Genomic DNA, 244,025 nt, shown 5'->3' with positions numbered 1-244,025 from the left:
CCTCGCTTCGGGGGAAGCTGGTTCCACCATTGGGGTGCCAGGACAGAGGAGAGCTTGGACTGGGCTGAGTGGGAGCCAAGAGACCAGAGGGTTTGAGCATAGCCTGAAGGCAGTGAGGGGCAGTTCCTCTTGCTGCGCCGTAGACCAGCACCATAATCTTGTAGTGGATGTGAGCGTCGACTGGAAGGCCGTGGATTGTGCGGAGGAGCTGGGTGACTTTTTTTTGTTTTATTTAACCTTTATTTAACTAGGCAAGTCAGTTAAGAACAAATTCTTATTTACAATGATGGCTCGAGAGAAGTTGCAAATACAGATCCAACCTAACAAAACTGAGTCACATGTTTCTTGAAAGTTTACCATAGTCTGAACTGCCCACACTATCTCAGCTACTTTCACCCTGATCTAGGTATGTGTAAAGTTCAATTTAACTTCCCTATATTATGCACAGTTAGCTGTCCTCCCTCTCCTACGAGTTATCCCATGTAACAATATACCTAGTCTCTGTGAATGATACCCATCTATCACCACGACCTTAACCTATAAACCCCCACAGATCTCCACTGCAGTCATGTTCCATCCCACTTAACAGCCCTATGTAAACATTCCTTCTCAAACACAGGCCTCTTGTGTACCTCGCCTCCTGCTACAGATACATTTGCACATATATCATTCCATCTAACACAACACACTTGTCACTATTCCCAATGCACTTCTACAGTTATAAACATACTGAAACATTCTCAAATCAGTTAATATACATCAGTCCCTCCTCTGGGACTGATCACTTATGTTCCACAAAACCTAAAAACATATTGACTTGAAAAGGAAAGAGAAAAAAAGTACATGTTTAATAACTTCACACCATCCTTGATGCGACTAAAACTGGGGAAAGAACCGTCCGTCCGTTACATTCTATACCCATGTAATGCTGATCTCCATGCCCTTTCCATTTTCATCCTTGGGTGTTAACGCAAAACAGACTGAGCCTTGTATGCAGTTAATTGTACCGTATCATCCAGCAATCTCTATGTATCGATGCGATTTAACATTCTTGACACTGTAAAACAAAAGAGAACAATAAAAAAACTTCATGGTTGACCAAGCGCTCATCCAGTGAGTTATCTAACAACCTCCCTGTCGGAGCATACGTAAAGATAAGGTTTCTAGAGCCTCCCTAGGCCTAATACATTTGAGCAGTGACCCCACCCCTAGCCAACCATTGGAACTATTGTATCTCTTGCAAGTTTGTAAAGCTGTGTATGCATGGGCTTGGTCTGATGTGTAGTAGGTAATGACATATGCAGTGACATCACTTGGGCTGGACTTCGCGCTTAATAAAATAACTTGGGACTTTTCCTATTTTGCAGAACTTACTCAGAAACATGCGTGCTATGTTCCTGTTGTCAACTTCAGTCTGCAATTGCATTTAATAAAGGTTTTTGAGTTATTTAATTAAAGATATTTTCAGAATGCTAATTTCACCAATGATTAACAAGGAACGAACCCCAACACCTGGAACTCAAGCCTCACCTAGTCCTGACAGGCAGCGCAGACATAAGAATACAATGATGGTATGGTTATCATACAGGACTAGTGGAACCATTGTGGGCAGTCACAACCAATCTGAAATGTATGATGAATTTTAAAAATATATTTAAAAAAAAATACATTTTCTTGAGTTACAATTATTTATCAGACAAAACCATGATACTACTACCTCTAGATATTACTGCTTATACAAATTCGTACTGCTAAAAATGTGCCTTTTTAGAAGTGAACAAGCAATTACCCAGTTAGTGTCTTCCTCATTATTGTCCACCTCCCCACAGAAGTGGCACAGTTAGCTCAGGTCATCTAGCAAAACATAAATGGCAAGTAGTCTATACATCTTTACATGAATTTTTCTGAACAAACAGGGAACGAGAATAGTATAGGTTTCTTGTAACAGAATTATTTAAATACATATGTTTTAGTGGCAATCTAGTCAGAAGTTGGATCGAGGAGAATTTTGGCATGCAAGAAAATAGCCTTGCCGAAATCCTCACCCCCTTTCTAATTTCCTTAATTTCGTGCTTAGTCAACTTTCTGTGGCACACAGAGTCAAACACTTTCTATAGAACAATCTTCACGTCAGGATAGGCAACCGAAATGAATAATTAATGTATGTGTGTTATATTAAACAGAGGGAGTAAAACTTAGGCAAGCAATAAACATTTCAGAACAACTACTGTCGAATAAGACATGAGATGACAAATTTCGGCAAAGATATTTATTTATAGACTAATACACTTGAAACAAATAGCCAAACTGAAAACTGCAGACATTACTAGTGCCTTTCCCACAATCAAACCGACATAAAAATGTTTGAAACACAGCCTAACGTGATCAGAAATCTCAACTAGCAAGCAAGTTGCAGCAATGAAGAATTGAGTGCGTGTGCGTTCACGCGAAAGGGGGGGGGGTGGATGGATGGATTCTGGCAGATTGAGATTTTCAGCACAGCACCGGCTCCTGTTTCACTGATTTCTAGTTCGACTGCAAATCGTGGTGAAACCTGTTAGGTTATAATTCTAAGAATAAAAAAACTCAACGGACACCATAAAAGCTTAACCAAGTTTATTCTTCCCAGAGGGTCCAGACAGCTGCATTCAGACAAAAACATTTTTACACAAGCACTGATATTTAACCCTTCCCCCTAGGCTGAGTCTCCTCCTACACATCTGTACAAACATTGCATCTTTACTGCTAGGCAGGACACTTAAGTGATTCGGGCCATAAATGTATTTTTCTCCCTTAACATGACCTGATCTCGACCCCCCCCCTTCATCACTTATCCATGGCTTTCTCCCCTTATCAATGCCTGCCACATGTGATTGCTTCCCTGCACTCAATATCTCAATAGGATACCTGATATAATGTAAACGTTACACATTACCCTCTCTCCCTCAGTGAAATAAGAATATTTCATATTCTCAGAACCCAACAGTAGTAACGTGTGTCTTCAGTTTAGCATCATCTCTGAGAAATAACAGTGTGTCTGATACACACGAGCTTGGTAGCAAGTTCTCAAAGTACAAACAAGTTCACTGTCCTTTTAACCAAATTCATGCAAAAAATGTTTGAAGGTAACAAAATACACCCTAGGGAAATGTAAAATAAGTGAATTGTCCCTTTAAGCTTGGCCCTGGAAAGGTCATAGAGATATAACCATCCATCTAAGGCACTATAGCCTTTCCTGAAAATATAGATAGTGACGCTATAGACTGATGCTTTTGACCTCATGCTTGTTGACAGAGCTGGCAGGAGGTAGAATAGATACAAAATAGTTAGGTAAAGAGAGTAAAAAAACCAACGCCCTAATTACCTCTATCTCCACAAAAAAAAGGAAGAACTCCGGTGGACCATGCCCTTGTCAGTAAGTTAGTCCTACCTGTTACAATATACTGTATTAAAAAAAAGGTTGCTTGGCTTAAGTGGCTCTCCTGTTAGCAACTAGCCTATTCACAACGTGATGGTGGGGTTTGTCTTGACTATGCCAGTGAACTGGGGACATGCATGTCCGTGTGTCTGTCTGCCATCTGTGTCTGTCTGTTTCAGTGTATTGGAGTGGAGGGGAAGCAGGCCCAACAACGGGCCCATTATCTCAGTATTTGTACATGTGATAGGTGGAGACCCAGGAAGAGGGGAACGCCCACTTGGGGAACCTCTGTAGCATGTCGTCTAGCTGAACAGTCCTCTGGTCCTCTCCAAAGTAGTAGTGAGATGAGATGGCTACTGATATAATCCCCTCTGGGCCCTCCTCGCTGGGAGGCTGGAGAGGGGAAATACAGAAACATCAAACACACAATCATAAATGGACAATATATAAATAAACACACAAATATAAATGTACACTGTGCACACATTTGTGTGAAGTTTTTGAAAATACAGTACTAGTCAAAAGTTTGGACACCTACTCATTCCAGGGTTTTTCTTTTTGTTCTATTTTCTACATTTTAGAATAATAGTGAATACATCAATACTATGAACATATGAAAGGAATCATGCAGTAACCAAAAAAAGTGTTAAACAAATCAAAATATATTTTAGATTTTTCTTCAATGTAGCCAAAGTAGTTGCCTTTGACAGCTTCGCACACTCTTGGCATTCTCCCAACCAGCTTCATGAGGTAGTCACCTGAGATTAATTTCAATTAACAGGTGTGCCTTGTTAATTTGTGGAATTTCTTAACTTCTTAATGCATTTGAGCCAATCAGTGATCAGGCCTACCACTGTTGTTTTCGTCAGCAAACTTAATGACGGTGTTGGAGTCGTGTTTGGCCAAGCAGTCGTGGGTGAACAGGGAGTATAGGAAGGGACTAAGTACACACCCCTGAGGGGCCCCAGTGTTGAGGATCAGCATGGCAGACATGTTGTTGCCTACCCTTACCACCTGGGGGCAGCCCGTCAGGAAGTCCAGGAGCAATGGACATTAGACCGGTGGAAATCTGTCCTTTGGTCTGAGGAGTCCAAATTTGAGATTTTTGGCTCCAACTGCCGTGTCTTTGTGAGACGCAGAGTAGGTGAACGGATGATATCCGCATGCGTGGTTCCCACTGTGAAGCATGGAGGAGGAGATGGTGTGGGCTGCTTTGCTGGTGACACTTGTGAATTATTTAGAATTCAAGGCACACTTAACCAGCATGGCTACCACAGGATTCTGCAGCGACACGCCATCCCATCTGGTTTGCACTTAGTGGGACTATCATCATCTGTGTAAGGGCTATTTGACCAAGAAGGAGAGTGATGGAGTCATCAAGGCAAAGGGTGGCTACTTTGAAGAATCTCAAATATAAAATAAAAATATATATATATATTTTGATTTGTTTAACACTTTTTTGGTTACCTCATGATTCCATATTTGTTATTCCATAGTTTTGATGTCTTCACTATTATTCTACAATGTACAAAATTGTAAAAAAAAAAAACTTTAAAAAAACTTGAATAAGTAGGTGTATCAAAACTTTTGACTGGTACTGTACATTGTGTGTGAAAAAAAGCAATGTATGAAATTAAGCGCTAACCCAGCAGGCAAAACTGGTCCAAATTATGTCATTTACAATCAGATAACACACAGTTTTGATTGTCACCAACTTTGCCTGCTTGGAACCATAAATCCCTAATATTCAATACCTGTATTTCGAACCAGAAGTTCCAGGCGGGGGCATCCAGGCCATGGGTGTAGAATATGAAATACTTTCTAGCCAGGTATAACTGGGGGGTGCCGTCCCCAAACCACCAGCTAGACAGAGAGGCTCCTCGGTGGGGCATGAGGTAGAGGGACATGTGGCTGGGACCTGGAGGACACACACACACACACACACACACACACACACACACACACACACACACACACACACACACACACACACACATACACACATACACACATACACACACATACATACATACATACATAGTCACACACACACAGTTACACACACAACGCATAGGGTCGGGAGTTAATCCTGAACACGATGTAACAAACTATGGGTTCTAGTCACACGATGGTAGTGCCATTTTTAGAAAATATTTGGAAAGAGCTGGGAGGGGTATTGGATCTTACAGAAGGTAGGAGGAGAGGATGTAGACACGGTGCAGAGGATTCGAGGATGAAAGGAACATCTCACCTTTGACTTCAAAAGTCAACCTAACTGTTCCCCATTTTGTCTCCTCTTTAGAAAGGAGCTGAAATTCCACAGGAGACTTGGGAAAGACCTCAGGGGCTGGGAGGTACCAGTTATTCCTGAAAACAAGAAAAGTTTTTTTTTTATTCAATGTTGTTGTTGTTTTTTTGCTGAACCAGTCAACTTGCCAGGAAGTGTTCAAAAATAAATATATGGTATATGCATGATATAGTAACATTTTTTTTAAATCTTTCTTTTTAAGTATACAGTGCCAGTCAAAAGTTTGGACACACCGACTAGAATAATAGTGAAGACATCTAAACTATGAAATAACACAAATGGAGTCATGCAGTAACCAAAAAAGTGTTAAACAAATCAAAATATAGATTCAGATTCTTCAAAGTGGCCACCCTTTGCCTTGATGACAGCTTTGTACACTCTTGGCATTCTCTCAACGAGCTTCATGAGGTAGTCACATGGAATGCAATTTAATTAACTGGTGTGCCTTGTTAAATTAATTTGTGGAATTTCTTTCCTTCTTAATGCGTTTGAGCCAATCAGTTGTATGGGACAAGGTAGGGGTGGTATAGAGAAGATATCCCTATTTGGTAAAAGACCAAGTCCATATTATGGCAATAACAGCTCAAATAGGCAAAGAGAAATGACAGTCCATCATTACTTTCATTCAATCCGGAAAAGTTCAAGGACTTTGAAAGTTTCTTCAAATGCAGTTGCAAAAACCATGAAGGGCTATGATGAAACTGGCTCTCATGAGGCCCGCCACAGGAAAGGAAGACCCAGAGTTACCTCTGCTGCAAAGGACTGCACCTCAGATTGTGAAGCATTTATTTGGGCTGCAGAGTTCAAGTTCTAGACACATCTCAACATCAACTGTTCAGAGGAGACTGCATGAATCAGTCATTCATGGTCTAATTGCTACAAAGAAACCACTACTCAAGGACACCAATAAGAAGAAGAGACTTGCTTGGGCCAAGAAACATGAGCAATGTACATTAGACCAATGGAAAACTGTCCTTTGGTCTGATGAGTACAAATGTGTCTTTGTGAGATGCAGAGTAGGTGAATGGATGATCTCTGCATGTGTAGTTCCCACAGTGAAGCAAGGAGGTGTGATGTTGTGATAGCTTTGCTGGTGACACTGTCTGTGAATTATTTAGAATTCAAGGCACACTTAACCAGCATGGCTACACAGCATTGTGCAGCGATACACCATCCCATCAGCTTTGCTCTTAGTCCCACTAACTTTTGTTTTTCAACAGGACAATGACCCAACACACCTCCAGGCTGTGTAAGAGCTATTTGACCAAGGAGAGTGATGGAGTGCTGCATCAGATGACCTGGCCTCCACAATCACCTGAACTCAACCCAATTGAGATGGTTTGGGATGAGTAGGACTGCAGAGTGAAGGAAAAGCAGCCAACAAGTGCTCAGCATATGTGGGAACTTGTTCAAGACTTGGAAATGCATTCCTCACGAAGGTGGTTGAGAGAATGCCAAGAGTGTACAAAGTTGTCATTAACACAAAGGGTGGCTACTTTGAAGAATCTCAAATATATTTCGACATGTTTAACAATTGTTTGGTTAAATGGTTCCATGTGTGTTATTTCATAGTTTTGATGTCTTCACTATTACTCTACAATGTAGAAAATAGTAAAAAAGAAAGACAAACCCTTGAATTTGTAGGCAGTCATTGTAAATAAGAATTTGTTCTAAACTGACTTGCCAAGTTAAATATGGGTTAAATAAAAAAATGAGTAGGTGTGTCCAAACTGTTGACTGATACTGTGCGTTCTACGAGGTTTAGGTTAAGTTTAAGTTTATTTGAACATCTTGGTATATATGCAGAAACATACATACAATGTTATAAAACAAGTCAAAGAAAGATATGATCCGCCTAACTACATGGACAGAGCACCATCAAGTCGTAAGACAATCAAAATCCATCACGGGCAACAGAACGTTAAACAACAGAGCAGAGTAGTCACGGAGATACAACACATCAAATGTATTATAATTATAATAACGTTCCACTTAAGTCTGTGGGTGTGACTTACTTATCAGATCCAAACCAGGGGAAGCCACAGAAAGGCCTGTCCTCCTGACAATTGGTCTTGATGGTATCATTGATCTCTGGTATGATAGGCGTGATGTGCTGCATGCCAGTGTAGTCACAGCTGTTGATCCACAGACCTGAGTCTCTACTCTCCACCTGGCCGTCCAGACCGTGGAAGATACGAGTGGTGTGCTTTTGGGGGGGGTCCCCGCATCAGATTATAAAAGTTTATTCAATGTGTCAACGTGTTTGCATCTGTTTCTAACTAAATAAACCATTAATGAATTTCATTAAAATAATAGATGTGTTATTAACTGACTTGCCTGGATAAATAAATGGTGAAATAAAAAGCTGTCAGGTGTGTGTGTGTGTGTGTGTGTGTGTGTGTGTGTGTGTGTGTGTGTGTGTGTGTGTGTGTGTGTGTGTGTGTGTGTGTGTGTGTGTGTGTGTGTGTGTGTGTGTGTGTGTGTGTGTGTGTGTGTGTGTGTGTGTGTGTGTGTGTGTGTGTGTGTGTGTGTAAGCAGAAAGAGCCTCAGATGTCCCACCTGGATGGAGACCCGTTTGGGGCGTGGGCCGGAGGGGTCTGCTGTGTAGGGAAAGAACATACCGCAGGATACAAGCAACAGAAACACAGTAAACACTGTTCCCAGACCTGCCAACAGCCACTTAGTAGACCTGGCCAGGTAGATAAAGTGGAGCTGGAAGAGAGAAGAAAACAGACAGAAAAGGAGAACGAGAGAGGCTTAAAAAAACAGTGGTTTTACCTGCCATCACATTTTTGCTCCTAAGAGACACTTGAAACAAGACAGTTGAGTTTCTAATCTTTCGCTAAAGAGGTACAGTAACTACTGACAAAGAAGGAGGAGAAGAAGAGTGTGGTGAGGGTGACGATGGTGGCCAGGACCACATCAGGAGGGCATGTGTTGATCCTCCCCAGGGTGGGCGTGAAGATCTCAAACACCAACCAGATCAGGGACATGAAGTGGACATAGGGCAAAGCCAGACCCAGCTGGTAGAGCACAGAGTACTTCACCGAAGCACCTGGAGATATAGACAGGAGAGATACATTTACATGAACTAACCCTAACCCAGCTGGTAGAGCACAGCGTTATCCACAGCTACACCTGGACCAAAGCAGGACAGGAGGGACATATTAACAGCCAGAATAATAACAATTCCTGCCTTTCCATTTAAAGAAACAATAATGGTTAGACACATCAATGCATCAGTGTTGCTGCTGAGCTGAAATGAACTGAAAAAGACTTTCTAATTAAACATCACACGTAATAATAACAACAATGGGACCAATGAACAGTATCCAGTAGGGTTGGGTTGATATATGATTGAAATAGAATATCGTGATATTGACGATATATCGTGAAGTGGAAGAAAGACTATGCTCCATTTGAACTTCACAAATAAAAACAGCCTTTTTTATCAGTTAGGCTATATCGATATGTTGAAAATGAAGTCCAAATGAATTAACTCAGGCCTCGTTTTTTTTGCCACACAAAGATTCTTTAATGAGGATGTGACTATAATATTGGTAATCAGTACAACATCAAACAAAAAAAGGATTTGGTCAAACGATTATATTGGTTATCGAGATATTTGGAGTAGCATACCGTAGAAGAGGTCACCGCAAAATATCACCCAACCCTAGTATCCAACACTAACCCGTATCCATTTATTCTCCATGAAAAGGAACTTCCTCATGGGAGAGAAATTCGAAGAAAAGTTAGAAATCTGTAACACAGACCCAGGTACAGTGTGGCACAATGTTTTGACCACTCTCGTCTCTTTACCTCGGAGTTTGAACTCCTTGGCAAGGAGCAGCTTGGTGGCCAGAGGGAAGGCCACCATGAGCATGGGGACGTAGGCAGAGCAAAGGCCGTGAGCTGTGAAGTAAACCAGCGCGCAACACCACAGCAGCAGGCTCACATCAAAGTAGAGCTCCCCCACCTCCAGGCGATGCACACCCTGCAGGAGGAACAGACAGACACACGGAGTGAGAGGGGTCAACAAGGGCATGGAAGAACCCTGGGTGACATTTATAGCAGGAGAAAACCCATAGAGAGGCAGGTCACTAAAGGGCAAATACATTATCATCACTTAACAGCTGCAATCAGATTATTACTCTGCCAAAAAAAAGGCCTGTCAATTTCAGTTCATATCAATACAATGTTCCTTGATTCTCAGGGGTAGCTGCACCTCTTAGTTACATAAAATCAACAACATTTGGTTAGATGCATGTTTTGAGCTGTGTTCTCCCTGGAGCCCAACCATGGCCTGGGAGGGAGAGGGAGAGGGAGAGGGAGAGGGAGAGGGAGAGGGAGAGGGAGAGGGAGAGGGAGAGGGAGAGAGAGAGAGAGGGAGAGAGAGAGAGTGTGTGTGTGTGAGTCTCTCTCTCTCTCTCTCTCTCTCTCTCTCCCTAATAAACAAAAGTGAAATAAACAAAAATTCTAAATTTACACTCACTGAAGTTCCAAAAGAATAAAGACATTTCAAATGTCCTTATGTCTATATACAAAGTATTGTATAAAAACATAAATATGGGCTGTATTTACATTGGTGTTTGTTCTTCACTGGTTGCCCTTTTCTTGTGGCAACAGGCCACAAATGTTGCTGCTGTGATGGCAAACTGTGGTAATACACCCAGTAGATATGGGAATTGGGTTTATTTTCTAATTCTTTGTGGATCTGTATCTCTAATAAGGTCCTCATTCTCTAACTCACCAAAATATATTTTAGATTCTTCAAAGTAGCCCCCCTTTGCTTTGATGACAGCTTTGCACACTTGGCATTCTCTCAACCAGCTTCACCTGGAATACTTTTCCAACAGTCTTGAAGGAGTTCCCACATATGCTTTTCCTTCACTCTGCGGTCCAACTCATCCCAAACCATCTCAATTGGGTTGAGGTCAGGTGATTGTGGAGGCCAGGTCATCAGATGCAGCACTCCATCACTCATTCTTGGTCATATAGCCCTTACAGCCTGGAGGTGTGTTGGGTCATTGTCCTGTTGAAAAATATATGAAGAATGCTGTGGGAACCACACAGGCAGAGATCATCCATTCACCTACTCTGCATCTTACAAAGACACAGCGGTGAGAACCAAAAATCACAAATTTGGACTCATCAGACCAAAGGACATATTTCCACCAGTCTAACGTCCATTGCTCATGTTTCTTGGCACAAGCAAGTCTCTTCTTATTGGTGTCCTTTATTAGTGGTTTCTTTGCAGCAATTCGACAATGAAGGCCTGATTCACACAGTCTCCTCTGAACAATTGATGTTCAGAGGACTTATCCTCTGCAGCAGAGGTAACACTGGGTCTTCCTTTCCTGTGCTTCCCCTGCTCGCACTCTCTTTCCCCCTGCTTGCGCTCTCTTTCCTCCTGTTCGCACTCTCGTTTCCCCTGCTCGCACTCTCTTTCCCCCTGCTTGCGCTCTCTTTCCTCCTGTTCGCACTCTCGTTTCCCCTGCTCACTCTCTCTTTCCCCCTGCCTGTGCTCTCTTTCCCCCTGCTCGCTCTCTTTCCCCCTGCTCGCTCTCTCTTGTTTCCCCTGCTCACGCTCTCTTTTCCCCTGCTCGCTCTCTTGTTTCCCCTTGCTCGCGCTCTCTTGTTTCCCCTGCTCGCGCTCTCTTGTTTCCCCTGCTCGCGCTCTCTTGTTTCCCCTGCTCGCACTCTCTTTCCCCCTGCTTGCGCTCTCTTTCCTCCTGTTCGCACTCTCTTGTTTCCCCTGCTCGCTCTCTCTTTCCCCCTGCCTGTGCTCTCTTTCCCCCTGCTCGCTCTCTTTCCCCCTGCTCGCTCTCTCTTGTTTCCCCTGCTCACGCTCTCTTTTCCCCTGCTCGCTCTCTTGTTTCCCCCTGTTCGCGCTCTCTTTCCCCCTGTCCGCGCTCTCTTTCCCCCTGTTTACATTCTCTCCCAGCTCCACTTATGGATGTTTGAGCTGAGCACCAACAGAGGCCTAATTCACAGGCTGTTCAGAGTTCAAAACCACTTCATTATTACTAGCCACTGTGCATGTCTGCACACTCTAAATATCCTCCTGAGAATACCTTTCTCTCACACACACACACACACACACACACACACACACACACACACACACACACACACACACACACACACACACACACACACACACACACACACACCACCCCATAGAGGTTATTGGAAAGTGTGTGGAAGATGACCATCATCCCAGTGGCAGCAGAACCGTACATAAACATGCAGGTGTAGAAGTGGTTGTACCTAAAGAGAGGACAATTGAAAATACAATATTTATGCAAAAATGACTTGACGTCTTGTCTTGAAATGTAATGTCAATATTCAACATTATTTAAAATAAATTATAGAATTGTCCTCCAAAGTGGGTGGTAGGGACAAGCCAAAATATACATACAGAACAAACATCGATTTGATAAGTTTACTTCCATATATATTTTCTTGTTATACTCAATATTATATCTCAATGTTTTGAAACAAAAACAGAATAAACTAGAAAAGGTACATTTCCTGAAGAGAATGTGTGTTTCAAGTGGTACTACCAGAACATGGATCGTCCCATCAGTGACACCACAAAGGCTACAAAGATCACGGTCAGAAGAGTGACCAACCAGCTGAGGATGACCACCACCGTGGCACACGCCAACTCCTTCACGTAACAACCTCCTGGTAGAGAGACAGGGGATAGACAGACGTCATCAGCTTTAACCTACCTCAGAAGAAAATAACTAGCCTGTAAATGGAGTCTAGCCTCCATAGGAGTTGGCTATTCCACACTAGAAAAGACCCTGTGCCCAGGTTACATAACCAGACCAACCTGCTCTGCACCACATTAACATCCTTCACAAACAAACAACACCCATTAGAGGGCAGAGTGTCATGTGCTTCGTGCCGCTGAACCTGGAACACGTCGGCGTGGGTTCGAATCAGAACCATTGACCTTCTGACTCGCACTCCTCCTATCTCTCCTTTCCACGGGTCCTATCCATTTAATAAAAACACAAACAAATGAACGAATAAAATATCAAAATATGCTCTTGAGAACCCTTACCCATGTTGCTGGGATGGAAGCACTTCTTAAACAGGTAGAGGAAGGTTGCTATGGCAGTCATGTAGTTGATGATGGTGCCAACATGGGCCGGGTACGCCACCACCACCATGCCAAGCAGGTCAAAGAACACCATGTTGCCATGACGATACTCGGACGAGTCCGCCAGCTCCTCAGACATGACCAGGTGCTTCAGCACTGCCAGGATGTTGTCACCTGGGGATACAATGAGGTGATACATCTAACACATTTGATTTATTTGTGTGAGGGCAAGCAGTTTAATAAATTAACAATGGATCAGAGGGTTTTGTCTGTTCAAATCCCATCTGGATTATACTGCCCATGTGCCCTTTAGAATGCAACAGGCCGAATGGCTGTAGGGATTCACTGGTATAATTAGTCGGGCAATTGCTTTCAATAAAAGCATTTGCTAAGCAAACACAACGCAATATATCAATCATTAAGCAAACAGCAACACAACGCAATAGATCAATCATTAAACAGACAGCAACACAACGCAATATATCAATCATTAAACAAACAGCAACACAGCACAATATATCAATCATTAAACAAACAGCAACACAGCGCAATATATCAATCATTAAACAGACAGAGGGATCAGTGGGAGGATGAGATACATGTATGTGTTGCATTCTATGCAAAGACAACATCATCCTTAAACAAATAGGCCAACAATACAAAGGCAGAGATACACTATATATATATATATACAAAAGTATGTGAACACCCCTTCAAATTAGTGGATTTGGCTATTTAAGCCATACCCGTTGCTGACAGGTGTCTAAAATCAAGCACACAGCCATGCAATGTCTATAGACAAACATTGGCAGTAGAATGGCCTTACTGAAGAGTAAGGCCAGTGACTTCCGATGTAGCACAATCATTGGATGCTACCTTTCCAACAAGTCAGTTCGTCAAATTGCTTTCCTGCTAGGGCTGCCCAAGTCAACTGTAAGTGCTGTTATTGTGAAGTAGAAACGTCTAGGAGCAACAGTGGCCCAGCCGTGAAGTGGTAGGCCACACAAGCTCACAGAACGGGCCCTCCGATTGCTGAAGTGCGTAAAAATCATCTGTCCATGGTTGCAACACTCACTACCGAGTTCCAAACTGCCTCGGGAAGCAATGTCATGACAATAATTGTTGAGAGGAGCTTCATGAAATGGGTTTCCATGGCTGAGCAGTCGCACACAAGCCTAAGATCACCAAACGCAATGCAAAACTTCAGCTGGAGTGGTGTAAAGCTTAGACTCTGGAACAGTGGAAACACATTCTCTGGAGTGATGAATTGCGCTTCACCATCTGGCAGTCCGACGGACGAATCTGGGTTTGGCAGATGCCAGGAGGACGCTACTTGCCCGAATGCATAGTGTCAAGACTGTCCTGTGAGGACAATAATTCTAACATAAAAATGTGGAGAACGGTCAGTAAAGAGCTATGGAAAACAAATGTAATATTGCTTTTCATTTTGTGATTACATTAAAAACTGTATGGACGAAATACTGTAACTTGGAAAGTATATCCCCTTTGTCAAGTTTCCATCCAATACGTTGCACATATAATATGAAAAATTTAAGTATTTTGTTAAGATATGAATGTGATTTTAGGAGGTATAAGAGTATCTCACAGATTACTACACCTGTTACATAGCCCATCTATAATTTAGCCCAAACAACAACCTCTTCCCCTACTGTATTTATTTAGTTATTTTGCTCCTTTGCACCCCATTATTTCTATTTCTACTTCGCACATTCTTCCACTGCAAATCTACCATTCCAGAGTTTTACTTGCTATATTGTATTTACTTCGCCACCATGGCCTTTTTTTGCCTTTACCTCCCTTATCTCACCTCATTTGCATATATAGACTTGTTTATACTGTATTATTGACTGTATGTTTGCTTTACTCCATGTGTAACTCTGTGTCGTTGTATGTGTCGAACTGCTTTGCTTTATCTTGGCCAGGTCGCAATTGTAAATGAGAACTTGTTCTCAACTTGCCTACCTGGTGAAATAAAGGTGAAATAAAATAAAATAAAATAATTCACCTCTAAAGGTAAATAATGTACTTACATTCAGTAATCTTGCTCTGAATGGTCATCCTGAGGGTCCCAGAGATAAAGATGTAGCATAGGTAAAAAAAATTATATTCAAATGTAGGAAATGGCTTCTACAGTTTGAACCCCTGCTCTCTTTTTTTTTTTAGATTTGCGTATGTCATCTTAGGCGAAAATTGGGAAAAAAAGGGTCAGATCCTTAAGAGGTTGGTGCTACTCTGTCCCTTGGTACAGCTTTAGAATAAGTAGCTTTATCAAAGATACCATCTTGAACCTGGTTAAAGTCTCCCGCCACCACTATTTCCACCAATGATTTCGCCCATAACCTTAACCTCATGGAAAAACCCAGGATCCTCCTTGTTTGGTGCATAAATATTACACTTAACCTTATTACCATTTACCAGAGCCTCAACACAAATCATTCTTTCTTCCTCATCCTTGTGTTGCTTTAACATGACAAAATTCAACTTATGTACCAAAATTGCAAGACCATGTTTTTGCTTGAAAATAAGATATACCTGCCAACCCAATCGCTTTTCAATTTAGCAGCCTCTGAATCAACCAATTGAGTTAATTGAATAAAAGCTATATCCACTTGTTGGAATTTGAGATAACATACACATTTCTTCCTCTTAATAGGATTCTGTGAACCGTTGATATTCCATAAAATTATATTTGTATATGTTTTAGACATTTATCAAACCTTATTGGGTGATAGAATTATATTGAAAATCAATCATTTTTGGTGCTGTCATATATTACAACCTCAACATTGGTTGGGCTAAAAATACTTGATTGAGCCATGAGCCATGAAAAAACAGTAACAACCACCCCACACAACACAAAACACAGTAACAACCATCCAGTGCCTTTGGAAAGTATTCAGACCCCTTGACTTTTTCCACATTTTGTTACGTTACAGCCTTATTCTAAAACGTATTAAATAAAACTATCCTCAGCAATCTACACACAATACTCCATAGTGACAAACCAAGAACAGGTTTTTAGACATTTTTGCAAATGTATACAATTAAAAAACTAATTTACATAAGTATTCAACCCCTTTGCCATGAGACTCAGAATTAAGCTCAGGTGCATCCTGTTTCCATTAATCATTCTTGAGATGTTTCTAAAACTTGGGAGTCCAGTGTGGTAAATTCAATTGCTTGGACATGATTTGGTAAGGGACACACCTGTCTATATAAGGTGCCACAGTTGACAGTGCATGTCAGAGAAAAAACCAAGCCATGAGGTCGAAGGAATTGTCCGTAGAGCTCCAAGACAGGATTGTGTTGAGAATCTGGGGAACGGTACTAAAACATTTATGCAGAATTGAAGGTCCCCAAGAACATAGTGGCCTCAATCATCTTAAATGGAAGGAGTTTGGAGCTACCAAGACTTTTCCAAGAGCTGGATGCCCGGCCAATCTTACCAATTCAGGCTAAAGGGCCTTGGTCAGGGAGGTGTTCAAGAACCTGATGGTCACTCTGACAGAGCTCTGGAGTTCCTCTGTGGAGATGGGAGAACCTTCCAGAAGGACAACCATCTCTGCAGCACTCCACCAATTAGGCATTTATGGTAGAATACATGAAGGTCAGTCAATCCAGAAAGGAAACTACTCTGCTCAAAAAAATAAAGGGAACACTTAAACAACACTATGTAACTCCAAGTCAATCACACTTCTGTGAAATCAAACTGTCCACTTAGGAAGCAACACTGATTGACAATAAATTTCACATGCTGTTGTGCAAATGGAATAGACAACAGGTGGAAATTATAGGCAATTAGCAAGACACCCCCAATAAAGGAGTGGTTCTGCAGGTGGCGACCACAGACCACTTCTCAGTTCCTATGCTTCCTGGCTGATGTTTTGGTCACTTTTGAATGCTGGCGGTGCTTTCACTCTAGTGGTAGCATGAGACGGAGTCTACAACCCACACAAGTGGCTCAGGTAGTGCAGCTCATCCAGTATGGCACATCAATGCGAGCTGTGGCAAGAAGGTTTACTGTGTCTGTTAGCGTATTGTCCAGAGCATGGAGGCGCTACCAGGAGACAGGCCAGTACATCAGGAGACGTGGAGGAGGCCGTAGAAGGGCAACAACCCAGCAGCAGGACCGCTACCTCTGCCTTTGTGCAAGGAGGAGCAGGAGGAGCACTGCCAGAGCCCTGCAAAATGACCTCCAGCAGGCCACAAATGTGCATGTGTCTGCTCAAACAGTCAGAAACAGACTCCATGAGGGTGGTATGAGGGCCCGACATCCACAGGTGGGGGTTGTGCTTACAGCCCAACACCGTGCAGGACGTTTGGTATTTGCCAGAGAACACTAAGATTGGCAAATTCGCCACTGGCGCCCTGTGCTCTTCACAGATGAAAGCAGGTTCACACTGAGCACATGTGACAGACGTGATAGAGTCTGGAGACGCCGTGGAGAACGTTCTGCTGCCTGCAACATCCTCCAGCATGACCGGTTTGGCGGTGGGTCAGTCATGGTGTGGGGTGGCATTTCTTTGGGGGGCCGCACAGCCCTCCATGTGCTCGCCAGAGGTAGCCTGACTGCCATTAGGTACCGAGATGAGATCCTCAGAGCCCTTGTGAGACCATATGCTGGTGCGGTTGGCCCTGGGTTCCTCCTAATGCAAGACAATGCTAGACCTCATGTGGCTGGAGTGTGTCAGCAGTTCCTGCAAGAGGAAGGCATTGATGCTATGGACTGGCCCGCCCGTTCCCCAGACCTGAATCCAATTGAGCACATCTGGGACATCATGTCTCGCTCCATCCACCAACGCCACGTTGCACCACAGACTGTCCAGGAGTTGGCGGATGCTTTAGTCCAGGTCTGGGAGAAGATCCCTCAGGAGACCATCCGCCACCTCATCAGGAGCATGCCCAGGCGTTGTAGGGAGGTCAATACAGGCACGTGGAGGCCACACACACTACTGAGCCTCATTTTGACTTGTTTTAAGGACATTACATCAAAGTTGGATTAGCCTGTAGTGTGGTTTTCGACTTTAATTTTGAGTGTGACTCCAAATCCAGACCTCCATGGGTTGATAAATTTGATTTCCATTGATCATTTTTGTGTGATTTTGTTGTCAGCACATTCTACTATGTAAAGAAAAAAGTATTTAATAAGAATATTTCATTCAGATCTAGGATGTGTTATTTTAGTGTTCCCTTTATTTTTTTGAGCAGTGTATATTTTGATTTGTTGAACACCTCTTTGGTTACTACATGATTCCATATGTGTTATTTCATTGTGTTGATGTCTTCACTATTATTCTACAATGTAGAAAATCATAAAAATATAGTAGGCGTGTTCAAACGTTTGACTGGTACTGTATGTAAATGTGTTATCAGTTTTTTTTTCTAAAAACAAGTTTTTGCTTTGTCATTATGTGGTGTTGTGTGTAGATTGATGTGGGTGAAAACATGATTCAAATCAATTTTAGAATAAGGCTGTAGCCTAAAAAAATGTGGAAACAGTCAATGGGTCCGAATACATTCCGAAGGCACTGAATGAACCAAATATTCGGAATAACTTCACAGTACAGTTTGTAAAGGAAAACAAACCTTCGTTTTCAAAACCTGACCACAACGACACTCCCCATGTCAAATCCATTTAACGCCACAGTCAATTTCTGTCTCAAAGCCATGAACGGGCTTGTGGCAGTGACGTTGAGTCTCCTTCTAAAGCTGTTCTGAAAACTGGCTGTCTATTTTTTCATTTTCAGTGTAAACTATAACCTGGGTGTCGTCTTCAGCATGATCTACAATGCTTACTGCCACCAAACACACCTTGGTTCGGGCATGTTCAAAAACTTTTTCTGTGGGCTCTTTGTTTTTTTTATGTCAGAGGCAGAGGATGTTACTGTACATTTGTCATCAAACTCAATTATCTTTTCTTATCTCTTCCTTATTTGACTTTCCCACGTTTCAAATTCAGTAGGGAGACAACTAGCCTAGGCTATGTGACGTGATTACATAGGGACATTTACATTTACATTTACATTTAAGTCATTTAGCAGACGCTCTTATCCAGAGCGACTTACAAATTGGTGAATTCACCTTCTGACATCCAGTGGAACAGCCACTTTACAATAGTGCATCTAAGTCATTAAGGGGGGGGGGGGGACCTCTTCACTAGTTGACCACCACAACCAAGACCTGTGTTAAGATCAGTTACTTACCCCACTGGCCCTCCCCATAACCTCTATGTATAAATAAGAGAGCAGGACTGGAATCAGTGTGTTTCAGGAGAGAATGATTGATACAGAAGGATGATCGCGTTTTTTAATGGTCTTTCTGGGGTAGCGAGAGAAATAACGAGGCAACTTGATATAACACTCATCGCTTTTATTAGAATGTTTACAGTGTGAACAGTGAAACAATAAATCATCTAAATAGGTGCCGAAACAATCAGTCAAATCTGAGAGGTGCAGGATCCTGTTCCGGCAGGATCCGTCTCAAATGAAGCACTTGCAAACAGGTGTTGCCCACTATCCCTTGCTTAAACCCCACCAAAGCGGAGCTAAGCTGAACCAGCCATGCAGCTGAGCAGTCCAAACACCACGGTACCGGTCTTCTTCGACTCCCTGCAGCTTCCGATTGATGACGGAGAAACTGCCCTCCACCCACACAATCTTTGTTCTTATTTGAGAAGCACCGCTATGTGGCCCAAAGTACTCACCCGCCCTCTGGATGGAGTCTGTCAGTATCCTGTCGGGTGTGTCGTACTTGGTGTGGTAGATGAAGCCGTTCTCAATGAAGGCTAAATCAATGCCTACAGACAGAGGGACATGAGTCACACTGGAGGAAAGACTCCAGGAAGAGTATAGTTGATGGAATTTCCTAATTAGAGGCCGACCAATATAGTTTTTTGGGGTCCGATACCAATTTTGGGGAGGACAACTTACCGATCGATATACAGTTGAAGTTGGAAGTTTACATACACTTAGATTGGAGTCATTAAAACTTGTTTTCAACCACTCCACAAATTTCTTGTTAACAAACTATAGCTTTGGCAAGTCGGTTAGGACATCTACTTTGTGCATGACACAAGTCATTTTTCCAACAATTGTTTACAGACAGATTATTTCACTGTATCACAATTCCAGTGGGTCAGAAGTTAACATATACTAATTTGACTGTGCCTTTAAACGGCTTGGAAAATTCCAGAAAATAATGTCATGGCTTTAGAAGCTTCTGATAGGCTAATTGACATAATTTGAGTCAATTGGAGGTGTACCTGTGGATGTATTTCAAGGCCTACCTTCAAACTCAGTGCCTCTTTGCTTGACATCATGGGAAAATCTAAAGAAATCAGCCAAGACCTCAGAAAAAGGATTGTAGACCTCCACAAGTCTGGTTCATCCTTGGGAGCAATTTCCAAACCCCTGAAGGTACCATGTTCATATGTACAAACAATAGTATGCAAGTATAAACACCATGGGACCACGCAACCGTCATACCGCTCAGGAAGGAGACGCGTTCAGTCTCCTAGAGATGAAGGCACTCTGGTGCGAAAAGTGCAAATCAATCCCAAAGCAACAGTAAAGGACCTTGTGAAGATGCTGGAGGAAACAAAAGTATCTATATCGACAGTAAAACGAGTCCTATATCCACATAAAATCGACATTTGGGGTGGCAGGTAGTTTAGCAGTTAGAGCGTTGGACTTGTAACCAAAAGGTTGCAAGATCGAATCCCCAAGGTAAAAATCTGCCGTTTTGTCCCTGAACAAGGCAAGTAACCCACTGTTTCTAGGCCGTCATTGAAAGTAAGAATTTGTTCTTAACTGACTTGCCTGGTAAAATAAAAAATAAAAATAAAATAACCTGAAAGGCCACTCAGCAAGGAAGAAGCCACTGCTCCAAAACTGCCATAAAAAGCCAGACTACGGTTTGCATCTGCACATGGGGGCAAAGTACTTTTTGGAGAAATGTCCTCTGGTCTGATGAAACAAAAGTAGAACTGTTTGGCCATTCCTCCAATCATCGTTATGTTTGGAGGAAAACGGAGGAGGCTTGCAAGCCGAAGAACACCATCCCAACCGTGAAGCACGGGGGTGGCAGCATCATGTTGTGGGGGTGCTTTGCTGCAGGAGGGACTGGTGCACTTCACAAAATAGATGGCATCATGAGGGTGGAAGATTATGTGAATAAATTGAAGCAACATCTCAAGACATTAGTCAGGAAGTTAAAGCTTGGTCGCAAATGGGTCTTCCAAATGGGCAATGACCCCAAGCATACTTCCAAAGTTGTGGCAAAATGGCTTAGGGACAACAAATGTATTGGAGTGGCCATCACAAAGCCCTGACCTCAATCCCATAGAAAGTTTGTGGGCAGATCTGAAAAAGCATGTGCGAGCAAGGAGGTCTACAAACCTGACTCAGTTACACCAGCTCTGTCAGGAGGAATGGGCCAAAATTCAACCAACTTATTGTGGGAAGCTTGTGGAAGGCTACCCAAAACGTTTGACCCAAGTTAAACAATTTAAAGGCAATGCTACCAAATACTAATTGAGTGTATGTAATCTTCTGACCCTTCTGACTGGGAATGTGATGAAAGAAATAAAAGCATAAATAAATCCCTCTACTATTATTCTGTCAATTCTCATTCTTAAAATAAAGTGGTGATCCTAACTGACCTAAAACAGGGCATTTTTACTAGGATTACTAGGATTAAATGTCAGGAATTGAGTTAAATGTATTTGTCTAAGGCGTATGTAAACTTCAGACTTCAACTGTTTCTGCCAATATACTGTTTTACAGTGGGGAAATTAAAGTGTAATTTTCCCACACTGATAATTTTCATAAATTGCCATTCAAAATATCAATTGTTCAAGAAATATGATTCAAATGTGGACTTCTTACATTACAACAATAATAACATCATGAGAATGGGTGCAAATGATCAGATGAGCATGAAATTCCCTTTTTTCATCCTATTTATGAATATCTGTTGTAGGTGGAATATCATCCGATATTGATATAACGGTAAGGCAAATATCGGACGATACTAAAATCGGGAGAAAATATAAGCAATATTTTGTCATCTATCTACATAAAATACTCCATAAGGTCAAAGGGAAAAGAACATCAACAATTGTTTACAAAAAAAATGATAACTAGTTGTATTTACCCCCTTTGATTAGGCAAGCCTAAATTAGGTCAGAAGTCAAACACTTCGCTTAACAAATCACATAATAGACTCCAGCCACCCTGGTCATAGCCTGTTCTCTCTGCTATCGCATGGAAAGCGGTACCGGAGCGCCAAGTCTCGGTCCAAAAGGCTTCTTAACAGCTTCTTCCCCCAAGCCATAAGACTCCTGAACAGCTAATCAAATAGCTACCACTCCTCCCATTTTTACGCTGCTGCTCCTCTGTTTATCATCTATGCAGTCACTTTATCTCAAATACCTCGACTAACCTGTGCCCCCGCACATTGACTCTGTACCGGTACCCCCCTGTATATCGCCTCGTTAATGTTATTTTATTGTTGCTCTTTAATTATTTGTTATTTTTCTTTTTTACTTCAGTTTATTTTAGTAAAAACTTTTAACACTTATTTTTCTTCAAACTGCATTGTTGGTTAAGGGCCTGTAAGTAAACATTTCACTGTAAGTTCTACACGTGTTGTATCCGGTGCATGTGACAAAGAACATTTGATTTGATAATAAGTTACATGGGCTCAGTGTGTGAAATAATAGGGGTTGACATGAGTTTTTTCAATGACTACTCCTTCCGCTGTCCCCCATATATACAACATCTGTAAGGTCCCTCAGTTAAGTATTGCATTTCCAGCACAGATTCAACTACAAAGACCAGGGAGCTTTTAAAAAGCCTCATAGAAGAGCAGTGATTGGTAGATGAGAAACAATAACAAATCAGACACTGAATATATCTTTAAGCATGTCCGAGTTAATAATTATGCTGTGGATGATGTATTAAACCACCCAGACACAAAGATAGTCATCCTTCTGAACTGAGGAAACCGCTCTGGGATTTCACCATGAGGCCATTGGTGATTTTAAAACAGCTACAGAGTTTAATGGCTGTGATAGGAAAAAGCTGAGGATGGATCAACAACATTGTAGTGACTCCACAATAAAAATATTCAAAAAACATGCATCCTGTAAATCAACAAGGCACTAAAGTAATACTGCAAAATAAAACACACAAAAGGAATACACTTTTTGGCCTAAATGTACATCCTTATGTCTGGGGCAAATCCAACACAACACATCAATGAGTAACTGCCTCCTTATTTTCAAACATGGTGGTGCCTGCAACATGGTATGGGTATGCTTGACATCAGCAAAGACTGGGGAGTTTTTCAGGATAAAAAGAAATGTGATGAGCTAAGCACAGGCAAAATGCTAGAGAAAAATCTGCTTCAGTCTGCTTTACACCAGACACTGTAAGAGGTATTAACCCTTCAGCAGAACAATAACCTATAACACAAGGCAAAATAAATCTACATTGGAGTTGCTTACCAAGACAGTGAATGTCCCAGAGTGACCAAGCTACAGTTAGGAGTCAAATCTGCTTGAAAATCTATGGCAAGACTTGAAAATGGCTGTCTAGCCATGATCCCCAACACCTTGAAACAACTTGAATTTAAATTTTTAAAAAGATATTAAAAAAAGGCAAATAATGCACAATGCAGGTGTGCAAAGCTGTTAGATTTACCCAGGAGGACTCACAGCTGTAACCACTGCAAAAAAAGTAGATTAATTCCACTTTGTACCACAAAATGTGAAAAAATCCTAGGCGGGTGGTTCAACACTAACTCATACAGTAATGTTGAACTACAATACAGCAAAGCTTCAAATAAAGTGAATACAAACTGCAGTCGCCTGAAAACAAGACGGCAGAGGGGAGATCTAAAGTCAGGAGAGTTGATAACTTTACTTGAAGACTTGATACTGAAGCTTTACCCTACCTGGAATGTTTCCAAAGTCCCTGTAGATGCGGAAATCTGTGTCGGATGGGATCCACCTGCACTGGAAGATTTCCTGTCCCACCACAGATGCAAAGGGATGTTTGGCAGCATGGTTATAGGCCTGGATCAACCAGGGGTTCTCGGGACCTGTGTGTATCAATGAAGGTGAGATGAGAGAAGACAGACTTGTAAAAGATGTGAAGATTTCACTTTTAAACTTGTATACAGAATTGACCCTTTAAAGCAGGGGAAGGCAACTAGATTTAGCAATGGTTGGGGGTCCAGAACGCAATTATAAGCATTTCTACACTGCAAAATGATCACAAATAGGTCCACAAATAGATTGTATTTGAAAATAACAATTACATATCTTGATTACATTGAGACACAATCATATAAGTCTATTTTATTTTACTTGTGGGAATACTTGGGAACAGATTTCTTAAATGAAACAAATGTTTAGCTTAATTCCTGGTGATTTTACCAAAAACTAAAATCCCTGCAGGCCACCTGTTGCGGACCCCTGCTTTAAAGGATACAAAACCAATAGCAAGCAAGGTAAGGTATTCAAATGTACAACAGCAGGCCAGTTGTTTCTAAAACACCTCTCCTCAAGTTGACATTTATGGGGATATTTGCATTTTTGCCAGGAAGTATAGTGCAACACAGCTCTACTCCGTCCCGAGGGGCAAGAAGGCTTGTTCAGTTGCTGATTCAGAGACACAGACACCTATATAAATGTGTTCCAATTGGCCCAGTTCCTGAGCCGTGTTCATTAGGCACCAAACTGAAGAAAACTGACTGAATCACCTGAACTGGGTTAACTGAATTTGTCCCAACGTTCTTGATTTAGTTTTTTATGTACTTATAATAATTTTTTTACTTTACCCCCTTTTTATACCCAATTTTGTGGTATCCAATTGGTAGTTACGATGTACTCCTTTACGGACTCGGTGAAGGTCAAGAGCTATGCGTCCTCCGAAACACAACCCTGCCAAGCCGCACTGCTTCGTGACACATTGCTCGCTTAGCCCGGAAGCCAGCCACACCAATGTGTCAGAGGCAGTTTGCAGGCGCCCAGCTCGCCCAAAGGAGTTGCTAGAGAATGATGAGACAAGGAAATCCTGGCGACCAAACCCTCCCGTGTGCCGTCACATGGGGCTCCCGGTCACGGCCGGCTTTGACACAGCCTGGGATTGAACCCGAGGTTGTAGTGACGCCTCAGCACTGCGATGGAGTGCTTTAGACAGCTGCGCCCCCTATTTGTGTACTTGTTTGACATTTTACTGCATTATTAGAAGCTACTAACATAAGCATTTCACTGTGCCCATTATAACATCTGCTAAACTGTGTATGCGACCAATAAACATTGATTTTAACTGAACCACCTGAATCCCTTTTTTGTTAAAAATAAATATGGGTCCACAAACCTGTCTGGAACACCAACTCTTTGCCCCCCACCCCCACTGCCTCCAGGTTGATGAAGGCTCGGACCTGCTTGGCCCAGGGATGCTGAGTGATGAAGCCATGACTCGCCTAACATAGATAAGAGTATAAAATATTTCACATTCCATATTACATCATTGAATAGAATTATACAAAGAACAAAAGGTGTCCTTGCACAAAAGAGGAATAGTATTTATGATTCTGGCTGAAACAAATCAAAATGTGATTGTGAAATTCCTCTTAGTTGACCTGACCAGTGTTCACTTACTGTCCCCAGTTTCTCTCTCACCTGCTGCATGGTCTCCTCTGCCCCGTTGAAGAGGAACACTACCCCGTGTCGTAAAGGAGTGGAGAGTTTGGCCAGGGAGTGGAGCACCTCCAACATCACTGCACAGCTCACCGCATCATCACTCGCACCTGTCACATGCACAGGTGACATGGGGTCATAAAAGAAAAAATGTCAGAATAGCATTGCGTGTGCGTGCGTATATAGTCTCGTAGAATCACACAGGTGTGTTTGTGAATATTGGTGAGCGAGATGAGTGTGTGTTTGTGTGTGCACACTTGTGCCAGTGCTGCTGAAATTCCTACCTGGGGAGGGATGAATGCCTAATCACACAGTGGGAGCGACAGTGATCTCTTAATGCCGAACTGTTACTGCCTAAACATCAGACAAGCTACAGTGGGAGCAACAGTAGCCTGAGTCTACTTAGAACTGTTCATCAGAAAAGCTATTCAGCACTGCACGCCCAATGCATTGCCTGCCCTGTAGGTAAAATGCACATCTGGTTCAGCAGTTGGTGCTGAATACAAACCACCCCCGGAAATGCAAGGTCGAGTCCCGGTCCGGCCGCTCACCCGTGTTGCCTTCTACTCTAAAGCTATTCCCATCTAATAAAACTTTAAAAATACAAAATACACTACAAGTAAAACAGAAGGAGGGTGGAATTCCACACTTTGGCCCTTTGTCCCGCAACCAAAAAAATCATGTCCCGCATTTTAAATCAACAAATTCAAACACAGCTAATTTACAAAAAAGGCTAATTTGTCCTGGATTTCAGTCAGACATTCCAACCGGTCTCTTTTGCTGTCAGGTTTTGCTATTGACGAGATATACACACAGTTTGGCCAGTTTATTAGGCACTGGGTTGGACTGCTCTTTGCCTCCAGGACAGCCCAGATTCCTCGGGGCATGGAAACATTGCTCACTTGGAATCAAGGGACCTAACGTGTGCCAGGAAAACACACTCCACGCCATTACACCACCATCCGGTACTGTTGACACCAGGCAGGATGGGGCCATGGCTGTTTACGCCAAATCCTGACTCTGCAACAGGAACTGGGATTCATCTGAACAGGCAATGCTTTTCCACTCCTCAAATTGTCCATTATTGGTGATCGTGGGCCCACTGGAGCCGCTTATTATTGTTTTTAGCTGATAAGAGTAGAACCTGGTGTGTTATTCTGCTGCAATAACCCATCCGTGAAAAGGACCAACAACCTGTGCATTCCTTGATGCCTTAACAGTGGTACTCAACCGTTATTTTCCTGTTTGTGGACCGCCTGTTAGCTTCCACAATTCTTGCCATTCTCCTTCGACCTCTCAATGAGCAGTTTTCGCCCACAGGACTGCCTCTGACAATGTTTTTTTGTTGGTCGCACCATTTTCGGTAAACCCTAGACATGGTTGTGAAAAGCTCAGGAGGCCGGCCATTTCTCAGTTTTTGGAACTGGCGTGCCTGACACCAACGTTCATACCACGTTCAAAGTCGCTTAGGTCACTCATTTTGCCCATTCTAACGTTCAATCTAACAGTAACTGGATGCCTCGATGCCGGTCTGCCTGCTTTATATAGCAAGCCATGGCCACGTGACTCACTGTCTATAGGAGCGAACCATTTCTGTGAACGGGGTGGTGTACCTAATAAACTGGCCACTGAGTGTATAGTACCAGTCAAAAGTTGACACCTACTGATTCAAGAGTTTCTCTTTATTTGTACTATTTTCTACATTGTAGAATAATAATGAAGACATCAAAACTATAAAATAAACACATATGGATTCCTTTAGTAACCAAAAAAATAGTGTTAAATCATTCAAATATATTTTATATTTGAGATTCTTCAAAGTAGCAAGCCTTGATGACAGCATTGCATTCGCACCCCTTGATGTTTTCTACATTGTTACGTTACAGCCTCATTCTAAATGGATTAAATGTATATTTTTCTCCCTCAATCTACACACAATACCGCATAATGACAAAGCAAAAACATTTTTTTCTAAATTTTTGCAAATGTATTAAAAATAAAATATCACATTTACACAAGTATTCAGATCCTTTACTCAGTACTTTGTTGATGCACCTTTGGCAGCGATTACAGCCTCGAGTCTTCTTGGGTATGACGCTACAAACTTGGCACACCTGTATTTGAGGAGTTTCTCCCATTCTTCAAAGCAGATCCTCTCAAACTCTGTCAGGTTGGATGGGGAGCTTCGCTGCACAGCTATTTTCAGTTCTCTCCAGAGATGTTCGATCGGGTTCAAGTCCGGGCTCCGGCTGGGCCACTGAAGGACATTCAGAGACGTGTCCCGAAGCCACTCATGTGTTGTCTTGGCTGTCTGCTTAGAGTTGTTGTCCTATTGGAAGGTGAACCGTCACTCCAGTCGGAGGTCCTGAGAGCTCTAGAGCAGGTTTTCATCAAGGATCTCTCTGTACTTTGCTCCATTCATCCTTCCCTTGATCATGACTAGTCTCCCAGTCCCTGCAGCTGAAAAACATCCCTACAGCATGATGCTGCCTCTACCATGCTTCACCAGGGATGGTGCCTGGTTTCCTCCAGACGTGACGCTTGGCATTCAGGTCAAAGAGTTCCACGCGGTCTGTCATGTGCCTTTTACTGAGGAGTGGCTCCGTCTGGCCGCTCTACCATAACTTCTTATGGCTTGGGGGCGCTATTTTCACGTCCGGTTGAAAAGTGTGCCCAAAGTAAACTGCCTGCTACTCAGGCCCAGAAGCTAAGATGTGCATATTATTAGTGGATTTGGATAGAAAACACTCTGAAGTTTCTAAAACTGTTTGAATGATGTCTGTGAGTATAACAGAACTCATATGGCAGGCGAAAACCTGAGAAAAATCCAACCAGGAAGTGTAAAATCTGAGGTTTATAGTTTTTCAAGTGGTTGCCTATCCAAGATACAGTGAAAATTTGGTCCGATTGCACTTCCTAAGGCTTCCACTAGATGTCAAGTCTTTAGAATGTTGTTTCAGGCTTCTACTGTGAAGGGGGAACGAATAAAAGCTGTTTGAATCAGGGGTCTGAAGTCATAGAATTGTCCGGTTGGAATATTATTGAAGATTTATGATAAAAACATCCTAAAGATCGATTCTAAACATCGTTTGACATGTTTCTACGAACTGTAATATAATTTTTTTTAAACTTTTCATCTGGACTTAGTGCTCGCGCCTTGTGCATTTGGATTACTGGACTAAACACGAACAAAAAGGAGGTATTTGGACATAAATTATGGACTTTATCGAACAAAACAAACATTTATTGTGGAACTGGGATTCCTGAGAGTGCATTCCAATGGAGGTCAAAGGTAAGTGAAAATGTATTATGCTATTTCTGACTTTTGTTGACTCCACAACATGTTGGGTATCTGTTTGGTGGCTGAGCACTGTACTCAGATTATTGCATGGTGTGCTTTTGCCATAAAGCAGGAGAAGTATATATTTAATTCTATGCATAACACTTGTATCTTTTATCAACATTTATGATAAGTATTCCTGTAATTTGATGTGGCTCTCTGCAAAATCACAGGATGTTTCGGAGGCAAAACATTACTGAACATAATGCGCCAATGTAAACTGAGATTTTTGGATATAAATATGAACTTTATCGAACAAAACATATATGTATTGTGTAACATGAAGTCCTATGAGTGCCATCTGATGAAGATGATCAAAGGTTAGTGATTAATTTTATCTCTATTTCTGCTTTTTGTGACTCCTCTCTTTGGCTGGAAAATGGCTGTGTTTTTTGTGACTCGGCACTGACCTAACATAATCGCATGGTATGCTTCCGTCATAAAGCCTTTTTGAAATCGGACACTGTGGTGGGATTAACAACAAGTTTATCTTTAAAATGGTGTATAATATGTTTGAGGAATTTTAATTATGGAATTTGTTGTTTGAATTTGGCGCCCTGCATTTTCACTGGCTGTTGTCAAATCGATCCCGTTAACGGGATTTCAGCCGTAAGAAGATAAAGGCCTGATCGGTGAAGTGCTGCAGAGATGGCTTTCCTTCTTGAAGGTTCTCCCATCTCCGCAGAGGAACTCTGGAGCTCTGTCAGAGTGACCATCAGGTTCTGGGTCACCTCCTTGAACAAGGCCCTTCTCCCCCGATTGCTCAGTTTGGCCAAACGGCCAGCTCTGGGAAGAATCTTGGTGTTCCAAACTTCTATGTTCTTGGGGACCTTCAATGCTGCAGAAATGAATGTTTTAGTACTTTTTCCCAGATCGGTGTCTCGACACAATCTTGTTGTTTCAGAGCTCTACTGAAAATTACTTTTAACCACATGGCTTGTTTTTTGCTCTGGCATGCACGGTCAACTGTGGGACCTTATATAGACAGGTGTGTGCCTTTCCAAATCATGTCTAATCAATTGAATTTAACACAGGTGGACTACAATCAAGTTGTATAAACATTAAGGATGATCAATGAAAAACAGGATGCACCTGAGCTCAATTGACACTTATAGAAAAGGGCCTGAATGTAAATAAGGTATGTTTTTTAATTTTAATACATTTGCTAATATTTCTAAAAACCTGTTTCACTTTGTCATGGGGTATTGTGTGTAGCTTGATGAGGAAAGCTTAGCCTAATGGTTAGAGCATTGGACTAGTAACCAAAAGGTTGCAAGAACGGATTCCAGAGCTGACAAGGTACAAATCTGTCGTTCTGCCCCTGAACAAAGCAGTTAACCCACTGTTCCTAGACAGTCATTGAAAATAACAATTTGTTCTAAACTGACTTGCCTAGTAAAATAAAATACAAATATATATTTTTTAATCAATTTTAGAATAAGGCTGTGGCGTAACAAAATGTGGAAAATGTCAAGTGGTCTGAATACTTTCCGAATGCACTGCATAGGCCGCAACAGTAAATCTTCACCTGACTGAAGCCAGGCAACAGGTGTAAAGGCATGGGGAGGTCAACTCAAGAGTGTTGGTGGTTACTATGTGTCAGTATCTAGAGCAGTGACAAAAAAACATGCAGATTTGTATGCTGACGAGAAATACAAGTAGGGCCTACATCAAGATCATCTGATCTAAGCTGTCAAGTCAGCAGATAGAGCACATCAAGGCCATAGAACTGTTTGGCCATAATGATCATCATTATGTGTGGAGGAATAAGGGGGAGGCTTGCAAGCCGAACAACACCATCCCAACCGTGAAGCACGGGGGTGGCAGCATCATGTTGCGGGGGTGCTTTGCTGCAGGAGGGTCTGTTGCACGTCACAAAATAGATGGCATCATGAGGTAAAAAATTATGTGGATATTTTGAAGCAACATCTCAGTCAGGAAGATAAAGCTTGGTCACAAATGGGTCTTCCAAATGGACAATGAAACCCAAGCATACTTACAAAGTTGTGGCAAAATGGCTTAAGGACAACAAAGTCAAGGTATTGGAGCGGCCATCGCAAAACCCCGACCTCAATCCTATAGAAAATCTGTGGGCAAAACTGAAAAAGCGTGTGCGGTCAAAGAGGCCAACAAACCTGACTCAGTTACACCAGCTCTGTCGGGAGGAATGGGCTAAAATTCACCCACCTTATTGTGGGAAGCTTGTGGAAGGTTACATGAAACATTTGGCCCAAGTTAAACAATTTAAAGGCAATGCTACCAAATACTAATTGAGTGTATGTAATCTTCTGACCCATTGAGAATATGATGAAATAAATAAAAGCTGAAAGAAATTATTCTCTCTCTATTATTCTTACATTTCACATTCTTAAAATAAAGTGGTGTTCCTAACTGACCAAAGACACAGACTTTTTACTAGGATTAAATGTCAGGAATTGTGAAAAACTGAGTTTAAATGTATTTGGCTAAGGTGTATGTAAACTTACAACTTCAACTATAGATAGATAGATGGATAGATACAGTGGGGCAAAAAAAGTATTTAGTCAGTCACCAATTGTGCAAGTTCTCCCACTTAAAAAGATGAGAGAGGCCTGTAATTTTCATCATAGGTACACTTCAACTATGACAGACAAAATGAGAAGAAAAAAAATCCAGAAAATCACTTTGTAGGATTTTTTATGAATTTAATTGCAAATAATGGTGGAAAATAAGTATTTGGTCACCTACAAACAAGCAAGATTTCTGGCTCTCACAGACCTGTAACTTCTTCTTTAAGAGGCTCCTCTGTCCTCCACTCGTTGCCTGTATTAATGGCACCTGTTTGAACTTGTTATCGGTATAAAAGACACCTGTCCTCAACCTCAAACAGTCACACTCCAAACTCCACTATGGCCAAGACCAAAGAGCTGTCAAAGGACACCAGAAATAAAATTGTAGACCTGCACCAGGCTGGGAAGACTGAATCTGCAATAGGTAAGCAGCTTGGTTTGAAGAAATCAACTGTGGGAGCAATTATTAGGAAATGGAAGACATACAAGAACACTGATAATCTCCCTCGATCTGGGGCTCCACGCAAGATCTCACCCTGTGGGGTCAAAATGATCACAAGAACGGTGAGCGAAAATCCCAGAACCACATGGGGAGACCGAGTGAATGACCTGCAGAGAGCTGGGACCAAAGTAACAAAGCCTACCATCAGTAACACACTACGCCGCCAGGGACTCAAATCCTGCAGTGCCAGACGTGTCCCCCTGCTTAAGCCAGTACATGTCCAGGCCCGTCTGAAGTTTGCTAGAGAGCATGTGGATGATCCAGAAGAAGATTGGGAGAATGTCATATGGTCAGATGAAACCAAAATACAACTTTTTGGTAAAAACTCAACTCGTCGTGTTTGGAGGACAAAGAATGCTGAGTTGCATCAAAAGAACACCATACCTACTGTGAAGCATGGGGGTGGTAACACCATGCTTTGGGGCTGTTTTTCTGAGACCAGGACGACTGATCCGTGTAAAGGAAAGAATGAATGGGGTCATGTATCGTGAGATTTTGAGTGAAAACCTCCTTCCATCAGCAAGGGCATTGAAGATGAAACGTGGCTGGGTCTTTCAGCATGACAATGATCCCAAACACACCGCCCGGGCAACGAAGGAGTGGCTTCGTAAGAAGCATTTCAAGGCCCTGGAGTGGCCTAGCCAGTCTCCAGATCTCAACCCCATAGAAAATCTTTGGAGGGAGTTGAAAGTCCGTGTTGCACAGCAACAGCCCCAAAACATCACTGCTCTAGAGGAGATCTGCATGGAGGAATGGGACAAAATACCAGCAACAGTGTGTGAAAACCTTGTGAAGACTTACAGAAAACGTTTGACCTCTGTCATTGCCAACAAAGGGTGTATAACAAAGTATTGAGATAAACCTTTGTTATTGACCAAATACTTATTTTCCACCATAATTTGCAAATAAATTCATTAAAAATCCTACAATGTGATTTTCTGGATTTTTTTTCTCATTTTGTCTGTCTTAGTGTACCTATGTCTGTTAAAGTGTACCTATGATGAAAATTACAGGCCTCTCATCTTTTTAAGTGGGATAACTTGCACAATTGGTGGCTGACTAAATACTTTTTTGCCCCACTGTATGTATGTGTATGTGTATGGGTGGGTGGGTGGGTGGGTGGGTAGGTAGGTAGGTAGGTAGGTAGGTAGGTAGGTAGGTAGGTGGGTGGGTGGGTGGGTGGGTAGGTGGGTGGGTGGGTAGGTAGGTAGGTAGGTAGGTAGGTAGAGTTGTGAGTAACATAACGAAAAAGACATATGTTGTATTGTACTGTACCTGGACTGTTGGCCACAGTATCAAAGTGGCAATTGGCCAGCATGAGGTGCTGAGCCCCAGCCTTGGGCTCCAGACGGACAGCAATGTTGCTGACCTTACAGTAGGATGTGATCCCTCCCAGGAACTTATAGGAGCCTGTGGGTCTCTGTACGTCCACAGTGACAGAGTTGGGTCCTGAGGCGCTAATGGTTTTGATGTGCTCTATCTGCTCCAGCAGGAAGTTTACCGTTAGGACCTCGTTCTCCCGGCTGCCCACGGGACGGGGACCGACGCTGGTGATGCGCTCCAGGTGCTTCCTGGTACCAGACAAGGCATACAGGGAGTCAGGCAAATATGCTGAGGTATGGCCATATCCATATACAAGGACCCATGAGCACCAACATGTGAAGTACATAGGAGCATGTCAAATTGGGTGTAAAATGAAAGCTAGGCAAAGGTTTTGATTTCTTTTCAAACAAATGGAAAGGAGGTCAATAAAATCATTATTATAAAACGTGTTAAAAAGGTATTAGAAAAATATCAAAACACAATAATGTTGAAGTTCCCTGCCAACTCATAAACGCAACACGTGTTGGTCCTATGTTTCATGAGCTGAAATAAAAGATCAGAGAAATTATCCATATCACAAAAAGCTTATTTCTCTCAAATTTGGTGCCATAAGCCACCTCCAATATCGTTTTAGAGAATTTGGTAGTACGTCCAAACGACCTCATAACCGCAGAAAACCTTTAACCACGCCAGGCCAGGGCCTCCACATCCGGATTTTTCACCTGCGGGATCGTCTGAGACCAGCCACCAAGACAGCTGATGAAACTGTGGGTATCTCATCTGCGTGCTTGTCATCCTCAACAGGGCCTTTACCCAAATGCAGTTTGGCATCGAACCCGACTTGATGGCCAATGGTACCATGGAGAAGTGTGCTCTTCACGAAATTAATCCCAGTTTCAACTGTACCGGGCACACGGCATGGCATTGTGTGGGCAAATGGTTTGCTGATGTCAACGTTGTTAACAGAGTGGCCCATGGTGGCAGTGGGGTTATGGTATGGGCAAGCATAAGCTGCAGGCTTATAATTTCATTATATCGATGGCAATTTGAATGCACAGAGACTGTGACGAGATCCTGAGGCCCATTGTTGTGCCATTCATCTGCCACCATCACCTCATGTTTCAGCATGCAGCATGATAATGCACGGCCCCATGTCACAAGGGTCTGTACACAATTCCTGGAAGCTGAAAACGTCCCAGTTCTTCCATGGCCTGACATGTCACCAATTGAGCATGTTCCTCTGCAAGACCCAGAGTTACCTCTGCTGCAGAGGATAAGTTAATGAGTTACCAGCCTTAGAAAATACTGCCCAAATAAATGCTTCACAGAGTTCAAGTAAGAGACATCTCAACATCAACTGTTCAGACGAGGCTGCGTGAATCAGGCCTTCATGGTCGAATTGCTGCAAAGAAACCACTATTAAAGGTCACCAATAAGATGAAGAGACTTGCTTGGGCCAAGAAACACGAGCAATGGACATTAGACCAATTAAACATTAAACTCGAAAGCCCAGGAAAATGAACAGACATAGTAGGCGACAATACTGTAAAGTAGGCCTAATAATGCTAAAAAAATAATGCTTAAATAAATCGACTGCTGGTGGAATTGGCATGCTGACTGCAGGAATTGTATTCCAAAGATTCCATTTCCAAAGAGATTATTCAAGCCGTCGACTCACTGATGAATGAAGATGAGCGATCGGCAAAGGCCATCTGTAATCGGCTGCACAAAATCAACATCGCTCTAATCACAGTCAGAAGACAGTTGAAGAAACTTGCATGGATTTATGGAAAGGCTCAGTAAGAAATGTTATGTTTTTTTATTTTTTTATTCTCTGAACATTAACCATGTGTTTGCTTGTTTTGTACTGTTCTGTAGTTTCGACCCAATGATTCGTCTGACAAACAAAGAACTTTGCGTCCTGCAGGAACAGGCATGGATCAAAGCTGGCGAGACATTCAATGATGTCATCTTCACAGACTAATCAACCGTGGCCCTTGAACAATTTGCTCAAAATTGCTACAGATAAAAAGGAAGAAGGTCAAGCAAGCAGAGTCCCAAGCATCTTGAAACGGTTACAAAAGTAACTCTAAAAGCTTTGATGTTCATCAGTCCACGGTAAGACAAATTGTGGACTGTTACTACTCTCCCCAGGAGTGGCCGTCCTCCAAAGATGACTGCAAGAGCATAGTGCAGAATGCTCAATGAGGTTAAGAAGAATCCTAGAGTGTCAGCTAAAGACTTACATAAATCTCTGGGGACGATTCTACAATACGTAAAACACCAAACAAGAATGGTGTTGTAACGAGATTTGTCTTCCTCTGACGAGGAGTATGAAGGATCGGACCAATATGCAGCGTGGTGCGTGTCCATGTTGATATTTAATAACACAAAAAAACTCAATAACAAGGAGACCGACCGAAACAGTTCTGTCTGGTGAAGACACAGAGACAGAAAACAATCACCCTCAACTAAAATGGGGAAAACAGGCTACCTAAGTATGATTTTAAATCAGAGACAACGAACGACACCTGCCTCTGATTGAGAACCATACCAGGCCAAACACATAAATACTACATAGAAAAAAGAACATAGACTACCCACCCCAACTCACGCCCTGACCACACAAAGACATAATATAGGAACTAAGGTCAGAACGTGACAGGTGTTCATGGGAGGACACAACGGAAGAAGCCATTGCTAAAATATGGACAGTTGAGTTGTTTGGAAGGAACACACAACACTATGTATGGAGAAAAAAAAGTCACAGAACACCAACATCAAAACCTCATCCCCACTGTAAAGTATGGAGGGAGTATCATGGTTTGGGGCTGCTTTGCTGCCTTGGGGCCTGGAAAGGTTGCTATCGTCAACAGAAAAATGTATTCCCAAGTTTACCAAGACATTTTGCAGGAGAATGTAAGGCTATCTGTCCGCCAATTGAAGCCCAACAGAAGTTGAGTAGAACAGGACAACGACAAAAAACAAGTAAATCAACAGAAGAAAATATGCCTTCTGGAGTGGCCCAGTCAGAGTCCTGACCTCAACCTGATTGAGATGCTGTGGCATGACCTCAACAGAGCAGTTCACACCAGACATCCCATGAATATTGCTGAACTGATCAAGTTTTGTAACAAGGAATTGTCCAAAATTCATCCTGACCGTTGTGCAGGTCTGATCCACAACTACAGAAAACGTTTGGTTGAGGTTATTGCTGCCAAAGGAGGGTCAACCAGCTTTTAAATCCAAGGGTTCACATACTTTTCCCACCCTGCACTGTGAATGTGTACAGTCTGTTCAATAAAAACAAACATAATGCAGAATTCACAGCCTGCTGAAAAACAAAATGCCTCCAGTTGTTGAAACACAGAATATCTATGGGGCTTTTATATAATAATAATAATAATAATAATAATGCCGGGTTAATAATAAATCATTTTAACCCCTTTCCACTTGTTAAAGATTCCAATATATAAAAGTGTTTTTAGCCACAATCGGCCCCAACCCCAATGAATATAATCGGGCACAGTCGATAGCGCCCTGGACTTCGGGATAGAAAGTTGAGGACGAGAAACTTGCTCCCTGCTTGTATCATTACATTGGTGTCAGAAGTGACCGGACCTTGCATCCACAAACGTACGGCCAGTGAGCGCGTTCCTATAAGACGTTGAGTAGCAAGCAAGCAATCGACTGCCGCTTGAGCATGCTTTTGGTGCACTGTCGATAGCACGCTGGACTTCGGGCTAGAAGATCGAGGGTTCCAAACCTGCTCTCTGCTTGTTTATTACATTATTAATCTAATATATATATATATATTAAATTCCAGAACATTAACCATGTGTGTCCTCTTGTTTTGTATCTCTTTGATTTATTAATGAAAACCAGTCCCCATGCCGGTCTCAGAGCAGCGCGAAACCGTGATGAAACAGTCGATCACATGTCATTCAGTAATATTTATTCCCATAGTAATTCGTTGAAATTGCCTGCAGCTGTCCATCACTACTGTAAATAAAAACACAGCATCTTGTTTACATTGTTTACTGTAACCACAATGTCACAAATCATTTGTATCTACCTTTCCAATTACTTTTAGAGTTTGGGATTTACAAATTTGCGCTTTTCATGTCATTTTTCGGTAAACCCATTTTTGGATTTAAGTATCACTTTTGCCCTCCGAATTCATAAGGGGCATTTTTCGTTTGGGCACATCTACTCTTGTGACAATATCTAATAAATAAATCGCCAAGTAAATAAGGGTGCATTAGGAAAGTAAAATGGCATCCGAAACAGACGGCGGGAACATTTTTCCTTTTAGAAACTAATAAATGGCGTCCAGGTCATTTTCGTTTCTCTTAGAATAACAACCTTAGTGTTACAACAGTTTTAGTAAGTAATATGCTACAGTCCGGTAACAGCTTCTTCTGACCAAGTAACAAAACAAAAAGTGTATTTTTTCCCATGTGTGTGTGCAGGACAGAGGAATAGCTATTCTTACACTATTGTTCTAAATTCAATCACCTTCTTCATCCTCATCATTCAGTTCATTGAAATCAAATGATGAAGTCGTGCACAGTTATCAGATTATTATTTGGTTTATATTGCCCATTCATTGTCAGTTAGTGACACCGTAGCCCATTGGGACCCAAAAGCATAACGAGTGCTCTAACTCCTCCCCCTTACGCTGGGCTGGAGCAATGAAGCGGTGTACAGAACCACACACATTACCTCTAAGTCCCGCGGCATAAACTCGCAACTTTTAAAGGAGGAACCACTGTAGTTACAATTAGGCCTTGATTTTAACGCCAATTAAAAATATATTGTATGGTAAAGCCTTGCTTTCAACGTCCACAGACGTCTGGACCAGCGTTTATTTGGCCCAAACATTGACGTCCATGATTTGTTCACAAATCTTAACCAATCAAAGACGTTTATGTTTCACAAGTTTGGACAGTACAAATCAGCAACGAAAAGTAGAGTATAGTTCAGCACAGTACAGAAGAGTACAGTAAAGATAAGTAAACTATAGTTCAACACAGTACAGTAAAGGAAAGTAAGAGTATAGTTTAGGACAGTACAGTCCTGTACAGTAGAATAGAGTTCAGTACAGAGTAGAGCACACCAGAGTTGAGTACACTATAATATACTGTACAAAACTTCACTGTTCTGTACTCTACTGAGGTCTACTTTGATGTCCAAACTTCTGAAACAGACTTGATGTCAGGCATGTAGACCCCCACTTCCAACCACTACCTATTCTGGTCCCAGATCTGTTTGAGCTGTCTTGACAACTCCTATGGTCATTTGTCATGCTTTATCACCATGAGTTGGTAAGACAGCACAAACAGATCTGGAACCAGGCTACCCCTTTCCTTTCTCCGCTCAAGAGACGGAACTGCCGTAGCGCGCTTTGCCCCCGAGCATCACGAGTTCGCGCCCAGTGCTGGGCAGTGGCTGTATAAACATTTCACTTCACCCACTATAACATCTGCTAATCTGTGTACATGACCAATACACTTTGATTTGGAAGTCCCAAAAGGGCTATATGGGTGTGGCTAAGTAAACTGTACTATCCAAATAACTTCAGATTCCTTTTCCTTTGTCTGGCAGGTTTGTCCTCAGATTAAGTAGCCGTCACATTATTTGACACCTTCATAAGGCTAATGTATGTAGACTCCCACCTCATAACTTCCTTTCCTCCACTAAAGAGTCACTAATATAGTTTGGCTAATAGAGTCCTTTCCTGTATGTTAGCCTCAGGGTTGCCCTCTGATTATATAGTCTATACAGCCTATATGTGTCACATGAACATTCATCAAGTGTATGTGTCTACTTTTGTCTCTCTATGTAATAGCGTCAAGAAGCAGGATTTCATCAAATAAGCAGCTGCTCTTTGATTAACTGAACAGCAGACATCAATCAACTGTTTATAATTGGAATGAAAATAAGCTAAGCTGCAAGCCTTCAAGTATCTATGCTGCAAAAGTCTATGTACCAGGGGGCTAGGGGTCAGTCTGTCCTATCTGATGTCATTCTCCTGTCTTATCTGGTGTCCTGTGTAATCTTAAGTATGCTCCCTCTAATTCTCACATTTCGTTCTCTCCCCTTCCGGAGGACCTGAGCCCTAGGACCATGCCTCAGGACTACCTAACCTGACGACTCCTGGCTGTTCCTGTCCCCAGTCCACGTAGTCGTGCTGCTGATCAAGTTTCTGCTGTTTTTCCTGTGGTTATGGAACCCTCACCTGTTCACCGGACATGCAGCCTTGTCCTGGACCGTCTGTTTTCGACCCTCTCTCTATCTATTTATATTATTTTTAATAAATCTATGAACATCTTGAATAATGATCTGGCTTTAATGGCCATGTACTCTTATAATCTCCCCCTGGCACAGCCAGAAGAGGACTGGCTACCCCCCTGAGCCTGATTCCTCTCTAGGTTTCTTCCTAAGTTCCTGCCTTTCTAGGGAGTTTTTCCTAGCCACCATGCATCCATATCTTCATTGCTTGCTCTTTGGGGTTTAGGCTAAGTTCTGCATAAGCAATTTGTATCAGCTGCATAAGCAATTTGTGACATCTGCTCATGTAAAAACGTCTTTATAATTACATTTTATTTGAATCAGTTAAGCCTATGTACAGGAACATTGGTCTCTCTGTCGGCTGATATGGCCTTCACTACTGACAGGTACAAACTGTCAAGAAACAACGGAGAAGCATTGTTTTCCATTTACTCCTCCAATTATCAACCGACCTTAGCAACACCCTAGTGACACCTGGGGTGTAATTAGTCGAAACAGTTTCGTTTTCCAAAGAAAACGAGAGTTTCTATTGGACACATTTAGGTAGATCCCTCCCTATTTAGTTCCGTTTCAGAAACGTTTTGCAAAAGAATGTGGGTTAACTTGCAGGACAACAACTACCGGTGGATTGGACTGTTAGTTGCTAGGTGGGACTCGCTGAGGTAAACAACTAGAGGAAAGGTTAGCTTGCGCAACGGGGACTTTAAAGATAACCTGGAAGTGATATCGTGAAATAAGTTATAATGCAACTTGTTGAGATTCGAGAATACATATTATGCAACAATATCAAGATTTACCTTGCCCTGACAGCATTGAACTCGCCAGTAGCTTTTCCAAAGACAAGTTGCTGTAATGATAAATGAACAAGTCCCCATAGCACCAGAATAAATACAGTCACCAGTGCGACTCCGACGCCTTCGTGTAGCAGGTAAAAGCTCACTTTGGGTTTCTTTTTCACGACACTGCATCCGTTGGTTCCGCATTGATCCTCAGGGTCATAATTCCTTTCGGAAACATTGTTTTGCAAGCAGGCTTTTATTCTCCTAATATTGGTGCCACTCTGCATCCTTGCCACTGGTAGACCTTCAAGCGTCGCTTCGGTGAACACCTGATGGATGACGAGAGGGGGAAACTTATTTCACTACAAGGAAGCAGACGATGGTATAAATAAAATCGAAGGTGGTCTTATCAATTCAATACCTATTGGGTATATTGGTTATGGGGAGAATACTTGTAAATAAAGGCCATACCTGTGCACACAGTCCCAGTGATATTTTCCCTTCTCAATTGTCAGTCACTTACAGCCTCCTGATTTCCACCAATCAGCGTGCCCGAATACATATTTGGACTCTGACCCCTCCCACTCCAGGTCAGAATGCGGGGGCTCGTTTAATCTGGCCCAAACGAAAGATGAATGCATTCGTTTTGGAACCGGGCTGCTTCCCAGGCACAAACCAATTTCCCCGTTCAAAACCAACGGTGAAGTCGGTTCAAGACAAAAGTGACATCATTAAGCACGTTGAGTAATGAGTAGAGTTATGTGTTTCCACGTGCAAAAGTGATTGCTTTTGATTAAACCACATTATCTGCCTTCCCAATGCAATCTAGTTTGAAATACTCAAACATGTTTTAAGGAAAAGAGATATTGTATGTTTCTGGACGATGCACCTTGTTGACAACCTGACCAAGCGGCGCAGATTACTGTTCGATTTGAGAAGGCGGCTCTTCTCTCACCGTTTTTCCCGTTTACGTCATTGGCCATAGACCGGTAATCGCAGCTCAAAATAATCTAATCCGCCCAGTGGCTATCGTTGTCGGCAGATGAAGGCGCAAATTTGACTGCCGACCAAATTTTCCGTCAAGCGAAATACAAAACGCAACATGCAACAATATCAAAGATTTTACTGAGTTACAGTTCATATAACGGAATCAGTCAATTGAAATAAATACATTAAACTTTAATCCAGGGATGCAACTTTCACTGGGGACATGTCCCCCCCACACATTCTGAAATTGTATTTTTGTCCCCTCAGTTTTGTAATTGGAATGTGATACAACAGGAGGCAACGGTATGCTTTAGGACCATGGGGATGCCTCCAAGTGGTTGGGTAGGCTGTTTGGAGTGTTTATAAAAAAGTTGCCACTCCTGCCCTAATCTATAGATTTCACATGACTGGGAATACAGATATGCCTCTGTTGGTCCCAGATACCCTTAAAAAAAACGGGCCTCACAATGGGCTTCAGGATCTAATCACAGTATCTCTGTGCATTCAAATTGCCATCAATAAAATGCAATTGTGTTCATTGTCCAAAGTTTATGCCTGCCCTTACCATAACCCCACTCACCATGGGGCACTCTGTTCACAACGTTGGCATCCGTAATACACGTTGACAAGACGCCATACATATAGTATGCGGTTGTGAGGCCGGTTGGAAGTATTGCCAAATTATCAAGAACTACATTGGTAGTTAACATGAATGAACATGAATTTATCTGGCAACAGCTCTGATGGACATTCCTGCAGTCAGCATGCCAATTGCATGCTCCCTCAACTTGAGATGTGGCATTGTGTTGTGTGACAAAACTGCACATTTTAGAGTGGCCTTTTATTATCCCCAGCACAAGGTGCACCTGTGTAATGATTATGCTTTTTAATCATCTTGATATGCCACAACTGTCAATTGAATGGATTATATTGGTAAAGAAGAAATGCTCACTAACAGGTCCGTAAACAATTTTGTGCACAACATTTGAAAGAAATACGTTGTGTGTGTAGAACATTTCTGGGATATTTTATTTCAGCTCATGAAACATGGGACCAATACTTTACATGTTGCGTTTATATTTTTTATTCAGTATAGAAGTGTTATGCTTGCATCCGCAATAAACCACAGATTATTTATGTGATGTGTGCAACTGTGTGGTGGTGACCAATAGCTAATACATCTCTGGATATAGACACATCTGCCTTGTTCTTGCCGGATAGCCTAACAATCAGCATTTAAGCCAAGGAATGTGGGCAGAGCTAGGCATGTTGGACTGGGACACGTTTTAATATGGTGAAATGACTCATTGTACAATGGTTCCACCGTGGTTCTGTGTAGCCTAGTTATACTAATAAATATGAGACCAGTGTTTTGCAGTTAACTTCGTCTTTGACTTTATATGTCAAATATCTGAGTCGTAAACAGGGAAACAACGAGTCCCAGACAGTTCGCAAAAGAATACACCAGAGGGGGGCATCGTTTACTAGGCTACTTAAATTATTAGGATCATCTGGTTAACACCAATGTTTGGAATACATGGAGTTTGTTGACAAAACAGACCATGGGACACCTTTTCACACAGATTTTTTTGTCAAAGGTCCACAGTGGATCTTTGTAAACTCTGCAATTATATTGGAGATAGATTTATAGCAGTGAATGTAATCGATTAAATTTACTGTTACAGTATTTATAAATAGCCAGGGAAAGTAATTGTTCTCACTTTATGGTAGAACATTCATATTTTTCTGCTTGACTGGTGCTTTTACCTGAACTGACAAGATTTTCTTGTGAACACAACCAAACTACTTATTTTGCTCAAATAGAGAGAACACAATTTAATTCTTTCTTTGAAAAGATGGGCCTGGCTGAGAATTTAACATTCAGTTTTCCTGAGTGTAGCACTGTTTACTGCAAGTTTCGGGAATATCTTGTAACCACACTTTTTTTTACTCAACTAGAGAATGAAATAAATTGTGTTTCTTTAAAAAGATGGGCCTGGCTGACATGGACTGTTTCCTCACCTTATTCTCCTTGTGGTTATCCATGGTCGCTGGTTTAAAAATGGAACAAGGACTGAAGCAATAAACTCCTTATTTTACTCAGATTGAATTAAAATGGTGTTTCTTTGAAAAGATGGGCCTAGCTGACATGAAAAATACATTAAGGGGAAAGGATCCACAGAGGCTGATTATCTTTCTGCACATCTGTTACGGATCCCTTTTTGGCCCGACAGTTTAAGGGGGATGGTAATGAGACCCGTAACATAACTCATGCAAATTATAATAGTGATAAAGCAAAAGTGTGAACGAAATAACCAGGACAACTGAAATCTACCATCAAACTCAAGGTTTATTTGAAAACACACGGTAATGGGGGGAGTAGGAAAAGGGGCTGAGCTGGACCCAAGGAAAGAAACAATAAGTATTTTTTTTAAACTAAGCTAGACTAGCCTACTTTAACAACAGCTAACTAACTAACCAAAAATACAGTGGGTGGTCAGCCCAGTTCTAACTAGTGTATTTAAAAGTCTACCTACGGGTAGTGTATGCTCATGGGCGACTTGTCTTGGATTCCCCTTTTCCCACCAGCAATCAAACAAACACCATAACCAAAACAATACTCACAGGTGATGACAAAGTGCTATGGAGGTGCTCAAACAAAAGAGAGGTTAATACACAACGAGAGAGTGAAACACAGAGACCTACAGACATGGCATTTACAGAGAGATTGCGCTCTAGAGCAAACAACTGACAGGGTTTTTAAACCAAGGGAAAGGAACTGTGATAGGGTAGGAAAACAGGAGGAGGTGTGTCTGATTGATGATTGATTGGTGACTGATTGGGGAGTGAGCAAACACAGGATACATACACACGCACAGGATACCTGTATCCGTAACAACATCTCTTTATTTACAATGCTGGTTGCATTGTACATTTCTTCTCATCACAGGGATTTAACAATGCTTACACCTATCCAATACTTGGATATCCATGAGCGGGATGGACAATTGGTATGCAGCCATTGATTTCAGGTAGCTTCATCAACAGATGGAATGTGTCACAAATTGCACCATATTCCCTATACAGTGCATTCAGAAAATATTCAGACCCCTTGACTTTTTCCTCATCTTGTTACGTTACAGCCTTATTCTAAAATTGATGAAACCGTTTCCCCCTTCAATTTACACACAATACCCCATAATGACAAAGCAAAAACAGTTTAGACATTTTAGCAAATTTGTTCAAAATAAAAACTTAAATATCACATTTACATAAGTATTCAGACCCTTGACTCAGTACTTTGTTGAAGAACCTTTGGCAGCGATTACAGCCTTGAGGCTTCTTGGGTATGGCGCTATAATCTTCGCACACCTGTATTTGGAGAGTTTCTCCCACTCTTCTCTGCAGATCCTCTCAAGATCTGTCAGGTTGGATGGGAGCGTCGCTGCACAGCTATTTTCAGATCTTTCCAGAAATGTTCGATCGGGTTCGAGTCCGGGCTCTGGCTGGGCCACTCAAGGCCAATCAGAGACTTGTCCCCAAGCCACTCCTGTGTTGTCTTGGCTGTGTGCTTGTGGTTGTTGTCCATAAAGTCCAGAAGTTATTTTCGGTCATAAGAGACAGTAGAGGCAACATTATGTACAAAATAAGTAAAAAAATAAGTTACAAACAACTGCGTAAAACGTCAGCCTTCTCCAGCACCATCATGATCCTGCCACTACCATGCTTCACTGTAGGGATGGTGTCAAGTTTCCTCCAGATGTGACGCTTGGCATTCAAGAATATTGTTTCTCATGATCTGATAGTCCTGGCAATCCATCTGGCCCTGCGGCCTCGTGAATGTTGACCTGTTTAAAGGTCTTACTCACATCGGCTGCGGAGAGCGTGATCACACAATCATCCGGAACAGCTGATGCTCTCATGCATGTCCCAGTGTTACTTGCCTCGAAGCGAGCATAGAAGTTATTTAGCTCATCTGGTAGGCTCGTGTCACTGGGCAGCTCTCGGCTGTGCTTCCCTTTGTAGTCTAATAGTTTGCAGGCCCTGCCACATCCGACGAGCGGCGGAGCCGGTGTAGTACGATTTGATCTTAGTTGCATATTGATGCTTTGTCTGTTTGATGATTCGTCAGAGGGCATAGCGGGATTCTTATAAGCTTCCGGGTTAGTGTCCCGCTCCTTGAAAGCGGCAGCTCTACCCTTTAGCTCAGTACGAAAGTTGCCTGTAATCCATGGCTTCTGGTTGGAGTATGTACATACAGTCACTGTGGGGATGACATCCCCAATGCACCCATTGATAAAGCCAGTGACTGATGTGGTGTACTCCACAATGTCATTGGAATAATCCCGGGAACATATTCCAGTCTGCACCAGCAAAACAGTCCTGCAGTTTAGCATCTGCTTCATCTGACCACTTTTTTTATAGACAAAGTCACTAGTGCTTCCTGATTTCATTTTTGCTTTTAAGCAAGAATCAGGTGGATATAATTGTGGTCAGATTTGCCAAATGGAGGACGAGGGAGAGCTTTGTACTCGTCTCTGTGTGGAGTGAAGGTGGTCCAGAATTATTTTCCCTCTGGTTGCACATTTAACAAGCTGATAGAAATTAGGTAAAACTGATTAAAGTTTCCTGCACTAAAGTCCCCTGCCACTAGGAGCGCCGCCCCTGGACGAGCGCCTTCCTGCCCGCTCATGGCGGTATACAGCTCATTGAGTGAGGTTTTAGTGCCAGCATCGGTTTGTGGTGGTAAATAGACAGCTACGAAAAATACAGATGAAAACTCTTGGTAGATAGTGTGGACGACAGCTAATCATGAGATACTCTTCCTCAGGCAAGCAAAGCCTAGAGACTTCCTCAGATATGCACCAGCTGTTGTTTACATAAATACATAAGCCCCCATCCCGTGTCTTACCAGATGCGGCTGTTCTGTCAGGCCGATAGTGTATAACCCGCCAGCTGTATGTTCTTAATGTTGTCATTCAGCCACGACTCGGTGAAACACAAGATATTCCCGTTTTTAATGTCCCGTTGGTAGGATAAACATGCTTTCAGTTCATCCCATTTATTTGCCTGATACTCACATGGCACCCCGATCTCCTTCCGCAAAATCTCTGTTTCCTTCTCCAGCGAATAACGGGGATCTGGGCTTGGTCGGGTGTCTGTATTATATCCCTCCCATCCGACTCATTGAAGAAGAACTCCTTGTCCAGTTTGAGGTGAGCAATCGCAGCTCTGATGTCCAGAAGCTCTTTTCAGTCATAAGAGACAGTAGCAGCAACATTATGTACAAAACAAGTTACGAACAACGCGAGAAAAAAATCAAAAATAGCAAGGATGGTTAAGAGCTGATAAGACGGCAGCCAGTGGAGCCAGCAACAGGCAGGAAGCATGTAGAGAGGGCCCAGGTGGGATTGGGCCAGGGTGTCCTCAGTCACAGCCCAAGAGCCTCAGGCTCTCTGGAAGAGGAAACAGAGAAAAGACGAGGGCTAGTGAGAGCATGGCTAAGACCATAGTACACCACATGCACTGGGGGTAGAGAATCATCAATAGTGTTGCTCTGGACATTGGATAATCTGACTAACACACACACCTCGTTTGACCTCGCTCTGATACTGTAGGCCTACTTATGTTACTTTTTGGAGTCAATTCAGGAAGCATTCAATGTCCTGCGTTTGTATAAACCACTTCTTGTTACCTGGTAAATAACCAGCAACCATGGATAACCACAAGCAGATGCGATGTTAGCATGTAACTATTGGTGGGGCAAAAAAATAGAAATGTGGCTTTGCTGGCAAGCATGCCACTATAAAACACTAAACAATACATTAATTGCAATATAACAGGGAGAAACAGTGACAAACTGTTAGGGCCTACATTAAACTGTCCCAACAGCAGTCACAACACCTTACCACTGTTACACCTGGCTATCAGCGGAGCCTTGTCTGGCAGCGAAACAGTTCATCCAGCCTCATTTACTGACTTTAAAATAAACATAGCTGATATGGCTGACTTGCTTAAAAACAAATGTAGTTTCTACTGACAATTGAGATGTACAAACTATAGCATAAGGGGATAACAAGAGAATAAGAGGCAATCTGTCATTTTGATTAAGACATTAATGAGCGAGCGACGACGGACGTAGTCAATATGTTCAGCACTTTTGAAATGTACAGCGACATGATTCAGAACATGGGCCATTCTTACAGTATTCTCTATGTATTCTAAGTCGGAACTGTAGGATAAATAAAGGGGGCATATAGAAGCAGACAATGAAATCTCTTACAATATTCGATGATTACATTTCTCCAAAACAGGTTATAGGCTTATAGGCTACATGTGCACCACCAAGTTAGAACAGCAAGCGAAATGAAGAGGTGAAAATAGGTGCAAGTTGCAAGCCATGCAGGTGCAAGTTGTAAGCCATGCAGGTGCAAGCCAAGCGCCACTATCAGTAGCACTGTCAAAGCTGTACAAAAAATGTCTGCAAACAATCACACACCGGCTACTAACAGCTTAATATACAACAAACACTTAATATTACTTTCTTAGCTACAGTACACATATCTCCATGGCATTTTACATCATTTATGCAGCAGCATACAATACATTTTTGGACTCACCTTGCTCACTTAAACAGGAAGGTGGCGCGGCGGTCCTTTGTGGGCAAATTTTGTCATCAAAGTCTGGCATTCTCTGGATTTATGGTTGGAATTCGGGGGGGAAAACACAGCTACTCCACTGAATAACAGGCTATGGATTGCTTTGCAATACTTGCAGTTAGCCACTGATTACTTCCAAACCACTCATTGTTGAATTAGCAATGTTTAACTTGTTGTGTAATGGGTATGTTCAGTGGTCGATGAGAACCGATTTTATCTATAAATTCTCTTCATTATTTCTCTTCATGTGACAAGGATAAAAAAGGGATTTGCCTTTAGATTGTAGACAATGATTCATGATGATGACTGTTAGCGAAGATTTTGAAAGTAAGATGCTGACGTAACCTGCCCTGAATGACATGTTCGCCACCTACCAGGTCAGAATCCGGCGATATAAAAGATCATGTAAAAACAGCTAGCTGGAGCTCATCTGAGTGGTCGCTGTGAATGCCCTCACCCGCTGGTACTTAAAGTAAAAATACACCCAAAACCACTCATTCCTTTAATTTACAGTGTTAAATAGCACTAATATGTGAGATTTTTTTGTGAACAAATGTTTCATTTTGGTGTTATAATAAGGTTGATAGGAACATGAAAAATCGTTGTCGAAATCTGTTCAAGTCGATTACAAAATCCACAATGCAATGCTCTCTATGGGCTGGCAAGCTAGCAAGCAAGGAAACGTAGCTACACACAATAATATCAAAGACATTATCAGCATGTAAAGTAACTAGTTAGCTGTAATAACAAACTGCACTGTCAATTTAGGAATCTACAATCTCACCAGGTTCAACCTGTAGATAGATGTCTTCTATGGTATAATGGCGTTCACAACAATTGATGTACATTCTGCCACTTACCATGCGGGTGGATAATAAGGATCCCCAAAAAGGAAATAATGTGGGTAAAAATAAATAGAATATCATACAAACTATCAAAAAAGAAATGAACTAAATCAACCTGCTTTTCTGTAAAAAACAACATTCTAATCAGGTCCCTTACACAGGCTCAGAAGACTCCTCTGAGGGCGGGTCATTTCCTAGCGACAATAATCCTTACAGTGCCTTGGTGCCCAAAAAACTTCTCCACTGCAGATATAATGCCGTCCAGCTTCTTGAACTTGTTAGACACTTGTGCTGTACAATTAATCACTGTGGTTATCAATGGCACAACATCCGCTTTCACAATGAGTGTATCCAGATCACTCGATTGACTCAAAACACTAGGAACTGGTTGCAAAGCATCCACCGCTATATCTTCAACACTGTTGCCTCTCACCCCTTCTACTCTCTTCACCGCCTCCACATTTGAGATCAGCTGCACAGTCCTAATCCTTGACACCTCGACCACCTTCACCCTAAGAGCGCACTCAAGGAAGTCCGGAGTATGGGGGGAAAAAACGGGCTCCGACTAGGAGAATATGTTTTGAACGGTCCTCCTACTCAGACTTCCAAGTCAGGAAATCTGGCCTCTTTCTTGAGCTCCGACCTGAAGATCACCGACGTCATGATTTAACCTTGTTTTTGTTCCAGAGTTCCCAGTTGTCTTGAAAGCACCATAAATCCAGAGAATGCAACAGTAAGGGTAAGCAGAGGTCAAAAATCCAGCGGGGGGCAAAGGTACCGGTCGGTAGGCAGGGTCAGGCAGGCGAGCTCAGAGTCAGGACAGGCAAGGGTCAAAACCAGGAGAGTGAGGAAAGAGAGACTGGGGAAAAGCAGGAGCTGAGAAACAAAACGCTGGTTGACTTGGCAAACTGGCAACAAACAAAGAACACAGGTATCAATACACAGGGGATAATGGGGAAGATAGGTGACACCTGGAGGGGGGTGGAGACAATCACAAGGACAGGTGAAACAGATCAGGGTGTGACAACAACAAAATGTGCCCACAAGAAGGACCGCCGAGCTTTCCTGCTCAAGTGAGCACATCACAACAAGGTGAGTCCAAAAATGTATTTTATGCTGCTGCATAAATTATGCAATATGCCAGGGAGATATGTATACTGTAGCTAATAAAGTAATACTAAGTGCATGGTGTGTAGTAAGCTGTTAGTAGGTCATGTGCCTCACCCTAATAATTTGGTCCCTTTCCCCCTCATAACTTATGTAATGGTTTTCTTCTGGGGAAAGAGATGCGGACCAAAATGCAACGTGGTTAGTTTTGTGCATCTGTAATAAAGATGAAAGTACAACAATCTACAAAACAAGAAACGTGAAAAACCAAAACAGTCCTATCTTGTGCCACAAAGACAGGAACAATCACCCACTCAAGTCCCAGGAGAAGATGAGCTGCCCTACACAACTTTCTCATCGCACAGTAGACCATCCCTACTGCAGGCCTCCTAATAGGTTACCATTGGCTCATAACACCTTATAAAAGCCAAACTACTTATTTTGCAAATTAATGCCTAGCTATAATCATTTCAAGTTTATTGGTCACACAACCAGAATACAGAATGTACATGTTGCAGTGTAATTCTTTTTTGTTCTTCAACATAGAAATGCTACCAAAAATAATTTACTGAAACTTGTTACACCGACAGAGTCACCCACGATTCACCAAACAATATTTTGAAAGAGGAAGTAAAGTACTTTAAGCAGATGTTTTTGTTTGTCTCCTCCATCTCCACTAACCGAAGCTAATTGTATGGATTTTTTTCTACTAATAATGTCAAATTAACAGCTGTACAGAATGACTCACGTGAAGGCCAAATTACAGAGGAGGAACTTCTTGATGCAAACTAAAGCTTTTAGGTCCGGGAAAACTCCAAGGCTGGATGTCATACCAGTGGAGGTATACCAAACCTTTTTTTATATATACTCAGAGGACCGTTATTAACATGTTTTAACCACTCCTATATAAATGGTTGATTATCAGACACTCAACAAGAAGATCTGATTTCATTATTACTGAAACAGGATCCAAATGCTAAATATGAAGATCCAGTCCATTACACTTCAGTGTTGTGAAGCAAAATGCTTAGCGCATAGAATTAAAAAGTTATTGTTTGAGTTTATTTTATTTTTACAGGGACAGTGCACATTAATCAACGTTTCAGTAAAAGTGTCGGTTTTTAGCCAGCCGGCTAATTTTCAACCACAGTCCCTGGGCAAGTTATTAAAAACAATTACAATATAGACAATTATTGAGCAGTGAGCACACACAGAGCAACATAGGACAAGCGAGACATAGCATACTGACAGAGCAACATAGGACAAGCAAGACATAGCATACAGACAGAGCAACATAGAACAAAAAGCAGCAAGATATTATTCATCCTAATCAGACAGTTTTTTTTACATGGACAATACATTGGAGATAATATAAGACTGGAAATAATAGAACACTAGGAAAAATCTGTGAAACCAGGCCTGGTATTCATAGCTGACTTTGAAAAGGCCTTTGATAAAGTATGACTGGAATATAAATGCCTGGAATATTTATATTTTTTAGAATCTCTTATAACATGGGTTAAAGTTATAGTAACCCTAGATGTAACATAGTAAATAATGGCTACTTCTCAAAGTTTTAAACTGTCAAGAAGAGTAAAACAAGGTTGTCCACTATCGGCATATCTATTTATTATTGACATTGAAATGTTAGCTGTTAAAATACAACAACAATATCAAGGGGTTAGAAATCCAGGGCTTAAAAACAAAGGTGTCTTTGTACACTGATGATTAATGTTTTCTTTTAAATCCACAATCTGTATCCCTCCACAGCCTCATTGAGGATCTAGATACTTTTTCTAACCTCTCTGGTTTGAAACCAAATGATGTGTGTGTTTAACCTTTATTTAACTAGGCAAGTCAGTTAAAAACATTTTTCTTTACAATGATGGCCTACCCTGGCCAAATCATCCCCGAACCCGGACTACACTGGGCCAATTGTGCACCTCCCTATGGGACTAACGACTACGGCCGGTTGTGATACAGTCCAGGATCGAACCATGGTCTGTAGTGACACCGCTAGCACTATTTATTATTGACATTGTAATGTTAGCTGTATACAGCACTGCCTTAGACCTCTGTGCCACTCGGGAGTCTGTTACATATTGGATCACTAAAAAATACAACTTTTACATTACCATGTAGGTTACCAATAAAATGGACTGACGGGGACATTTTAATTTTATTTTTTTATTTCACCTTTATTTAACCAGGTAGGCAAGTTGAGAACAAGTTCTCATTTACAATTGCGACCTGGCCAAGATAAAGCAAAGCAGTTCGACACATACAACAACACAAAGTTACACATGGAGTAAAACAAACATACAGTCAATAATACAGTAGAAAAATAAGTCTATATACAATGTGAGCAAATGAGGTGAGATAAGGGAGGCAAATACAATATAGCAAGTAAAACACTGGAATGATAGATTTGCAGTGGAAGAATGTGCAAAATAGAGAGAAATGGGGTGCAAAGGAGCAAAATAAATAAATACAGTAGGGGGAGAGGTAGTTGTTTGGCCTAAATTATAGATGGACTATGTACAGGTGCAGTAATCTGTGAGCTGCTCTGACAGCTGGTGCTTAAAGTTAGTGAGGGAGATATGAGTCTCCAGCTTCAGTGATTTTTGTAGTTAGTTCATGTCTGAAGGAGACGACACCTGCGAGGGTAAAAAAAAACACGCCCTGTTAAGAACTCTTGTTATTTATTTTTATATTTTTTATATCTATTGACTGAGAACTGGAAGGAAAGGCGGCCAAAGTATAAATTGGCTTTGGGGGTGACTAGTGAAATATACCTGCTGGAGCGCGTGCTACGGGTGGGTGCTGCTATGGTGACCAGTGAGCTGAGATAAGACGGGGCTTTACCTAGCAAAGACATAGATGACCTGGAACCAGTGGGTTTGGCGATGAATATGAAGCGAGGGCCAGTCAACGAGAGTATACAGGTTGCAGTGGTGGGTAGTATATGGGGCTTTGGTGACAAAACAGATGGCACTGTGATAGACTGCATCCAATTTGCTGAGTAGAGTGTTGGAGGCTATTTTGTAAATGACATCTCCAAAGTCAAGGATCGGTAGGATAGTCAGTTTTACGAGGGTATGTTTGGCAGCATGAGTGAAAGATGCTTTGTTGTGAAATAGGAAGCCGATTATAGATTTAATTTTGGATTGGAAATGGTTAATGTGAGTCTGGAAGGAGAGCTTACAGTCTAACCAGACACCATATTCTAAGTCAGAAACGTCCAGAGTAGTGATGCTGGACAGGGGGGCAGGTGTGGGCAGCGATCGGTTGAAGAGCATGCACTTAGTTTTACTTGCATTTAAGAGCAGTTGGAGGCCACTCATCTGGAGGTTAGTTAACACAGTCCAAAGAAGGGCCAGATGTATACAGAATGGTGTCATCTGCGTAGCGGTGGATCAGAGAATCACCAGCAGCAAGAGCGACATCATTGATGTATACAGTGAAATGTCGGCTCGAGCATTGAACCCTGTGGCACCCCCATAGAGACTGCCAGAGGTCCGGACAACAGGCCCTCCACTGAACTCTGTCTGAGAAGTAGTTGGTGAACCAGGCGAGACAGTCATTTGAGAAACCAAGGCTGTTAAGTCTGCCGATAAGAATGTGGTGATTGCCAGAGTCGAAAGCATTGGCCAGGTCGATTAATACAGCTACCCAGTACCTTAACAATCAGCATTAAGTACTAGCAGGTGAGAGCATTCACAGCCAGTTCATACAAGCTCCAGCTAGCCGTTTTTACAAAACTGTATGAAATGCAATCATTTTGACATATCCTATTCTGTAATGGTTACTCTATGGCAAACAATTATTATTGGCTTGAAATGTTTCAACATTTCTGCTTCATGTCTGTTTTTTCCAACAACAACAAAAATGTGGTTTATGACTCAAGTAGTTACCTTATTTGGTATGTGTTTGTAAACTCAACAAAAAAGAAATGTCCCTTTTTCAGGACCCTGTCTTTCAAAGATAATTCGGAAAAATCCAAATAACTTCACAGATCTTCATTGGAAAGGGTTTAATAAACACTGTTACCAATGCTTGTTCAATGAACTATAAACAATTAATGAACATGCACCTGTGGAACGGTCGTTAAGACACTAACAGCTTACAGACGGTAAGCAATTAAGGTCACAGATTTGACAACTTAGGACACTATAGAGGCCTTTCTACTGACTCTGAAAAACACCAAGGGGCGATGGTCGGATTTGAGTTTATCGTCGAAGGAACGAGCGTTACACTGAGGCCTGTACTCTGGAGCGGGGTCGATTTGGAGGTGGAGGGTCCGTCATGGTCTGAGCCGGTGTGTCACAGCATCATGGGACTGAGCTTGTTGTCATTGCAGGCAATCTCAACGCTGTGCGTTACAGGGAAGACATCCTCCTCCCTCATGCGGTACCCTTCCTACAGGCTCATCCTGACATGACCCTCCAGCATGACAATGCCACCAGCCATACTGTTCGTTCTGTTCTTGATTTCCTGCAAGACAGGAATGTCAGTGTTCTGCCATGGCCAGCAAAGAGCCCGGATCTCAATCCCATTGAGTACTTCTGGGACCTGTTGGATCGGAGGGTTCCCCCCAGAAATGTCCGGGAACTTGCAGGTGCCTTGGTGGAAGAGTGGAGTAACATCTCACAGCAAGAACAGGCAAATCTGGTGCAGTCCATGAGGAGGAGATGCACTGCAGTACTTAATGCAGCTGGTGGCCACACCAGATACTGACTGTTACCTTTGATTTTGACCCCCCTATTTCTGTTAGTCTGTGGAAGTTGTTCAATTTATGCCTCAGTTGTGGAATCTTGTTATGTTCATACAAATATTTACACATGTTAAGTTTGCTGAAAATAAACGCAGTTGACAGTGAGAGGACGTTTCTTTTTTTGCTGAGTTTATGTTCTGTTGCAGTGCTCATTGCAGTGGTTTACAACTTTATTTGACTGTTATCGGTCAGTGTGAACTGACTGTGAGGCAGAAAGTAATCATATTGTGCACCCTACAGACCATTCCTTGGTACTGCAAGATAATCTGAAAGTAGGCCTACTATAATGGCAAAGCAGGCAACAAATGAAAAGGATATTAGCCCTACACTATCAAGAGCATCATGCTACATTAACACTACAATACAATAAAACACGTGATCTTATTCACAGGAATTCTAATAGGTTAGGTTAGAATTACAAAGCAATATTTTGGTATTATTTTAGTGATTCATTTTTTGGTCATTTTTGGTGACATGTACAGGGAAATGTTCAAGATATCAATAGTGTGCAATAAAGGTAGGCTACAAGTTATTTTTATGAACTGAAATGAAATAAATGTACTCAAATGATATTGTGAATAATATTAAATATTTTAATCCTTGGTATGTTACTTATATATAAAAATAGGAATAATTGTTTATGAAGTTTCCCTTATTAATGTGAATAATGACGCGTGTTAAGCCTGAGCGCCATGTCAGACAGAAAGTCAGCAGATAAAGTTTCCATAATCGAGTCCATAATATAAATTGTGTTCTGGCTCCAGGACTGGAGGGGTTTCACGCCCATTAGTCCAGTTCAATGGCTTTAAGTATGAGCGGTGGAACTCGTGACGGTCATGAGCATTCCTTTCCTCCCCTCACAGTTCTAACCTGTTCTCAAGTCAGAGATATAAGCAAAGAAAAGTGAGACTGAGAGCTTTCGGGAAAGCGCTGAGAAGCAATTTAGAAGGACCGGACCCTTCACAATCTAATTATCTACTTTGGGTAACTTTTTCTACATAAACACAGACCATTGATGGACAGGTTTCTTTTGAACTAAGAAAAAAATATTTTAAATTATTACATTTTCAAAATGATCAATTTATTTCAATATTGATAGAAGCTTAGGCTATACAATGTTGATCAAGATTCAGATTTTATGTTAGTTATGGTACAGGCTACATTATGATGCTGCAATGAAATAACATTATTCATAGCCCTACAGAAAATATTATAGGATATAAAATGTAAATATCTTCTGATATTTTGATGTCGCTTTGGAATTTAGCCTAAATTCAAATTGTAGCTATGCATTTTTGCGGCAAAATGTTCAATATACTTGACCAGTGGATTAGCCTATATAGTTTAGCCTGTTATTGATGTTGAAATAAACCTGTAATAACGGTTTTCTACCGTTTATAACGGTAATTGCATCATGTTCCTCAGGTGTAAAAGTCTGGATGGAAAGAGATGCCTCGCGGTGACTTCAACGTTTATTTTGCAAGCAGAGGAGGACAGCATGTCAGGGCCGAAGAGTTCGTAGATTTTATTGAATCTAACTAAAATAAAAAAACAGGAATTGAATTGATGTTTTCTGATATTATTTGTAGCGTTAAACTGGTAGTTAGAACTGTGTAGAATATAGGCCTTACAGACATTCAGAAAACGTCATTCGATTTGTTATGCCATCTTATATCTTAAAATTGATCCATTGGTGAAGAAAGTATTATTAATTTATTCATAATACTAATACATAATACTACATTTTGTTTGGTGCGCCACAGGGCAGCTGGCATAGCTCTGTTGGTTGTAATTCTCGCAGCCCTTCTCATCGTCGGATGCTGGTATTTCAAGCGGAGAAGCGGGTACAAAATGATCAGGGTAAGAATTGTCCAAGCTGCACTTGCCTTGCATGACAAAGGGTGCATATCTCTATGGTATAAAATGGCTTCATCTTCTCCCCTCTCCTTCTCTTCATATGTAATGATCTGAAGAGAATGGGCCTAAAACAAGTGAAAGCAATAGGGATATACAGTATATGTATCTTTCACCTGTCCAGTTCTTTCACAGATCTAAAGGAGATGGAATAGTGGCAATAGGTAATCGGTTGCTGTCCAACAGGGTTTATTCCTCCTGTTCCCCTTACTAACGTTGCTGTTTTCTCCTGCTTTCTCCCCACAGAGCCCAAGATCAGGGTCCCCGCCAGGATTCAGTGGAGGACAGTTCAGCCAGCGAAGAGCTGCAGCCGAAAACAAGATGGGCCTCAGTGAGCTCCGACCTGTGGTAAGAGACTCGGACTGGATGTACTGGGATGTCAATGGTCGTAACTTACTTTTTTTTTTAAAGAGTATTTGATGTTTTATTGAATGGAGTTGTCCTCTATTGCTGCGTTTACACAGGCAAGCCAATTCAGATATTTTTTCCACCAATTGGGAAAAAGATCAGAATTGGGCTTCCTGTGTAAACACAGCTGCAGGTTTAAATCTGTGTACAAAGACAGAAGTGAAGAGAGAGTTTCTGTTTATGCGTAGTGGTGGAACCAGGATTCGATCACATGCTGCAGACATGGGCAGTCATGCGCTGGAAGGCAATAGTGTGACCAACCCATGGCCATGATCATAGCATACTGCATTCATTCGACTATACACACCAACACAACCATGAAGGAAGGGTCTATAGTTCCAATCTCCATGACTTTTCCTGGAATTAAAGGGTTATTTGTGGAATAAGGGGCACATGAGCTGCCTGGTGCAATATGGCTACTGGTGGTGCAGTCAGAGATTATGTCTCCAGACATCAGGAGGGGATTACGATCTGGAATTCATAGGGCCCCAAGGGGTGCATAATTGTACTTGGAAAGGGCATATTTCGACATAAGGGCTTTTCACAAGACTGAGCCGAACCAAGCTGTACTGAGCTGACCTATGCATCCATCATCATTGCAGCAATCATTCCGAAAAGGACGATGTGAAAAGAAAATATCCAAGCCAGCAGTTTGGTTTGTGTCGGTACAATACTGTGAAAAGGGAAATAGTATTTCATTTATCAGAGGGTTTTATCCTGGTTGTTTCCTAAATGGTGTGTGTATTTGTATTGATGTGTTTCAGCTTCCCAATGCCCCTCCTGCCTATGAGAAGATCTCATCAGGACCCCTACCTCCTCCCTACTCGCCCTAATAACAACAGTCCTCTGTGGGATAACCAAAAAGATGAAACTTCATGTGTTATGTCATTAAACACATGATCAAACTTGTGAAGAACAAATATTTTGCACTCTATTCACTATCACAAGTTTATAGAAGTATTCTTCAATAAATAAATAAATGTTTTGGGGGGGGGACACTGTAGTTTCATGTTAATGTTCTGACCTTTTAGCTCCACAAGCTTTTATTTCTGAATGCTGCTCAAAGAACAAGACTTTCTATCAATCCCTGTATATCTAACATAACAATGTTGTACTTTGGAAGTTGTTTGTTCATTTCAGTGATAACCTAGCTTCCGCCGAGTCCCCAACAAACCGGATGTTCTGGTTTTCAGGAGGAATGGAAAGCGAGCCTGAGACGCAACTTCCGCTTTTGGACGCTTACAAGGCGACGCTCCATCTTAACTCCTCCTCCACATTTACTGGATTGGTTGAACAGTGCAGAATAGAACCTCCCCGGACTATTCTTTTTCTTCTCGTCAAGACCAGTATGTAGGGGTCCTAGTATCAGGTGTTTATTTTATGCCTGCTACATTACATTAGTGACAACCAAATGTGTAGCAGCAATTGAGAATTCTTCTGAAGTTAATGACAACAGCTTACCGGCTTGATTGTTTGCTTATATATTTCAAAATATACTTATGAGGATTTGGAAATGATACATTTCAATAAAGAACTTAAAAACAGTTAAGTTTACCAAGTGCCTAATTCACATGAACACCACAAAACTCTTATGGAGGACAGTCGCACCATTTATTTCCATGCAGAAATGTCCACAGTTCTCCAATGACAATGTACCCGCTAAATATTTTGAGAAATCTATGATAGGAAAAATAAATAAATATAACTTCCAAAATGTTTTATATGGGTTTCGACAAATCATTTAGAAGTTGCACTTCAATCATGTAAAATGCTATTTTGTCCCAAATAGTTGCTGGAAATGGAAGAGAACCAATGTAATTACATTTGGACACTGACCTGCCTCTTGAGTAGGCAACACACATCTGAAGAACATACTACAATAGGTCTGAGGGAAAGTCCTAAGAGTCTGGTAGACAGAATAAAACAAGTGCTGTTCCAATCTAAGGAATTAAAATGGATATAATTTCAGAGTTATATTCAATGTCAATGAAAAGTATTACCATCACATTCAAATCCATTTGCTCTACCCTGCAATCCTAGCAATTTACAACATATGTATTACTGGCCTTGAAAAGGTTTTTAAAAAACTAAAAATGTCCAAATTCACATTTAAACTTTGTGAGAAGGCAACCCCAAAATGCTGTTAGCTTAAAGAAATAGAAAACCATCACAAATACATTTCCACCTACATTTCTTGAGCAAACTGAGTCAACTATAAAGTTTATCTAGCATCGCATAAAACACACTCAGATATGCAAAGTAAAAATGCAGCTCAACCAGGCAATTTCTCAACCAACCCCCCCCCCACCTTCTACCAAAAACATTCTAGAATGTTCTAAAGCAGTCCAGAACACAAAGTTATCTGGAATATGTGTCTGCTTCATCACATCACACTGGTACTGGCTTTCAAACTCTGTCTTTCATGTGATAGGTCCACTTCACTCAGCCTGTGTAGGCATTAAGGGATTGGCAGTATTTGCGCTAGGCAACGGCACTCTCCCAGTGGAGTTAGGAGTAACAATCAACGCAGCCAAAGACTTGTTAGCCATCTCTGGCAGGCCTGTGATGGTGGTAGGGCCTCTAGCCAAATTTAAAACGGCACCATCAGGACTCACTAGTAGCTTGGTGGTGGGGCTGGTTGTTTGCACTGCTGATGCAGGCGCCTGTAAAGGGCTTGCCCAGGCCCAGTATTTGCTGCTACTGAGGATTGGATAAAACAGTGGGCATGCGGATAGTCTCTGCCGACATTACCGTCCTGATAGGTTGTGCTGGTGTCATGATTATAGTGCAGTTGGATGGAGACACAGTTGCCACAGGAGACGCCTGTTTGCTACTGAAAGCACTCCCGATGGATGGTATGGTTGCCACGGGTAGAGTCTGCATCCTGGAGACAGTGCTCCCTATTGGGGGAACAGCTACCGCCGGCAGCACCTGTGTCCTGGACCTGGAGACTACTCCCATAGGTTGCATGAATGACATTAGCTGCTGTGCTTTGAGTGGTGTGTTGACTCCAAGTGCTGTGTGCAAAGGGAGCTGTTTTGATGGGCTCTGTGCAACTCCTGCCATTTGAGCTGTGCTGGGACTTCCTGGCAGGGAAGAGAGTGAGAAGCCGCCCATCTCTTCAGGTTGAGTTAAATGTGGAGCTGCAACCACATGAGTGTGTATGGTGGCCGGAGCAGGGAGCCAGTGTGAAACTTGTGCAGAACTGTTGGTGGTGGTGCTGGTGGGCGATAGTGTGGCCTGAACAGCCACCATCTGGCGAGGGACAGTGAAAGAGACAGGGATAGAGGGTCCAACTTTCACAGTGGATGGTGCTGCCAGGGTTGGGGATCTAAGTGCTGCTTGTTGAGGCTGGTATGTCCCAGGTGGTCTGGCCATTCTGGGGCTTTGTGCAGGTAGGGCTAGCCCAGGTAACATTGGCCCTTGTGGTACACCGGTGGCTGGGATCGCTCCCCTGGGACTAGGAGCTGCCACAGGCACGGCAGGGCTGGAGATTATGAGGACATGCTGGCCAGGCCCAAGGCCTTGAGGAGGAACAACAAAACGGGTGTTGTTGAGGAGAATCTGCGTGCCGCCTGCAAGAGTAGCAGTGGTGTTGATGACAATCTTTTGTTGCAAAGTGGTGATGGTGCTGGAGACAGGATTGGTATTACCAGCTGGCTGTACTGGAGAGGACTGCTGAGTGGATATAGGGGCAGTTGGAGACTGTGGAGTGCTTAGCATCTGAGCAGGTGTGGCGACACCGACAGAGTTCTGAGACTGAGAAACCTGCGCCGGTGATGTAAGGAGGGATGTTTTGACAGGGCTTAGCGGTGTAGTGACTGTCACTGGTGTGTTGCTGGAGATCAAACCTCTGATTATAGAAGACACTGGCTGCCCAGCTACCTTGATTCGATTGGGGATCACAGAGGATGAAGGGATGCCTTGTAGTTGAGATCCAGTCAGCAGTGTGGAGGACGGCAAATGTGCAGTGCTAGTGACAATATGAGACGATGGGGTTGCAAGAAGGCCCGACTTTGAGGCGGATACAAATGTTTTTTTTAAAGTAGATTGTGTGAGTGCACTAACTGGCCTGCAAAGGTTTGCCTGCTGTGGTATCCTTATCTGAGAACCTGGAAGCAGATTGATGCTCTGGACCTTATTCAAAGCTCTGAAGTTAGCGCTGCCAATAGCTTGACCGAGGTTGAGTCCGATCTTCATTGCTTCAGTTGGTATCGACATGGACGGGGATTGTGTGGTGGGTCCAGACACTGATGATGCCGGTTTTGGATTACCTGTAGATGGTGATTGGCTGATAAACATGAAACTTTGACCTGGAAGAGCAGAGGGAGCTGTGGTGGAAGTGACTTTGGTTGCAGCCACAGACGTGATGTTTGAGGAGGGAGAGACCAGGATGAACTTTGTGAATGGGGGGGACCTACCCTTTTCATCTGGACCTACCCTTTTCAGAACAGGTTTGTTGACACACTGGACCAGAGACGTCTGGGTGGCACCTGCTGGTTTACCAGGTACAGTGACAATGCTTTTAAGTAGCTGTGCGTTAACAGCAAGTGTAGATGAAACAGTGCAGCCCTGGTTTACAGCAACGTTAACATCAGAACTCGCGGTCTGACTTGTGGCCATTGGAATGACAGCAGTGATCGGAGACTGGCGTATAGTTGTTGAACTTGTGACAGTTGAAGACCGTAACAGTGAAGGTCCTGATCGCGACTGGGCTACAGGTGAGCTGGTGACCACAGGGACTGTAGTGGTAGCAGGTGGAAACGTCTTGGACACGAGGAAGGCTTTGAACTGTGGAGAGATGGTGATGACAGGGCTGGCAGGTATCGAACCAGGTCTACTCTGGTCAGATGACTGCACCTTGACAACGCCAGTGTTGCCCCCCCTAGTGGTGACTAGAATGGACTGTGAGTCCCTGATGCACACAGTCTTCAGCTCTTGTTTACGGTCCGGAGGTTTGCTTGGATCAGTAGATGCCGCACTGACGGGGATGGATCTATTTGGTAAAACATTTTGGGTAGTGCTACTTGCTTTGCAAACAGGGAGTTGGACAACCTTGTAACCTGGAGTTAGAGATGTCTGCAACCTAGGAGAGATGGTAGTTGAGGGTGTTAGGATCCGGTTGTCATGACGTTGAGGCATGGTGAACCCAGAGCTTTGTGACAGTGGAGTGGAATCTTTGAAGGCTGGGACCTGGAGAGTCCTTAGTTGCTGGGGCAGACTTTTATTCTCCGACTTTTGAATGAGCATGTTCGATGGCAGGATGACCACTCGTTGCATTATCTTATTCCCTGTTTTCTGGTCCAGGATTGGCTGTACTTCAATTTTCACAGGGCTCCCATCTTTCCTGACCAGACCCATGCCCTCAGGTATCTTGTATACAACCTGTATGGGGCTCTTTGGTATGGGCGTGGTATGGACCGTCTGTGAGTGTTTAGATGTTGGTGTTGTTGGTCGTGGTAGGTATTGAGAGCTTTGTGGTAAAGAAGGTTGAAGTTTGGTAGCTTGCATGGAAGAAGCACAGTCCTTGCTTTGTGCCTGACCAACATGGCGGATAACACCTGTACCAGGCTGATGATGAATTAAGGTCACTTTATTCCCTACACTCTTAGCCAGCAGGGTATGTAGTTGAACAGGCTTGTAGGCCCTTTGGAAACCAGCCATAGGTGTTACAACAACTGGGCTTGTCTCTCCAGCCAGCTGTGCTGCTGGATTTGTTTCCCTGGGTCGGTTTTCCATTTCTGATCCTTCAGGAGAAGTTGTTATCTCGTTACTGCCAATCCTGCCTCTCTTAATGGGACTTGGGTCCTCGTCTATACCACTGTGCAGGCGCTTCAAGCCCCGAGTGGAAGGTCTAAGCTCATCCAAGGTCAACATCTCTTGTCTGGTTACCACGGTGAAGCTGCCTCTCAATGCCCCTGCTCTAAGCTGCACCGAGTCCTCTGCAAAAAACAACAACAACAAAAAGTACAACGTATTAATTCTAAAATGGCCTGACAATTTTTATTGTCTGGTTTCAATGCATATTTAATATTTAACTATATAAAATGATTAAGAACACATTCTCTATTACAATAACGACCTAACCAAGAGGGTGCAGGTTAAACACACTACCTCCTTAGTATATGCTGCTCCTGTGATTTATTATTCAGTTGTAGCAACAAATAAAGCACAATTTACCTCCTGTCCACAGAATTCTCTGAACTGTCTGGTCCTGCTGTTGCAGTTCCTCCTCTTCAGTCAGCCTAGTGTCGTCACCTGTGCTTCTGTCCACATCCTCTGCCACCCACTCCTCTCTGACAAAGTTGTCACAGTCGGGGTGCTTTTTGAAGTCATCATAATCCTTTTTTAAACGTAGCCTGTGGGGAGAGATGACATAATAACAGGCATCGGGGAGACAGTTATGTGTTTTTGCCAGACACAGCTTTTAGGTTAATATAACTGCCTTCAGGCAAGTGCCTTACCTGTTCCTATGGAAAGCCTTGACCAGTTTGGGTTCCCATGGGGAGAGCTCGTTGAGCAGCCTTATGAGAGTGATGTGCAGGTCTTTCACGGCTTCTCTCCTGAAATACCACCTTTCCTGTTAAACCATTAAAACACATGACGTCAAGAATAAACAAACCCAATGCTTGAAAGCATTAACCACTGTAGTTCGTATTCCCACTCTTACTCTCGATGCCGTATACTCCCATAGTAGACAAGCTATAGAAATCGGTTCATCATTCATTCATTTAAAAAAAATATTTTTTAACATTGTATCGATGTAATCCACCCATACCGTGTGTAAAAGTTGTTTCTGTATATAATGTTTTTTTGACACGGTATAGTCAAACCAAAATACAATTTAAAAAAAAATATTTATTACTTTACTAACAGATCTCTTTTTGGTGCTCTCCAGCTCATCCAGCTCATCCTCTGTCCTGCTGATGAGTTCCCTCAGCTCCTCTAGACTTGTGCACACCAACTGGATTAAGAGTGTAGAGAGGCAGGTGGGGAAGAGAAGGAGAAAGACAAATCAGCATGCATGGATTCAAATAGCATATTAATTCCTATTCCGTATTTTGCATTAAAACAATACAACAACAAAAACTTGTGAAAAACTGTGGGGCTTACCCTAAATCCGTGTTCAACTGGGAGTTGAGGTTTCTTCTTTGAAGACAGCTTTTTTCCTGCTGAGAAAGAATATTATTTTACTGAGTAATTAAGACATCAATCAGCCAAAGCATTTGAATTCATTTTAAACAAACAGTCTCTTGACGGGTTTTTACATAATTTGGCCAAACAACTGCAAAAGCTTGATGTAGGAAGACAGGAGTAATGTGCAAAGCAGAAAGTTATTTTACCCACCCATTTTGCGTTTTTTTCTCTTGTCCTTTTTCTTGATGTTGGTAGCAGCTCTCTGGAGGGTGGATTTAGCTGCCTTGGCCTTGCAGAGTCGGGTCCTGTCTGGTCTGCGTTGTCCACCTGCTGCACGTATCTCCCTCTTTTTTTTCCTTTTCTTTTTCTTGGCCCGAATCCTGTCCATGTTATCCTCTGTCAAGTTCATCTTGCGGGTCTGGCCAGCCCCAGAAGCTGAGGTTGTTGATGCCTTGTTCTTGGCACAACGGCAGCGATGATTGTCCTCTGACTTTGCCCCCATTCTGGAGACACATCTTGGACATGGCCTCAGCCCCTCAGTGAGTTTGTCCCCGTCGACTTTAACATCAGTCTGTCTCATTGGTACAGCCACACTAGGCCTACCTGTTATCTCACCAGGGTGAGCAGGGAACTTGCCCGTATAGCTGTGTTCCCCCACACTGAGACGCGTCTCACATGACTCTGAGGATGACCCAGAGGAGGATGAGTCCGACCCCTCTTCCTGTTTCACCTGGAGTCTATCAGGCCTATATTCCACTTCCTGTGGCTTTTTCTTCACACACCCTCTGCCCACAAAGTCCTTGATATATGAGGAGGGAGTAAAAGAGCCAGTGTGTCTGTTCTGTTTAGGCTTATAGTCCTCCTTATGACCATCCTCTACAGAAACAGAATAGTCCTCATCCTTCTCCATTCCCCACGTGTGAAACTGCCCACCCCTGCTTGTGCCCCCATTCTCCCCTTTAATCCTACCACCACTCATTCTGTCAGAACCAGGTTTCTCCTCATAGTCCTCCGTCTCCATAGAAACTAGATGCTCAGAGTCCTTCTGCTCTTCCGAGTCCTCTGATATTCCCTCATCAGGCTCCACCCGCCTGACCCAGACAGCTGGAAAGGGGAAGTCCGGGGGTATGCTGGCACTCTGGCAGTAGATACGCAGGTCCGCCCCGCAGAAATGTGGGAAGTGGATATAGGCGTTCTCATTCCCGTCATAGCCCAGGATGGACTCGCGGCACTCGTGGATGGGCTGGCCCAGCACAGCGTCCTGCACATCCTTCTGGGTCTCATACACATTGTCACACAGGCCTTTGAGCAGCCACACACGCTGAATGAAGGGTAAGAGATGGAAGGGGTTCTCCTCCAGGGGACTAACCTCCCCAGTCGTCCTGAAGAACTGATGGGAGAGGCCGAGCTGCTCAGCCATCCAGCCCTGATCCTCCGCTGTACCCATAGCATAGTACCAGCCCTGCACCCTCCGACGCAGCTCGGACTCCCAGCGGCGGTATGTGAGGGCTGGGCGGCGGTGGAGCATCCCTCTCCTCTGGGGCTGGCAGAGAAGTGAACTCATGATCTTGGAGAGGAAGACACTGCAGCGAGGCATGAGAAGACACCGCTCCAGCTCAAAGAACACTATCTCTGGGAGGTTGAGAGCTGCCTGGGCCAGGCAGAGGAAGTGGCCGATGGCAGGGAGTTCCCACAAGGTTTTCACGGGATTCTGGGCCACCTGGGAGAGAAGACTGCGCTCCCACTCCTCTACTTCCTTGGCTGAGTTTTCCTCCGCCTCCTTCTTCTCCAGCTCCCGCTGCCTAAAATCAGAAATTAAGGATGAGTTGATGAAGCAGATATGGGTCATTCCATTTGATTTCAATCACTTTCTGACTGCACCACTTTTGATTTGAACAAAACATTCTATACAATAGTTTGACAATCCTGTTCGTAAGCTTTTAAATGATATCAAACTCAACCTTGTATTTTTTCCAGTGAAGACAGATGTTTCATAGTAGGATATGCAAAATGGGCCAACTTTGAGCACCTGTATCTCCTAAATGTTTTGGCATTCAGGTCCAAAAAGCTACTTTCTTTTTATTTATTTTTAATTTTACCCCATTTTTCTCCCCAATTTCGTGGTATCCAATTGTTTAGTAGCTACTATCTTGTCTCATCGCTACAACTCCAGTACGGGCTCGGGAGAGACGAAGGTTGAAAGTCATGCGTCCTCCGATACACAACCCAACCAAGCCGCATTGCTTCTTAACACAGCGCGCATTCAACCCGGAAGCCAGCCGCACCAATGTGTCAGAGGAAACACTGTGCACCTGGCAACCTTGGCTAGCACGCACTGCGCCCGGCCCACCACAGGAGTCGCTGGTGCGCGATGAGACAAGGATATCCCTACTGGCCAAACCCTCCCTAACCCAGACGACGCTAGGCCAATTGTGCGTTGCCCCATGGACCTCCCGGTCGCGGCCGGTTACGACTGAGCCTGGGCGCGATATAAAGCTACTTTCTGACCACTTCTACCATTTAAGTTGACATTTGATAGTGGGTGGACCGGCAGCCATCTTTGTGGTACTAATTGGACTTTAAAATGTTAATTCAATTAAAATGTAAATTATGTACCAGCTAAATTGCAGTGGTCTGAAGGGATATGCCCATTATATTTCTATGGTTGAAATGACACCCACCCTGCATTCACCAGTATGCAGTCTCAAAATAGGGTCTAAATGACAACATATGAAAATTAAAGTTCACTTTTCAAGAAATGATCAAATAATCTGGCATCCGTGTTTGTAAGCTTTTAAATTATTAAATGACACCAAACTCAACCGTTTATATTTCCCAGTGATGAAGACATGGATGTCTCAATGGTAGGATATGCCAAATAGATCCACTTTGAGCACCTCAATCTCCTAAATGTTTTGGCAGTCAGGTCCAAAAATGTACTTTCCGAACACTTCTACCAATGGCTAATATGTATGGAAGGAGTGTGCTCAAAGTTTTTGAAATCAAATGGAACTACTAAAAACTGAGTCTAACAATCACAGCCACATCTTTGATATAGTCATACACGGAATTAGAATGAAATATTATAAAACTTGTTTTTGTAATCCTGTATGTATAGTGTCATTGGATTAAGTAGTCTATGGAATTTGGTTGTTTTTATTTTGACCGTGGAGGGAATCGGGACATAGAAAACCCAACATCTGCCTGACCAGGCCTTAGCCTCGGGCACTGGAGCATTACATTTCATCCATATCTAACCTCTTCTCTTCCTTGGCTTTCTGCTGCTCCTCCAGCCTGAGTGCCTGGATCATGATGGACTCATTTCCCCCCACTGTTATAGTTGCCAGGCTGCGAGGCACGGACCTCCGTCTGGTTGAGGTGCCCACAGGCCCCCTCTCATCCTCTGTCCCGAAACGACCCTTGGAGGTCACCGCCAGAGTGGTCTTCTCTCGCAGCGTCCTGGTTGGGCAGGTTGATACAAACAGAGCATCATAGGGTTAGGGTCTCAGTAGTTTCATGGGTCATGGATCAAACAAACACTACTGATGTCAAAGGTTAAATTATGTAATAAAATAAGTGTTGTTTTTTTGTTACTACTATAGCAGCAAATCAATATCATTGAATGTGTGTTAAGTGTGAATGAATGCAGCCTCTGTACAATATGTAGGCTTTGTAATGAATGTACACCATTTTGCAAAAGTTTGGGGTCACTTTCAAATGTCCTTGTTTTTTAAAGAAAAGCACATTTTTTTGTCCATTAAAATAAAATAAAATTGATCAGAAATGCAGTGTAGACATTGTTAATGTTGTCAATGACTATTCTAGCTGGAAACTTTTTATGGAATATCTACAGTTGAAGTCAGAAGTTTACATACACATTAACCAAATACATTTAAACTCAATTTTTTACAATTCCAGACGTTTAATCAGAGAAACAAATTCCCTGATTTAGGTCAGTTAGGATCACCACTTTATTTTAAGAATGTGAAATGTCAAGAATAATAGTAGAGGGAATGATTTATTTCAGTTTTACTCATTTCATCACATTCCCAGTGGGAATGAGCCTGTAATCAAACCCACAAATGCTGATGCTCCAGATACTCAACTAGTCTAAAGAAAGCCAGTTTTATTGATTATTTAATCAGAACAAGAGTTTTCAGCTGTGCTAACATAATTGATAAAGAGTTTTCTAATGATCAATTAGCCTTTTAAAACGATAAACTTTGATGAGCTAACACAACGTGCCAGTGGAACACAGGAGTGGTTGCTGATATTTGGCCTATGTAGATTTTCCATAAGAAATCTGCTGTTTCCAGCTACAATAGCGTAGCCTAGTGGTTAGAGTGTTGGACTAGTAACTGAAATGTTGCAAGTTCAAATCCCTGAGCTGACAAGGTGCAAATCTGTCGTTCAGTCCCTGAACAGGGCACTTAACCCACTGTCACTAGGCCATCATTGAAAATAAGAATTTGTTCTTAACTGACTTGCCTAGTTAAATAAAGGTAGAATGACAATGTCTACTGTATTTCTGATCAATTTTATTTTATTTTAATGGAGAAAAAAAAGTGTTTCTTTAAAAAAACAAGGGCATTCTAAGTGACCCCAAACTTTTGAACGGTAGTGTATGTATGCAAGGCTTGCACTTTCTTACCTTGACAGCAGTGTCAACTTCTGCTCAAGCATAATTTCCAATTTCTGCGCCTGTTTAGAAATCCAGTGGTCGACCCCATGGTGCCTGTAGCAGTTCTCTAACATCAGCCTGAAGTCTGCCACAAACTCTGTGATGGTTTCATACTCCCGGCTAACAAACTTCTCCTCCATCCTTCTGAAACACATGGACTGCTTAAGTTGACCCTCGGCCCTGTCAGTGTGGTCCTTGAAGCCGATGGGGTGCAAGAATGGAGTTGTAATGCCTTTGTGCTTTTCCAGGAGAAACCCGTGAAATATCCTATAGGCCTGCTGTAACTCATAGCTAAGGTCTTCTTCAACTCTAACTGTAGTAGGTATGTAGACCTCAGGTAATGACAGGTCGTTTGAGATTTCTGGCACCCCATGTCTTAGTGCAAAATCATTGGTATAACTACCGTGGGAAAGAACATTTACATTCTCCAGGGAGGTTCCGTTGCTGAGTCCTTCGGTGAATAGCCTGCTGCATTGAGTGCTGTGCCACTTTGAGTCTGATGATGATACAAGGTGAACTTTCTGCTGCTGAGATCCTGAACACAGTTCACTCCGACAGTCTTGGTTGAGAGAAAAAAAATGACTGTGGTGGCTGTCCCTTTTGTCTGACATGTCGTTTTGTGGGACCTTTGATGGGTTGCAGGTTTCAGTTTTCACTTTCATGTTGCTGGCAGCCCTGTATTTCAATAGGGCGTAGCTAGCTAACCAACTGACTAAAACTGTCCCACTTTTATTGGGTAACCTTGCTAGCTAGCTGACCGCAGCAGTAGCATAACGTTAGTACGCTTTGTTGCCATCTTTGAAAAGCAGCTCGCACAATTGGTAGTGGATATTATCTCCTGACAATTACATTAGGGTCACATACATAACCTGGCGAGCTAGTCCTTCCTTGTTTGACTCTTAAAAACATTCGCCGGCAAGTGCAATAGAGTTGACAATACAGTATCAGTGGTAACTAACTTCAAGTCAGCTAACGTAGCTGCCAGTAAGCTAGCGACCAGCTGGATACTATATCTAGCCAACATGCCTTGGCTAGTGCTAGCTAGCTACTAGTTGGTTAACGGGACATTCTGAGAAATGTTACGTTGGCGTTAATTTGATAACTAAATGAACGAATAATGTTAGTTATGTGGGGTTTATTTAGTTAACCGATCCACCACAAACTATCTAGCAAACGATTAACAGTAGCCAAGTTCACTGGCTAACCGGTAAGGCTGACAGCAAGCAAGCAGTTAACATACTAGCTAAACAAAGTGAAGTGTATTTCAACATTTGCTAACGTTAGCTAGCTATTGGTGTTCCTTTTCTTAGTTTGGTACGTTATGATGGGACCGGTAGTCTACAGAATGGAGAAATATATCTTAACTTACAAGGCCATTACAGTAGCTACCCCAACAATCTGCGACTTCAGTTCGCCTCCAATACAAGCTACTACAGTAGTAGCCAAATTGTTAGCTAGCCGTCGTTGGCTGTCTCCTCTATCCGAGCTCATTGTTTCCAATCAAAGGCCTGCGTCTGTACTGTCCGCAGCAGCGTTAGTAGGGAAAATACTGTGATTTACAGGAAAGTTAGGCAACACAGCAATTAATCCTTGCTATGATGAGCCAACGAAACAAGCTTAGTAAGAAAGATAAGAGCGATTCGGCAAGATAAAGCTTGCTATGTAGCTGGTAGCTAGCCCACGTTAGTGGGTTAGCTAACGATTCATGTAAATGAACTTGAACATTTCTCAAACAAACTTAAACTAGCTAATGACAAAGTAGCTTAATAATTGTAGCGATTTTGCTATCTCAGTCAACTAAACGGTCTCCAAAGTTAAGTAGCTAGCGGTTCGGTTACACTAGAGTCGAGAGGCTATGCTATCAAAATATTCCCCGAACGTTGTTTCTTCGCAACCTCCTCAGTGCGGTGCACCCTGACGTAGTCGCGTCACATTTTATTTGGGTTAAAAATATATATTTTTTTATTTGGGTTTCATAACGTAGATATTACTTTTATTTGCATCGGGCAATATAAACCGATGTTAATCGAATTGTTCAGAACGACAGATTGCTACCTTATCAGCTCGGGGATTCGATCAAGCAATCTTCTGGTTACTAGCCCAACGCTCTAACCACTCGGCTACCTGCCTCCTTTTCACTGGAGAGTAATATGGTAGATAATGCTCACTACACTTCTCACCTATGCTGTTAAAATTGGTTTCTTAGTTGTTGTTTTTTTAAATCAGAGGAAAAGCATGTAAGTTTTTCCATGTGCAATTCACGTGAGGCTGATGGCAAATTGACCAATAATTTAGGAGGTTCAGTGGGGTCAGTCAAGCTTCATCAGTTCATAGCGGTTGACATATGCACCCTGGAGCCTCATTTAACAAAAGTGTGTGTGCACAAAAAATGGACTTTGCGAGGGCCAGCTTTGCCTGCAAAGCATCGTATTTATCAAATAAAACCAAGCTTTATTTATACAGCACATTTCAGACATGGAATGGAACGCAATGTGCTTTACAGGAGAAAAAAAAACTATGAAAATAAAAGCTTAAATATTTACTACACAACAAACATAAGATTAAAAAATAACTGAAAATTATCTAAGGAAAAGCTAAAAAATATGTGTTTTGAGATCTCTTTTAAATATGTCCACAAGTTTCAACCACCCTCAGGTTCTCTGGCAGGCTATTCCAGAGGCTGGGGGAAATACTAACTAAAGGCTGCCTCTCCATGCCTCTTGGTCCTAGGATTTTGGATAGTTAAAAGGCCAGTACCAGGGGACCTGAGGGACCTACCCTACTGGGTACATAACTTAAAAGCATGTCTGACATGTGTGGATGATGAAACCAATAGAATCATCTTAAAATTAATTATAAAACTCACATGCAGCCAGTGCAGAGACCTGGTGTAATGTGTGCTCTCTGTCTGGTCTTGGTCAGTATCCGTGCTGCAGCATTCTGTATGTTTAGCAGTTGACCAATGGCTTTCTTGGGAAGACCAGACAGGAGAGCATTACAGTAGCCAAGCCTGCTTCTAATAAAAGCGTGGATGAGTCTCTCTGTATCAGAGAAAACGCTGTACCTTGGAAATGTACCCTCAGGTGTTAAACTATTTTGATCACATTCCTAATGTGTGATTCGAAATTTTGTTCATAATCCAAAATAACACCAAGGTTTTTTACCTGGTGTTTTATCTTTATTGTCCGTCAATATATATATATATATATATATATATATATATATATATATATATCGCCTGACATATTTATTTTACTTTTATTATTTAGGCCAAAATCATAATCATATTTCAGGGCATGTCTCTCCTTTTCTGATATGACTGGTTTATTCCCGCTACACGACGAATATTAGACTACCGTTTATCCATCGCCCATTCAAAAGCCATAGCCAACCATGCTCGAATGTAAATAGACCGGTCGCCTACGACAGATGGGAACACTTTTTGATTGTTTTTTTTTAAAGAAGGTGCTATCTAGAACCTAAAACGGGTTTTCGGCTGTCCCCATGGGAGAACCATTTAAATAACCCTTTTTAGGTTATTTAATTTCAGTCTCTCGATGTGCAAAACTGATAGAGACATACCCCAAGCGACTTCCAGCTTTAATTGCAGCAAAAGGTGGCGCTACAAAGTATTAACTTAAGGGGCTGAATAATTTTGCACGCCCAATTTTTCAGTTTTTGATTTTAAAAAAAGTTTGAAATATCCAATAAATGTCGTTCCACTTCATGATTGTGTCCCACTTGTTGTTGATTCTTCACAAAAAAATACAGTTTTATATCTTTATGTTTGAAGCCTGAAATGTGGCAAAAGGTTGCAAAGTTCAAGGGGGCCAAATACTTTAGCAAGGCACTGTACCTGCTGGAGCGCGTGCTACGAGTGGGTGCTGCTATGGTGACCAACGAGAGCGTACAGGTCGCAATGGTGGGTAGTGTATGGGGCTTTGGTGACAAAACAGATGGCACTGTGATAGACTGCATCCAGCTTGTTGAGTAGAGTGTTGGAGGCTATTTTATAGATGACATCACCGAAGTCGAGGATCGGTAGGATGGTCAGTTTTACGAGGGTATGTTTGGCAGCATGAGTGAAGGATGCTTTGTTGCGATATAGGAAGCCGATTCTAGATTTCATTTTGGATTGGAGATGCTTAATGTGAGTCTTGAAGGAGAGTTTATAGTCTAACCAGACACCCAGGTATTTGTAGTTGTCTACGTATTCTAAGTCAGAGCCGTCCAGAGCAGGTGCGGGCAGCGATCGATTGAAAAGCATGCATTTAGTTTTACTTGCGTTTAAGAGCAGTTGGAGGCAACGGAAGGAGAGTTGTATGGCATTGAAGTTCGTCTGGAGGTTAGTTAACACAGTGTCCAAGGAGGGGCCAGAAGTATACAGAATGGTGTCGTCTGCGTAGAGGTGGATCAGAGAATCACAAGCAGCAAGAGCAACATCATTGATGTATACAGAAAAGAGAGTCGGCCCGAGAATTGAACCCTGTGGCACACCCATAGAGACTGTCAGAGGTCCAGACAACAGGCCCTCCGATTTGACACACTGAACTCTATCAGAGAAGTAGTTGGTAAACCAGGCGAGGCAATCATTTGAGAAACCAAGGCTGTCGAGTCTGCCAATAAGAATGTTGTGACTGACAGAGTCGAAAGCCTTAGCCAGGTCGATGAATACGGCTGCACAGTAATGTCTCTTATCGATGGCGGTTATGATGTCGTTTAGAACATTGAGTGTGGCTGAGGTGCACCCATGACCAGCTCTGAAACCAGATTGCATAGCGGAGAAGGTATGGTGAGATTCGAAATGGTCAGTAATCTGTTTGTTAACTTGGCTTTAGAAGACCTTAGAAAGACAGGGTAGGATAGATATAAGTCTGTAGCAGTTTGGGTCTAGAGTGTTACCCCCTTTGAAGAGGGGGATGACCGCGGCAGCTTTCCAACCTTTGGGAATCTCAGACGATACGAAAGAGAGGTTGAACAGGCTAGTAATAGGGGTTGCAACAATTTCGGCATGTATTGATAAACAAAATATTGAATAACAATGTGTCTTTTGCATAGAAGTGTGGGCTTTAGGCATCATTTACTTTTAAATTGTTCATTAGAAAATCAATCTTACAGAACATGTGGCCAGTGTTTGGCACTTCACTATAGGCAGCATGCATTTTTTGTAAAAAAAAGAATAAAGTCATTACAAAAGATGAAAACATTCTGCCCACACTTTCTTTTAGAAACTGTCATAGCCTAGTTGCAACATCTCCAAATAATTCAGCAAATGCCTGCATTTCAAGTTTTGCAATCTCATAGGCAGCGCGGTTTAATATACAGCAGTCTAATTTAACTGGTGAACCGACAGGTGATCTTTTACGTTAAAGTAAGCTACTGTATGTACTATAGGCTAATTGCATTTTTTTGTAGCCTGCCCTAAACAATGTTTCAGAATTCTCAGGCAGTCCATCATATTTAGGCTGGGGGCAAAGTCAGTGCAAAACATTGTTCAATTCAAAATTCTGCTGACAGGTCCACAACCATTTACCAGAAATGGACAAAGTCCTTTGCCAGATATGCAGCAGAAATTACAGAAAAAATATGAAAACATTCTGCCAACACTGTGGTAGCTTATTTTTATTTAATTTATTTATTTCACCTTTATTTAACCATGTAAGCAGGTTGAGAACAACGTCTCATTTACAACTGCAACCTGGCCAAGATAAAGCAAAGCAGTGCGACACAAACAACACAGAGTTACACATGGAATAAACAAGTGTACAGTCAATAACACAATAGAAAAAAAAGAAAGTCTATATGTAGTGTGTTCAAATGGCGTGAGGAGGCAATAAATAGGCCATAGCAGCGAAGTAGTTACAATTTAGCAAATTATCACTGGAGTGATAGATGAGCAGATGATGATGTGCAAGTAGAAATACTGATGTGCAAAAGAGCAGAAAAGTAAATAAAAACAATATGGGGATGAGGTAGGTAGATTGGGTGGGCTATTTACAGATGGTCTATGTACAGCTGCAGCGATCGGTTAGCTGCTCAGATAGCTTATGTTTAAAGTTAGTGAAGGAAGTATAAGTTTCCAGCTTCAGCGATTTTCGCAATTCGTTCCAGTCATTGGCAGCAGATAACTGCAAGGAAAGGCGGCCAAAGGACGGGTTGGCTTCGGGGATGGTGAAATATACCTGCTAGAGCGAGTGCTACGGGTGGGTGTTGTTATCATGACCAGTGAGCTGAGATAAGGCGGAGCTTTACCTAGCATCAACTTATAGATGACCTGGAGCCAGTGGGTCTGGCGACGAATATGTAGCGAGGGCCAGCCGACTAGAGCATATAGGTCACAGTAGTGGGTGTTATAAGGGGCTTTGGCAACAAAACGGATGGCACTGTGATAGACTGCATCCAATTTGCTGAGTAGAGTATTGGAAGTTATTTTGTAAATGACATCGCCGAAGTCGAGGATCGGTAGGATACAGTTTTATGAGGGTATGTTTGGTGGCGTGAGTGAAGGAGGCTTTGTTGCGAAATAGGAAGCCGATTCTAGATTTAATTTTGGATTGGAGATGTTTAATATGAGTCTGGAAGGAGAGTTTACAGTCTAGCCAGACACCTAGGTATTTGTAGTATGTAAAATATTTGACAGCAGGTAGGCTCAGGGGCACTGCCAGGGATTTTGGGCCCTACCAGATATCACATTGGGCCCTACCACCACAGGCCACCACAACCCTGCGCAAATGCTGTAACCACACACCTCCAGAACCCAATCAACTCATTCAAAGCTTTAAATAACTCTACCTGTGCAGGCTTGCAACTCTCTTGTAGTCCAATATTTACAGTCGGTGAGCTGTGAAAATATAACACTGTGCAGACATGCATGCAACTTTCTGCATACAGTGGAATTCACTATTTGATGCAAGACTGATACCCTCTATAAGAAATGTGCTAAAGGCCATCTTTTACAGTCTAAATGTAATTTTAATGGTCAAATTCTTGAATGGAAAATTCTTTTAACATTAATGAACAACTTAAAATAAATATAACTTAAATATACATTAACCTCAATGAAAATAAATGAAAATAAAATAACATAATCATCTATAGAATTATGTAACAAACAATTTTATTTTATTTTACCAGGCAAGTCAGTTAAGACTAGTCCAATTACTAGTCCAATGCTCTAACCACTAGGCTACACTGCCGCCCCAGCAGATTTCTGAACTAAGTATACATACCAACTAGAAAATAAGCAGCTGTGAAAGTGGAAATGGAAAACAAAGTGGAAATGAAAATGCCTGATGGTGGCGCTTGAGGAAAGGTCAAGAGGTCACCAAATCAATAGGTTTCTTACACTTGGGGTCTTGATTGTGCACAACAAATTGTATGGAAATCCAGCCATTACTTTGAGACATATCTTGTTCTCAGTCTGTTCTCAGTCTTGTTCTCAGCCTGTGGGCATCATGTGTGTAGTGATCCAATATCCATAGCCATGCTATTTAACAGTTATCACTGGCCCTTGCTCAGCCTTACTCACCAAGAGCCCAGCGCCGAGCCTTCTTGCTAGCAAAGTCCCTGATCAAGTCTTTGAAGTCCAGCTTTCTAGCTAACTGACTTTCGTGGCAAGACTGCAAAGCCTGTTCTGGGACATAGTGGACCACAAATAGTTGATCAGTTTTATCTTACTGAAAGCTCTCTCGCCACCAGCAACAGTCACAGGCAGTGTGCAAAAATATACGTAAAGCAATGCACACTTCTACAAAAATGCTTTGCAGTTGCATCTTATAAAGTGCATTCAGGAGACCAAGAGGGAACAAATTAGGGGGAAAGTGGCAGCATATAGTGTTCAGGTGTCTTACTTCATTATGAAACTCAGGTGTAAGATCTCTGGAATACGTCATGATCAGTGGTTGGCACACAGAAGGGACTTTATCCTCACAAATCTGCCCAACTTTCAGAACAGCAGAAAATTATTCTACAATTTTCTACAATTCTACAAAAGCCAGATTTTTCTACAGGAAACTGAGACATGCTGCTCCAACGGCTCTCCTCACTCACAATTCACTGCTAGCAAGCACTGTTCGCGCCTGGTTTGGGACCAGACCATTTCATGTAAATAGCGGGGGAGGGGGGGCAAAGAAACCGTTAATTTTATTAGTACACTGTTAATAAAATATTATACTAATGATGATAGGTTAATAATTTAATATGGGAAAAAAAATCCACCTAATGTTCTAATAATTTTTTAGGGCCCCTGTCAGTCACAGGCCCTTAGAATCGGCCTAACTTCTCCCCTCAAACGGCACCTCAGGGTAGGCTACAGTAGGCTAGTGCTGTGCAATAGGAGCGCGACGTCATTGTCAGTATTTAATCTCAGAGCCTTGTCAAACCTGTCAAGAGCCCCTGACTGCAGTGTGCAATTTGAGGCCAACCAAAATCTGGAGGTTTGACAGTCAGACACTGAATACAAAGCACAAACGTTTGCGCAAGGCACACGTTGAATTACAAATGCATTTCATTTTTGAAGATTGTAAGAAATATTATATAGAGTGGTACCAGCAGATGTGTTGTAACACTTTTTGCTCCATGCTATATTTGAGACAAGCTACTGATATTGTTGCAGTGAACAACATACTTGTTATGTATGTCATGTAATGTTAAAATTGTGTTGGTAAATGTTATAACTTGTTATAACTGTGATTATATTATTTCATTGAGTATATATATATATAGACATATATACATATATATATACACACACACACACACACACATATATATATATATATACAGACACACACACACACACACACACACACACACACACACACACACACACACACACACACACACACTTGCTACCTATCCTGATTTATAATGCCATTTACTTTCCTCATGAGAATGGAGACAGACTATACCATATAGACATACTGACAAGCTGAATGTGCTTTGTACATTAAGTTAGACCACCTCTAGTAAAGAGATCAGAGACTCTACATCCTCTTTACTAAACAACATAACACAATTAACAATTGAAACAATTAACACAGCAGACAAAAACAAGGTTTGACCACTCCTCAAAAATGGCTTCAACCCTGTTCCTCAAGAGGCAAAGACAGTCATTTTCTTGTTGTCAACTGCCTCCACATAGAACATCTCATAATCTCTCTGTAACATGAAGGGTTCCTTGGGGATAATATTTTCTTCTTCATCCAGGCCATCATACAACCGTAGTTCTTTAAGGGTTGTAATGCGGTCTTCCCCATCCATCCCAATTATACTAGGGAGGGAAACAGTGCCTTTAAGTGTTTGGAGTTCGCACCACTTTGCTGCCTCTAGGGTGTCCCTTAGAAGAACATCTGCTTCCTTGAAGAAAAAGGAAAAATAAATATTAAGAGGAGTATCTCATTGGGTGAGTCAAATCACACCCCACTTTCACAACTGGGCAACTGGGTACCGCCCTGTGCAACTGGGTACTGGACTTCCTGACGGGCCGCCCCCAGGTGGTGAGGGTAGGTAACAACATCTCCTCCCCGCTGATCCTCAACACTGGGGCCCCACAAGGGTGCGTTCTGAGCCCTCTCCTGTACTCCCTGTTCACCCACGACTGTGTGGCCACGCACGCCTCCAACTCAATCATCAAGTTTGCGGACGACACAACAGTGGTAGGCTTGATTACCAACAACGACGAGACGGCCTACAGGGAGGAGGTGAGGGCCCTCGGAGTGTGGTGTCAGGAAAATAACCTCACACTCAACGTCAACAAAACTAAGGAGATGATTGTGGACTTCAGGAAACAGCAGAGGGAACACCCCCTATCCACATCGATGGAACAGTAGTGGAGAGGGTAGCAAGTTTTAAGTTCCTCGGCATACACATCACAGACAAACTGAATTGGTCCACTCACACAGACAGCATCGTGAAGAAGGCGCAGCAGCGCCTCTTCAACCTCAGGAGGCTGAAGAAATTCGGCTTGTCACCAAAAGCACTCACAAACTTCTACAGATGCACAATCGAGAGCATCCTGGCGGGCTGTATCACCGCCTGGTACGGCAACTGCTCCGCCCTCAACCGTAAGGCTCTCCAGAGGGTAGTGAGGTCTGCACAACGCATCATCGGGGGCAAACTACCTGCCCTCCAGGACACCTACACCACCCGATGTTACAGGAAGGCCATAAAGATCATCAAGGACATCTACCACCCGAGCCACTGCCTGTTCACCCCGCTATCATCCAGAAGGCGAGGTCAGTACAGGTGCATCAAAGCTGGGACCGAGAGACTGAAAAACAGCTTCTATCTCAAGGCCATCAGACTGTTAAACAGCCACCACTAACATTGAGTGGCTGCTGCCAACACACTGACACTGATTCAACTCCAGCCACTTTAATAATGGGAATTGATGGGAAATGATGTAAATATATCACTAGCCACTTTAAACAATGCTACCTTATATAATGTTACTTACCCTACATTATTCATCTCATATGCACACGTATATACTGTACTCTATATCATCGACTGCATCCTTATGTAATACATGTATCACTAGCCACTTTAACTATGCCACTTTGTTTACATACTCATCTCATATGTATATACTGTACTCGATACCATCTACTGTATCTTGCCTATGCTACTCTGTACCATCAATCATTCATATATCCTTATGTACATATTCTTTATCCCCTTACACTGTGTATAAGACAGTAGATTAGGAATTGTTAGTTAGATTACTTGTTGGTTATTACTGCATTGTCGGAACTAGAAGCACAAGCATTTCGCTACACTCGCATTAACATCTGCTAACCATGTGTATGTGACAAATAAAATTTGATTTGATTTGATTTGATACCACCTTGCAAACAAAAGCCACTATTACTAAAGGGGTTTTCAGTGATATCTAGAACTACTCAAATCATCACAACTATTATAACTATTATAACTATTCACAACTACATTGGTTTAAAACTATATCACTCATCATATGAGAGAGGGGGGGTTAAGTCTTTAAACATTGGTTTAAAACTATATCACTCATCATATGAGAGAGGGGGGTTAAGTCTTTAAACATTGGTTTAAGACTATACAACTCATCATATGACACCTCCTACCTGTAGTGTTTTGTTTTCGTTCTTTCAACCTCTCTTTTTCAGACCTTTGTGAGTAAATGACATACAGTACATTCAATATGAAAATATATTCAGGTGAGTCTGGCTACAGTGAAACAAGTGATTTTAAGAATGCAAATGAAAGGTTTTTATAATGTTCAAGACTTACGGCATGGGAAAGTTCTGCAGGAGAACTAGGCACCACCATCGCCTAATTTGCTGCATGTTTTTCTTTGAAAAAGAAAATCACATAATCGGATAGGGATCCCCAAAAAACATATCCACTAGTAATGAGAATTTCATAATGTTTACATACCTCAGTGAAATCGCACTGTGCTCCATTGCAATGTACAGAGCATACTGTAAGTTAAGAAATAGTAGGTTGTTAAGTTTGATAGTTATGATAACAACAATAATGATCATAGTAAATAATAATACCCCCCCCCAAAGAAGTCACAGCATGTCACATCAGTATCCAGCTCTGCAGGGGTTTGATGTATGATGCTGAAACTTGAATGTACTGTATGTCACAATAATGGGCCTCAGGATCTTGTCACTATGTCGATAAATTGCATTTGTGTTCGTTGTCCGTAGCTTATGCTTGCCCATACCATAACCACCATGGGGGACCATAGGGGACTCTGTTCCCAACTGCTCTCCAGCACAACGCCATACACGTGGCCTGAGTTTGTGAGGCCGGTTGGACTGCCAAATTCTCTAAAACGATGTTGGAGGCGACTTATAGTAGAGAAATTAATATTAAATTATCTGGCAACAAGAATTCACAGAGGATTTGTACCAGGCCCGAGATGGGCGTTACAATAGTTTGATTCAGAAAAATCGTGTTCTCAATCAAATAAACGTGTGAACCCTTGAAACACTTGAACCTTCACATGATTTCAACGCCAATCTCAAGTTTCACTGTATCACAATTCCAGTGGGTCAGAAATGCACATACACTATGTTGACTGTGCCTTTAAACAGCTTGTACAATTCCAGAAAATGATGTCATGGCTTTAGAAGCTTCTGATAGTCTATTTGACATCATTTGAGTCAATTGGAGGTGTACCTGTGAATGTATTTCAAGGCCTACCTTCAAACTCAGTGCCTCTTTGCTTGCCATCATGGGAAAATCAAAAGACATCTGCCAAGACCTCAGAAACAAATTGTAGACCTCCACAAGTCTGGTTCATCCTTGGGAGCAATTTCCAAATACCTGAAGTTACCACGTTCATATGTTTATTATTTTTTATTTTACCTTTATTTAACTAGGCAAGTCAGTTAAGAACAAATTCTTATTTTCAATTATGGCCTAGGAACAGTGGGTTAACTGCCTGTTCAGGGGCAGAATGACAGATTTGTACCTTGTCAGCTTGGGGGTTTGAACTCTCAACCATACGATTGCTAGTCCAACGCTCTAACCACTAGGCTACGCTGCCGCCCCAAATATGTACAATATGTACAATATGTACAAGCAATAGTACGCAAGTATAAACACCATGGGACCATGCGGCCATCATACCGCTCAGGAAGGAGACATGTTCTGTTTCCTAGAGATGAACATACTCTGGTGTGAAAAGTGCAAATCAATCCCAGAACAACAGCAAAGGACCTTGTGAAGATGCTGGAGGAAACAGGTACAAAGGTATTTATATCCACAGTAAAACGGGTCCTATATCGACATAACCTGAAAGGCCGCTCAGCAAGGAAGAAGCCCTGCTCCAAAACCACCAAAAAAAAGCCAGACTACGGTTTACAACTGCACATGGGGACAAAGATCGTACTTTTTGGAGAAATGGCCTCTGGTCTGATGAAACAAAAATAGAACTGTTTGGCCATAATGACCATAATGACCGTTATGTTTGGAGGAAAAAGGGGGAGGCTTGCAAGCCGAAGACCACCATCCCAACCGTGAAGCAAGGGGGTGGCAGCATCATGTTGTGGGGGTGCTTTGCTGCAGGAGGGACTGGTGCACTTCACAAAATAGATGTCATCATGAGGTAGGACAATTATGTGGATATATTGAAGCAACATCTCAAGACATCAGTCAGGAAGTTAAAGCTTGGTCGTAAATGGGTCTTCCAAATGGACAATGACCCCAAGCATACTTCCAAAGTTGTGGCAAAATGGCTTAAGGACAACAAAGTCAAGGTATTGGAGTGGCCATCACAAAGCCCTGACCTCAATCCTATAGAACATTTTTGGGCAGAACTGAACAAGCGTGTGCAAGCAAGGAGGCCGACAAACCTGACTCAGTTACACCAACTCTGTCAGGAGGAATGGGCCAAAATTCACCCAACTTATTGTGGGAAGCTTGTGGAATGCTACCCAAAACGTTTGACCCAGGTTAAACCATTTAAAGGCAATGCTATCAAATACTAATTGAGTGTATGTTAACTTCTGACCCACCAAGAATGTGATGAAAGAAATAAAAGCTGAAATAAGACATTCTCTCTACTATTATTCTGACATTTTGTAACATTCGTCATTGGGAGACAGAGAGGAGGACCAAGATGCAGCGTGGTTTGTGTTCATCTTGTTTTAATAAGAAATACTGAACAGAACAAACAATAAATAACAAACAAACAAACAAAACAAACAAAACAAACAAAACAAACAGTCCCGTAAGGTTAAAGACAAAAAAAACACTAAACAGGAAATTAGCACCCACAACTCAAAAGTGAAACAACGATTGACAGCTGCCTTTGATTGAGAACCATACCAGGCCAAACACAGAAATAACAAATCATAGAAAAACTAACATATACAACCCACCCAACTCAGGCCCTGACCATACTAAAACATTTACATTTACATTTAAGACGCTCTTATCCAGAGCGACTTACAAATTGGTGAATTCACCTTCTGACATCCAGTGGAACAGCCACTTTACAATAGTGCATCTAAATCATTAAGGGGGGGTGGTGAGAAGGATTACTTATCCTATCCTAGGTATTCCTTGAAGAGGTGGGGTTTCAGGTGTCTCCGGAAGGTGGTGATTGACTCCGCTGTCCTTTGTGTTCATCTTATTTTAATAAGAAATCCTGAACAGAACAAACAATAAATAACAAACAAACAAACAAAACAAACAAACAAAACAAACAAAACAAACAGTCCCGTAAGGTTAAAGACAAAAAAAACACTAAACAGGAAATTAGCACCCACAACTCAAAAGTGAAACAACGATTGACAGCTGCCTTTGATTGAGAACCATACCAGGCCAAACACAGAAATAACAAATCATAGAAAAACTAACATATACAACCCACCCAACTCAGGCCCTGACCATACTAAAACAAAAACATAACGAAATAACGAAGTTCAGAACGTGACACATTTCACATTACTAAAATAAAGTGGTGATCCTAACTGAAACCAGGCTGTTGTATGGCTTCAATGCCATACAACACTCCTTCTGTGGCCTCCAACTGCTCTTAAACGCTAGTAAAACCAAATGCATGCTTTTCAACCGATCGCTGCCTGCACCCGCATGCCCGACTAGCATCACCACCCTGGATGGTTCTGACCTTGAATATGTGGATATCTATAAGTACCTAGGTGTCTGGCTAGACTGTAAACTCTCCTTCCAGACTCATATCAAACATCTCCAATTGAAAATCAAATCAAGAGTCGGCTTTCTATTCCGCAACAAAGCCTCCTTCACTCACGCCGCCAAACTTACCCTAGTAAAACTGACTATCCTACCGATCCTCGACTTCGGCGATGTCATCTACAAAATTGATTCCAACACTCTACTCAGCAAACTGGATGCAGTTTATCACAGTGCCATCCGTTTTGTCACTAAAGCACCTTATACCACCCACCACTGCGACTTGTATGCTCTAGTCGGCTGGCGCTCGCTACATATTCGTCGCCAGACCCACTGGCTCCAGGTCATCTACAAGTCCATGCTAGGTAAAGCTCCGCCTTATCTCAGTTCACTGGTCACGATGGCAACACCCATCCGTAGTACGCGCTCCAGCAGGTGTATCTCACTGATCATCCCTAAAGCCAACACCTCATTTGGCCGCCTTTCGTTCCAGTACTCTGCTGCCTGTGACTGGAACGAATTGCAAAAATCCCTGAAGTTGGAGACTTTTATCACCCTCACCAACTTCAAACATCTGCTATCTGAGCAGCTAACCGATCGCTGCAGCTGTACATAGTCTATTGGTAAATAGCCCACCCATTTTCACCTACCTCATCCCCATACTGTTTTTATTTATTTACTTTTCTGCTCTTTTGCACACCAATATCTCTACCTGTACATGACCATCGGATCATTTATCACTCCAGTGTTAAACTGCAAAATTGTAATTATTCGCCGACCTCCTCATGCCTTTTGCACACAATGTATATAGACTCCCCTTTTTTTTACTGTGTTATTGACTTGTTAATTGTTTACTCCATGTGTAACTCTGTGTTGTCTGTTCACACTGCTATGCTTTATCTTGGCCAGGTCACAGTTGCAAATGAGAACTTGTTCTCAACTAGCCTACCTGGTTAAATAAAGGTGAAATAAAACATTTTTTTTTTTAAACTGACCTAAAACAGGGATTTTTTTACTAAGATTAAATTTCAGGAATTGTGAAAAACCGAGTTTAAATGTATTTGGCTAAGGTGTATGTACACTTCTGACTTCTACTGTATGAAGCAAGCGATTGAACCCTTTTTGGTTCTTATAGGAACCTTTTTTCCTATCATTGTGGGCTAGTCTCTTGTGGACAGACTACGGATGCCTTCATCTGCCCAGGCGTTGCTGATGCATGCCAAATCTTACAATGCCCGGATAAGTATTTTAAGTATCAACTAACCAAATATGTTATAACAATCTGTCAGTTGATGACACGGTCGATGATGTGGCATGCAATTATTGGTTGATGCATGCGACATCTGCGCAGGGGAATGCTAATGCCGCGTTCAAAACAGCTGGGAACTCGGAAATCTCTGACTTCCGATTTCAGTTTGTTCAAAACCAATGTGAATTCTGTGAGCACTGACTGGGAAAAATCGTTCCCAGTTGTCTTGAATGCACCCGAAGTCCTCCTAACTTCAATGAGTCACAGCTCTCCCTGCTCTGTGAATCACGTGGGTCACGTCAGCCAGGCTACTAATTCCATACACTTGATGCCAATGATTGACCCTCCCATAAGAACATCATTCTCTTTGGAGGAAACAGTAAAGCAGCAGGAGAGAGAAGTGCAATGAAGTGAAACCATGTCGCTAAGTACAAACCTTCATACCCTGAATACATGCCAAGCAAAATGACTTTGAAATCTACTTGATCATTTCAGCATATTGAGAATGTTGGATCCCATTGGTAAGTCGACTTCAATGATTCCTCTGAAATGAAGCCTGACAGGATGAAGGCCTATTTGAGGTAGAGATTTTTAAAGTTTGCCCTGAGAATCCTACCAGAGATTATTTGGGACCTGTAGGAGTGAGGTTTTTTGAGGAAGGGGATCCATCCTTTTTGGCTGACCCATATGTTGTTTCAAGCTGGGTAAAGGACAAACTGGGAACTGTTACGTCTGTCAAAGTTTCGAGAAGTAGAATTATTTAGATTTTTTGAGGCAGCGGGCACTCCGCTTCACGCGTATCGTGCTTGACCTGTGTCGTGCTTTGCTCTCCGGAGTGATGAACGGATTGGAGTTCAGTGTAGCGGTGGATAAGAAGAGAGAGAATATTTCTGGTGTTTGTGATGCTCGCCTTTTGGTGAGATGCAGACTCTGTAGAAATGGTGAGACGGAGGATATCCTGTCTGGCTTGTTGAGCTTCGATATGGAGTTTCTACCAGATAAGGTCAGGCTAGGATGTATTAGCTATTCGGTGAGGGCCTTTGTTCCAAACCCACTATGCTGCTTTAGGTGCCAAGGATTCAGACATGTGCCAGCAGAATGTAGAAGGGAGGTCCCAAGATGTGGAAAATGTGCATGAGGGCATAATCAGAGGGAGTGTGAAGTTGGGGTTGAGAAAACAGCCTGGGATCTGAAATGCTCTGTACGAGAGAGAGAGAAGTTGAGATTGTTAGAATGGGGAAGAAAGTTTCATATGCTGAGGCAGCAAGGAGAGTAGATGATAGCCCAAGGATGTTGGATTTGACTGGGAGCCCCCCAGTGAGTAGGCCTGAAGAGAGAGATTAGTAAGGTTGGATTTCTTGTGTTTTATAGCTATGGTGATCAACTGTACTGCACTGATGGAGTGGAAATTACAGAAGAGAGGTGTGGTAGTTGCAGCAGCAAAGTATTTTGGTGAGAGATTTCAGTGCAGAAGATCTACAGGGAATTTTGGGAGATGGGGTTACAAAGCAGAGGGATGGGGGATGGGCTTTGTGGATAGTGTCTAGGTAAGTTGCAGGGTTACATGGTGGTGCAATTTAAAACATTTGCCCTTCCCCTTAACTTTCTTAACAAAAATATGAAATCCGCACACCTACCTGCGGAAGGCAACAACACAGCGTCTAGTCTGACAGAAATTCACAAGAAGAAGACCCTCCATAAATACACTGCTCAAAAAATAAAGGGAACACTTAAACAACACAATGTAACTCCAAGTCAATCACACTTCTGTGAAATCAAACTGTCCACTTAGGAAGCAACACTGATTGACAATCAATTTCACATGCTGTTGTGCAAATGCAATAGACAACAGGTGGAAATTATAGGCAATTAGCAAGACACCCCCAATAAAGGAGTGGTTCTGCAGGTGGTGACCACAGACCACTTCTCAGTTCCTATGCTTTCTGGCTGATGTTTTGGTCACTTTTGAATGCTGGTGGTGCTTTCACTCTAGTGGTAGCATGAGACGGAGTCTACAACCCACGCAAGTGGCTCAGGTAGTGCAGCTCATCCAGGATGGCACATCAATGCGAGCTGTGGCAAGAAGGTTTGCTGTGTCTGTCAGCGTAGTGTCCAGAGCATGGAGGCGCTACCAGGAGACAGGCCAGTACATCAGGAGACGTGGAGGAGGCCGTAGAAGGGCAACAACCCAGCAGCAGGACCGCTACCTCCGCCTTTGTGCAAGGAGGAGCAGGAGGAGCACTGCCAGAGCCCTGCAAATGACCTCCAGCAGGCCACAAATGTGCATGTGTCTGCTCAAACAGTCAGAAACAGACTCCATGAGGGTGGTATGAGGGCCCGACGTCCACAGGTGGGGGGTTGTGCTTACAGCCCAACACCGTGCAGGACGTTTGGCATTTGCCAGAGAACACCAAGATTAGCAAATTCGCCACTGGCGCCCTGTGCTCTTCACAGATGAAAGCAGGTTCACACTGAGCACATGTGACAGACGTGACAGTCTGGAGACGCCATGGAGAACGTTCTGCTGCCTGCAACATCCTCCAGCATGACTGGTTTGGCGGTGGGTCAGTCATGGTGTGGGGTGGCATTTCTTTGGGGGCCGCACAGCCCTCCATGTGCCCGCCAGAGGTAGCCTGACTGCCATTAGGTACCGAGATGAGATCCTCAGACCCCTTGTGAGACCATATGCTGGTGCGGTTGGCCCTGGGTTCCTCCTAATGCAAGACAATGCTAGACCTCATGTGGCTGGAGTGTGTCAGCAGTTCCTGCAAGAGGAAGGCATTGATGCTATTGACTGGCCCGCCCGTTCCCCAGACCTGAATCCAATTGAGCACATCTGGGACATCATGTCTCGCTCCATCCACCAACGCCACGTTGCATCACAGACTGTCCAGGAGTTGGCGGATGCTTTAGTCCAGGTCTGGGAGGAGATCCCTCAGGAGACCATCCGCCACCTCATCAGGAGCATGCCCAGGCGCTGTAGGGAGGTCATACAGGCACGTGGAGGCCACACACACTACTGAGCCTCATTTTGAATTGTTTAAAGGACATTACATCAAAGTTGGATCAGCCTGTAGTGTGGTTTTCCACTTTAATTTTTAGTGTGACTCCGAATCCAGACCTCCATGGGTTGATAAATTTGATTTCCATTGATCATTTTTGGTGTGATTTTGTTGTCGGCACATTCAACTATGTAAAGCAAAAAGTTTTTAAGAAGAATATTTTATTCATTCAGATCTAGGATGTGTTGTTTTAGTGTTCCCTTTAATTTTTTGAGCAGTGTATATATACACCGTTCATAGAAGTTTTGAACAGTTTTGGGAGAGCAAGTGGTATAAAGAAGCTATACATGCCATCAATGCTTGTCCATGTTCAGTATGGCCTGGACTTTTTTCCTTTTTTAATCCCATCTGTTTTGAAAGAAATATATTCTTAGATAAAAACAACAACTTTTGTCTATTTATGAACCATTAGAGCAATGGCTAGCTCTTTACAATGCAAGTCAGTAAAGGCTTTAATTTGACATTGAAGTTCTACATTTTATATAGATTTGTAGAATGTCCACTGCTTACATTGCACATTCTGGAAACGGTGAGATACTTTCTTTCATCCCTTGTATTCGTTTATTCATTGTACTGCCCACAAAAAAGGGTCCTGTGCCTTTAACTGCAAATTGTACATAATTTTATTTCGCGAGATTTGCTTGGCGCGGTGACCCATGTGAGAGACACATCCTGCAAAAATCATTCTCCCCTGCAGAGAAAAAGGCAATGGAGCGCTGAACATTTTCACTTGTATCCCCCTTCCCCCAAAGGCCCCGTATTTGTTGTGATCAGATTTCTGTAACATTTTTTGGTTGGCTATCGGGCGGTGGAACGATGTGGATTCAGATTCGGACCATAGACGGAAAGGAGACACGAACCATTGAGGATCTTTCCAGGCTGACCAAAATTGAGTATCTGAGGCTGAAAATCAAGGATATCTTCAATGTAAACCCCCAACAACAACGGTTATTCTATCGGGGCAAACAGGTAGATGCTATCTGTCACATATGGTCATCCTAACAGTCGTTTGTTGTGTGTTTACGGTGCAGGATTAGGTGCTAGGCTGTTAACGTTGTACATAGCACTGGAGCTTCCTGTTTTGAAGGGAATTCGCCAACAGTTCTTGCGCAAGAGCTGAGAGGACGGACTGTGGTGCCATATTCATATGCTGTCATTGTCCCCATGCATTCTGTGTCTACAATGTTGCAGTTTTCAGTAGGCCTGTTTTCCAAGATGCATACAACATTGTATCAATGTAGTAGCGAACATTTGAGCTAGACAGCTGAGAAAGGGCATATTCTTCGTGATCTTTTTTTCAGATTTTCCAGTGTTATCCACATGTCAGGAAGGCATCCCGTTATTACAACCTTATTCAGACCCCCATGACCAGTTCGAGATCATCTAGGTGCATTGCGAACAGGATTCTACCACTTTTCCAAAATATGTGGTCTCTTGATGACTGTCGTCGTGGCATTTTGATGTTCATGTGATTTGTATTATTCATTTGTTTAGTTCAGGATGCGTTGCTCCACGTGCCTTGACGTGAAGTGCAGTGTTTACACCCGCGCCCTGGTGGTTTGACACAAACTCAACGTCACTACATCGTGAATAGTGGTTAGGTAGGCGCTACTGTGGAAGTGCTCTTTGCACGGTGACTTTGTTTCCCCATATTCTGCATGTAGGTTACATGCAAAACATGGTTGATAGATACGAATTCTGCTGGACCGTGTTGAACAATACTAACACTTCTGGGGATTCTAGAAGCTGAACTAGTAGATTCAGAGACAATTGTCATTGAATGTGAGATTTAAATATATATATTTTTAAATCTCTCCAAGTGAGATTTGACATTACATCTTTTACAATATGACATTGATCAGTCATTACAACATTGTCTTTTCTGCGACTTCGTATAATGCCTTGTCATCATTTCGGTGTTTGAAGGTAATATGCTAGAATGCTCTGTACCTTTTTTTTTTTTAGGGCCCTCTTTCCAGTCTAGTAGTAAGGACTGGCGACCAGAGGACTGGCGACCAGAGTGTTATCAGAATATGCATACACCCACCTTGTATCCTTTCTATCCAGTGTTTGAGCCAAGTATAATGACTCAAAATGCCATCCGTTAAGAAAGACAATGGTGATTGGATTGGAGATGGAAATGCTGCCGTGCCCCTGTGACGGTCATTCAATCCTTTGTGGGTGTGTGTGGGGGTTAATTGTCTGACCACTGTGCCCCTGTGTATGTCCCAAATAGCAACCTTTTCCAAAAAGCTCTACTTTTGACCAGGGCCCATAGGCAATATGTAGGGAATAGGGTGCCATTTGGGACAGACTGTGTGTGGGGAATATTACATCTGGAATAATGACTCAACATGCACCTCATAAAGAAAATACTGCTTTTTCTATTATCATTTAATATGCTTCACACCATCCTTTTTTTAATCCAGTTATTTAACTTACCATATAAATGGATTCCTCTGAAGGCACTTTAGCCATTCTTAAACCCTAGGCCCTGTAAATAAAATAAAAAAACTAAAGGAGAATCAGGACTGCTATTGAAAATAAATGGCTTGCTCTTGTTTTGCTGGATTTCTGACACTACATTAAGGATTTAAGTGGTTTTGTGTTTACACATCCATGCTTTGGGAGGGATTCCACTTTCGGGGATGTTGTTCATTGCTGTATAATCTGCAGTACAGCATGATATGTCAGCCATTTTGAATTTTTGAATGAGGAATTCCCATGTGCTCTCTTTTGAGAGGAAACATGGGACGGAGCCATGGCAAGCTTTTTTTCCATTTTTTTTTTTTTTTTTGTGGGGATCAAGCATCTAAGCGTTTTCCATTTTAATGTGAATTTAAACAAAAGACCTGCGTTCAATTTGCTTCAGTTGGCAGCCTACCTACGTTTTCATCACCTTGTGATGTAAGGTATGCATGGCTGGCTGTTTCTAAGGAAACAATATGCTTTTCTCTTCTCTCTTTTCCATACTGAGTGTTGTTTTCCCACTCATTTGATTTTAGGCCTAGTTTATGAGATACACACTGGATTCTGTTTTTAAGGTTTGTTATACAAGAAGACCTTCGGTTTTATTGTGTAGTACTGTAGTGAAGTAGTAGTGTAGACCTAGTAGTAGAGTAATGTACTGTTGTGAGTATGTACTGTAGTAATCTTTGTATTTCCTCTGCCTCAGGATAGCAGGCAGGGTGGGTGGGGGATTTACACGTGTGAAGTAATGTGAAGAATGAACCACGCGCAGTACCGACTACCGTCACACTATTAAGACTGTTGCCAGGAGCCAGAGGAGACTCATTCAATTTCAAAATGGCGTCGTCCTAGCCCTAGTTCAAAGCACGTGTACTATGCCCTTGCGTTTGAATGACTGTCAATGTTAGAGAGCCACAGAGGTCTTGTAACAGTCTCTTAATTATGTCTGTGAACGGATCTCTACCTGCCTATAGTCGGTCACAGATTCTCCCTTTCCGAGAGCACAGTCCCTGCCTTTCTCTTTTAGATCCTGGGCATACCGTCTTGTCACACACACAAAAACGGAACACTCTACTAAGCAGACCCTCGTCCGCTAAACATCTACTCTGAGACTTGTGATTGGCTGGTTTTCGAATTGTGCTCCCTCTCTATTGGCGAGTGAGCGTCTCTCAGGGTTAATATTTCACAAAATTTGTTTCAAAGAAAGCCACTTGCACTGATGGCATGTTTAGAAATGCTCCTAAATGTGAAAAAAAAATACAGATTAAGAACTGTTTTTAATACACACACATTTTCAACATTACACTACGGGCTGATAACCCTTGACCCTTTTTTTCTTAGTTGGGGAAAACCAGGGCATTCATTCAATCGTCTTGTTATGGCTCTGTATATGAGAGGCAACATGGCTCTGTATATGAGAGGCAACATGGCTCTGTATATGAGAGGCAACATGGCTCTGTATATGAGAGGCAACATGGCTCTGTATATGAGAGGCAACATGGCTCTGTATATGAGAGGCAACATGGCTCTGTATATGAGAGGCAACATGGCTCTGTATATGAGAGGCAACATGGCTCTGTATATGAGAGGCAACATGGCTCTGTATATGAGAGCTGGTTGGTTGTGTTCCTGTGTCTTTGCTTATGTGGGACTAAGATAGTGTGTGTGCTGCAGTCAGCCATGTGTACAGGTGCCCCGCTCTCCAGTTTAGGGTTGGGCTGAAGGTTTGGAGCCTGTTGTCTGACACGGCTGAGGGCACTTGAATTCAGTTACGCTAATGGAAGTTGGTGTCCTTTCTGAGTTAAGAAAGGGACTGTGTGTTTCACGAGGTGGAAAGGTGACCGATTTTTATTTTGGATCCGTGCTGCGCAGGCAGCGTGAAGTAGAGGCAGACAACAAAGGACCAGTTTTCAAACATTTTTATTTAAGGCATGGTTTTTTTCTATAACTGAACTCAAGACTCAACCCATTCTCCATTCACATATTGTTGATTTAGTTATTTTAAGTTACTTTTAGAAAAGAAGTTACTTTTAAAAAACCATGCAAGATTAAAACGTAACAAATTAAATAAACAAAAGGGCCCAGGAAGCAGGGTGTCCCATTTTCTTCAACCGTTCATCTTACAACCTTTTAGTAGCTATTTGCTCTCACCAAACGCTTGCCACATGCACTCTGCAACAGGGATCCACCATGCTTCTGGGCTGCATCCCATCCGGTGGGATGTCCGCACCTCAAATGGAAAGAAGCAGGGATTTTCTAGAAGTCAGGTGAACATGCGTTACTCAATGAACCAGTTTGCAGAGTTAACAGTACATGACTGATTGCCAAGTTAAGCAGTGGTACTCGAGGTAGATCAATGCCACAAAGGCTACATTTACACAGAGAGCGCAATTCTGATATTTTTTTCCCCCACTAATTGGTCTTTTGACCAATTACATCAGAACTTTTCATATCAGATCTTTTTCAGAGTTGATCTGATTGGAAAAATGTCTAGTCCCAGTTTAGCAATTTTATATTCGCATCCCTGCATGTGGATTTGGATTTAGGCTAGTTATCACCGTGTCAGCTCAGTCTGGTTATTCTGTTTACGGTTCCTTCAGTGGTGATGTGTTTTACTTTCAGTGAACCCCGTGTTTTACTTGATTTGAATATCAGCTAGCTACAGGAACTGAGTGTCAGTTGTTCTTGGTAATGCGAGGAAAATGGAAGTGCTTTCTTTTTCACTCTACCAGACCGGCTTGTCAAAAAATGCAGGGTCCTGCTTTACGAACACGACGGCTAGAAAGAAACAAGGTTTGGGGGAAGAGGAGTGCAAGCCGAGTCTATTTCAGCCAACTTCTTTCTATCCATATAATTACTAGAGATGAAGAATTGAATTTGTTTTAAGGTATAAAAAAAAAATGTGTGTGTTCTGTATCGATGAATAAATATAGCAATAGAGTTTGGTATAGGCTAGACAGCGAGTTCCATGTCAGTGTTTTGGGCTGCTTGGGGGGTGTTCGCTCTTGATTAGAAACGTGACCTATTTTTTTCCTATTGGCGGTCTAGCGGGTGGGAGGCGAGGGGTGGTTTGGGTGGTGGGGGGAGGGGTAGGGAGTGGAGCTCACTGTCTGGTTGAGCAGTGTGTGTGTTGGGCGTTTCCTGCCCTATACCCAGAGTTCCCTGCTCCCTGCCAGGCTCTGACTGCAGACTAGTATCTGACCACCAGCCCCACTGACTGATTTGGTTTTGCACCTTTGTTGTGTTAGTGAAAAGAATATTCACACATACACCAGCCCTGACTTGCTTACAAAAATACACACGAACGCCACACGTACGTACACTAATGCACCAAGTGCATTTCAGAAGCACAGGTCGCGTACCGATTCTTTTTGAAAGGCTTGGCACTTACTCAGAAACACCTTTCCAAATTCTGATAGAAATCTCAGGTGGTCAAATTCACTTAATTGGCAGGCAGAGATAACCACCACAAAAGTTCAATGGTTATAATAGAAATGTTCTGTCATTTTTATTGCATATACAGAGTATTTTTCTCTGTTGCGTTAAATCATTGATAGGCTAGATGCCAAAGCATACCTGTCAGCCAGGATAGTATCGAATAGACTTTTCCAGGTTCGGCCTGGTGATGTAGTGTTGCCCTCCCCTCCACCTGGAGTAGATTAGGTTTCTATTCTGTATCGTAACGAACAGGATCCGTCCAGCAATTACCTAATTCAAATACAAAAGTAGCTGTTTTAATTATTACGTATTCAGAATGTTGTGACCTTGCCAGTGCGTAAGCAAAGCACATCTCCTGCTGTTTTTTTGTTTGTGTGTGTCAATGTCTGAGTGACGTGCTTGTAATGATTTAGCAATAAGCTTTTTAAAGACAGTCTGGCTGACTTGTCAGTCGTCACCTTGGATAAACAATGCGTACACGAACACACACACACACACACACACAAAGTGGTTGTGCCACTGCCACCACGTGGTCGATCTTTTGACCATGCTTTCAAAATATTTTTCCATTAGTGTTTCTTTTCCTCCTTAGTCTTGCAGATGAATGAGGTTTCATTTTACATTCCTAATGTTGTTATTGACGATGACATTTACATCCCACTGTGGAACTTTGATATGCCTGTAGAGTATATTAGGTTCAACAAATTATTTAAAAATGTGCCAAAATGTAATACATATGCCAACTTTGATTTATTGTTTCTCAATTATGCTTTTTGATATATATGTGTGTGTGTGTGTGTGTGTGTGTGTGTGTGTGTCAACATCCTTCCAAAGGACCATGCTATGGATTACATTTTGTGAAAATCTCAAATCATGGTCTTTTTTTTTTTTTTGGTCCGGATTTGTGAGAGGAATTGCTTTTATGATAAATGCATTTCGGGCATATATTTTCCAAGAGAATCTGAGCTAGAATCCGTTTTCTAGATTTCAACAATTGATTCAGTAAAATTCTGAAGAATACGTACGTCCCAGAGCAATCACACGTGGTGAATGCACAAGCTTCTGAAGACAAGATATGATACATCAAAATCCATCACATCCACAACTGTTATGGATGTTACGGGTATCATAAACGCTGAAAGATGATACTGACAATGAAAAGAGCGGAACCAATTCTAGACCATACAAAACCTTTAGTTTCCTAAATGTTTCAAGATAAGGAGCATGTTTTATGACCCCCCCCCCCCCCAATTTTATTTTTTTATGGATGTTACATTGCCTGTCCCAGTCCACCTCCTACATTTTACAGGACTGTAGAATACGCAAACAAAACGTAGTATTGCTTCATTAACATATCATCTTCGTAACTAATACTGGGAACAGCTGTGAGTGGAAAAACAAGCTTTGTGAGCCCTTTCTAAAATCCATGAAATATGATTGACTGAAAAGCCTTGGCCACCTACGCTGTAAATGGGCAAAATTCATGAAATTAAAATGTTCAAATAAAGCTTGAACTCCAACACATAGACCTTAAGGGTAATGGTTTCATTTGGAAATGGACACTCAGGTTGACTTTTACACAGAATCGCCCAACCATAACTTTTCAAATGGACTGGATGGAAGACATCCAATCGCCCCAAATGTTTTACCATCCCTTGACCATAGCTAAACCCCAAATTTGTAGAAGCGTCATAACATCGGATATCATGGGTACAAACTGGACCTGGGTTTTGAGTGTAATTATTGTCATTGCCTAAGCCCTAAGGAGCCTATAAAATGTCTTGTTGAAGAGGGAGATTATGCAAATCGTAATTGACTCTCCAGTTAAAGGCCAAACGTGGCTAATGTACGCTGTGTTATGGGATACCATGCATGAAATAAAATAGGCTTTTCCCGACACAATAGATTAATTCTAGTCGGTGTGCCGCAGCCTGCCTGGTGTCCCTTCTCTCCATGATGGTGTCTAGTCTACCATAGAAATATAATTACTAGAACGGACATTCCCATTTGAATTCAACGTTCTGTGATGGTAGTAATTATATTTCTGTGCTATGCAGTTTACTCCACATGGGAGGGGCAGACAGACAGACATGGACACAGACAAACGCACACAGACAGGTGACCATAGTGTTTGTGGCAATCACGGGCGGCCTGCTCTGTTCTAAATTTCATGAGATTATTAAATAAGGGAGGTTAGAGGACGGGAGATGCCAGACTGGAGCGCCTCCACTCTCGTTTCTCCTTTTCTGCCTCAATAAGTAACCAAGGAGAGGAGCGAGTGGCCATGCTTATTTCTCCAACACAATGGAGGATGGGAAATGGTCTGGTCACTGGCTACCTCGCTCGCTTCTGCTCTGATGAGACGACGCTACATAGATCCATTGGGACACAACTAGCTGTCTGCTCACCATTATACCATAACATTTTCATGGAAGTACGGTAGGCTATAACAAGAGATACAGTAACTTAAACACATGGCAAGTAACGAGGCAGCCAGAGATGCAATGTTTCTTAACGTGAGGAGTCTCTCACACTCAGAAGTGGAGCCATTTTCTGACACAAACCCATGACTGCGGAAATGCGCCACACCACCATCTGAAAGACAGACTGAGATTGTAGGGAGGGAGTTTGTCGATATGGAGGGGAGGGGGGGGGCTTCTTTATTGGTTGCCATAGCGACTTAGGTAGTGTTCCCCCCCCTCCAGATTTAATATTTTATTTACTTATTTGAGGGGGAAAAAAATGCAGTGGAAGGCAGAGATTTGTGCCGTTTTGTTCAGGAATGGATGTTTGTTTATTTCCCCGTAGCTTTTAGCTTTTATTCCGAATGGTGTTGAGCATCAACTCATTGTCCCTCCTCACCCTTCTGAAGAACTGTGGAATTCTGTCTTTTTGCCGAGCTCTTTGTTTGCTCTTGACAACCAGCTCCGGCTCGATATAGGCTTCTGACGGCGATGCTATGCTGTTCATTTTAATATTGAGCAGATGTCTGCCAGTGCCTGAGAAGAGAACCCCCCCCCCCTCCCCAAAAAGAAAAAACTAACACCAAAATGGCTGCCGAACAGATCCGTGTGTGATTTTTTTTTTTTTTTATTATTTTTTTTTTTCACATGCAAGATGGCCATACGCTGTTTGACTGTCACACAGCTGTTTTACCCACCTCAAGCAAAACACAGACTAAATGTCTGCCTTACTAACAGATCCATTTGTGTGTCAATATTTTTCAGATGGAAGATGGCCACACGCTGTATGACTACAACGTGGGACTGAACGACATCGTCCAGCTGCTAATCCGTTCTCAGGCAGGGGACGCTCCCGACAGCCCCCTCGTCCCGCCCATTGCACCCCCTGTCACCCCGAAGGACTGTGACACCATGCCCATGTCCAGTAGTACAGCTCTGCCTCCCACCTCCCCCAACACCACGGCTGGTGCAGCTACCACACCCTCCCCATCCAAGCCTACCATAGTGGCCCCCAAACCCATCCCTACCCTCACCACAGTCAACAACAACACAACCACCAGTAACAGCAGTACCAGCAGTACCAGTAACACCAGTGATCCCAATAACAACAGGGCCAAGTCTTCTACTCCACCAGCACTGCTGGAGAAGCTTGACAACCAGCCATCAACCTCTACACGTCCCTTCCTCATAGACGCCGGCATTGGGGTGTTCAAGGTGAGAGAAAGAACTTGCTGGTCTGTGGTACCATTTTCTCTCAGGTTGTGGTTTGTGTATGAGATATAATATTATGTTCATTCATTAATGGTCCTTTTGAGCCAGATATAAACCATATGAACCAGAGGATACGACCCCTAAGGATACAACTCTCCCCAGCAGTATACTTGTGTCTTGAAAGGTTTCAAACCCCTACTTTCTGTCCTCTAGTCCAGCTTGGTTCGTTTCACAATTTAGGAGATACTGACGTTTGTTTCGTCGTTCGTTTCCTTGATGGCACTGGCACACTACCTCTTATTTGCATTGTGGTTTTTGGACCCACATGCCTGTGGTAGTTTGAATTGGCATCTGCCTCTCACTCCCTCAGCATTCTGTGTTCGATTGCCATAGTGACCAGTGGATACAGACAAAGGGCTCTGGAGTGTTTCGCTACTGTAGCAGGTCCAGTGGTGTGGGTGCCATTCTGGCCTTTTCTAGCTGGCTGGCTGGCTGGCTATCTTGTTTTGTGCGTGTGTGTCTGGCACGGTCATGTTGCCCTTCACCTCTCCCCTCCCTGTCACCCTGGTTAGATCCCTCGCTGGAGGTGACATCTCCTTTTAGTGCCAGTCGTCAGGGAAACGGTTTGTGAACATGCATGACAGACCTGATCCTGTGTCTCTACTCTAGGGTGACACTAACAGACAATCAGTAGAGGTGGTTCTTCTTCTGGACCCGTATTCACAAAGCATCTCAGAGTGCTAATTTCTAGGATCAGTTTAGCCTTTTAGATCATAATGAATACGATATGGGCAGGGGGGGACTTGTTCCTACGTCAGCACTCCTACTCTGAGAAGAGTTTTGAATTTGGGCCATTTACTTAAATTTCCCTGTTGAATTATGTCTACTACTGGAGCTCTGAACGTTCACCTCATGGTAACCATGTTGCGACACGTTTAACCTCCCCAATGAATCAGACATTTGAATTGGGGAAACTTTTTATTGCCACGCAACAAACGGTTGCTAAGATTTTTCTTGGTAATTTTCTTTTTTTATACTCCGTTGCAGTAAGTGGCAAGGCTGACACGTTTTGATAAACGTCCTCTTAACAGTTAACACCGTAGCCAAGCTGCAGGGGAGCTGGGGCTAAGGATGCCAAGCAGACCCAAGCCAAGAGAAACATGCGCAGAACTTAACCCTGAGAAAAGGCATGCTGGCCTGCTGCTTGTGAACCACAGTGGCTGTAAATTATATTGGCTGGAACATGGACAGTAACAGTCTCTTGGCTCAATGAAAAGCCTGTGCTAGGTGTACCATCAAGGTGATGACTGGCCCTGTGTGACTCAGTTGTGGGTTAAATTTATGCAAGGATCACACATACACATACCAAAAATGTATGCACTCTGATATATTCTTAGCTTTGGGACACATCATTGGGAGAATGTGTACTGGTTGTCCATTGTTCTGGTGGGTGGCAACAGAAAATAACAATACCACAATATAGCTGGCTTCACCCCCAAAAAATGTTTCTTGTCAACAAAAGCATATGTATAATCTCTAGGAACTCTACTTACCAGACAGAAAGTGAAATGTGTCCCTCATTATCAAATAAATGTCTGACTCCAACATTTGTCCAAAGCGCACCATTCCTGCCAGTAGACAACGCACTTCGCGCTAGATTTCCTACCACGAAGTCTACCACTGTTTACACTGCAGGAATATGGTGCGGTTAGGACAAAAATTGGATTCAGATGTTTATTTGATAGCGAGGGACTTCACTTCACGTCTTGTAAGTAGAGTTCCTAGAGATACATATGCTTTTGTTGACAGGAAACATTTTTTGGGGGTGAAGCCGGTGTCGTGTCTTTGGCTATGCCGGATTAAATGACATGCTATTCTATAAAATAATTTCTCCGTAATTAATATTACCTGATTGAGCTAATCATGTAAATGTAATTAACTAGAGTCGGAGCACCACAAAATAATATTTATAGAGCTGTTATCTTCCGAATAAACTCTTTAAGACCTAGTAATATTTTACATAAATAGCAGTCAACATTAATCGTCACCTTAATTCGGTCTCATCTGAAAGTTGTAAATTCTTGGTCTTCACGAACCCTGGCTAACAAGTTGAATCAGCAATACAAAATTGGGTTGAATTATTTATTTACTAAATACCTAACTAATCACACAGAATTACACATACACATAATTAATCATAACTTGATTACAAATTACGTCATAAAGGAAAACGTCACTAGCGGGCGGAAGAGATATGACCGCTTTTTACACAAATGAGAAGGGCTGCGTTTGAGTGAAAGAGCGGGAAGACTGAGTAACAAAGGAAGAAGCTGTGCTATCGTAAATACAGTATCTTATGCATTCTAAATTACCGCCCATTTGGAAAAGGAAAATGCAATAAATATTTACTCTGAGCTGCGCTTCAGTAGGTTGGTGGTAGATGGAAGGCCGTATTGCCAAACCGAGTCCTTTGTCCTTTGAAGAATGTCTCTGGTCAATTGGATACGTTGTAGTAACGTCGTTGTCTGTTCCTTCCTAACCCTCGTTTGCAGCTGCTGTTGCTAACTCAATGGCTAGGAGGTATCACTTCTGTAGTGAATAAGAGTTCAAAGTTCATACCATTTGCAACCAAAGCTCACGCTGATGTTGGCTTCGTTCTGTAGTTATTATCTGAACCATTCTGACATCGGACCGTCGTCCTCACATCCTCGGAACAGGAGGTTATATTGTCATCAAGGCTTTATATAGGAAGGGAGAGGAGGGCGTGTTTGAAAAGTTTTATAACCCATGTCCCTTCACAGGGGCGGGCCACTGATTGAGCAGAGCCCTAACCTTATGAAAACCCAAATCTCTCATTTGGAAGCTAAAATTACATTTCATCCCATCACAAATAATTTCATATTCAAACATTTCAATTGAACAACAATTTCATGTGAATCCGATAACTCTGTGTGGACTTTCCACTGTAGAGTTTGTCATCTTATCATTGATAATGTCTCGGATGACAACTGAACTGACATCATATTTATTAAGTACCACTGCATATGTTCAATTGGTCAGATTACCAGAATATTGTTCATTTCCCCCCCCACCCTCTGATGTTCCCAGAATCTCTGTTAACCAAGGGGATTTCAAATGTAACATCAGTAAGGTAGAGAGAGGAAAAAGGGGGAAGAGGTACAGTGGGGCAAAAAAGTATTTAGTCAGCCACCAATTGTGCAAGTTCTCCCACTTAACTCTATTAGCTAACTATGCTATGCTACTCATCATAACATAAACTGAGGACGCATCAAGAGGCGATCTGAATCCAGACCCAAGCCTTGAATGCATGGAACACAGAATATTTCAGACGTCATTATAAAGGCCTTGAGAGAGGGGGTGGGGTGGGTGGGGGGTGTTAGTCACAAAGAAAAAGTGGGGTCTCCAAAACCCACAGTCTGGAGAAGCGTGTTTTGGTTCCTCACTTTACATCTGGATGAGAATCAGATGCTTCATTCAGACTGCTGTTTCATGTGGTTATGTCATTAGTTCCAGGGGAGACAGATAGTGAAAGCAGTGTCATCTCCACAGGCCCACAAGGACTGCTTAAAAAATAGTGGCACTCGGTATCAATAATACTCTGGACCTGCAACCATAAACTTAAATGAAGGGTATAGAGCTCACTGCATCTGCAAATCTCAATTTCTTTAGCCATGATTCACATTGTAATATCAACATTGCCAGGCCCACGCCTCAGACAGGGAGGGGCAAGGCCAAACTCAGCCTGTCTCAGTTGTGTGCTTTGCTCTTCTTCCATCATTAAAGGTCCAATGCAGCTGTGATTTGCAGAGAGGTTTGGAACTCTTTTCTTATTGGTCTATTAACTAATTTAACGCCTGATTTCACCAGGCAGGCCATAACTCCATCCCACCAAAACAGGCAGAAATTTCAGGCGGTCTTTTCAAACCGCTCTTACACTAAAAGGGCAGTATCATAATTGTTCACAATTGGAAATATATATTTGACTGCACTGGGCCTTTAAATACACAGAGGCTAGTTGGAGAATTGATAGCTAAACAACAATAACTAGGCTAACCCAATTTCACATTTTAAACGTCTTTTTCATTTCGTTGCTTCCAGTGGTCCACCGACGTTTTTTTTTTTCAGCCACTTTGTTTTCCATTGTAAACAAATGCTTGTCAACAATAGTAAACCTTTTTTTTATGGGTATTTTAGAAGTAATTGCAGAGGTCTATTTATTTTTTTCTTTTTTTTTTTAGAAATGTCCAATATGTCTCATTTTTCTTTGATACAGCATACATTTAGTTATCCAGATGCCTGCTTTCATTAATACTGAAGCCAGGTGTACTCTTAAAATGATAAAGAATAATACGTGTATTTTTATGAATGTTTAAAAGCTAAACTATTTCATTTTTTCTTATCTCTCAGATAAATGAGTTGGTGGACTGCAGAGACATAAGCATCGGTGCCTGGTTTGAAGCCTGCATCGACAAGGTGGCACGAACCCCAAAGGGTCAGAACAGCAAAGCTCCTACAGCGGGGAAGGTTGGCAGGCCTAGCAAAAGGACTAATGGCAAGCTGGAGGCCGAGCCGGGCCAAGGCCAAGGCCACCCCTCCTCCTCCACGGACAATAGTAATGGAAATAATTATTTGATGTTAAACTCGGACAGTGGGCCAGGGAGTGCGTCCTCCACCTCTCAAACAGACTCTACTGCCACAGACAAAGAGAAGGAGGATGTCACGTACCATATCAAATATGACGAGTAAGTTGGTGCACCTGAGGAAAAAGGCAGCATGACTTGTCGGGAATTCCCACTTAGGAACCCTATTTTGGATTTATTTTCCCCCTTTTTGGGGAGGGGTCATCTACACTTGATAGTTTCACCCACCCAGGTTTGATTTTCTTAATTCCCTGCCATTTGGTTTCTTTTAGGCGTGTTAGAGTAGGTCCTATTCTTTTGGGATGGGTCACCTACTTTTGGTTGGTAAGTAGGAGTACGGTATGTTGTGATGAATCCTACCAGGTACAGTGAGCTCTAAAAGAATTGTGTTTTTTACTCTGTACTCCAGCACTTTGGATTTGAAATGATACAATTACGGAGTGCAGACCGTCAGCTTTCATTTCAGGGTATTTTCATCCATATTGGGTGAACAGTTTTGAAATTACAGCCTTTTTTTGGTACCTAGCCCCCCCTCCGCCATTTTAGGAGACCAAAAGTATTGGGACACTATACTGTTTGTGTATTAATAAAGTAGTAAAAAGTGTAGTGTTTGGTCCTATATTCATAGCACACAATGACTACATCAAGCTTGTGACTACACATTTTATTGAATACATTTGCGGTTTGTTTTGGTTGTTTCAGATTATTTTGTTTCCAATAGAAATGAATGGTAAATAATGTATTGTGTCATTTTGGAGTAATTTAAATGATATATTTCTTGCACCTTTTTCTCCCCAATTTTGTGGTATCCAATTGATGTAACTTGCAGCGATGAGACAAGTTAGTCTTGTCTCATCGCTGCAATTCCCGTACGGGCTCGGGAGAGGTGACGGTCGAGAACCGTGCGTCCTCCAAAACACGACCCAACCGAGCCGCACTGCTTCTTGACACAATGCCTGCTTAACCCGGAAGCCAGTCGCACTGCAAGAAACACCATACACCTGGCGAACCGTGTCAGCGTGCACTGCGCCTGGCCTGTCACAGGAGTCGCTAGAGTGCGATGGGACAAGAACATCTCTGCTGGCCAAACCCTCCCCTAACCCGGACAGCGCTGGGCCAATTGTGCGGCGCACATAGCCTGGACGACAGAGCCTGGACTCGCACCCAGAATCTCGAGTGGCACAGCTAGACCACCGTGCTACTCAGGAGGCCCTTGGAGTCACTTTTATTGTAAATAAGAATACAATGTGTTTCGAAACACTTCTACATTAATGTGGATGCTACCATGATTATGGATAATCCTGAGAAAGTTCGAGACGCACAAATATCATACCCCCCTAAAATGCTAACCTCCCCTATTATTGTAATGGTAAAAGGTTAGCATGTCTTCTCAGTATGATATTTGTGCATCTTACTTGCTCACTCGTCATTATTCACGATTCATTCAGGACTCTCCGTAATCATGGTAGCATCCACATGAATGTAGAAGTGTTTCGAAACATTCTATTCTTATTGACAATAAAAGTGACTCAAATTAATTTCTATTGGGCACAAAATGATCTGAAACACAACCAAAACAAAACTGAAAATGTATCCAACACATTTGTAGAGTCACAAGCTTGATGTAGTCATTGCGTGCTATGAATATGGGACCAAATACTAAACTTTAGACTACTTTTAATAAACGTAAGTGAATTTGTACCAATACTTTTGGTCCCCTAAAATGGGGGGTGCTAGGTATAAAAAGTGCTGTCATTCTAAAAAGTTCACCCGATATGGATGAAAATACCCTCCAAATTAAAGCTGACAGTCTGCCCTTTAACCCAATAGTCAATGTAATCGTTTCAAATCCAAAGTGCTGGAGTACAGAGCCAAAATGACAAAATAAAAAGAGAAAGAAAGGGGGTCACTGTCCAAAAGAGTTTGTAGCTCACTGTGAGTCAGAGCTATGTAGACTGGGGTTGCTGGGGAGTTCAGGAGATACCATTACATGCCATATATTTGGCTGTAGAAGTGCTTTGATATCCCCTTACAGTATGTAGTCCCGCCCCAGTAAATACAGAGGAGGTGTGATTGCATGCAATAGAAGTGGCAATAAATCTGACATAATACCCCTTTTATGTATTGCTGCACCAAAAGTGCCAGCCACTCCCTCAGTAACCTTTGACCTGGAAAACTAAAGCTCCAAGCAGTAATGAAACGGCAGCATTAACTGTTTTCCTTACTAGGCTGGTGGGGCACTGGCCAGTAAGACAAATTGAGTTCAAAGGCAGGTCAAAAGGCAACAGAGTTATTTCCTGTCTCAGAAATCCATTCCCGAAAAATAAGTGTCTGTAGATCAGTGAGCTTTGCATGTTTTAAGACAAACCGATAACCTTCTGAAACACTGGCTAGTCACCTGGAGTAATAGCATAAGAACCAGATTTAATACAGTAGACAGGTCAGTTGGTAATCTGAGATGTTGAGTCTCATTTTCCATGTTCTCATTTTCCATTTTCCATGTTGAGTCTCAACTTCCATGGCCTCTCTGAAAACATTGTCAGTAGTTGGTGTTTATAACCACAACTTGGACGACATGTACAGTTTTGCAAAGTAGTGTCACGAACCGGCTCGTAGCCCTTAACAAAGAGGGAGACAACGTGCATAACGGACTAACAAAAATATGTTTCTTAACTGAAGTAAACTATATACAATTTAACAATGCTGTGTGTGTGTGTGGGTAGTCAGTAATCAGTGGTGTAAGAGAGTGGTTGCGTACAAAGATGGTGATAATGAAAGGTGCCGAAACAAACAAGCCACAAAACGCCACAACCAAAAATAGTATGTCTGTGTGGAGAGAAAGCTCCTCAATGAATGGGGGGGAAGGTGTATTTATCCCCAGAACACACCCGAGCCCAGGTATGTCCCATTTCGCTGACGACCCTCCCGGCTCCGCCCACCGTCATCCTATTAAGGAAAACAAGCGTAAAGAGAGAGAATTCAGCAGACAGTGGGAGGGTCGTCACAGTAGCTAACATCTGCAACGTATTAATATAACTGTTTTGTTCTTGTACTCCTTTTATGTAAATAATCAGAAATCACCCTATGTCCTGCTGGATGGTGAAAACCCACAACTCTTTGGTTCAGAGGGAAAGGAAAAAGGGGTTGGGTTGGGGCAACTAGTTTAAAACCACAGCCCCTGATTCTGCCTGCAGCTTATAAGGGAAAGGAGAACAGAGTTGGTGGGGAGAAGCTACTAGATGGAATTTGGAGTCATCTTTTTCAGGGAAATGAATTCAAAGGAGCCGTTTCCAAGGTAACCGCGGAGTTCTCGGGGAGCGTTACTCTAAACCCCATTCCAATTGCTGCCTAAAATTGAGCTGCACATCGAGCATGTTGCGAGTGAGGTGCATAAGGCTCTTCGCTTAGTGAACCACTTACATCACTTCTGTAGCTACCAATCTCTCTAGCCCATATGTATCAAACTCATTCCACAGAGGGCCGAGTGTCTGCAGGTTTTTTGCTCCTCTCTTGTGTTTGATTGAATTAAGGTGACCGATGGGTTCGGAACTCCCCTCACTTGGTTGTATCGGTCTTCATTGGACACATTGAAAGGAGAAACCAAAAAGCGGCAGACTCTCGGCTCTGCATGGAATGAGTTTGACACCCCTGTTCTACTCATTGGGCATATTTCAGTACGATGATGGGAAATAAACATTTATATTTCAAATGACCCCAAGCCAAGCAGCTTTTCTCTCTCTCTCTCTCTTTCTCTCTGTGTTGTGGTTAGGCAAAGCTTTCCAAGGCTCGCCTGCCTGCTGTAATAATTTGAGGCTGAAAAACAGCTTGTCAAAACTGAAACCACCTGTTTTACTTCAAAGTCTTCGACTAATCTGTAAGAAATCTTAATGAGGCTCAAAACCGTTGCCTCCAAGATGGAGAATCGTCTGCATTCTTTTCGCCTGTTTTTTCATTCTAACAATCGTCTCAGATCTGGCTTGTGGTGGGACTCGCTCTCGGCCCAACCAACGCTTTCAGTGTAGCATTTGGCACAACCGATGCATGTGCATCCATCCAAGCAAAGAAAAAACTCTGGAAAGTATAAATCAGGTATAAACAATGATTATATGAAAAAGACCAGAAGGAATGTACTATTGCATTGCTGCAAAGGTTGTGCTACCCTTATTGTTTGAATAGCTCATAGCTCCAGGACTGCCGACTCGCCTCCAGTAGTAGTCAGCTACTCCTCCACACACCCACTGTCTGTCCTCTCCTGCACTTCACTTACTTATCCTCCCCTCTTGTTTTCAGATTCAATTTGATTAAACAGATCTTTTAAAAGGGAAAAACCCAAGGTTTACATTTGAAATATAAAATTACAAATGAACAGGGAGATTAACGGAATGTGATCATTTCGCCCATGTGACGTCGTCATGGCGTAATTACACTCAGATAAGATCAGCCAGACTCCTCTGCGTTGGTGTGTGTGTGTGTGTGTGTGTGTGTGTGTGTCCTCATCTGAATCCCAGACACCCTATCAAACCATGCTGCTTATCTGACACCCATGGCAGTGCTTCATTTGAGCTAAGGGGAAATACTCGTTTTCGCATACCTCCTCTACATGCAGTATAGGTGCCCTGTTTGGTAATCTACATAATGATGATAATGACAAACACTTTCATAGTTTCTTCAGTTAACACTCTAAATTCCAGAGTCTAGATTCTAAATGCCAGATTCTAAATTGTGGTTTCCAGATTTTAGAGTCCAGATTCTAGAACCACTTCTAGTTTCCTGCTCTTCACAGGCGCTGTGTACAGTATGAGGGTCTGTGTGCCCATGGCCCGGGGTGGACTAATCTCCTCCACTGGGTTGTTCCCGTCTCTCCTTTGCCACAGGAACACTGTGTGCTGAGCACTGACTTTTGTTCTGTTCTCTCCTTGTGGAGCTTCTATAATCCCCTCCACCCAAAAAAGGAAATTCATGCCTCTAGCCTGCTACTCTCACACCGACATCTCGGAGCTATCAATGTGCTCAAGCTTTCGTCGCTAGTGTTCCTACTATATCGACAGTTCCAGACAAGATTGGACACACCTACTCATTCCAGGGTTTTTCTTTTCTTTTTTACTATTTTCTACATTGTAGAATAATCGTGAAGACATCAATACTATGAAATAACACATGGAATCCTGTAGTAACCAAAAAAGTGTTAAACAAATCAAAATATCGATTGAGATTCTTCAAAGTAGCCACAAATGAACTTTTAACAAGGAACACCTGTTAATTGAAATGCATTCCAGGTGACTACCTCATGAAGCTGGTTGAGAGCATGCCAAAGCTGCAAAGCTGTCATCAAGGTGAAGGGTGGCTACTTTGAAGAATCTCAAATATAAAATCCATATTTAACACTTTTTTTTTGGTTACTACATGATTCCATATGTGTTATTTCATAGTTTTGATGTCTTCACTGTTAATCTACAATGTAGAACAATGTGTTATGGTATGCACGTACACAGGCACCAAAACATGCACACACGTAGAGGATATTGCTGTGAACCGTAGGCTGGTCTTTCTCTCTCCCTCTGTGTAAAGCGTCAGCCCTGGTAGGGTGTGTGTGGAACCATGGATTAAAATTCGGAACATGAACTTGAGTGTGCACGGAGCACATTGCAGGGAGAGGAGAGGAGAATGTGAAGGACACTAGACAGGAGAAATAGGAGATACCTTCACAGTGCAGCCAGTGGCTACTAAGCCTCTTCACCATGCTAATGTCTGTGAACCCAATTTATCTTATCATCCATCAGCAAAATATTTTGTCAAAATAACCCGTCAGCCTCCTCTGGTCAGATAGGACACTACCACTGTCACATTTCTAGGATGGGTGTGTTGGGAATATTAACGGTAAATACCACAAACTACTCAGCAGTTTATTAAAGATAAATGTGTCTAGTGTGCTTGTCACTTAAATTGTGTTGACATGCTTCAATGTAGTGATGCTGGGGAAGAGCTCTGTGATTTTGTGACACTGCAGAGAGTGTGTGGGGTGGATTGTGATGAAAGCATTGCCTAATGCAGGCCATGGTATGTGAGCTAGTCTCCAGCATTCACTGTCCATTTAAAAAAAAAAATAGTCAATCACCTTTATTGTTTAACCTCTCCAGGACTGACCACATCTACACTGGTTTTATGTCGGACATTCTTTTAAAGTACAACTCTATTAACCTTAGAATCCTTATTCAGGGGCTACCTGACTTTGGAGTGGTGAGTTAGTCACACACACACATATATATATATATATATATTTTTAGAGTTGTCTTTTTTTTTTTCAGACCGGAGGATGGGATGTTTTTGCAACGTACACACAGTGTTTCATTTCCTCCTCTGTCTGTTCTTACGGAGATACAGAGCTGTTAAACCCTTTCGAAGCCTGTTGCATTAGTCCCAGTCCAAGCTGCATATTATGCTGATTTGTCTCTGAAGTTTTGTGCTTACGTGTGTGAAATTCCAATTTCTCTTGTCTGGCTGTATTAAAAAATATATAATTTTGGCCTGTCCTAGCAGTTTCTCTGCTCAGCTTGCTACATCTGACTAACAGGTATAACTAAGTGAAACTACTTCGCAGTTCTGTGTTCATTTTGAGGATAACTAGTTTTGAGTTTTACACATCTGGAGATCGTACTTTTATTACGAATTCATCAGGTGAAGTTTTTTGATATTTGATCTAATGTTGATGTTTCTAATGAGGATGGCGGTGGTGTTCTCTCCTCTCCCTAGTTACCCTGAGAACGGCGTGGTGGAGATGTGCGGTGGTAACGTGAGGCCGCGGGCTCGGACTCTGCTCCAGTGGGACCAGCTCAGTGTAGGCCTTGTTGTCATGGTGAACTACAACATTGAGATCCCAGAGGAGAGGGGGTTCTGGTTCGACGCTGAGATTACTGCGCTCAATGAGATCTCCAGAACCAACAAGGAGGTCCGCGTCAAGATCCTACTGGGGTAGGAGACTAGAGCTGTGGTGTATAAACCCCGTGTATATAGAAGGTATATTTATGTCTACAGGTATTGTTGTGAATCTTCATATTCTGGTGTGAAGTGCAGAGTCAGAGATGAGATCTGACATTGTAAAGGCAAAAGAAGAGGTTCATTTTACCAGTGTTTCATATAATCAGATGTAAGGGCTGTGGGTTACTTATTGGTTGTATTGTGAGCCACGTAGGCCTGTAATGCAATGTAGATATTTCTGCTGACTGTTGTTGAGCGAGGACTGTTCTCCCCCCCCCAGAGGGCCAGGGGACGTCATCCCAGACTGTAAGCTGTTGTTTCTGGATGAGATCTATCAGCTTGAGAAGACTGGAGCACCCTCACTGTCTGCTGCAGATGGCCAGTTCAAACGTACGCTTCAATACTACAGTCTTCAGACCAGCCAGTCAGGGCTAGGATAGGGTTAAGGGGGTAATATTGAGAATTCACTCTGAATTGTTTTCGTCAAGTAGCCTCAATGATAAAATGGCCATTGCAAAATGGCACAATTTGCAATTTCACATGGTTTATTGCCATCAGTATGTGTGTTTTGGTTTGCGTGTGTGTGTGTGCATGGGTATTTGTTTTGTGGTTTTGTTTGCCTGTGTTTGCGGCAATTGTTTGCATATGTATTTGTCTGTGTGTGGGTGTGTGCATACTGGTGCATGTGTATATTTTCACGGGTCTGTGTGTGTATGTACTCTACACACGCTGGGATTGATCCAGGGAAGAGCGGGCCCGAGTGTAAGCACTGCAAGGCGGACCCCGACTCTGAGTGCAGGTTCTGCTCGTGCTGTGTGTGTGGAGGGAAGCAGGACGCCCACATGCAGCTGCTGTGTGACGAATGTAACATGGCCTTCCACATCTACTGCCTCAACCCACCGCTCTCCACTATACCAGACGACGAGGACTGGTGAGCTTCGCTATGCACTCCCACCATTTGGGGGCGCTACACTCACTCACACATACTGTAGGCAGCATCCCAAATGTCACCCTATTCCCTATACAGTGCACTACTATGGGCCCTGGTCAAAAGTACAGAGTAGTGCTCTATGTAGGGAATAGGGTTGCATTTGGGATGTAGACAGAGACCGACCCATAGACCTGTGCACTAATGGCTGGTGGTGCATGTACAATATGTGGTCCATTGATTCTAATGATGAACAAACACGCATTGAGTGTTAGTCATTTCTGCATGTCAGTGATGACTGAGAAATGGCTTTAGCCATATGTGTGTGTGTGTGTGTGTGTGTGTGTGTGTGTTTTATTTAGTGCCATATTTTTATGGTGAGTTTCAAAGTTCCAAGAGACAATGACACCAAAAGTATAGCACCAACAGTAGTTTATCTTCTGTCCATCAAACACAACACACCCCCTATATTGACTCCCTGTATTGATCATGCTCTGAGGGGGTAGTGCACCTACTCCTTTAAGTGACTGACTTTTGGCTCTTGCCTGTTTTACTTGGCAGGTACTGTCCCACCTGTAAGAATGACACTAGCGAGGTTGTGAAGGCTGGTGAGAAGCTGAAGGCCAGTAAGAAGAAAGCAAAGATGCCATCAGCCCATACAGAGAGTCAGAGGGACTGGGGCAAGGTGAGACAGACCGGGTCTATAATACTAACTACGCTAACCACTTAGCCCCAACAGAGAGTCAGAGGGAATGGGGAAAGGTGAGACAGACCGGGTCTATAATACTAACTACGCTAACCCCTTAGCCCCAACAGAGAGTCAGAGGGACTGGGGCAAGATGAGACAGACCGGGTCTATAATACTAACTACGCTAACCCCTTAGCCCCAACAGAGAGTCAGAGGGAATGGGGAAAGGTGAGACAGACCGGGTCTATAATACTAACTACGCTAACCCCTTAGCCCCAACAGAGAGTCAGAGGGACTGGGGCAAGGTGAGACAGACCGGGTCTATAATACTAACTACGCTAACCACTTAGCCCCAACAGAGAGTCAGAGGGAATGGGGAAAGGTGAGACAGACCGGGTCTATAATACTAACCCCTTAGCCCCAACAGAGTCAGAGGGACTAACAGACCGGGTCTTAGCCCCAACAGCCCCCAACAGAGAGTCAGAGGGACTGGGGCAAGGTGAGACAGACCGGGTCTATAATACTAACTACGCTAACCCCTTAGCCCCAACAGAGAGTCAGAGGGAATGGGGAAAGGTGACGGGCTGTGTCCGAAATCTGACTTGCCTACTACCTACTTCAACTGCATGCTGTGTACTAATCAGAATACTATTTAGGAACTCCTGTTCAGTCAAAAATGAACGCAGTAAGCAACAAATATCAGCATACCGGTCTCATCCTACTGAGAATTGGTCATCTAATGTGCAATTGTGTTGATTCCTGCCGTTTGTTCATTTTGGTACAGCGTGTTCCCCTCAGCTGATTACCAGCTGTTGTCAAACACACTTTGGTCTTGAAAGACTATTCTATTTTACTTTAGAAAGAGGCGATATCTTGGCCTGGACTGGAGCAAATATGTTAATGCTGCAACTCGTGTTATGTGACACTCAGAAGGAGGACCCCCTTGGTTTTTGGCAGCTGAATGAGTGAGCGAGACACTCACCCACATGGGCAGGCAGACCGACAACACTGTCATTGTCTAGCGCCTTTTGCTGCTAACAGAAGCCCAGGCTAGTTGAGTAAACTGAGCTTTCGGCCTGTCGAGTCACAATATTGCAATACAAAGTAGATCTCTTCTTCACAGCTTTGTAGCAGAGTGACTGGGCAGATTGGATTATGCTGATGCGCGGGGCACCGGTCTATGGCCCGTAACGTGAACGGGCAAAAGCCGTAAGGGAGGAGCGTCCTTCTCCAATCGGAACAGTAATCTTCGGCACTTGGTCATGTTGCCGACAAAGCAGCATGGTGCATTGTCCAACTTCTTATCAAAAGCAACCACTTTTGCATGTGGAAACACAGAATTATTTTCATTAAATCAAATCGGGTCCTTTTCCAACAATGCAGAGTTTTAAAAAGATTTAAAAAAATAAAAATACAATCCAAATTGTAAATAGTGACACAAGGACGAAATACACAGCAAATAATGAGTAAAAAAATAACATGGCTCTATACAGGGAGTACCAGTACAGAGTCGATGTGCAGGGGTACGAGGTAATTGAGGTAGCTATGTACTACATATACAGTGCTTTCAGAAACTATTTATACCCCTTGACTAATAATTGGATGTGTTACAGCCTGAATTGAACACTTATTAAATATTGTTTTTCTCACCCCTTTTACACACAATACCCCATGATGACAAAGTGAAAACATGTTTTTATAATTTTTATAAAATGTATTGAAAATAAAATACAGATATCTCATTCATACTTGCTCCAAACATAACACTTTGTTTTCAGGATATAAAGTCTAGTTCTTTGCATTGTCTTTTTGCAGTCTCACTTCACTTATCACTCTGTCATTTAGGTTAGTATTGTGGAGTAATTACAATGTTGTGATCCATCCTCAGTTGTCTCCTACTCCCAGCCATTAAACTCTGTAACTGTTTTAAAGTCACCATTGGCCTCATGGTGAAATCCCTGAGTGGTTTCCTTCCTCTCTGGCAAGGACGCCTGCATCTTTGTAGTGACTGGGTGTATTGATACACCATCCAAAGTGTAATTAATAACTTCACCATGCTCTAAGGGATATTTAATGTCTGTTTTTTACCAATAGGTGCCCTTTGCGATGCATTGGAACTTTAAGGTTAGCTATAACAAAGGGGTTGAATACTTTTTGAATCAAGACATTTCAGCTTTTCATTTTTAATTAATTTGTAAAAATGTCTAAAAACATAATTCCACATTATGGGGTATTATTGTGTGTAGGCCAGTGACACAAAATACTTTGAATGCACTGTAGGTAGGTGTAAAGTGACTAGGCAACAGGATAGATAATAGACAGTAGCAGCAGTGTATGTGGTGAGTGTCAAAAGTGTGTGTGTCGCATCAGTATGCATGTTTGTGTGTGTGGGCGTATGTAGTGTTTGTGTGTTGCGGTGTCAATGTAAGCATGTATGAGTGTGTGGATATAGTCGGTGCAAGAGAGTTTGTGTAAAAAAGGTTCAATGCAGGTAGTCCGGGTAGCTATTTTATTAGCTATTTAGCAGTCTCGTTTAGAAGTCTTATGGCTTGGGGGTAGAAGCTGTTCAGGGTCCTCCTGTTGGTTCCAGACTATAGATGTTGGGCCTTCCTCTGACACCGCCTGGTATAGAGTTCCTGGAGAGCAGGGAGCTCGGCCCGAGCAATGTACTGGACCGTACGCGCTACCCTCTGTAGCGCCTTGCTGTCGGATGCCAATCAGGTGTCATACTAAGTGGTGACGCAGCCAATCAAGATGCTTCTTGGTGGTGCAGCTGTAGAACTTTTCAGCCTCCTGAGGGGGAAGAGGCATTGTCGTGCCTTTGAAGCTCTTGACCCGCTCTACTACAGCCCGTGTCCAAAACGAATTCAGTCAACTTTTACCCCACGCAAAACACGCCTGCCTGGGCTGTATTCATTGAATCTCCTCACTAAGTTCTCCTAAAGGAGTGCATTGGCAGGTAGCAGTAGTGACCAAATGGGAAGAAAACGGACTGAGACAGGGAGGGACTACCTGGACTTGTCCAATAAGAACCACTCAATTTCGTTTTCCATTGCAAAATGTTTTGTGACATTGTACCCTACAAATTAGGGTTGCAAAATTACACAAACTTTCAATAAATTCCCTGGTTTTTGTGAAATCCTGGTTGGAGTATTCCTGCTTATTTCCTCCTGATTCTAGGAATCCTCTAACTGGGATTTCAGGAAAATCAGGGAATTTATTGAAAGTTCCCTGAAATGTGCAACCCTGGCCCTACTGAACAAAACCCTCTACTTTTTACTCTGTTTCCTTCCGTTTGGTGCCCATTGAACATGGCCCAGGCCCACAGTGAGGCCTTTATGCTCTGACTAAGCCGTGTGTAATTCTTTGTTGGCGCTCTCCACTCAAGCTGTGAGGCGACGCTAACAATGCCATTTAAAATGACTCAGCAGAGTGAAGTTCTTTTCCTGGAACTAAACTTGAGGAAAATGAACCCCATTGTTTCCCAGTATACAACATTAATTCTTCCCAAATGACACCCTATTGCCTATTTAGTGCAGTAATTTTAACAAGGGTCCATAGGGCTCTGGTCAAAAGTAGTGCACTATAGGGAATATGGTGCCATTTAGAATGCATCCCGTGTTAATTGAAAACAGCCTATTCTGTACATTTTAACATCTATATACATGAAAGTGCTAGAGGTTTTGTTTTTCTCATTTATTTGCCTTATCATTTGGGAATGTTATGAGATAAGAATGAATCAAATTGTCCAATGCTTTAACAAGAAACATTTCCAGCCCTGAAAATGGATTATTGTTATATATACACAAAACCATTCAGGTCTGATTACGCTATTATGGTAATTAAAGCTTCTACTAGTAAGCCCTTTGTTTATGTAACGTGTGTGGTCCAGCGTGGGAATACATGCTAGCTAAAACATGCATGAATAGGTCCTTTCCTTGAATGCCATGCTCCTGTTTCAGGGTATGGCCTGTGTGGGGCGCACTAAGGAATGTACCATCGTCCCCTCCAATCACTACGGGCCCGTACCTGGTGTTCCCGTGGGAACAACATGGAAGTTCCGTGTTCAGGTGAGCCAATGGCAACACGATTTCGTACCATGGGTCATACCGGTAGGGTGATACATGTTGGATAATTCCTCACAGAGAACAGAGAGAATGTTTCGAACAATACGCTATATTTTCAAATCATGGCGATGTTAAATCCGAAAGGATTGTTACTTTAAGTGAACTTTATTGGCTTATAGTTGTCAACTCTGATCTTCTGACACAAATTTGTTTACAAAAAAAACGTGTATCGCACGTTCCTTCCCTCTTTCTCTATCCCTCCCATATCTCACATCACCCATCCTGACTCTCCCCCACTCCTGTTCATTCTCCCTATCTATATTCTCCTCCCTTCCTGTGTTCCAAGGTGAGTGAAGCTGGAGTGCACAGGCCCCACGTGGGAGGTATCCACGGCCGCAGTAACGATGGCTCCTATTCGCTGGTGCTGGCCGGAGGCTTCGAGGATGAAGTGGTGGGTTTCTTTTTGATTTTATTTTCATTTCTGCGGTTGTTGTGTTTGAACTTAGCAATCTAGGAGCGTGGGAGTGGGCTCTCTCCCTCTGTTTTCCCTCTCTATTCTCACCCATGTTTGTTCTTGCTCTGTCTTGTCTTTAGCATGGGAGGAGGGTAGGATGGAGGGAGGATGGTAGTCTGTCAACCCATCCATCTGGTCCTCACACAGCTGTTGTCTGCCTCTCTTTTTCCCACCCCCGCTCTCCTTCTCTCCCTTTAACATGTTTGACTTTCTTAAAGGATGTACATAATGTACATCCTTTTAAGAATACAGCATAGCTCTGGAGAGTGCATTTAAATCACTATGATGAATGTTTAACTAGGATTCGTCTGGAGGATGGATTTGGCTTAGCGGATAAGAAAAGACAATCAGTATTTACCTGGCTAAAAGAGAAGGAAGGTAATATCTATTGTTTACAGGAAACTCATTCAACAATTTTAGATGATGTTCTGTGGAAGAAGGATTGGGGGGGCGAAATATACTTTTACCATGGGCAAAGTAACTCAAAAGGGGTGATTATATTAATTAACAATAATTCTGATCTGAATGTGCAAATTGTCCAAACAGATCCTCAAGGTAGATGGACCATCAACAGATTTGGCTCATTAATCGATAAGGTCCAAATAATGATGATTCACGCTTCTTTAAAACTATATATAATAATTTATCTTGCCTACAAGCAATACAAAACTGTATTATTATGGTGGGAGATTATAATACGGTTTTAAATACCTCAATGGACCGTAGTGCGATTTCCATTATCACCCTAATGCATATAAGGAAATCACAGATGTCATGGATATATTGGAACGTGTGGGTGTGTCTATCCTGACCTAGTGAGTTTTACATGGCAGAGGCTCAATGAAGCTAGTCGTCTGGACTACTTTCTTATGTCATTCTCACTGGCACCAAAAGTTTAAAAAGTGTTGCTAGGGGACAGAATGCCATCAAATAATTGTCCTATCCATTATCCTTAGAATTTCCATGTTGGCGAGGATATTGGACATTTCATCAAAGCCTTTTGGATGACAACTTGTTTTAACCTGGACAGAATCATTTATAACTGCCTTTTTCCAACATAATATAGGTAGAGCAGATCCCCTTATTGTATGGGACACTTTTTGTAAATGTGCCTTTAGAGGCCATACAATTCAATACTCATCTTTAAAACAATAGCAATTTAGGTCAAAAGAATGAATATTAGCAAAGGAAATAGAGGGACTAACAGTACAGAGAGTTGTCAATAAAAACTGTACCATAGAGGCACAGAATACATTAGAGGAATGACTATAAAAGAAGAGGAGGAACTTATGCAAGAAAGATCAAGTGTACTGTAATATATTATAAAAAAATAAAATGAACTGGATGGAATATGGGGAAAACAACACAGAAATGCTTCCAAAAATAATTTACTGAAATTTGCTACAAATGACGTAGTCACCCATGATTCACCAAACTATATTTAGAAAGAGGAAGCAAAGTACTTTAAGCAGATGTTTTCATTTCAGTCTCCATTAACCAAAGTTAATTGTATTATTCTATTAATAATGTAAATTTAACATCTGTACAGAAAGACTCATGTGAAGGCCAAATTACAGAGAAGGAACTTCTTGATGCAATTAAAGCCTTTAAGTCTGGGAAAACTCCAGCGCTGGATGGCATACTAGTTGATGTGTGCCAAACCTTTTTTGATGTACTCAGAGGACAATTATTAGCATTTTTTTAACCACTTCGATAAAAATGATAGATTATCAGATACTCAACAGGGTCTGATTTCATTATTACTGAAACAGGACCCAAGTGGTAAATACAAAGATCCAACCAATTTAAGAAATTAGAGGGCCCTTACACGTTAGTATTGTGATGCAAAAATTCTAGCAAAGTGCGTAGAATTAAAAGGTATCGTCGGATATTATTCATCCTGATCAGACAGGTTTTTTACATGGACGATATATTGGAGATAATATAAGATAAGTACTGTGAACAATAGAGCACTATGAAAAAAATCTGTGAAACCAGGCCTGGTAGTCATAGCTGACTTTTGATAAAGTACGGCTGGAATTTAATATAAATGCCAGAAATATTTACATTTTGGAGAATGTCTTATACAGTGGGTTAGAGTTATGTCTAGTAACTAGGACTGTTGCGGTGACCATATTACCGCCACACCGGCGGTCACGAGTCATGACGGCAGTCAAATTCCACATGACTGTTTAATCATGGTAATTAGGCTTCTCCAAGCTCTGATGCTGCTGATGGTCATTAGTAGCCTACCAAACTAGTTAACTGCCTGGTACTCAGCACTCCATTGTCCCTCTAATCACTCTGACATCAATGCAAATGTTTTCGAAAATCTAATCAAAGACGACATGAGAGCCCATGAGCTCATGTTGCGCAACATTGCTATACAATTGAGAAAACAGGTTGATGGCCTCTACTAAAAAGAGGAGGATCAGCTTTGTATAGACTAGGCCTACTATATTTATTTCTCAACTTTCCTAATATTAAACACATTGTTTATCACAACTAAGTGTCAAATAACGTTTTAAAATTAAGCACATTAATCTGCTTTTGCAAGGGGTTTAGAGCCTAAATGGCATTCATAAGCAGCGCGTGAGTTTCAAGTTTGGGGAAGGTCAATTTCACCATAAAATGATTGTAAAAAAAAATTGATTGGAGTCCACCTGTGTTAAATTCAATTGATTGGACATGATTTGGAAAGGCACACACCTGTCTATATAAGGTCCCACAGTTGGCAGTGCATGTCAGAGCAAAAACCAAGCCATCCGGTCAAAGGGGTTGTCCGTAGAGGTTCGAGACGGACGCGATGGTCACTCTGACAGAGCTCTAGAGTTCCTCTGTGGAGCTGGGACAACCTTCCAGAACCCAATGGTCACTCTGACCGATGGAGAACCTTTCAGAAGGACAACCATCTCTGCAGCACTCCACCAATCAGACCTTTATGGTAGAGTGGCCAGACGGATGCCACACCTCAGTAAAAGGCACATGACAGCCCGCTTTGAGTTTGCCAAAAGGCACCCAAAGGACTCTGACCATGAGAAACAAGATTCTCTGGTCTGATGAAACCAAGATTGAACACTTTGGCCTGCGTACCAAGAGTCATGTTTGGGGGAAACCTGGTACCATCCCTACGGTGAAGCATGGTGGTGGCACCATCATGCTGTGGGGATGTTTTTCAGGGACTGGGAAACTAGTCAGGATGTAGGGAAAGATGAACAGAGCAAAGTACAGAAAGATCCTTGCCGCTCTGGACATCAGACTGGGGCAAAGGTTCAACTTCCACAGGACAATGACCCGAAGCACACAGCCAAAACAACGCAGGAGTGGCTTCGGGACAAGTCTCAATGGCCTTGAGTGGCCCAGCCAAAGCCTGGACTTGAACCTGATTGGACATCTCTGGAGAGACCTGAAAATAGCTGTGCAGCAATGCTCCCCATCCAACCTGACTGAGCTTGAGAGGATCTGGAGAGAAGAATGGGAGAAACTACCCAAATGTAGGTGTGCCAAGTTTGTAGTGTCATTTCCAAGAAGACTCAATGCTGTAGTCACTGACAACGGTGCTTCAACAAAGTACTGAGTAAAGGGTCTGAATTCTTAAGTAAATGTGATATTTCTGTTTTTTTTATTTTTATAAATCATGTTAGAATAAAGCTGTAATGTAACAAAATGTGAAAAAGGTCAAGGGGTATGAAGGCACTGTGTTCACATTCTATTTATAAAAAAATGGGATGAAAATGGATTTAATTGTGAAATTGGAAGATTATTATTTTTTCATTAATAGAAATTAAATAAGTAAAATATAGTTGTTGTTGAAGCATTCCGCTCCCTGAGTCAATACATGTTATAAACCCCTTTTGGCAGTGATTACAGCTGTGAGTCTTCTTGGGTAAGTCTCTAAGAGCTTTACACACCTGGATTGTGCAATATTAGCCCATTATTCTTTTCATAATTCTTCAAGTTCTGTCAAGATGTTGGGGATCATGGCTAGACAGTAATTTTCAAATCTTGCCATAGATTATTAAGCAGATTTACATTGACACTGTAACTTGGCCACTCAGGAGCAAGCAGCTCCAGTGTAGATTTGGCCTTGTGTTGTAGGTTATTGTCCTGATGAAAGTTAAATTACTCTCCAAGGTATTCCTCTATGATTTTTGCCTGTGCTTAGCTCCATCCTGTATCTTTTTATCCTGAAAAACTCTCTTGTCCTTGCTGATGACAAGCATACCCCTAACATGATGCAGCCACTACCATTTTTGAAAATACGGAGGCAGTTACTCAGTGATGTTGTGTTGGATTTGCCCAAAACATGAGGCTTTGCTTTTAGGCCAGTGTATACCTTTGGCAGTTTTTGTTTTTCAGAATTACTTTAGTACCATACAAGGCTCATGTTTTGGAATATTCTGTATATTTGTATTCTTCTTTTCACTTTGTCATTTATGTAATTATTGTGGAGTCCCTACAATGTTGTTGATCTGTCCTCAGTTTTCTCCCATCACAGCCATTGAACTCCGTAGCTGTTTTAAAATCACCAATAGTCTCATGGGAACATCCCTGAGCAATTTCATTCCTGTCATTTTTTAAAAGTTTTAATTTAACCTTTTATTTAACTAGGCAAGTCTGATAAGAACAAATTCTTATTTACAATGAAGGCCTACCCCGGCCAAACCCTAACAACTCTGGGCCAATTGTGTGCCACCCTATGGGACTCCCGATCATGGCCGGTTGTGATACAGCCTGGACTCAAACCAGGATCTGTAGTGACGCCTCTAGCACTGAGATGCAGTGACTTAGACTGCTGTGCCACTCTGGAGCCCTATCCTGCTGCTCAGTTTAGAAGGATGACTGTATTTTTGATGTGTCTAGGTGGTTCAATACATAAACCACAGCATAATTATTCACTTGACCATGCTTAGAGATATTCATCGTCTGATTTGTTATTGTTACCCATCTACCAATCACTGTCCTTCTTTGAGGCTTTCAAAAAGCTCCCTGGTCTTTGTAGTTGAATCATGTGAACCCCTATTATTTCACACAGTGAGTCCATGTAGTTTACATTATTATTTGATTTGTTAAGCCAAATTTTACTCCAGAACTAATTTAGGCTTGCCTAAACAAAGGGACTGAATACTTATGTATATAACTATTATGTAATTAGTTATACATATCACATTTTAATAAATTTAAAAAAAGTTAGAATTGTTCTTCTACTTTGACATTAGAGTAGATTGTTGATTGTTGACCACTTTGCAACACAATAAAATATGAAGATATCCAAGGGTTAAGAATAGTTTTGCAAGGCACTGTATGTTGACTTAACTGTGAGTTTCAGGCTGAGATTTCATACTTGTGATTTAGTCAGCTAAAGAAAATGCAAGATTAGTCCAGCATGTGCAGGGGCTGTGTTTATATAGATAGATAGATGTGTGTGTGTCTCCTTTTAACCCTCTGACCTCCGCTGTCAGGACAGGGGAGATGAGTTCACCTACACGGGCAGTGGGGGTCGCGACCTTTCAGGGAACAAACGCATCGGGGAGCATTCCTTTGACCAGACCCTAACCCACTATAACAGGTACAGTAAACAAACAAACACAATAAGTACCACCTGTCCTGTTTCTCTCCCTGGTTTCAACCAAGACGGCAGGCTTCATAGTGTACTTTTTTTTTTTTTTTTTTTTTTTTTTACTCAAGTCAATGTAAAACCGTTGAAAGCCAGTGTTCATCAACCTGTCCCTGGAGACGCAAAGGGTGCTGAGTCAAATGTGTTAGTGCTGAACTAGAATGAATGCTAGCTCCCTTCATCACATGACCCTTTGACCCTTGCTCTCTCAGGGCCTTGGCGCTGAACTGTGACGCCCCCATCAACGACAAGGACGGGGCGGAGTCCAGGAACTGGCGTGCGGGGAAGCCAGTGCGGGTGGTGCGGAGCTCCAAGGGACGACGCATCAGCAAGTACGCCCCGGAGGAGGGCAACCGCTACGATGGCATCTACAAGGTGCATTAGCTAGGGGACTATCTTCTGTCAGTTGAAGTCGGAAGTTTACATACACTTAGGTTGGTTGTCATTAAAACTTGTTTTTCAACCACTCCACAAATTTCTTGTTAACAAACTATAGTTTTGGCAAGTCGGTTAGGACATCTACTTTGTGCATGACACAAGTAATTTTTCCAACAATTGTTTACCGATTATTTCACTTGTAATTCACTGTATCACAATTCCAGTGGGCCAGAACTTTACATACACTAAGTTGACTGTGCCTTTAAACAGCTTGGAAAATTCCAGAAAATGTCATGGCTTTAGAAGCTTCTGATAGGCTAATTGACATCATTTGAGTCAATTTGCGGTGTACCTGTGGATGTATTTCAAGGCCTACCTTCAAACTCAGTGCCTGTTTGCTTGACATCATGGGAAAATCAAAAGAAATCAGCCAAGACCTCAGAAAAAAGATTGTAGACCTCCACAAGTCTTGGGAGCAATTTCCAAACGCCTGAAGGTACCACGTTAATCTGTACAAACAATAATACGCAAGTATAAACACCATGGGACCACGTAGTCGTTATACCGCTCGGGAAGGAGACACATTCTGTCTCCTAGAGATGAACGTACTTTGGTGCTAAATGTGCAAATCAATCCCAGAACAACAGCAAAGGACCTTAAGATGCTGGAGGAAACCGGTACAAAAGTATCTATATCCACAGTAAAATGAGTCCTATATCGACATAACCTGAAAGGCTACTCAGCAAGGAAGAAGCCACTGCTCCAAAACCACCATAAAAAAAGCCAGACTACGGTTTGTAACTGCACATGGGACTAAGATTGTACTTTTTGGAGAAATGTCCTCTGGTCTGATGAAACAATATAACTGTTTGGCCATATGATCATTGTTATGTTTGGAGGAAAAAGAGAGGAGGCTTGCAAGCCGAAGAACACCATCCCAACCATGAGGCACGGGGTGGCAGCATCATGTTATGTGCTTTGCTGCAGGAGGGACTGGTGCACTTCACAAAATAGATGGCGTCATGAGGTAGCAAAATTATGTGGATATATTGAAGCAACATCTCAAGACACCAGGTAAAGCTTGGTCACAAATGGGTCTTCCAAATGGACAATGACCCCAAGCGTACTTCCAAAGTTGTGGAAAAATGGCCTAAGGAAAACAAAGTCAAGGTATTGGAGTGGCCATCACAAAGCCCTGACCTCAATCCTATAGAAATTTGTGGGCAGAACTGAAAAAGAGTGGGTGAGCAAGGAGGCCTACAAACCTGACTCAGTTACACCAGTTCTATCAGGAGGAATGGGCCAAAATTCACCCAACTTATTGTGGGAAGCTTGTGGAAGGCTACCTGAAATGTTTGACCCAAGTTAAACAATTTAAAGGCAATGCTATCAAATACTAATTGATTGTATGTGAACTTCTGACCCACTGGGAATGTGATGAATCTTTCTCTACTATTATTCTGACATTTCACATTCTTAAAATAAAGTGGTTATTCTAACTGACCTAAGACAGGGAATTGTTACTAGGGTTAAATGTCAGGAATTGTGAAAAACTTATTTTAAATGTGTTAGGCTAAGGTGTTTGTAAACTTCTGACTTCAACTGTACTTCCATGCAATAGTATTTTGTTTGTGTTGCCATATTGGTTGATACTTAGAAGGCATGGCCATTACATTGCTTTATACTAAGTTGTATGCTGGAGTGTGGATATTGGAATTGAGCCCTGTTGGCTCCTTGCCTGTCACTCAACCTCACCATTTTGGATCCTTTATGCGTTTACCTCTCTCCTAGTCCCTTGTGACAAACTGTCAACAGCCGTTTGGGTTGTGAAATCAGAAATCCATTACAAATGTAATAGAAAATGGCATCAAAATAAATCAGATGAAGATATTGTTGGGCCTGGTCCTCATTATGAGTCATGCTTTTTGATCACATCTTGATTTCTCCAGATGGGCCATTACGGTAAACACAACACGCATGGTTTCAGGGCTGTCGCTAACAAGACAAGATTAGGAAATATTTAATCTGCTCTTTTTGCCATCCCTTTTTTGAAAGAGGAATTTTCAAAGCAATATTATTTTTAGTGCTATCCCTGTCTTACTATAAACTCCTGTTTAGTTATATCTTCACTGGATGTTGAAGCTGTGTATGTGCCCATAGAAATAGAATTTCTAGAACGAACATTCCCATTTAAGTCTGTGTTCCGTGGAGCAGCAGTAATTATTTTTCGGTGTATGTCTCAGGTGGTGAAGTACTGGCCGGAGATAGGGAAGTGTGGTTTCCTGGTGTGGCGGTACCTGTTACGGAGGGATGACCTGGAGCCTGCTCCCTGGACACCTGAGGGCCTGGAACGCATCCAGAAACTGGGCCTAGCTGTGCAGGTAAGTGAGGGTCTACTGTCCACCTGCATTTGTTTTTATAGGACATTATGATAGTATGAGAAGGATAGGACAGGCTTTTGGTTATGACTGCTGTTTCAGTGGCTAACTCTCTTTTATGTCTTAATTTCTCAAATTAAAAGTGCAATATTCTGAATTCGCTCCACCATTTCCTTGTTGGAAAAATGAGTAGTTTGCCTAATTTCAGTTTTATTGACAAAACAAGCACTAATCATTGTACCATCTAAACCGCTGTTAAATAGTATATTTTCAGTAACCACAAATATTGTATTGATCCTTTGTCATTTGTTTGTTAAAGACAGTTGATGTTTTTATCTGACGGCCTTGACTGTCTCTCGGAGTGCCCCTACTACAGTATCCGCTGTGTTTTCGTACGACTCTGTGTCTCTTTGCCTCCACAGTATCCTCCAGGCTACGTGGAGGCCATGGCCAACAAAACCAAGAAGGAGGCTAACGCTCGACCAGGGTGCACTAGGAGCAAGAAGCAACCTGGACGGGGACGGCCACGGCTACACCCCCTGGAGAAGAAGGTGGAGGATGAGAAGAAGCCCATGGAGGGTACAGAACAGCCACAGAGCAACGGCAGTCAGAAGACACCCAAGGACAAGGAGACAGGTACCTGTTGAGATATAGCTAGGAATATAAGCCAGAGACAGAAGCGACGTGTTTTGTTTTTTAAGCTTTGTGTATACAGTATACTGTATATCTTGTGCACTGCTATGTGCAATTGTTATGACAAGGCATTTCAGGGGTTGTTTTGAAGGTGTCAAATAAAATGTTACCCCATCTTTGAATAGAATCGATATGTGTACATGCATCCATAAACAACGTGTGTTGGTGTGCTTTGTCAGAGGTGTGTAAGGAGTCGGCGGAGCCCCGAGCCAAGCGTCTGAAGATGGAGGAGGCGTTCCAGCTGACAGAGCAGCAGCAGAGCCTCATCAAGGAGGACCAACCCAACAAGAAGAACTGGGACGAGGCCATGGGACACCTCAAGGAGGGGCCGGTATGTATACACCATCACCCTACCTCAGTCGCCTCACAAACTACCTCACCTCACTGACCACTAGACTAACTACAACTATACTGAACAAAAATATAAACGCACATGTAAAGTGTTGGTCAAATTTTTTTTTTATGAGCTGAAATAAAAATCCCAGAAATGTTCCATATGCACAAAAAGCGTATTTCTCTCAAATTTTCTGCACAAATTTGTGTATATCCCTGTTAGTCAGTATTTCTCCTTTGCCAAGATAATCCATCCACCTGAAAGGTGTGGCATATCAAGAACTGCAGATCACGTGCAACCACACCAGCCCAGGACCTCCACATCCAGCTTATTCACCTGCGGGGTCAACTGGGGAGGGGGAAGGGGGGGTTCTGAGGATAATTTATGTATGTAATAAAGCCCTTTTGTGGGGAAAAACTAATTCTGATTGGCTGGGCTTGGCTCCCCAGTGGGTGAACCTGGCTCCCCAGTGGGTGGGCCCCTGCCCAGTCATGTGAAATCCATAGATTAGGGCTTAGTGAATGTATTTTAATTGACTGATTTCCTTCTACACAATACTGCCTCACAATGTAGTCTCCTGACTTACTACTTCTAAACAATAGCTGAACCAACACAAGAGTCTCAGCTAGCTACACAACCTACCTACAAGGACTTGTATGCACTTCTATTAAATGAAATGAAGCAGATGATCCATGGCTAACTAAGATGTGTGATGCTGCTGTTACTATTGTGACAGCTGAGCCTTTAATTCCTGTGTTCCTGTCTTTCTCTGTAGAACTTCCTGAGGAAGGTGGAACAGACCTTCATGTGTGTCTGCTGCCAAGAGCTGGCCTACCAACCGGTCACCACTGTCTGCGCTCACAACGTCTGCAAGGTGTGTAACGTGTGTGTGCACTTGCATCCGTTGTAATGATTTGTTTGCGGTACTATAATTGATGACTAATTGTGGTGTAGTAATGGAAATGATAAACAAAAGTTGAAAAAGTATGGGGACATGACAAAAAAGGAAACAAGATATTAGATGCGTTGAAACAACAAAGGTCTAAGAAGGGATCTTTGAGGAACACCACAAGACATCATAACCTTATTAAGTTTGAAACACACCAAGCATGTCACTGCCGATAGGTACTTATCACAGTGAGAAGCCATTCCTTTTCTTGCTGGACTGTAGGCTATGGGATGGTAGCTAGCTATGTGCACAGACGCAATGCACACAACACCAACTACTTCCTTAGCTAGCTAACTAGCTATGTTGTGCTAGCTAGCAAATATGCTAACGCTAGCTAAACATTTGGCTATGGGCTGGCACTGGCCGTTTAGGATTATGGAAAGTGAATTAAATTGTTTATTCGTCCTTGCTAGGTAGTTATCTAGCTGTGGCCATATGGCTAGTATCAACAAGGGTCTTCTACAACTTAGCAAGATGGCTTTGAATCTAAACCAAAAGCAATACGCACAGATATGCATTGCCAAACATAGCTACTGTCACCTTCTGGTTTGGAGTATTTTAATAACAAGGATGAGTGGCTGACGACTTCCAAGGTGTTTGCTGTGTGAACACAAGAGATTGACTGCCGACACTGTTCAGAGGTGCTAATTACTGTTGGCAGGCGAACATTTGACAATCCTACCACTGTGTCTGAGCTTTTAGATACCTATGCTGTTTCTGTGATCTGTGGCATTCTCACTCTCTCTCCCTCCCTCCAACCCAGACCTGTTTGTTGCGGTCTTTTCGAGCGGAAGTGTACACCTGCCCTGCATGTCGCCATGACCTGGGTAAAGATTACATCATGGTCCTCAACAAGACTCTACAGCTGCTGTTGGACCAGTTCTTTCCTGGCTACAGCAAGGGCCGATGAGGCCACACACATTACATGTACACGGCGACACACATATATACACACACACATAGATACACACATTTGCACTTACACAAGTAGTTACACAAATAATATACCGATGATGCACACATACAAAACCTACGTATAGACATACATTGGTACACGCATACATGCCACCTGTTGAACTTGGACTGTCCCCATTTAACTTCACCAGCCTGAAATCATCCATGCCTCAGAAGACCTCTCCTGAGCACCACCTAACCCTGCCATGGATTCCCTTCCTGGGTACCACCACCCCTTAACCCCCCCAAAGGGTTCCCTTCTTCCCAAGCCTTCCACGTCCCCAGTCCGCAGATACTTAGGAGTTCATCACCTGTCCATGTGAGGAACAGCCAGCGAGGATGCTAATGCTAACCATAGCCATGTAGAGAATATATGGCTGTAACGCTATGTAGCCTCCAGGGGGAAGGTGCCTGAAGTCAGCACATATAGGGGTCAGGGGTTTGGGGTCACAACCTAGGGAAGTGGGGTGATGGGAAATGTAGTGTACAATGTTAGTTTCTTTTTGTGTGTTACTGGTTCATTTGAATTTCAGCCTGTTCCTCCCTTTCTTCTTCTCTCTGATCTCCGTTCCTTTTTTGTTTGTTCTCGTGGTGATGTCCTTTTCGTTCAAAGAATTCAGGATTTTTTAAAGACATGCAAATGCAAAATGTTTTAAATTATGCTATGGTCTCTAAAGCAGCAAACTGTGATGTGCATTCCTTCCTACTGCTCAAGGCGCAAATATACAGAAAAGAAAAATAATTTTTCTCTCTTCTGTATCGACTCGCAAGCTAATAGTTTCCTTCTCCTCTGTGAGCTTTGCTTCGTCCCCACCGTCCCTAGGGTTGCAAGATTCCGGTAACTGCCCAACATTCCAGGTTTTCCAGAAATCCCGGTTGAAAGATTTGTGGAATCAGGAGGTTGAAAGCAGGAAATCCAGGAATCCTTCAACTGGGATTTTTGGAAAAGTTGTGAGAATTTTGGGAACATTTGCAATCTTACCTGCCCCCAGTCGTGTACTCTACCTACCACTGCCGTGGACTACAGTAACTGTCTAGTCGTCAAGTGGACGCTTCGCTTCAGCTTTAGTGTTGTGTTCTGTTTTTTTTGCACTTATTGAGGAAAAAAAGATGTTGAAAATAAAAAAAGTAATGTCTATAATTTCCTATCATGCTACTACAACATATGGCATTTTTCTATCATTTTAGTTGTCTATTCTATTTTAGTCATTAGTTATTATTTTATGTGGCAACCTTTACCTGCTGCTGTCAGCCTGATTGAAGAGTTTCATTGCTTCATATTGTGATCTGAAATTTTATACATGGTATAATAATACTTGATATGCACCTATTAAATATTTTGATTCCAGAAAAAAACGATTTTCTGCTCAGTTTTCTTCCAGCCCAAACTGGGCTTCTGCAGGCCTCAGCAGAAACATTGGGTTCTGGCTGCCATTCATGCCAAGAGGATATATCTTCCCCTCTGCTCCCATCACTCTACCTCATATTCAGATTCCACCTAGTTTCTGCTATATTACTGTTACATAGTGCTATAACATCTGTGAAGGACTGGAGAAACTTGCATGTGTTTACACAGGCGGCCTAATTCTGATCTTCTGCCACTAATTGGTCTTTTGACCGATCAGATCCTTTGCCAATAATTGGGCAAAATATCAGAATTGGACTGCCTGTGTAAAGGCAGCTTATCTATATATAGGTTTAGTCTGAGATTGAGAATGTTAATGCGTAGAGGCCCCATGTATAGGTAGGTAGGTACCTATTACCTACTTGACAACTCAGCTGATCAGTGCAGTAGAGCCACAGCCAGGCGCTGTGCTATTGCCTGGTTACTATATGAAAAAGTTTCTACGGTGAAGTGTAAATGGTCCCGAACGCTGAGCTGAGTATACAGGAAGAAATGTTAGACTTTGTGCTACTGACTGCAACGTAATGGTTCCACTTTTAAAACCCAGACAGATAAACCCATGGAGAAGGTGATCACAGAATGAATTAGGGTAGAATAGACCCAGGTTTTCACCTCTGGACTCTGCAGGTGTTATGGCATACATACAAAGAACATGAGATGTAGTGGCTCTGCAACGTTTACATTTTAATGATCAGAGATAAACCCAAAAGGTAGTCACTGTCTAAGTTTGTCTTTGTAAAGGGACTAGGGAGAGGATTATTTCACCCTTGGATTCTGCAGGTGAAACTAAAGCAGCCAGGTAATCTTGATTGAGGATTTCTCACCTTGATTGTGCAGGTAAAACGCCATACATTCAAAATGGTGCAGGTGATAACGAGGAACATTGTTATTGACCTTGTGATGATCTGCCCCCTAGTGGAGTAACATATTACTTTTCAAGCCTCCAATATTACACTATTTCGCTTACTGCACAAACATTACTAGGGCTGTAATTCTGATTCTCTACCCTTCTCCAGAAGTGTGCACTAGTATGCATTTAAAAGCATTGAACTAGCTGGCATTTCAACCACATTCTTCACACCAGTTCATTACTTTAAAATCCATGGGGGGTGGGGGGGTCTACAAGTGCATACTTTTTGAGAAGGGTAGAGAATGGGAATGTAGCCCTAGTGTGCAGACAGGGCCTTTTCTCAATCTCTTGATTCTACACATCCTCAAAATGCATCGGAAGGCCCGAAGGGAGTGGACCTTTACCCTCTTCCTCCAAAGCAATTGATACAGCAAAGACTAATCGATTCAAGCCATGGAAACCATTTGAACTACTACAGCTGCGTTACACAGGGAGCCCAATTCTGATCTTTTTCCCAAGTATTGGCACGAACTTGGATTTGTCAAAAACACCAATTTGTGGCGTAAGATCAGAGTTGGCTTCCTTTAATTCAATCAATTGCATTTCACTCTGAATATTTACACTATCAGAGAGATGTTTGAACTGTCAAAATGTGTTATTGCAAAGAAATACTGAACAGTAACTAGCATACACTTGTGGTCAACTTCTGGAATAAGAACCACTGCCCCATGATCATGCAAATGTGTCACATCTAAATGTAAAGTGCATTAACAAAGAACAAGACTTTACAGAATAGGGAGAAGGAAAAAAAATCCATAAGATTATGTATCAGAGACAAGGAGGCAATGCTATTTTTCTTACTTTTATTATCACAGGAGCACAATAGGTACCACTATGCAAGGTGAACATCAAACTTAAACTCCACAAAGAATCAAAAAGTTAAATGGAATGCTAGTCCAAAATTGAAACAAATTGAAACATCACAGCAATTTTATCCAAACAATGGTACAAATCATTTTCAGATTTACATGAAAGAAAAGCAAAAAGGACTTGACTTTTTTTTGGGTTGCTTTGAACCAAATCAATCCATCATTTTACATGATATTTACTTGTCAAATTGAAGCACCCAAACCAGTTACACAAACTTTAGCACATGTGAATGCTGTTAAAGGGCTATTATCCAGCAATGAAATACCAATATTGGAGCTTTTTGTTGTTGTTGCTTAACAGCAATGTTTACACACATTACAACATTTGTCAGAGGACTTGAGTGCTTTATTATCAAAATGTTTGTCACAAAGGTGGGGCGGAAATGTTTTTATAGCTTAGCCAATGAAATAAAAAGCTTATCGAATATAGCTAATGAAATAAAAGCATATATCTTAGCCAATCAAATTAAAAGCTGGAGTACCCAAGTGTAAACCTGATGCTGTTTTGTTTTTTTACATTCAAGAAAAAAAAAATCCTCCTTCCGCCAATCAACACAAGAATAAAACAAGACAATCGAGTTATGAGAATTGCAATATGCTCAAAGTCCATAAAAACATGGTTCCCTCTTAAGTAATGAACAAAATACCAATAAAACCTAAATAATAAAGAACTTAAAGGGATGAAAGAGAAATGTCAGCCAAGCTGTGAAACTGGGGGATACAATATCGAAACTAATCATCCACTTCCTTTGAACAAAAGCATGGAAGGCTGTAAGCACTTGGGTCACATAGGAGAGTGAGGTTTGGTGGAGCAGTGTGTAAGGGGTAAAGCCTGGATCCCAAACTGAATTGCTCCGTTTCACACAATTGTTTCACTTCACAATTGTGGTCATCACAGCATGGCCATCAGACTTCAGTCTGGCTGAACCATCTCTTCATTAAAACAGTTTGTGAAACAATAGTGAAAACAGCACAATTCAAGTTGGGATCCATGCTAGGCAGGGGGCTGTTCCAATAAGCAGGATCAATGTGTTACTTAAATCAGCTAAATGTCTTCACTAAACATTTGGAAATTACTTCATCTTTCCTAGAATATAGAATTGAAATTGTATGACTGACTCAACCAATAAACCCGTGCTTGGGTTTAGCTTTCTGAATAAACCAGAAAAATCAAAAGATGTGCCTATATCTGGCTGTTTATCAAAGTTAGCTGGCTAAATTGATGATTCTGTTTCCTGGAACACCCCACAGGGGTCAGAGCTAATCCTCATCGGAGGAGGAGTCCTTGTCGAAGTTGTAGGCCATGAAGAAAACGTCAGGTCGGAGTGGGACAAGGGCATGGCCCGGTTTCACTATCTCGAAGCCCAGAAAGCTGAATGTGCGCACAAGTTTAGCTGTGGGGACACACAAAGACACATATTAGAAGAAATACCATCAAGGACGACCTTCCATCATAAACAGTGAACTCTAAAAGTATTGGGACAGTGACACATTTTGTTATTTGGGATAGTCCTGATTTAATTGTGAATAATGATGAGTGAGAAAGTTAGATGCACAAATATCATACCCCCAAGACATACTTGACCTCTCATTATTTCAATAACATGAGAGGTTGGCATTTTGGGAGGTAGGATGTTTATGTCTGCAATTTTCTCACTCCTCATTATTCACAATTCATTCAGGATTATCCGTAATCATGGTAGCATCCACATTAATGCAGAAGTGTTTAGAAACATTCTATTCTTATTTACAATAAAAGTGACTCCAAAATGGCACAATAGTTATTTGTCATTCATTTCTTTGGGCACAAAATAATCTGAAACACAAACATTACAAACAGCAAATGCATCCAAGTTTGTCAGGTCACAAGCTTGTTGCAGTCACTGCGTGCAAGGAATATGGGACCAAATACTAAACGTTGACTACTTTAATACAAATACAAGTGGATTTGCCCCAAAACTTTTGGTCTCCTAAAGGGTGGGGGGGGGGATATCTGGTCAGTTGTACAACGGAATTCAACTGAAATGTGTCTTCCGCATTTAACCCAACCCCTGAATCAAGTGGATACCACGAAATTGGGGAGAAGAAGGGGTAAAATAACTTTGTTTATTTCATGTTACTGTCCCAATACTTTGAGCTCACTGTGTGGTTGCTTATCTATTGAGATCCTAGGTTTGTTGGACACGCTTATCGTACCGCGATCATCTCTATTCTTGTAAAAGCAGACGAACACGCTGACAACTTCAAGATGTTCTTCCGCATACTCCAAAAGAGCCGCAAAACTGTAGAGAGAGAGAGGTAGGCAGGGCTAATTAGACAACATGAGATTATAAACACACACGCGCACTTTCACATACAGAGCACAGGCACACACCTCTCCTTGCTGCCCTCGGGGAGCGGGTCCATTGGTATCTCAACATACAGAGCGTTCCCGCTCAGCACAGCGCCCCAGTGGATCACCTTGGAAACAGTGGGGCGGCTCTGAAAGCGGAGTATCCCGGGGCGACCGTTCCCCGCCGGCTCCTCTGTCACAGTCAACTTCTGGTCCTGGAGAACCAAAATGGGAAGGAGGGAGCGTTAATCAATCATTTCACTTGAAGGGATCATTAATGAACAAACTCCCTGGGTGACTTCAGAATTGAGTTCACTAGGGCACACCAACAACATTTTTGCAATTGAAAAGTAATATCTGTTTTAATTTCAAGCAGTACTTCACTTTATATGCAAATCCTGCTAACAGCTTCTAAAAGGGCTAGGTAGAGTTTGCGGCCAACCAAATAATTATAAATGAGTAACAGCGTTTTCCATTCGCGCCGGTCCTCAGCTAATCAGCCGGTACCAGACTGATTTTCAGCTGGCTACTTTTTCCACTTCATACTAAATTAGGGTACTTTTCATTTAAAAGTTTCAATTGGCTATTTTGTCGACCCCTCTCCCGCTAGAATAGAAGATGCGTATCGTTCAGCAACCTATCGCCTGTCAGTCACAAAGCAAGCGGTGACTGGGAAACTCACGTCTGCCGCCTGATCGGCTCCCAGTACAATGTGCAGGCGCTGTGGTTGGTTTCAGTCAAATTTATTTACATGGAGGAGGGAGAGAAAGCATGATGCTTGTGAATTTGCACATCCCATGTAATGTGGTAACAATGAGTTGAAATCCACGATTTAGCCTAACTATTATAATTGACAACTGAACAGCAAGTGTTGACTAGTTCATAAAAGGTGTCGAACTGCCTGAATAAAGCCGACCTCCTATACCCCTTTGCCATTCATAAATCATGCAACGTGATTATATATATATATATATATATATCTTCTTGTGTCTGAGAAATGTTGGTGGAAACACTGCGTAAATACTTTTTACAATAACCACCATATCGAAGTAAACTTCGAGTCACATGATGACGTGTGGTCCTCTCACTACGACTCGTTGGGAAAGCAAGCAGTTTTATTAGGTGTTCAGATGAAATAAGTTATGAACGTCACAGGGTGGTGAAAGTGGAGGCCATGAGCTTGATGCTCCTTTCCAATAAATATTGATGGGTCTTATTCAGTTGACATGATCATTGATGCTTGTTTGACAAATAAAACTGATTTCGCTCTTTTGTCCATAATAATTTAATTATGTAGGCTATACCCGCACTGTATCTGCAAGGCTGTTGGCTAAAGCGCACATGCCATTACCAGAGAGGGCGCACTCGCTATGTAAAATGTTTTGTTTATATTATTTATATCCCAGGACAAATTAGCCGGCAACATCAAAATAGCTAGCTAAATGTCCATGAATGTTTCATGTGTTTCGACCTGTGCCCAAATTAACATTAGTTGGGTCAGAGTGCGCTTCGATATTTCAACCTGGGAGCCCTGATCGAGTCAGGTGCAGATGGACAAAAATCAATGCGAGCGCGTAATGGCGCTCGCATGTGCGTGCCGGTGTAGTCAGCATGTTAGAAAAATATTTATCCAGCTCGACTGCGTCACGGCATAGACATGGCAAAGCAATTGCTGAATGTCTCAAGCAAGGGTGATCTAAATTACATATGTTTCATAGCGCTATGATTTAAAAAATGCAACCAACGCACTTCCAAACCTAAAATAAGTAATTGCGTGGAAGTCAAACATTTGTTTTACGTCGGAGGCAGACATATTGCATACGCTCAGAACGTCAAAAATCGACCCCTTTACATAGTCCTTATCCCCTTGTCTATAAGAGGGATGCATGCTGTTTAAATGGCCCAAATGTTGATTTTGACAGTCACAAATTTAAAGTAATAAAGGTGAAATATTGTGTGTAGATGTTCCTAAAACAAATTATAACTACAGTACCAGTCAAAGGTTTGGACACACCTACTAATTTAGCTGTGTTGTGACAAGGTACAGGTGGTATACAGAAGATAGCCTTATTTGGTAAAAGACCAAGTCCATATTATGGCAAGAACAGCTCAAATAAGCAAAGAGAAACGTCAGTCCATCATTCATTTAAGACATGAAGGTCAGTCAATCTGGAAAGTTTCAAGAATTTTTCAAGTTTCTTCAAGTGCCGTCGCAAAAACCATCAAGCGCTATGATGAAACTGGCTCTCATGAGGACCGCCACAGGAAAGGAAGACAGAGTTACCTCTGCTGCAGAGGATAAGTTCATCTCAACATCAACTGTTCAGAGGACACTGCGTGAATCAGGCCTTCGTGGTCAAATTGCTGCAAAGAAACCACTACTAAAGCACACCAATAAGGAGAGACTTGCAGCAACTGCTCAGCCGCGAAGTGGTAGGCCACACAAGCTCACTGTCCTCAGTTGCAACACTCACTATAGAGTTCCAAACTGCCTCTGGAAGCAATGTCAGCAAAATAACTTTTTGTCAGGAGCTTCATGAAATGGGTTTCCATGGACGAGCAGCCGCACACAAGCCTAAGATCACCATTTGCAATGTCAAACGCCGGCTGGAGTGGTCTAAACCTCGCCGCCATTGGACTCTGGAGCAGTGGAAACGTGTTCTCTGTAGTGATGAAACACGCTTCACCGTCTGGCAGTCCGATAACCTAATCAATGTTTGGCAGATGGAGATGCTACCTGCCCCAATGCATAGTGCCAACTGTAAAGTTTGATGGAGGAGGAATAATGGTCTGGGACTGTTTTTCAAGGTTTGGGCCAAGCCCCTTAGTTCCAGTGAAGGGAAATCTTAACGCTACTGCATACAATGTCATTCTAGACTATTCTGTGCTTCCAACTTTGTGGCAAAAGTTTGGGGACAGCCCTTTCCAGTTTCAGCATCAAAATGCCCCAGTGCACAAAGTGAGGTCCATACAGAAATTGTTTGTCGAGATTGGCGTGGAAGAACTTGACTGGCCTGCACAGAGCCCTCAACTTAAATAACCCCATCAAACATATTTGAGATTAATTGGAGCGCCGACTGCGAGACAGGCCTAATTGCCCAACATCAGTGCCCGACCTCACTAATGCTCTTGTAGCTGAATGGAAGCAAGTCCCTGCAGCAATGTTCAAACATCTAGTGGAAAGCATTCCCAGAAGAATGGAGGCTGTTATAGCAGCAAAGGGGGGCCCAACTCCATATTTTGGAATGAGATGTTCGACGAGCACGTGTCCACATATACTTTTGGTTATGTAGTGTCTTTTCAATAGCCAAAATTATTGTATTTTAGCTGGTGTACAAAACCGAATGTAAAAGACAATCGAAACTTAACAGGAATCATAGAAATAGCGCACATAGAACATATATACCGCTTCTTAGACTTGCTTTAAATGAGAATGGCATATCTATAAGTCACATTTCTATGTGCATTTGGTAAGGACCCCCAAAAAGTTATATATGCAGCTTTAAATTGTAATATCTTAAATATATATATTTTTGCAGTATGCAATGAGTGCGTGTCATGTCCTGGTGTGTCAGAGGAGTATGCATAATATGAAAGATAATATTATGGTTGCATTTGCATGAGCGTTGTTAAATGTGTGTATGTACTCACAGAGTAGAGCGGCCGAGCTGAAGGAGTGTGATCCCGTTGACCATTCCCTCGCCCACCTGGGATCTTCAGGGGTGGGAGAGGGGCATCAGGAGCACCACAGAGGCCCCGGACCACGGGTACTACAACAGTGTAGGGACAGGCTGGACAGGGAGACACACATATTAATCTTTAATTGTTATTTTTAAGCTTTTAATTGGAATAGGACTCTGAACATGCGGGATAACGTTGCTTAAATCTTGTGTTCCCCGGTGTATTTTAATTATTTGGTGCAATACAGGCCGACGTATCAAGTGCAAGTAAAATTGGTAACCAAAATACTGATTGTGTGATTTAATTCACCCTCAAAGCACATTATAGTTGGAACTGTTGTCCAAGGAGGCAGTGGCGTGTATTCATGGGTGCCAGTGAAGCCCGGCTTCCCTCAAAAAAATGACCAAGAAAAAAACCTATACAATTGTCTCTTTCGTATCTGTTTCATAAATGTTCCTTCAATTCACAGGTAGCTTAACGTATCTCACCAGAGAAAGCATCAGAGTAAGCAAAATAGAGCCCCTCTGTCTCTGTAAGCCATCTATCTGATGCTGTCTGGTCAAAAAGAGTATGACATTGTTGCCACCTGTAGCATTGAATGCAATGGAAACCAGTGAGCATTTGGCCTCCCTTGATTAAAAAAAAGAAGTACAAAATAGCCAATCGGCGTTGAGCTAAACAGTGTGCGCTCAACTGTGAATGGTCCTGGCGCACCAAAAAAATAAAAAGTGGCAATGAAAGACAGTTTGGATTTGGCTTCACTCCAATCACATCTACAGCAAATCGGCAGAGATTTAAAAAAATAATAATGTTTCATTGTTGCCATCTGGTGTCTAGCTAGCTTGTTAAAATTGGTCCTTTCCTAAATTAGCCATGGATGGAGATCGTGATTTGGTTTTACTTCATTTTCTGTACTGACCAATGATAATAAAAGACAAGAGAATGGCATTGGTGTTTCCATACAAGTAGGGTGAGTCAACATGTTTTTTCTTGCACAAATACACAGAAATCAGAACCATAGACATCCACATCATATTTGGCTTACGTTGATTGGACCAAATTGTTTTAGGCATTTTTTAGTTGTCACTGTACTAAGCATAAGTGATTTGATAATGAAGTTGAAATGGAGCTGGAATAGTCGAGGCAGCTCCAGTTTTCTTTGCGACTTGAGGTAACTGTGGTTCTAAATCGATAGTTGTTTAATAGTCCGAAAATGTAGGTCACGTAACTGTTTGTTACATGCAATATGCTTTGTGGACTGTACCAAACAGAGGTTGCTCTCCGGTTTTGTGATGAAACAAAAAGGTGTGGTTTCATTTACTCTACCACTGGGTCTTCTTATTGTCTGGGCCTTAGGCTTATATATCACGGTCACAAATTGTATTGGTCACATAATATGGCTTTAATTGTTTTCTCTGGGTTGATTTGACCCACACACTGCATGTAGGCAATGTGAGTTCACCACCTCCCTTCATAATTGTGATACTCATCGAAAGGCGAGGTCAGTACAGGTGCATCAAAGCTGGGACCAAGAGACTGAAAAATAGCTTCTATTAAATAGCCATCATTGCCGGGTCCACCTGGTTATGCAACCCTGCACCTTAAGAGTGAATCACTTGTTAACTGTAATACTATTTACATACTGCTTTACTCATCTCATATATACTGTATTCTATTCTACTGTATTTTAGTCCGTGCCACTCCGACATTGCTCAATCTATTATTTATATATTTCTTAATTCCATTCTTTTAGATGTGTGTATTGTTAGAAACTACTGCACTGTTGGAGCTAGGAACACAATCATTTCACTAAACCAGCAATATCTGCTAAATGTGTATGTGACCAATAAAATTTGATATGGCTTCAGTGTGACATATTTTGCCCTATAACCTAAACAAATTGTATTATTCCAAGGCAAAAGTGCATCATGAATAAACATAATCCACCATGTATGTGATGGATAGCATTAAATGGCACACGACAGGCACTAGTCATTCGCGAACGAACGACTCTTTTTGAACGGGTCTTTTTTGGTGAACCGAACCGCATCGGTGAAAGAGCCATTAATTTGGCTCCCTGACTGCAACTACTGCCGTTTGATCTAAAAAAGAAGACGTTTTTCTGCAGATAAATTACAAAATAATTATCTAAAGAGGGTGAACCCTCACCGTCTAAACAATAAATAGTGGGGAGAGCGTGTCAATCTGGTCCTCGCTAATTTTCTCTTTTCTTTTTTTTGGGGGGGGGTGCAAGGTAACATTTTATTTGAACGCGCATTTCACGATCTGATAGCTTACCTTTTGGGCTATACGTTGGATATATGTACTTTTTCCAGGGTTCTAGCTTGGTCCATTTTCATGCATTTTGAACAAAGAGCCGTTTGGGAACCGGTTCACCGAAAATACTCGGAATGCACCACGATGGGGAAAACGTGCACGACGAGGAAAAACGTGCCCAATCTAAACTGCGTATCTGCCCGATGACAAATTAACTTGGTCAAAAAACTGCCAATGATCGCTACAAGTCAAACGTATAAATAGCATATACTACATGTAATAATGAATTAATCCCACTTAGATATGCACCATTATTTCATTTATTCATAGGGGTTGGCTGATTAATTCAACAAATACTTTGACAATATGACTCCAATAATGTTTTGGGTGCATAATTTTGAGGGACTAATAGTATAACGGTATAATGTAACCGTAAAAGAGTTTGTGACGTCAAAAATAGAGGAATGACGTTGCGTCACTTGGGCCTTTTGATTAATAATCAATTGTGTTTAGAGAAAAGGTAACAATGGACGTGGATTCCGCGTGTTTCTTCCGTTTCAAGTTGTTCACCCATGAAACAAGCCATTCTAATGACCGTTTCATTTCGGGGCCTTTTAACTCGTTGACCTGCGAGTCAACGGTAGCTAGCTACCTGACGATGCTCTGCTTTCAGGTGGCAAGCTAGTTACACAGCTAACGTTAACTCATCTCATCTAGCTAAACTACAAAACGACGTCATTGGCAACCATTGAAACAAATGGAAATAAAATGGTTGAGGTGTTCCGTTAAAAAAACAAAAACGTGGTGATGGATATAGCTAGGCTTCCTAGAGGACCTTGATAATGTAGCGAGGTTTTAGCCTAGGGCTAGCTAGCTAGCTTAGGATAAGCTAAGGGAGAGGACTAACCTTAAACAATAACGTTCTAATTCTTCAGTCCAAATTAAAATGTAGGATATGTTTCATAGATTACTTATCTAGCTAACCAGTTGTGGACAAATAAATATTTTACGTCATAAAAAATTAAATCCCTGTTTATATTAGTGGCTACTTCCTCGTCACTGAAAAAAAGCACCATCCCCCACTTCACTTCGTTATTTTCTCCCGTCTTCACTTACTTGCCAATCATGTCACAAATATTAACGTTACTACTTAAATCCGCCATTGTAGTACAGAACTGTGGTTTTCCTTCTTTCTCGCGAGCAAAGCAATGACTGTTTAAGATCCGCTGGAGGTTGGATTTTACCATCCGGCCTCGGAGAGAGACACGACTGGCTTCTGACTGCTCGCTGCAATGGTCGGCTGAGGAATAGAGCTTGATCACTTCTGAACTCCAGCTATGAGCTACGTAGGGGAAACAAGCGATACGTAGCTAGTTAGAGGTGAAGTTAGCTACACGGGGGCGTCTTCCGTGCAAGTGGAAAAATACCACGGCAAGTAAACTAACAAAGACAGACAGACAGCAGGGTTGATGTTTGTCATCAAGGTGAGACGAGTTGAATGTCTCCATGCAACATTATAATTAGCCTTTCAGTTACATTTCATTTGTTTGAAAGGTACAGCATCATTGATGGCTTGAACACAGTGGGTGAATAGGTGAATTATAACCTAGCTTTATTCATATTATTGTCAATTTAATGTAATACTGTAGCTACATATTTGTATAGGTTTGCATATTGTTCCTTTAGCCTTTAGTATAAAATACCACTTTGCCTCCCCTGCAGTATAAAATACTACTTTGCCATAACAAACTAGACATTTTGGCTAAAAACATTTTCTCTGTGAACCCAACAGTGGACTGGAGAGACTGCATAACTATGTTCTCGCTGAGCAGGTTAATCTCCTTGGGATGAGGATATAGCCTTGGATTGTTTATCTGGCTCTAAAAGGTGTCAATGTCAGCATGCTTGGTGGATAAGCTTTGAGGAGTAGCTATTTATCTTGGATGCTATTACCAGAGGCAAAGCAAGAATACGTCCCAAATGGCACCCTATTCCCTGGGTGTCATTCAGAACGTAACCCAAGACCAGTCTGTGCTTAAATTGACCCCAGTGACTTTTTACCTTGGAGTAAAACATAACATTCATACATAACTCTGTTGAAAGGCTGACAAAGCAACTGGCTATTACCGATTGCCTCATCCAATCTGGCCACTGCCATTATGATGTGTACCTACCGGTAGTCTTATATTGGTATGTGAAGCCTATGGAGAGAAATGCAGCAACATTCACGCTTTAGGCTGACTAATTTCCTTTCATGTCTTTAGCCAGCCCCAAATCAAAATGCCAGACTATGCTTATCATATTAACCATGGCATGAACTGGGTAATGTCCCAAATGGCACCCTATTTCCTATATAGTGCAGTACTTTTGACCAGAGCCCTATGGACAGGGTGCAATGCCTAAAGTATATCAGTTCATAATAGCCAACTTGTTGTGATGTTGAGCGGTCTGCTGCTTGCTCCAAGTAAGGGTAGCTGCAGCCCAATATGGTGACCGGAGTATGGGCGAGTGGGTGTATCGAAAGTAGTGGGTGTATGGAATGCGAATCAGCTACTCATGACAGCCCTAATTGGGCAGATTTGTTGCCACTCAAGACTGTTTGGCGTGGCTGACTAACTAATATTGATAACCGTCTAGATGTCACCTTGATACATACAGTACCATTCAAAACGTTGGACACACCTACTCATTCAAGTAGAAGACCACTGTTTTCATCAAAACTATGAAATAACACATATTGAATCATGTAGTAACCAAAAAAAGTGTTTAACCAATCAAAATATATTTTAGATTCTTCAAAGTAGCCACCCTTTGCCTTGATGACAGCTTTGCACACTCTTGGCATTCTCTCAACCAGCTTCACGTGGAATGTTTTTCCAACCGTCTTGAAGGAGTTCTTATTCTAAAAAGGATTAAAATAATTCCTCATCAATCTACACAATATACCCCATAATGACAAAGTGAAAACAGGTTTTTAGAAATGTTTACTAATTTATTAAAAATAAAAACTGAAAAACCTTATTCACATAAGGCCCTTTGCTATGTCAATTGAGCTCAGGTGCATCCTGTTTCCATTGATCATTCTTGAGATGTTTCTACAACTTGATTGGAGTCCACCTGTGGTAAATTCAATTGATTGGACATGATTTGGAATTGCACACACCTGTCGATAAAAGGTCCCACAGTTGACAGTGCATGTCAGAGCAAAAACCAAGCCATCAGGTCGAATGAATTGTCAGTAGAGCGCCGAGACATGATTGTATCGAGGCACAAACTTGGCGAAGGGTACCAAAAAATGTCTGTGAAATTGAAGGTCCCCAAGAACACAGTGTCCTCCATTCTTAAATGGAAGAAGTTTGGAACGTACAAGACTCTTCCTAGAGCCAGACTCCCGTCCAAACTGAGCAATCGGGGGATAAGGGCCTTGGTCAGGGAGGTAAACCAAGAACCCGATGGTCACTCTGACAGAGCTCCAGAGTTCCTCTGTGGAGATGGTAGAACCTTCCAGAAGGACAACCATCTCTGCAGCACTCCATCAATCAGGCCTTTTATGGCAGAGTGGCCAGACGGAAGCCACTCTTCAGTAAAAGGCTCATGACAGCCCACTTGGAGTTTGCCAAAAGGCACCTAAAGGACTCTCAGACCATGAGAAACAAGATTCCCTGATCTGATGAAACCAAGATTGAACTATTTGGCCTGAATACCAAGCGTCACGTCTGGAGAACCCTGCACCATCCCTACGGTGAAGTGTGGTGGTGGCAGTTTTTCAGCGGCGGGGACAGGGAGACTAGTCAGGATCTAAGGAAAGATGAACGTAACAAAGTACAGACAAATCCTTGATGAAAACCTGCTCCAGAGCTCTCAGGACCTCCGACTGGGGCGACGGTTCACCTTCCAGCAGGACAATGACCCGAAGCACACATCCAAGACAACACAGGAGTGGATTCGGGGCAAGTCTCTGAATGTTCTTGAGTGGCCCAGCCAGAGCCCGAAATTAAACCCGATCGAACATCTCTGGAGAGACCTGAAAATAGCTGTGCAGTGCTTTAAAACATTTATTTATTTTTACATTTATTTAATTTGATTTATTATTATTTAAAAAAAATCTCCCCCATCCAACCTGACAGCTTTTCAGAGTATCTGCAGAGAACAATGGGAGAAACTCCCCAAAATACTCCCAAAACTCAGTTAAGAACAAATTCTTATTTACAATGACGGCCTACCGCGGGCCAAACCCTCCCCTAACCCAGACGGGACAATTGGACTCCCGATCACGGCCGGTTGTGATACAGCCCAGGATAGAACCAGGGTCTGCAGTGACGCCTCTAGCACTGCGATGCAGTGCCTTATACCGCTCCGCCACAACCCAAGAAGACTCGAGGCTGTAATCCCTGCCAAAAGGTGCTTCAACAAAGTACTGAGTAAAGGGTCTGAACACTTATGTATATGTGATATTTCAGTTTTTTATTTGCTAAAATTTTTAAACCTGTTTTTGCTTTGTCATTGTGGGTATTGTGTGTGGTTTGGGGGGGGGGCTATTTAGTCCATGTTAGAATAGGCTGTAAACGTAACAATGTGGAAAAAGTGAAGGGGTCTGAATACTTTCCAAATGCACTGTACATACATTCTACTACTCAATGGGCATTAAAGGCAACATCACCGGGACACAGTGCTCTTTGCTCCCGCTTGACAAGCACTACTGTCTGGCAACGGTGTGGGAAATATCCAATATCAGGGTGAAAGTCACAGTAAGCATACAACACATGAAGCAACAGTGCACCCATCAATGCTTTTAATGAAAAACAAACAAAAGTCAGTTTTATAACTGAACACTTATTTGTGTAAAACTAACATTGCGACTCAGACTCATCCTCTGGCTTAAAAACAGAAGTCCAAACTCTTGCAGTATGGTAATTCAATGTATGATAGTTGCCTGGTAATAAACGGAAGAAAAACAACACGGCTCAATCAAAACCGTCTAACATGTAGCAGATCGCTTTCGACACACCCACTCCTTTCCACAGCTCTGCGCTGTCACCCTTTGCTGGCTGTAATTAAACTATGACCTACATGTAATGTGTCCTTTGGACCACTAGGTGTCCTCCTTGCATTATAAACACCGGTAACAGGTTTGAAGTGTTCTAGCTACATTGTCATTCATGTCAGTTATGTTCAAGGAGACGTTTGTTTTGTGTTTGAGCAATTGCATGGCTGGGTATCTGAAAGGTTTGGGGTGACAGGACAATTTCAACTTTGGATGGTTTCTCCATGAGTTCATATACTTAAAAATGTCAATTGTGAAAACATGAGTTTGATATGGTGCTGAATTGAAACATGCAAGTCTGACTAATACAGAAAATAGTAGAAAGTATGAGACACAGGTCCTGTCTCCCCTACACCTTCTGCAGCTAGGTGAAGTCTAAACATGCATTCCAAATGACACCCTATTTCCTATATAGTGCACTACTTTTGACCAGAGCCATATGAGCCCTGGTCAAAAGTAATGCACGGAATAGGGTGGCATTTCGGGTGTAGGCAGGCCGATGTGGTAAACAACTGTCTCTCGGTATGCCTTCGCTTATTGTCAAAACAGATTCAGTGGAGTGCAGATCTGGCTTGTACAGGCTTGTTGTTTACAGCTGTGGAACCACTCCAAAAATCCCTCTGTACAGCAGTGGAACATTATGATTTAAGGGTATGATGATTACCTGAACAGAGGAGGAATCGTGATAAATTAGCCTAAAAGGAGCATCTATTCTAAACGTTGTAATTATTGCCCAATCTTCTTGTGTTTGACATACATTGTGTTTCATACTCAGTAGGAACTTATACATATTCGTACATTCAGTCCTCGTGAGATCTCATAGATTTGGAAATCAAAGTGAAGTGAATTGAATCGTGACAGGGGGTTGGTTAATGTTAATCTATAGAGACCCAAAACCTCCCAACAGCTTTTCTTCCCACGTCCGACCTGAGCTCTCCCACTCCCCCAGGGTAAAAGTGGAGGACTGAAGGTTGCTGTGGTGTGTGTGTGTGTCTCTGTAGCAGTGGCAGATATGTTGGTTCAATTGAACCATAATGAAAGCATTTAATTTGCACGAAGAGTGCCTTGGTCCTTCCTGAAACAGTTTGTTAGATCTCAAATTTTTACCACATTTTTCACAATGTGACGACTGAAACCTCCACATTGTGTCATGTTGAATTACAGAGGGATTACAACCAGGAATGTTAAATTGTCGTTTCCTTGCAGAGACTTTCTGCTTGCAGTGGCAGTCAGTGCTGTTTAAGATGAGGGAGGACAATTTATTTTTTCATGAGCATGGCCTTATTTCTATTACAGCATATTGGTTGACTCTCATTCATATTCCATTCACCCAGTTCAATGTAACAGTGATCGGTTTAGGCTACCTCATGATAATCAGATTTTCCCTATACCCATTATGAGGTTGCTGGAACCTAGCCTATGAATGAAAGTTTACAATGTAGTTGCACACAGGTCGAGAGACAATTTTGAGGTGACAGACAGTGACATTCAGTACTGCTTTGCACACTCTTGCCTGCATCTAGCTGATATAGGGTGTAATCATTAGTCCAACAGTTGCAAACAATAGTTTCTATTGGACAAATTCCAGTATAATTATCCCCGTTTTGTTCCGTTTGCTTACGCGTAATAAATCTTTTCAACAGAATTGGCAGAATGAATACAGCGCTGATCAGGCGTAAAAACAGTTCACTTTCATAGCAGCCACATTGTATTCCTTCTCGCATCCATGCACTCTCATCCTCTCACTTCTTCCCTTTGCTTGTGGACTTCAATGCACAACACATCAGCTGTATGTGGCCAGGTGAAAAAAAACTTTCCTAACCAAACCGCTACACTCTGCCTACATTGTTGTCACCATGTTAGCTAAAGTAAAGTATAGCTAATATAAGTAACGCGTTTGTAAACCCGCTACAATCATGCAGTAACGTTAGTGTGCAGTCAGTAAGCAGTTACACCGGTGGGCCCCCGGTTTTAATAAATGAGTAATACCAAAAGCTTACCATGAATGAATTGGAAGAGTTCCAGCGTTGTTTTGGAAAGTCATAGCCAGCTAGCTAACATAGCATCCCTCTTTCTGAGCAGGGTGTTTCAGTAGGCTAAACTAGGTAGTTGCATTTGCTTGCTAAGTAATGAAACTGAAAAAAAAGGACATCTCTCTCTTGCTTCTCCTTCGTTTTGGAAAAAATACATTTGTTCAAAACTGTTCAACTATTGTCTTTCTCTCTCTTTGAGTCAACTACTCACCATTTTCTACACTGCAGTGCTAGCTAACTGTAGGTTATGCTTTCAGTACTAGATTCATTATCTGATCCTTTGATTGGGTGGACATGTCACTTCATGCTGCAAGAACTCTGATAGGCTGGAGTACGTTCTCCGAAAGTTCTAATTACTGTGTAAGTCTATGGAAGGGAGTGAGAACCATGAGCCTCCTAGGTTTTGTATTGATGTCAATGTACCCAGAGGAGGACGGAAGCAAGCTGTCCTCCGGCTACAACATGGCCGCTACCCTACAGAGTGCTCTTAAGGCTACTGTAGACTTTTTTGGCAGAATAGTGTTTTAATCAGTCATTTGGTGGCGTGTTTATATTTAGTATAGTTTTATTTAAAAAGGATAACTTTCTAATAATTTTACAATTGACATTTTTATGATAATCACTGAGGAGGATGGTCCTCCCCTTCCTCCTCTGAGGAGCCTCCACTGACTGCTTGGTACCACATTTGTACCATTTTGTACAAATGGGCTTTCACATTTTCCTTACAGCTCCCTGACTCAGGCATTCGAGACTTTTTTTTTTCTCCATTTCATTAGCAGGTCTTACAAAGTACCAGGCCATAATCAGCAGCACACTTATATCCATTCACAGGTTCCACCCATTGATTCAAAACAGAAAGACTGAGAAGGAGTATGGTGTGAATGTGTGAAAACATTTACAATTTATTAATAGATGCAGGTGAGGCTCACAAATTCTGTTAATAACTTGTTAGTCATCAGAGAAGTGTAAATGTTCTCGTCCCATAATGATAACCGCAGTGGAATAGAACAGTATTTGGACTGTTTCCTTTGCAGCCTCAGGCCATATTTCTCATTGGAGAAAAAGCTAAGAAGTTAAACTGTGTGTGGAAGCAGTCTGCTGCAGTGCACTGGCAAAGGAGAGGAGACACAGCAAGCACAACAGCAGAAGCATTAAAACATCAACCTCTAAAACAAACAAAGTAATAAAAAGGGAAAACCAATCACAGGTAGCTTCCCAAAATGGCACCCTATTCTCTAAATAGTGCACTACTTTGGACCAAAACCCTATATTGGTCCTAGTCAAAAGTAGTGCACCATGTAGGTAATATAGTGTTATTTTGGATGTAACCAAAACCAACAAAAGGCATTCCAGTGACAAATACAGGTTAAACAATTGGATATCATAAATACTTTCACTATGGAGCTTATCCATTGCAATTATTAAGACCTGCTTGAGTGGGGCACAACAGTTGATCTACAATCTCTGTATGTACAAGTTATATCTGTCTCCAAACTAGTCTGTGAAATTCCAGTTTCACATATCGAAGAGGGTGTATAGGGGTTACGATTTACAATGAAGTTCTCAGTCACCGTAACACATGGAGAACTAAAGGCACTGTAACAATTTTATAATATCGAAAACAACAATTGTAGATGATATTAAGGTAAGTATTGGCGTAAGTGGGGCCATAGCAGTGGTGGTTTTGGCCATCTTAACTAATGCAATACACACTGTATTGAGTGGCATTAGGCAGTACACATTTTGAGTTGGTTCAGGTCAGGCTAGTTCCATTCAGTCAAAACAGCTTTGCCTTTAAAATGGCTGCCTCTCTAAAGACCAATACCCTTACTCCCCATATGGATTGACAAGGTGAGATGCAACATCATACCTTTACACTGAATAGTAAGCATCATTCTAGAACCTGTTGACTCCGTGTCAACACTTTTACTATATGTGCCATTGTAATATAGGCAAATGTAAATAGTTGTGTGTGACCCTCTATTTACATTTTGTAATAAGCAAATAAAAGTTAAATAGCTGCACAGGCACAATCAAACATTTATGCCAAGACTTGCTGGAGTGGACAGGGATGAAATACCAGCGAGAACTCTTACTATCTCAAAGGGCAATGGGTATCAAGAAGTCCTATTAATTAAGGACAACACAAGACCATAACAGTTAGAATGTATTGGCTCGACTGTTGTTCATTAGTACTTTGCATTATAGTAAGTGTAAATCTTTGTCTGATTTGCTCCATTCTGTGCACGTCTCTTCTCACAGGGGCTGTGTTTGGGGTGGAGAGTGCAGAATGCTCAGTCTGGCCAGAGAGACCATTCCATGTTAGGCTGTTCTGTCCATCCCTGGCCTGGCTGTGCTTTTGGACAATCTCCAGTGGTCTGCCTTAGTCCATACAGTAAACAAAACAGCAGTCTGTAAACTAGAACACATACAGTAGAAGCTGAATGGTCAGTCAGTGATGCCTTGCTTTCATGCATGTCATTGTAAAGGAGGCAGGCAGCAGGTTCACATTGTATTTTCGTATATCCTCCGTGACAGATACAGGGAAACCCAAGGCATTGGTTCATTGTCTCTACACATTGTCCATAAACTCGCCCCAATCCTAAAACTATCCAATCTTTTCAGATCTCATGGAGTGCCTAGGGAGCTAAGGGTTGATTTGGGATTCAGACAGTTTGTCCAGTCAGTGTTTCAGTCATTTGAGTGAGTAGAGCAGTTCAGCTGTATGACACAGGGACAGAGGGTGAGCGGCACTGAAGTACTGACAACACAGCCAGTCCTCCAACTCTGCGTTCCTCTCCGGCTCCAGGGACCTCTCAGCAAACTTCATCATCAGCAGGGCTCTCTTCACGTCCAGCCAGTTGAGGAGGCCCTCGTGGCATGGCCCTTCTCCGTGGCCCAGCCTGTCTCGGTTCCCCCACCGCTGCTGCTCCATCAGGTCCCTCCGGGGGCCCCACAGTAGGCTCTGCAGCACCCGCTTGGCCTCCTGGATGTGGATGCGTTTCATTGGGTCTGGCTGGAGGAGCAGCCGGGTTAGTCTCTGGAGCCCAGTGGAGTAGAGGGAGACTGGAGGAATGGGGGGCAGGTCCTCACAGTTGTAGTCCTGTTCTTTCAGTTTTGGGCTCACCTCGAATGGGTTGGGCTGGTGGAGCAGCTCGTAGATCAGGATTCCCGTTTGGAACTCGTCAAATTTCCGGTACTGGGCGGCCGACACGATTTCCGGGGCCAGGCGGGCGTGGTCGCGTTTAATGCGGGGATCATTGGCAGCGGAATCCTCAGTGTTTCGCTGCTTGGCCTTGGCGAAGCTGGCGATGACCAGGCGGGGCAGGTGCTTCTGGTCGTAGGGGGCATTGGGGTTGGCCTGCAGGGGGCGACGGTGAGGGATCAGGAGAAGGTTCTCCAGACAGAGGTCGCGGTGTGTGACCCCGTGCTCCTTTAGGTGCTCCAGACCGTTGCACAGTTGCAGCAGGAGGAAGCAGACCCGCCGTTCGTACACCTAGATAAAAAAAACAATACATTTCAATAGTAGAGCGCTATTCATCAGAAATCACGAAGCTCTGTACATCAAAACAATATTTTTTTTTAAAGGCTGAAAGCTTAAAGCAAACATGAAGAAAGCTATGAGTGTCCCAAAATGGCACCATATTCCCTATATAGTGCACTACTTTTGACCAGGGGCCTAGGGTGCCATTTGAGACGCAGACAGACAACTGACCTCTGGCTGAGCCTGGTGGAAGGACGCCCACTCCTTCACGAAGTCTGCCGTACTCTGCTGTGGCACCTCCTGGGTGATAACCACCACGCGTTCCTTGTCCCCCTGCGTGGGGTTGGGCCCGAGGGGCAGTGAAGCCTCGTCAGGGGGGAGCATGCTCTGGGGGACGCAGGCGATGAAGTGACCACAGTCCTGCTGGAGGTTGAAGTGGGGCGGGAGGGTTTGCTGGACAGACAAGCCGTAGAGGTGACCCTGCTTGGCTTCAGAGGTCTGGCTCTTACAGATCTGGAGGGAGAGAGGGAAACATACTGGTTATAGTTAGGTAGAGAATGGAGGAGGGGAGAGTCAACGCCATGATGTGGAGAGAATTAGGAAATTGTCTGCCTGGCACTTTCAGAGAACAGAGTGGAGGAGGAAGAGACTGCTTAGACCACAATGTGCATAGTGGGGAAAATACTTGAATTACATTGATAGACAAGAGTTAAAGCCCTGATGTGGACAGAATGTGGAAATACTTCAGTTATATTGAAGCAGTTTTATAACTTGTATACTATCTCTGCATCCAGAATCAAATCTCGCCTGTGTGCTTTGCACGCTACTTGTCTGTCACAAGAGACTTTGCAAGAGTCTTTCCCCTTATTGTACTACTTCAAGTAGAGACATTAACACATTCTCTACTTGCACTTGGTGAGATTTAGTATTCTCACTCGCTGTCACCAAGCTTTAAATCCTGCATTCATTCTGATCTTGTTTTCAAGCAGACAAACACTGGTACACTTATGGCAGCTATGATGAATGAGTTTCATCATGTACATTACGTGCAAAGCCAAACACTGTGTGTTGCATCCCACATTGCACCTTATTCCCTATATAGTGCACTACTTTTGAACAGAGTCCTATAGACCCTAGTCAAAAGTAGTGCACTATATTGGGAATAGGGTAAGCTCTGATATGACATAGGGTACTTCCCAAATTGCACCCAATTCCCATATATAGTGCAATACTTTTGATCAGGGCCCATAGGGAAATGTAGTGGACTATATAAGGAATAGGGTGTTATTTGGGACAGTCTGATGATTAATATGAAGGCTGGATTATTTCATACACTGTGTGTGTGTGTGTGTGTGTGTGTGTGTGTGTGTGTGTGTGTGTGTGTGTGTGTGTGTGTGTGTGTGTGTGTGTGTGTGTGTGTGTGTGTGAGAGAGGGGATCTTTGATATATATATGTGTGTGTGTGTACAGGCCTTGACAACAGGCGTGTGTATAACTGTGAATCCTGGCTGGCAGGAAGGATGAATGGACACAGAGACATTAGGAAAGACTATGCAGAGCCTCTGCAGCAAATCTCCCTTAACACACAGGGCCCTGCTCTGGATTTACACGTTGCTAATGACTTTGGGACAAAGGTCAGTCAGAATGAATGCAAAGCAGCACATCCTCCTCCCTCCACGGCAGGCTACAGTACATTCCCTGGAGGAACACTAGAATGGTGGGACCTTCCTTCTCTTCCCTCAGAGAACAAACCAAATTTGTCCCAAATGGCACCCTATCTCCTATATGGTCAAAAGTAGTGCACTACGTAGGGAATAACATGCCATTTGGTACATACACAAAGTGAAGGGGCTGTGGCTCCCTCTGGTTCTCTAAACAGTCAAAAGCTTGTTAAGGGGTGGCTTACTTCATTGGACAGGTTTTATTGTTTCGCGAGCTAGTCTTTAACAAGGTAGGAAGATGACCTTGATTGATGAGTAGAACTTACACAGTCCAATCACAGAGGAGTCTGAACGTACACAATCCAATCAGAGAGGAGTTTGAGGGCCTCTGGGTTCGTGCCCAGGCTCTGACGTAACCGGCCGCGACTGGGAGGCCCGTGGGGCGATGCACAATTGGCCTAGCGTTGTCTGGGTTAGGGAGGTTTTGGCCGGTAGGGAAATCCTTGTCTCATCGCACCAGTGACTCCTGTGGCAGGCTGGGCGCAGTGCGCTCTACCAAGGTTGCCAGGTGCATGGTGTTTCCTCCGACACATTGGTGCGGCTGGCTTCCGGGTTGGATGGCGCTGTGTTAAGAAGCAGTGCTGCTTGGTTGGGTTGTGTATCGGAGGACGCGTGACTCCGAGCCCGTACGGGAGTTGTAGCGATCAGACAAGATAGTAGCTACTAAAAACAATTGGATTACCATGGAATTGGGGAGAAAAAGGGGTAAAATTTTAAAAAAGAAGAAAAAAAGAGGAGTTTGAATTTAAACTAAAGATTACAAAGAACCTCTTCTCATGGTAATTATGTCTCTCACCCACACACACACACATCCTCGCCACATACTTGTTTATAATTCCACACGTCCCCCCCCCTCTAAATGTATTCTCAGCCTTGTTGTTTTGTCTTTCAGACTTATTATAAACATTAAACACCAGAGTCCTTGATAGCAAAACATTTTGATTATCAAGCACCACATGAGAGCCTTGGCCCCCAAAACAATCCCACTTTGAAACTCAAGAACACAGATAGACATATCTCCCTAGGGAAAGCGTTCTTCTGACCTAAAAGGGGCCTAGATAAAGGTTAACTAAGAAAGTTTGTATTCAGTTACCTTGACTGTGTGTGTGTGTGTGTGTGTGTGTGTGTGTGTGTGTGTGTGTGTGTGTGTGTGTGTGTGTGTGTGTGTGTGTGTGTGTGTGTGTGTGTGTGTGTGTGTAGTGTAAAACTCGAGAACACAGAGAGCTATGGAGATGAAAGGTATCTAAGGTTGTCACCTTGACAGCGTAGGAGTTAGATGGGTCGGAGGCGCAGGCAGCAGAGTAGTACACAGCATCGCCTGCATTACAGCTGGCTTTGTTACAGGTCAGTTTGAACAGGGACCAGTTGCTCTCATCGAAGCGCAGCGTGTTCTTCTGACTGCGGGTGAAGTGATCCTCACATTTCAGAGCCAGGCGCCGCAACGACTCAGCGTACAGGCCTCCCAGCTTAGAGTAGATGCCCTCTCTACTGTCTATGTTACTGAGCAGGGTCTGCAGCTGCAGGCTAGAGCCGTGGCTGGGCCCGGAGGCTGAGAGGTGAGGGCCGCTGAGCTGGGGGGAGGAGGAGGAGGTGATGCTGCCCCTGCTGTGTCCTCCGAGTCGCCCACGTACTTTCAGGGGTTCGTCCAGGGTCCGGGAGTGCAGGGGGCGACCCGGAGGGCCTTGACAGCGCTCTAGGGATTCGGAGGAGTAGAGGGGACGGGGGTCGACAGGGGAGGACGGGAGGCTGGACAGGGATGGTACGTCTGGACGAGATGCGTTGCTCTCAGAACCACCGGTGAAGGGGAGGCGGGGGAAGGCCCAGAACAGGGGTTTCCCGGCTGCACTGTCAGGGGCGGAGACGGTGCGGTTCACCATCTTCTTCTCGGGGAGAGGCGGTGGCTGCAGCTGGTTGGAAAGGTTGTTGCTAGGGAACGGGTCAGAGTGAGGAGACACTGGAGAGGAGTCCATGGGGCTTCTGGGAAATGGGGAGGCGCACGACAGACGAGGGGCATCGTGGGAACCTGTAGAGAGCGAGAGAGAAGTCATCAGTATTCATGTTGATATTGGATATCACACAGAGACAGGCTACAGGCACAAGATAAAATATTACATTTGAAGCACATTTCCATTTTTTTTATATACTGAATTTACTTAAACACTGGAGAACTACTAGTACCAGCAGCATCAACACTTCTCTGATCAAACAGTTGCCGAATCCATATACATATAATAAAAAACATTTGATCAAAACATCACACACTAGAAAAAAACTCTGAGCTGACTTCTGAGCTGTGTGTGTGTGGTGTATGTAAGAACCCAAGCTGAGCCATAAGGGAGACTGGGCTATCACACCACTATCAGATTGGAGGCGGGGGGTTGGGTAGTGCATGTAGGCTTTTTGTCCCCCCACTTTTGATCTGAAATTGCTAGCACCCACTAACGTGTCATTTTTGCGCTAGTAATGTATCAATATTTGTCTATGAAATGACCAATGAACATATCGCACAACTTTGGATTTCACCCCTGTCTCGAAATCAAATGATGTTGATTGTTTTGAGGTCTTTACTGAGTAAGCTTCTCTTCTCCTCTTGCTTTGGCAAAGCAGTGCTGCTCGCCAAAAGGGTTTGCTGTCCTTGTTATGGAATGATAATTCGGAAAGTATTCAACCCCTTGACCTTTTCCACATTTTGTTGTGTTACAGCCTTATTCTATCCCCCTCATCAATCTACACACAATACCCTACAATGGCCAAGCTTAAACAGGTTTTTAGAGATTTTTTGGGGGGAAATATCACATAAGTATTTGTTGAAGCACCTTTTTTTTTTACCCCAATTTGTAGTTACAGTCTTGCCCCATCACTGCAACCCCCATATGGACTCGTAAGAGGCGATGGTCAAGAGCTGTGCGTCCTCCGAAACAAAACCAGCCACACTGCTTTTTGACACAATACCCAGAAGCCAGCCCACCAATGTGTCTGAGGAAACACCATACACCTGGCGACCGTGTCAGTGTGCAGTATGCCTGGCCCGCCACAGGAGTTGCTAGAACCTGATTGAACAACAACATCTCTGTCGACCAAACCTTCCCCTAATCTGGACGACACTGGGCCAATTGTGCGCCGCCCATGGGTCTCCCGGTTGCGGCCGGCTGCGACAGAGCCTGGACTCGAACCAGGATCTCTAGTGGCATAGCTAGCAGTGCGGTACAATGCCTTAGACCATCATGCCACTCAGGAGGCCCTTGTTGAAGCACCTTTGGCAGTGATTACAGCCTTGAGTCTTCTTGGGTATGATGATACAAGCTTGGCACACCTGTATTTGGGGAGTTTCTCTCATTGTTCTCTGCATATCCTCTCAAGATCTGTCAGGTTGGATGGGGAGCGTTGCTGCACAGCTATTTTCAGGTCTCTCCAGAGATGTTTGATCGGGTTCAAGTCCGGGCTCTGGTGGGCCACTCAAGGATATTCAGAGACTTGTCCTGAAACCACTCCTGCGTTGTCTTGGCTGTGTGCTTAGGGCTATTATCCTGTTGAAAGGTGAACCTTTGCCCCAGTCTGAGGTCATGAACGCTCTGGAGCAGGTTTTCATCTAGGATCTCTCTGTACTTTGCTCCGTTCATCTTTCCCTTGATCCTGACTAGTCTCCCAGCCCCTGCCGCTAAAAAACATCCCCACAGCATGATGCTACCACCACCATGTTTCACAGCAGGGATGGTGCCAGGTTTCAGGCCAAAGTGTTCAATCTTGGTTTTATCAGACCAGAGCATCTTGTTTCTCATGGTCTGAGAGTCCTTTAGGTGCCTTTTGGCAAACCAAGTGGGCTTTCATGTGTCTTTTACTGAGGAGTGGCCTCCGTGTGGCCACTCTACCATAAAAGCCTGATTGGTGGAGTGCTGCAGAGGAACTCTGGAGCTCTGTCAGAGTGACCATCGGGTTCTTGGTCACCTCCCTGGCCAAGGGCCTTCTCCCTCGATTGCTCAGTTTGCCTGGGTGGCCAGCTCTAGGGAGTCTTGGTGGTTCCAAACTTCTTCCATTTAAAAATGATGGAGGCAACTGCGTTCTTGGGGACCTTCAATGTTGCAGAAATGTTTTGGTACCCTTCCCCAGATCTATGCCTCGACACAATCCTGTCTTGGAGCTCTATGGACAATTCCTATTTTTAGCTCTAACGTGCACTGTCAACTGTGGATTCCCTTTGCAGAAAAACAGTCCCAAAGCATGATGTTTCCACCCCCATGCTTCACAGTAGGTATGGTGTTCTTTGAATGCAACTCAGCATTCTTTGTCCTCCAAACACGACGAGTTGAGTTTTTACCAAAAAGTTATATTTTGGTTTCATCTGACCATATGACATTCTCCCAATCTTCATCCAAATGCTCTCTAGCAAACTTCAGACGGGCCTGGACATGTACTGGCTTAAGCAGGGGGACACTGCAGGATTTGAGTCCCTGGCGGCGTAGTGTGTTACTGATGGTAGGCTTTGTTACTTTGGTCCCAGCTCTCTGCAGGTCATTCACTAGGTCCCCCCGTGTGGTTCTGGGATTTTTGCTCACCGTTCTTGTGATCATTTTGACCCCACGGGGTGAGATCTTGCGTGGAGCCCCAGATCGAGGGAAATTATCAGTGGTCTTGTATGTCTTCCATTTCATAATAATTGCTCCCACAGTTGATTTCTTCAAACCAAGCTGCTTACCTATTGCAGATTCAGTCTTCCCAGCCTGGTGCAGGTCTACAATTTTGTTTCTGGTGTCCTTTGACAGCTCTTTGGTCTTGGCCATAGTGGAGTTTGGAGTGTGACTGTTTTAGGTTGTGGACAGTTGTCTTCTATACTGATAACAAGTTCAACAGGTGCCATTAATACAGGTAACGAGTGAAGGACATTATGGAGTATTGTGTGCAGATTGAGTTTTTATTTTTTATTAAATCCATTTTAGAATAAGGCTAACGTAACAATGTGGAAAAAGTAAAGTGGTCTGAATACTTTCTGAATACACTGACTGTTTAAAGCAAAACTATCCAAACTATTGCTGATGGTGAACCTGAAAAATCCAAATTAAATCGAACGCAAGCCTCGATCTGCAGGTAGGCTATAGCCAGATCAGAGTTGTGTCTCTAGTAGCTCAATTCTATTCTGGTAAAACACCATTTTCAACAGCGCATTTGATAACAATAAGCTTGAAAATGATATTGGTTGTCAATCAACTAATAAAGACTAATATTGTGCAAGCCATTTTACAAGCATTTGAATGCTGAAGCTGCCCTGCAGCTACAAGATCAGAAATAGACCTCTCTTCGGGCAGTGCGCGAAGCTGGGTACAGTGTGCAGTTTCACTAGGCTACTGATATTCCCTGGGGTTGTTCGGCACGCAAAGGGACTATCAACGCATTTATAAGAGCGGTATTTTCAGAAGGTAGAAAGAAAGTTATTTGAGAAGGAAGAAAAAAAAACTAGCCGGCGATTCGTAACCTTTTGAATTGATTTTCTGACTGATGCATGCTAGATCTGGATTGGGGTCCCGATCTTAAACATTTGAACTAGGAACCAATGTGTATTAGTGAATCATTACATGCCCAGTATGAGCAATAGGGAGAGTGAGGAGAGCGACTAACTGCCGCTAGTAGTTACTGTTGAACTAGGATCCTACCGCCTCAGGCGCCTGTATTGATTCTTATAATTGGAGCTTTGTGTCCTTGTGCATCCCTCACCCAGAATGCTATAAATATATAGTACATTACCAATACAGCACATTACCCCTCACCCACAAACCTACAGTACATTAACCCTAACCCATAAACCTATAGTATGTTTTCCATAAACATACCGCACATTATCCATATGTAACAGATTGCATTCTGTTCTGCCCCGAGTGGGGATTAAACTAGCCATCTTCTGCCCAGCAACTCAAAGCCAACCATCTTAGCCAACAGAGCAAGCTACATTATCCTTCACCCATAGACCTAGAGTAAATTACCCGTCACCCATAAACCTACATTAAAGTACATTATCCACAACAGCATCTGCCTGGGTGACTTTGGCTAGCTGTACCCAATCCTATCACTGTGTCTAAGTGTCTCTCCCTTGTAACGTCTAACATCTTAGTCACATTTCATCTATTCAAAGTTCCCTGAGAGGGTGTAGTGAGGGAGTTCAATATGATGGTCAACATGTCTGCTGTGCTATACCATTAGGAAATGGTGAATTAAAGAGTACAATATAAAGAATGTGAAACTCCACAGTCTAACCCAGAGAGTTGGGTAAGTAAGTGCTTGTTGACAGTAAGGCTGCTTCTCAAATTGCACCCTATTCCCTACAAAGTGCACTACTTTTGACCAGACCTTTGGGCTCTGGTCAAAAGTAGTGAACACTGTAGGAAATAGAGTCATAGAGTCACATTTTTAACACCGACTAAATGAGTAAGTTTCCAGAGCGGAAATCTAAAGGAAAGATGGCATGTCTGCATGGAGCAGCAAAAGCCCGTATTTTCCTCCTTATCAAAGTCCCATAATTATCTCTTCAAACACTTCCCAGGAAGTGAGGCAATTACATACTGTCTGGGAGTGTCCCAAATGGCACCATATTCCTTTTGAGTGCATTACTTTTGACAGGAGACCTGTGGTCATAAGTAGTGCACTACATAGAGAACGAGGTGCCATTTGGGTTGCATCCCCTGGGCTTATATGGAGAGACGAAGACAGTGACGCCAGACAAGAGTGATGGTGCGTCAGACCTCAGCCAGCAGTGTGAAGGGTTAGACACACGCACACACTCACATGCACTCAAACACACACACACACTGATTCAATCTGTCTATCTGGGAAAAGTATATTTCAAAACAAAGGCTGGTCACACAGACAGAGAGACAGGCACACACTCAATTTGGAAGAGGACAGAGAAATGAACGCTGGACTTCTGCTACTATAACCTCATATCTGCCGTAGCCTTTTCCTCTTCTGATTGTTCTCTCAATCTCAACCAGGTTAGATTCCTCCTAGTAGAGCCATGTGACTACCACAAATGGAAAACAAGTGAAGATGTTTTTCCTTATCAGGTAACATGGCATAAAGGGCAAGATTTCCCCCAGGACCAACTCTGGGGCACAATTCTTTTACATTATTGCAAGAGGCTGCAATTTTCTCCTTCCTTTGACACTCCGTTAATAAAAAACTAGACTATGGTACCTCCTCCAATAAGATGCACTAGACCTTGTTCATTCACTCTCTACAGATGCAGGATCTTAAATGCAGGAAATGAAACATTTGTAGTGTAGTTAAGATTTCCACTTTGAAATTTCAGACTTGATTTTCCCTTACGAAAAATGTATCATCCCCTACAAAAATGTCAATTTAATTATAATCCGCATAATAATTCACATTTCCTTTTGCGGCAGGATTCATTTCCTGTTGTAGCAAACTGTAGATCCTACGTCTGCACATGCACAGAGGATGCTGACCAATCACAAGCGAACTCTCTCACTCTCTGCATGGCTTGTGCATGCTGGCCAATCACAAGCGTCCCTGCTTAAAGCGTGCAGTTAGACTCTGGTGAGGAAAGAAAGGGCTTTACCTGTGTGTGTGTGTGTGTGTGTGTGTGTGTGTGTGTGTGTGTGTGTGTGTGTGTGTGTGTGTGTGTGTGTGTGTGTGTGTGTGTGTGTGTGTGTGTGTGTGCCAAAGAAGGGCACACCTTCAGTGGTATGGCAGTATTTTGGCTGCAGGCAAACCGATGTCAACCAAATTGAAGTGTTGTGTAAAAAGTGCCTCAGAGTTGTGGCAACGACAAGAGACAACACGACAAATGTATTAAATCACTTGAAGAATAACCATCCCCTACTTTACGATGATTGCATGGTGGAAAAAAAACATCTGACAGTAGGAAAGCCCCTCAGCCACAACCAGCCACCGAAACAGGCATTGATTACAGACATAGAAATCACAGAGGCTATCCCCTATCACATAGCTTAAAGAAATGTCCCTATTTACACAGTCAGCAAAGATGGCTTCAAGAAGATGATGAACAAGCTGGACAGGAGATACAAGATTTCCATCTCGCACATATTTCTCCCAAGTCGCCATTCCCAACACTGTATAACAAAATGAAGGGAGAAGCTGAAACATTGAATGTCGCGTTGAATGACTGGACCAAACTCCAATGTTTTGGACGGAGGCTGCACCTTGCAATTGGTGACCTATGTGTTACATGTTTTTGTTAAGGCACGTTTGTCTTATCATTTCAATTATAATAATGATTTAGTCTACTTATACATAATTACACAATCAGAAGCTTCCTATTCCATCTGTAGCCTATGGGTACCTGAATAAATAATTCACTTACGTTAATTAAGAACTCATAATGGTAAAATAGAAATAAGGAACTCATTATGTTATTAATTCATTAATGAAATGCTTTGCTTATAGCATATTATTTAGATAATAAAAATGTGTTTTAATACAGTTGAAGTCGGAAGTTTACATACACCTCAGCCAAATTCATTTAAACTCAGTTTTTCACAATTCCTTGACATTTAATCCTAGTAAAAATTCCCTGTTTTAGTTCAGTTAGGATCACCACTTTATTTTTAGAATGTGGAATGACCCACATTCCCAGTGGGTCAGAAGTTTACATACACTAAATTATTATTTGGTAGCATTGCCTTTAAATAGTTTAACTTGGGTCAAATGTTTTGGGTAGCCTTCCACAAGCTTCCCACAATAAGTTGGGTGAACTTGTCCCATTCCTCCTGACAGAACTGGTGTAACTGAGTCAGGTTTGTAGGCCTCCTTGCTCGCACACGCTTTTTCAGTTCTGCCCACACATTTTCTATGGGATTGAGGTCAGGGCTTTGTGATGGCCACTCATATAACTTGACTTTGTTGTCCATTTTAATTTTTTTAAATTTATTTTACCTTTATTTAACTAGGCAAGTCAGTTAAGAACAAATTCTTATTTTCAATGACGGCCAGGGCAGAACGACAGATTTGTACCTTTGTCAGCTCGGGGGGTTTGAACTTGCAACCTTCCGGTTACTAGTCCAACACTCTAACCACTAGGCTACCTCACACGGAACCCAAACCGGCTGCGCACGTGCGCCATCGTGCGCTATCGTGCATATATTTACTTTGTCCCCCTACACCAAATGCGATCACGACATGCAGGTTAAAATATCAAAACAAACTATGATCCAATGACATTAATTTGGGGACAGGTCGAAGAGCATTAAACATGTATAGCAATTTAGCTAGTTAGCTTGCACTTGCTAGCTAATTTGTCCTATTTAGCTAGCTTGCTGTTATTAGCTCATTTGTCCTGTGATATAAACATTGAGTAGTTATTTTACCTGAAATGCACAAGGTCCTTTACTCCGACAATTAATCCACACATAAAACGGTCACCCGAATCATTTCTAGTCATCTCTCCTCCCAAGCTTTTTCATCTTTGAACTTATATGGTGATTGGCATCTACACTTTTTTTTTTTTTTTTTTTTACCTTTATTTACCAGGCAAGTCAGTTAAGAACAAATTCTTATTTTCAATGATGGCCTGGGAACAGTGGGTTAACTGCCTGTTCAGGGGCAGAACGACAGATTTGTACCTTGTCAGCTCGGGGGTTTGAACTCTCAACCTTCCGGTTACTAGGCCAACGCTCTAACCACTAGGCTACACTGCCGCACTTTCATAGTATTACCACGACAACCGGAAAAAGAGTTTGTCTTTCAATCACCCACGTGGGTATAACCAATGAGGAGATGGCACATGGGTACCTGCTTCTATAAACCAATGAGGAGATGGGAGAGGCAGGACTTGCAGCGCGATCTGTGTCAGAAATAGGAATGACCTCTATTTTAGCCCTTGGCAACGCAGACTCTCGTAGGTGCGCGCGAGCAGTGTGGGTGCAATAATTGAATAACATATTCCTACATTTATTTAGCAAAGCTCGTGCACGGGAAGTGAGTGGTGTTGTCAGGGTATTAGGACATTTTGACACAACTTTGGAAGTATGCTTGGGGTCATTGTCCATTTGGAAGACACATTTGCGACCAAGCTTTAACTTATGTCTTGAGATGTTGCTTCAATATATCCACATAATTTTAATGCTTCATGATGCCGTCTGTTTTGTGAAGTGCACCAGTCCCTCCTGCAGCAAAGCACCCCCACAACATGATGCTGCCACCCCGGTGCTTCACGGTTGGGATGGTGTTCTTTGGCTTGCAAGCCTCCCCCTTTTTCCTCCAAACATAATGATGGTCATTATCGCCAAATAGTTCCATTTTTGTTTCATCAGACCAGAGGACAATTCTCCAAAAGTACGATCTTTGACCCCATGGAGCAGTGGCTTCTTCCTTGACGAGCGGCCTTTCAGGTTATGTCTATAGAGGACTCGTTTTACTGTGGATATAGATACTTTTGTACCTGTTTCCTCCAGCATCTTCACAAGGTCATTTGCTGTTGTTCTGCGATTGATTTGCGCTTTTGCACCAAAGTACATTCATCTCTAGGAGACAGAACGTGTCTCCTTCCCGAGTGGTATGACGGCTGCATGTTCCCATGGTGTTGCATACTATTGTTTGTACAGATGAATGTGGTACCTTCAGGCGTTTAGAAATTGCTCCCAAGTATGAACCAGACTTGTGTAGGTCTACAATTTTTCTTCTGAGGTCTTGGCTGATTTATTTTGATTTTCCCATTATGTCAATCAAAGAGGCATTGAGTTTGAAGGTAGGCCTTGAAATACATCCACAGGTACACCTCCAATTGACTCAAATGATGTCAATTAGCCTATCAGAAGCCTCTAAAGCCATGACATAATTTTCTGGAATTTTGTTTAAAGGCACAGTCAACTTAGTGTATGTACACTTCTGACCCACTGGAATTGTGATACAGTGAATTATAAGTGAAATAATCTGTCTGTAAACAATTGTTGGAAAAATTACCTGTGTCACGCACAAAGTAGATGTCCTAACTGTCTTGCCAAAACTATAGTGTTAACAAGAAATTTGTGGAGTGGTTGAAAAACGAGTTTTAATGACTCCAACCTAAGTGTATGTAAACTTCCGACATCAACTGTATATAGGTGTAATAATTATATCTATTATCATATGTAGCCTATAACAATGTTGGAAAATATTTGTTTCATTTGGTTTTATATTTAGTTACCACAGTATGTATGTTTTAAAATCGCAACTCATAATCGCAATTGCAATATCTGGCCCCCAGAAAAAAATCGCACAGCCTTGTGTGTAGCGCTCACTTAATTATTTTTGCTCTTCTCTTGTACCTCTTGTCTCTAATTTTTGTGTCCCGGCGGATGGCTGTACTCACCAGAATCAGAGAGGGCTCTGTTGGAACCTCCAGGCAGGCTGTCAATCGAGGCTGAAGGCAGGCTGCTGCTCCCCAGGCCACAGAGACTGTAGGACAGGCTCTCTACGGAGCCCTGCTGGCTACTCCGGTCCAGCTCCACACTGCTCTGACTCATCTTACCAGACACCCTGCAGAGAGAGGAACATAGAGACAAACTGACTGTGTGTGTATGTGTGGGGGGGATTATTTAGTGCCTTATCTCCATAACCAGGAAGTTAAATGAATAATAACAAAACAGCTTCCCACCATTAAAAACAAATGAACACTCACTGTTATCATGTCTGATGCTTGCACTGCTTAAAAACAACTAACAAAATGTCTCTATTACACCTCTCAACAATTACAGACAGTGTTCTCTATTCTTCCAACCAGTTAAAAAGAACACAGAATCTTAGTACTCCTGTCTAATTTCAGGAAACTGGTCGAGCGTGTGTTGTTTGTGTGCGTTGTGTTGTGTGCTGCTTCCCTGTCAGTTTTGCTTCAGGGAATGAGACGGTTGTTTACGATCTACTTTTGTTTCTCTTTCATCTTATCTAGATATCGCATCCTGTCTGGATGTGAATAAGACAGTATGGCCACTCCATTAGGTAACTTGCCTCAACTCTTCACAAGAACACAGAAAATATCAGTTAGATTATTCTCACTTTCCTGGCTGACTGAGTGTTTGTTGTTGCTGTGTCTCTTCAGATAAAGAATTTTCTAGCACACAATACTTAGAACCAAAACAATGCCAATTCATGAAAGAGAGACAATACAGACTGTGGTTTGCCGAATTGACCGTTCAACAATGCTGTTTTTGAAACTGTTTGCCCCTTTCCACCTCCTAGCCCCATTTTAATAATTTACCTGTTCTCCAAATCAACCGACAAAAGCTCTACCCTAAAACGATAGATAGAAAATCAATTTTTGGTTTCCCCTGCCATGATTGCGCCTATCTGATTATATCTGAATGAATGACTTAAATGTAATGTAATGTAAAAGGAGCTCCATCCTCCTGTAGTAGTTTTTCTGACCATGGGACGCAATTAGACAGTGAAAAAGCCGGCCACTGCTATTCAGTTGCTTCATTATAGCTGGTTAATGGGATAACAGAGCTTAGGACCGGCTCCTTCATCTCAGATTGACTGGCTCTATTGCTCTATCCACTGGGCCTTTTAGCTGCAATCACCTCGTAAATCACCACAACAAAATGTGTGTGTGTGTGTGTGTGTGTGTGTGTGTGTGTGTGTGTGTGTGTGTGTGTGTGTGTGTGTGTGTGTGTGTGTGTGTGTGTGTGTGTGAACCCTACTCATTCTTGAGCATAGCAGGATCCAGTATTATTTTTCACACCAAAGGTTTACAGTGGCTTGCGAAAGTATTCACCCCCAATTGGCATTTTTGTTGCCTTTACAACCTGGAATTAAAATATATATATATATCTGGGGGGGTGTATAATTTGATTTACACAACATGCCTACCACTTTGAAGATGCTAAATAGTTTTTATTGTGAAACAAACAAGAAATAAGACGAAAAAAACTGAAAACATGAGCGTACATAACTATTCACCGCCCCAAAGTCAATGCTTTGTAGAGCCACCTTTTGCAGCAATTACAGCCGCAAGTCTCTTGGGACATGTCTCTATAAGCTTGGCACATCTAGCCACTGGGATTTTTGTCCATTCTTCAAGGCAAAACTGCTCCAGCTCCTTCAAGTTGGATGGGTTCTGCTGGTATACAGCAATCTTTAAGACATACCACAGATTCTCAATTGGATTGAGGTCTGGGCTTTGACTAGGCCATTCCAAGACATTTAGATGTTTCCCCTTAAACCACTCGAGTGTTGCTTTTGCAGTATGCTTAGGGCCATTGTCCTGCTGGAAGGTGAACCTCCGTCCCAGTCTCAAATCTCTGGAAGACTGAAACAGGTTTCCCCTCAAGAATTTCCCTGTATTTTGCTCCATCCATCATTTCTTCAATTCTGACCAGTTTCCCAGTCCCTGCCAATGAAAAACATCCCCACAGCATGGATGGTGTTCTCGGGGTGATGGAAGGTGTTGAGTTTGCGCCAAACATAGGGGTTTTCTTGATGGCCAAAAAGCTCAATTTTAGTCTCATCCCACCAGAGTACTTTCTTCCATAGGTTTGGGGAGTCTCCCACATACCTTTTGGCGAACACCAAACGTGTTTGCTTATTCATTTATTTAAGCAATTGCTGTTTTCTGGCAACTCTTCTGTAAAGCCCAGCTCCATTTTTAAATAATGGATTTAATGGTGCTCCGTGGGATGTTCAAAGTTTCTGATATTATTTTATAACCCAACCCTGATCTGTACTTCACCACAATGTTGTCGCTGACCTCTGGGGCCTTGCAGAACAGGTGTATGTATACTGAGATCATGTGACACTTAGATTGCACACAGGTGGACTTTATTGAACTAATTATGTGACTTCTGAAGGTAATTGGTTGCACCAGATCTTAGGGGCTTCATAGAAAAGGGGGTGAATACATATGCATGCACCACTTTTCCATTTAAAAAAAGTTATTTTTTTTAAATTTCACTTTTTTAATTTTTTAATGTCCATTACATTAAATCCAAATAAAAATCCATTTAAATTACAGGTTGTAATGCAACGAAATAGGAAAAACACCAAGGAGGATGAATACTTTTGCAAGGCACTGTATGATGATGGAAGATGGTGGAAATGTTGAGGTGGAGGTAAAAAGTAAAGGACAGAGTGTGTGTGTATGCGTGAGAGTGTGGTGGGGGTGGGGGTGAGTGAGAGGTTGAGGTACTCTCTCTAAGTTTCAAACTCTGAGATCATTTGTATCCTAAATATCAGATTTCCCTCATCAGATTTTCCCCCCAGCTACCATAGGAATGTAATAGTGTTAATTAGTGTCCTGAGTAAATGTAAAGACAACCTCCTCAGTGACAGTCAAGGATACATTACAGGGAAGGACCTTGAGCCTTTAAGAGAAGACATGCATGGACAGCCTCCCATCATTACGGTCTCATGAAACAGTGCCAATGTCTTATAACTGGACATTTGTTCTGAATCGTAGGGACACTTAGGATGGGATCCAAACAAACGCAGATAAATGTCCTGTGCACTGCGATAAACTTTCAAAGGCAATTTCCCAGACATTTAAAGTTATCATGTTCCCGGTAAACACTGCTATTGTAGGCTCTAGCATGAAATCACCTCACCTTCATTGCAGTGTACAGGTAATCCATCTGTGTTTGTCTGGATCTCAGTACTTATAACTTCAACTAATATGTAGAAAGTAAACAAGGCTAAGAAGCCTTGTGGATCTGTTGACACTCATGATATCATTACATGCATGTGGTATTTTTAAAGAAGCATCAGGATTGAGGGGAGGGATGAGTTATATGGGGTTGAGGAGCGGGTGAGTTATGAGCGAGCAAGTTATAAGGGGACTACAGATGGCAGTGTTGAAAGATGAGCCTCACTTGCCTGTGGGTGATGTTGTGGTAGATTATGTTCTTCAGTACTGAGTCTAACTCTCTCTTCTCTTTCTCTGTTTCTCTGAGTCACCCAGCTCTCCTTTGAGTTACAAAAGAGAATAGCTACCTAGTAGCGAGGTAACTTTAAAGTAGGCCGCAGCCTCCATCACTTCCCCTGCCTGATGGTCAGTGAACTGTGACTACATTGTCAGATGATGGTTGGATAAAAAGGTTACCAAAACAATAACAATCTCTGAAACCTTGTTTATCATGGCATGGCTTCCATTAGCTCTTCAGGTATGTGTCTTTCTGATAAATCACCAGTGTCTAAGGGGTTGAGTAATAGTGTACATTGACGCCTACCTGGTGGCCAACCTGCCTATACTGTGCCCCTCCCCTCGCTCTCCGTCCCTCGCTAGCTCGCAATGAAAGATGTGTGTTTGTGTTCTTGGAAGTACGGCAACTAATCAGTCTCCTCCGTAATCTTGACACTCAGAAATGGGAGTTGACACCGGGTATTATTTTGGAGTCGACTCTCCACCACTACATCATCGTTGTTAATAGTTGGAAACATGGCAGAGAAAGGCAAGCGAGAGCAGCAAAGTCCTGTATGGTAATACTTTGAGAAGTTAAATGAGAAGGAAATGCAAACTTTGCAAGATGGAATTTAGGTACAGTAATGGTAGTACAGGTGCAATGCAAGGATCAGACCCTTTCTTTCAATTTTTGCCTAAAATTACATACCCAAATCTAACTGCCTGTAGCTCAGAACCTGAAGCAAGGATATGCATATTCGTGATACTATTTGAAAGGAAACACTTTGAAATTTGCGGAAATGTGAAACTAATGTAGGAGAATATGACACATTAGATCTGGTAAAAGATAATACAAAGAAAAATGTTTTTTTATTTGTATTTGTCTTCATCACCTTTGAAATGCAAGAGAAAGGCCAATATATGACTTAGGAATCTAGATGCAATTTCATTTTTGGCCATTAGATGGCAGCACTGTATGTACAAAGCTTTAGACTGAGCCAATGAACCATTGCATTACTGTTCAATATGTTGTATCAAGACTGCCCAAATGTTTAACCATGTGAAAGGTACGCACAGTAAAACCCAAACATTTTGCCATTTAAACGTTAAGACATTTTTTTCATTTATCATATCCCTAACTTGAAACTCTAAAATTAGATAGAAAGTATGTATAAATAATAATAGACCTATATATTTCAAATAAGTGCCCTTTTCCTGGCCCGCAAATTGATTTTGAGGAACAAAACGGTGAAACAAAATCTCTGCGTCCCTTTGTTGAATTTTGAAATCCAGATGTGGCCCTCGTCACAAAAAGTTTGCCCACCCCTGATCTAAACTATTATGTACTACATCTGTACTATTACTATACAGTAACATATCTAAAAATTATTTCTGTTCCAGCCCGGTCATTATGAATATTTCCATTTGAAAAATGGTGGAATAGGGAATCGAGGAGGACAGCTCTGGTTGAAATAGATTACTGCGAACACGATTTCTCTTCACAGAGCCAGCGGGTGACCTTGGCAAGTCGCCTATTTAGCGATCGATACAGAGTGTTAGAGGATGATATGAGGACCATTGATGGGAGTCATGTGCTGCTATGAATAGCAATAGAGAAGCCCACTCTTATGATAATTCATCATAACATTATTATAGAGTACACATAGGGTCCCTGAATGCATTCATGCGGGTCTTACTCAGAAAATACCATCCAGATCTATAACTGCCTCATTGCTGTTGGACAATATAGAGAAAACTAAGTGAATGTTATGATATGAAGTCAAGTGACAGCATCATCATTGTGTATGCTACCCTATCACCATGGCTGGCTGTGAAAATAGCATTCCTGTAGCCTTCTTCCAGCACTGCAGCATCCGCATGCTAGCCTGTTAATTAAACATGGTGTTAGGCTAGCGAGGTTATAAATACAACATTAACACAGCCTGATGAGGACTACCTGCTGTGAAGAGGCCACACACACACACACACACACACACACACACACACACACACACACACACACACACACACACACACACACACACACACACACACACACACACACACACACACACACACAAAAGAGTGGCTGTAGCTGCTGTGATTGTAACTGGGAATGGGGATCCAAATAAACGAATAAGACACACAGGCAACACAACAGTTTGTATCAGTTCCAAGACAAAATGATCCCATCTATAATAAAGGACAGCAGCCAGTGACACACTGTGACACATACTTATAGCACTACAGACATAGAATGACTAGATTCTGTTTCAATGGCTGAACCGTTCATTTCCTTTTTAAGCATTTAGCAGACACTTCCTATCTAGAGCGACTCACTTGAAGTAAGTGTGGAAGAGTTCACACAACTCCAGGGCCATTCAGTGATTCACCAGTAACGTTGGTGTGTTGTAATGCTGTTGCAATGCTAATTTTCTTGCCTTGCAAATGCAGGCTAGTTATTATTTTGAGAAGAATAGTGACCATTGTTTCAGCAACAAGGTCATATGAAATGCAGGCCAGTCATAAACCACTGCCTTGCTGCCAGGGATATTAATGTACAGCCACAGGGCCCTCCCTCCCCCCCTCTTTGGGAAGTATATTAATGTACAGCCACAGGGCTCTCCCTCCCTCCCTCCCTCCCTCCCTCCCTCCCTCCCTCCCTCCCTCCCTCCCTCCCTCCCTCCCTCCCTCCCTCCCTCCCTCCCTCCCTCCCTCCCTCCCTCCCTCCCTCCCTCCTCTCTCTATGGGCAGCAGTCACTGTACCCATAACACGTGCAGAGCAGAACTACAAGCAGCAACAGCAGCAGCAGCAATGGGACGTGTGGTGTGGTGCAGCAACGCTTCGTTTCACAGTGCTCCGTCTGCCACCACTGAGAGCTACGCCTTAGAGAGCTTTATGTTTTATGAGTCCTCAAGGTCTCTGTCAGTCATGCTCCCAGGATGGATATAACCCATTTAACGTTCAGATATATCCTACATCCGTCTGTCGCCGACCGTCTTTTATGGAAGATGCGTTTCACCCCATCACCTCCTATCCAGATGACTGGGGCTGCATGCCAAATGGCACCGTATTCCCTTCATAGTGCACTCATTTTGACGAGAGCCCTAGTCTCTGGTCAGAAGTAGTGCATTATAAAGGGAATAAGGTGCCATTTAGAACGCAGCCTGTAACCTCCATCCACATTCCAACCCTGGAGAAATACACCTGGAAGGCATGACATGGGGAGGTTTATGTAATCAGATAGGAAATGCCCGTATCTATCTGGGCAGCAGGCAATGGATTCACACACAGGGCTGGTTTCAGCTCTCCGCTCTGACAAGCAGTGCCAACCTATGGGGGGACACCTGACAAGAGATCGCCTCTGACCTCTAACGATCTCGATCCTACTGCAATGTTATTGTTTCAGTCCATAAGTTGTATGGTTTTGGTCTGACGAAAAATAACCTTAATTTGCAGTACTTCCAAAAACACAATACAGAATCTGAATTTTACCAAGATTAGAACCATCTTATTCAACATAGGGCAACAAAGAAAGTTCACTAAATCATACCTACAAGACCATATTGTTTTTGTTCAACAGAGTTTGGCTAAAGGTATGTTTTCAGAAAAGTCTCATACAGTACCTCAGACTGAAGTATCAGCAAAGGTCCAGGCAGGATGGCCATCAGACACATTATGATTCCAGGTCCTCACTCTCGTTCAAAAAACCCCACAAACTATGAAGTGTTGCAACACTCCCTCAACAAGAGTTATGTGTGTATTTAAAGTCTCTCTCCACAGAAAAAGCAATGGCACCTTTTAAAAACACCCGTATCTCACAACCTCCACAAGCCACACAAACACACTTCTTCACTGCAGCGTTTCCCCTGTACTCTTTCAAACCCAGCAACTATGCTGTCTAGTCTATTCTCTGCCATCCAAAAGGATAAAGCTAATCTCGGGGTGAAACGGGGGGGGGGGGGTTGTCGGATCTTGGCTGGGGGTGGCACCTCATGCCATGGACAGTTTGGGAGTTGCCCCGGGCAACAATCTGCTCTTCCACTACTTTAGGCAGCCCCTCCAGGTGTCCTGCCCTGACCTAACTGACACACCCACATCCCATAATACACACACAGGACTGATGGGGGTAAGATGGTAGGCCACACACAACGGTTTGGACCAACTGTCACCAGGGTCGTTCCACCTCAAAAAGCACAATGAAGAGCATTTCAACACCCACCATCATGGCATTGTTCAAAAAAATAAAAAATGACACTGTAAGCAGTCTTAACCCATGTAACCCATGCTTTGTTTTTGTTGGTACCATTGACTTGCATTGGATTTGTGCCACAAATGCTAAAACGTTAGCATTTGAAACAGTGGCCTTGTAAACTAAACCAAAGCATGGATTGCTGTCATACCTTGTCCACAGACACTTACAGGGTAAGGAAACTAATATAACTTTGTAATTTGGGTGAAATATCCCTTTATCGTTGAGGGGGTGGGGGTATTTTTTTGTAAATCACCTAATAGCAGGAACAGCACCATCGAGTGGTCAGAACCTGGTAATATCAGGATGTTAGGTTTATGTTCCATCCTACAACTTCAATGACCAATTTCTCTGAACACAGGGACAAAAACATCACCAAATCCACTGAGAACACATGACCGAGGATGAAGATAAATGCTCAGAGCTGCAGCTCCACACTACCAGACACAGAGAACTGATACTCTATACTCATTGTTGGGATTAGTGTGGCGGGTCCGTGGGTGACTTTACACCATTTCTTTGGATTCCTCATGTCTTACTCATTGTTAGTTTGGTCCAAATTGGATGTAAGATACTATATTTACTGAATATTATGTGAACCCTAGCAATTAAAATGGCCAATTTGGGTGTAATCAATTAGCTTAATTTTCTCAAAGATCAAATAGCAACTAAAATCACGTTTCAGGAATGCTAATCTTTTATGTTTCCATCTACAGAAATGATTGCAGAGCAATCTGAGATGGTGGGTATCAAGGCTTGCAGAAATCACATGGAATGACCCACTAAGGATGAAAGGACTGCATCAAAAGTATCACCTCAGACAAGGACCTCCCAGTGAGGACGTTTGTTTGGTTCCTCACAGTGATCAAAGAACTGATGATGATGATTCCCGTCGTCAGGAGGACAGACTTCTCAACCATCTGGTTCTTTAATGATTCATCACACAAAAATGCTGCCTCATCAGGGTTTGGTTGGTTTGCCTGTTTTCCTCCTTCTCAGCCTTGTGGAAGCACCACTGCATCACTGGATGTGTCTCAAATGGCACCCTATTCCCTATGGGCTCTGGTCAAAAGTGTAGGGAATAAAGGGTCATTTGGGACACACAAACTGTCTGTCTTCCACTTTCCTGTGTTACACTCTTCTCAAAGGCTTTCTAAGACACTTTGTCTCTGTGGGATTAAAGTCTGATGTTTCCGGAGTTATATTGGGTGAACTGTGAGCTGTGAAGTTGAATCTGTTGTCATCTGGCTGTTTCTTAGCAGAAGACAGAGAGGGGAGATCTTGTGAAGCTGACAGAGCTTCATTATTTAGGGAAAGTTGACTGTAAAGTCTATGTGAGGGTTAATGTGCTGTTTTTTAAACACGGGAAGAACTGCCGTGGCAGTTCATGCCTAGTCCTACTGTGCGCTATAACAGTTAAGCTCCCGGAAAACAAATACGAAACGGAATACCCAAAAGCATAACGGTTGCTAGGGCAAGGCATGTTCCCTCATGTGTCTCTAGAAAGTGTATTTGTATCAGTAGCAGCATGCTAGCAATGTCATAATATAATGGGAGAGATGCATCAGCTTACTAGTATTACAACAAAAATAAGGGTCTGGGAAATGCAATCAGCAACAGGGGTTCTAGAGTTCCCTACAGCCAGCCAAAACAAAAGCCGCTGCTTTGACTCATTTGCTTCATATTGAAAAGTTTCAAATCTCAAACTTTAAGTTGCCAAATCATTAAGAGGTAGAAAAGTGTCTGGGATCATCCTGATACCTCAATGACCTTGCTGCCCAATAACGTAGCCTAATGCTGTATGGGTTTGACACCCTTTTAACACACGTTAATATGAATCCACAATTAACACCGCTACAGCTTCCCTGCAGTTGAAAACCTAGAAATTAGATGTCGAAATAGTCACCTACACAGAAAACCAGCAGAGAATCAGCACATTCTTGTTGACCAAACACCGAAAGCTGCTCTGTTCTGAACTCTGTAAGGACTTGAGGAATTTGTAGTTGTATTCTAAACCTACAGCATGCCCGACAAAAGCAAGGTTTATTTTAAAATGACCACTTGACGTCAACATAGCGGCAAACTATGTCTCCTTCTGCTTTGGCTAGATGAGTCAGAAACCTCAGCATGTATTAATAATCTGAGATCTAAATAGTACATGGGGAAATGTCACTAGAGTTTAACAGCTAGGTTATTTTATATCGCCATGTGACTATATTTGTTTCATAGGTAGGTCACAACTAGCTATTACCAATGATAGAAACATTGATTCGTTTCATGAACATTTGAATTGCAGCTTAGTGAAATGCATATTCCCATCTCAGACAGATGTATAATAACATATCACCATCTTAGTTAGTTGACAATGTTTTCTTTGTGTGTGCCTCTGTCAGTGTCATTGAGACAAGGGCACAAGGACCTCCCCCCAGTCACATCTATTGTGTGGTGGCCAAAACAAATGTAGAATATGACAGGGAACATTTTTACTGCCCATTTTGTTCTTGACTTTTAGAACAAAAAGTTAGGCTGCAGTTACAGGGCTCGACTTGCACGCAGTTTTAAGTTTGCAGTTGCAGGTTGCAAGTGACATCATCTCAAACAACTTTGCTGTTACATGAAGCGACTCCAATGCGGTTCAAATAGCATGCAACAGCCAAATGAAATTGAAGCTGCTTCTGTCATATTGTTTGAGAATTCTAATCTCACCCCATGCCATCTGCTGCATTAGGCCTTGTACATTGTGACAATGGGGCAGCAATGAAAATGCATGGGCCTTAAGCTTTTGTGATAGCATCAACATCCGGGAACGCTGGTGAAACAGACCAAGCAGACCAGGCTGGGGTTTGAGAAGTCAATGAGAAGTGAAAGATTCGTCCTTAGTTGTACATTTTCTTGTAATCTAAGCACAACCTAGATTTGAGCCAATGTCTTAAGTAATTGAACATGTTGTTACTCCAACCTTGTGAAAGTGACAAGCTGACTCGTTTTCATTTTTGTGAAAAACTCCTTTATATCGAAGGAGTGCCTTTTTGATTTTGACGGGCCTGCGCGTATGCAGTTCGGCACGAGATGACTGTGAGACCCGATTTATGTGTTTCTACGCATGAGCTTAACTAACTAACGTTGTCATGTCATCGTCTACAAGTGTGATCAGGGATTTCTATTGGAGAAGCAGTTTCTGCCTATCTTCATAATGTACTGTCTGTGTTGTTGACATGACAACTGGGCCGGCGTTCCAAACCTTCGAATGTGACAAAAGCATAAATTCTCATTGGCTGTTTCTTACGACTAGTTGCATAAAGTTGAAAAGCTTCAACTGGATGTAACAACCTTGCAGATGAGATGCTAATTAGTTGCAAGGGGTGTTTCACTGAGCACTCAAGAAGCAACTCAGTTGCAAGGAACTAAAATTGTGTTCCGAGTTGCGTTGTGCAACCCCAGCCTTAGACTACTACAAATGGAACAAGGAATGCATTGAGATTGGTTCCCGGAACAGTCTGAATGATCCTACGGGTTCTAGAATGAGAATGGAGGCTGATACCGGCTGAATAATCTCACAATGAAAGGCGAGATCACAGTAGGCACGGTCGCCTCGCTCGCCTTGCATCGCTGCACAAGACGAGGGAGCCACATTTAACCATCACATGCAGAGAGAGAACCAACCACATGGCTGCTACAACAGACCTCTCTAGTCAGCTGATTAGGTACACCAGAGGGGGGGGGTGAAACTATTCATCTGTTGTGTTGACATTCCCAAAATAGTCTGACAAGTGAATTGTTAATTATCAAACAGCAAAAACCTTTTAGAGTACAAGGGACATTTAAAATGTCTACACTACATAAAGCAAGTGTTAATGCCCTTGCGTTATTCAATTTATGTACTGCCTAGTGATGAATGAGTTTCATTACTGTAAAGACTTGAACTCGATTCTATGGTCTGTCTGGCATGCTGTATGTACTATACTATGCCTGAACCAGAGCAGTGCATTGGGTAATTGAGGAGCCTTTAAAAGCTATAAAAAGAATGACAGAGTGGAAATCAAACAAACACCTAACTGAACTGGTACCTTAAGAATCGCGTTTGCCTAAAATGTTGTCTCATCAACATGAAGGAAGCCATCTAATTCCAACTCGAATGACTGAAACACTGAACTCAATGACAACACTGTATATTCAACTAGTAAGCTGCAAAGACCAGCCATGGCCTTTGCTCTTTCAGACTCGCCATCGTGCATTCTACACTCTCAGGAACACCATCCGTGGCTCAATGCTCAGTGTGAGGGAAATAATCCAGGTCCGTACAGTACGAATGAGTGACCCAACAACAAAGATGCGTAAAGATACTTCACCACAGTACAATGACTGCTCTTCATTCTACCCTCTCAGGAATGCCATCCACAGGCCATACAGTGTGTAAAAACAAAAGGCTCAGGTCCAGTTTCTTACCTGTGGTGCTTCTTAGGCGGAGGTGGTGGAGGAGTAGGGCCCTGGCTTGAACTCTTCCCCTCTGCTGAGAGCTGCACCGGGTTGGAGACGGACGACGGAGTCAATGGCTGCATTTTGGCCAACATGCCCCTGCTATGTTTGCCCTCCTCCACGCTGCCGCCGCTGCAGCCTGCCTGCTTCCGTTTCTGACTGGCACCATTGTTGGCCACGGTGCCTGGCAGGGTCTGGGTGCTGCCCTGCAACCCCCCAGCGGGTCTCCAATCCCTGGCCTCCCTCCAGACAGCCGCCCCATTGATGAGCCCCATCACCCTGTTCCGAGAGGAACTCTCCTGGGCATGGCCCTCATCCCCCTCCTCCTCCTCCTCGATCCGGCCCTCCCAGTTCCAGGCGGTGGTGTGGAGCTTGTGCCTCCGGGCCTCCGATGATGCTGAGTTGTGGGGCTCCATCTGGGGCTTCACCTGCACCTGGACGTCGCTCTCCCTGGGGGATAGAGACAGAGCCTGGATTCCCTGGATGCTGAGCTCAGGGAGAGGGACTGGGGAGAGACTAGAGGTCCCGAGGAGTGGTTTGGGGGAACGGTTGTTCCTCTTGGGGGGGATAGGGGGGCTGTTCTGGGGCTTGGGCTGGAGGGAGGCAGGGGAGGCTGGGGATGGTGTGGAGGATGTTTCTGTGACAGAGGAGCTAGAGGGCCACTTGAAGGCTGGACTCCCAGGGTTGCTGAGGGCCGTGGGGCTGAAATGTGACCACTGGGTGCTGACAGCTGAGTCCGGGCTGCTCAGGTAGAAGGTCCGGTTGTTCTCCTCAGTATGGGCGGCCATGACAGTTATCTTTGCCCTATGGTTCTGACCCTCTCCTGTGAGCTCCAGCTCTGAGCATTGCTTTTGGGCCTGAGGGGGGTTGGGCTTCCCGTTCTCCCCAGCGCTCTGAGGCCTCCTCTTCCTCTTGGTGCTCTCAGCATAGATGGGCTCGGAAGACATTGTCTGTCCCTCTGAGGGAGGGCTGGCTGAGGAGGCTGAGAGGTTCTGAGGAGTGGGACTATCTGTCCCCAGCAGTCTGAAGCCATCGGGTCCCGTGAGGGAGTCTGTGCTGCTGCGATAGGAGCAGGAGTCTGACAGAGACAGGCTGGAGACAGGCTCAGAGAGAAAGGAGTTGGTTCTGCCACCTCCACAGGGTTGAAAGTTGGACACTAGTAGGCCCGTAGAGGCCCCTGAACCCATGGTGGTTAAGGCTGGGACGAAATAAGTGCTGGACGAGTCTGTGGTACCAGACGTGAGCCCGTTACTTGGGGCGGCTGTGGCGGTGATCAGACCGTTACAGGCTGTTGTGGTTGCCGTGGCGATGATGTTGATAGCAATACCCAAAGGTGCTTGTACATCCTGGACGACCTGGACTTTGGAAGACGCCCTAGTGTCGACACCATTCCCATTGTAAGTGCTCTTGGTGGTTTTCGTGATTTGTTGCCTGTAGGAGAACTCCCCGTTGCTATTCCCATTCCCCTTCAGACTGTGGGCACTATGAGGCCCCCGGCCGTGGCCATCCTCCTGGGTCACAAAGATACTGCTGATGATCATACTAGAGTCCTTCTGCAGGGCAGACGGGGACAGAGGGGACAGGGGGCTTAGAGGTCCAGGGGAGAAGCGGCTGCACGGGTAGTCCATCTTCCCAGGGGTTGTAGTACTGTGCAGTACTGCTTCTCTCAGGGTCTTGTTACAGCCGTTACTGTCTATGTAGATAGGGGACAGGTCCAACATTTTAAGACCCAGTCTGTCCCCTGGACTCTTCTGATTTTCCTGGTGACACATGGAGGGGAAACACAATTCATGGTTATGGAAAACATAGTCATTTATTGAATCACTTTAATTAAGTGACTCTAAAACCTATGGGTTTCTATTGGGTATTTATTATATATTGACATGGTTATTACATAGGAAGGTAAAATGCAAAGGCGTGCATTGTCACAAATCTGTATTTGAGTTGACGAGATCTCACCTGCTCTATGTTCATGTTGACATTTGCCAGCATGTCGCTGGTGTCAGGGTGCATCATGGTAGGGCGGACAGCGATGGTGGGTTTCGAATAGAGCAAGGGCACGGTTACCCCCTGGCCATCCTCCTCCGCTCCACCCAGACTGGCCCTCAGGGCACCACAGGACACGATGCTGCCCCCGCTGGCACAGTGGGCGCTACGCGGGTGGAAGCAGTTCTTACACGATCCGGGTTTCCACACGTGTTCTGCAAACTCGCCGCAGGCTGACATGTTTGTCCGAAAACAAACGTTTAGCGGTCGTCACTGATGGGTTGTGGAGGCAATGGAAAGATCCGACATGGTTGACTGGTACACAGAAGCCTGGTGTCACGAGATTGTACAGAAGATCTGCAGAGAGGAAAGCAGAAATCAGAAATGGATAGTGAACAGATTTGGATTTTACTGTGGCGATTCTCAGTACTGTTTCTTGTCTGAACTTCAAGAGTTAATCAATAACCATTTTAACCCAAAGGAATGCTATTGGACGCATACATACAGTGCTTGAGCAGAGGTTCAGGGAGCTGAGCATAACAGTGGAGGTTATGAAGATAAGGCGTTGTTGAAAGCATTTCCTACAGCATACTTATTTCAACACCAACTGAATTAAGAAATACAACTTCATTCATATCAACGCAATGAATTACACTTTTTAGGAACAGGCATTTGATAGTGGATTGTGGTGTTGCTCAATGATCATTGAGTCAGGATGAAAATACTTCACACCCACTGGTGAAAACCAAAAGGTGCAATCCTCTCCTCTCCTTTCCTCTCCTCTAACTAACAGAGTTGGCATTATGTCTGGTTCGGGAATCACCAAACTGTCTGTCTGCAGAATGAACTCGGATAGAAAGACGACAGTAAACACCTCATGATCATGTTGTTCAAGAGTTAATAGGATATATTCCATCCCGTCTATGACACTGTGGGAAGCTACAAGTGTTCCCATCGATTCTAACCCATTACTTAGCAAGACCAGTCTCTGACTGTATGTCAGAGGCCAGTCTCTAACTGTATGTGTGGTACCAGGGCCGGAATGGCAAAATGTGTAGAATAGCAGGAACATGTTATCTTAGCCTCTCTTAGCCTCATGGCAAAATATAAACAATAGCATGAGAGGAGCTATAAAACAGCATCATTTTCTCTCTGACCCACGGCAAAAAGTGTGTGGACCCAGAAAAGGCTTAAGCAATGACAGTGATCATCCTATGTCCCATTGGTTCCACACTAATGCACCATTGATTCCAATCGATTCTAACCCATTCATTTAGGTTAAATCCATCAAGTGTTTGACTGTGTGAGGTGCCAGTAAAAGTTGAAACTATGACAGGCTTCAAGCTCTTAGTGGTAAACTCAACAAGCCCCATCCCTATCACTCCACTCCAGTGTTGTCTGTAACTTAAGACGCTCTCAGCTTTGTCCTCGTTCCCAGGGCTCCTAAATTAGAGGATCCTACTTTCTGTTCAGCCCACACGACCCCCAGGAACATAAAGGCGTTTAGAATGCAGTCTCATGTTCTAGAACGTCTGAAACATCACAGAGGTCGGAATGCCTTGAATGTAGAGAGGCGCAAGTCGCACCAGGGTGAATCTCACACCACCACCCCAGCACCACTAACACCTCTCCCGTGTAAGTCCTGTTGAAGACTGAAGGACGATGAGAAAATCCACATGACTAGGAGGTTCATTTGTCTTGTTCCTCCTGGGTGTCCTGCTGTCTCTTCACACAGAGCTAAATACCTAGAGACGAACCTTGGAAATGGTTCACAGTAGTACAAACACATATCCCCACCCCCTGAATGAATTAGGAAAGCAATACGTAGCGTAATAATATAAGAGGTTACTCATCCAATATCAAACACCAGAAACTGGACGATTTATGGTATTGATATTATAGCTTGTGTTTCCCACGTAAATAATACCTAGGAACCAACTAATAGGCTAGACACAGGCTGCAGGAGGAGAGTTTGTTGAGATGTGTGTTTACATATACAGTACAAACTGAATTCATTCAATGTTGTTTTTTTTTACACAAGAACTGTCTGGAAAGCACCGGAAAGAGCACTGATTTTTGTTCCAACTCTTGTTCCAATAGCATGAGTTACAAATGTAGTCTATATTCAAATGTGTGACCAATAGAGCGAATTGGCAATACACACAGACAGTGTGGTACATGGTCTACTTCTGAATCATCAACTAGCTCTCAGTCTCATGTCAGAATTAGACGTTCATCCTGGTTTCTCAAACGTCAAATTTCAAAGTTGTTGCAAACGTTGTTGTTGCAAAAGTGTCTACGGTTAAGTTTAGGCATTAGCCCCAAAATCTTAAGGTTAGGTATTAATTGTGAATGGATAAGGTTTGAGAGGCTTAAAACTAAAATCTCAAAGACAACTTTCTATCGCTAGATTCGAACTTGCAGCCTTTGGAATCAGAGGGAAATGCTTACGCCCATCCACCATCCCCCTAGCAAAAACGAAACCTACTGGAAGGTAACAGTGCTCACTGTTTCCCATAGAGGCCGGTTTTCACATCATCTCCTGACGTCCTCAGACATGGAGGGATGTCCAATACCGACTTGTATTACGGGTGACCTGGCTCGAATCAAACAGTCATAGCTGCTGTTCCATGTTCTCAACGGGCTATCTACCTATCACCCAAAACAGAAAACAAGAATGGATGTGGTAAGGAGGATTCATATGAGGGGCCTGTCCATTTCTTCAGCTCCATCAACTCTAGAGATGAACACAACACAATACTCAGACAGATTCGGAGTGTATCTCTTTTAGAGGTCGACCGATTAGGATTTTTCAACGCCGATACCGATACCGATTATTGGAGGACCAAAAAAGCCGATACCGATTAATTGGACTATTTTTGTTGTTGTTGTTGTAATAATGACAATTACAACAATACAGAATGTATACTTATTTTAACTTAATATAATACATCAATAAAATCAATTTAGCCTCAAATAAATAATGAAACATGTTCAATTTGGTTTAAATAATGCAAAAACAAAGTGTTGGAGAAGAAAGTAAAAGTGCAATATGTGCCATGTAAGAAAGCTAAAGTTTAAGTTCCTTGTTCAGAACATGAGAACATATGAAAGCTGGTGGTTCCTTTTAACATGAGTCTTCAATATTCCCAGGCAAGAAGTTTTAGGTTGTAGTTATTATAGGAATTATAGGACTATTTCCCTCTACACCATTTGTATTTCATTAACCTTTGACTATTGGATGTTCTTATAAGCACTTTAGTATTGCCAGTGTAACAGTATAGCTTCCGTCCCTCCTCCTCGCTCCTCCCTGGGCTCGAAGCAGGAACACAACGACAACAGCCACCCTCGAAGCAGCATTACCCATGCAGAGCAAGGGAAACAACCACTCCAAAGCTCAGAGCGAGTGACGCTTGAAACGCTATTAGCGTGCGCTAACTAGCTAGCCATTTCACTTCGGTTACACCAGCCTCATCTCGGGAGTTGATAGGCTTGAAGTCATAAACAGCGCAATGATTGACGCACAACGAAGAGCTGCTGGCAAAACACACGAAAGTGCTGTTTGAATTAATATTTATGCGCCTGCTTCTGCCTACCACCGCTCAATTAGATACTTGTATGCTCAGTCAGATTATATGCAACGCAGGACATGCTAGATAATATCTAGTAATATCATCAACCATGTGTAGTTAACTAGTGATTATGATTGATTGATTGTTTTTATAAGATAAGTTTAATGCTAGCTAGCAACTTACCTTGGTTTACTGCATTCGCGTAACAGGCAGTCTCCTTGTGGAGTGCAACGAAAGAGAGGCAGGTTGTTATAGTTTTGGACTAGTTAAAAGATTGGATCCCCCGAGCTGACAAGGATGAAAATCTGTCATTCTGCCCCTGAACGAGGCAGTTAACCCACCGTTCCTAGGCCGTCCTTGAAAATAAGAATGTTTTCTTAACTGACTTGCCTAGTTCAATAAAGATTAAATAAAGGTGTAATTTAAATCGGTGCCCAAAAATACCCATTTCCGATTGTTATGAAAACTTGAAATCGGCCATTCCGATTAATCGGTTGACCTCTAATATCTTTCTTCCTGGAAATGACACTATTCTACAGTATGTACTCCTGTAGGCGAACATTATCAATGAGTATGGCTGGACAGTTAATACACAAATTCAAGTCTATTTTTATTTTATTTTTATAAACACCTGAAAGTGAAAATTCTCATATGGCTGTTAAGAATTTCAGAAGTCAAAAGAGAAAAATTAAAAAGCGATTGGCAGGTCTGGGTCAACTTTGTCCATTTCAGACTGAAAATAAAAAGCCATCTCTGTCTGTCTGTCTGTCTGTCTGTCTGTCTGTCTGTCTGTCTGTCTGTCTGTCTGTCTGTCTGTCTGTGTGTCTGTCTGTCTGTGTGTCTGTGTGTCTGTGTGTCTCTCTCTCTCTCTCTCTCTCTCTCTCTGTGTCTCTGTCTCTCTCCCTGTGTGTGTGTGTGTGTGTGTGTGTGTGTGTGTGTGTGTGTGTGTGTGTGTGTGTGTGTGTGTGTGTGTGTGTGTGTGTGTGTGTGTGTGTGTGTGTGTGTGTGTGTGTGTGTGTGTGTGTGTGTGTGTGGTCAGTAGTGTTGTGTTGTTGGGGCGGCAGCAGTCAGGACGGTTTGGCTTCCTGGCACTGTTCTGTTATTGCATGCTAGGCAGAGACAGCAGGGGGTAGGCTTCAGCAGAGAGGCAGCAGTAGTTAATCACACACACACACACACACACACACACACACTGCATTATTTGCTCAGGGCTAGTGTGGTGCAGTGGGGAATGCAGTCTGTATCAATGTTAGACTCGGTGGCAACACTTTTGACAGTGATAGTCAGATAAAGACGAGGCAGAGCAGGGCTTTGTCAAGGACAGAACAGCTGAAAAAACTCTGATGAATTGGTTTAGTTTTATACTTAGTCCACATCAAAAAAGCACATTTCATGTACTACTAGTGTCCAATACAGTTTACCTGCATTTGGTAATCACGCTAGTGCCTTCACTTTCAAACTGAAAGCAGCTATGAGACAATTTGTAAAGACAAGTTTGATACTACAGTATGTAAACATGTAATTCCATGGTGAAAATGCACTCACATGCATGCGCGCATATATCTAAGGGAAGAAGTTTTCCCGCATGGATCGATACTCTGCACATTCCACGACTGGTGTAATAAACTTAGCTAAAACGTTTTATTAACGAAATAGGGCAATACATTCTCAACTCGATCACGGACGAAATATGGAGTTGTCGTGAGGATCTACGGAACAGTACGCTGTTTTACGAAGGCAAATAACAATGTGTATGAAGGCAAATAATGAGACTACCGCGCCTGTTTGAACATCGATCCAGATTTGCCCATTCCTTGATTGAGGATTCGAACACTTCACTCTCATTTGATCTTTGTATTATCTTATTCTGCGACTTTAAGATTCCTGAAGGTATCATTCCTTTTTCTAAAACAAGTAGTATGCTTACAGCCTCCTAGAGCACGTGCCTAGTTCCTGAATATCTATAGATGTTGACATGTTCATGCTCCTTGTCCTTGCTCAGCCATGGTCTTAAATAACATTTCACTTTTAGAATCCGATTGCGCTCTGGACTAGGAATGGTTTTTATGCAGGATCACCTGTGACATTCCTATTGAGGTTTCTTAGCCTGGTTATAAACATGGGGCAAATAGCCTACTAAACAGAGGGACAGCTATATGTTTCAACCTAGAGACATAAAACAAACACTGGTTTGAATAAACATAGAGGTGTAATGTGTTGGTCAGAGAGGTGCTATTCGGCTGTCTGGCAAGAAAAACGCATGGCAGAGTCAAATGTGTTTGCTTACCTGCGGACTTGACTTGCCTGGCAACAGCAATTCGCGCCTTCCAAAACAATATAAAATATCTGGGTCCCCAAAACAAGGTGTTTCATTTATGTTACTAGTCTCGCGTCCGACAAAAAACGACAAGGTTCGTTGGGAAGTCTCGAGAAATGAAGCTTGGTGCGGAGTCCCAAGCAGCTAGCTTTGATCCGTTGCTCTGGACTCGCAGCGAGGTGAACTGGTAGAGGAACGGGCGAATAGTGAGCTTGAAGCTCCCGCAGCGAGGGGCGGAACTCCTTAAACTATAGGCCTAATAACCTACACTATAGTCTGGCAACATTCAAGTGGCTGCAAAGTGGTTTTCGGCTCCTAGGTTCACTTTCTCTGCTCGCAACATATCGAGTCGTGCATCAGTGGCTTTCCCAGGGGCAAGGGCATTTCGCTAGAATAGGCTATAGGTGACGCGCGTAATAAAATATAGTCTAATTGTTCATTTTACTTGTGAGCTGTTATACAGCTGTTTTGCCCTATTTGTGAAGGGGCGGGAGAAATAAGATGAAATGAGGTACTTTCGTGGTCACCATATCTATAGGCCTGGCCGCCTGCGGATGATGTTTATCACATGCGTACAGCCTATGATAAACAGCATACTTCTTATACTAGGAGGGTATGTGGGAGATAATCCAAAAGTAATTAAACACGCATTTTGGGCAGCTCCGGGGGTGGTTTTGAGTCTCTCCCGTCCGGCTCTGACAGGCAGTGCCTTGCTTGGATGAGTGCCCCTCTCGCCCCCCGGAGCTCCTGCTTCTGTACGGAGAGAGAAAGAGAGAGACGGGAGGAGCCCCCCTCATTATGACCCGGGCCAAAGGAGGCCAAACTCGGTATTGTCGGTACCATTCAGTACCATCCCATTCCACAACTGAAAGGTGAAACATCACTGTCAGCGAGAAGCTTCGTCAAAACAACAGCCTGACGCGCGATAACGCACACTAGTCTCCACACGCACGTACGCTCGCGCTAATACACACACATTCACATAGACACAGTTGAGTTGACATGCCCCCCCCCCCCCCCCCCCCAGGGCAGACGTGCTTGTCTTTCGCCTGAGCAACCCACGATTAGGCTAATGTGCTGATAAGCGATGAGTCATTTAATTATGAACTTTCAATGGAAATTCAAAACACTTGTCATCTCCCTAGGAGCATCAGCTGTAGATGGGCCTAATTGTATTGTATGCACAGCAGTGGAGGCTGCTGAGGAGAGGACGACTCATAATGTCGTCTGGAACAGAGCAAACGGAATGGCATCAAACACAATTCTGCTCCAGCCATTACCAGGAGCCCATCCTCCCCAATTTAGGTACCACCAAGCACCATCGACTGTCAATGTATGAACTGTAGAGAATAATGGGTAAAAAGGAGAGGATATGTACTGGCATACCAATATAGTATTGCTAGGTTTATCTACATAGTCAGGTTAACGTTTGGGTAAATCAAATTCCATGTTATTTTCCTTTTTTGGGACACAACCTAACAGGCTGACTACACCACTCGCACCGCGAGCACGTGCATTGTGAAATACATTTAGAAATGTACAGTATATTATTCAATTATTGCACCCACATTGCTCGCGCGTGCCAACAATCTAAAATAGATGTCAGTTCTCTTCCTGATGCAGATCGCGCTGCAAGTTCTGCCTCTTAGAAGCAGGTACCCAAGTGCCATCTCCTCATTGGTTATACCCACGTCGGTGACTGAAGACGAACAAGGTCAGTGGCGGCAATGCACCTAATTTATGAAAGTTTGTGGCTGTGTGCTTATGGTCGTTGTCCTTTTGGGAGGTAAACCTTCACCACAGTTTGAGGTCCTGAGCACTCTGGAGCAGGTTTTCATCAAGAATCTCTCTGTAATTTGTTCCCTTCATCTTTGCCTCAATCCTGAATAGTATCCCAGTTCCTGCTGCTGAAAAACATCCCCACAGCATGATGCTGCCACCACCATGCTTCACCGTAGGGATTGTGCCAGGTTTCCTCCAAATGTGATGTTTGGCATTCAGGCTAAGAGTTCCATCTCGGTTTCATCAGACCAGAGAATCTTGTTTCTCATTGTTTGCGGGCTGTCATGTGCCTTTTACTGAGGAGTGGCTTGCGTCTGGCCACTCTACCATAAAGGCCTGTAGTGCTGAGTGCTGCAGAGATGGTTGTCCTTCTGGAAAGTTCTCCCATCTCCACAGAGGAACTCTAGAGCTCTGTCAGTGTGACCATCGAGTTCTTGGTCACCTTCCTGACCAAGGCCCTTCTCCCCCGATTGCTCAGTTTGGCCTGGGCGGACAGCTCTAGGAAGAGTCTTGGTGGTTCCAAACTTCTTCCATTTAAGAATGATGAAGGCCACTGTGTTCTTGGGGACCTTCAATGCTGTAGAAATGTTTTGGTACCCTTCCCCAGATCTGTGCCTCGACACAATCCTGTCTTGGAGCTCTATGGACAATTCCTTTGGCCTCATTACTTGTTTTTTGCTCTGACATGCACTGTCAACCGTGGGACCTTATATAGACAGGTGTGTGCCTTCCCAAATCATGTCCAATCAATTGACGTTGTGGAAACATCTCAAAGATGATCAATGGAAACAGGATGCACCTGAGCTAAATTCTGAGTCTCATAGCAAAGGGTCTGAATACTTATGTAAATATGCTATTCCTGTTTTTTTAAAATCTTGAATACATTTGCAGAAATGTCTAAATCCCTGCTTTTGCTTTGTCATTATGGGATATTGTGTGTAGATTGATGAAGGGTAAAAAACAACAACATTTAACCAATTTTAGAATAAGGCTGTAACCTAACAAAATGTGGGAAAAATCAAGGGGTCTGAATACTTTCCGAAGGCACTGTATATAGCGGCAGTACATCATGAACTGCAAGGTGAGCTGTCTGTCTGGCCAACACAGAAACAGAAGAAAAGCTCATTCATTATGACCTCTGTACTATAACCTTACTGCAACAGCATACACCGTCGTCATCATAGGCCCACACTGTGTAGCCAACTGCAAGGTAAGCCGGTGTATAGGCAAACTGCAAAAGCATAAGCATTCAGGTATCCAAACAGAATACATGCCATGTTTGGGCATCACATTCAACTATAAAGGATTACAGAAGGGAAATAGACAATTGCAGCAAGAAAAGAACATTGTAAGCCTGCCTTCCAGGAGAGAAGGCTGCCTGCTCTGTCTGTCCTGCCTGCTGCAGTATTTGCAATGTGAGAAGTGAGCTGTAAGTGGACAGTGGGGAGCTTGCCAATCAGTCCCTCGATTACAGACCATCCCCACGATGAGAGAGATGCTGTGTCAGGATGCTGCTGGAAGCTGGGCAGGTGTTGCCAAAGGTATATGGACTATGCAATGGTCAAAAGTAGGGCACTACGTAGAGAATAGGGTGCTATTTTTGACGCAGGCCGTGCTGCTCCTTTTCCAACACGCTGTGTAATCTCATGAAGAAGTCCATGCCTGCCAAGCATCTCTCCTGTGGCTAGCTGTTTGAATTATTAAAGACAACATCATCTTGAATTAAAGTCAGCCAAAGGATAAGTGGTTTTAATGCACGAGAAGAAAAAAGTGCAGGGTTCACACTTGACTGGAGGAGTTAGATAGGTCAGTTTGGGCCAATAGGAGTCATATTGTAGCCTCACCCCAGAGTCGTTGGGGTTTGTGTATGTGTGTGAGAGAGGGGTGGCACCTCACCACAAAGTCGTTGCTATTGGGGTGAAGAATGGGGATTGGGTAGAGACTACTGAGCAGGAAGGTGTGTTATGATTATTCTGGCAAAATGAAAACTAAACTGCTGACTAAACTGTAATTCTTCTTACTGTATATCTCTGGCAGACCAATCCCAGAGAATGGTTTAATAATCTGGATTTCCCTCTGTGTCAAAAAAGGCAGCAATCCCAAACCCTGCATGCCGTCTATCTAAGCTCTCATTAATTTCTCAATCCTTCTTTTCCGATTAGTTTGCAATATTTAAGGTTGGCAAAGTTGACTATTCTGAAGGCATGGATTGTCCACGTTTTTAGTTGTGAGCACACAAACCTTGATTTCTGTCCTTCTCACGAGTTAAAAGAAGACTTGAAAGTGTGGTGTTGGTAACACAATGATTATGAGCACACAAACTGGTTGGACATTACATCATTCCCCAGGCAAGTGTATTTAAAGCTACTGACAAAATATGTAGCTTGTAGCATGGCCACCACCTACGGAGGTGGCCTCTATTTGTTTTCAAATGTTTAGCTGACTGTGGGTGATGCTGCACTTTGTACTCCTAGGACTGCTTACTGCTTAATGTACCACTGTGTAGTGTCGAGCGTACCCGAAGGAATGTTATGTCACGCAGGAAATAGGCTTGGTGCCGCTTCCCCTCATCCCCGACTTCCCCAACTATTATTCGTTCTATCCCACGTGTTTCTCATCTCTCCTGCACGCGTTTTCTTTTTTTCCCACTATCACCATGTTGCTTTGTCTTTTCATTTGTCCAATTTGTAAGTCGCTCTGGATAAGAGCGTCTGCCAAATGACTTAAATGTAAATGTAAATGTTCACCCCCCTTCCTAGCTATTAGTCGCAGGTTGACATCTATTGTCATGAGTCTTGTCATCGAGGCAGAACCAAGCGATTTCCCCTTATATATTCCAGCTGCAAAGTCAAAATTGGCTATATTTTGTGTGCTTTTTGTTCTTAGTTTAAGGTTAGGGATGTAGATTTTATAACTTTGTGGCTGTGCCAGCTAGTGACCATAATGCAGAGCTGCCTCCAGAACAAGATTCAAGATGAAAAATGCTAACATGCTAATGCTAACCTACAAGCCACCCCCACCTCACTTCTGGCCTCACCCCTGACCCCTGGCCTGTCCCAAAATAAGTTCAAAGTTCAACTCACTTCCACTGTTTGTTTGGGATGATTGAAAAAACAGGTTGCCTGGTTGGCTGGTCCCAGTATGACACACATACCATATAACTCTTTAAAACCCTCCTTTGACACACCAAAAGGCTACCACTGCTACTGTGAAAGAACTTTCACCTACAGTGCCTTCAGAAAATATTTTGGTATTTTATTAGGATCCCCATTAGTTGATGCAAAAGCAGCTACTCTTCCTGGGGTCCACACAAAACATGAATACACGTAGCCTACATATCAATACATACACACAAACTATCTAGGTCAAATAGGGGAGAGGTGTTGTGCCGTGAGGTGTTGCTTTATCTGCTTTTTAGTCTCTAAGAGCTTTGCCCACCTGGATTGTATCATATTTGCCCATTATTATGTAAAAAATGATTTAAGCTCTGTCAAGTTGGTTGTTGATCATTGTTAGACATCCATTTTCATAGTCTTTCCATACATTTTCAATTAAATTTAAGTCCAAACTGGAACTAGGCCGCTCAGGAACATTCAATGTTGTCTTGGTAAGCAATTCCAGTTTATGTTTGGCCTTGTGTTTTAGGCAATTGCCCTGCTGAAAGGTGGATTTGTCTCCCAGTTTCTGTTGGAAAGCAGACTGAATCAGGTTTTCTTCTAGGAATTTGCCTGGGCTTAGCTTAATTAAGTTTATTTTTATCCTAAAAAAACTCCCTAGTCCTTGCCGATGACAAGCATACCCATAACATGATACAGCCACCACCATGCCTGAATATATGAAGAGTGGAACTCAGTAATGTTGGATTTGCCCCAAACATAATGCTTGTCCAGTATTACTTTAGTAACCTATTGCAAACAGGATGCATGTTTTGGAATATTTTTATTCTGTACAGGCTTCCTTCTTTTCACTCTGTCATTTATGTTAGTATTGTGGAGTAACTACAATGTTGTTGATCCCTCCTCAGTTATCTCTTATCACAGCCATTAAACTCTGTAACTTTTAAAAATCAGCATTGGCCTCATGTTGAAATCCCTGAGCGGTTTCCTTCCTCTTTGGCAATAGAAATAGGAAGGGCGCCTGTATCTTTGTGGTGACTGGGTGTATTGATACACCATGCAAAGGGTAATTAATAACTGCACCATGCTCAAAGGGATATTCAATGTCTGCTTTTAAAAATAAAATGTATCCACCAATAGGTGACCTTTGCGAACGATTGGAAAACCTTGCTCATTTCTAACCATTGCGTGAATTTAACACTAAATATCTGTGTGCGCCATTTCTGAAAAGACTAATCACGCACAAAAATATTGAGATTTATCAACTTGGTGAAAGTCATACATGTTTCCTGTTATAAATCAGACCTGTCATAAAACTGTGCACATAATTCTGCCTGAAAAAAACAAACATCAGTCACTTTTTATGGTGACATGAACACCCTGTAAACTTTGGAAGTATTGGCATTAGGCCATGAACGTATCTAAAGGAAATAGCAATGCATGATGAACTTTATCAAATGTATTTGGATCTGTTGGTAGAATGTTTTCTATTCCAGTGATGTTTCCTGTATAGTATCTGACCGTTACTGAAAAACCAAAACCATTGCACATTTCTGTGGACCTGTCAACAGATCGTTTGAATGCAATATTGTTTTGCATTCACTTTTTCCCAACCCTAAAAATGCTCACTGCTTGAGAATTCTGAAACATTGTCTACTTAGGCCTACTTACAGTGGTAGCCTACATACTTCAATGCAAATGATCAACTGTCTATTCACCTGTTCATCTATTCATCTATTCATTCTGTATGTTATGAACCGTGCTCCTTGTCGGATGCATGAAATTGCTTGAAAATATAATAGCCTAATAGTTTGTCTTTATTTTTACTATTTTCTACATTGTAGATAAATGGTGAAGACATCAAAACTATGAAATAACACATATGGAATCATGTGGTAACCCACTTTTTTTTAAACAAATCAAAATATATTTTATATTTGAGATTCTTCAAAGTAGCCATCCTTTGTCTTGATGACAGCTTTGCATACTCTTGGCATTCTCTCAACCAGTTTCACCTGAAATGCTTTTCCAATGATCTTGGGCAAAGCACCCCACACCATCACACCTCGTCCTCCATGCTTCACGGTGGGAACAATACATGCGGAGATCCGTTCACCTATTGTGCATCTCACAAAGACACAGTGGTTGGAACAAAAATCTAACATTTGGACTCATCAGACCAAAAAAACAGATTTCCACCTGTCTAATGTCCATTGCTCGTGTTTCTTGGATCAAGAAAGTCTCTTCTTCTTATTGGTGTCCTTTAGTAGTGGTTTCTTTGCAGCAATTCAACCAGGAAGGCCTGATTTCATGCAGTCCCCTCTGAACAGTCCATGTTGAGATGTGTCTGTTACTTGAACTCTGTGAAACATTTATTTGGGCTGCAATTTCTGAGGCTGGTAACTCTAATGAACTTATCTTCTGCAGCAGAGGTAACTCTGAGTCTTCCTTTCCTCTGGCAGTCCTCATGAGAGCCAGTTTCATCATAGCGCTTGATGGGTTTTGCAACGGTACTTGAAGAAACTTTCAAAGTTCTTGAAATGTTCTACATTGACTGACTTTCATGTCTTAAAGTAATGATCGACTGTTATTTCTCTTTGCTTATTTGAGCTGTTCTTGTCATAATATGGACTTGGTCCTTTACCAAATATGGCTATCATCTGTATACCACCCATACCTTGTCACAACACAGCTGATTGGCTCAAACACATTAAGAAGGAAAGAAATCCCACAAATTAACTTTTAACCACCCGAGCCACTGCCTGTTCACCCCGCTATCATACAGAAGGCAAGGTCAGTACAGGTGCATCAAACCTGGGACCGAGAGACTTAAAAATAGCTTATATCTCAAGGCCATCAGACTGTTAAACAGCCATCACTAGCATACTAATGGCTGCTCCCTATAGGCATAGACTAGGAATCACTTTAAGGAATAGAACACTAATCACTTTAATAATGCTTACATATCTGGCATTACCCATCTCATATGTATATACTGTATTCAATACTATTCTACGGTATCTTAGTCGCTCGTCCATATGTATATAGTCTTAATTTCTTCCTACTTAGATGTGTGTGTATTGGGTATATGTTGTGTAATTTGTTAGATATTACTTGTTAGATATTACTGCACTGTCGGAGCTAGAAGCACAAGCATTTCGCTACACCTGCAATAACATCTGCCAATCACATGTATGTGACCAATAACATTTAGTTTGATTTGAATGGTCTGTTCTACTGTTAAATGGTGCTTTGGATTGGATTGCATAGAGCAAAATACTTGAAATAGCTTATCTATTTACTACTGTGAAGTGGGTCCAAATGAATGAGAGATGGAACAGATGATCGCTTAACCTAACTTGTTGTGGGCCTAGGCTATTTCGCGAGTAGCCTGTGAAACTACCACAGTCAGAAAAGGTGAGGAATTTATTCTGCAATGATAATGGAAATTAGAATGTATTATTATTTTAGAATGCAAAGATAAAATAAATTGTTTTTCATTCTTCTCACTAAAGGCAAATTATTGCATCTTGTTATTATACATTAAAAAATATATATAAACACAACATGTAAAGTGTTGGTCCTATGTTTCTCTCAGATTTTAGCACAAATTTGTTTACTTCCCTGTTAATGAGCATTTCTCCTTTGCCAAGATAATCCATCCACCTGAAAGGTGTGGCATATCAAGAAGCTGATTAAACAGCAAGCCACCACCAACGTTGTTTTAGAGAATTTGGCAGTACGTCCAACCGGCCTCACAACCGCAGACCACGTGTAACCATGCCAGCACAGGACCTCCCCATCCGGCTTCTTCACCTGCGGGATCGTCTGAGACCTGCCACCCAGACAGCTGATGAAACTGTGGGTTTGCACCGAAGAACTTCCACACAAACTATCAGAAACTTTCTCAGGGAAGCTGGTCTGCGTACTCGTTGTTCTCACCAGGGTCTTGACCTGACTACTTTTCGGCTTCGTAACCGACTTCCGTGGGCAAATGCTCACCTTTGATGGTCACTGGCACGCTGGATAAGTGTACTCTTCACGGATGAATCTCAGTTTCAACTGTACTGTACATTCACCGCCATCACCTCATGTTTCAGCATGATAATGCATGGCCCCATGTCGCAAGGATCTGTACACAATTCTTGTAAACTGAAATGTCCTAATTCTTCCATGACCTGCATACTCACCAGACATGTCACCCACTGAGCATGTTTGGGATGCTCTGGATCGACGTGTATGACAGCTTTCCAGTTCCCGCCAATATCCAGCAACTTCGCACAGCCATTGAAGAGGAGTGTGACAACATTCCACAGGCCACATGAACAGCCTGATCAACTATATGAGAAAGAGATAGTGGCAAGAAAAAGTATGTGAAACCTTTGGAATTACCTGGATTTCTGCATAAATTGGTCATCAAATTTGATCTGATCTTCGTCTAAGTCACAACAATAGACAAACATTGTGTGCTTAAACTAGTAACACACCACATTATTGTATTTTCCTGTCTATATTGAATACATCATTTAAATATTCACAGTTTCACAGGTTGTAAAAAGTATGTGAACCCCTAGGCTAATGACTTCTCCAAAAGCTAATTGGAGTCAGGAGTCAGCTAACCGGGAGTCCAATCAATGAGACGAGATTGGAGATGTTGGTTAGAGCTGCCTTGCCCTATAAAAACACTCACAAAATTTGAGCTTGCTATTCACAAGAAGCATTGCCTAATGTGAACCATGCCTTGAGCAAAAGAGATTTCAGATGAAAAATTATTGACTTGCATAAAGCTGGAAAGGGTTACAAAAGTATCCCTAAACGCCTTGATGTTCATCAGTCCACGATAAGACAAATCGTCTATAAATGTAGAAAGTTCAGCACTGTAGCTACTCTCCCTAGGTGTGGCCGTCCTGCAAAGATGACTGCAAGAACACAGCGCAGAATGAACAATGAGGTTAAGAAGATTGCTAGAGTGTCAGCTAAAGACTTACAGAAATCTCTGGAACATGCTAACATCTCTGTTGACAGGTCTACGATACGTAAAACACCAAACAAGAATAGTGTTCATGGGAGGACACCACGGAAGAAGCCACTACTGTCAACAACAAAAAAACATTACTGCATGCCGGAAGTTTGCAAAAGTGCACCTGGAGGTTCCGCATCGCTACTGGCAAAATATTCTGTGGGCAGATGAAACTACAGTTGAGTTGTTAGGAAGGAACACACAACACTATGTGTGGAGAAAAAAGGCACAGCACACCAACAACAAAACCTCATCCTAACTGTAAAGTATGATGGATGGAGCATCCTGGTTTGGGGCTGCTTTGCTGCCTCAGGGCCTGGACAGCTTGCTGTCATCGACAGAAATATGAATTCCCAAGTATATCAAGACATTTTACAGGAAAATGTCAGGCTCTCCGTCCGCCAATGGAAGCTCAACAGAAGTTGGGTGATGCAACAGGACAACGACCCAAAACACAGAAGTAAACCAACAACAGAATGGCTTCAACAGAAGAAAATATGCCTTCTGGAGAGGCCGAGTCAGAGTCCTGACCTCAACCCGATTGAGATGCTGTGGCATGACCCCGAGAGCAGTTCACACCAGACATCCCAAGAATATTGCTGAACTGAAACCCTTTTACGTTGTGAAGGTCTGATCCGCAACAACAGAAAACGTTTGGTTGAGGTTATTGCTGCCAAAGGAGGGTCAACCAGTTATTAAATCCAAGGGTTCACATACTTTTTCCACCCTGCACTGTGAATGTTTACACAGTGGGTTCAATAAAGACATGAACACTTCATTGTTTGTGTGTTATTAGTTTTAGCAGACTGTGTTTGTCTATTGTTGTGACTTAGATGAAGACCAGATAAAATTTTATGACCAATTTATGCAGAAATCCAGGTAATTCCAAAGGGTTTACATACTTTTTCTTGCCACTGTATGTCGTGCTGTATAAGGCAAATGGTGGTCACTCACACCAGATACTGACTGGCTGGTTTTCTGACTGGTTTTCTGTGACCAACAGATGCATATATGTATTTCCAGTCATGTGAAACCCATAGATTAGCACCATATGAATTTATGCAAATTCACTGCTCGACTAAGGGAACATACAATCATCTGTATGTGTGGGGTACAGAGATGTGGTAGTAATTGAAAAATAATTTTAAACACTATTTTTGCACACAGAGTGAGTCCATGAAACTTGTTATGTGACTTGTTGAACACATTTTCACTCCTGAAATTATTTAGACTTTCCATTACAAAAGGTTTGAGTACTTATTGACTCAAGACATTTCATTTTTTCATTTTTTATTAATTTGTAAAAATGTCTAAAAACATAATTCCACTTTGAAATTATGGGGTAATGTGTGTAGTAGATAAGTGACACAAAATCTCAATTTAATCAATTTAAAATGCAGGCTAACACAGCAAAATGTGGAAAAAGTCAAGGTGTGTGAATACTTTCTGAAGGCACTGTAGTAATTGTATACAAAGCATTTTTTGTTCAATTCAGCCATTATCCTTCTGGAATGTGTTTTTGATTGGGGCTCCAACTTTTACGAAACTGAGATGGTTGAATGAACAAGAATGATCCAACAATAGGTTTCAGGAAGTGCCCATCTGGGTCAGGGTAGTGTCTTGTGACAGACTGTTAACATAAATGTTATGGTGGGTTCTGAGATTATGGTCATGGTATTGTATTGCATTCACCCAGGCTGCTTCCCAAAGTAAAATGTACTACTTTTGACTAGGGCCGATAGGGGCTCTGGTCAAAAGTAGTGCACTATTTAGGGAAAGGGTGCCATTTGGGACGTACCCCCAGTGTGAGAAAAGCCTAATCAGCAAACAAACCTCAATTCTCAGGTACCTCGTAAACCGTGTACACTCAAAGGATTCAAAGGTACCCTCTCTGTGTAACTGTACGCCTCTGGGAGTCCAGGAGCTAAAACAGGAATTAAAGACCGGTGTGAGCGCATGTGTGTTTTTGTGTGTGTGTATGTCTTGTGTAGGTTTGTGTCGATCTTTGTGTGTAGGTCTTTGTGTGTCCTTCACTTGTCTGGCAGGAAGTTAGAGACAGAGAGGTGGGTGTCCATTTCAACAGTGCTTTTTTGCAGCTGTGTTGCTGTGGCGGGAAGGTGTAGTTTGGAATGCAGAGATAACGTGGCCAGCGCTGCCTCTGTGTGTGTGTGTGTGTGTGTGTGTGTGTGTGTGTGTGGTGTGTGTCTGTGTGGTGTGTGTCTGTGTGGTGTGTGTCTGTGTGTGTGTGTGTGGTGCCGCACCTTGCCCCCCATGGTTAAACACTGTACACAAGCCCACCAAGAGCACTTTATTGTGTAGCCTCTGTCACTCACTGTCGAGATTTCTCCACTGCCATTCATTGACCCGTTCCTCAACATGTTTCTACAAATCCTCAGCCTCTGCTGGTTATGAAACTAAATCACAGAACATGGAGACATACTGTATGAATCACACTCAGTTTGTCACGGATCTGGCAGAGTTCTTATGTTTCTACTCACAGAGCTTATAGATATGAAAACAATATGTCCTACTGTAAAAACTAGATTTCATACTTAAGTAGAGCATTTCCCATGTTGTTTTGTAGTTTACATTTAGCAATGAATGTTAGTTTATTCCTTTTCAGAAGAGTATTTTAATTTTATGTCATTCTAGAATAACATTTCATGCCCCATTGCAAACCTACTCAGCTTAAATCAATACGTGAAGTCACCAGACAACATTGTGAGCATCAGCTGGTAAGTGTTTGGTGGCCGTGTGTTTGAGTGACTTGTCCTCTCTCTCCAACCAAACTAATGTATCTTCCACACTCGGTCTCTTCCCTATGTTTGCAATGTATCTCTGCTCTTGCACTTAAGCCACACAAGGCCATCTGCCGGAGGCATTAGCTGTCCAGGCTTCAGGCTACAAGGGACCAAACCTGGGTTCAAATATTATTTGTTATCTTTCAAATACTTTGAGTGTTTTATTGACACTGCCTGGGGTTACATATGGGCAGGGTTTTGATTCCTTTGCAAAAAGTAAGCTCAATGTAGCGCAGATAAAGTAATTGAAAGACAATGAATGCTATTTGAACCCAGGTCTGCAGTGGAGTCATGTGAGTTTGATGTTTCACGAGGCGTGTTAATGGCTTCTGCATGGTAGGTAGCCAGAGAGTCAGTCCTCTCACCCAGGAAGGGGGCTCTCACACACCCAGCCTCTTCCTCGGGCTGTTTCATTGTGGGGTAAAAACTTCTTGAATTCCCCCTGGCTACCACTGCCCCACCCTTTTCTACCAGCATGGGCTTAGTTAGAATCCATTTTGACATGGAGCTGGCCAACATGTACATCAGTAATGGTCTCTTCCCCCAGGGGCCATTTCATTGTGCTGTAAAAACACTTCCTCAACTCCCCTCTAGCTACCACTGCCCCACCCGACGCTAGTCTGGCTTTACCTCCACTGTCTTAGCTGGAATACATTTTGACATAGTGTGTTTCTCCTTCTAAATCTGTAATGGTTAATCCCCAGGGTCTATTTCACTGTGGGGTAAACACTTCCTGAACTCCCCACTAGCTACCACTGACCTTATCTTGCTTTACCTCCATGGGCTTAGCTATACATGTAGGCAAAATTTTGAGTGTGCCCCTTCTAAATCAGTAATGATCTCTCTCTCTGTGCTAAGTGGTTTTAGAGGGCTGTGGGCATCTGAAGAAAAGCTGTTGTGAGGGAATATGACATCTGACCTTCCCCTGAGCTCTGTCCCTGTAGACTGGTCATAAGGAGTTCTTGGGAATCTGAAAATGTACAAGAGAGGGTTATGTCCCAGGAAAAGGCATGGGGTGAGATTGATTTTAGTCCTGGACTAAAAAGCTTGCTCAATGGAGAGTCTCCATTGAAATGGCTTTTTAGTCAAGGGACTAGGTTTATCTGTCCAGGAAAGCAGAGCTGCATGATACATATTGGAGGAATTGTACATTTATTTGTGCTAGTTCATTCATAACTATGAGATCTCATCCCTAGTGACAGAATAGACTAATCGGTTGATGAAATAAAGATAACCAATTTTGTTATTTTAAACATGATTTATTAATCCTGTGACTGATTGTGTTGTACGGCATGAGAAAGGCCGTTGTTATTTCAGTGGAGGCTATGGTATTTTATAGTTTACAACCAATTATTCATAATCAAGAATCAATAAAAATGATGATAGTCTATCCTTACAAAGCCTATTAATTCAGTGTTACACGGAATTGAACTGATTGGGGCATTAAATAAATAAAATGTAAATTCCTCCAAATTGCCTTAAAGACATGAGACAGAAAATCAATGATTGCAGATGCAGCCAAACCCCTAAAGCAGGGGTGTCAAACCAATTTTGGTCTTCAACGAGGTCCCGAAGGACGCACTGAATTTTAAAGTTATTTCCTCACTGTCAAAATTAGCCCAAAATAGTCCTCTATCCAGCGTTTTGGGAATTTCCGACGATCCCTGACTGTCTAGCTTTCATTTTTGTGATTATTAGTGAGCTGGACACAGTAAAGAAACGGTATAAATATAGGTCCATTATCATTTCTACACCGAGTCATTTTAATGTATATCGAGGCTCTATTTTTGACACCCCTGCGAGAGAGCGAGAATATTCACACACAGGCCTTTAACCTCTCATTAACCCTGTCTTCTCCCCTCTGTCTCACTGTACAGCTGCCTCATCAGATATATGACGCACAGCCCCATCACTGTAATTACACAAATTGACAAGACAATCCCGTGTCAATCTTACTGTTCCCTGTCGGCAGACTGGGTTGGACTCCGCTGTATATCTCAGATAGAAAACCAAGAGTGGATATCTGTCAGTCGGTCTTAAATAGTTCATTACCACAGGGATGTTTGATTGGAAAGAAAAGGCATGGGTGGTTGACTGTCAGGTTGTGGAATAATGAGAGAGCTTGGAAAGAAGGGGAAATTAAATACAATACTAATATGCCAATTGTATTGGGTCTCTATTACACGAGTCTGTAGCCTGCTTTACTGTGAGTTACTAAAGAAAGAGACTGACTAGATCAGACATTTCTATTTGAGTCTAATTGTCTTTATCCTGATTGGCCAAAGCTGTCATTACCATGCAGTAGGGCACTGTGTTGTTTGAACCAGAACGGCTCCTCAGTGGCTCCTCAGTGTTTAATGACATCCTTTAGCCTCTTGCTACTATTGCCACTTAATCACAGACAGACAATCAGGAGAGATGAGAAGAGGAAGAGAGGAAATGAAAGGAGTGGAGAGGGGGCGGTTGAAGAGAGGAGACAAGAGGACTGTAGAGGGGGAGAGAGAAGACAGTCTAGTCTGTGTATCCACTTATCTGCCACCCAAGTATGCAGATTCTAGTCACGAAGTGGATGCAATCATAATCACATGAGTTCTTCTGTTGAGAGCTTATTGGTTCCCTGGCTGGTTTAGGCTACAGAAGACTCAGTTAGAGGATTGGGGGATGAATATAAATGCATGAAGATAATGATAATCATCTAGACTAGTCGTCTGGAGGGGACGGGATGAGAAGTGGGACTTAAATTTTATCTCAAAAAATTTCTGACTTCCAAATATCATTATATTATTAAATAAAGAAACATGTTCTGGAAAGAAATGATGGTTGAGGATTCCCAATGAGAGTGCTGTAATACATTTTCTTTACCAGCTTGATTCATTATATTTGAAAAATATTTTGTCACTTCAGCTTCTTTAAAGGGGAACTGCACCTGCTGATTTAGCCACATTTTTTGGCTTGCTCTTCAAGAAATGCTGGTGGCTAACAGCATTTCTACAACCGACTGGAGTGTGGACGTCAGTTCATCTTTCAATCACCCACGTGGGTATATACTCCTAAACACCAATGAGGAGATGGCACGTGGGTATATGCTCTTAAAAACCAATGAGGAGAAAGGAGAGGCCGGACTTGCAGCGTGTTGAGCATGACAAATTGAACCTATGCCTGGCCACGCGGACGCTCGGTGAGGAGGGCGAGCAGTGTGGGTGCAATGATTGAATAACATGTACAGTTGAAGTCGGAAGTTTACATACAGTGGGGCAAAAAAAGTATTTAGTCAGCCACCAGTTGTGCAAGTTCTCCCACTTAAAAAGATGAGAGAGGCCTGTAATTTTCATCATAGGTACACTTCAACTATGACAGACACAATGAGAAAAAAAAATCCAGAAAAAACATTGTAGGATTTTTAATGAATTTATTTGTAAATTATGGTGTCGACCTGCACCAGGCTGGGAAGACTGAATCTGCAATAGGTAAGCAGCTTGGTTTGAAGAAATCAACTGTGGGAGCAATTATTAGGAAATGGAAGACATACAAGACCACTGATAATCTCCCTCGTTCTGGGGCTCCACGCAAGATCTCACACTGTGGGGTCAAAATGATCACAAGAACGGTGAGCAAAAATCCCAGAACCACACGGGGGGACCTAGTGAATGACCTGCAGAGAGCTGGGACCAAAGTAACAAAGCCTACCATCAGTAACACACTACGCCGCCAGGGACTCAAATCCTGCAGTGCCAGACGTGTCCCCCTGCGTAAGGCTATGCACAATACTGCCCCCTTTGGAGGAATTGCGTGCCCATAGTAAACAGAAAGAAAATCTGTCCAAAATTGCTAATATATGCATATAATAATAATTATTGAATAGAAAACACTCTAAAGCTTCTAAAACCGTTCGAATTATGTCTGTATGTAAAGCAGAACTCACAGCGCAGCCATTCTCCCAAACTCTCTCTCTCATCAGGAAAGTTGGGCCAACTTTGACGTCATCGCCCCCACCCTTCCCAACCAGCTACGGATCTGGAATCAGTTTCTGTGTCTTCGGCGGGATGTGTCCTTTCAATAGAGCGAGTAATGGGGAAAATCCCGCGGGCTTTGACCCGTTGGCAGGCAAAATAGTGACGTGTCACGGGAAAATATCTGTGCGTCCTGGCGCAATTGTATACAGGCTATTCCTCTGTTCCAGGTCGTCTGAGAAGAGTTGCGTTCTTTCGGTCGAATCGCCAATTGTTTTGTATGTTAATAACATCCTAAAGCTTGTATCTGCACTTAGTTTGACCAGTTTAGTCGACATATAATATGTAATTTTGAAGTTTTGATGCGCAACTGTGCGTGACCAGAAGTAATTTTGGGTGCATTTCAGCTGAAGCTGTTAGCATATGCTAATACAGAGACACACAACTTGAAACCAAACGATGTATTGGGTAAGTTTGACTCCTTCCACTACATTCTGATCAAAGACCATCAAAGGTAAGGGAATATTTATGTTGTAATTTTGTATTTCTGTTGACTCCAACATAGCAGAGAAATATTGCTTATGTCTGAGCGCCGCCTCAGATTATTGCCTAGTGAACGAATTCTGTAACGTTAAAAATAAATGCACAATTGGTGGCTGACTAAATACTTTTTTGCCCCACTGTACACCTTAGCCAAACACATTTAAACTCATTTTTTTCACAATTCCTGACATTTAATCTGAGTAAAAATTCCCAGTTTTAGGTTAGTTAGCATCACCACTTTATTTTAAGAATGTGACATGTCAGAATAATATTAGAGAGAATGATTTATTTCAGCTTTTATTTCTTTCATCACATTCCCAGTGGGTCAGAAGTTAACAAACAATCAATTAGTATTTTGTAGCATTGCCTATAAATTGTTTAACTTGGGTCAAACGTTTCGGGTAGCCTTCCACATTTTGGCCCATTCCTCCTGACAGAGCTGTTGTAACTTAGTCAGGTTTGTAGGCCTCCTTGCCTGAACATGCTTGTTCAGTTCTGCCCACAAATGTTCTATAGGATTGAGGTCAGGGCATTGTGATGGCCACTCCAATACCTTGACTTTGTTGTCCTTAAGCCATTTTTCCACAACTTTGGAAGTATGCTTTTGCCAGTCCCTCCTGCAGCAAAGCACCCCCACAACATGATGTTGCCACCCCCACAACATGATGTTGCCACCCCCATGCTTCACGGTTGGGATGGTGTTCTTCGACTTGCAAGCCTCCCCCTTTTTCCTCCAAACATAATGATGGTCAAACAGTTCTATTTTTGTTTCATCAGACCAGAGTACATTTCTCCAAAAAGTACGATCTTTGTCCCCATGTGCAGTTGCAAACCGTAGTCTGGCTTTTTTTATGGCGGTTTTGGAGCAGTGTCTTCTTCCTTGACGAGCGGCCTTTCAGGTTATGTCGATATAGGACTCGTTTTACTGTGGATATAGATACTTTTGTACCGGTTTCCTCCAGCATCTTCACAAGGTCCTTTGCTGTTGTTCTGGGATTGATTTGCACTTTTCGCACCAAAGTATGTTCATCTCTAGGAGACAGAACGCATCTCCTTCCTGAGCGGTATGATGGCTGCGTGGTCCCATGGTGTTTATACTTGCATACTATTGTTTGTACAGATGAACGTGGTACCTTCAGGCGTTTAGAAATTGCTCCCAAGGATGAACCAGACTTGTGGAGGTCTACAACTTTCTGAGGTCTTGGCTGATTTCTTTTGATTTTCCCATGATGTCAAGCAAAGAGGCAGTGAGTTTGAAGGTAGGCCTTGAAATACATCCACAGGTACACCTCCAATTGACTCAAATTATGTGATCAGAAGTTTCTAAAGACATGACTTAACTTTCTGGAATTTTCCAAGCTGTTTAAAGACACAATCAACTTAGTGTATGTAAACTTTTGACCCACTGGAATTGTGATACAATGAATTATAAGTTAAATAATCTGTCTGTAAACAATTGTTTGAAAATGACTTGTGTCATGCACAAAGTAGATGTCCTAACCGACTTGCCAAAACTATAGTTTGTTTCACAAAAAAATTGTGGAGGGGTTGAAAAACGAGCTTTAATTACTCCAACCTAAGTGTATGTAAACTTCCGACTTCAACTGTATATGCATGCATTTTTATATATTATTTTAATATATATATATATATATATATTTTTTTTTTATATATATATACACTCATATATTAATTTCAGGATTTTTCTTTTTTTTTATAAGTCAAAACATGTATGTAGCAACTACAGATTGCCCCGTTATGTCTAAGTGTGCAAGTTTTGTGTGTCCATTTTATCAGCATGAATTAGATTGAGCAATAAAAGCCCCACTTTTACTCCATAGGCTTGGAGCCGCACTATGCAGCTGTTGCAAGAGCACATTTTTCTCTGTCTGTCCACTGGTTTCAAAAACAATGATTGATAGGCAGCTTCTTGAATTGAACCATTATCACAACAGCCACAATCCGTAAGGTGCGAATAGCTCAATGAGAGAGCAGCAGTGTGATTCACATCAATGCGCTATGCAGATTTCAATCATAAGTGATATCCCGTATCGCTGTAGACGACACCACTGCTGTCATCCTTACCTCCAAACATTTATTAAAGTTGGATCATCTTTGGATGCCGACAGCAGTCGCACCAATGGAAGACAGAGCTTGGACTGTAGCCTACAAAAGCCTATTCCTGCTCTTTTCCCGCGATCCATCAAACACATATGGTTTGATTACAGTTACCGTTTCTTTGTTATCCTTGTATTCCGTTACTCCCCAACCCTACCGCCCGCATACTTAGGTAGTTCAGCAGGGCATGGAAACCATAGAACGTTGGCTGTGGAGGCACGGCCAATCCATATAGGGCCTGTGATCTTTTGAACGCGTTGGGGGCGATGAAACAACAAGAGCCCCATTCAACAAGAGCCTCATTCAATGAAGGGAAGCGAAGTGGGTGGAGGGGCGATTTGCACGTGGAGCTTGTCAAAAGGGGGCAGGATTTGTTGACCTAATTGAAATCCAAACACAATCTTAATTTATTTGGTGTGATGCACTGGGGTTCCAAACTCAGTTTCAGAGGAGTGTAACGACGTTCTTCGTTTGTCAAAAGAGAGTCGGACCGAAATGCAGCGTGGTGGTTACTCATGATCTTTAATGAAGGATCGCGATACATAAAATAACTATTACAAAATACAAAACAACAAACGGAACGTGAAATCTAATTACAGCCTATCTGGTGAAACTACACAGAGACAGGAACAATCACCCACGAAATACAAATTGAAACCCAGGCTACCTAAATACGCTTCCCAATCAGAGATAATGAGAATCACCTGACTCTGATTCAGAACCGCCTCAGGCAGCCAAACCTATGCAACACCCATACTCAGCCGCAATCCCAATAACTAAAAAACCCCACTACGAAATACAACAACTTAAACCCATGTCACACCCTGGCCTGACCAACTAATTAACGAAAACACAAAATACTAAGACCAAGGCGTGACAAGGAGACTGACATTATGACCAAAATGATCCTATTTACACTTTGTAGTCAATTTTGACACTAGAATAAATGTTTTTGACTCATATCGATGCCACATAGGCTGTTTTCAAAGGGATTAGTTGCATTTTAGGGGCAGTCACTCTAATTTGTCAGTGAACACATGTGAATGCACATGTGAGTGTGACATGAAACAGCACGCTTGTCAGTCTACTGTCTACAGTCCCAAAATTAACATTTTATTTTCACATTTCATGACATTGTTAAAGACCAGTATGTTCCAGCCAAGTTTGATTTGCACATTGTGATGAATGCAACAAACGAGGCTGAGCAAAACAAACACAAAGGTTTAATTGAATTAATTCTAGAGTGTGGTGTTTATGGGGTGTCACCCACTCCCTAACACCCTTAACACTAAACAGAGCCTGGTGGATGGATAATGGGAGAGTGGATGGCTTTAGCAGACAGAGTGCCAGAACAGGGAAACATGGCCATTTGTGGAACACTGTTGTAATAGCCTACAAAATGAGCACACGTTTTTCTATATTTCTCCAAGCCTGGAAATCATACCTGAATTCAGCTCCGTTTAAAATTGGTTTCAAAACAATAGTGAACCATAACATAATTCAGTCTGTATTTCAAGGGAGTATTAAAACTATTTTGGCATATTCTCTGAGTAAACAGTATTTTATAGTAGGCTACAGAACCATGTTGTTGGTTATCATTAAGAACAAAATTAGACTTGGTTAGTTTTCAACATCTGCCTCTCAGACACATACAATGCTGGTTGGTTGTGATGTCTTACTTGTACTGTAACTCACCTCACTTCACCTAAGCGCTCCTCTCCCACCTCAGCTTTGACTCAGGTAGCCAGGGGAATGATTTAAGTGTCTGACTGCTTTAAAACAGGTTTGGGTTTCCTGAAAGTATCCTTCGTAACAGTTACCTGGAGACATGACTGAGCTCTTGCTTTTGAGTGTTCGGAGAGGTTCAGCACATTGCAGTGTGATTGTGACTAGTAGCTCACCTTAGCTCTGTCTATGATTTAAGTGTCTGACTGCTTTAAAACTGGTTTGGATTTCCTGTAGACAAGCTACCTGAGCTGTTGCTCCTGGCTGTTTTGGAGACTTTCATCACTGCAGCGGGAAAAGAAAAGGAAATAAAGAAGAGACTTGATGAGTAAGGAGGATTAATGAAATATATCTCTCGTGATTCCCCCAGGCAAGTTTGTCTCACAGATATTAGATAAAGTTAGACAAAGACCCTTCTCATAGTCTCAGTGAAGAACCAAAGGAGCCCATAACAACTAGGCATTTATAAGAGTGCTCTATGAGGGGAATGAGCGTGTGAATCATCTAGCGTCCCAAATCGCACCCTATTCCCTTTTTTAGTGCACGTCTGGGCTCTGGTCAAAAGTAGTACACTAAATAGGGAATAGGGTGCCATTTGGGACGCAGAGGAATGTTGTGCTCCAGACTTCACCTCCCCTTTTATGACCTCCTAGGGGTCAACATGTTCCTAAATCATGTTCCTACACCAAAGAGTTCCTTACAGTTCATGACTAGAGTTATAGTTACTGGGGTCACGTGTGGTGCAGCATTCTCAGTCAGCATTCTCAGTACGGATCCTCTTAAACACTGAAGGATCTGAAGGGGTTTCGGGTTCCATGATGACTATGCGTTTGTCCATAGAAACAGAATGTGCATGTGTGAAGTGGATGGATAGACTAAAGAAGATGGCACTGAATACTGGTGGGTGTAGAGAACTCCTTTCAAAAAAAGTTCTCGAAAACCTTGGCGCTTGGAACTTGTGGTGCGTGGACCAAAATGAAACCATTAGATGTAGTGGAGATAGAATAAACTCCTGAAATGCTTAACATGTGAGCATGGTCTGTTCTGCTAATGTGAATATGGTATCAGGATTGTGGAGCTTACCTTCCCATCCCCCTTTATGTTCATCTGTGTAACTGGGAATTGACTAAAGAAGCCCACATGAAAAATGACAGTTTACTATAGAATACTACAATACTTACTATAGAATTCTCTAGTAACTTGTAGTATACTGTATAATACTATACTACACACTTTCGTATCCCCCGATAATGTGTAGTACTTACGATGGAATGTTGTAGTATACTATAGTACTAAATACTATGGTATTATCTGCAGAAAAAACACTGTAGTAAATATTACAGTAATGTCCACAAAACAATACAGTCTGCAAAAATACTACACTTTTTTAACTGGTATATACTACAATATTACATTTGCATATACCCTGACCATTCCCCTACCCCATATCCCAATTTGTGCCACCCAGAAGTGAGAAACCTACGTGCTAAGTATAGATCAAATATTGTGTTACCTACAGGTTATAGAAAAGAGTAGAAGGTCTGAACTATCCGTTCAGACCCCAGTCCTACCTACCTACAGGTTATGGAAAATGTGCTCTTTTAATATTTCTCTAGTAGGTTTTCTGAAGGAGAAAGCCTCCACTTCTATGTCAAAGATAGTAAAACAAAAACACTATATTAAATACTGCAGTAATGTCCACAAAAACATTACAGTAAATACTACAGTATACAACAGTCCGCAAAAACACTACAGTAAATACTACAGTAAAGTCAGAAAAAACATACAGAGAATACTATAGTATTTATACCATAGTATACTATGGTATTTTTTATGTGGGAGATGGCACTGAAGAGTGAACATATGCGTGGACTATGTTGATACAGTGTATATAATAGATATTGAAAAACTGCTGAAATATGCCAAATGTGAGCGTGGTTTATAATGTGCATATGATAGCAGGATTGTGGAGCTGACCTCCCCACCCCCCTCCATTCGAGCCAGCTGTGGTGATGACTGCTGTGGAGTAATGCTGTGGAAGCAGGTAAGAATTATGATGACGGATCAATGCCAGATCTCAGGTGTAATTATCCTTCCCTACCCTCTGCCCTGAGCTGAACGACTGCACATCATGGGAGAGGGAGAGGAAAAAGGAAGGAGAGAGGGTGAAGAGAGAAGGGAAAAGAAGAGCGAGGCGGTGTTTGGGAGAGAGAGAAGACTGGGTGTGTGAGAGAGAGAGATAAAGAGAGGGGTTAGAAAGAAAGAGAAAGAGAGATGTTGGAGACGAGACTGAGAGTCATTTTAAATCAGGAGACCTTGTCATGACAGTTTCCAAGTAAAAATAGTCATGTTTAAGCTTCAGAAATAACCCAGTCTCCCTGGGGGCAGAGCAGAAAAAAGCAGAAATTCACAGGGTCTATTTTTAAGAGGAACTGATATGACTGTAGATTATGTCCCAAATGGCACCCTATTCCCTACATGGCACCCGATGGACACCGGTCAAAAGTAGTGCACTATATAGGGAATAGGGTGCCATTTGGGATGTAACCAGTGACTGAGGTAAAGGCTAGAGCTGCTTCAGGCCTATTATATTTAGGTCCTGTGATCTGCTGAGCTGTTTATATAGAAACGGTCTACCTGCCTCTTAACCTGTCTAGCTACAGAGTGGTTTTCTATGTTTAGCTGTAACGTCTTGTGGGGCAAATGATTTTATTTATTTTACTACCATAACCATTGCCTAGCTTTGCCATAATGGAAAAGTGGCCTAGTTAAAGATGTGTCTGAAAATCCCTAGAAAGCAACACGACTGGAAATGTCAATCAATCTGAGAACGATATGGTGTGTCATAGAATATTGGCCAATCACACGATATAACTAAACATACGGTATGTAAGGCTATGTGATATGAGGAAGGATACTCAAATGCAACCCGATCTAAGAGACACCGCCCCAGCCCTCCCCCCACCACCACACACACACACACACACACACACACACACACACACACACACACACTCTTGCCCCCAGTAGCAGCTCACTCACAGATGAAATAAACACATGAGGTGCATGCTGTTAAAATGTTCCAGTGTTGGTCTCACTGTATTATACCGGACAAGAATTTGGCAGCAAGTCTCAACAGTTTTTTCCTTTTAAGGAAAAGTTGCAGCGCGGACGTTTGCTAATCCTCTCAAGCTACGGTATATTGCAACACAAAGCAAAAACAAACCTGTTTAAAGTACACTTGGATAAAGAAAGTTGTCTGTGTGTGTATTTGTTGTTTGCCTCGGGCCCAAGACACATCAATCACAACAGAAAGCAATATCTCCCAACCTCCCAAATTCAAACAAATTAATGTCAAAGGTTATTTCAGTATGTTGGTGTGGTGAGGGCTTAATCACTTTTAAATTGGTTTTTAATGTTGTGGAGAGAAGAGAGGGAATCTTCAGAGCAGATGAGAGAGAGAGATGGTATAGAGAACCCATTAAGCTGTGCTCCCAACACCTGCTCTATCATCTCAGACTGAGAGAGGGAGGAGACGAGTGGAGGAGGGGAGGAGAGGGAACAGGGGAGGAAACCAGACCTGGCTGCAGCTGACCAAACATTTCCCTGAATTACCCTGGATCCTGCAGAGAGACGGTCAGCCGCGTGGGTTAGAACAGTGACTACACAGCAGGAAGCATGGGGCAGGCCCGAGCTAATGTGTAGCTTCAATGGCTCAGTGGGTTAGTAAGAGAATGGTGCAGGGTTGTGGGTTTGATTCCCATATGGGCCAGCTATACTGAATATACAGTATGTCACTGTCAATTTTACAGTTCTGTCGCTTTGGATATGTGGTTTTGTTCTGCTAAATGACCATATAAAATAGGGGTTTCCAGGACCTCAGCGAGACAGGGTGTGCGTGTGTGTGTGTGGCATGGAGGTGGGACGCCAATGCACCCCATGTATTATTTAGGAGGGGCTGGTCTGGACGCCTGGCTGATGATTAATTCTCTGCCTTGGCAGGGGTGCCCCTTTGCCCCTCCAACCAGGCATCTTCCAACTAATCAACACGTCTGGCAAGGGCACCAACACCCTTCGCCCCTCTTCGTCTCCTCAGACACATACTGGGCTGCCCCCCTCGCCCTCGCCCAGGCCTCATCCGAACCACCAAGAACCACCAAGGTTAGAAAAACAGCAGTAGTTAAAGCATCAAACGCTATTTCCACAGCATGTCTCAAAACAACATCTTCTGTAGCAGGTGTTGGTGCTGAGCTGACCCTGTGCTGATGATCAAATGGTTCATGAGCTTCGCCTCAGCACAATTGTCTAACTCGATCGTCACCTGACCACCTCTGGAGGATCTGAGGCGAAGATACATGAGCAAATAGGGAGAGAAATAGAGATTAGGGAGAGAAAAGATTTGCTTTTACAGTACATACACTGGTAACACTTTAAATACATGTACAATATAATGCATTATACATGAGGCAGTCATAATGGGTTATAAGACCTGCGATAATTATCTTTCACCAGGCTCATAAAATTCGATATTTGCATGTCTCTTTTTGGACAGATCAGCAGATCATTTCTTTGGCCACGTAAACTTAGACTGACAGGTGAATGAAGACTGAAGACTTGAAGAAGTATTAAACAGGATTAGACAGGTGCATGATGTTTTACGAAAGCCTGACATGAAGAACTACTGATGAAAGAATTCGAGCACAAGACTTTTGATCATTTGTGCGTGTTATGATGTTACACGTCTTCCCCTTGGGCTTTATACACTCAGTGGGAGCGTGTTAGCAGGTAGCCTAGCGGCTAGGAGCGTTGCTGGTTCGAATCTCCGGGCCGGCAAGGTGGAAAAATCTGCCATTCTGCCCTTGAGCAAGGCAGTTAACCAACAACAACTGCTCCCTCAGTGACAATGAAGACAGCCCCCCACACCTGTCTGATTCAGAGGGGTTGGGTTAAATGCTGAAGACACATTTCGGTTGAATGCATTCAGTTGTGCAACGGACTCGATATTCCGTTGTGTTAGCTAACTCAGTCTGTGCATCCCAAATGGCAGCATATTCCCTTTATGTTGCACTGTTTTTGATCAGGGCCTGTGTACTATATAGGAAATAGGGTGCCATTTGGGATGCAACCTCAGTCTCTCACAAATCAGCTTACCTACAGTACATTAGGATTAAGAAATACCTGTTTATTCTCTTACCAAACATATGCTGCTACTCAGGCAGACAGTGTGGCTCTCAAGAAGTGTGTGTGTGTGTGTGTGTGTGTGTGTGTGTGTGTGTGTGTGTGTGTGTGTGTGTGTGTGTGTGTGTGTGTGTGTGTGTGTGTGTGTGTGTGTGTGTGTGTGTGTGTGTGTGTGTGTGTGTGTGTGTGTGTGTGTGTGTGTGGTGGGTGGGGGTTGTTCTTTTTGTATCTGCAACTTAAATAATTTCAATAACTCAGGGTACTGTGAAATCGCTCAAAAGGTAGAACAGGGAATAATGGACTGAGAAACAGTGTATTCGTCAATAGGAAGAGGAGAGAAAGATAGAGAGGGAGAGAGTGATTCAGAGAGAGAGAGATAAAATAGAGGGGGAAAGAAAAAAGATGGAGAGAGAAGGAGGGAGGTAGGGAGAGAGACAGAGAGAGACAGAAACACATAGACACAGAGAGAGATACATAGAAAGAAAGCGAGGGGGAGAGAGACAGACACAGACAAACAGAGAGAGAGAGAGGATACCCTAAAGTCACAGTGTCACATAGTTTCCCCTTCACAAAGCCAAGCCACTGAGACCTTCAGCCCTAGTACACACAAACACCAATTTAGCTCCTGTGTCTCACTTCCAAACATACCCCGATGACTTACAGGGGCAGCAGGGTAGCCTAGTGGTTAGAGCATTGGGCTAGTAACCGAAAGGTTGCAAGTTCGAATCCCCGAGCTGATATGGTACAAATCTGTTGTTCTGCCCCTGAACAGGCAGTTAACCCACTGTTCCTAGGCCGTCATTGAAAATAAGAATTTTTTCTTAACTGACTTGCCTAGATAAATAAATAAACATGTCATTGTTTTTTGCAGCTTCTCATGTCAAGCACTTATACAAACCATTTTTGCTCCTCAATAAATGGAAAACAGGATCGATGATCCTATCCGCGAACGATGATCCTATCCGCCCACAGAGGAAGACTGGGGTTGTCTGAAATGGTACCCTATTCCCTATTCAGGGCTATGGGCCTTGGTCAAAAGTAATGCACTATAAACTAAATATGGTGGCATTTGAGATACAACCATAGCTATCTTCCCCAATTCTCGTGTTTAAACGTTTTTAAATCTTACTACATTCAGAGTTGGCAACCAGTTCTGCTTGAAACAACATAACATAAAAGCTACAAGAATAGCAGTTATATTAAGAGAAGAATGTTGAGGGACGGACCTTATTATTTGTAATTTTCCTTTCCCCAAAAAATGCTGTGTACAGCACAACTGAAGATAATCTAAACTCAATATCTTTCTGAATGGACTGGAGCACATTTGATAATTCGCTTTGTGTGTGAATACGGTGAGAGAAAGGGCTGAGAGAGGACAATAGAAATGCAAACGCTGCAACTACGCGAGGAGATGAGAGACAGTCGTTTGCCTTTTTTTTAAATATCGACCAACTTCTTGGAGCCCAGAGTACTTATTTGAGCTTTCATGGAACTGTGCATTTTCTTGATCTTTTTAGAAATGTTCAATGCAACATTTTAAGGTGTCTTTGAGACTTGACCAATGATTCTGTTGTGATTGTTGTTGTTCTTGTCGTCTCCATTCCAATTTCTAAATAGAGACCCATCATTTTTCACTTACCAAGGAAATTACACTCCTAAACAGACACTTTCTAGTTTACCCAGGAGAATAAATATAATGTATTAGTGCTTTTTTAAATAAGAAAATTAGAGAGGCTAGAGGGTACATTTGTGGTTTTCGTGTCTCTCTCCAATGCCCTGTAGACCTGACCTGGTCAGACAACCATACACTCTCTCTCTTCCTATCTCAGTGGAGAAGGTTAAGGAAACTCTGCATCTGAAATGGCACCCTATTTCAAAAAGGGGTTGTTCCAATTCGGTGCCTTTTGAGAAGTGTAACTTGGTAAAAAAACACATTTCTGTCATAAAGAGCACTTGTTCAAATTCATTAAAAAAAAACATTTTACCATCTCAAGAAGTCAAATGGCAAAAAATACTATAGTCTGTGCCTAGTAAGTGCGAAATAAAGTAACTGAGTTGACCATCACATGATTTCATCTTAAATCAGCCAAAATATCCCCTCGTGACACGAGGAATGGAAGCTTGTTGTGTGCAACAAGGAGTGAATAAAAAAATTAAAAAATTGCTAAAATGTTTCTAGCCTGTGTATTTATATATATATATATTTTTTTAAATTGTATTTCATCTTTATTTAACTAGGCAAGTCAGTTAAGAACAAATTCTTGTTTACAATGATGGCCTACCCCGGCCAAACCCTAACCCGGAAGATGCTGGGCCAATTGTGCGCTGCAGTATGGGATTCCCAATCCCGGCCGGTTGTAATACAGCCTGGAATCAAACCAGGGTCTGTAGTGATCCCTCTAGCACTGAGATGCAGTGCCTTAGACCGCTGTGCCACTCAGGAGCCCTGATGTCTTAGATGTAAAGTATCATGTTTTTGGGGACCTGCATGGTTCTGCAACTGATTCCGACCGACATTTTGGCTTATAAATCTATGTGGACACCATAAATCTAAATGGCTTGCATTAAATGGTAGCCCTGAATCTCATGGACAAAGAAGTATGTATAGTCTGCCTGTGTGAAGCAGGATGTGAAATCGGACAGCACTTAAAGCCGGGATGTCCCTCGTACCATTTCATTGGCTCCTCTGACTGTCCATCAACTCTTGGCTGAACCCTACATCAAAGCCACTAATAACGCACATGCCTGGAATTCTTACATCTTAATGTGGCTGGAGAGCGTGGTTTTGTCACTGTAGCACATTCAGGGATCGATTTATTACCAGTAATCTACAAATAATTAATAGATTTTAAACTAAAAATACTTTCTGTTTGTCATAGACAGAGTTGAGTTGAGTTTACTTTATTTTTCAGGGAAAGTGCACATTAATCAATGTTTCAGTAAAAGTGCCGGTTTTAGCCAGCCGGCTAATTTTCAACCGCAGTCCCTGGGCATGTTATTGCCAGCAGCATACCACCCTGCATACCACTGCTGGCTTGCTTCTGAAGCTAAGCAAGGTTGGTCCTGGTCAGTTCCTGGATGGGAGACCAGATTCTGCTGGAAGTGGTGTTGGAAGGCCAGTAGGAGGCACTCTTTCCTCTGGTCAAAAAAATAATATCTCAATGCCCCAGGGCAGTGATTGGGGACACTGCCCTGTGTAGGGTGTTGTCTTTCGGATGGGATGTTAAACAGGTGTCCTGACTCTCTGAGGTCATTAAAGATCCCATGGCACTTATCGTAAGAGTAGGGGTGTTAACCCTGGTGTCCTGGCTAAATTCCCAATCTTGCCCTCAAACCATCACGGTCACCTAATAATCCCCAGTTTACAATTGGCTCATTAATCCTCCTCCTCTCCCCTGTAACTATTCCCCAGGTTGTTGCTGCAAATGAGAATGTGTTCTCAGTCAACTTACCTGGTAAAATAACAGATAACTATTACAATATGCACACACAGAGCAAGCAAGACATAGCATACAGACAGAGCAACATAGAACAAAAAGCAGCAGACATGAAAGGTGAGTTCATAACGAGTTCCGGAAGCCAAGCTCGAGCTCTGTGAGACATTCACAATCACAGCGATGCTGATCTGATCAAGATAGACCTTTAGAAAATATACACGTTTTCTCTAACATTAAATGTACAAATATGTATTTTACAGTTATAAGGAAGGTGAAATCTTATAGCTAGTTGTTTATTTATTATGCTATATTTAGAAAAATGTGTCATTTCAACAGGGTTCACCTTAAAATGAGGGACAGACATAAATTAATCACTAAAAGTCACAAACTTTTTAAGTATACATACACACTACATTTTTCAAATGTATCATCTTTTCACAGCACTGGCAGACCATGGTTGGACAACTCCCTGACCAAAATGACTGACCTTTATCCCCTCAGAAGATGGTTCAAGTCCATTCTAGTATTCTTACTCCTAATTCGTTGGAAGTGTACTACTTTTGGCCAGACCTTGTGCTTGATTTCCCAGCCCTGGGTGGTCCAGTCAGAGGCATCAGGAGGAGATATCCCCACATCACTGCTCAGTATTCAGTGTTCATCACTGTCTGTCAGATATTGACTGAGTCCCAAATAGTACCCTATTTCTTATGTAGGGCCCTTAGGGTTCTGGTCAAAAGTAGTGTATAGGTTGCCATTCGGCATACCGACATTGAAACTGCCCAAAGGAAATGAAACGATGGACTTTTTGACCCCAACGTTAGGCAGGAGGACATGAGCGTTGCCCACAGAATAGATTTGTGCTTCTTGTCTGCATCCTAAACGACACCTTATTCCTTACATAGTGCACTACTTTTGACCAGATCCCTATAGGCCCTGGTAGTGCATTATAGTCAATAGGGGGCATTTTAGGATGCGTCCCTTTAATGAGCACCTGTCTGGAGGAAAGACAAGAAATTCCTGTCTGCCTGGGTGGTTGAAAGAAGCGAGGGATTGCACCAGAGATCTCTGATTGCTTGTCACTTGGGGCCACAGGTGCTGCTCATTGGGGCTGACTGAGTCTGCCTTCTCCTGCTTGCTTTTCAATGAACGTGCTCAGTGTTGCGTTTCAGAGTTTCAGCCAAATTCAAAAGCAAGAGTTGGTACAGTAGACTCTGTATATTAATGGGTTGCATTCCAAATTGTACCCTATTCCATTCATAGTGCACTCCTTTTGACCAGAAGTCCGCATTCCAAATGGTACACTATTCCCTTCAAAGTGCACTACTTTTGACCAGAAGCCCTGGCCAAATGTACTGCATTATAATAGGGTGCAGTTTGGGACACAGTCTTAGTTCCCCCCCCTGGGGAAGATTCTCTTCAGAAAACCCTTCCTCTACCCTGAACCCTCTCTCTGCCTTGAACCAACTGGACATTGGCTGACATAATAGTGAACAGTATGGGGTAGCCTGAAAATGGGCAGGGCCAAATGTGACTTGGAATGGGGAAAAAGGGAAAACAAGCATTTCATTGTTTACTGTCTGCACCATAACGGGTTCCAAAAGCACCGATTTACTTGACTTGTTCCTTTCAGCTACTAGTGTGGCAAAGAGCCTCAATAGCACACAAAACTAAGTAAAACAAAAGAGAGAAATAGTAACAAGATTTTAAAAAGTAATAGATCAAATACATTAAATGCCTCCTGGGTACATTTGAACATAGACAACATTAGTTCTCTCTGGGATTGAGCTGTCCAGGGACAGGCCCATGCATAATGGACTATCAACAGTACACACCATAAGCACTTTAAACTCACTTGGAGACAGATGGGGGAAATTAGAAGAGACATTAATAGAATATGCTGTTTTGTTCTGCAGAAGATAGGGTCCCAACTGCTATTCCAAGACACCTGTGAAAATTGAGTGTTACAGAAATAGAGTATGGAAATAGAAACACATTGTGATGGTAAATAAACAAATGAATAAATCATATTAGTAAAGTGCACTAGGGACTGTCTGTCCATAGAAGTAGAATTACAAAAAGGGAGAAGGTATTGTAGACCATGGAAAGTTGAATGGGAATGTCTGTTTTAGAATTATATTTCTATGGGTAATTCCTCTTAGTAAGGCACTCAGTGTACTCAGTACATCTGAGTCTGTCTGCTGCTGTATAATCTGCTGGCCTCGTGCTGTCTGCAAGGTCACAGCTAGAGGCACACACACGTTGTCACGGAAACGGAAGGTGAATCAGAGGGGGAGGACAGGAGCAGAGAGGAGCCCTGCTAACAATTCTAGGGAGAGAGAGAGAGAGAGAACGTTTTTGTAATTGTTATCCGCAATGTTCCCATAGTGTCCAGTTTTTCTTTAGTTAGGGGAACGTTCTATCTATGTTAGTAAATAACTTCTGAGAACCTTTTTAGCATGTTTTGGTATTAAAGGAGAATATTCCATCAAAGTCCCACCAAACATACACAGCACATGGTTGTCATGTTCTCAGAATATAAGATGTTGTAGACACATTTCATGGGACGTTGCAAGAACAAATCAAACAAACAAAAAATATTTGTCACGAGCCGAATACAACAATTGTAGACTTTACCATGAAATTCTTACTAACGAGCTCTTTCCCAACAATACAGTTAAAAAATAAGAAAATTAACAAACAGAGCAAAAGAAAATAGTAACACAATAAAATAAGACAAAATAAAAGCAACGAGGCTATATACAGGTACCGGTACCGAGTCAGTGTACTGTGGTACGAGGTAGTTAGGTTGATTGATTGAGGTAATACTGTATGTACATGTAAGTTTGGTTAGTTGATTGATTGAAATACTATGTACATGTTGATAGTGGGTGACAAGCCGAAAGTCAGGGTAGCCATTTCATTAACTGTTCAGCAGTCTTATGGCTATGTGGTAGTAGCTGTTCAGGAGCCTTTTGGTCCCGGACGCTCTTGTACCACTAGCTGTGCGGTAGCAGAGAGAAAAGGCTGTGACTTGTGTGGCAGGAGCCCCTGAGGGGCCCCTGTGTTAAGGGTCAGCGTGTGGATGTATTATTGCCTACCCTCTCAACCTGGGGGCGGCCCGTCAGAAAGTCCAGTATGCAATTACAGAGGGATGTATTTAATCCCAGGGCCCTTAGTTTAGGGATGAGCTTGGAGGGCACTATGGTGTTGAACGCTAAGCTGTAGTCAATGAAAAGCATTCTCACGCAGGTGTTCCTTTTGTCGATGTGGGAAAGGGCAGTGTGGAGTGCAATAGAGATTTCGATATCTGTGGATTTGTTAGGGCGGTATACGAATTGGAGTGGGTCCAGGGTGTCTGGGGGGATGGTGTCGATATGAGCCATGACCAGCCTTTCAAAGCATTTCATGGATACGGATGTGAGTGCTACGGATAGTAATTTAGACAGGTTACCTTGGCATGTTTGGGCACAAGGACTATGATGGTCTGCTTGAAACATGTGGGTATTACATACTGGTTCAGAGAGAGGTGGAAAATGTCAGTGAATACACTTGATAGCTGGTCAGCGCATGCTCTGAGTACACGTGCTGGTAATCCGTCTGACCCTGTGGCCTTGTGAATGTTAACCTGTTTAAAGATCTTACTCACATCGGCTATGGAGAGCCTGATCACAGTCATCCGGAACAGCTGGTGCTCTCATGCATAGTTCAGTGTTGCTTGCCTTGAAGCCAGCATAGAAGGCATTTTGCTTGTCTGGTAGGCTTGTGTCACTGGGCAGCTTGCAGCTGGGTTTCCCTTTGTAAACTGTGATAGTTTGCAAGCCCTGCCACATCCGACGAGTATCAAGACCGGTGTAGTAGGATTCGATCTTAGTCCTGTGTTGACACTTTGCCTGTTTGATAGTTTGTCAGAGGGTGTTGCGGGATTTCTTATAAGTGTCCGGATTTGTGTCCTGCTCCTTGAAAGCAGCTGCTCTAGCCTTTAGCTCAGTGAGAATGTTGCCTGTAATCCATGAACATTCTTATGTGTCCAGTTTTCTGACGGTTAGGAGAATATTCCATCATCGTCCTACCAAACATACACAGAATGTGGATGCTATGTTCTCAGAATGTACAATATTAATGTTCTAGACACGTTTTATGGGAAAGTTGCAAGAACATTTCTGTGTATCACTTGTCAGGATGTCGCGTTCCCAAAGAAACGTTCTCCCCAAAACGTTTTTTTTTTGTTGTTACACTTCACACCTTGTTATTGTTGTCAAGGCCATCAAGGCCCTGATTGGTGAACCACTGATTCATTCACAGATCTTTTTGTCTGTTGGAAAGGTTAGGGATACTCACACACAATGCTTTTAACGTAGTGTTTCCAATGTACATATTTTGACATAAATGATTACATTGTTCATGTTAATTTATACAACAGGTCCTCACCTGGGATTTGAACTCAAATTTAGGTCTTCCTGCTATATCACCATGGCTGTATCAGTTATCCGTTCATTTGACTATTCTCTCATTATTGATTTGATTTATTTGTTTCAACAATTTAAGGGCTTTCTGTATTGTTATCTAATGTTGGTGGTGCATATTAACCTGTTTTAAGGCCCAACATCAGTGGCCAACTTCACTAATGCTCTTGTGACTGAATGGAAGCAAGTCCCTGCAGCAATGTTCCAACATCTAGTGGAAAGCCTTCCCAGGAGAGTGGAGGCTGTTATAGCAGCAAAAGAGGACCAACTCCATATTAATGCCCATGACTTTGGAATGCGACGTTCGACGAGCAGGTGTACACATACTTTTGGTAATGTAGTGTACATTGCTAACAATGTGACAGTAGATAAAAATGACTCCTCTAGCGGGTCTTGAATCCAGGCCACGAGCAGCAATAACAAACGCCCTAATCACTGTCCCAATAAGAGATATCTCTAGGGCATGTGTTTACTGGGCCGGTATAGTTAGGGTTGGCAGGTAGCCTAGTGGTTAGAGCGTTAAGCCATTAACCGCAAAGGTTGCTAGATCAAATCCCCGTACGAATCTGTAATTCTGCCCTTGAACAAGGCAGTTAACTTCTTGAAACTCCCCATCCCGGATCCGGGATCGTGACTAAAGCCTCAGGCTCATTAGCATAACGCAACGTTAACGATTTCTGAAAATCGCAAATAAAATGAAAATAATGCGTCTGCTCTCAAGCTTAGCCTTTTCTTAACAACACTGTCATCTCAGATTTTCAAATATGCTTTTGAACCATAGAAATTGACTAATTTGTGTAAGAGTATGCAAAGCTAGCATAGCATTTTGAGTAGCATTTAGCACGCAACATTTTCACAAAAACCAGATAACCAAATAAATAAAATCATTTACCTTTGAAGAGCTTCTGATGTTTTCAATGAGGAGACTCTCAGTTACATACCAAATGCGCAGTTTTTCCTGAAAGCGTCTGTGTGTAGGAGAAATCGTTCCGTTTTCTACATTGCGTCTGGCTACCGAAACGACCCGAAAATTCAGTCACCTACAACGTAAAACTTTTTCCGGATTAACTACATAATATCGACCGAAACATGGCAAACGTTGTTTGGAATCAATCCTCAAGGTGTTTTTTCACATATCTCTTCATTGATATGCAGTTCGTGGAAGCTTGCTTTCCTCTCTGTATCCCATGGAAAAATACTGGCAGGTGACTTTTGCGCAACAATTTCGGCGCAGGACACCGGGCGGACACCTGGTAAATGTGGTCTCTTATGGTCAATCTTCCAATGATCTGCCTACAAATATGTCACAATGGTGCAGACACCTTGGGGAAACGACAGAAAGGGCAGGCTCATTCCTCTCGCATTCACAGCCATATAAGGAGACAATGGAAAACAGAGCCTCAAAAATCCTGCTCATTTCCTGGATGCCGTCTCATCTTGGTTTTGCCTGAAGCTCACGTTCTAGGGCACGCACAGAAAATATCTTGGTAGTTCTGGACACGTCAGAGTGTTTTCTTTCGAAAGCTATCAATTATATGCATAGTCGAGCATCTTTTTGTGACAAAATATCTTGTTTAAAACGGGAACGTTTTTCATCCAAAAATTAAATAGCGCCTCCAGAGCATCAACAGGTTAACTCACTGTTCTTAAAACTGACTTGCCTAGTTAATAAAATAATTTGTTCTTAACTTAATCAATGATGAGAGAATAGTCAGAGTAAACTAATACCGTACATGGACATGGTGGCCTAGCAGGAAGATTGGAGTATCGTGAAGAGTTTGTGAGTTCAAATCCCTGGATTTGTTGAATAATATTTACTGTATAAATGGACATGCACAATGTAATCATGTATGTTCAAAACACTAAGTTAAAAGCTTGGTTTGTGTGTGTTACACTATCCCTAACCTTGCCAACAGACAAAGCACTATGAATGGATCAGTGGTTTGGCAACTGTAACAAAGCGTGATTGTAACGTTACATTTTTTTGGAGACGTTTATTTGGGACCGTCAGGCAACATCGGGCACATCCTGACAACTGATACACAGAAATGTTCCCATGAAATGTGTCTACGAACATTAAAATTCTGAGAACATGGCAACCACATTCTGTGAAAGTTCTATCTGACATTAAGGGGATGGTCTCTTTGAAACATTCCTTGCACATCACGGGAACATTCCTATGAAAACGTTAGTTAATGGCCTCATGAAACTCTTAAGGGAACATTCTGTAAAGTTGTGGGAACATTTGTTGTTAGCTGGGAGGAACCTGGGAGGACCTCTCCAAGCCACAGGACAATGGAAGATCACTTCCTGTTTCTGTTTATCATCCTTAGCAGTGCTGGGAATCCTCAACACAGTATAGCCACTGTAGAAGAGCTGCTCTAAAAGCTTTAAAAGCTTATAAGAGGAGTTTATAGAGAAACCCTTTGTTTGCAAGTAGGCGTATGATACATGGAAACGTTCAGTGTATATCTATCTCTCAACTTACAACTCCCAGAACCTTCCTTAATTGCCCTTGTAGATCTGCTTATGCCTGGGAGAGGGAGAGTTGGGGGCATGTGTCACGCCCTGGCCATAGTCTACTTTGTATGTTTCTATGTTTTGATTGGTCAGGGTGTGATCTGAGTGGGCATTCTATGTTGGATGTCTTGTTTGTCTATTTCTGTGTTTGGCCTGATATGGTTCTCAATCAGGGGCAGGTGTTAGTCATTGTCTCTGATTGGGAACCATATTTAGGTAGCCTGGGTTTCACTGTGTGTTTGTGGGTGATTGTCCCTGTCTCTGTGTTTTGCACCAGATAGGGCTGTTTCGGTTTTCGTACGTTTGTTATTTTGTTAGTTTATCGTGTATAGTTTCCGTATTTAATAAAATGAATCACAACTACGCTGCATTTTGGTCCGCTCCTCCTTCTACAGACGAAAGCCGTGACAGAATCACCCACCACAACAGGACCAAGCGGCGTGGTAACAGGCAAAAGAAACAGCAGGAGCAACAAGAAGGAATGGATAGGGGAGGACGAATTAGACGGAGAAGGACCCTGGGCTCAGCCTGGAGAATATCGCTGTCCCAAGGAAGAACTGGAGGCAAAGAAAGCGGAGAGGCGCCGGTATGAGGAGGCAGCACGGCGAAGCGGATGGAAGCCCGAGAGTCAGCCCCAAAAATTTATTGGGGGGGGGGCTCAGGGAGAGTGTGGCAGAGTCAGGAGTCAGACCTGAGCCCACTCTCCCTGTTTATCGTGAGGAGCAAAGGAGGAGACCAGAACCAGAGCCGGTGTTGGAGGTGAGCGAAACAGAGACTGTGAAGGAGTTAATGGGGAAATTGGAGGAGAGAGTAATGAGGGAGTTGCTGTGTTGGTGCTTTAAATATGGAATTTGCCCGACGGAGCGTGTCGGGGATTTCATGGCACCTGGGTCAGCGCTCCATACTCGTCCTGAGGTGCGTGTTAGTCGGCTGGTGAAGTTGGTGCCAGCCTCACGCACCAGGCCTCCTGTGTACCTCCCTAGCCTTGCATGTCCTGTGCCAGCACTGCTCTCAAGATCTCCAGTACGTCTTCACGGTCTAGCCCATCCTGTGCCACCTTCACACACCAGCCCTCCGATGGCAGCTCCCCGCACCAGGCTTCCTGTGCGTGTCCTCGGCCCAGTACCACCAGTGCCAGCACCACTCATCAGGCCTACAGTGCGCCTCGCCTCTCCAGCGCTGCCGGAGCCTTTCTCCTCTCCTGCGCTGCCGGCGTCTCCCGCCTGTTCAGCGCAGCCAGAGCCTTCCTCCTCTCCTGCGCTGCTGGAGTCTCCCGCTGTAACGGTTTTCATGTGGTGAAGGAGAGTCGGACCAAAATGCAGCGTTTAGATTGCGATCCATGTTTAATCAACAAACGTAAACACGAATCAATACAAATACTACAAACAAAGAACATAAAGAAAACCGAAACAGCCTATACTAGTGTAAACTAACACAGAGACAGGAACAAGGACACTAAGGACAATCACCCACGAAACACACAAAGAATATGGCTGCCTAAATATGGTTCCCAATCAGAGACAACGATAATCACCTGACTCTGATTGAGAACCGCCTCAGGCAGACTAACGCTAGACATCCCACAAAACCCCAAGACAAAAACACACCACAATAACCCATGTCACACCCTGGCCTGACCGAATAAATTAAGAATAAACATAATATATTTTGACCAGGGCGTGACACCCGCCTGTTTAGCGCTGCCAGAGCCTTCCGCCTCTACAGCGTTGCCGGAGTCTCCTGCCTGTTTAGCGCAGCCAGAGCTGCCAGCCTGCATGGAGCAGCCAGAGCTGCCAGCCTGCATGAATCAGCCAGAACTGCCAGTCTGCATGGAGCAGCCGGAGATGCCAGTCTGCATGGTGCTGCCAGTCTGCATGGAGCTGCCAGTCTGCATGGAACTGCCAGTCTGCAAGGAGCTGCCAGTTTGCAAGGAGCTGCCAGTCTGCAAGGAGCTGCCAGTCTGCAAGGAGCTGTTAGTCTGCAAGGAGCAGCCAGTCTGCAAGGAGCCGCCAGAGCTGCAGTCTGCAAGAAGCAGCCAGAGCCGTCAGTCAGCATGGAGCAGCCAGAGCCGTCAGTCAGCATGGAGCAGCCAGAGCCGCCAGTCAGCATGAAGCAGTCAGAGCTGCCAGTCAGCATGGAGCAGCCAGATCTGCCAGTCAGCCAGACTCTTCCAGATCTGCCAGTCAACCAGACTCTTCCAGATCTGCCAGTCAGCCAGACTCTTCCAGATCTGCCAGACTCTTCCAGATCTGCCAGTCAGCCAGACTCTTCCAGATCTGCCAGTCAACCAGACTTCCAGATCTGCCTTCCAGATCTTCCAGATCTGCCAGTCAACCAGACTCTTCCAGATCCTGCCAGTCAACCAGACTCTTCCAGATCCGCCAGTCAACCAGACTCTTCCAGATCCGCCAGTCAGCCAGACTCTTCCAGATCCGCCAGTCAGCCAGACTCTTCCAGATCCGCCAGTCAGCCAGACTCTTCCAGATCCGCCAGTCAGCCAGACTTCCAGATCCGCCAGTCAGCCAGACTCTTCCAGATCCAGTCAGCCAGACTCTTCCAGATCTCGCCAGTCAGCCAGACTCTTCCAGATCCGCCAGTCAGCCAGACTCTTCCAGATCCGCCAGTCAGCCAGACACTTCCAGATCCGCCAGTCAGCCAGACTCTTCCAGATCTGCCAGTCAGCCAGACTCTTCCAGATCTGCCAGTCTGCCAGACTCTTCCAGATCTGCCAGTCTGCCAGATTCTTCTAGATCCGCCAGTCAGCCAGATTCTTCCAGATCCGCCAGGATCTGCCAGAGGCTTCCTCCTCTCCTGTGCTGCCGGAGTCTGCCGCCTGTCCGGTGCTGCTGCCGGGGTCTCCCGCCTGTCCGGCGCTGCTACCGGGGTCTCCCACTTGTCCGACGCTGCTGCCGGAGTCTCCCGCCTGTCCGACGCTGCTGCCGGAGTCTCCCGCCTGTCCGGCGCTGCTGCCAGAGTCTCCCGCCTGTCCGGCGCTGCTGCCGGAGTCTCCCGCCTGTCCGGCGCTGCTGCCGGAGTCTCCCGCCTGTCCGGCGCTGCTGCCGGAGTCTCCCGCCTGTCCGGCGCTGCTGCCGGAGTCTGAAGAGCCCCTCTGTTCCGAGCTGCCCCTCTGTTCCGAGCTGCCCCTCTGTCCCGAGCTGCCCCTCTGTCCCGTGTTGTTAAGTAGGGTAGCCGTGGCTGGGAGGTCACGGAAGCGGACAAGGTGGGGCAAGACTGTGGTGAAGTGGGGGCCACGTCCAGCACCAGAGCCGCCACCGCGGACAGATGCCCACCCAGACCCTCCCGATAGGTTCAGGTTTTGCGGCCGGAGTCCGCACCTTGGGGGGGGGGGTACTGTCACGCCCTGGCCATAGTTTACTTTGTATGTTTCTATGTGTTGATTGGTCTGGGTGTGATCTGAGTGGGCATTCTATGTTGGATGCCTTGTCTATTTCTGTGTTTGGCCTGATATGGTTCTCAATCAGGGGCAGGTGTTAGTCATTGTCTCTGATTGGGAACCATATTTAGGTAGCCTGGGTTTCACTGTGTGTTTGTGGGTGATTGTTCCTGTCTCTTTGTTTTGCACCAGATAGGGCTGTTTCGGTTTTCGTACGTTTGTTATTTTGTTAGTTTATCGTTTATCGTGTATAGTTTCCGTAACTACGCTGCATTTTGGTCCGCTCCTCCTTCTACAGACGAAAGCCGTGACAGCATGGGCACGTTCCCCTGACTGTTTACACGGCATTATACATCTCTGACTCAGATCTGGGTTGGCTGAGCAATTACCTCTTCCTTTCCCATAGAGAGAGAGAGAGAGCGAGAGAGCGAGTGAGAGAACACATTGGGTTCTATCCGATAATCTTCATCAGCTAACAGCAGGTAGCCTAGTATAACCTAGGGTAGCAGTTAGGACCAGTAATCAAAAGGTCGCTGGTTCAAATCCCCAAGCTGACTAGGTGAGAAATGTACTGTCGGACAAGGTATATCACTAGTAGCTCTGGATAAATGTCTAACATCACTTTTGGAGAAGAGGTAACTAATTTCGATCTTTTTGTCGAGCTCTATAAAGAGAGTAGGGTGCCATTTGAGACCCAGCCAGCACTTATTGACGCTAGAACCATAGATCTAATTCAATGGGTAAGTCATTACTACCATTTGGATTCTAAATTCCAGAACATTGAGAGGGGTTGGCTTTGTTCTGTTTATGATCTTGGATGTGTGAATCAGGATTTTTATGCACAGGAGAGTTGTGTGTTTGCTCAACAGCCACAACAATCACAATCTGCACATTCTTTACACAGGTTATGAATTTGGTTTATCGGAACAATTCTTGAGTCTCATCTCAACAATCTGATATCCTGTCAGCGTTTGACTTCCTTATTTGTCCGTAGAGGTTGAAGTAGCATAAACCTGGTGTTGGGTTTTCCACAGAGAATGAAGTAGCATAAAACTGATGTTGGATTTTCCACAGAGGATGAAGTAGCATAAACCTGGTTTTGGGTTTCCACAGAGTATGAAGTAGAATAAACCTAATGTTGGGTTACAGCAACACTGAATTTCGAGTGCTTGGGACAATAACGTTCTATCCACGCAAACCCGTACGGGAAAAAAAGTATGAAAATGTATGTAGTCACTACTGTAAGTTGCTCTGGAGAAGGACGTCTGCTAAATGACAAAAAAAAGTAAAAATGTCAAGCATAGTTCTGAGATATTGAGCATACATTTTTTCACATTTTCTTTCATAAGGCCCTCACCTTAAAGGTACATAAAGTGCACATTATGAAAATCCTGAGACATTTGTAAATACGTTTTTTTTTTGGTTGGGGTGCAGTCGCAGAACCTTATGGCTCTGAAATGTCAATCTGGGTTCTGTCATAAGGTTCTATCTGACACTTTTGAATTAGACATGTTTGTTTTTTAGGAAAACGGTAGCTATTTCAGTATATAAATGATAGAATAACAATATTTTATCACGATAGAGTCAGAAAACATCACCAAATACATTAAGAAATGTATTATGATCATCAGACGATTTACTGTCATCACTGAACAACGACGTGACAACATCATTTACTTTAAGATTTCTGAAAATGTTGTTTTTTGCCTGCGTGCCATTATTACTAGCTAGACTAGCCTAGACTATACTTAAATGGAGATGGCAAAGATGTGTTCGGATTGTCCCATCTGTATTTGTTCAGGCTTGCAATTGGATAGCAGATATAAATGTATTGTTTAAAAAAAAACTCAGTTAAACAAATCTTCACATACAGTGCATTCGGAAAGTGTTCAGGCCCCTTGACTTTTTCCACATTTTGTTATGTTACAGCTTTATTCTAAAACAGATTAAATTACCTTTTCCCCTCATCAATATACACACAATACCCCATAACGTTAAAGTGAAAAAGGGTTTTAGAATAAAACCCCCCGGAAATACCTCATGTACATAAGTATTCAGACCCTTTGCTACTAGACACGAAATTGAGCTCAGGTGCAACCTGTTTCCATTGATCATCCTTGAGATGTTTCTACAACTTGACTGTTGTCCACCTGTGGTAAATTAAATTGATTAGACATGATTTATAAAGGCACACACCTGTCTATATAAGGCCCCACAGTTGACAGTGTATGTCAGAGCAAAACCAAGCCATGATGTCAAAGGAATTGTCTGAAGAGCCCCGAGACAGGTTTATGTCAAGGCACAGATCTGGGGAAGGGTACCAAAATATGTCTGCGGCATTGAAGGTCCCCAAGAACACAGTGGCCTCCATCACTTTAAAATGGAAGAAGTTTGGAACCACCAAAAGTCTTCCTTGTGCTGGCTGCTGGTCCAAACTGAGCAATCAGGGGAGAAGGGCATTGGTCAGGGAGGTGACCAAGAACCTGATGGTCACTCTGACAGAGCTCCAGAGATCCTCTGTGGAGATGGGAGAGCCTTCCAGAAGGACAACCATCTCTGCAGCACTCCACCAATCAGGCCTTTATGGTAGAGTGGCCAGACAGAAGCCACTCCTCAGTAAAAGGCACATGACAGCCTGCTTGGAGTTTGCCAAAAGGCACCTAAATACTCTCAGACCATGAGAAACAAGATTCCCTGGTCTAATGAAACCTAGATTGGTTTTCCGTTGCAAAACTTTATGCTACGGTGTGCACCCACAAATGCAACCCTATTGCTGGGTTACAGAAAGTTGGGCCTCAATAATGACACATTTTTATTGCAGTTCTGACACTAAAGAACACACCTTTGATAATGGGAGTGTCAAAACAACCTGGCCTTTATCGTTTATTTTATTATTGATTTTATTTATTTAATCTGAAATATCTATTCCCTTTTGAAGGCACAATGGACAAAAGGAATTCCGAAATAGCATTCCTATTCCATGATATTAATCAGATCCATGTCCAGCGGACAAACCAAGCCCTACGATGTACAATTAGCATTGACTCTCTCCTTATATGAACAATTTAATTTGGTTTTATGGTCCTGTGAAGGTTAAAGGTTATAGATCTTTCTAAACAAGCCCAACAAAGCTTGTCGCTAATACATACATACTTTTAGATGGTCAGATCTATACATTTACCGTATAAACACACCAGTGAATTTCCAAACTACTTATATGGTCCCCTGAGAAAGTCTCTCTTGTCTTCGAGACGACGGTGAACGTTTGTTCACTGTCTGTTATTCTCTGTCAGCGCCTTTAAAGGCTCCATTATAAAGCTGTTCAGAAAAGCGTTAAATAACACGACTCACAAGGTCCAGAACAGATGCAGCTCCGCTCAGCCATCCACAGACAGAACAACAACTACATTTTCATTGATAGTGATGCTGTTCATTGAAAGGTGTATATTATTTTACAATTCTAATATTATACAAACTCATCTTTGTTAGCTGTTAATTAGCCATGTTAGTGTCGTACCTTGTGGAGCAGCTACATGCTGTTTTCCCAGGGGGCTGTGCTTCGGCCTCGCTCTGAGAACCCCTGAATCATCCCATCTCCATCTGGCTCTACATGGGGCTCTGGAATACACATGGTATGACCTTGGAATAACACAAAGTTATATACTGTACATAACAGTATGTACTAGACACCTATTTGGTGGTTATATGTAAGGAAGTTATCTAGATGTTTATGGTTGTGTTTATCTGGTTTACCTGGGGCTTTGGAGTACACATATGTACTTAGAATAACAGGCAGGTAGTATAGTCAGATAAATACTATTTATATGTACTGTATGTAACAGGCTTTTGGTTTTGTTTTCACATGGAATATGTTGCATACGCTGGTGTGTGTTTATATCAGAGAAATACAATATCTCAATGTTTTGTTTAATCTAACCTTTGTTGATACAGGTTAGTCTCAGTGAGATGTCAATTCCCTTTTTAAGATAGACCTGTTCAAGACAGCAGCGGCAGCAGCAGTCAACAACTGTGGTTTATTAATATCCCGCATGAACATCAGCCTTCATCAGATATGGACAATCCCTCAATGCTCAGGTACCTAAATTGATTGACTCACAGTAGATTCTCACCAGCTCATGAATGTTTAAACAGTCAATGAAGGAGGGCATGATACACATGTGTCAGTTTGGAAGAGGGGCACCTTTCAAAAAGCCAATCTGACATGGTGAGCATAGAACTCAATTATTTCAAGCAGTCTTCAGTTAAAAGTTATATTTCTCTGGCAAGTGTGAAACAGCAATCATGACTTGGTTGAAAACTCGGGTGTGGGGAATTACTCCACAAGGAAATTGATTTTACTTCAATGCGGAAGGTCTTTCAAAAAGGAAAGTTTAATAACTAGTTTGTTGCAAAATATTTGAGGTGATGAATGTCTCTGCTTTCCGTTCTGACGCGGTCATCATGGTGAGAGTTCCGTTCTAGAGGGACAGCAGGTTCTCCATGAGCTCCTCCTATGTGACGTTAAATACCTCGTTTTATTTCCTGGAATTTTTGGGAAACTATTTGTGTAACTCAACCACTTGCAGAGAGAGAGAGAGAGAGAGAGAGAAAGAGAAAGAGAGAGAGAGAGAGAGAGAGAGAGAGAGACTCTCCAAACGGCTCACATGAAAGCATGCACGACAACAAGTAGAACACAGCCAGTGGAGACTGGTGAAGCTGTGTCTGTGTAACAAGTGTCATTCTGTTGTCTTTTGTAAGAGCGGGATGAGAGGTATTGACCGCCAGACAACAACATTGGCGTCACCACTTGTCTGGGAGATGAAAGGAGGGTGAGCTGGGAGGGCACCACGGTTGGGGCAGGGGGCATTTGACATTTGACCCCCTCTTTGTGTGAGGATAGGATCAGGGGGATCCCCCAGTCCTGTTGTATGACATCTCACTCTGTCATTCTTTCACCTTTCACCTTGCTGTTGTTTACTATCTTGTCTTTAGGCTACATCTCCTAAAGATATTATAGACATGAACAACAAGCAGAAGCACAGACCCTTGGGGATCCATTTACATGTTTTTCCATTAAACAATCACACAGAAGTGAAGTAAAAATAAAGAAAGTAGCTAATAAACTGAAATGAATTCCAATACCTCCCCTTTCATCCTAGATGAGCATAGAGAGATTGACAGATGTTAATAAGAGAAGGAGACATTCCACATAATGATATTTCAGAAACTCTCATCTCTGTGGGGTTGACTGGAGATGGTTTCATTGCTGCAAAGTCAACATTTTCAATATCATTATAAAGTATGAACACATACATTAGAGTTTTGGTCTCAGTTAAGCATAAAGTAGGGGTAAGGTCAAATCAAATCAAAATGTATTTGTCACATGCGTTGAATACCACAGGTGTAGTAGACCTTACAGTCAAATGCTTACTTACAGGCCCTTAACCAACAATGCAGTTTTAAGAAAAATACATTAAAAAAATAAGAAATAAAAGTAATAAATAATTAAAGAGCAGCAGTAAAATAACAATAGCGAGGCTATATACAGGGGGTACCAGTACAGAATCAATGTGCAGGGGGCACAGGTTATTTGAGGTAATTGAGGTAATATGTACTTTTAGGTAGAATTATTTAAGTGACTATGCATAGATAATTAACAGAGAGTAGCAGCGAGCATAGAAGTAATTTAGTTTGTCTGATAGGCTCGCGGCTGTGCTTTCCTTTGTAGTCTGTAATCGTTTGCAAGCCCTGCCACATCCGACGAGCATCGGAGCCGGTGTAATACAATTTGATCTTAGTCCTGTATTGATGCTTTGCCTGTTTGATGGTTTGTCTGGGGGCATAGCGGGATTTACTATAAGCTTCTGGGTTAGATTCCCGTTCCTTGAAAGAGGCAGCTCTACCCTTTAGCTCAGTGCGGATGTTGCCTGTAATCCATGGCTTCTGGTTGTGGTATGTACGGAGGACAGAATTATGTTCAGATTTGCCAAGTGGAGGGCGAGGGAGAGCTTTGTACGCATCTCTGTGTGTGGAGTAAAGGTGGTCTAGACTTCTTTCAACCCTCTGGTTGCACATTTAACATGCTGTTAGAAATTAGGTGAGAAGTGTTTAAGTTTCCCTGCATAAAAGTCCCCAGACACTTTTCCTGTTTGCTTATGGCAGTATACAGCTCAATGCGTGCAGTCTTAGTGCCAGCATCGGTTTGTGGTGGTAAATAGACAGCTATGAAGAATATAGATGAAAACTCTCTTGGTAGATAGTGTGGTCTACAGCTTATCATGAGATACTCTACCTTAGGCAAGCAAAACCTCGAGACTTCCTTAGATATCGTGCACCAGCTGTTGTTGACAGCCACGACTCGGTGAAACATAAGATATTACAGTTTTTAATGTCCCGTTGGTAGGATATACGTGCTTGTTGTTCGTCCACTTTATTATCCAACAATTGTACGTTGGCCAATAGTACCGATGGCAAAGGCAGATTAGCTACTCATCGCTGGATCCTTACAAGGCATCCCGATCTCCTTCCGCGACATCTCCATCTCTTTCTCCTGCAAATGACGGGTATGAGGGCCTTGTCGGGTGTCTGGAGTAAATCCCTCTCATCCGACTCATTAAAGATATTTTTTTCATCCAGTTCAAGGTGAATAATCGCTGTGATGTCCAGAAGCTCTTTTCGATCATAGGAGATGGTAGCAGCAACATTATGTACAAAATAAGTTACAAACAATGCTAAAAAAAAAAAATCTAGCATGGTTGGTTAAGAGCCCATAAAACTGCAACCATCCCCTACTTTTCAGAGTAGGTTTGAAGTTAGGGTTAGGTGGTTAAAACTATAATTTTTGGGGAAGATAAATAGTAATTTGAGTTCTATAACATGGCTGGATAGTGATGACTACTGGAGACTCGGCCAGCAGGAGAAGAGGTGGTAGAGGTTTGGTTAGCAGCAGCATGCCCCATCCTCAGAGCCCTGCTGGTGATTGAGCGGTTTGGCGAATGGTGTCTGGAGCTGGATGAAAGCCTGGCTTTGAGGGAGGCCTCTGGGGGGCTTTTGTGGGGCTGGCTGGCAGGGCAGAACACTGGGCCATGGGCCTAGTGCTAACATCCCTGGCCCACTCTCTGGGGCCTCTGCCCCATTCTTTCAACTGTGTCAACAGGCCTGGAGATGCCAAGCATTTTAGAGATTATTCATCTCTGGGCCCTGCACAGACGTTTCAGGGCGCAGGTGCACAAAATGAAAAAAATGTATTCATAACATACTAACAGCTTTCATTTGCATAGGCCTATTTATTTCTGCAACAACATACTCATCAAAAATTGTAAGCAATCTTGCCTCCGAAAGACATGATTGACATCGGATGAGCATTCAGCTGATCATTGATGGTGATGGTTGATGTAAATCTGCTAGTTTGCTAGCTCAATTCTTTTTTCTACTGATTGTGATTTATCGTCAATGCTCCTAAATAATTTCATAATATAATATTCATAATTGTCTATGGCTGGTTGGCTAGTGACCTGTGTAGATATTTTCGTACCACTGTTGCTGCTGCTGATACATGTTCAACTCCCGACTGAAGAAAGGATGGAGTTGGGTGGGAGGATCACAGATGCGGCCGTTCCTCTCTAAATTGCTGCGCTTATCAGCCAACCAGACCGAATGTTGATGATGATATAAATCAAGTGTTATCAAGTGTTAATCAAATGTTATGCTCACCTGCCACTGTGGCAGCACGAATGTTGATTTCCATAGGTAGCTTGTTAATCACACATGCTGCAGGCATCTCAAGCATGATATTTTGGTAGCTTGCTACGCACACTCGCATCTCAAGACCACGTTTGGCAGACCGGGAACTCGCAATCTCCGTTGGCAGAAACCGACCATGTGCAAGCTCCAGGGCAGACCAACAGGCGCAACCGACGGACGGGGTGGGGGTGGTGATACGATGACGTGACGACGACTTGCGGGCAGTGGATTCAGAACAACAACGAAACAAACTGTACACAAAAAAATGATATTATACCAACACCCAAAATAGCACTTGACGAGTGGGAGGGCAAAGGGGCAGGTGCTCAGGCAGACCTCTATCTGTGCATGTGCCTGATAAAAAATATAAAAATTATACCCCTTACACACTAATTACAGTAAGAGCTTTGGAGAGAAGGGAGGGCAATGCATTTTTTAACAAGGGAACACTCAGAGGTATGTGAGGTATGTGAGGCAAAGAAAGTGTGGAATGGAGAGAGACTTTGCTCTATCTCTGCCTTACATTTCTCTCTCTCTCTCTCTCTCTCTCTCTCTCTCTCTCTCTCTCTCTCTCTCAGCCCTCCATCTATTGAAGGGTGCCTTCTCTGAAGTGTTCTTTAAAAAGTAATGGATCTTTCCTTTCAAGGAGCAGAGGAGGAAAACGAGAGAGGTCGCAAACCACAAAATTGTAGGATGGATGTGCATTATTAGTTCTACCACAGCTGCTTCTAGTACTACTAGTACTACTACTACTCAAGCTCTTGTTGAACAGCTGAGTAGTAGAATCAGGTGTTGTAGCACTGGGCTTGAACAAAAAAGTCTGCATAACCCTGTGGCTTCGTCAAGAGCAATTGTGTCCATCCCTGACTCCCATTCCTCTGTACAGAATTTACTATGTCTGATGAACGTACATTTGGTTGTGCATTTTATATTTTGTGATAACTCACTTTTGTTTACAGGTGATTTAGTTTCTAGGCTTTTATTTAGTAGACTTTAAAATGACATTTTCATGTTAATAGTTAATGGGTAGCCTCAGTGGGGAACCGTCAGGGCCTTCTAGGCTGTCAGAGAAGGCCTACAGATTTATAAAACATAGCATTTCATTTTAATTTCTATATAATCTTTACAGTAATTGTAATGGTTTTCTGATGTCATCTCTTCTGTTTGCGTTGGAAAGAGAAGGGTTAATACTGAATAGAAAAAATTATCCAATCAGGATTTGGTTTGGTTGTCTCTGCGTAGAAAAATCTAGCTAGCTCAGCCAGCCATTGGCTAGGCCTTCAGAAACTGGACAGAAAGCCTCTGCCATTCAACTGTATTAGAGCAGAATTTTGTTGAGCAATTTTTAATTCCTGATACAAACACTGTAACAAATGACAATACCTAGGATACCTAGTCAGTTGCACAACTGAATGCATTCAAATGGAATGTGTCTTGCACTGAATCAGGGAGGTGCGGAGCGCTGGTTTAATCGATCACTATGTTGTCGGCGCTCAGGTGTTGTCGGGGGGTTAACTACAATGCTCAAGGGCAGAACGGCAGGTTTTTCGACCTTGACCTTGAACCAGCGAACTTTTGGTTACTGACCCAACGCTCTTAACCACTAGGTTACCTGCCACCCCTGTAGTCTCCCAGGCCTGCCACACTCACCAAGATCAGGGCCAAGATCAGGGCCAAGACCAGGACCAAGACCAGGACCAAGACCAGGACCAAGACCAGGACCGGGACCAAGACCAGGACCAGGACCAGGACCAAGACCAGGACCAAGACCGGGGCTGTGATCCGCGTCCAAACAATTCCTCCTGCTTTAAAAACATTAACAAATCCTCTAGCTTAATGATGTGTTAACAACTAGCTCTGATCTTCTATAGGTTTTATCCTGACATATTGGACATTGATACGGTAATGTGCTATCACGGTATTCATTGATGCAAGCCATGCAAAAGTTGTGTCCACATCTGATGGTGACTGGTTCATTGAAAACATCCAGACAGATAAAGCACTGGATCAGCTCTTATTTTGTTCTTGTTCTGGGGACAGCCATAGCTGGAACCATCAGCATTTTAATTTAGCTACTTGACTTACTTAACTTTCCTGTTGTCTTATTAGTGGAGCAAAGAGCCCAAACAGTGTTTCTCCAGCAACCCTGGTTATTGTAGATATTGTATTTATGAGTTGTTGCAGACACCGAAACTAGCAAGCTAGCATCTCTATTTGACAGGGCTGTTTGTTTATATCCATCAACATGGTAACCCCATGCCCCTAGGCCACCTGTTAGCAAGTAATGGGCATGTTTGAGTGGTATGCCTGAAGCAGTCGACAGCAGATGAAAGTCAAAGTGTGAAGTCTTGGGAGGAGCATCTGCTACAACCGAAAGTCGGACACTGATGTGGTTTTCAGCAAGGCTCTGCAACATTGCAGTGTTCCCATTATTTATACAAATGTTTATTTGTAATGTCGTGATAAACATGTCTACAACCCCCATATCACGCACTAACAAACTGTAAATATACACTGAAGGTACAAAACATTAGGAACATCTGCTCATGATGTCACTTGTTAAATCCACGTCATTAGTGTATATGAAGGGGAGGAGACGGGTTAAAGAAGGATGAGAACAATTGAGACATACATTGTGCATGTGTACCATTTGGTGAATCGGCAAGACAAAATGGTGCCTTTGAACAGGGCATGGTAGTTGGGGCCAGGCGCACCAATTTGTGTCAAGAACTGCAACACTGATGTTTTTTTCATGCTCAATAGTTTCCTGTTGTGTATCAAGAATGGTCTACCACCCAAAGAAATCCAGCCAACTTGACACAACTGTGGATTCCCTGTGGATTGCTTTCGACACCTTATAGAGTTCACGCCCCGACCAATTTGAGGATGTTCTGAGGGCAAAAGGGGAAGGTGTTAGTAATATTTTGTACTCTAAATGTATTTGTTTACATTGTACTATCAATTGGAGCGAGAGAGCCTCAAATATCACATTTATTTGTGGATATTAACCTCAACTGTATACATATGAATCGCGGCAAAGTTGCCAACTGTTTCAGTCACGTCTTTGGTCCCGTTTCTGTGGGTTAATGACTGGTTGACAAATAGTGCCTCCCACAATACAGTCGATGGCTGCAAGTCGCAGCTGGTGAGGAGCAACTTCAGGAAATTGAAGTTGTCTGAAGTTGAAAATTCATGACCTTTGATCACATGATTGTTGTAAAGTTCATGCAGTTGACATGTAGGCACAAGTAGGAAAATGTTTATCCCCATAATGCAACACACTTTGAAAGACTTGGCAAAAGTGATCTGCTGGAACGCGCACAATCTCTTCAGATTCCATGCCTTCTAGATGGCAGTGATGTTCTATTTATTTAACCTTTATCTTATCAGGGAGTCATACTGAGACCCCGGTCTCTTTTACAGATGAGCCCTGAATTGCAGTAGGTGGAAAGTCTGTAACGCGGTTTTAACCAACAAACTTCCAGGATACGACCCACTGTATAATTACCACCATCAGCAGGGTTGTAAAAAATCAGAGGGATTCCATCACTCACAGCCGAAGATATTAAAATGTTCTTTTTGTCCAATATCTGCCATATTTTTGGATGAAATGTTGACTTAGTCACTGCTAGCGCTGATCCATGTGCGCGCTGAGTGCTAGTACGCAGGGGAAGTTGGGCCAATAAACCGCATGCAACCCGGATATAGACGTTACATGAATCGGTGTATGGGAATGTGAGTAAATTACGTTGAAAGCAATGGTCAGACATCTTGGACACAGTCTCTAGTTCTTTATAGCTCAATGATTGCTAGTTAGCTCCGTGATGTTGTTTCCATCCGGAAATATTAACAAGGTGACAAATCGATCCCTCTCCAGAGTACAGGCCTCAGTGTAACGCTCATTCCTTCGATGATAAACGCGAATCTGACCACCACCCCTGGTGAGACAAAACCGCGACTCGTCAGTGAAGAACACTTTTTGCCAGTCCTGTCTGGTCCAGCGAAAGCGGGTTTGTGCCCACGTTGTTGCCGGTGATGTCTGGTGAGGACATGCCTTACAACAGGCCTACAAGTCCTCAGTCCAGCCTCTCTCAGCCTATTGCGGACAGTCTGAGCACTGATGAAGGGATTGTGCGTTGCTGGTGTAACTCGGGCAGTTGTTGTTGCCATCCTGTACCTGTCACGCAGGTGTGATGTTCGGATGTACCGATCCTGCCACTGCGAGGATGATCAGCTGTCCATCCTGTCTCCCTGTAGCGCTGTCTTAGGAGTCTCACAGTACGGACATTGCAATCTATTGCCCAGGCCACATCTGCAGTCCTCATGCCTCCTCGCAACATGCCTAAGGAACGTTCACGCAGATGAGCAGGGACCCTGGCATCTTTGATTTGGTGTTTTTCAGAGTCAGTAGAAAGGCCTCTTTAGTGTCCTAAGTTTTCATAACTGTGACCTTAATTGCCTACCATCTGTAAGCTGTTAGTGTCTTAATGACTGTCCACAGGTGCATGTTCATTAATTGTTTATGGTTCATTGAACAAGCATTGGAAACAGTGTTTAAACCCTTTACCGTGAAGATCTGTTAAGTTATCTGGATTTTTATGAATTATCTTTGAAAGACAGGGTCCTGAAAAAGGGACATTTCTTTTTTTGCTGAGTTTAGTTTCAGGTGTTTCTTTTACGCCTGCTACGGTAGGTTATATAATTACAAATAAAAACATTGGGTCTGTGACACAAACCAAATAGGATCAACATTTATGTCCGCTGGCCCGGGGACCCCCTGGAAACCGTCCGGTACAGTCAATCATCCATGCCAATGGCTCGCTTGGGCCAGTCAAAAAATGTTGTAATAATATTTTTCTGATATCTATGAAGTTGATTATAAACAAGATGAATTCCCGAAGCTGTTAGTTCACATGCTCAAACATACTGTAGCCTAGTTTGAACTGAATAGGAACAGCAAGAGTTGGAATCTCCAACTGGTTGCATGTGGAGAGAAACAGTTCTGATAAGCCCATGGAGTCATCAACATTTCTAAACACAATCACAGGAAAAACACAGTCGGGAAACACAGTTTTGACAGCTTCTTGTTGAAAAGGAGAAGATTACAGCTTTCGATCGGTATACAAATTATTTCTCAACTCCGAATATTGAGAGAATGGCAACATTTTATAACTGGGGTATCTGGCATGGTTAGAGATAAAGGAGCCACTGGAGCCATAGTAGACCTATAGATATAAACTGTTCAGACATCATTGGATTAGTGCCAGTTGAAAGTCTTTTTAGGTCATTGAAATCATCAATACTTGTCTTACTAGCAAGAAGATCATATTTAGAGTCTGTGATCTTGTGAAGTCAACAGCGAATGGAAAAAAAAATCAAATACCTCCCCCTCACCCCGAGGGAGAGGAGACAAGCGGAGCAGAGAGGGAGAGAATGTTGAGAGAAAGATACATTCTAGACCGCGTGATATCGGAAACTCTCATCTAACGTCTCCCTGCGAGCTGTGCAATTATGGTGAGTCAGCAGTTAGCTGTTAGCTAGCTGGATTTGAGGCGGGGGTGGCTGGAGCTAGGGCTTCTGGCTGGGTCTGATGGCTGGATGAAAGGCTAGCTCCGAGGGGGGACTCTGGGGTCTCTGTGGGACTGGCTGGAAATGGTGTCATGCTGCAAAGTCAAAAATGGTTAATGGCATCAAAATGTATGACACATACTGTACATTAGCTTTTTGGTCTCGGTTAGGGTTAGGCATAAAGTCAGGGGTGAGGTCAGGGTTTAAGTAAGGTTTAGTGGTTCAAATCAGATTTTGTCTCAGAGAAATAGTTGTTTTCCGACTTTGCAGCATGGCCGGATAGTGATGACCACTGGAGACTGGGCCAGCAGGAGAACGGCTGGTAGAGGTTTGGTTAGTAGCAGAGCCCATAGCCCTGCTGGGGAATAAGTGGTTTGGCGGATGGTGTCTGGAGCTGGATGAAAGCCTGGCTTTGAGGGAGGCTTCTGGGGGGCTTCTGTTGGGGGTGACTGCCAGGGCAGGACACTGGGCCATGGGCCTAGTGCTAACATCCCTGGCCCACTCTCTGGGGCCTCTGTCCCACTGTTTCCACTGTGTCAACAGGCCTGGATATGCCAGGAATATCGGTGATTATTCAAATGGACCCCCACATACTAATTACAGTAAGAGCTTTGGAGAGGAGGGAGGACAATGCTCAGAGCAAAGTAAAGCTAGTGTGGAGAGACCGTGCTCTCTCTGTCTTATATGTCCTTAGTGGTGCCAAGTTTTCTCTCTCTCCTCCATCGTTTGAAGACTGCCTTCTCTGAAGTGTTCATAAAAAAGTAACGGGCCTTCTCTTTCAAGGACGCGTGAAAGTATTGAGCAGAGGAGGAACAGCGAACAAGATAAATACCGAACACTGAGGAAAATGAGAGAGGGAGCTTACCAAAGGGTTGCAAGAGAGGTGCAGGAGAGGAGCAGGAGAGGTGCAGGAGAGGTGCAGGAAAGGTGCAGAACAGGTGCAGCATTGTGATTCACACAGACAGTGAATTGAAAGGGCTGGTAATAGAGAGTAGCCCTTCTCATCATACAACCAGACTCACAGATCAATATATCGATTACACTGTAAATAGCCCAATATACCGCGCCTTCAGAATCTATTCACACCCCTTGGCTTTTTCCACATTTTGTTGTGTTACAGCCTGAATTTAAAGTGGATTAAATTGAGATTTTTTTTGTCACTGGCCTACACACAATACCCCATAATATCTAAGAGGAATTATGTTTTTCAAAATGCTTATAATTTAATTTAAAAAAATTAAAAGCTGAAATGTCTTGAGTCAATAAGTATTAATTACACGTGGGATGGTGTATCAATACACTCAGTCACTACGAACATGCAGGCGCCCTTCCTAACTCCTAAGGAAGGAAACCGCACAGGGATTTCAACATGATTTCAATGGTGACCTTAAAACAGATACAGAGTTTTATGGCAGTGATAGGAAATAACTGAGGATGGATCAACAACCTTGTAGTTACTCCACAATAATGACATAAATGACAGAGTGAAAAGAAGGAAGCTTGTACAGAATACAAGTATTCCAAAACATGCATCCTGTTTGCAACAGGGCACTAAAGTAACACTGCAAGAAATTAACTTCACTGAGTACCACTTTTAATATTTTCAAGCATGGTGGTCGCTGCATCATGATATGGGTATGATTGTCATTGGCAAGGAAGAGGGAGTGTTTGTAGGATAAAAAGAAACAGAATAGCGCTCTAAGCACAGGCAAAATCCTAGTTTCCGTTTTGACTAAAATATGCTTGAAAATCTATGGCAAGACTTAAAGATGTTTGAATCTTTCTTCCACTTTGACATTACAGAGTATTTTGTATAGGTTATTGACCAAAAAATTACAATGAAATAGATTTTAATCCCAATTTGTAACGTTGTGGAAAAGGTCATGGGGTGTGAATACTTTCTGAAGGCACTGTATATTGTACAGAGAGGACATGGGAAGACATTCTGGAAGGAAAGGGATCCTGGACGTGGGAGGAGATCCTGACTGGAAGCAAATGGAAGCAGCAAGGAGGACGGAAGCAGTTAGTCAAGGGGACCAGCGTTACATAGGGTCAAGGCTGGCAAGGAAGACCGGGAAGCCACTCCAAATATTTTGGGTAGGGGGCACACGGGGAGGTTGGCAGAACTAAATCCCCGTGCTCACGGCAAGGAGCGTGGTACTGGTCAGGCACTGTGTTATGCGGAAAAGCGCACAGTATCTCCAGTGCACGTACACAGCCCGATGCGCTTACATTCCAGCTCCCCGCATTGGACAGGCTAGAGTGGGGATTCAGCCAGGATGGATGGTGCCGGCTCAGCGCTGGCTCAGCGCGCCTGGCCTCCAGTGATTCAGGATATCCTGCACCGGCTCTGCGCACTGTGTCTCCGGTGCGTCTGCACAGCCCAGTGCGTCCTGTGCCAGCGCCCCGCATTTGCCTGGCGAAAGTAACCATCCAGCCAGGAAGGGTTGTGCCGGCTCTACGCTTGAGACCTCAAGTGCGCCTCCACGGCCCAGTGTATTTGGTGCCTGCTCCACGCACCAGGCTTCCAGTGCATCTCCCCAGTCCGGTAAGACCTGTTCTGGTTCAACGTACCAGGCCTCCAGTATGTCTCCCCAGCCTGGTAAGCCCTGTGGCAGCTCAACGCACCAGGCTTCCCATACGTCTCCTCAGTCCTGTGAAACCGGTTCTGGCTCCACGTTCGAAGCATCCAGTGATAATCCATGGCCCGAAGCCTATCTATCTATCTATCTATCTATCTATCTATCTATCTATCTATCTATCTATCTATCTATCTATCTATCTATTGCTGTCTATCTGTCTATCAATTCAATTCAAGGGGCTTTATTGGCATGGGAAACATGTGTTAACATTGCCAAAGCAAGTGAGGTAGATCATATACAAAAGTGAAATAAACAATAAAAATGAACAGTAAACAATACACATACAGAAGTTTCAAAACAATAAAGACATTACAAATGTCATATTATATATATACAGTGTTTTAACAATGTACAAATAGTTAAAGGATGGTTCTTCACTGGTTGCCCTTTTCTCATGGCAACAGGTCACAAATCTTGCTGCTGTGATGGCACACTGTGGAATTTCAACCAGTAGATATGGGGGTTTATCAAAATTGGATTTGTTTTCGAATTCTTTGTGGATCTGTGTAATCTGAGGGAAATATGTCTCTCTAATATGGTCATACATTGGGCAGGAGGTTAGGAAGTGCAGCTCAGTTTCCACCTCATTTTGTGGGCAGTGAGCACATAGCCTGTCTTCACTTGAGAGCCATGTCTGCCTACGGTGGCCTTTCTCAATAGCAAGGCTATGCTCTGTCTCAGTCTGTACATAGTCAAAGCTTTCCTTAATTTTGGGTCAGTCACAGTGGTCAGGTATTCTGCCGCTGTGTACTCTCTGTTTAGGGCTAAATAGTATTCTAGTTTGCTCTGTTTTTTTGTTAATTCTTTCCAATGTGTCATGCAATTATCTTTTTGTTTTCTCATGATTTGGTTGGGTCTAATTGCGCTGCTGTCCTGGGGCTCTGTAGGGTGTGTTTGTGTTTGTGAACAGAGTCCCAGGACCAGCTTGCTTAGGGGACTCTTCTCCAGGTTCATCTCTCTGTAGGTGACGGCTTTGTTATGGAAGGTTTGGGAATCGCTTCCTTTTTAGGTGGTTATAGAATTTAACGGCTCTTTTCTGTATTTTGATAATTAGTGGGTATCGGCCTAATTCTGCTCTGCATGCATTATTTGGTGTTCTACGTTGTACACAGAGGATATTTTTGCAGAATTCTGCATACAGAGTCTCAATTTGGTGTTTGTCCCATTTTGTGAAGTCTTGGTTGGTGAGCGGACCCCAGACCTCACAACCATAAAGGGCAATGGGCTCTATGACCGATTCAAGTATTTTTAGCCAAATCCTAATTGGTATGTTGAAATTTATGTTCCTTGTCTCTCAGATCGTTCAAAGCTTTGTGGAAGTTACCTGTGGCGCTGATGTTTAGGCCAAGGTATGTATAGTTTTTTGTGTGCTCTAGGGCAACAGTGTCTAGATGGAATTTGTATTTGTGGTCCTGGTGACTGGACCTTTTTTGGAACACCATTATTTTGGTCTTACTGATATTTACTGTCAGGGCCCAGGTCTGACAGTATCTGTGCAGAAGATCTAGGTGCTGCTGTAGGCCCTCCTTGGTTGGTGACAGAAGCACCAGATCATCAGCAAACAGCAGACATTTGACTTCGGATTCTAGTAGGGTGAGGCTGGGTGCTGCAGACTTTTCTAGTGCCCGTGCCAATTCGTTGATATATATGTTGAAGAGGGTGGGGCTTAAGCTGCATCCCTGTCCCACCCCATGACCCTGTGTGAAGACATGTATGTGTTTTTTGCCAATTATAACCGCACACTTGTTGCTTGTGTACATGGATTTTATAATGTCGTATGTTTTACCCCCAACACCACTTTCCATCAGTTTGTATAGCAGACCCTCATGCCAAATTGAGTCGAAGGCTTTTTTGAAATCAACAAAGACTTTGCCTTTGTTTTGGTTTGTTTGGTTGTCAGTTAGGGTGTTCAGGGTGAATACATGGTCTGTTGCACGGTAATTTGGTAAAACGCCAATTTGACATTTGCTCAGAACACTGTTTTCATTGAGGAAATGTACGAGTCTGCTGTTAATGATAATGCAGAGGATTTTACCAAGGTTACTGTTGACGCATATCCCACGGTAGTTATTGGGGTCAAATTTGTCTCCACTTTTGTGGATTGGGGTGATCAGTCCTTGGTTCCAAATATTGGGGAGGATGCCAGAGCTAAGGATGATGTTAAAGAGTTTTAGTATAGCCAATTGAAATTTGTTGTCTGTATATTTGATCATTTCATTAAGGATACCATCAACACCACAGGCCTTTTTGGGTTGGAGGGTTTTTATTTCGTCCTGTAGCTCATTCAAGGTAATTGGAGAATCCAGTGGGTTCTGGTAGTCTTTAATAGTTGATTTTAAGATTTGTATTTGATCCTGTATATGTTTTTGCTCTTTGTTATAGAGCCAAAAAGATTGGAGCAGTGGTTAACCCATACATATCCATTTTGGATAGATAATCCTCTTTCTCTCTCTCTCTCTCTCTCTCGCTGTCTCTCTCTCGCTGTCTCTCTTGCTGTCTGTCTCTCTCTCTGTCTCTCTGTCTCTCTCGCTGTCTGTCTATCTCTCTGTCTCTGTCTATCTCTTTCTTTCTTTCTATCTCTCTGTCTCTCTCGCTGTCTGTCTATCTCTCTGTCTCTGTCTATCTCTTTCTTTCTTTCTATCTCTCTGTCTCTCTCGCTGTCTGTCTATCTCTCTGTCTCTGTCTATCTCTCTCTTTCCCTCTCTCTCTCCCTCGCTCCCTCTCCCTCCCTCACTATCATACATTCATTACAGCTCTCGTTCCCCATGCTTCTCATTCACATTCACAGTTCTCTCCTCTTTCTCTCTATGTCTCTGAAGTTTCTATTCAGACATTTTAAAATGGGAAGAAACCTTTAATGATGTGGGATTTTATAGAATATCACTTCTTCAAATATAGAGGAACCTGACAGACCTTGACATTCATATTTCATCAAACATAATTCCCCTAACATAATTGTTATCAAAGATTGTTTCTTACATTACATATTTTTCCTGCATTTCGCACCCTCCCAATAAGCCCAGACATGGTTGGCTATAGTCCGTTAATAACTGACTGTAAAAGGATTCATTGTAATCCATTCATATACAGTAACATTCCTACGGTATGTGTCTGGACTGTTCACGGACATCGTCGTACAATAGGCTTTTCATCTGCTTCCAGAGTTCACTTAATTGGCTATGATCTGTTTGAGATATTGTCAGCGTTCCAAGTGGCACCCTATTCCCCATGTAGTGCACCGCTTTCGACCAGGGCTCTGGTCGAGAGAGTGCACTATATAGGGAACAGGATGCCATTTGGATCACATGCATGGAGGCTCAATGCATGTCTTTGTGATGGTTGTGTTTTGGCCTACAGCCATCAAAGGAAACCGGGAACATTCCCAGAACATTAGCTAAGATTCCCATGAAGTTCTATTTAGGGTTTTACTGTATCTAACGTTAGGAGGGTAACATCCCCAAAACAATCAAAAAATATTTTTGATAACAAACTGTTTTGTTATTTTTCAGATAAAAAAAAAAATATATATATAAAGAATAATGTTCTCATAACGTTCAATAGAATGAATAGAATGTTGCGCACAAACATCCGTAACAACCACCACAGAACATTCCACAAACGTTCTCATTAGGTTTCCAGGTTATGTAATGACACAATGTACCAGTAATGTGTATAGAACATACTACCGCAACAAAACGTGAGCGCAACAGAATTAGTTTGGAGAAAACATGATGGGAATGTTCTGTTAATGTTGATGGAGTTGTTGTTAAAGACGTCCATAACAGCAGGCAGGGAATATTCCCACAATGCTCTCGGAAAGTTATAGTGTGAGGTTATGACATGATTGTTCCAAAAGCGTTCCCTAAACATTCTTCAGCAATAATATCTGGATTCAATTCCATTGTTTCTGAGAAAACGTTACTGGAACGTTCTGCTAACATTCATGGAGATGTCATCCGAGACACTACACAATCTTAACTGACCAGTTTAATTGAACCAGTTTCTCACAGCTGGAAAACAATCCTGCAGTGACAGGAAATGTGAATTACTATGTGGATTATTATCAATGGACATTTTTGTAGGGGCTGATACATGCTCCGTTAGGGCAAATCAAGTCTGACATTTTCAAGTGGAAAATACAAACTTTAGAAGCATTTAAAACCTTGACCGCGCTACAAGTTATCTGCAACGGGGGGGGGGGGTCCTGTATAAAACTAACGACCAATGATGTGTATTGCTAACAACAAACAGCTCAGGATCCTGGGAACATTCCAAGAACATTAGCCAACCTTCCCCTTACGTTCTACATAGGGTTTGAGCGAACATTAGGATGATAACGCCCCACAAATGTTTTTGGATTGCCAAATATATTGTTCTAAAGAAAAAATGTTTGAAATGAAACATCCTTGGAATGTTCTCCTAACATTCACTAAAATGTTGTTCACCTCATCTGTAACTACCACAGAATATTCATTTGTCATTCATTTGTCATTCAATTCCAGAAATGTTCTTAGAACATACTGCCACAAAAGAAATGTGGGTGAAATAGAAGTGGCTCTGAGGAAACACCACGGGAACGTTCTCCTAACGTATTCCTACAACGGCCTCATGAAGTTAGAGTGTGACGTTATGACGTGACACTTCTGACAACGTTCCCTGAACATATGTCAGCTGCGAAATGTTATTCAGCTTATGTTGATGGAGATATGACTACTAACACGTATAACAACAAACAATAATTGACATTCCTCCCAGGCTTTTAGAAAGTTATTCTGTTCAGGTTGGTTCAGAATGGAGGCATCAGACAATGTCCCAGAGCAGATGGGATTCACAACCTGAATAGCAATATTTTTTGGACTACCAACAAATGTATCGGTGAATTATATTAATCATACATTGAAATGCATCCGTTTATTCTGCCAACAATGCCTTAGTGTGATTGTGTATGCTATTCAAAACACACCTTTTTTAAATCTCTCTGTTACAGGCATGTTCATACAACCATCTCCAAACTGTTCAACTGTGCAGCAACACTCCAGCGCCCTCACAAACACAAATCCGTCAGTGTCGCTTGATCAGCCCTGTGCCAACAGGTCCTGGGACCTAGGGTAAAACACTCTTAAAACTATAAACATGGTATCTCAACCTCCCGAAACAAACAACCCACTCAATTGGACCTGAAGACCACAAGAGACAGACAGGGGCCTTACTGTAACACCTGCACACACACACACACACACACACACACACACACACACACACACACACACACACACACACACACACACACACACACACACACACACACACACACACACACACACACACACACACACACACACACACACACACACACACACACGCACACAAACACACTGTTTCTTTCTCTCTATTTGCGTGGCTGGAAGTAGAGGTGACTGATCACACATGTTTTCACTTCAAAGGCCCTACGCCGGGAGGCTGGAGAATCATTAGTCCAAGACCATGCAGAGAGACAGAGTGAGTGACTGGGGACTGGAAGCTAAGCTATATAAGCCCATGCAGAGTGAGTCAGTGAGGGACTGACTGGGAGGGTAATGGTAACTTGTAGCTATAGGCTATATTTCTGACTTCCATCCTCTCTGGTTCTAGAAATATATGCACTGAGCATTAAAGACCCTCTAGGTAGAGACAGGGAGGGAGTATCAGTCAGCAGCAGACTTGTGTGTGTGTGTATATGTGTGTGTGTGTTCGAGCATGCGCGGGAACATATGTGTGTGTCCATGTTTGTTTTTGTGAGTGAAGGCCATTTTCAACTTAACTGTATGTGTCACGCCCTGGTCGAAGTATATTGTGTTTGTCTGTATTTATTTGGTCAGGCCAGGGTGTGACATGGGTTTTTTGTGGTGTGTTTTGTCTTGGGGGTGTATAGCATAGTTTATGGCTGCCTGAGGCGGTTCTCAATCAGAGTCAGGTGATTATCGTTGTCTCTGATTGGGAACCATATTTAGGCAGCCATATTCTTTGAGTATTTCGTGAGTGATTGTTCCTGTCTCTGTGTTTGTTGTCACCAGATAGGCTGTATAGGTTTTCACGTTCCGTTTGTTGTTTTTGTATTGGTCGTTTTCATCGTCATTAAACATGTCTCAAAAATACTGCGCTGCATTTTGGTCCGCTTCTCCTTCACCAGACGAGAACCGTTACAGAATCACCCACCACAACGGGACCAAGCGGCGTGGTAACAGGTAACAGCAACAGCAGGAGCAACAAAGTAAAATTTCTGGACTTGGGAGGAAATGCTAAACGGA

The 244,025-nt window shown here is 42.8% G+C and overlaps 6 protein-coding genes and 1 non-coding gene across 10 annotated transcripts; 3 read left to right on the top strand and 4 right to left on the bottom strand.

Moving 5' to 3' along the window:
• Positions 1-2,601: 2,601 nt before the first annotated feature.
• LOC135517600 (endoplasmic reticulum metallopeptidase 1-like) lies at positions 2,602-40,901 on the bottom strand. 2 transcript variants are annotated; one of them, XM_064942052.1, is made up of 17 exons: positions 40,829-40,901; positions 40,376-40,686; positions 33,237-33,532; positions 25,553-25,680; positions 25,248-25,353; positions 23,818-23,964; positions 19,565-19,657; positions 12,802-13,014; positions 12,293-12,416; positions 11,903-11,996; positions 9,546-9,720; positions 8,594-8,781; positions 8,286-8,438; positions 7,742-7,932; positions 5,670-5,785; positions 5,173-5,336; positions 2,602-3,811 (listed from the first exon to the last, which is right to left on the bottom strand). In XM_064942052.1, the coding sequence occupies exons 2-17, from the start codon at positions 40,642-40,644 to the stop codon at positions 3,644-3,646; spliced, it is 2,625 nt and encodes an 874-aa protein (XP_064798124.1). In that variant the 5' UTR covers positions 40,645-40,686; positions 40,829-40,901; the 3' UTR covers positions 2,602-3,643. The 2 variants fall into 2 exon arrangements, with proteins under 2 accessions (XP_064798124.1, XP_064798125.1); XM_064942053.1 differs by lacking the exon at positions 40,829-40,901 and having other exon boundaries at positions 40,376-40,822.
• A 14,659-nt stretch (positions 40,902-55,560) lies between these two features.
• Positions 55,561-58,589, top strand: mlana (melan-A). The gene is made up of 5 exons (XM_064942051.1): positions 55,561-55,713; positions 56,155-56,243; positions 56,493-56,589; positions 56,890-56,991; positions 57,816-58,589. The coding sequence occupies exons 2-5, from the start codon at positions 56,179-56,181 to the stop codon at positions 57,882-57,884; spliced, it is 333 nt and encodes a 110-aa protein (XP_064798123.1). The 5' UTR covers positions 55,561-55,713; positions 56,155-56,178; the 3' UTR covers positions 57,885-58,589.
• A 59-nt stretch (positions 58,590-58,648) lies between these two features.
• LOC135517598 (uncharacterized bromodomain-containing protein 10-like) lies at positions 58,649-70,796 on the bottom strand. 3 transcript variants are annotated; one of them, XM_064942048.1, is made up of 8 exons: positions 68,840-70,796; positions 67,447-67,647; positions 64,399-65,990; positions 64,165-64,223; positions 63,917-64,015; positions 63,516-63,631; positions 63,232-63,410; positions 58,649-62,993 (listed from the first exon to the last, which is right to left on the bottom strand). In XM_064942048.1, exons 1-8 carry the CDS (start codon positions 69,529-69,531, stop codon positions 59,749-59,751), a joined length of 6,183 nt encoding a protein of 2,060 aa, XP_064798120.1. In that variant the 5' UTR covers positions 69,532-70,796; the 3' UTR covers positions 58,649-59,748. The 3 variants fall into 3 exon arrangements, with proteins under 3 accessions (XP_064798120.1, XP_064798122.1, XP_064798121.1); XM_064942050.1 differs by having other exon boundaries at positions 63,926-64,015; XM_064942049.1 differs by having other exon boundaries at positions 64,165-64,220.
• A 17,662-nt stretch (positions 70,797-88,458) lies between these two features.
• On the top strand, positions 88,459-127,905 carry LOC135517597 (E3 ubiquitin-protein ligase UHRF1-like). The gene is made up of 16 exons (XM_064942047.1): positions 88,459-88,798; positions 96,964-97,413; positions 101,839-102,173; positions 108,822-109,040; positions 109,327-109,436; positions 109,791-109,977; positions 110,536-110,659; positions 114,625-114,732; positions 115,076-115,180; positions 120,706-120,812; positions 121,073-121,235; positions 123,482-123,619; positions 124,039-124,252; positions 124,489-124,640; positions 125,419-125,517; positions 126,356-127,905. Exons 1-16 carry the CDS (start codon positions 88,646-88,648, stop codon positions 126,500-126,502), a joined length of 2,811 nt encoding a protein of 936 aa, XP_064798119.1. The 5' UTR covers positions 88,459-88,645; the 3' UTR covers positions 126,503-127,905.
• A 1,745-nt stretch (positions 127,906-129,650) lies between these two features.
• oaz1b (ornithine decarboxylase antizyme 1b) lies at positions 129,651-139,406 on the bottom strand. The gene is given in 6 exon segments (XM_064942046.1): positions 129,651-131,124; positions 131,927-132,012; positions 132,105-132,277; positions 135,714-135,800; positions 135,802-135,853; positions 139,137-139,406. Coding segments are annotated over 6 exon segments (663 nt in total). The 5' UTR covers positions 139,268-139,406; the 3' UTR covers positions 129,651-130,990.
• Positions 139,407-145,968: 6,562 nt separating this feature from the next.
• On the bottom strand, positions 145,969-181,955 carry LOC135517595 (inactive tyrosine-protein kinase PRAG1-like). Its single transcript, XM_064942044.1, has 7 exons — positions 181,709-181,955; positions 175,823-176,206; positions 173,834-175,623; positions 161,616-161,782; positions 151,558-152,324; positions 148,813-149,094; positions 145,969-148,593 (listed from the first exon to the last, which is right to left on the bottom strand). Exons 2-7 carry the CDS (start codon positions 176,087-176,089, stop codon positions 147,793-147,795), a joined length of 4,074 nt encoding a protein of 1,357 aa, XP_064798116.1. The 5' UTR covers positions 176,090-176,206; positions 181,709-181,955; the 3' UTR covers positions 145,969-147,792.
• Positions 181,956-204,382: 22,427 nt separating this feature from the next.
• On the top strand, positions 204,383-204,435 carry LOC135518672 (U7 small nuclear RNA). Its single transcript, XR_010452209.1, has one exon. It is a non-coding gene; the product is annotated as a U7 small nuclear RNA (small nuclear RNA).
• Positions 204,436-244,025: the final 39,590 nt, after the last annotated feature.

This window comes from Oncorhynchus masou, chromosome 28 (assembly GCF_036934945.1).
Source record: "Oncorhynchus masou masou isolate Uvic2021 chromosome 28, UVic_Omas_1.1, whole genome shotgun sequence".
In the NCBI taxonomy this organism is placed as follows: domain Eukaryota; kingdom Metazoa; phylum Chordata; class Actinopteri; order Salmoniformes; family Salmonidae; genus Oncorhynchus; species Oncorhynchus masou.
Note: the sequence above shows the minus strand (reverse complement) of the source record. Positions and strands in the feature narration are given on the sequence as shown.

What these genes read in the sequence shown, in the direction of transcription:
- LOC135517600 (XM_064942052.1), bottom strand. Translation starts at nt 40,644, where the DNA reads ATGCAGAGTGGCACCAATATTAGGAGAATAAAAGCCTGCTTGCAAAAC. An exon ending in TTCAATGCTGTCAGGGCAAG is followed by an intron (nt 33,533 to 40,375) that starts GTAAATCTTGAT and finishes GTCTGGTACCAG; the next exon opens with GAAGCACCTGGAGCGCATCA. An exon ending in AGAGTTGGTGTTCCAGACAG is followed by an intron (nt 23,965 to 25,247) that starts GTTTGTGGACCC and finishes TGATACACACAG; the next exon opens with GTCCCGAGAACCCCTGGTTG.
- mlana (XM_064942051.1), top strand. Translation starts at nt 56,179, where the DNA reads ATGCCTCGCGGTGACTTCAACGTTTATTTTGCAAGCAGAGGAGGACAG. An exon ending in CAGCATGTCAGGGCCGAAGA is followed by an intron (nt 56,244 to 56,492) that starts GTTCGTAGATTT and finishes GGTGCGCCACAG; the next exon opens with GGCAGCTGGCATAGCTCTGT. An exon ending in TCAGTGAGCTCCGACCTGTG is followed by an intron (nt 56,992 to 57,815) that starts GTAAGAGACTCG and finishes GATGTGTTTCAG; the next exon opens with CTTCCCAATGCCCCTCCTGC.
- LOC135517598 (XM_064942048.1), bottom strand. Translation starts at nt 69,531, where the DNA reads ATGAAAGTGAAAACTGAAACCTGCAACCCATCAAAGGTCCCACAAAAC. An exon ending in AAAGCCAAGGAAGAGAAGAG is followed by an intron (nt 65,991 to 67,446) that starts GTTAGATATGGA and finishes TTCTGATTTTAG; the next exon opens with GCAGCGGGAGCTGGAGAAGA. An exon ending in AAGGCTTTCCATAGGAACAG is followed by an intron (nt 63,411 to 63,515) that starts GTAAGGCACTTG and finishes CTCTCCCCACAG; the next exon opens with GCTACGTTTAAAAAAGGATT.
- LOC135517597 (XM_064942047.1), top strand. Translation starts at nt 88,646, where the DNA reads ATGTGGATTCAGATTCGGACCATAGACGGAAAGGAGACACGAACCATT. An exon ending in ACCCAAGGACAAGGAGACAG is followed by an intron (nt 124,253 to 124,488) that starts GTACCTGTTGAG and finishes GTGCTTTGTCAG; the next exon opens with AGGTGTGTAAGGAGTCGGCG. An exon ending in GCGCTCACAACGTCTGCAAG is followed by an intron (nt 125,518 to 126,355) that starts GTGTGTAACGTG and finishes CCTCCAACCCAG; the next exon opens with ACCTGTTTGTTGCGGTCTTT.
- LOC135517595 (XM_064942044.1), bottom strand. Translation starts at nt 176,089, where the DNA reads ATGTCAGCCTGCGGCGAGTTTGCAGAACACGTGTGGAAACCCGGATCG. An exon ending in TCAACATGAACATAGAGCAG is followed by an intron (nt 175,624 to 175,822) that starts GTGAGATCTCGT and finishes ATGTGTCACCAG; the next exon opens with GAAAATCAGAAGAGTCCAGG. An exon ending in CAGAGCCCTCTCTGATTCTG is followed by an intron (nt 152,325 to 161,615) that starts GTGAGTACAGCC and finishes CGCTCTCTACAG; the next exon opens with GTTCCCACGATGCCCCTCGT.